This window comes from Blennius ocellaris (assembly GCF_963422515.1).
Source record: "Blennius ocellaris genome assembly, chromosome: 20".
Lineage (NCBI taxonomy): Eukaryota > Metazoa > Chordata > Actinopteri > Blenniiformes > Blenniidae > Blennius > Blennius ocellaris.
In genome coordinates, this window is record NC_137669.1 from 20,819,606 (window position 1) to 21,060,270 (window position 240,665).

General features: G+C 44.0%; 17 protein-coding genes across 30 annotated transcripts in view; 2 read left to right on the plus strand and 15 right to left on the minus strand.

The window, feature by feature from the left end:
* macf1a (microtubule actin crosslinking factor 1a) overlaps positions 1-59,807 on the minus strand; it is a 188,620-nt gene extending 128,813 nt beyond the window's left edge. For 10 of the 11 annotated variants that reach the window (XM_080515943.1, XM_080515949.1, XM_080515944.1 and 7 more), the window contains exons 1-2: positions 59,646-59,807; positions 51,898-52,133 (exon numbers count right to left, since the gene is read on the minus strand). In XM_080515943.1, coding sequence (XP_080372069.1) covers positions 51,898-52,120 — 223 coding nt within the window. In that variant the 5' untranslated portion in view covers positions 52,121-52,133; positions 59,646-59,807. Of the gene's footprint in view, positions 1-40,677; positions 41,428-51,897; positions 52,134-59,645 lie in introns of those variants that run through there. The other variant, XM_080515951.1, reaches the window with a different exon arrangement.
* Positions 59,808-64,644: 4,837 nt separating this feature from the next.
* Positions 64,645-66,953, minus strand: ndufs5 (NADH:ubiquinone oxidoreductase subunit S5). The gene is made up of 3 exons (XM_080516218.1): positions 66,874-66,953; positions 65,689-65,930; positions 64,645-64,887 (listed from the first exon to the last, which is right to left on the minus strand). The coding sequence occupies exons 2-3, from the start codon at positions 65,902-65,904 to the stop codon at positions 64,783-64,785; spliced, it is 321 nt and encodes a 106-aa protein (XP_080372344.1). The 5' UTR covers positions 65,905-65,930; positions 66,874-66,953; the 3' UTR covers positions 64,645-64,782.
* Positions 66,954-67,568: 615 nt separating this feature from the next.
* Positions 67,569-85,772, minus strand: rnf19b (ring finger protein 19B). Its single transcript, XM_080516313.1, has 9 exons — positions 85,028-85,772; positions 76,872-77,071; positions 74,992-75,136; positions 74,028-74,190; positions 72,459-72,573; positions 71,560-71,700; positions 70,896-71,085; positions 70,129-70,263; positions 67,569-70,023 (listed from the first exon to the last, which is right to left on the minus strand). Exons 1-9 carry the CDS (start codon positions 85,738-85,740, stop codon positions 69,555-69,557), a joined length of 2,271 nt encoding a protein of 756 aa, XP_080372439.1. The 5' UTR covers positions 85,741-85,772; the 3' UTR covers positions 67,569-69,554.
* Positions 85,773-98,525: 12,753 nt separating this feature from the next.
* Positions 98,526-107,712, minus strand: ak2 (adenylate kinase 2). 2 transcript variants are annotated; one of them, XM_080516087.1, is made up of 7 exons: positions 107,538-107,712; positions 106,067-106,192; positions 104,611-104,721; positions 104,413-104,507; positions 102,042-102,114; positions 100,787-101,006; positions 98,526-98,787 (listed from the first exon to the last, which is right to left on the minus strand). In XM_080516087.1, exons 1-7 carry the CDS (start codon positions 107,634-107,636, stop codon positions 98,780-98,782), a joined length of 732 nt encoding a protein of 243 aa, XP_080372213.1. In that variant the 5' UTR covers positions 107,637-107,712; the 3' UTR covers positions 98,526-98,779. The 2 variants fall into 2 exon arrangements, with proteins under 2 accessions (XP_080372213.1, XP_080372212.1); XM_080516086.1 differs by lacking the exon at positions 98,526-98,787 and having other exon boundaries at positions 100,746-101,006.
* Positions 107,713-111,881: 4,169 nt separating this feature from the next.
* Positions 111,882-112,513, plus strand: LOC308144678 (C-type lectin domain family 4 member E-like; the record flags this gene model as incomplete). The annotated part of the gene is made up of 3 exons (XM_080515858.1): positions 111,882-112,019; positions 112,085-112,209; positions 112,294-112,513. Exons 2-3 carry the CDS (start codon positions 112,115-112,117, stop codon positions 112,511-112,513), a joined length of 315 nt encoding a protein of 104 aa, XP_080371984.1. The 5' UTR covers positions 111,882-112,019; positions 112,085-112,114.
* A 633-nt stretch (positions 112,514-113,146) lies between these two features.
* On the minus strand, positions 113,147-132,181 carry LOC308144679 (zinc finger MYM-type protein 4-like). The gene is made up of 37 exons (XM_080515859.1): positions 132,075-132,181; positions 131,677-131,730; positions 130,503-131,120; positions 130,208-130,287; positions 130,002-130,127; positions 129,647-129,807; positions 129,361-129,511; positions 129,076-129,273; positions 128,837-128,996; positions 128,094-128,155; positions 127,799-127,995; positions 126,712-126,874; positions 126,422-126,625; positions 123,015-123,165; positions 122,545-122,615; positions 122,388-122,474; positions 122,088-122,290; positions 121,836-122,010; positions 121,519-121,713; positions 120,600-120,750; positions 120,405-120,520; positions 120,169-120,312; positions 119,501-119,651; positions 119,242-119,414; positions 118,932-119,067; positions 118,231-118,335; positions 118,097-118,153; positions 117,891-117,934; positions 117,658-117,775; positions 117,376-117,482; positions 116,754-117,056; positions 116,527-116,677; positions 115,701-115,849; positions 115,164-115,278; positions 114,782-115,027; positions 114,556-114,676; positions 113,147-113,705 (listed from the first exon to the last, which is right to left on the minus strand). Exons 1-37 carry the CDS (start codon positions 132,133-132,135, stop codon positions 113,540-113,542), a joined length of 5,670 nt encoding a protein of 1,889 aa, XP_080371985.1. The 5' UTR covers positions 132,136-132,181; the 3' UTR covers positions 113,147-113,539.
* A 76-nt stretch (positions 132,182-132,257) lies between these two features.
* Positions 132,258-137,793, minus strand: LOC308144681 (uncharacterized protein; the record flags this gene model as incomplete). The annotated part of the gene is made up of 7 exons (XM_080515861.1): positions 132,258-132,262; positions 132,339-133,839; positions 134,436-134,524; positions 134,791-134,871; positions 134,960-136,823; positions 137,091-137,161; positions 137,685-137,793. The coding sequence occupies 7 exons, from the start codon at positions 137,791-137,793 to the stop codon at positions 132,258-132,260; spliced, it is 3,720 nt and encodes a 1,239-aa protein (XP_080371987.1).
* Positions 137,794-140,134: 2,341 nt separating this feature from the next.
* On the minus strand, positions 140,135-155,028 carry zmym4.1 (zinc finger MYM-type containing 4, tandem duplicate 1). Its single transcript, XM_080515999.1, has 27 exons — positions 154,940-155,028; positions 153,100-153,691; positions 152,900-152,971; positions 152,399-152,475; positions 152,135-152,275; positions 151,696-151,946; positions 151,415-151,610; positions 150,997-151,200; positions 150,400-150,550; positions 150,179-150,294; positions 149,035-149,214; positions 148,305-148,455; positions 147,494-147,666; positions 147,212-147,356; positions 146,695-146,787; positions 146,565-146,602; positions 146,170-146,320; positions 145,939-146,051; positions 145,422-145,641; positions 145,086-145,316; positions 144,038-144,147; positions 143,565-143,742; positions 143,315-143,466; positions 142,902-143,016; positions 142,559-142,807; positions 141,208-141,337; positions 140,135-140,526 (listed from the first exon to the last, which is right to left on the minus strand). The coding sequence occupies exons 1-27, from the start codon at positions 155,015-155,017 to the stop codon at positions 140,286-140,288; spliced, it is 4,548 nt and encodes a 1,515-aa protein (XP_080372125.1). The 5' UTR covers positions 155,018-155,028; the 3' UTR covers positions 140,135-140,285.
* Positions 155,029-161,536: 6,508 nt separating this feature from the next.
* sfpq (splicing factor proline/glutamine-rich) lies at positions 161,537-177,550 on the minus strand. Of its 2 annotated transcripts, XR_013937075.1 has the most exons (12): positions 176,422-177,550; positions 175,683-175,871; positions 175,301-175,602; positions 175,088-175,183; positions 174,512-174,708; positions 174,284-174,368; positions 173,988-174,099; positions 173,838-173,886; positions 173,570-173,658; positions 162,073-162,121; positions 161,764-161,879; positions 161,537-161,664 (listed from the first exon to the last, which is right to left on the minus strand). XR_013937075.1 is itself a non-coding variant. In XM_080516521.1 (10 exons), exons 1-10 carry the CDS (start codon positions 177,424-177,426, stop codon positions 171,134-171,136), a joined length of 2,235 nt encoding a protein of 744 aa, XP_080372647.1. In that variant the 5' UTR covers positions 177,427-177,550; the 3' UTR covers positions 170,032-171,133. The 2 variants fall into 2 exon arrangements, 1 of the variants encoding a protein (XP_080372647.1); XM_080516521.1 differs by lacking the exons at positions 161,537-161,664; positions 161,764-161,879; positions 162,073-162,121 and adding an exon at positions 170,032-171,244.
* A 1,741-nt stretch (positions 177,551-179,291) lies between these two features.
* lypla2 (lysophospholipase 2) lies at positions 179,292-189,139 on the minus strand. 2 transcript variants are annotated; one of them, XM_080516326.1, is made up of 10 exons: positions 189,124-189,139; positions 185,612-185,704; positions 184,343-184,374; positions 183,550-183,615; positions 183,267-183,314; positions 183,044-183,114; positions 182,744-182,817; positions 182,549-182,650; positions 182,170-182,340; positions 179,292-181,094 (listed from the first exon to the last, which is right to left on the minus strand). In XM_080516326.1, exons 2-10 carry the CDS (start codon positions 185,687-185,689, stop codon positions 181,044-181,046), a joined length of 693 nt encoding a protein of 230 aa, XP_080372452.1. In that variant the 5' UTR covers positions 185,690-185,704; positions 189,124-189,139; the 3' UTR covers positions 179,292-181,043. The 2 variants fall into 2 exon arrangements, with proteins under 2 accessions (XP_080372452.1, XP_080372453.1); XM_080516327.1 differs by lacking the exon at positions 189,124-189,139 and adding an exon at positions 186,084-186,209.
* Positions 189,140-189,965: 826 nt separating this feature from the next.
* On the minus strand, positions 189,966-195,021 carry pithd1 (PITH (C-terminal proteasome-interacting domain of thioredoxin-like) domain containing 1). The gene is made up of 6 exons (XM_080515691.1): positions 194,712-195,021; positions 193,773-193,816; positions 193,302-193,379; positions 192,964-193,068; positions 191,299-191,407; positions 189,966-191,087 (listed from the first exon to the last, which is right to left on the minus strand). Exons 1-6 carry the CDS (start codon positions 194,907-194,909, stop codon positions 190,986-190,988), a joined length of 636 nt encoding a protein of 211 aa, XP_080371817.1. The 5' UTR covers positions 194,910-195,021; the 3' UTR covers positions 189,966-190,985.
* A 1,242-nt stretch (positions 195,022-196,263) lies between these two features.
* On the minus strand, positions 196,264-205,486 carry eloa (elongin A). Its single transcript, XM_080515486.1, has 12 exons — positions 205,393-205,486; positions 203,382-203,438; positions 202,230-202,342; positions 201,450-202,042; positions 200,988-201,361; positions 200,452-200,563; positions 200,191-200,343; positions 199,995-200,092; positions 199,392-199,572; positions 198,784-198,913; positions 198,498-198,691; positions 196,264-197,919 (listed from the first exon to the last, which is right to left on the minus strand). The coding sequence occupies exons 1-12, from the start codon at positions 205,462-205,464 to the stop codon at positions 197,858-197,860; spliced, it is 2,139 nt and encodes a 712-aa protein (XP_080371612.1). The 5' UTR covers positions 205,465-205,486; the 3' UTR covers positions 196,264-197,857.
* A 1,425-nt stretch (positions 205,487-206,911) lies between these two features.
* Positions 206,912-216,527, plus strand: klhl43 (kelch-like family member 43). The gene is made up of 8 exons (XM_080516108.1): positions 206,912-207,119; positions 210,256-210,402; positions 210,489-210,810; positions 210,903-211,051; positions 212,059-212,405; positions 213,152-213,451; positions 213,594-213,769; positions 213,857-216,527. Exons 3-8 carry the CDS (start codon positions 210,497-210,499, stop codon positions 214,653-214,655), a joined length of 2,085 nt encoding a protein of 694 aa, XP_080372234.1. The 5' UTR covers positions 206,912-207,119; positions 210,256-210,402; positions 210,489-210,496; the 3' UTR covers positions 214,656-216,527.
* A 332-nt stretch (positions 216,528-216,859) lies between these two features.
* On the minus strand, positions 216,860-220,074 carry rpl11 (ribosomal protein L11). Its single transcript, XM_080516110.1, has 6 exons — positions 220,024-220,074; positions 219,188-219,338; positions 219,005-219,111; positions 218,604-218,735; positions 217,646-217,756; positions 216,860-216,944 (listed from the first exon to the last, which is right to left on the minus strand). The coding sequence occupies exons 1-6, from the start codon at positions 220,027-220,029 to the stop codon at positions 216,915-216,917; spliced, it is 537 nt and encodes a 178-aa protein (XP_080372236.1). The 5' UTR covers positions 220,030-220,074; the 3' UTR covers positions 216,860-216,914.
* A 748-nt stretch (positions 220,075-220,822) lies between these two features.
* LOC308145164 (cyclic GMP-AMP synthase) lies at positions 220,823-227,096 on the minus strand. The gene is made up of 9 exons (XM_080516524.1): positions 227,085-227,096; positions 225,903-226,006; positions 225,587-225,816; positions 224,347-224,569; positions 223,983-224,113; positions 223,062-223,218; positions 222,826-222,925; positions 222,248-222,370; positions 220,823-221,957 (listed from the first exon to the last, which is right to left on the minus strand). Exons 2-9 carry the CDS (start codon positions 225,991-225,993, stop codon positions 221,552-221,554), a joined length of 1,461 nt encoding a protein of 486 aa, XP_080372650.1. The 5' UTR covers positions 225,994-226,006; positions 227,085-227,096; the 3' UTR covers positions 220,823-221,551.
* A 1,898-nt stretch (positions 227,097-228,994) lies between these two features.
* On the minus strand, positions 228,995-234,216 carry eef1a1l2 (eukaryotic translation elongation factor 1 alpha 1, like 2). The gene is made up of 8 exons (XM_080515797.1): positions 234,119-234,216; positions 232,514-232,666; positions 231,475-231,654; positions 231,079-231,375; positions 230,844-230,994; positions 230,430-230,686; positions 230,110-230,344; positions 228,995-229,387 (listed from the first exon to the last, which is right to left on the minus strand). The coding sequence occupies exons 2-8, from the start codon at positions 232,655-232,657 to the stop codon at positions 229,263-229,265; spliced, it is 1,389 nt and encodes a 462-aa protein (XP_080371923.1). The 5' UTR covers positions 232,658-232,666; positions 234,119-234,216; the 3' UTR covers positions 228,995-229,262.
* A 205-nt stretch (positions 234,217-234,421) lies between these two features.
* On the minus strand, positions 234,422-238,031 carry LOC308144631 (elongation factor 1-alpha). The gene is made up of 8 exons (XM_080515798.1): positions 237,873-238,031; positions 236,872-237,026; positions 236,262-236,441; positions 235,874-236,170; positions 235,635-235,785; positions 235,304-235,560; positions 234,961-235,195; positions 234,422-234,868 (listed from the first exon to the last, which is right to left on the minus strand). The coding sequence occupies exons 2-8, from the start codon at positions 237,013-237,015 to the stop codon at positions 234,747-234,749; spliced, it is 1,386 nt and encodes a 461-aa protein (XP_080371924.1). The 5' UTR covers positions 237,016-237,026; positions 237,873-238,031; the 3' UTR covers positions 234,422-234,746.
* Positions 238,032-240,665: the final 2,634 nt, after the last annotated feature.

Genomic DNA, 240,665 nt, shown 5'->3' on the forward strand with positions numbered 1-240,665 from the left:
TCTCTGCATTAAAAACGACACGTTACAGACGTTTGTTCTCATATAATGAAAGTCTGCAGTGTGAGAAGGGTCCTGTCAAGTCGCTTTATAAGATTACTGGCATTTTTGTTAATAGATGATACTGCATTTACATTTTTTCTCTGCCCATGTAAAGAACTGAGTTCATGTTGAGGAAGTCGGAGTTCCCAGAGGTACGATTGATGTAATTCACATGACTTTCTGCTGTTCGAGGAGACCGTACGTTCACCGAGCTCCAGCACCCTTCACTCCTCCTCTTCCTCAAACATTGTGAATTATCTCCCCGTGGCCGTGTCGTCACTCGGCTCCTGCTGTCGCTTCTCGCCGCCTTGCTCCCGGGCCTTACACTCTTGCAGGCAGAGCGTCTTCACAAATCATCTCACGCACACACGCTCAGTAATTCCTTGCACAAACTGCACTCCGTCTTCTGCCATTATCGGCCTGTCGGAGCCGGGAGAGCGCCGTGGTTACCAAGTCAGAGCTACAAGAGGGGAGCATGCGAGAGGTGGTGATAATGTGTGAACGAGATATTTGGAGTTTTTAATTGGTTCCACAAGTGTCTGACGAATATCTCTAATAGAAAGTGTCAGAAGGTGCTCATTTCTGGCTGCATGTTATTTATCCTGCCTTGAAAACCAGCAACAACTCGTCAATAAATCAATCCAAAGGAGGGCGCTACAGCCCCACCAGCAGCACGCGGGGGCTCGCACATTAATAGTGGCTTCTGACACACACACACACACACACACACACATTGAGACATAAATATACAGATTACAGTAAACGCTGAGCCAGACCACCAACGGCGAGGCCGCGCCCAGTTGGAGCGACGCTGATAACGAAGAGAGGACGTTTATCATCACAGGCACATCTGCGTGACGGGCGGCTGGAAACCCGTCTGTTTGTGACACCGGGCTGAAGTCTGACCCACAACGGGACGATATGATCAAGAACGCGGCCTGCGATGAAGAGGATTCCACCTGCCGGCACGTCTCCGGGAGCCCGGAGAGGCGGGGGACGTTTCACAGCCATGAATTATATCGTCGTCATACACGATAAGCTCATATTGGGGAAAAAGTGGTTCCTGCAATAGCAACAACTCAAATACAAAGAACAGATAGGATTTAAATCATCTATAGTGTTCCAAAAAAAAAGTCAATATTTGATGTAACTTCCGTCATTGTCCCTGATCTTTGATTGGAAGAAATGAGGAAGTTCCCAAATGTGGTGAATATCCCGTTAAAGAGATTAAAAAGTCTTATTTTGTAATATTACTTGCAGTACGAGACAGAAAATAAGGACGAACCTCACAGGCTGGCGTTACACTCGACTGCCGCCACACTGGTAATCTCATTACTTTCAATATACTGCATCAGTCTCTCAAAAGATCTTCACACACTGAAGCAGAAAACACACACGTCACAATTCATCTTTCCAATAACTTCATTCTGCCAAAAAAAAAAAAATACAGAAAGCCATTATTAGCAGGAGTGGCTACAGGCATTCTAATTACTTTTGCGATTTTGCATTCAGGTCACGTCTATTAAAGAGGTAAATATAGGCCACAATAAGTGAGCTGTGATGGATGTAAACATGTGTTATTGTTGCCTCAGAACAACTCCCCACAGCAACCACAACCTCAAACTGAACTTCTAGTGGCTCCATCGCAGGCTATTTGTTTTTTTTATGTGTGAATTCTAACTGCTGCTTCACTTGGAAGCTGAAGGAGAAACTCTCAAGCATCAAGTGCAGTTTCCTGACTGATACCCTAACTCTGCATGAGAGGAAGTGAATTGATGCAGATGCATAATTAAAACTGTGTACAGAAGTTATAGTTTGAAAAAGTCTTAACCGTGTCCCCAACATCCGTTCCTCAAGAACCGTAACGGCATATCTGAAGAAAATATGACATAGATAGACATTTTTCAGTAATGTATAATTGGACAGAGTTGCAGGTACGCTTTCATAATTGATCTTTTTGACAGATATGCTGATTGTGTAGCGATCTGGCGTGTTTGTGGTTTCAGGCTAAACCCCGGCGGCTCCTGGAACTCCTGCTCTGCTAATTCTGGCTCTACAGCGGCTCTCATGTCAACGTGGAAACAAACGGCCTCCAGACGTTTATGTAACACGATCAACAGGCTTTGAAGTTCAGTCGGGCAACGTGTCTGCTCGTGACACCAAACAATGCAAAGGCTTCCAATCGGCGTGTTGTACAGCTTCTTCTTCTTCTTTTTTTTTTTAACTGATTACTGGTGGGTTCATGTCAACGCTTGCAGCTTCAGGAATAGCAGATTTTATTTTGGTTAGTGTAAAACCACTGGGAGGGTCAGGGAGTCGTCACACAGTCAAATTACAACATTAAAGACATTTTGATGTGGTCGGGGTTCAGATAATTATACCCAACAATCCCCGCGATGACTTTCTCCAACGACGCGTCCACACCGAAGGTTTTTCAAAAGCTATTTTGGACGCTTCACTGATACGGTGGTTTTACCGCCAGACTTTAGAGAAACCATCAGTACCAAGAGAATCATTCAAGTCAAAACCTTGCCTATCCTGGATAAAAAGGCTATGAAGCCAACTGGACCTCCACTCAAACCACCGATTCGGGGGGCCGTGGTTTCAGACCAGACTCAAGAGGAGGAAGTTGGAAATCGAAGGCAGACAAAGCGACGGTCTTTACTGAAGCGTAACGCCATGAAGGAGAAGGAAGATGTAGTACATCTGTAAGAAACTGAGCTAAGAAACATTTCTTTGATGTACAAAGCTTCCCTTCCTGCACCATCAAGAGTTTCGCACATGTAGGATTGAATGAATGAATGAATGAATGAATGAATGAATGTGCCTGTGGATTAAAATGTCAACGTGGTACACAAGGTGAAGAGAATTAAACCACATTGCTTGTTGACACAGACGATCATTAAATAGATTTAAAAAGGAAGACAAATGTTTAATTTGTCCTGTTTCCTCAAGACACTTATTCTGCGGTTTAGTGGAATAGTGACTAGAGCAAACAGAAAACCAGCGTCAACAACATAGCGCCAGGACCTCAGAGGGACCACGCCAATAAGGAAAACACACAGAAGGTACATTGTGTACATCGTCTCATCAGACGGAGGATCTCAAACTTCCATCTACCTGCTGTATTCCTCTGTATCCTCCGAACACACATCGGCCAGCTGTCACACCCCGGCTTACAGGTGAACCTGCCATCTAAACACACTAATTACTTTACACACAGTGCCTAATAACCCGGTCCCTTCCCTAGAAACACACACACACACAAAAACACAATCCTGCGTCTCATCAAGGTCATGTTCACAGCCTGGTGGCGACACACTGGGCTCACACTCCGACGTCATCCACAATAATCACATCCGATGTTTTCAAACCTCAAGATGTTTTGCACTGAGGACTGCAAACAACATATTGATAATCCAAACGCTCAATCCCTCCAACCCAGTTCAAAAACAACACACACACAACCACGGCTGTGTGAGTGTGTGTGTGTGTGTGAGAGAGAGAAACTCATGACGGCGGAGACGACAATGGAGCCAATGTTGGGTTTAAAACAAAGTCAAAAACCCTTCATATGACTGGATTAATATAGGCTGAGCCACACGTTGTGCCTTTTACCTTTGTTTTCCTTAAAACAAAGACCTCCTGTTTACGGGAGAAGCAGGATCAGCCGCCGACACAAACCAAATACTAAGATGTGTGATTAAAACTGAATTTAATTAACGCTGTCTATTTTATGGCGTGTTCTTATATGCACCTTTTATTGGTTTATTTTAATCAACTGCTTCAGATGTGTTTTGATTTTCCCATTTAATTGAATTACTCCGGAGCATTATGTGTACGAGGGAATGTTGTGTGGAAACATGCTAACATATGTTTGCGCTGGTGTGCCTTCTAACTTTTGAGTGGCATTTTATTGTCTGGAAACTGAAATATAAATAAACATTTCTTTGCCACACTACAAAAACAGAGGAAACTATAACCAGGTTTATTCTTTAATACGAACACCGGTGCTGATATCTAAGTGCCATCCTGTGAGTGTCAGCAGATGATATTTGAATTAATGATTTCAGAGGAAAGGTGATTCATTGCTACTGTTGTCATGGAGGCTAAAAGCAGCACAGGAAAAAACTGTTTCACAGCAAACGCGCACAAAATAACCCCATATAGATTCAAATGTAATGGATGAGTCATCGACACACACACACACACACACTACATGAGACACCGTTACCACACTGGAAAAGAGAAAACAATGAAGAAACTCCACCAAGCCCAATGCATTAACTTTTTTTTTTTGCTAATAATTCACTGGTCAGGAATCGCCGTGTGAAGCAACATGACGGCGAACTGACGAGAATCGGAGCGTCTCCTAGAGTTCAGCGCCGAGGTCGTCGGTTCATGAACACCGAGTAACACGGAGGACGTTGACACAGATCCGAGTCGGACGCAGAAAAAGAAAAGGCCGTGCAGATAAACAAACAAACACACACATGAATGCAGACCTCCATGCTGCCGATCGGGTGGCGTAAAATCACAGACGCGGGGAGAATAGAAGCCGTCAGTCGCTCCACCTTCGACAAACTGTGGCCAAACCCCTGAAAGCCATTCGTACTGCTCCTCTCCGAGCCTCGCAGACAGTCAGCACATCATTACTCTCCTGGCAGAACACGGCGTGTTGCTTTGTGTTGGAGAACAGGAGCTGTAACTCATCAGACCCGGAGAGGAGAGACTTCTACTTCTGTCATCCACACACATCGTGAAACTCCTGTGGCCTTCAAACATCTCAGGAGCTCAGTTTCTCCATTTTTTATGTATATAAACGTCTAAAATTCAGAGCGTTTTAACAGCGATGCAAACGACAAACAACTCCCTCACTTTTCACTCCAAATGGCTTGTTACTCTCTGAAAGTTAGAATAGATTAGATTAGATTCAACTTTATTGTCATTACAAATGTAACGAAATGCAGTTTAGCATCTAACCAGAAGTGCAATATCGCAAGTACCAGATATTATATGCACGTACACTCTCACATATATAGATAATAAAGAAAGAAAGTGCACCTCCTTCAGTCCGGCAGCCCCTTTCTTTCTTTCTTTGTTGTGGAAAATCTCATTTATAAATAGGTGGATAAATCAGCCTGAGCTGGTTTGTAGCTTTGACCACATCCCGCAGCGTTGTGTTAACACACACACACACACACACACACACACACACACACACACACACACACACACACACACACACACACACACACACACACACACACACACACACACACACACACACACACACACACACACACACACACACACACACACACACACACACACACACACACACACACACACACACACACGTTGGTGGCCACGCTGCGTCCCATGAAATAATTACATTAGCAATGATTGTATTTTCCCAGCCGCTTTAAGGGCGGTTAAGGAGTTTACCCTCAACTGTAATTTAAAAGGGTTACGGGCGGATTGTAGGTGATGGTAAGGCGGCCTGGCGTGCGTTTCCGTGAGGACTGAAGACGCAGCAGCTGCTGCTGGACGGGGGGACGACAGGGGGGACGGGGGGGACAACATAATGTCCCCAAATCACAAGTAGCAGCAGGTGTGGTCACAGCCGCGGTGGTAAAGCTCCTCCACAAAACACGAGAGGAGGGGATTTCAATCTGAATGCAGCCTTGAAATCCAGACACCTGTAGAGAGGCTCCTCAGGAAATTAAAGCTGAAGGGACAAAAAGGTTTCGCGGCCTAAACACCAGACCGATTTCATTCCGTTTATCACTCTAAGTGCACCCGGATCCACACGGCAAGGAGTCGCCGCTTTACATGAGAAAAGCAGGCCGGTGAAAACAAATTGTGGAATTTGATGGGGGAAATTAAACACCGTTTGGAAGGAAACATTGCCGTTTCTATTCTTCCGATTACAGATGCGACATTTATATTGGCTTGTTCCCGAAATGTGTGATACAAATTAAACCAGCTTTTACAAGTCGTACAGATAATAAAATGTGTCAGTGGGAATGAAAAGAAGCGCTGCAGCAGAAAACACAAAGCAAAGAGAGGCACCCACTAATTAAACTCAACACGCCTGGCTTCAAAAATTACTGACATTTTTCCACTATTGTTGACATTTCTCTGGATAACTAACCCATCTGGAGCTTAAAAATTTAAAATAAAATAGCCTTTCACTATCATATACAGACATGTGTGGCTATAAAAGTTGTATTATTAGTTTGTATTGCCACCTGAGGCACCGCGGCATAAAGCCATGAAGAAAACATGCGTGAGATGAAGGACCGGCACATCCCAAGTACTGAGAAAATGAATATTTCAGGAAGAACTTGACTCCAGTCGGACGCTGAATGCCGCGACAGCAGCTGCTGGAGCGAAGCATCCCCTGCTCCTGCACGCCATCTGACACTCCGCCGCCCATCCCACTGCTGGTTCCGCCACATGTCCGGGGTCGAGTGTCAGCAAAAAGACAAAAAGCAGAGACGGCAGAGGAACCTACACGTCTCGACCGGGACCCAACACACACACACGCACGCAGGCACGCACGCACGCACACACACACACACACAATGAGCAGGGTCTGAGAATTACCCAGTGAAGCTAATTAAAGGCTCGGGGCCAACAAAGTGAGGCTTTCAGAGCGATGGCACACTTCACAGTTGTTGTGCATCAGGGAAGAAAGCAGCAGCTCAACCTTCTACTGACCCACATCTTATCTGACGGCGGCCGAGCAGGAAGACTCGCAGCAACGCAGCAGCAAAATAAGCCGTTAGGCAAGTTGATGAGGGAAACTTAAATTCTCAGACAGGAAAATTCGGGCTTGATGCTTCAACTCTGAAAAGCCATCAGCTGGATTTTCCTCATTGAACCATGGATCTTTCTGTTTGGTGCAATTTAAGCAAAAGTCTTGTTTGCAGTCCGAGAAAAACAAAGAATAAACAAGACACACGTTGACACTCAAATCTGATTTGACTCGTCCACTGCAGTCCAACTGCAGACAACCTGCAGTGTGAGCTGGCTGCACACCCTGAAGAGCAGGTATTACACCTACTCAGAGCCCAACCCAGAGTCTGGCTCCTGCTGATTCACAGCAGCGGTGAGCAATGCACATGTGCAACATGTCACTTTGGTGGATTCACACTCCCAACAGATAACGCCCGGTAAGACACGGAAACATTAAACTCCTGTAAAACGAGAAATGGCTGATTTTTTGTTTTAAACCATCACTGCAGCTTTGAGAAGTAAACGGGGGGGACACCAACCTCTTTTTTCCTCCAGACCCTGGAGGAACTGTCTGTAAGCAGCCATGGAGTTCATCCCCCCCTCCCAGAGGAAGGAGCCACAGAGAGAGAGGGACGGGGGGAGAGCGGAGGAGAGGAATGATTGAGAGGAGGGCAGGAGTCGGCACAGGTCGAAAAAGAAAAAGTGGAGGAAAAGAATTTAGGCGAGTGAAAATAGGAGGAAAAAAAACAAACAAGTGGAGAAAAAGGAGGAGGAGGAGGGAGGAAGGGTCAAGTTGAGCTCCGGATCCAGACTGTTAAAGAAGAGTCATCCTTAACCGACGAGATAATCCTCCATCTCTTCTTCGCGTCTGTCCTGCTTTCACAAGTCTTCAGTCAGCCGAGTCTGAGTGAGTGAGTGTGTGTGTGTGAGTGTGAGCGTGCGCAAGTGTGTGAGCGTGCGTAAGTGTGTGTGTGCCGGCGGTTGTGGTAGCTGTGAGCGTGGCGGTGTGTGTTAGCGGCTCTAAGCCGGATAGAGGAACTGGACTTTGACCACAAGGCGAGTGATGTCACTGCCAGCGCCAGATACATGTGTTTCACTCGCGCTCACTCTGTGTGTGTGTGTGTGTGAGACGGAAATTAGAGAGAAAAAAAAAGAGGCGTGTTTTCATTTGTCAGAGCTCAGCTGTGCTTTTTTTTCTTTCCCTTTCAAAGAAGCATGGCATGTTTGCAGTGCAGTTCAAGCATGACTGAGGCACATTAGTCATTACATGTTTGACTTCGTCTTCTCAAAGCACCTGTGTGTGTGGACACCTGTACACACACACACACACATACACAGACGCATCTTTCTAAATAAAGCTACAGAAGTCAAGTCCCCATGGCCAGAACGATTCATTTTGCTTGAGCGTGAGGGTAAAGTTATGAAAGTAACAGCTTGGGATACTTTGAGGTTGAGAGATTACAACTGGAGTTCAGTGGAAAACACAAATATAAGTCAATGCAGCATCTTCAAAAGGTATAAAAACAATATGCTATTAAAATCTCAATGATGCGACTCATCCTTCACTATAAAGAATTAAATACAAAGAGCAGAATAATTCTAAATAACCATTAATTTGGAGCTGTTCGGTAGTTAATAGAAGAAAATGAAGACGCATCAAGTCCCCCCAAAAAAACGTGAAAACAGAACCTGCCGGTGTGTATTTGTGTCCTTGTGAGTGAAGTCAGAACATTTTAGGATCGAATGACGTCCAGAGGTTCAGACAAGTAGTCGTTATGGCCGAGTTTGAGTCTGCAGGCAGAAAATATCCACGAAAAGCAGAAAAAAACGCAACACGTACGCATGTTTTTGTGTCCATGTCACTAATTTGTCCCCGTCAGAACAACTGTCAAAACTCGACGGGGTTGGCTTAAAGTCAGGGTTATGTCATCGGTCGTTTTCGCAGGTTTTAAAGCCGTAGAGATAACGGCTTGTGTTTAGTCTGACCACAACCAATAAAAGTCAACAACGTCACAATAAACCAGGAAAACAAGACCGGTGTGTGTGACTGCTGTTTCAACACTGATGTTTTGAGGCGATCGTATTCTGTTTTTTATTAGATTCTACCGTGGGGATAAAAGTCTTCGTGGGAACGCTGGAACTTTTCACACAGAGTTTTGTTTTGAGGTTTGAGGTGGGAAAGTGTGGAGTTCATGCCGGTGGCGGTGACTCAGTGACTTCTAATGTCCTGCACTCCATCCGTCCCCGAGCCAAAGCGCAGTGTGTTTACTACGAGCAGTCTGGAGAATTAAGTCATCGGGAGACGGCTGAACGTAAACTATGAGACGGAGGCCGCGTGAAGCCAAGATATCACTGCAATGAGTATTTCTGGCAACGCGATCAAGAATAATTCACCCATCTTCTTCCTCTACTTTTGTCGAGGAGTTTGACACGGGGCAAAGGTACATCCTTCACCCCCCCCATCAGTCACCAATTACTATAAAACTGACCAACCGGAACAAACCCATGCAGGCAGTGAGAACATACAAGGAGGAAAAGCCTGAGTTCACATACCGATCGATCAAATGTCATATTTACACTGGAGAACAGTCTTCTGCACACTCCCTCTTCCTATACATGTCTTATCTCTGTACTCTCGTTTTACGATACCTCATAGGAAAGTAAACACCATATGGTAAACAATAATGTCTTTAACGTGTAACTGAGCTAAACACACCAGATACCAACAAACACCGAGTGTCAGCAAAACCAGCATGTTGAGCCCAAATCTCTAAGTGCCTCAGATGTGAGTTTAATATACAAGAAGTGGAGGTGCAAAGAGGAGAAAACACACCAGCAATGCTTCTCGTGTTTACATCAGGCGTGTGACAATCCAGGACGAGTAAATCAACCCCAGCAAGAGTTCACAGCAGGACACGCAAAGATCTTGGCGTTTCACATTTTTCCTGGAGACGATCTATTGTGGTTAAATTCCATTTTGCCTCGCTGTTACATGAAGGTGAACATTACTCTGGTGCCGAGTGCAAAGTAAAACGATTAAAATAGATCTGAAATGCTCTATAAATGCAAACAATGACTGGAATGCAAGTAATCTTTACTGAAGGTCAATTCTTCCTGAACAAAGCCAGCAGGCAGCTTCATTTCACTGAATGTTTGCTTTGACAAAGCCTCCAGATGAAAACAAAATCCACTCGGACACAATCTGTCCCATTCAGAACCGACGGCGACATGTTGCTAATGCTAATGCTAACCACGACCAGACTCTCTTCTACTCCATCGCCTTCAAGCCAAAAACATGTCGCCATAGCCGAGGCGCTCACCTCGCTGGTTTATTATTGTTGGCAACTCAGAAACGCTGGCAGCAATTCTGTCTGGTAATTACAAATCAATAGAACGCGCAGATTCAGGATGATGGCAAATATTGACCCAAACCACTGTGTGCAAAGGCGAAAGCTGTCAATTTATGCTGCGAAGCTGTTACAACTAAAGTGAATTTCATATTTGGTTACAGATTGATAAAAGCTCCCCAAAAAAGTCAGACTTGCTGAAAGAGTATTCAGGCTACAAGAGTCAGTAATGACAAATTTCCTTCAGAAAGTAAATCTTCATCTTCCACATCTAATCATCGCTGCACGAAAGCGTCCTTCGCTCAACGACTCAAACAGTCCCGAGCAGACAAAGAGGCGGCGCACCTCAAAGGCCATGACGCTCCATTCAGCGGCTCTTTTTAAGTTTGGCAGTCCCGACACAGAAATGCTGAAAACTGCTCAGCGGTCCTGAACGCTCCCCTGGGAGTCTCCTGGTTCACACGACCCCCCGTCACCACCGGCCGGCCCCATCAAAGCACACACACACACACACACACACACACACACACACACACAGACACCGATTCACACACACACTTTTCCTCAGGACATCACACGTCGGACCGCCGGAGGAGGAGGTGGTGGTGGTGGTGTGACCGGTAACCATGGCGACAGGACAGCAGCTAGCTCCTGTTTGTGTGCGTTTTTTTTTTTTTTTTTTGTTCAACTTTTACACTCAAAATGAAATGGGTCACGGCCTGAAAACACACAGTTCTGCTCCAGAGGTGTGAGGAGGCGCCTGTGAAACGGCTCGACGAGGAAATATTTGACTGAGAAACCGCAGAGAAACTCAAGATCAGACAATGCATCTCCTTCGTGACTGAACCAAAGATCAGTGGGGGGGGGGGGGGGGGGGGGGACAACAAATAAATAATACTAGTGAGGAAGCCGCCACAGGAATCTGACCGTCAGGCCAGACTTACAGTCTCACAGCCAGTTTCAGCATGAAGACACAAGAGTTAAAGTCAAGAATTAAAATGCTGCATTTACCTTTTATTTGCAGGAGATCAGCAGGAACCAGAAGGACATGGAAGAGAAATCAGAAAGAGAAAAGTTTGGTTAGACTTTAGATCTCAAACATTTAATGGCAGATGAGAAGTGACACCACGGGTTTTGGATGCGGGAGTAATAATTACTCGAGTATTTTGCTGTATTGTACTTGTATTTCTACTTTCAGCGTCAGGCGCCCGGAGGACGGCCGATTGCTCATCAAGGTTCAAGGACAATAAAGATAAGTTATCCTCATGTTCACACTCCAGATAGCTGTATGACAGTAAATGAGCAAAAAAAGGAAAGTCAGTAAAGGTTTCGATAAAGTTCGTAGCCTATAAATGGCCTTAAAAAGGTTTTTATCTCAAACCCAATGGATGCAGAAATAAACAAGTAGGCATTGAAGAGTGCTATATTCTGCAGAAGTGTTGCAGTTATCAGAATTGATCCATTTCTACCTTTAAAAAATGCAGCTATTGGCCATTTAGGACAATCATTTCTGGCAGCAGGAGATTGATGCTGCTCAAGTGGAGTCATTGTCTGATACAATAATGTCCACAAACTGCTGTTTTGGCGGTTTTGAAAGTCTGTGAATGACGAGCGCCGCGCTCCCGTCCCGCCTGCACCTCTGATTTATCCTTCCACCACTTTCACTTCCATCCTTTGTGGTTCCCACTGTGTGAATCAAAGAAACGTTCGTCCGCTAAAGCTGGAGATATTTTAATCTTCGTCACACAGTAACAGCGACGGGGAACCGGGGGAGGATGGAGGTAACGATAAAACACAAACAATCCAGCGGGTGACGGCAGTGCGAGTCCATACAGAGCCTCTGGAGTCACATCTCATCTTTTCAGGAAGCATACGGGGGGGGGGGGGGGGGGGGGGGGAGGGGGGAGGATGAACAGAAGCAGATTTCTGCACATGCATGTAGGTCAGCCGGAGCACCGGCGAGCTCGGTGCTCACGGCGTACAGGAGGAAGAGCACTGACGAGAAGTGACACGGAAAAGAAACGACACATGGAGGAGTGAAGCAGCAAACAGAGAGTCTGCTCACAGGGCAGCGGAATCCCAAAACTGGGATGTGATGATCTAGACTGAAACGTTTAATTATGATGGTTGATGATGCTGATTAGAAATTTAAATAATTGTGATTTCAGTTTTCATATTATTACACATCTACATTATAGTTTAATAACCTGAGATACACTTGTATGTTGGAATTGGCCATTCTCCTCATGAAGCTCAAACTATGTAAAAACATGGAGAGTCAACCCACATGAATCTAACTCAGTTGAAAAGTGCCAACGAGAGGTCAAAAGGTCCCTTTGAACAAAACCAGCTCAACTTTTAGGACTTAATTTGAAGCAACTTTCCTCAGAGTGCCGTCCTAAATACATAATTACAAGCACACACACAGATTCCCATGCGAGTCTTAATCTTCTGCAGCGTTCTCAAAAGAAACCTGTCACCCGTTTGTCTGACACCTTTTCTGTGTGTGTGTGTATGCACATGTGTGTGTTCTGTTCCACGTCCAATCCGTGTCACCTGATTTGTCACGTCGCTCCAGGCGAGAGATGAAAGTCAATCCCAGCCTCTGTTTTAACGCCTCCAACCACAGAAAAACCACATTCACCTCAGATTACCGCATTAGGCCACCTTCACTTCTCATGTCTGTGACTGACGGTTCACGTCTGTCGTCACTAATCAGCCTCTTGTTTGCCGGCCAGAGTTTAAGCCGAGGTTCGGTTAAACAAAACAGGTTCTGAAATCAAACCCCTTAAACCTGAGGCTCAGAAACTTTTCATTTCTAATAATTCTCTTGTTGCAACACTGATGTTCAGAGGCAGAAATAATGACAAATACTGGAGCTTTTTAAGCCGTGGAATATGAGGAATAATAAAAAAAAGACAATAGCCTATGTGTTAGTATTAACCTCCTCTCCAGGTTCCTTTACTCAACACACTGGGCTTTAATACAGGATTTGTATTAGTCCCAGCTCTACCTGCTCTGTATTCAACCGCAAAGCAAACCTGTGGTGTATCACACACAGCCGGACATGACAGGGTTAAATCATACCGCGCATAACGTCAGGGAGGAGCTTCAGCTAAAAGGCATGGTAATTCAGACATCTAATACGAGCCTGAACAAGTCCACCCACGAGCCATTTCACCTCTCGGAGGAGGAGGAGGAGGAGGAGGAAGAGGAGGAGAAGGAGGAGGACGAGGAGGAGGAAGCAGCTGCAGACTGGAGAAAACTCATGTTTCAGTCATTTTCTGCAATATGCAAATGGACAAAAACAGCTGCTTCCACTTCCATGTTTGCCACTGGTAAATAAGAGAGCATCTTTATTGATTTGTGTTTGTATGGATCAATCAGGATTAAATATTAATTTGATGTTTGCTCATTTACTTTCTATGAAGCTGCTTTACTTTCCCCTCACTGTTTTTTTTTTTTTTTACCGGCACAGAGAATAGATGTATTCAGGAGTGAATGAATACAAGTTCAGATTTCTTAGTAAAGTTAACTTTGAGTCGCATGAGTTCCAAACATCATCCGAGAGAAAACAACTCACATTTCACAAAGAGAAAAACTGATGCAGCAAAAACAAACATTTATTTGGCTCATTTCTCATTAAAAAAAGAAACTCTGGGGGATATTTTCTCATCTGATTTATGATAAAATATGAGTGATGCAGACAGGAAGACCAGAGGCGGAGAGAAAAGTGGCGATGCTCCTAAAATAAACCCAGTGAAACACATGCAGGTCTGAATGTGGACATGAGAGCGGAGAGAAGGTGGGCGAAGCTCTACCAGAGGAGTTGATCGTGTGTGAGAGACAAAGAGCCTGAATGAGTGGGTGGACCCCTGAGAGAGAGAGAGAGGCTTTGAGAAAGAGAGAGAGAGAGGAACACTCCTGGACAGATAGAGAGAAGCTGAAATGTGACGGAGGGATAAATAGAAGTTAAACACTCAGACTGCGTCAGTATGACGACGTTCTACAACTCGTGGCTCCGATATAAGGAGGTTCCTTCGTTTTTTACGGCTCAAATTTGACTAAATATTGTATCTATGAAAACTGTTTTTAACACCATTAATGCCTCAGAATGCAGCTATTTGCTCGGATCGTGTAGTGTCAGCGTTCCACACTCGGCCAGATGCCAGTACCACATATTCAGCTTCAGATTGAATTGCACAGTTGTTAAAGAGACAAAGGTGTCCTTTGCACATACGTCCAGTCACGTCCAGATATAGCAGGTACCGTGACAGCTGAACGCGGCCTCCCAACAACGCCGGCTCCACTTCCTCCAATGAGCCGTAATTGAAAATCGCGTGTTGTAAATTTAGGACCGTCGTGATGGACACAGAAATGGGATTATACCGCTCATAAGGCCAGATTCCCAGTTAACATAAGGCCTCGCCGTCTGATATCAACGGCTTTGTTGCTCGTCGAATTTTCTCCTCCTGCCCGGTGCAGCAGAATGCCTTGACCTCTGACCCCAGCTCTGCAGCCGTGAAAGAAACGTTCCACCTTGGGAGCCGATCAAAAAAGATGCAGTGAATCGTGTAAACGGACGCCCATTTTAGTTTACACACATTACAAGTTTAATTTTGATCTGGTTGACGGCACAATTGTCTGAATGCAGGAAACTGATTTATCAGTGTGTTGACATCTACGTGTTGACATCTATAATGTGCATTACACAAAGCGTAAATCAATGGAACATGACAGATCGCACACGTGTACCTAATGCAGCGGTCTGTGAGTGTTTATACTGTGTCAGACGAAGCGATGCTACTGTTCGGCCTGCAGTTATCTCTGTGTTTAAACTCTCACAGCCGGCTCTAAGTGAGCATTAGTGGGCGACCGCGACAGGCAGAGAAAGACAGATGTGCTTTTAATGGGGAGAGAGAGAGAGAGAGAGCGAGAGAGAGAGAGAGAGAGAGAGACACCGAAGTGACGCCGTCTGTGGGAGTTCCCCGACCTGCGAGAGCAGATTCCATTAAATAGTCACACATTCATGTTCATAAGAGGCACGGCGGTCTTTAAAGAAACATGGTCGGACGCACGCGAGGATTAAACATCTGCCCCGCCGCTAATCAGTTTCAGAAATGAAAATCAGCTAGCGGTACATTCATGTACAAAGTTGTACGACTGTCATGCTAACAGTTAGCTCCACGGGGAAAATAACCTGCTACACATATGAACGTCTGCAGCTTCTGCTACGCTCGGGCTCATCAGACAGTGTTTACCTGAAGATACCGTGATTCCGCCTGGTCGGAGAAGATAAACGCAATTACCTCAAAAGAGCCGAATCCAATTAATTCTCTCGAGGGAGAAGGCTTTCAGGGAGGTAAAGGGATATGGAGAGGCTGGATACACAATATAATGACCTCCAGAGTACTGCACAGGAACAAGATCCTCGTACTGCAGCAACTTTTCAAATGCGACGTCGTCACTGATGATCGTGATTAAAAAGTCTTTTGACGGCTTTTAAAACACCTTTTCAGCAACAAAGTATTGATGGTTTACAGGACAAATCTCTATCTGAAAACACATCAGATGTAACGTCTCTAAAATATATTTATTTTTGGTTTTTTTAAATAGAGCGAACAAAAACGAGGAAGCTTTTCTGAACAACTACCAGACTTGCCGACTCGTCTCCATCGTAAAACACAAAAGCAATATTCTCAGTGTCACAGTCTAAAAACAGCCTTTCCTTCACGACTGTATGGAGGATCAGCAGAGATTGACGGGAGGCTCCGCCTATCAGAGTCCTGCTTCATGGTCGCCACAGACTCACTCTCCAAATCCACCGTCAAACTCCAAATCCATCGTTACTGCTGTCAGAGCAAACGATCAACACATACCGGGCCTATTCAGTGTAGAACGCATTAGTACTCACTCAAGCACAGTTTAGGAGGAAATAAACTAACCCCTAAATTCTGAGCCTATATTCAGACTTTAGATGTCTTCATATAGCAGATAAGATAGATAGATGGGACAGTTGCAGGAAAAACACTCAAATAAAACTCTGTTGAAACTAAAAATGCAGAGAAAAGTCCTCAAGCCTGGACCAATGATGTTTTCTCACCGCGAGAGGGGAGTGCGAACCACTACAAGCATCACACACAAGTCTGTTTTTATTAAAAACAACCCTTTCAGTTAAAAAAAAAAAAAAAAAAGAAACTATGCTCAGAGAAATCATTAACTCTGGTCATGCTTAAAGAGGATCTCTGCTGTGTGAGAGTCAGAGCTCCGCATTTCATTACACTGTAATTAATATGCAGTCATTAAAAGGCCCGGCTGAGCTGCTGCAGCTTAAGAAGAGGGGGAGGAAGGAGAGAGAGAGAGAGAGAGAGAGAGAGGAGGACACAGGGATCAGAGATGGGAAATGAGGAGAGAAAAGAGAATGTTGCCAGGTCTGAGAGACAAAAAGCAGCCAGACCGACACTCAAACAGCTCATGATAAAGAAAAGAGACAAGAAGCCTTTGCATCAAGCCCAAACAGAAGCTCTTCACATTCCTATCGAGTGCATTTCCTCACATACGTTGTGTGATTACTGGATTCTTCTGGAATAACCTGCTGCTGTATAAACTTATAAAAACCACATCATTGGTTGAGCCTGATTCACACATGTTTATCTGGCCTGGAGTCAGAATGAGGTTTTAAACAAGCAGTTTAATTCAGAATAGAGTTCTAAATTCATCATCATATTTATATGAACTAGAAAAAAAACAAGGAGGAGGAGGAGGAGGAGGAGGACTGCCTTTAGTTTAGTCACTGAGCATCCAAAGATACAGTAACTGATAATAAACACCCATAATATTGTGCAACACTTGCTGCTTTAAAATGAATATAAATCACATTTTCACTGTGTGATCACACCCAACACCAGAAGCTCACATTTGGATCCCGGTCAGCTATTTCCAATGAGGATTGCACTTCGGGCATGAAATGGTTGGGATGAAGTGAACAGAAATATTTTCAATGGAGCTCATTCTACCGTCCTTCAACACAGTTCATCTGACGTTAGATCCACAGTGCAGGCGTCTGGTGTGGGCCAGCTGTCAGAAAGCAGCCGGGGGAATCCCCTCACGTCTCTGGGAAGAAGCTGCCACATCCAGGAGGGGGAACGACCCCCCCCCCCCCGCGCTATTCACTCAATGTGCTGGTAACATCACCCTCGTCTCACTGCCTCGAGCCCGTTTTCACTCTATAAATCACCGCGCTGACATAACTTTAAAGAATCAAACTGAATTCAGCATCACATTTACTTTATTTCATTTTCTATGAACAACTCAAGTCTTTCAACATGTTTCCTTAGACATTTTAGAGTCTATTTTAACAAGAATGTTGCATAAATAACCAAATCGTTGTGAATTTCTTTTGAAATCTATCCAGTTTGTTATTTCTGATGACGATCAGGCATTTTGATTAAGATTTCATCAATGGGATGAATAAACTCGGGATTATTTCATCTTCGTGATCCATGACAACTAGAGTTCCTACAATTAGTCAGACGTTAAAATCAATTCAATGTTTTCAGGCCAACATGCATCTGATTTTGATTAAGACCATTCTGAATTTATTCAATCCCACATGACATTATTCTTCCAAGTTTCGTGTTCTTATGAGCAGAAAAGAAAACCTGATGAATGAATCAGAAATTTCAATATCTAATCAGTATATTGTACATTTCTGACACCCTGATAAAGTTAATCATTTCACATTTTCAATGTGTGAATAATTGGGTTTATTCAAGCTTCCAGTCATTTTTTTTTTTTTTTTTTTAAAGCCTCCCTTAATAATTCTATCACCAAAACTTGATTCACATATTAGAAGCCGACACCAGAAGTCTCTCCGTCAGCAGAATCTATTTCTTCACTTCAGGCTTCATATTAACACAGAATGAGGCGGCGTCCACACCCAGCAATGTGACAGCAGACCGTCATCACACACACACACACACCATGCAAACACTGATCTGAATGCAGCCTGCAGACCCCCGGCACACCCTGGAACCACAAACAGCTGGGGGGTGCGGGGGGGGGGGGGGGGGGGGGGGGGGGGGGGGTAGAGAGCAGGGGAGAACGCCAGGAGGCCTGGAAGCAAAAATATTGTTGAAAAAGTCCCCAAAAAGAGTTTTGAACTACATTTTGATTCATCACTTCCTGCGGCTGCCGGGAAACACCAGTGACACACTTTTACCAACATGAGTCGTATGAATCATCTCGACCAGACGAGTTAATGAACTTTACCCCCCCCCCCCCCCCACCCCCCGCAGCAGACTGGGTGTGCCAGCAGAGGCCGACAGGTGGGACACAAAAGCGCAACAACTGGAGAAGCGACACATGACAGACGTATCACATTCACCCCCGAAACCCCCTGCGTCCGTCAGTCACTCCCCGCCGTTCACCACGTCCTCCTCCTGCCCTTCGCCCGCTGTCGCCTCGTGTTCGGCGAGGGCGTGGCGCCCGTCAGTTGCTGCGCCGGCTCGTGTCCAGGCGTGAGGAGGAATTCCAGGGTTACACCTGTTCAAGCCGCCGTCTGCTCTCGTTCCACAAACCGGGACACAAAGTTGAACGTGGAGGAGCTTCTCATTCACGCTGGAGCAAAGCTGCGCGCCATCAAATGGAACTTGTGTCGTTTTAAAATCAGCCTCCTGTACGATTATGGTGTACATATTGCAAATGTGGCTAAAATGGCGGAGGGGGTTATTCCTTCCAATTCCAGTGTTGGTATCCACACGTCAAAATGTACGTACAAAATCCGAGTACCTTGCATGGCCTCGTCATCATCAATGTCATAACGGCATAAATACATAAATCTAACTCACAAATTCGACAGTTACTCACAATAGCAGACAAACTTTGGCACAACAAAATCAAACTAATGTAAAATACTATTTTCTGCTACAGAATGACTCAAGAAATGTTGACTGTTGATGAAAGTGTGAACAAGTACCGAGAAACATTCAACGTTCTTTCTCACATGTTCCACATGTTCAGTCCAGCTGCACTGCGATGGATCCACATTACTGCTGAACGCTGCTTGAGAAGTTAAAACTCAAACCATATTAAATGCTCGTCTCTCCATTTGCGGGGATCAAATGGCTTTAGCGTGCAGCTCGGAGGAAGAACAATGTGCACCACAGCACAGTGGATGTAGAACACAGGAAATTGTGCTGAGGTGGAGAGCGGAGCGCTGCGGGAGCAGTTCTTGTTTCAACGTTCAGGGAGCAGCAGGAATCTGAAGAAATCTAAATGAGCCATACGTCAACATCCCCCGCATGCAAGGAAAGTAGGAGCGTTCTCCCGTTAAGCATTTAATTCTTTAGCCTATATTCTTTCTCTACTCCTAAACTTTTTTCTTTCTCCCTATCTGTACTGTTTTCTCCAGTTCCCCCTCTCTTGATTCCTCAAATCCCCGGATGGCAGAGTTTCTACAGGTTAAAATCATTAAACACAACGCCTCCACACTACTTTCTCCTTCAGTCATCGGCTCCTCACACAGTTACGCCTCTGCATTCCTGCAGTAATGTCACTGCACGCGTGTCTCGTCTGGCTTCAAAAGGTTAAACATGCTTTCAACACAGACAACAGTTTTGCGTTACAAATACAAGGAAAGTTTCCAGCAGACGGAACCAACTGGTCAGGTTCTGTTGTAAAGAACCGACACTGTACTGAACAATCTATAATAATAGTTTTCCCACACAGTAACCAATTCCTAGATGAAAGAGACACAGCCGCTCTTCATAGCAGCAAAAACAAAATGTGTTTTTTACTCCCAGTAAAGCAGTTAAATATTGGTTGAAATTGGGACTTGGCCTAATTATTTAATAGGCCGTCATCACTGACTTTAAAGTGAAAAAAAAATAGGGGTAATGAGTCCAAAAAGTATAAACTATGATGTAAAAATGTAAAAGTGACAAATTTCTGTTTGAGGTTTGAAAATGTGGCCGATCATTCAGTTCTACAATGTTATGCGATATTTGCAACAAGCGTCTCTATTCTCACTTGTTTTGACTGTATTTGGATGAACGATGTCACAATGTTTCGTTTATTAAATCAAATTTAATCAACTTTGTGACCTTGAGCTCGATTTTTTTCAAAGGAAAGTTACAAAACCTCCCTTTTATCTCAATACATGACTACGCAAGTTTAAACAGAAGTGGCGAGACTTCTATAAATACTACACAACAGCATCTTTGTCAACTTTCTTTTTCACATCTTCTGTGACAGAAACTCATCTTTGTTAGTTCAGAGAAAGTTGCTATATACGATTCGTTGTCCAATAAACTGGTTCTTTTATTATGGTTTGAAAAAAGCTGAATTAAATTGGAAGGAAATTCTGTATTTACTTGTTCTGAAAAAGAGAAAATGTTTTAAATTACCATCAGTAGTAGCTTAGTTTTACTCTCAAATCATTCTTTTTTTTTTTTTTTCCCTCAATGAATGACAGCTTGACTTTAGTTACAAAATCAATATGATGTCCCTTTTGAAGACCGTTCCATCACTCAGTGTAGTCTGGAGGTTGATTGTAATAAATCAATAAAACTAGACAACGTGGGTCATTTGATGCAGAGACAAGTCTGATTTTAAAAGCAAGATTTTATCTAAATACTTTAAATTAAGGATCAGATATTTTCTGATCTGAGTTATTTCAATTTCCATTCCTTTATAACCGTTTTTCTTAATATTACAACTATTTGACCAGGAAGTTTCAGTGAAATCAGACAAAGCAACAGCCACAACAAATCCTCAATTAAAAAACATGCAAGCAAAACCTAAAAACCCAGTTAATTCACAATCTGATTAATACAGAACATGTACATTAAAATAAAAGCAAAATTCCTCCAGCCTCGTTTTCTCAACCTTCATTCACTGACGGATGCGTGTGGAACTGTACACAAACATAACATGTTGAAATGTTTGAGTCAACACCAGCGAAACATTTACATTTAGTCATCTGCTCTTCAGTTTGTTTTGTCTTCAGGCAGAGAGACGGGAAAAGAAAAACCAGGCAGAGAGAGAAAGAGTCGTTCAGTCGCCAGCAGGGGGCCGAGTTTTAGAAGAGAGGAGGGAAATAAAAAAAAAAAACAGAGGAAAAGATTTAGGTAGAGTGAGGAAGAAAAGCACACATGATTGGAAAGGAATGAAAAGAGGAAAAAGTAGCAGGAGAAAGAGTCAGAAAACAAAACGGGTGTTAAAAAAAAAAAGAAGTTATGTGAGAGCATCCTGATCTCCTCTCCATCACAGATAAAGATTTCATTCATGGGCCCGGGACAAACGGCACCACTCTTCACCCTGTGCTCCCCACCTCCTCTCCCCTCGCTTCCTTTCTCTTGGCCTTTGTGGCTCTCACCCCCCCTCCTCCCCCTCTCTCTCTTTCTCTCTCTCTCTCTCTCTCCTCTCCATCCCCATTGATGTGAACAAAGTGAAAGGAAAATCACCCGGTGCAGGGCTGTGATCTGCTTCTCTTCACTCCCACCCACTCCGCAGATCTCTGGGGGGGAAGCCAGCAGAGAGGAATATATAAAAAGAAATTGAAAAAAAAAATAAAAAATCAACATTTATAAAACACACTGCGGCACGGCTGGGAGCTGCAACCGTGAACCACAGCCCCCCCCCCTTTAAAGAGCGTCTGACTGGCAGTGGGGCGTCTCTGGAGGAGCCACGAGGCGATTTCAGCATCACACCGACTGGTTTCCTTGTTAGAATGAGAAAAGAGCTCAGAGCCGATGTGTTCAGTCGTCCTGGAGTCGAGGAGGAGTCCTGCAGAGCGGAACTCTTCACTGTCAGCACAAACAAACATGCAGCTGAGGCTGCAAATATCCACTACGGCCAGAGTGGAGGAGAAAAAACAACTAAACAAATCTGTTTACTACCAGTTCAGACCCGATCGCTGAAGCTCTGAATGAAAATTTCCTGAAGACCTTGAGAAACATCAGATTTCACCGTCACCGTGAACAACAGATATTGAGATGAGACGTGAGAGCGTCCTTCAGCTGGAGGACCGGAGCTCCAGCCTCTGTGGATCCAGCTCAGTGTGGAAACGTCCTGAAGCGCAACGCTGAGCCTCTGCAGGCCGTTTCCGCAGCCGAGGACGACCTCTGCTCTCCCTGCAGGCTGCAGAGGAAGACGGACTCAAAGCAGAGCAGCTGTGCAGCGATGTGCAAGTCGTACACAGGATTTCTGGCAACCGTCTGGAGAGGGTGTGTGATTGTCACAGGCTGTGACGCTTAAACGTAATAAGAGTGAAATCAAGTAAGAGGAAATAAAAACTGTGTGAGTGCAGGCTGAAAAACTAAAGAGATAAACCGGGCAGTTCGTCCATTTCCAGTTATGAAAAGATCGGAATGAAAAAAGAACATTTTACTTCTTCGAAGCTACAAATCGTTCTGTTCCAGGTTCATCCTCTGCTGGTTTTAGTGGCTCGTCTAGTAGCAGCGTCACATGATATCAGGAGGTCTGAACCCGTCCCACTGTCCCACACAAGATGACTCGTCCCTCATTTAGGACAGTCAAAATCACAACGTCCAGCCCCATTAAGACAGAATCTCTTGTTTTACACACTGGAAGGGAATACAATGTTTATACCATCCAATAAATAAATGCATATGTCAAATGCTAGAATCTTAATTTAGATTCTTTGTCATGCGTTTCTTTCTTTTTTTTATCATTTGGAATCTGAAAATGTACAGGTTCTACTGCACCATCAGTGTTTACATGCCTACATTAGATCAGACAAGAAATAAACATCCAGTTTCAATCCTCCAAAGGTTCAAACACATAGAATGAAACTTGGGAAATGTAAATGTAAACTTTCGTAGAGGGATGTGGAGGGATGATGATTCTGCAGGGAAATACCAGAGGAGCTCAAAAGTGTTGAGTGGGGGAAAGAAAGAGAGTTTGTTGTGATCAGAAAAGGAAACGGCAGCAGAGCCTCCAGCTGGGACTTCCCGGCGTCATGACACCGAACACAGCGACACTAAATACCGTGGAAAACACACGACCCCTGCAGGGGGTCCGTGTGGCGACGAGGAGGGTCACCAGGAGCCCAACGAGACGCTTTATACTTTATCTCAGCTCTCCACAGGGGGCGCTCTTCAACCCCACGCCATCAATCTGCTGACAGAGCAGCTCTCAATGTCGCCAGAATCTAAAAAGGTATTTCACCAAACAGCCAAACGTGATCAAGCAGGGATTCACTGATAGTAACAGACTGATGGCCAGCAAAAAAAAAGAAAACACAAATTACAAACCATAACCACATAAACATGGCTTTCCCCGCTGAAACGAGGCCACAGCTAGTGAACACATCAGCCAGTCCTTTAACCCATCAATGCCACTGGAACACACACGAGTGCGGCTGCACAAATCGACGTGGAAGCACCCAGTCGCCCACAGACTGACCTGATTCCAAGATGTGCAGACGCTCGAGAAGAAAAATCTGCTAATTCAATATTCATCACTTTATATAAAAATACCCACACTCGCAGAACGCAGGATGCAAAAGCCTGTTGAATCCTGACTTTGTTTATTATATGAGCCGATCTGTGTCTAGCAATTATTATAAAGACACTTCCAGTCCTGATCACTGGTCGTCATACACCCAACGTCATTTCAACCATTATTATAACAACTCAGATGGTATTAAAGTTTAGAGAAACCTCGATGCTCGGCAGGGAAATGTAGAGAAACAAACAAACAACCGTCTCTAAAGCTGCTTCAATAAGAAAAAGAGCTCCAAAACACAGAAACAATTAAATTCAATATTATATACGATAAGTGAGTGATTGTCTTAAAATGGGCTATTTGAAAAGAAGAAATTGTTTTAGTCTTGTTAACGCTTGATAGTTTCTTGTATGATTTTACATGTCGGCACGAGATACACACGTCAATTAAACCAATTTGTGTTTCACTCATATAAAAGGCATTTTCTCCGTTATGCAACTGGCCGACTTCCGCTATTTTCTAAAACTGCATGAAAACATGAATACAGATATGAAGAAGACTGCTCAGCTCTTAAGTTTGTGCTTGAAGCACTAATCCCCTGTATTCAAGAAGAAAACGCAGAGTCAGCATTAAGTAAAGCCGATGACTGACGGACGCTCTCATGAAGCCGAGCTCCGGCATCGTTTTATTCTCCATTAAGAAAAAAAGAAGTGCTTCTCAGGGGAGGAGCGGAAAGTAGGTCAGAGAGGAGGGATGAGGCGCAATCAGATACAAGTATAATGAGCTTGGCGAGAAAGAAACCCAGAGTTTGGAAATGACGCGTTGTGAGAAGGAACCCAAAGTGTGTGTGTGTGTGTGTGTGTGTGTGTGTGTGTGTGTGTGTGTGTGTGTGTGTGTGTGTGTGTGTGTGTGTGTGTGTGTGTGTGTGTGTGTGTGTGTGTGTGTGTGTGTGTGTGTGTGTGTTGCACAGTCAGAAGTTAGCGTGAATTGCAGAAAGCAGAGGACATTTTCAAGCATTTGGCCTAAATGAGAAACAGAACCAAAGTTCTAGAGAAAAGATCTGTGGATGCAGTTGTTTTGGGGATAAAAAGAAAAGCAAAGAAAAAGGCAGGGCGTTTTCCTCAATTTTATTTATTTATTTTACTTCTTAAGCATCAGACACACAAAAATCCGAAAAGCATTGGAGGAAGGATGAGGCGTCTGAGGCAGATTCAGGTAAAAGGTTCTGGTTGCACTGCTTCTATGTGAAACATATTGCGGGCGTATATAATGTGGTTCTCTACAAATGTATATTATGGTGGGAGCATTTGTTTGTGTTCCTTCGTCTCCTGCTTCAACCCCGGCAAATTTAATTCTGTCTCTTTAAGGAAAGGAGGAGAGAAAAGGCAACTTCCTCCCTCCATCATGTTTGTTATTTCAGGAATGTTCTCCAGCTTCACACTCTGTTCTGCTGCGTCACTGCTGGCTGGCACACACACATGCACACGCGAGCGCACGCGCACACACACACACACACACACAACTTCCCAACAAGGTGACCAAACACACTCAGGAATTTATATGAAAGTGGATTTTTTTTCACCTGAGAGCCGCACAGATGTTTTGATTCAATAAAACAGGTATAGGCCGTGACGGAATTTGAAACTCCTGGAGCTCTGAGACACACACACACACACACACACACACAGACACACACAGACACACTAGCTGTAATGCGAGACAGGACGGTGACAACGTTTCTCACCTCAGGGAATCAACCACAAACAACGAGACTCATAATAACGTCGGCTCTGCTTCACGTACAAACACTTGACCACAATATCAAATGATACTGAGCTGAAGTACTTGGAGTTTTTAAAGTACCATTCCATCTGCTATGCAGGATTTTTAGTCCACTTTTTTTTTCTTTTTTTTTTTTAAACCAACCAAGGCCAACTTTCCCTGTGGCTTCACACAGGATTCTGAGGCTTCTCCTGGCGGCGAGTTGTGACTCGCTTGGTCTTTCTTATTAAAGCGTTTGACGAGGCTAATGAAACGCAGGTACAACAGACAGTTAAACCAGCAGTACAAAGGGTTATTTTGTACGACGTGAACTCCAATTTGCTTTAGCAACGTCAAATAAACGTCGCTTCCCTTCATACAAGTCGTCTGTACGTTCAGAATTTCTGCCCAGATTTGTCGCCATCAGTCAGGGGGCATTTTTTGAAAAGTTCCAAATTGTCAATAAAGGTGCATTTTCAGTGGCTCTCGCCACCGTTGTTGCGTAAACACACCCACAAATCGCAACGAAAGTTTGGCGTTTTCACTTGAAAGGGTTGCCACGGAAACAGAACCTTAAACTACGGCAGTATTCATTTCCCGTTCAGCCTGATAGTTACAGCACATAGGGACGCATCGACTGTAGATGATGACATTTTACCTCCCAAAAAACATATATATATATAAATATATCAGCCATATGTTATATAATGATAAAAAAAATTGACATTGTATTAATTTTACTTTGTGCCAGAACTACCAGAGAACATTTTCAATGGCCAAAAACAAAAAAGCTGAATTTTCTAAACATGAATGAATTCATCCAAACATAAAAACACTGGTACATCTTTTGCTGCCAGAGTTTTACAATCACGCTACAAGCATCTCCTTCATTAATGCTCACTGGACGCCGACAACATACTGAAGTGACTGATCATATACCAGCCCGTTCTAAATGCCCCCCCCCCCCCCCTCCCCCCGCCTCTCAACCCTTTAACACCTCCAAAAGCAGGTTGCCATTATCCCACCCTGCCTCCATTTATCCATCCATCCATCTTTCCTTCCCCCTCCAGGAATGTTATTGTCCGATTAAAACGCTCAGATTAAAAAAGGAGAAGAGGCAGCGTGAGGAACGTCGAGCGACAACAGAGGGAGGGAGGGAGGGAGGGAGGGAGATTAGCAAAAGAGGGGTGACAGACGGGAAATCCGGAGGACCTGCTAACGTGGAGAGCAGAGGAGGTGACCCCCCCCCCCCCCCCTTATTATCCCCCCCTGTCCTAATGGTGGCATTCTCTGAAACGACACGTTTGTTTTTAAAATTATAACTACAAAATAATACTTTCTTGTTTTCTTGTTATTTTTCAGAGAAGTTGTATAAATTGTAAATCCAATCCAACTGGAAGTCAATAGAAAAGTGTATATTTAAGCGAGTAGCTAATGGAGCTCAGAGCACTCCAAGCCTTACCAAACAAAACAACAGTGTGATGTTATGAATATTTTCTGTGCACTTTAATTGTGCTACACGCTGTGCACCCATAACACTTATTATTTTATTTTACATTGTTTTATTCCTATTTACTTCTTGGCTAAGCAGGGCACAGTGCTGAATTATCCCAGTCTGGAAAAATAAAGTCTGCCAAGTTAAAAAAAATAAAAAATAAATGAATAAAACAATAAAAAAAATAAAATAGAAGCTGAAGTGGCCACAGATGAAGACGGAGACAGACAGGAGAGCCGGTGGTGTTGCCCTGCAGGCCTCAGGTCTCTGAGGGTAAGTCGAGTGATTAAAACATGCAAAGACCCTCTGACAGATGGAGCAGGTCAGCCAGAGTGGGGGCATGGCGGTCTCACACACACACACACACACACTGACACACTTTAAACACTAAGTTCATATGTGCATTAACATATATAATCACACATTACATTCGAACACGCCCTTGATTTTTGCATGCCAGCTTACATGCATACACAGCAAACTAGAAAGGTAAATGTTTACTAACATGGATCATCTCACACGTCTACACACACCGTCTGCAAGTAGTAGTAGTAGTATTAGTAGTAGTAGTATAGAGTATTTGTTTGGACCAACTGTCACATTCGACTACTTCTTCATTAAAAATTGCCTTTTTGAAGTTGTGGAGACCTGATATCGTTTCTACAAGGACATTTTCATAATGTCAGTGAGTAAACACACACACACACACACACACACACACACACACACACACACACACACACACACACACACACACACACACACACACACACACACACACACACACACACACACACACACACACACACACACACACACACACACACACACACACACACACTTTAAGTAGGCATGTGGCTGCATATAAAACAAGCATTCAAGAACAAAGTCAAGCTCTTCACCAATGCACACACACACAGGTAGCAGTGTGTGTACAAGTCACTACGTACAATTACAAATCTTCCCTAAACCAAACAGACATACACCTGCAAGCAGTGTTTCATCAAGTGGAACAGGGCGGCACCCTGCTGGGACTTAAAACTAATGAAACGCCATCCAGACTACATCGGGATCCGTCCCACTGACGCCTCTCCAGCAGAAATAGGATCCGTTGGTCTGGGGACATGCGACCGATGGTCTTTTCTTCTGCTCCCGTTGCTCCCCGTGTTGTCGCCCTGCCAGGTACGACCGGCGTGTGCAGAAGTGGGTGCAATTAACCCAGATTACGATGTGCCGTATTGTCAGAGATCAAACTTTAAATGCAGAATTATTATGAAAGACTTTGCTCACGTCTTCATCCCTGCAAACTTTAGACATTTCAGCTCCTGGTCTGAGAGAAATTAGCCTTTAGTCTCATCTTGCTGAGCAACACCCATCGACCTGATGCCGTCAAGCCACGAAGCAATTAGATCTGATGTCTGACTTGAAAATGTGAGGTAAATCCTGTGAGGTACACACACACACACACACACACACACACACACACACACACAATCAATACTCCCGTGATCTGATCCTACACTACACATGAATAGCTAATAAGAGCCTGTCCTTAAGGAGGTCAATGGGACCATCGTGTTCCCGTGATCAATGATGATTAAGCAAATAAAACCTCTATTAAAAAGGGGAAATGATTCCTCTACCTATGGAAGACGAGGCTGGCAGAGGAAGCTCTAATAAACCAATCCATCGCTTAAGACGATGGTTGATCGATCAGAAACCTTCATTTATGAACCACCGATCGACACTGACGTCCATCTGCTAAAGAGCTCAATAATAAAAGACACTGGGGGGGATCACATGAGTCGACTGATACTCATGCCATCGCCTGCAGGATGGTAATTTTAGAGTTTCTCAATTGGAAGCAAAGCCTGTTAAGAGAAGTCGCTGAAGCTGTAAGAGATAAACGACGACTCTGTCTGCTGACCCAGTAAAGATGACGGAGAGGAAAACACAGAGGCAATCATCAAGTGAGAGTCGTGGCGAAATTACAGCTCGACAACAAATGTCACAAAGCTTCAGAGAAAGTAATGTTTTGGAGGGTGAACAAGACAATCGGGAGCTCGTATGATGATAATTTCATCAAGGGCACAATAAAGTAAATAAAATAAATATAAGATGATAAAGTAAAACTGATTCAGACTCAGACGGGACACATGCCGTCAACACCCACTGAAAATAAGCATATTATTCATATTCCAGCATTTTCATGGGTGAAATTGGACTTTTGATATTAGTTCGGCCTTTTCAATCATTAAAACATGCACCAGTTAGAAATTGCTTGAGTTTTTTTAATCCAGTTTAACCAAATGAAGCTGAAAAGCATCAAGCAGATTTGTAGAAGTTACTGATAAACTGAAACAAAACCATTAGGTAAATAAAATTGTATTAAAAATGCCTGCAACAATAACTTTGTGGAGGCATATCGATTACATTTATTTAATTTAAACATCTCTTCTGTCCATTTGTTTTTCTCACAGGATTAACCACTGAGTTTATGTACTAAATGTCTTTCTGTCTTGTATTTTTAATGTACTAGTCTTGTTATCACCTTTGAGTTGATGCAACGTCATGTAAAAAAAATCTGTATAAAGTGTATTTGACGGATTGAAGGTTTACATACGTCTGTGTATTTTGTAATACAAAAGGAACAGTGACTAAAAACGGCTAAATCCTCTTTATCCCCTTTGAAAAGGCAGGTTTACGCTCCATTACCATTCGGGTTTGGGAGAACACGTCTCACAAGCGCCAATAAAAATTGCAGTGCTTGTCTCTGCAGTGTTATAATCCTCACTGTGGATAAGAAAACGCCAGGAGAGGAGGAGGTACTTGCTGCCGACACGAAAAGGCAAGAAGCTGACAGAAGGGACTGCGAGCTGCTCTCATTGTAAAAGTGGCGCAGAGGTCCAACGTGCATCAGAATCATTAAAAGCCACGTTGTGAGACGACTGCCGTTCATACGGAGGACGCCCGTTAAACGGCCCCATCGTGACCCTGAAGGATGGTCGGTGTTGAAATCTGCTTGAAACCCAATCAACGGCCGCGAGACGCCACGATGTCAACGCCATGCTGGATTACATAAGGATCACAATAACCCCCCCCCGTAGAGCCTTCAGTGGTACAGCCCTAAAGACACCCATATGTGAGGGAACGGACCAGTCGAAGGTGACGGGGGGGGGGGGGGGGGGGGGGGGGGGGAGTGAGGGGGGGGGTCCTTGCCATGGCGTTGGTGTAGTAAAGTGGATGAATGGGATTAGTGCTCGTCCCCAGCAGGGGGGCCGTCTGTGTGACATCCCGCCAGGACGGACCAGATTACCCCGCACAGCCTGATTTGAATGGCAAATCCTCACACCACCTCGCATGAGCACACACACACACACACACGGCTAATGGTGTGTGTGCACTGTCAATGATACTGAGTGAAAAAGCATCAATAACAGGATGGAGAGGGAAACTGTCTTAATGAACACAAAGGTAAGGACCATCAACATATCACAATATAATACAGTGCTGGAAGCAATGCAACAACTTGTTAAAACAATTACACATCAACAACATGTCCAGCACTACTTTCTCCAAGGGAAGAGGAAAGATATAAAGAGAGGCGAGTTACTGGGAGGCCTGACTTCTAAACCGTCATTCTGGCTGAATTAACTGCTGAAGCACCAAAACTGGCATCAATTACAAACTTCTATGGAGTTGGAGGTGTGTAACATGTTAGTGTGTCTCAATACAGGTCATCCAATGTGCCAAATGAAGAGTTTCATTTACATGAACGTCCACCCTGACTGGTTTTCCTCTTCTCCTCCCACCTGGCAGCTCCTTCCTCATCTTTTCTCTCCGATACGTAACCAAATCATCCCAACCCCGTGTCACTTCCCCACCAAGTGGCGCCGTCCCTGCAAAATGCCCTCATGCATAAAATTCATACAAGAAAAGAAAATCAAACCCACGCTGGGTTAGAAATGTGCTTTTTTATTTATGAAGTGATTATAAGAGTGCTAATATTTCAACTGTTTCCTACACAAACCGTAAAACATTTATTTAGAAGCTCATGGTGTGCAACGCATCAACAAACAACACCTGATGTTGAATATCAATAGACGAGTTATTGTCGTGACCAACATTAGTGATCTTTATTAACACTAATTGACAACTTGAGCGTTTCTCAGATGAGCAAATTAGACGAAAGGTAACCGTGCAACGCAGACACACCTTCCGTGTGTGTGTGTGTGTGTACCTGCTAAGTGGTCATGTGACCTGGCGTCCCACAGTGAGTGTGCAGTCAGCTGAGAGTCACAGGCTGAGGGAATTGGAGCAGATTAAAAGTCACCCTGGTTCTCTGGCGGTCACAAGCCGTGGTCGACGCTCACGGCCACTCAGCTCCTCCTTTCATCTCACGGGATTCAAGTACAAAAAAAAAAAAAAAAACGCACGTCCAATCGGACGGGAGCGGCGGTTCACACGGTCATTAGGGCGAGGAAGGATGGGCGTGTGCAGGATGTACGTTTCTCCACAAAAACGAGATTCTTCTACTTAATCTTTTATTTACTCTGGATTTTTTTTTTTTCCTTCTTCACCTGCGTTCATTTCAAAATGACTATTCATTGGGTTTCCAGTCATCTGGCAGAACTTATATTTAGCTGCAATATGACAAACCTTATGGGGGGATGAACTTCACACTGCTTCATACGGCCGTCCCTCTCCGCCTGTATCCTATTACTCAGCTTCCTTCTCAACACTACGGGTTTATTGAGTAGCATCCATCTAAGTGACAGGATGATGGAGAGACAAGAAGAGGTATGGATTCCCACTCCTCGGCCCCCTGCTGACAGTGGGGGCAGAGAAGTGGAAGATTAAGGTCAGGCCAGAGTCGAGGCCTTCTATCCAGGACAATGGATACGAACAAGCAGAGACACGGTGTAGTAACGAAAAGAAGTCTGGATGAAGATGAAAGACAAGAGAGTCGATCCTGGAAGACAGAAGCAGCATCAGCAGCTTGTCTGTTCCTCAGAACACCGGCTAATCTGAGAGGTGGAGCTAGAAGAATATTTCCAGCGTGTCTCAAAAGACCAAATCCTAAATCTTATTGCAGGAAAATGACGGGAGGCCAGAAGATTCAAGATGAAAAGCAAGAGGCGGAGAGAGAGCTGGGATGGCCTACAGGGGGGGGGCACGGCGGCGAGACCACCTGGGAGGATATGCGAGTGCAGCCCAGAGCAATCGATGCTCACTGCAGAACAACCGCTGTCCCCTATATTGCTTTTACAGCAACGTTCATGATTAATTTATCAACCGTTTCTCTCCACAGCTTACTTCTTGACACATTTACAGCCTCACGGCTTTTACAGCAACAGTAACCAGCAGCTGAGAAGGAGACAATATGTGGATAAACGCATGGAGAGCAACATTTTGGAGTTAATTCAAAGGAAGGAGCGTGAAAGAAACCGATGGAGACCTGGAGTGGGACGTGCTACAGCTCAGAAATTCTTGTGTGCATGTTTTGCACTGCTGAAATACAAGTTACAGCTTCTATCAGCAGTTAAAAACAAAAACATGCAAACAATTACAATGAATCATTGGGAATCAGGGAACACGTCCAAAACGTATAAAGCTATATTAAATGACTAATTAAGATAACGGGCAATAAAACTAAATAAAAGATGAAAAGTCATTTAAACTGGGCGTAGTGTGGGTGAATCAGATGGAGAGCAGAGGGAATGAAATACAATGACTCAGGCAGACAGATTTCTTAAGTTGAAGGTCTCAGACGGCGTCATTAACATTTATACAGGACAAACACTGAAGTTACTACACACTGTAGGATTCAGGCTGGCTGAGATTAACGGTAAGATATTTGTGGTAATAATTGTCTTTAACTGTTCTTTAGTCATACTGACCAGGCATTACAACTGAAGGGTGTGTGTGTGTGTGTGTGTATGTGTGTGTGTGGCGACGTCAAAACTGTGGCCTGAGGGTCAGAACAGAAAGGAAAATGAGTATTTATAAAAAGTGTTAATGTATGGACACAGTCTGACCCCGGACGTGACCGTGACTCAGTGGTCGAACCATTGGAGACACACACACACAGACACACACACACACAGATATCATGCATGGAAACATCTCCTGATAATCTTGACCCATTTCTTTCCCTCTTTCAAATGAATGCACACACTGACACACAGCAAGCGATCCCCCCCCTCTCTATTTTTCCAGCATCCAGGAAACGCCGACAGAGACGGGACAAATGTCGCCCAGCGTCCACGGCCGCCACACAACTCTGGGAGGAAGTTTTTACAAAGATGTGTGGCAGCCTCACGGGCTTCCCCGCTACAGTCGGCCATGAAAACATGAATACAGGCCCTGTGCTGCCGCCCGGAGAAGAGAGAGGCCACTGTTCAATATGCACCAACACACACATTTATATGTTGGAGCAAATATTTCACACTCGCCGACTGCGGCCCTCACGACCATTCAGAGTCAATTATCTGTCCAACAGCACGCACACACGCGCACACACAATGGAGCTCATTGATTATTTTACTAAAAATCAGCTGGATGCCGGTTATGTAAGAAGCTGGAGAGGGGAGGACGGCTGCGAGCTGAACAAGGGGGGGGGGGGGGGGGGGGGGACGTCACAGCGACAGATTTACTGCATGTGAAGATAAAATGTGGGGGAATGTAAGAGAGAAGAGCCAGAGGGATTTCCATTTTGACACTTAAGTATTTTTTTTTCTTCTCAACATCAAAACAGAAAGCAGCCGCGTCAAATTACACACTTGGTGCCGCAGGTTCGTACACCGTTCACAATTTTAGGTGGAAACGTTTCTTTCACTTACAAAATGAGCTGATGTGCATCAAAATAGTCAAAAGATATTTATCTTCTTCTGCTCTTTATGAACGGCGATTGACAAAGACAGTTTTATCCATGCATGTTGCTATTGTGGAAAAAATGCCACTGAATAACCTTTTTACACAAAAAGTACCTGTGAATTACTTAAAAATGGTCAAACAATTTCACTCATATGGAGAAAGTTTCACATACGATCCCCTTTTACCCAGATCCTGGAGGAGCCCATAAACCACAGCGTTAAAAAAAAAAAGTACCATCCCTCAGCTGACTTTGAAGATGGGAGTCATGGTTAGATAATTATAGTTACACTGTGCTGTGAGAAATTTTCAACAGTTACGGCCTTCATGCAACAGTCGTGACACAGACTGGATGTTAAAACCTCAGTATCAAAGCGTGTCGTCGCTCTGCGGCTGTTCATTCATATATCTATATATATATATACATATATATATTCATCCACACGCTGGGATCTCGCAATGTCTGAAGGTGCTTCAGGACAAACTGATCCACCGTTAAATGTGTTCACACAGACTAAACTTCACTACAGAGACTGAAAGACAACAAACCACAAGCACCATTTCAAATTTGCACAAAGTGAGACGTCACCTCCAGAAAGCTTTGATCTTTTTCGTTATTCTTTAGCACCGTTTTCAGCCACTGCTTTACTGGATTCATGTAAAGGGGAATTTAAGAAGCCTTCTTAAGTGGTCTCACTAGAGCCAATTTTGCCTTTATTTTCCCTTTTCTCCTCCATATTTTCCACTTAATTCCTGCGTTTTAATACTCTTGAATGTCCTTCAAACGCTCCCTCTGTCATCTGCATTACAATGACCACCACGACTCGGGACGTTTCGCATACTTCTCATTCTCGCTGCATTAATAACAGCCACTTAGTCCCAGCAGGGTGGGGAGGCCCCCAGGCACAGTCCGTGGATCTGGGAGGGTTTTTGATTTCCCTGAAGGCCCCCCCCCCCCCCGCTCCCTCCCTTCTCTGCTGACAACCAGCAGCACTGGGCTACCGGCTCGGTGAGCGCCTGCTCTCCCTGCCGTCGCTCTGACAGCGCTTGCTTTTCCTTGCCGACACAGTCAGGTGCTGCTGTGGAGAATGTGACTAAACAGGAAGTAACGTGGGAAAACAGTCAGGGGAGGGGGGGGGGGGGGGGGGGGGGGGCAGGAGCAGGGGATGGGGAGAGAAAGAGGAGGGAGCCATAGAAACGGAGTGAAATAATTAGGAGGTAATGAAATAAGCACGTGAGAAAGTGAGGAAAAGGAAAGAGAGGGAGGGAGGGGAAGGGAAGGAAAGAAAAAAATCGATACGGAGAGAGAAAATGGGCCATGACAGAGACGGAATTACAGAGGAGGGCAAATGAAAGAGCTATTATCAGCAGAAGTGAGCAGCAAAGGGATGTTTAGTATGAAATGTAGCATACAACCTAATGGACGTCTCTTGTCTTTCAGTGGACGACCACTGAAAGAGACAAGAACATCTGGACAGAAAACCGGTCTGATCTTAAAAAGAGAACGATAAGCAGGAGTAAAGGGATGAAAGGGGGGAGCAGGAGGAGGTTGGTTTCTTGCGGGCAGAGATCTATTGAGTAGGGGAAACCAGGAGCGAGGGAACTGGAGAGGAAAAACTAGGCCACGTGGAAAAATCCAGCTGCAATGATCCGACAGACAAGCTCCCATGTCTGCCTCTCTTCTCCAACCACCTCCATCATCATCCTTCCTTCACAGCTCCCTCTTATTCTCCTGTGCTCCGTCGTCTCACGACATGAATCAGCTCTTTGCCTCTAATTTTTTAATAATGCCTCCTTTAATCAGCCAGTGGAGGAAATAAACGATTTCCACACTTTGTCCAGCATCTAATCTTGACATTTCAAGGCCTAATTTAGCCTCTAATGAGGTCACGTCGGTCCAGAAGCTGCACTTTTTTTTTTTTTTTTAAAGCAGAGCCATAAAGATTGAGAGCAGCAACGGATGCATTTTAGCAGAAATTGAAAAAGATGAAGCAGGTAGTAACATGGAGAGAGACGCGAGAAGCAGGACCGACGCTTCCTGTATTTAATGAAAATGTGGGACGTCAGCAAACCCTTCCTGGTAAGTCTGTGCACTTCCTCAGTCCCTTCAGGGCCTTGAACTTCACATGAGGGCGTACGGCGTGGAACAAGAGAGCTCTATACACAATAATATCACTTTTACTGTTTACGCTGTGATACGTTTTCCACATGAGTAATTTCAAGAGAAGGTAATTTAAAGCCGACAATGACCGTGATTCAGATGTTTGTGGAACAGGTTCCAGTCGGTGTTTACGTGGGATTCCTTATCTCGGCTGTGGGTCTTCTGACTGGGATCACGTCTGTGATAAGACTTTACCTCGAAGCACAGACGAGTCTATTCATATCCTTGGATCTACAAATGGTTCTCTCAGTTCCTCACAGCGACATTCAAAATGCCTCTTTGACCTCTTGATTAAAATAGCTTTCACTACTCAATTTACAACTTTAAGTTTACTTGCAATTCTAATTGGGACAATGTCAAATCTCTCCCAAAATAGGACATTTAATGTAAAACCAAACAACTGACAGCCAAAAGAATTCAGTTCAGGACCATAATGCACATTACTATACGTCAGCTTAACCCAGAAGTCTTCAAAGTGTGGGAGGATGAACATCATGTAATGTGGTTTACAGGTCACAGGGTTTGAGCACTTTTGTGTAAAGCTGCTGTGACGCTGGAGAAACAGCCTCGAGTCAGGATTTCTACTTGAAGAGCATCAGCACCTCAAGACGCAAACAGCATCCGTCTGAGTGAACGTCAGCAATTGTGAGCTTGAGCGCGACTCACAAACGTTACAGTAGAACATTAATCGTGACGGGCCAACAACAACAGCGTTCACACTGCAGCCGCATGCCAGCACGGACAGTCGACACACAAACGTTACGCAAACACACACACACAGACGTGGAGTCGCAGGAGCTGCCAGGAGTCGGCACTGCCAGTGGACTCATGAGTTAGAGGTGTTAAACGTGACGCCTTCCTCAGCCAAAGGCCTGCAGGAAAAGGTCAAGCCCACTTAGGTAGGTAGGTCAATGTCAATGTTCATGAGTGTTATGTGGAATAACTTCCACAACCAGAAAAGCAAAGCATATTGGATTGTACATGTTGGTGGGGGTGTTACAAGTTCAAGATCAGACGGACTGACAGAGAAATGCATGAAGGAAACGGAACAGAAACAATATTACAGTCAACCCCGTGTTTGTTCTGCTCACATCGTTCACAGCGTTCATAACTCAAGTCTGACTTTAATGGAACCATATCAGAGAGCGATTGCAAATTGGACCAATCTTGAGCTCCCAATTCAATGTTGGATTCGGTTCAGTGCTCAACCGAACGGCTGTGACGGCAATGGCATCGCCACAAATAGACCGCACTAATACCGCAATCACATCAGGGCTCCTTTTGACCGGGACAAATGTGACCAGTGTGAACACACATGTGGAAGATTTGGTTTCAGAGCCCGGACGGGAAACCAGGGATCTTATTGCTCTGACGGAACAGCCAATATATTTCAGTGCTTGTGACATGACGGCGAGACAATCGGCTGTGTGTAACACAGGCCTTCCTTCAACGTTTATCTCTCCAATACGTGCACATTTTCTAGTGTCTATATTCGGAGAAGACTCGTTTTACGACTGGCGACTTCCTGACTTTCCTGTGCTTCCAAAACATTCAATTGTTCCGCGTCCTCCCGGGTTTCCTGGCTTACATTTGCCTCTGAAAGCACTTCCACAGCACTGAACCTGCTTATGAACATGCACCGCGTCTAATCTGCTCTTAAGCTTAAGTAAATGTTAATAATATACTCGTTTAATTAGGATCATTGAAAGAAGAGGAGCAGGGATATATATACACACAGCTCTGCCTCTTGCGTAAAAATTATGGATCAACTTCTGTGAACAAAAAGTTGCCGTCAATCTGCCTGAAACCTTCTTTTCCACTGACTCATGGTGGTTTCTGAGCTAGGCCCGGGTATTTTTCCATATATGACCCTCTCGCTGCAGCTTAAGATATCCTGCTATTGTTGCACATGCGAGCAGAAATACACACAGTGGCAAAAAACACACACACAGACAGACACACACACTCCACCGCCCTTGTGAATGATTTAAACTGTATCGAATGTCGACCTCCGGTTGCAGTGAAGTGATGCTGCAAGCAGGACGCCAAGTTCCCAGTTCTCTGCTTATTCTTCCAGACAACTGCGACAAGTGACTCACACACAGCCGACCGTGATGACGACTCGCGTAAACAAGCACCCGGGGGACAATGGTTTACAGGGTCGGCGGTACGTTTAACAAGAAAGAATCGCTGTGATTTTAGTGACTGTTGGCGCAAAGGAGGGAGAGAAAGAGCAACATGTATGTAAAAGTGGACAACCTGCAGTCACTGCAGAACAGGACACTATTCCACCGCACGTACTATTGTGGTAGACCGAGTCCAGAGGACACGGGGTAAGACTGATAGGGTTACAGCCTCATTATAGCCCCGATGAAGGAGGAGAGCTTGGGTGTGACGGCATTCAGACGCACAAGTCCAAGTCCTGCACAAAACACCCGTCAATCCAAAAAGAATCCCACGAAATGTCAATAACCATACCTGGGGTAACACAAATCCACCCGTGTGTCAACTCTACAGAAATAAATCCATGTCTAAACCGGTGAAAATCTGATTATCCGGTGTCTGGGGCAATCACCTAATTTAAGCGATGATGTAAACGGCACAGTGCAAGATGATTTATGACAAGACCGTGAGACATTAATCCATAATTTGATCAACTAAACAAAAGACAAACAAGTTCACATTATATTGAAGTGCAGCGTTTGGACCACCGCAGCAGGTCAGGTACAATTTGACAAAAGTCAATGAGAAAGAAAAATAACTAAACACGTAGGCGTCCAAGAGCTCTTGGCCTATTAGAAATCAACTACTGGGAGTTTTTGTACAATAGAAAATCCCTTTGGTTCAGAATTAAGATGGAAAACAAAGAAACTCCAACACGTACGCGTGAAGTCATGGCCAAAGGTTGCCGGTTGCCCAGTGAGAGAAAAAAACCCCCGACTGTATTGATGTGTTGATTCTGGGATGTTCAGACCGTTATGCACTGACATTTCTAATAAGTCCCAAGAGACTCAATTCAATCAATGTGCCGATGCCTCCTTCCTCTTCTCATGTGGGGAAGAAAGCGCCTGTCATGTTTGACTTATTTATCAAAGGAAAAAAAAACAACAAAAAAAACCCCACCTGCCCACAGATAAAACTGAAACCAAGCAGAGGTACTTTAATCGAGGGCAATGATTCACGCCAGGCTGCGATACGGCCTGGCGAGCCAGAGTCCATCCCTTGTGGACGTGTGAGACGGAGACAGATTTAGGGGAAAGTCCTGTTTCGCTATCAAACCAGCAATTAACTCCGGTCACCAAAATAAACGGCTCTTGTATCTCGGTAAAATACGTCCCGCCGGTTCTCACAGTGTCGGCTTTGTACCGTCTGAGTTATGAGGCACATCAGAGGCTCTTACTTATATCTCCACGTGTCCCCGACCAATAGTGTACTGGGGCCAAACTGGACGGGAGGAAGACGTCAGCAAATTAACGCCCTGATGGGAGTGTTTTGCAGATATCTGTGATCCGCGTTTTCACTTTCCCCTCAATAGAGAACTTATTTCAGCCCCGGCAAGTCACGCAGGTCGAGCTCACTGTTGCCACAGCAAACAGCCTCAAGCAGGGCCTCTTTCCTTGTGGGTCATTTGTGGGGAAAACGTCCCAATATCAAACCTTGGGACGCCACAGTGTGTGTACACGCACACACACGCACGTGCACGTGCACGCGCACACGCACACGCACACACACACACACACACACACACACACACACACACACACACACACACACACACACACACACACACACACACACACACACACACACACACACACACACACACACACACACACCTTTAACAGCAGCACACAGAGGCTCAAACCCCAAGGAGTTTAGTTTCGTTATAACGATCAATAATTTAAAAACCCACCTCCTTTTCATCAGTGCCAGCATCACAGATGTGACCCAAGCCTATTGGCTGTCAGCACCCCCATCCTCCACACACACACACACACACACACACACACACACACACACACACACACACACACACACACACACACACACACACACACACACACACACACACACACACACACACACACACACACACACACACACACACACACACACACACACACACACACACCCCCCTCCCAACAGTCAATTTCAGTAGAGGCATTCATTTTTAAAGCGCCCCAGTCACTGGGATTATAAAACAGACAATCTGAAAGCCGGGGGTTAAGCCACCGCTGCAGGGGGGGTGACGATGCCTCAGACTCCCACGAAAAGGTCCACAGGCACAGGTTTGATTTCTCGTCTTTTTAAAAAAAAAAAAAAAGAAGCACAACCTTTCCCCCGGCTTCCAGGCACAACAGCTCTGATATTTACAGGACAAACAGCAAACAAGGACGCCATGTGGAGACGTTTCCCTGAGCTGGTGGAAGGAGGAGGAAGAGGAAGAGGGACTTCATAAAACTGCTTCCTCTGGTCTCTTAAAAATCTAAATCACACAGATAACAAGCCAGTCAGGCTCGTGCAATTTGCCCCAAACTGATGTAGGCCAACAATGAGGCAGAGCAAGAAGCCCTGCTTTGTTTCTGCACAAAAAAAAATTAACAATGACAAGATTATGAAAGTGCCAAGCTGAGCTGGCTGGATGTCCACATATCAACTTACACTTTCAGACACAATCTGGACCCTGTCTTCATCTTTTTTCTTTTTTTTTTAACTCTCATGTCCTGACAGAACACCTCAAGCAGCTCAAATACAAAGTTTTCTTATATCAGAGGGTTTGTTTGTACCTTTATATCTCTCCAGCACGTCTTCATAAGCCTGGGCGAACTCCTTCTCCTGGGAGCGGTTGGTGGGCAGCAGCCCCGGGATGAAGCCGGCCATGGTGACGGTGACAGTCGGGGAGAGGGATGGGGGTGGGGGTGGGGGGGTCGGCCCGCAGACTACCGCAGTGACCCGGTCCGCTCGGCTCGGCTCGGCTTCAACACAGATCCGTGTCAAAGTAGAACATTTGATGTATTGACGATGGACTAAAAAAAGCTCCGGCAGCTCGCTTCTTCCAGCGGGGTTCGATAATCCGGGATACTTGGGAGAATGAAGAAGGGAAAAAAAAAAGAAAAAAGAAAAAAGCCCCAAAAAATGTGTGAAATGTAAGACGCTCCAGATGCTTCAAGGTTACATAAACGCTATCTCTCCATGTCCGGGAGTGAGGGCGTGTGAGCGGGACCACACCGCCGCATCGCCCGGCGAGTCCCTCCTTCGATTTCGGCTTCCAGCCGGCGACTGCTGCCGCTTCTCCGCCTCCGGGGAGGGAAGGAGGAAGGGAGGGGGGGGGAGCAGACAAGAAGGGGGGGGGGGGGTCACCGCGTCTCCACCCGCCTCCAAAATCGACCGAGCTCCGAGCGAAACGGTATCCGGACCCGGGCTTGCTACCCCCGGCTGAGACGAGCCGCCGGAGCTCCCTGCATGCTTCCAGCCGTAATGGCCGCTTGTAGCCGAGGCTTTGCGGCGCGAGCCCGCTCGGTGTCAATGTGTGTGTGTGTGTGTCGCTCTCCGTCTCTCCCTCCTCCGCTCAGGTTTCTCGACTCTTCCCGCAGAGGCTGTCTTCCATCCCTCCCTGCCGGCCACGCCAGGAAGCTCCGCCGCAGGAATTCGCCGCCGAGCCGGTTGTGGAGCCGCGTCCGGCCGGTGGGCCCGCTTACATGGCTGCCGGGCGGAACGTGGAGCCGCAGCGCCCCCCGCTGGACGGAGAGCGTCAGTGAAGGTGGACTAGCAAAGTCCCACGTGCTCAAATGATTTACTGTAACTTTACTTTAATTCCTCATCCGTTATTATGCATTCTCTAGACTTACTAGTTAATGTCCAGCTTTGTGGACTGTTCTTTCTATTATTACCCTTTATGATCTATTATTTCACTATACTTTCACATATGAAAAAACAAAAATAATGTATGTAAAGTTTTAGTTATAAATCCCTGTATATATTTATTTATTCAGTCACCATGGACATCATGGTGCCTCATTGTGAGAATCCCCCACTCCTAGAAATAGGATGGGTTGAATGTGGAGAAATAATTTCCCCTGAGATGAATCAGTAAAGCATACAACATTTAAGGATAAATAGATAAATATCAAAGATGTAATTTTTTTCATAAGCGTGTTTTGCTACCCAAAAGTGGATTAAGCAGTTTGGAGGACAAAGACGACAATAACTGAGATTTCTTTGTCATTTCAAAGCTTCTTCCTTTTGTTATTCCTTTACATCCACGTGTCGAACTCTCCTTGGCCAAGATAATGAACCTGAATCTTCTAATGGTTTGTGAAAATGTCACATAGCGGTCAGCAAAACTCAACTTCTGTCTTGAAGGGAGCAACACACGTCGGAGTATTTTCATATGGAACATGTATAAATATAGTTTTACTCAGTACTGCGTCTCTGCGTAGAACATTTTGATTTTTACAGGAACGCACTTTCACCTCTCGGCAAACGAAGTCTTCATTATGTTGAACTCCGAAAACCACTGCCTCTGGGAGAAACCACAGGTGCAAAGTGGGTAATGTGAACATTAGAATTTAACAGCTACATGCTCTGTGCGCGAGTTCACAGATGCACTTGATGTGAGGTGATTCAGCTCATAACTCCGTCCCGCCCTGCTGGGAGAAACCACAGCCACCGGTGGGATAATCTCAGCATGCAGCCATCCTGAGGCCAAAGCCTGTAACTCGACTCCACTGGAATGGTCCAGAGATTATGTAATTTAATCCCATATATCCACATAAAGATAACCTTTAAGTGAGGGGACAATGTCATGGCTGTGCAGATCCTAGCAGATGTCTTCTCAGAGGATGAAAAAGAGGAGGCAGCCGTGCTTATAGGTGTCAGGTTGAGGTCAATATCGGATCGAAACCTGAATAAAAGATGCATGAATGGCTCCACGAGGCAGACGACGATCAAACCAAAGCACTGAGTGGGGGACGATGACTGCTGGACTGGGATTTCAACACTTTAATGTGTCTTTCTATGACACAGAAGTGACAGTTTAAGTGAATTTGGCTCACAGGCTGGATTAATAAATTATATGTTTTCACCTTCTTCTTCTTCTTCTGTGTTTCATGGCAGTTTGCTTCCTGTTCCAAGGAGCATTACTGCCACACACTGGGCTGGAGTTGGAATGACATTAGGCAGTTACAGGCTATCCAAAAATCTTCTTGTTAATTTTGTTCTCTGTAAAGCTCATGTGAGTCTCGCCTCACGTTTCCAATCCCCCCACCGTGTTCTCTCCCTGCTCAGCACTGACAATATTTGACAATAAAGTCTTTTTACGGAACCTTGGGAGTCGTTTGGGTCCATCCTCACATCTTGACGATCTTAAAGTGAACTTTTTTTTAAACGACCCAACTTCCTACATGTGCTCTGAACCCACCAGTCACATTTCAGCCTTTTGAACAAGTGCACCTTCTCTGGTTATCCGTCTATTGTTTTAATTCCACTTAACTCAGGAATGCCTCCAGGGAAGCTCTTAAATAAGTGGCCAGATGTCAAAGGTCACACCGGCTGTGGACTCAGGGAGGCCATGTGGACTCGAGGGTTCTCCCTGTGCACATATGGGTTTTCTCTGGCTACTACGGTGTCCTTTACAATTTAAAAATATGCTTATTAAGTGGAGCAGTAATTCTAAATGACCAATAGGCGTGTGTTTCTCCTGTGATGGACTGGTGACCTGTCAAGTGTTGACAATGACAAAACAATAGTGTCAATCAATTAATGTCATGAAACCATAACTCCGGACTATAAATGCACATATAATGAATTTATTTGACACTAATGTGGAAGATGCTCTCCTTAATATGTTTTTACCCTTGAATAAAAAAAAAAAGGAGTGTTTTCTCCTGCAGCAATATACAAGAATAGGACATCTTGCACAGGGAGAACATAGAATCTCTGCACAGAACCCTGAACTGGAACAGAAGACGGGCTTGGATTGGAAGTGGCGACAACTAGACCGTCGTGCAGCTGACCTGGATCTGACCGAACGGATTCATGGACGTCTGAGTCACTGCTGCTGGAGCAGATCTGACTGCTGTAGCAGCAAATCTTCATTTGAAGGAAGCATGTAAAACACACACACATATATACACTGCAAAATAGCCTCCATGCAACATGATATAAAAAAAAAAATAATCAGAGGAATGTGAAAGGAGACATCAGTGATTTTCCAGCAGGGACGACACATGACGCCTTTATTATATCATGAGTTCAAGGACCGAGCAGACGTCTCAACACTCGTCCCGTCTGCTTCTCCGTCACAGTTTGTCTCGTAAACAAGCGAGGCCAACAAGTCGACAGCGTCTCCAATGGAGAAATATGACATCGCCTTGCGCCGCAGATTCTCAGAGGAAGAAGCAAAGTCTCAAGGTGAAAGATAAACAAATCCGATAAGTTTGTTTCTGAGCCTCTGGCTTCAGTCTGTCTGATAAAAAACAGCTCTGGCTATTTAGGAAATGATTTGGTTTGTTTACAATAATTACACTCCAGTACGATCTGTAATGAAGCAGAAAGGATGAGCTTCTTCGTGGAGTTTCTTTCATTCTTTCATCCCCCCCCCCCCCCCCCCCCCCCCCCAATCTTCCATGATGGATACACACGTCAACCACCCCCGACTGAAAATACAAGCACACACACATCTCGAGGACACAAATGTGGCGCACACACACCCTCCCTCTGTTTGTAATCACAGTGCACAGAGGGGAATCTGAAATGTGATGAAAGAGGAGGGGGGGTTGTTCTGCACCTCGTGACTCTCTCCCCCTCTCTCACACACACACACACACACACACACACACACACACACACACACACACCGTCATGTAAAAGATAAATGTCGGTGTGACCCTGAGTCGAAGGCCTCACTCCTAATAAGCTGCACAGAACGAAGCAAAACATGCGTCGCATGACTGCAAACAAAGCAATAAAACTAGTGACTTGTCACGACTGTAAACCAAGCAGCTGGCACCTCCTGCAAAACACACACACACACACACACACACACACACACACACACACACACACACACACAGGTGTGTGAAATGTTTATATCCCCGTCTAGTGGTGGGCAATGGAAATGAGAAAAAAAAAAACCCTGAACCACTGACAGTCAAAACTCTTCTTGTTCTGGTTCTCTTCATCCCCCACAGTGTCACAGTGCTCAGGCCTACGTGGGAGTCTGACACACACACACATACACACACACACACACACACACACACACACACACACACACACACACACACACACACAGGTGAAACATGAAAATCCAAACGCCTCCAAGCCTGGAATCAAGCCGAGTGACGTCACTGCCCTGATCACTTATACAGGCCCGTTGGAGTAAGAGAGCAACACAGCCACAAAAGGAAGCATGTCGTTCTTTCCCCACACACTTTAAAACAGCGAGTCCCTGGATTGTAAATTCAACCCCAGGAGGTTTTGACGTTGTAAAGCGGGAATGACAACGACTGGCGGAGGTCAAGAGAGAAAAGTGCAGGCCAGACGTCAGTTTTCAATGCCACTTTAACAAAATAAGTCAAATGTGAGCTCAAGTTGAGAAAAAACAACTGGCTGAGAGGGAAACTAAAAAGATGTGTGTGGAAACTCCGTCTCCTTCGTGTGTGTGTGTGTTGTTGTTGCGTCCACGCTGCCGCACGCAGAGTCCAGCTGCACAATGAATCCGCCCCGCGAGCCAACGAGGACATGGAGTCCTGGACTGGTGCAGCAGGAGCGGCAGCGCTGCACGGCACCCTCCGACTCCCTGAACGTCGCCCGGCAGCTCGTTTACAAAAAAAAAAAAACGAACTGTGTGATCTGATTATCCTCGTTTGCATTTCTGTCTGAATTACCGGCTGATAAAGAGGCTCAGCGTCCGAAATAACCGGCGACTGAATCAACTCTATTGTAAGTCTGTGTGTGACTGGGATTAGTTTGTTTTTTCTGCCCACATGCAGTTTAGATTCGGTTCTTTTGTAGTAAATGACCTTTGTTTTACTTTTTGGACTTTGCTCCAAAAAAAAAAACTCACACAAATTCAATCATAGGGTTGAACTACAGCTGCCTTTTGGTGAAACTATTTAGAGATTATAATGTGCGTCAAATCCACGGTTTGTGCAAGAATTTAGCTTAATTAACTGACTTCCGCCATCCAGTAAAGCGACAAAACCACACAAAGCAACAGCAAGAGTGCAAACGGCCTCTAACTTCACACAAGGCCTTTCGCGAAATGAAGCAACTGAGGCGTTTATAAGAACTAATGATGCTCAGAAGCTCAGTGATAATTCATTTAAACAGGATGAATTATCTCTTCTCTTTGCTTGTTGCATTAATTCAATTAGTTTTATTCTCGCTCTTGCGCTGACCGCCCCTCCCGTCTTTCAGTCGTCATCATTTGTGGCGTAAAAGACATTTTTCAGCCTCTTTCTCTGCTCATTCATCAACTTTGTCTTCCTCTTTCTTCACCTTCCCTCCTTCCAGCATTTCTCCTTTTCAGCTATTCGGTGCTTCTCTTAATCCCTCTTTCATTGAGCCGTCCTCCTCCTCTTTCTGCCCTCCGCCCTCTCTCACCCTTGCATTCATTTAAAAAGTCATCCTTTCTCTTCCCCTCTTTCTGAACCCTGCCCTTTTTTTCTCCTCCGCTGCTCATTCCCTTCTCCCCCTCTCTCCTCTCTTCATTACTTCTTCAACCCACCCCATCAGTCACTCCTCTCTCCCTCTTCCTCCTCTTCTCTTTTACAAACCCTCTTCTCTTTTTTTTCCCCCTCTCGTTCCAAATTAAAATTCTGACACACTCTCTCTCTTCCACTATTTGCTCTGCCCCTCTTTTATTCCGAGTGTCAGTCCCGCTCACCCCCGCCGCCATTGCTTCTCCTCGCCTTTTTATAACCATGGAAACAAGAGGAGACCACGTCGCCATGGCAACAGGGGAACAACTCGGGCCCCCGGGCCGGGGCTCTCCTCTCGGCTGCCTGCGGAGAAAGAAATGTGCGACGCCGGAGCAGCAGGCGGGACGGCGGACGCCTAAGCTACATGCAGGCACAGACGTCTGGGGTCCTGATGCTCACTCAGCGAATACATCATCCCTGCTGCAGCATTCACACACACACACACACACACACACATACATGCACACACACACACTTGTGTAAATGTTTACTGAAATATAGTGTTTAAATATTTAGCACCACAAGTTATCTGTAAATAATTAAATTGAAGGAAACGTATGTTGTGGATGTAGTGAAATCCACAATCAGACACATCAGATCTCTAATCATGTAACGTTGTACTCTATTGTGCTATTTTATTCTCTCTTTTTTTTTTAATGTGTTGCTAAACTTCCCACATGTGAACGAGCCTGACTGGTTTAAGGATTTTTTTTTCTTTTTATCTCTCAACACAAACACGTGGACATTCAAAGTAAGATCACATACGAGTCACGTTACATAATGTTGGCTAAATCCTCCGCTGTGATTCAACTGATTGCTCAGCAGATCAAGAAAGTGGTGTTGCTGAGTGTCATTGACATTCAGGCTCTGCAGCACGGAGGCTGAATGAGAGAGTCCAGAGAGGGGAGCAGCGTCTCCTTCTCCTCTCTCGGGTGAATTCAGAACTCGTCTGTCCACAAAGCCCCCAGTGTGTCAAACTTTCTGCCTCCATGGCTGCTGCTTGTTGCTCTTGGAGGGCAGCAACTTTTACCTCCTGCTATAAAATGACGTACCGCGGCGACTCAGAGCAGCCTAATTTATTCATCTTTCCACATTCCAGCCTCTGACCTGAAAAGGAGGATCGAGGTCGACGTAAACACGTAGTCTGTATTATGCAGAATGTAATATCGGCACAATAGCCTTCGCGCCTGAGCGATCGCTGAACTGGCCTGGGAGACAGGAAACACCACCAGACACACGAGTTTAAACTAAAGTGAACATCTAAAATGACTGTGACTCTGACAGCAACACCACTACAGAGAGGAGGGTCGGCTCTGGTGGTCGAGTACACAAGAAAGATTAAAGATTAAATAATTCAAAGGTCCATGTGCAGGATTTTAATAGCAACAGCTTACAGCTATTTTTTTTTTGATTGTTTACACATCTTATATGAACTATTACTGGAAAAACACTTTTTTCCCCCCATTTTAATAAATCAGAAGAATTGGAAATCACAATAGAAGGGTTAGGGATCAAATTATTATCTATTTCTTTCAAACATGAGTTTTAACAACTGAATGAACCTAATGTAAGTGGAACAGAGAGTTTTTAAAACCTTCCAGATGTTTTAGCGTAGAAAACGTTCATCAGTCTGGGGGCTTTTATTTTAAAACCTGTTGTAGAAGTGCTTCATGGCCACCACAGGTTCTCTGACACATGGAAGCAGCATCCACTGGTTCCAATCTGCAGCCGTATCACCAGTTGACACCGAATCTCACACACTCGCCTGTTTGCTTTAATAAAATCTCAGTTTGGTGGACTCAGTTTAAATCAGCAGCTTTTTTTTTACAAACACTGCTGGTTTGTGAAGACGCCAACATGGACTCAGCCTCACGCGGCTGAACCCGCTGACTCAGCCCAAAAGGTGCCGCCAAGGAAAACCTCCACGTCTGCTCCTCCGAGTTCAAGACGACGACGGCGACTCAGAGTTGAGGCTTTACCCGACGCATCACATTTGTTTCTCTTGGTGGCTGGAGTTAATAATCTATGAACGTGTGACTTCTCTGCAGATCTCCGTCTCCCAGGATCTCAGACTTGAGCGTTGGTTTTTCCACCACGTGTCACACGTTGAAGACATTAGAGACGACGAGTGGAAAAAGTCAGCCGTTCGTCCATTAAAAACACGTCCAGTGAGGTGGTTTGTATTTGGCGCCTCAGAGCAGCAGACAGACGGAGTCACGCTGGAAGGGTTTCAGCCGACACTGAATGTGTGCTCACACTTTTTACTGACGTGCCAGTCGGAGTCGGGACCGCGACAGATGAACGTACTACTGACGGTGAAGCGTCGGGGAAACATCACCGCGTGTAGCTTTTTATTGTCGACGATAAAAAGACGAAACCACGAGAGATGGAAGTGACGCCGGCTCTCTTTAAACAGCCCTCCAAGCGGGATGACTCAGTCCACAACCCCGATCTGATCTGGCTGCAATTAGAAAGCTGATGTCGATTAACGCCTTTGAAGAAACGTTTCCTCCATTTTCAGCTTCAGAAAAAAAGTTCTTTTCTGAGATTTAGATTTTTAATAACGCTCTACTTTCTGTCTGTCACTATGCAAGACTTTGTTCATATCCGTTCTACCCACAAGCTGCCGTTCCATTGATCATTACCCCTTGTTTCTTAGTGCCATGAACTCATTTCACTCATTTAAAACCACACAATGAACTTTACCGACACTCTGTTTGTTGTCACAAACAAATTGAATTCAGCCGTTTCCCTCCAGTCCAGACAGACGCAAAGGAAAAAACAAGACAAAAAATGTCTCATTTGAATGCAACTGGCTCGGATTTTATGAATGAATGCATGTTTGTTATTAATAATAAAGAAGTAGTGGAAGAAACCCTTACAAATGTCACCTTAAATAACAACACAGAGCTTCAGCAAATATTCAACGGCTGCAACCTACTTAATTCAACTCTGCCTCTCATCCCACAAATGCATCTTTTGTACGAATGCGGCAGGGAATTAATGGACCATTGCTGCAACGACCCGTCGCGACACAAATGTCCTCCCTGTTCGTTTAAGTCACAGATATAATGTGATCCATCGGTGTCGCGCTAAACGAGCTTAATGAGGTCAGCAAAAGTCAAAGACTGTCGAAAACCCTTGAGCTCCTCGTGTGTAATTGTCATTACAGTGGGTCTACAGCATTTCCACATATTCCCACCTTGAACAAGCTCCATCATCTTTTAATGTAGAGCAGAAAACAAAAGAAAGCAGCTGTAAAACTACGTTCAATTCAGTATATCGTCTTCAAAAATACATGTTTTCAGAAGCATAAAACAGCCTATATGAACCTCGCTATCGCCCGTACATCCATACATACACACTGCACATGTATCATGAGACGGTGTGACTCCTGCCTCCTCGTGATAATCTGCTTCCAGTCGTGTCTTTCCTCCTCATGAGCTGTAGGCCTCTTGATAACAGAGGGAAACACAGGGTGACGCAGGCCTGGTAGTAAATGCACGGCGCCGACGGGAAAAAGCCTCAAATGCCTCAAATGGCAGATAATCAGCACAATCGCTGGGCGCTAAAGCCACAGACGACGGGAGACGACTCATCTCCCGTCATTTGCTTCAATCATCCAACTGAAGGTCTTGCCTGAACGAAGCAGCGCTAATCAGGGAGCCGGCGATGTGAACGGGGGGGAGGGCTTCTCCGGCTTCTCCAGAGAACTCGCTAACCTACATTTCTCCTCCGTCCTCCGTCGTCTGGCGAGGAGGAGAGGAGGAGAACCTCAGATCACATAGCCCAGGGGCGTCAAACTCATTTTAGTTGAGGGGCCACATCCAACCTGATCTGACCTCTGGAGGCCGGACAAGTCAAACAGAACATGTTAAACTGCAGATCTGGACAAATGCAAAGTCTTTCCTTCTTTTGATTCTTTTGTTACTGCAAGAATTTGCCAGTCTATTCTGAAATAGACATATTAAAGGAAGCCAGATATTATATTTGCAAAAAAAAAAAAAAAACCTCAGTCGCCTGTATCTGGATGTCGTATTCGGGATTAAAACAATTTGTCATCACCTGGAAATTGTTTTGAGTTTACGTGTCTAAAGTATCATTTCACATAAGTTGGACTCGTTTTATTGTGAAAGGTCGCGTGAGTCATGTGACCTCCACAGATGCATTAATGTCAGGAGTCAAATTCTGACCAAGGGTGGTTTTGAATGTCATTTTTGCCATTTGTCATTTTTTGTTTTCATTTTTATACTTCACACTTCATAAATCACCTGGCGGGCCGGATTAGATCGTCCGGTGGGCCGGTTCTGGGCCCCGGGCCGCATGTTTGACACCCCTGACATAGATCTACGTCTAATGACCATAAAAGATTAAGCTCTTTGTGACGTCTTAACGTGACAACTAAACCAAACCAGCTGGCTTCATGCGACGACTGAGGGCATGAACAGAGGCTTCGTTTACCTCTTTTATTCTGAATAACAAACAATGGGCGAATTTAACGCTCATTGCTGTGCTAGTTTAAGTGCCATAACCTGGTATTTTTGCAATTTACGTGACATTTCAGGAAACACTGACATGACGAGAGCGAAACTCTCCACCTGACGTCTGTTTTAAAGAGTCCTGGTGATCGAGACTCAATTAACAATATGAAATAAAGTGAAAAGCGTTTGTTAAAGGTTCAGGTGGAGTTTACAGAGTCTACATTAGCGAGTCCAGGTCTGTTTTAATGAATTCTGAGTGAACATGAAAGGATGAATGTGTTAAAAAAAAAAGTATTTTCCGTAATGAAGGTCAAATGTCAGCTCTTGTATTAGCGCGTCGACTAATACTTTAATTATGTGCCGTCTGGATAAAAATCAATGGAGATGAAGCAACAAAGAGACTTTTGTTGATCTGGTTGAAAATAAAAAAATAAAGGCACACTAATATTTTTACTGTTGGTGAAGTAATTTTGCTCAGATCAAACTTTTCTTTTTTTTTTTTTTTGATTGGCTGCGTTCATTTGTGCTTTTGTTGAAACAGCCGGCGAATTTAAATGGGATCAAGCCAACTGAACGGGTTTTATCAGTCCGACAGCGATAAAGAGATAAAATCCACTTGGAATCTCGCATACGTGGAACTAAAGTTTACCAAAAAGGACGAAAGGAACAAATCCTGTCTAATAAATCCACTGTCCAACATGTCCAACATATCCAACATGTCCCAACACCCAACAGCCCCTCAGAGCGACCCGGCATCAGTCGCGGCGTCGGCACGTTTTGCTCAAGGGTCCGTGGACAAAGCAGAGCGTTGGTTCCTCACCTGCCACGCGGACCACCGCCCTCTCGGCCGGATCCAGCACCGAGTCCTGGCTCTTCCTCTTCCTCCTCTCGTGTTTGGACAGGTTCCAGGGCAGGGTGTCCCCCGGCAGCCCCGTGGGCCCCGACGGACACGGGGACAGCGACCCCCCCGAACGCTCGCTGCGGAAGGACGGCTCGCTGACGCAGGAGCGCTCGCTGAGAGTGTCGTCGTCCGACGACTCCATCTCACAACTGGGGCTTGAGGAGGGAAGAAACCAGGGGATGGGAAGAGGAAGAGGAAGAGGAAGAGGAAGAGGAGGGGGGAAAGGAGGTCAGAAAAGAAGGGAGGAGAGGAATTGTGGGAGAACGAGAGAGAAGAGAGAGCATTAGATGAAGTGGATATGTTGTATAATTCATTGCGAGCTCACAGTTTTATCACGCAGAGGTTATGAATGATGCAAAATTTGAGCGTAACAATTGTAATAGTGCAGCAGTGAGGAAGAGGAAGAGGAAGAGGAAGAGGAATGAGTAATCTGGGTTAAACTGGTCATTACGGCGAGACGGTGGAGTTCACAGTGAGGAGGAACCTTCAGCTCTGAGCAGAAGATGAAAGAAGGAATAAAAGCACATGACTGAAGGTCACTGAGGTCTGGAGATACATGATGTCGGTTTAACAGACAAACGAGGCGTCGTCCTGCAGCGATCGAACTAAACCGTTAATGTCGTCGTTGATATCGGTCGGCAACGTGGAAACAGGAGCCAAGCTTCAAGACCGACTGGAAATCAGGTTGTGGAGGGATTTTTCCTTTACAGAGCACAATGAATAATTATTTCCAAAACCAACTGAAATAACTGTGATAAAAAAAAAAAACATATACAGATAATGATTGTTAAAATATAATATAATATAATATAATATAATATAATATAATATAATATAATATAATATAATATAATATAATATAATATAATATAATATAAAATAAAAGAATATAATATAAAATAAAAGAATATAATATAATATAATATAATATAGTATAATATAATATAATATAATATAATATAAAATAAAATAAAATAAAATAAAATAAAATAAAATAAAATAAAATAAAATAAAATAAAATAAAATAAAATAAAATAAAATAAAATAAAATAAAATAAAATAAAATAAAATAAAATATATATAGCTTTTCACTTTTCAGAACACATGTTGCACAAAGTACTTCATGGTAAATATATGGTCAGTAAAAAGGTATGTTTGGAATAACATGTTAGGTAATAGATAAACCACCAGTGCGAATTCTGCAAGAACTGAGCCAGTAACTATTAGCAACACAGTTTTGATCATTAAAACGTCATTAATGGGTTTTTAATAGGAAAAAGCTGCAGAGCTGCAACTCTCTCTCGGCCACTGAGCCGATATTCGCGTCAGAAAAAGAGCCAACCAGTTGTTGTCTCAGTGAGCTCCTGTTTACCGGCGGCAGCAAGAAGAAAGTGTTGAACAACACTGAACAAAAAATACAAACACAACACTTTTGTTTTTGCCGAGTTAATCCCAGGTTCTGGCATATTAAGATGCTTTTTATAAGTATTAAAGGAGCAACGGATGGCTGTGGACATTCAGCAGTTTTCTGTAAGCATGTGTTGACGAGTCCAGTGTGACAGGAAAGTCCGCCTTCGAGCTCCAATAGAGGAATGTCACAAGGAATGAATCCGCCCAGCAGCAGAGACACAGAGAGAGAGAGAGAGAGAGAGAGATGAGGTTTCAATGCTTATATAGTGTTTCTATTTTTAAGAAAAGAGTCAATATGCCTGGAAGTCAGGAGGAAACCGTCTTACTTTCACTGGTTCTTTGTTTACCTCTCCACCCGGCCCCACACTGTGACCGGCCTCTGAGACGAATCACGCTTCACAGGGTTCAGGTTTACTGAGGTGGTGATTGATCGTTGACGACTCCAGGGACCTGATGCTCTGATCCGTCCGTCACAGCATCAATAGGTCAATAAGTCAATACCGCCAACCTCCACAGCTCAGGCTCACGGGTCTGCCCTCTCACTTAGGTATTAATATTATTATTATTATAGATTCTCTGTTACCTGTCACCAATTATCACCAGTTAGAATCTCAACAAATAAGAATAATAATGACAATATGGTTACGATATTCAAGCAGGAAACACTTCAGGATTCTCCTTTTCAATTTTAGAGAAATGACAATAAACAGAAATGTCGAGGGTACGGTTATTAACAAGCTTCCAGCCTGTGTGTGTGTAAAAACTGTTTTATAGAGGAACTGGGAATGACGGAAACTTATCAATATGATTGTTTCTGTGGAATTAACTTCATAGTGTGTGTGTGTGTGTGTGTGTGTGTGTGTGTGTGTGTGTGTGTGTGTGTGTGTGTGTGTGTGTGTGTATCGTCATTCCTCGGATATACTAAATGGTTTATGACAGATATTTGCACTGCTGCAGTTTCAATGTGGAGTTTACTGTTTCTGTACCACAGGTGAAGCTGCAGACGACCGACAGTCGTCACACTGAGAATCCAGACTAAAAATACAAAAGCTGACAATGTTGCTGCTGCACATTATTTACGGACGTTCAAACATTTACAAAAAGATGTTTCGGTTTTGATTCCCCAGTATAAACACGCGGGCCTGTTCGGAGGGGAAGCTCACAGATCCACAGGACGGTTTTGTTTTACTCTTCGCTTGTGTCCCAAAAAAAAAAAAAAAAAACCCTCACTGCAAAATAACTTTAACTGTGAAAACGTGCAGCAGAGCGACCGGAGACTGGGAATGTATGAGCACACGATGTGTGAGTCCGACACAACGGCTGGGATTTCCATCTGCACTGCCCCTGCCAAACCCCCCCCCCCCCCTCCCTCACCCCCCACTGACCCCCCCACCCCCACTACTGGCCCCTGGCTAGACCACTGGCAAAGCCCCACTTCCTGAATCCCGCCGTCTCCCGGGCAACGCTGCTAGGAAGAGGTTAAAGCCTTCCCACAATCCCCTGCGTTTCTCTCTGTGTGTGTGTGTGTATGTGTGTGTGTGTGTGTGTGTGTGTGTGTGTGTGTGTGTGTGTGTGTGTGTGTGTGTGTGTGTGTGTGTGTGTGTTTCCCTGACAGTGAGTCAGTGCCACTGCAACGAGCGGTTTTTAAAAATAGAGCCAGGAAAAGAGGGGAAGCTTCAAAGCGGCACCGTGTGATTAGAGCTCCGAGAAGCAGAATGAGACGTTTGAAGAAAAACAAACGAGCAGATCGAGAACAGAGCGAGTCAGAGATCACCTCCGGCCTGAGGCCACGCGCGCACACACACACACACACACACACACACACACACACACACACACACACACACACACACACACACACACACACACACACACACACACTAAAGTCACTATATTTATATATAAAGTCACAGTAACTTATTGGGGAAAACCATCAGAAAGTTTCACATAATAGTTCCTGAATAATCGAAGAAGAAGAAGAAGAAGAAGTCACTCTTTAATGTGACTTTTTTTAGATGTTTACATCAACCTTCCATAACAATTCATATTCAAACTTAGATATTGTGTTTCATTATAAGTTACATATCCAGTTTCTCTTTTAAATCCAAGATGTGTCCGAAACATGTAATAACTGATCATTAACACCCCTCGAAAACTTTTGAGTCAAAGATCTTCCGTTACACCTGCAGAGATAGAAAAGAGCATCAAAGGTTTGATACCATGAAACTATCAATGATTAATGATTTATAATTATTTATGATTAATGATTTATAACTCCCCACCAGGATTTACATGCACGGTCGGTTCCCACGATATAGCCTGAGCAGCAGGAAGTAAAGTAACGAAAAACAGAGGAGAGAGACAGAGAGAGAGAGAGAGAGAGAGAGAGAGAGAGAGAGAGACTATGACAGAGATGGAGAGTCAACGGCCGAGAGGGAAGAGTGCAGCCAGAGGAGGAGAGACGGAAGAGGAGACCAACGGTCAGAGCTGCATTCCAGCGCTGACGGAGCTTCAGGCTCGACTCACAAACATAAAGCTCAGATCTGCCTGACAAACGTGAAGCCGCTTCAACCGAGATACGCAGTAAACAAGGGTCAACAAAACAAAAAAAAACAAAAAATATATCATCTAAGGAACAAAATCAGGAAATGGGACATAAAGATTGTCAAACACAAACCCCTCATTCAGAACACCAAACAGTAAAAGCTCAGGAATTATGACTCGCTGACATTTTCCTCATCGGAACGTCATGATAAGTCAGAGGAAAGTGTTTTTGGTGGGAATGAACAGAATGCATGCAGGTTTACCATTATTTATTATCATTATCATTATTATTTCACTTTTCCTCTTTAATGCATCTTCTTTATTATGTTTGTATTGGAAATTACATTTGCAGTAACTTGCACACTGACTGATAAACCACATAGAGAAGGTGGCATCAGGAAGGCACCGTCCCTCCGCCATATCCGCCGTTTCCTTCTTATTTTACTTTCTTTTTCCTGTTCTTGACCTCCAACCATTACCAACCACACACATTCACAACAGCCAATTCAACCAAGTCCATCATTTTGATATAATCCACCTTCCGTCCTACTTTTCTGATTGAAGTTTGTTTTTTTTCTTTCATATAAATTCCATCACCGAATAAACCTAAAGCACACTTGTTGAGGTTAAAATTACAAACACGATGAATCAGAAAAGCCTCCTCTTAAATCACCAGCCCCCATCATGATGAGTAACACTGACTGAGTTAATGGGAGGCGAGACGGAGCTCAACCACACACACATACATTAATGCACACACACACACAGTTTGCATATATGACGTTTAAAACGCTCCGTGTGCATGAAAGAGCTGCTGCAGACAGAAACGCAGCCCCGAGACTGTCGGCCAGACGGTCGGTCAGAAGCATGGAGGCGCCAGACGGAGATTTCACAAAGGGAAGAGGCGGAATTCTGTATCATGACAGAATAATACAGTTTAAAAACAGCCCGACGTGTCAATTTGCTCCGTTTTAATTGACGTGTGAAGACAAAAGACATCACGAAAGAAATGTATCCGATTTTTTTTTATGGTTACACAAAACGATTAGCATATGAGGCTGTAATTTATGCGATATTGTGGTCCAGCGGTTTTGTATTTAAGCTTCACAGTCAAGCTTATCTGAGGTTCAATCGCGACTCCAAATTGATTGTAGGTATTAATGTAACCTGCCTTCAATTAGCTCCAGTGACCTGGGTTGGATAAATCCTTATAGAAGATAGATAAATGATTTTAACTACTCCGTTTTTTTAATGACGTGACAACTAATAGAAAAATCTCCACTGTTTTTCTTCACTTTTGTTCATTGTAGTTTATAGAAAAATGGAAACTAAAGACCAAAACGCACCAGAAGTTCACAAACTTTCCCCAGAAATGTCAGTTTAGCAACGAGCTTGTGAATATTTATCAGCCCGGAAATGTAAACATTTCTAATAGGAGCTTATGGAGAGAGAGAAACATAAATATTACCGCATTTAACTAAGATACTGTGTTAAGCTTCACTCATAAAAGTCAAACATCAGATCACATGGGGTTCAACATAATACTTCTCTTGTTCATTTCTATAATAGATATATTTTTGTCATACAGGAAAACGTTTAGAATTCGTGGTTGAAATATCTTTAACCCTAAAATCTCAACGTGACGTTTGAACTCTGATTACACTGATAATGTGACGATTATGCTGAAGTTATGACCTGCAATTCATTGGTGACCCTACAGGAGGTCACCGCATCAATTGGCAAGATTTTATATTGATCATCAATTGAGCCTTTTCACACTTGAACACGTTTTGAAAACAGGCCGAGCAGCCATGGCGAAGAATTCCGTAGTTTAAGGCCCCGAATATACTACAATTTTAAGTGAAAATGCAAAACTTTCATTGCATCATGGGAGTCCGGTTAGATGACGAAGGTGCTCGGACACTTTTTGACAACGGCTCGCAATGTGGAACTTTTCGAAAACGCTCCGACTCGGTTGTGTAAACAGGGGTAAAAATGCAAATAGCTCTTCTGCACATGCTCAGTAAAGAACAAAGTTTTCCTCCAGAGTGTCATGACTCACAGCCTATATTCTCCTGGGACTTTTATTTTGACAGTCATCGTGACAACAATCTTCTGTCTACAATCTGCAATCTTTGCCCTCAGAATATTTTAAGCTTCCAATTTAAGAATGAAGCAATATTACAATTTTTTTTTAACCCTATCCAACAGATTAATTTATTTTTATCATTCATTAACATAATCTGTCTTTAGATTGTTGATTGGCAATAAGGAATAATCTGGAGTCCCCTCTAAAGACATCAAGGTCATAATTTAATGAAGTTATAGAACAAAACTTCCCCGTGAATCAGACAAACCATCGACAAAGTGGAGAAAATACCAGACGAAGACCCATCTAATATGAGCTTGTGATCCGGTGTGATTGTGACTAAATGCAAAGCAGCATTGCTCGCCTCCACCCTCACCCTGATGGTGCTTTCCTGCACAGGGACATGCAGTAGTAAGGAGGTGTGTCTGTGCAGAGGCACAAAAAAAAAAAATGGTGGCACACAGAACAAGTCAGCAGCAAATCTCAGTCAGCATAAAATTAAAATAAATCCCGAACACACTGTTTATGGCTCACGAGAAGCTGGAGAGCGTCTTTAGTCTGCTGGCTGAAGCTCCACGGAGGCTGGAGGGAGATACATCCGACCATCTGTTACAAAGCGGCAGGAGGGGAGTCCTCCATGGATCCGGATTTCTTTTTCTTTCTTTTTTTTCCCTCCCCCTGGCTGCACCTTGCATAATATCAGCTTTTCCAGACAGACAGACAGACTTGCAGAGAGACAGCCTGCAGTGATGGAGTCCTCTGAGACTCACTCAGCAGGGGGAGATGGAGATGATGATGGAAGGTCTGGGGGGGGGGGGGGGGGGTGGGGGGGGGCACGGATCAATAAAGGCTTCTTCTCAATTGTGCACATTAACAACCAGATAGAAAGAACTGCAGCTGCTGGCTTGTGTCACCATGTTTTTGCACGCATGCCTGCTGTCTCTGTGTCTCTGTGTCTTGTCCCTGGTGGTGGGGAGGGAATGCGTTTGCATGCATGGACAGGGGGCATGGAGCTGCATGGAGCTGCATGCAGCAGCAGCAGACTGGAGGCAGGAGGCTCTTTGTCCGGCGCGCCGCCGCTCAATGGAAGGATAATAACACCAACTAATTACATTTATCCATTTGAGGCTGGAGCTGCGGACTAAACGCTGCTGCTGCTGCCGCTGCCGAGTCCCTCATTAGGAGGAAAACCTCGGAGCTCCTCACGACCCAGAAACCTTCTCGCGTCCGCCGCTGCCTCCAAGTGCGCGCACCGCGCGTCACGCGCGCGCGCTCGGAGGAAAACGAGCGACTTGGACGAAACCAGCGTGTGTGCGAGAGAGACGATTCTAGAGCAGAACACACACACACACACACACACACACACACACACACACACACACACACACACACACACACACACCAAGCATCCTCTCTCCGCGATCAACACGTTGGAGCTCCGGTATGAAACGTTGCAGCTCGAGCCTCGTCAACGAGCCGCAAACTGATTTAAAACTCTTTTCCGTGAGTTCGTCGTGTTTCACGCGTCCTCCTCCGGAGCCGCCGGGAACCAGACCCGTCACCCCAGACACAAAGCCCACAATCGGAGAGCTTGACACGATCGCCACGATCCGGAGCCGCTTACCGTCACCGGGCAGCCGCGGTCCTGCAGTCCGAGCACGGGGCGGCGGAGGCCGGGGGATGCTGCCGCCGCTGCTCCCTCTCCTCAGGCTGGATGGAGGGCGGCTGAGAGCCCGGCTGTTTTATTGGGTTTTTTTTCACCCCCACGTTCCACCGATCAGATGGTGCTGCTGTCCCCCCCCCCCCCTCCACCTGGAACCGAACTGCCACCGAGCCGGCTGGAAGAGGCTGATCAGCGGCCAACGTGATCCTGGATGGTAATGGCTGTCTCTCCTCCTCCTCCTCCTCCCCTCCTCTCTCGCTCTCTCTCTCTCTCGCTCTCTCTCTCTCTGACCCCCCCTCCCTCGGCCCGCTTTCACTCTCTCTCCCTATTCAATAGGCGTTTTTTCACGGCTCTGACACTTAACCCGAGTCCATTCAGCGCGTTAACTGTCGCGTAAATTGAGATTTCGGGCGGATTCCTGCGTCATCAGTCAAACCGGAGAGACCGAGGCGAGACGCACGGACACCACACTTTCTCCCAATATAGGGAGGAGAAAGAGAGAGAGAGAGAGAGAGAGAGAGAGAGAGAGAGACTTTCACATGGGCATATTTACAGCGGCTACTCATTCACATAACTATTCAGGATTACGCAAAGGAAGCGGGGTTGGATCAGATGTGCGCTTTCACGTCGCACGAGCTCGTATTAATCTGGGTTTTTGTAATCCCTACACACACACACACACACGCCCTCCTCTGCAAACAGCTGGAGGAAGAGAGGGAGTCGCTCAAAAAGCAATTGATCCCAGCTGGAGGAGTGGAGGAGAGAGGGAGAGAGAGGGAGAGAGAGGGAGAGAGAGAGAGGGAGAGCTGGTGTTTGGGCTGCAGGGCGGAGGGTCTTCACCTCCATCTGAAAGGTCACAGCCGGGGGTCACGGGGTTCACAGAGGGATGTCTAGTGATTGAGGGGCAGGAGGTGCAGTGGCGAGCTCCTCCGCCTCACAATCCCTGGTCTGAGTCGGAGAGCTGGTGATTTTCTGGCTCTGAGGTTTTTTGTTTGTTTGTTTTTTTGTTTTTTAATTGAACAGATCAACTTTCATCCTCAGTTGCAGATTCAGTTCTTTGTACATCAGGAACACTTCATGCGAGAGACAGAATCTAAGAAGAAAATTACATTTGCATTTTGTTTGTGTTTGACACAATAGAAAAAATAGAATTTAATTACAGAGGTTGTTGGGTTTCCAGTCGTTCTTAACCTGGAGACTTGCTGGAGTAGTACTAGTTGGTAGGTGATTGAATACTTATTTCCCCCCTCTGTACATGACCGGTTCCTGGTGTATTAAGACGTTGTGACCCTCTCTGCAGCCTCGTAGCTTTTAATGTCTATCAGAGGATTGTTTTCTCTTTACAGCCACACCCAATCGTTTTACTGCTATAGTTCAACAAAACACACAAAAAAAAACCCAAAAGAAGTGACCAAACTACAGAAATAACACGGCGGTGACCACAGTCCCATGTTCATCGGTTAAAACGCCTGCTTTTTCCAACACCAAGAGGAGTGAACGCTGGGCATATATCACCCACGACATGCTGAAGTATGAAGGATTTCTCTACTCGATGGGACATTTCAGGGTCTGGACTGTTGGGAGGAATCAAACCAGGCATCTTACTCTGCGTGCACAGAGAAAACACAAGCCATCTGCTGAAGGAATGAATAAAATGCAGAATAATGAGATTTTTATGTGCGTAAACCTTCTTGAATTCGTGTATTTTGAAACATTTCATCATTCAAGATGTGATTTGTTTTGATGCTCAGGCCCGGGAAGCTTTTAGTTTCATTTTCCACGTCTTCGCAATGAAAAATTTAATAAATAACAGAGCCTTAATGTGAATGATGACACATGATCTGACTGGCGAGCAATCCTCCCGGAGCTGTAAAGCAGCGGAAGCATCGCGTTAACGTGTCGTCGGTCTGCCTGCTGGTCGTGCGGTGGGTCAGCGCTCTGCTTCCTGGAGTCTGACTGCAGGATATAATCCCGACCCTCGTCCTCCCTCCGTCGCAGACGGCCCGTCCCTGGAGGGAAAGCCCGGCAGCGCTGGATAATCCGCCGCTGCTTCAATCAAACATTAACTAACGGTCGGCTGCATGAACCGAGATAAACAAACAGCAAAGTTCACTGCCACCCGGATCCTCATCACTTAATTATTGAACGACGCTGAATTGATTATTAGTTTGAAGAAAGACACAAAAACCGACTAGAATTAAATCTGTTGATGCAAAAAAAAATCTAATTTAACCTGTGAAATCACAGTGATTCTGGATATTAACAGAAGACTTTCTGCACAGAACCCGTGATCATCTGTGGTTTTCTTCATTTCAATAAAACCAGTCTGACACGACAATAATGAGACCAGCTGCTCTGAGTGTGTAATTCAGGAGCTGGAGAGTCACGGACCTCAGCAGAGGCTTGATTTTATCTGTGATGGTCGAATGTCAGGAGGCGGACGAGACATAAACCACCTCCATGTTTTATTTTCTGTTCTGTTATTAGGCTTTAAGTCTCATCTCTTTACTAGTACTCAAACAGTACAAGCTTTATTAGTGTCTGATGTAAAAATAGGAAAGTTAAATTCCTTTATCTGACCTTTATCACAACTTCAGCGATCGGTCACTGAGTCTATAAAAATAAAGCAAAATGATTTAATCAGAGCTGTACAGAGAGGAGGAGAATAAAGCCCCACAATGAATTCAACTCTAAACATGTGTTTTAAAATATTCTTATATATACAATATTCTTATATATATATATAAAATATTCTTCATTCCATCACAGGACAAACACAGTCACTCACACGTACAGTTGATTTACAGTCACACGTTAACAACCACAGACACACAACTGCATGTTTGGGCCTCCAAAACCACACTGAGGCTCCGTTTACGTAACAAATACGAGTGTATCCGCACAACTTTCTTCACTTTTGGGGGGTTTACACGACGCCAGTGTGCGGATCCACTGTGTCAGCAAATGTGTCGCTATTTTCTCCCGCTACTGCGCATGCGTATCTCTCCCCTTCCCTCCCGCGCATTCCACTTCCAAAACAAACATGGCGGACCCGTAGTGGTTCGACTGGCGGTTTATATTCTAGTTTTATGGTCCATATCAGTAGTTTTATAGATGTAGGTAGACTCACCCCTGATAGCGTCCTATGCGTCGTCAGTCCATACGGATGTCAAGTTCCCTCCATTTTCTTAGCTTATTCTTCTCTGCACACGTCTGTGTGGTTTCATTACAAAATCAAGCAACAGCGCCTCCCCTGTTCCGCTATTGTAACTACATCGTTGTCAGTGTGTTCGCTGCTGCAGTGGAAACACACTTTAAAAAAACATTTTTTAAACATATTAGGTGTTGTCAAGTGAAACGTGCCACCGTATGAATGTAGTTCTGAGCTGGACACCGTGGGCACATCATGCTTCTCAAAGTGAAAATGGAAATATCATGCTGGGAGTAGCCGTGTCCTCTTCCTCCTCCTCCTCCCCCTCCTCCCTTCCCCCAGGGAAGACTGGCCTTACTTTAACAACCAGTGTGTTACAGCAGGACATTCAGTCCAGGACATAACAAGACAAAACTCTGGATTTTTCTTTCGTTTTAACTCAAATAAGATTGAGAACACTCTTTAAAGCCTCTATTTATTTTACCCTATTTTCCAATAGTAACAACCCACGAGAGGACAAATTAGAAATAGTTGTCATTTTTCTACCGCATAAGAACATCATTAACAGCCGGGCTGAAGTTTATGACATCACCGGCCGCCTGTTCAACACCCCTGGATTACGTCATCGACAGTTGGGCGAGTGTCTGCGTGTGCAGCATGAAAACAGTGACACACTGAAGTGAAACACACTTGAACATCACAGAGACTCTGACCTCCGTGTCCTCATGTGGAGCTTCAAGCCACCGTGTAATGAAATCAGCCTGCTCTCGCTGCACATACGAACGAACCGCAGGACTGACAGACACTAAACACGAAACCACAGAGAATTAAAGGATCCGCTGCTTGGTAAAGTCAGGAAATAAGCTTGGAAGAGGCGACTGGAGGCTTCCTGGGTCCCGACTCGCTCGCTTGGCTCCATCTTGTGGCGCCTCACGACACCTCTTAATCCCATCAGACTGATTTAAAGGCCTGTAATTGAATGGAGGATGTCAAAGAGCATTTATTCATATCTTGTCTGCTGTCAGTGGTCTCCGGTCCCTCGGGAGAATTTACCCGATAATCTGCTGAAAATCAGGTCAGCGGGTTAAGAAAACACACTATAGATCAACTTCCACTTGGAAGGTGGAGACAAATCCCCCGTACAGCAATTCAGCCGTACGTCTGGACTATTATACACACAACAATTCATATCTGTTTTTAAGTATGGAACATTAATAATAATAATACATTTAATGTATTTTTCAGGACACCCAAGGTCACCGTACACAATAAAGATGTTAAAATAAAGTTTAAAAAAACCACCAATAAAATAAAGTAAAATAAGTGCAATCTACACCGTGTGATCTTTTAAAATCATAAATCAATACAGAGTAAACCTATTATTTAAATCAACCCTAAAGCTTTCAGAAAATTTTAATCATTCAAAATGTTGGTGTTATGTTGTATTTAGTGAATTTTATCAGAATGTGTTCAAATGCTGGTGTTATTTTATTCAATTGAATTTGTCTCTAATAATGTATTCTTTCTTTTAACTTAATACGTTTGAGTTAATATGCAGTTGCACTATATTACATTTGCATATATTGGAAATCGTGTTTTTTTTTAGTGTAGAATCAAAACTACTTTTTCGTGAATATGCTGGTGCTTTCTTGTGAATTGGATCTATATTTAAATTAATAAAATGCCGGTATTCTATTCAAGCTGTATGTGAGTTCGAGTTCTTTTTCTTTTTTTTTAAGCCTCAAATAATTTTTTCTTTTATTATTTTTATTTTTTATTCTCTAAATCGACTCAGAAACCAGGACAGGGTTGGTGGATCATAACATTTATTTGGAAACTTGTACAGATGAAGGGGAAATAGGAGGAAAAAAACAAAACAAAAGGGTTTCTGATGTACATGTAAATGTACTGATACACGGGAGCAGAGCTGCAGACGGTCGGCGTTCCTCAGGGCGCCTGGTCGGTCTCACCGGTGTGGCACGGCGGTGGCGTGTACGTCCCCTCCTTCACCATCTTGTCGCGCTGCTCACGGATCGCATGCAACCTCGTTAGCTGCAGGACGGAGACATGAGACGGAGACATGAGACGGAGCAACGCAATGCATCCTTCAATGCAGCGCCTTGAACTGAAGCCAACATTTTGACTCGTCATTCTTCCTTTTCAAGTGAAAACCTCATTAAGAACTTTGTCAACAGGCAGCAGCTGACGTCTCACTGCGACACAGAAAGATTCACGTTTAGCCGATTCAAAGAAGGGAAAATAAACTCCTCTGCTTTAAATCGGTGCTGCCGAGAACCAGATTTGTCTCCAAATCCAAGTCAGAACCCTGAAAGTCCACTTCAATGCAGCTGGGATGACTTGATTCTTGAAGCAGCGGTTACATAAGTCACATTTCCAGCTTCAGTGTGTCTGATGGAAGTTAATTTGCTGTCAGGCGTTGGAAGTGAGGCCAACGTTCACCTTGAGTCAGCACTTGTGTTCAGAGAACAAGGCGAGACTAATGAGCGGGCCGAGGCCGGGACTTTGTGCTGCCGCTGCAGTTTGTGAGCGGCGAGCCGTCACTCCACTCTGCCGACGCCGCCGCTCTGTCGGCGAGGCCGCCGTCACTCTTAGCAGGACGGTATTAAGCAAATTAGACAAGGAAGCAAGTTTAGGACGGCCTCATTTCCCTCCAGCGTCCACTAACTGCACAAAAACCATTGAGTATTTAGAATAAAATAGAGCTTTCAGTCAACGACAACCACGTCAAAGAGTCGGAACTTTCTGAACGTCCCTGCAAATCCCACTGGAGTCGCGGCGTGAGAGGAGGACGAATGACCCCTGGTGCCCGAGGAGACGGGAGGATTGGCTCACCGTCTTCTGCCGGTGCATGCACTCGTAGAAATCCTCAAACTCCAGCCTGCACTCCTTCTTGGCGCGGGTCTGCCCGATGCCGTGGCCGCACTGGATCCACTCCTTCTCGAAGGCGTGGCAGCGCGCCGCCCGCTTCTGCGGCTGCTCGCCGCTCTGCACCAGCAGCCAGCGGTCCACGCTGATGCCGGTCCGCGAGTGAAGGTCCACGAAAGGCATGGTGCCAACGGGAGAGGGCCAGAGAACTGATGGGGGAGATTAAACGCACAGAAAAAGTTTAGTATTTCATGATATCACACATCACAAGAGTGATGACAATCACTCAGAAACTCATTAAATACAGATATTTGTGAGTGTTGCTCCTGCTACTAATGAACTCAGAGTAGATTTTAGTAACTTTTAGTCATTTTCCAGCAATAATGTCTTAAATCTGTTGTGTAAACTTGAATATTCTATCTGGATTTCTACCTAATCTAAAACACCAACTAAAAACAGCCCCTTGTCTATATAGACAAAGATAAACAAATAGAAAAGACAGAATTAACAATCAAAACTCTCTGAGTAACTGGTAAACATGTCATTAAAACTTATTGACAATCATTTATTGTCATATATATTTGGGATTATTTTAATTCACTACTGTTAAAAGGTGTTAAAAACCCAAGTTACATCTGGGAAAAGAGTAAATAATACAATATCAATAGTCTATTCTATCGTATGAGTATACAAACATATAACGAGACCGACTTCCAACATAAACTCATACTATGACATTTGTAGAAATAATAAAGACAACATTTTTATTTATTTTTCATATATATTTACAAGCGAACGTGAGATAATCTCAGCGGATTATTAAAAAAAAAAAAAAAAAAAAAGTGTTCCTGATTATATTAGATCATCACACGTCCGGAACACAAAGCCTCCTATTTCTACTAGGAATTAATTTGACAACAGTTTAATGACGCATCGGTAACTTTTAAAGGGTTTTTCGTGTGTAATATAATGAAGATTCTTCTTCAATGACAGCCGTTCATGCTAACAGCAGGCCTGGACAATAACACGTCTTTACTCTGCTTTAACGTCACGTGACGCCTCCGCGCGGCGCCACGGCGGGACGCACACAGCTCAGATGTGGATTTAAATCGTCAAAAGCTCGTTAAATGTTTGCGAAATGATGTGTTTTACCTTCTATTTAGCCTGAGTCGCTTTAACCTTCCTCCGATGCCTCGCGTCAGGCTTTACGGCAGCTGAAAACACAACTGTCGTAAACCGAGTCGTGGTGTCGTGAAGAGACGCGCCGGTCGACTCACTGCTGCTCCCCACTGTCGGAAAGCGTGTACTGCAAGTCCAAGACTTTCTCCATTGATTAAGATTCACACAGATTTTGTTTTTGTTTTTTTACAGTTTGAGCTTGATAATCCAAACAATATCTCAAAATTTTACTCTATTGTGTTTTCCTTAAATACATTTTAAAATGACTTGTAAAATACAAAACATCCAGACCTCTGAGCGCCTCACGAAGACGTTTACTAAAAGTTCCCATAAGAAACAAGATGTAGCAAATTTTAGTTCCTACACTCACTTCTTTGAAATCAGACATTAAAACACTACTTTCCCTGCCTATCAAATAATATATTCATTTTATTACCTTCTTAATCACTTTATTCATGTTTTTCATAATCCTAGAAGAGTAACATTTTTAATTGTTTTATTTCAATGTATTCCTTTGAAACACTGAAGTTTCAGATCTGAACTCGTTCTGATCCCCGTTTCATTTCACCATGTGACTATTTCTTCATTTCCCACTATTTAGATTTTCATCATGCAACCCGTCCTCGCCAAGACGTGAACGGATGAAGAAATGAACCGATGCTTTGGTGCAACACCACATTGTGTTTTATTGAATTTTCCCCAAAAGGTCCACAAGTTGTCTTTCACAGTCCTGCATGTACAACCCTGCATGAAATCAGAGTTTTTTTTCCAACAGTGACAGGAAATACACAGACAGTTTAACAACACTTAAAATATTGCTATCTATAAACTCTAAACCTTTCCAACCTGCGTTTCCGCCCACTGAACACTCTTTCAGACTCTTTTCGGGAAGTCCGGGGTTTCCGTCCGTCGTACATTCGTGCGTTTTCTCACAGGCAGGCAGGCGGGAAACAGTGATGAGTGTAAGACCGAAGAAAGCACTGCCAAGTCACATAAGCAGCTGAATCCATAAAGCTACTCTCAGATGGGGGAGAAACAACAACAACAACAACAACAAAAAGGTTCCTGAGGCGGATTCCTTTCACGTCAAAGGAAAACCTTTTTTGTTTTGTTTGTTTGTTTTGTATTGAAACAGAAGCACAGAGGTGATACAAAGCTAAGAAACAATTCAAGCTGTGATTAAGACGAGATTATCGGCATCAGTGTCTCAAGTGTTTGGCTCCAAAAGTGAATAAAAAAAACAAACAGGGATTTGCACAACGTAGACGACTAAAACATGGATGCACAGTGGTGTCGTGGTTCCAGGTTCGTGCCCTGGGGGGCTCTCCAGGTTTCCTCTAATTGAATGTGTGTGATTGTCCTGGGTGAACTCCTCATTCACAGTCAGCCGGGATCAGCCGCGTGGTCGACTTAAATAAGAAGTAAAATGTCCCATTTGAAAAGGTTTTTGGAGCCAAACACTTGTTGAGTTACATCCAACATAAAAGGCCCTCTGGTAGGTGATTTATTTTGGTTGTACCACAGACTTTTTATAAAGCGACTGGACTGGAGTCATTCGGGGCAACAGACGACGAACCAGCAGAACGAACGAGATAAATAAGATCAATTCAGGTAAAGTGCACGAGTGCTCATTCAAAAAAGAAAAAAACGAAGAAAAGAGGAACGGAAATACATTCATCAGCAGTTCATTCGTTCACTCATTCACTCGGTCAACGCGCCAGAACCAGGCGGGTGTGGTGTCGGTCGGCGAGTGTCGGTAAGGCAGCCGACTGTCAAACACGACCCTGGTCAACATGACTCAGCAGAAACAAACAAGAGTTCTGACAGCGACTCGGCGAGTCTCGGTCACAGTACAGACTGTTTCTAGAATCTGGGAGAGGAAAAAAAAAAAAATCACCTTCGCTTTTTCGTCCTCCATCGTAAACTTGTCCGCCACTGTAACGGAAACTGAACTGCCTTTTTTAAAAATTAAAAATAAAATAAAAACCTTCCGCAAAAAAGAAACGGCTCATGCAGACCCATGCGCACTGCAAATAATACGACTTCCAGGTCATCAGAGTATAAATAGAGGAGAAATAAAAGGAAAAATAAAGCCACGATAGTCGAGTACAAAGTCCACATTCATTCACACGTCGTTACAAACGTCCTCTTACCCACAATCCTTCTCTCTCTTCTGTGCTCGGTGACTTTTCACCATATTTTTACTTTTTATTTCTTTTCTTTTTTTTTATTTCAGTTTTGCAATCTTTCTTATGGAAAATTTGTACCTCTTGTCGTTTTTTTTGTCTTCTTTTTATATTTTTTATTTATTTTTTGCTTAAGTAGCCAAGGCCTTTTGCACCAAGGAGTAAACATAAATCATCATCTTATAAATCTCAGAGGTAGCGACCCGACAACTTACTCAGAGAGAAGATTGGCAGGTGGATAGATAAGACAGACAGACCAACGTAAACAAATGCTGCCTGTGGTTTAAGACGGCGTCTGTGAGTTGCAGAAGCAGCAAACGAGGGATGGAGAGAGAGGGGGCGAGAGAGAGAGAGAGAGAAAGAGAGAGAGAGAGAGAGAGAGAGAAAAGCTTTGAATTCAGGGAGAGTTCCGGTGGAAAAGTTTTCTAGGTGTATTTTTTTTGTGCAATGCCGAGAGCGGCGCCGCTCTCAGACGTAAAGGATGATGTTGCTGTCTGCGGGACAGTGAAGGCCTTCGGTGGAGGGGTTGGGCGCCCGGCACGACGCCGGCTGCTGCTGCTGTGGCGGCGGCTGCTGCTGCTGGCCACCCGCCGGGCGACAGCTCTTCGGGTGCGGCGAGTCGCAGTCGTCGGACGTCAGCTCGGCGATGTCGTCCGACTGCGTGTCGGACATCTCCAGGTCGCTGCGGATGCTCTCCGGCTGGGCCAGCGTCACGTCCCGCAGGCCCTCCCTGATGGACGCGCCGGGCGACAGGCCCAGCGCCGAGCCCGACAGGGCCCCGCCCCTCCTGGAGCTGCAGTCCTGAGGCTCCTCCCCGCCCGAGGCGGTCGCCGTGGCGACGGAGCCCGAGTGCGGGGCGAGGTCCTCCTCGCTGGTCAGGCAGAGGTGGCTGGGTTTGGTCTCGATGTCCACCTGGATCTCCAGGTTGGTGCACTCCCTGGACGGACACAAGACGGATTCCCACCTCGTTATTCACCCTTTTTTCAAAACCTAAACATTCGTCCCTCCTGGCCGTCGTGGACGTTATGTGAGGACGTGTCACCTGTCGGGCAGGGTGTAGGAGGAGATGATGGAGCCGGCCATCCCCCGGGTGCTGGCGCAGTCGCTTCCCGCTCCCAGACTCCCCGTCTCCCTCTGGGCTGACTCTTTAGCAAGTTCCCCTGCTTGAACCTCCAGCCTGCAACGACATGAGGATCATTTATTATTTATCTGAGCCGGAAGTTTTACTCATTTGACTCCTAAAAGCCTTAAAGTCCTTTTTCCTGATTTTTGACTCAAAAACCTCCAGGAAGCACTAAAAGAGTTTAAGTTAGTTTTTTATAGCAGAGGCTGGTCAAATATAACCCGTCCAGCAGAGGGCGCTACATCTAAACAATAGAAGAGCAGAAAACTATGGTTAGGATTCTATATTTTGCCCACTTTTTTCCTAATATCAGCAGAAATAACAAAATACTGAGTCCCAGAACGTGACAGTCGACTGTGGTGAGACGCTGCAGTGAAAATAACCCCGGTGAAATTATGACATCATCAACGCGGGCCGCGAGGGCGAGTTTTTAAAACCATGAAAAGCTTGTCAACGTCAGTCCACAGAAAATCCCTTTGGCAGAGAATGTTGAAGGTTCTGTTTTACAAAAAACAACTGCAAGAAAGCTCATGTGAAGATTTTTAAAGGAGCTACTTGTCAAGTATGACGCCGATTGAAAGCGATAAGAAAATCAAGTTACAAGCAACTTGATAGAAAAAAAATACATATATAATTTAAGCTTAAAAAGGCCAAAGCATCCTTCGTCCTTCATCCCTCTTCCTCACCTGCTGTATTTGCCGGTTCGAGTCCCCAGAGCTCCTCCGGCCAGCGTGTTGAAGTGCGGCGTGTCTCCCAGGGCGCCGGGGGCCACGGAGAGGCCCTCGCTGGGCGACGTGGTGCTCATCCCGCTGACGGCGCCGTCCAGGCTGCTCTCGCCCAGACTGGGGGACTTGAGGGCCCGCCAGGCGTCCGCCACTGCAGACGGGGGGGAGAGGAAACTCAGGTGAGGCGTTCAGCTTATTGTCCAACCAAGAAGAAGAAACACTATAAAGTGTGTATATATATATTTCACTTTTTAATTAAAATCAGTGTGCAAAGCCGTAAAAACACACCACTCTGAAGTACCCATGACTACAATATATTGTCTTATCAGTTAGTAATGTACATGACTTTTTATTTTTTTAATTCTAAAATGCAATGATTAGTCTAAAGTGGCAAACAGAAAAAAATAAAATCTGCTCTGCTTCTACTTGTCAAAAAGACAAATAATAATAAAACAAAAAGGCTTGGAATCTATCTACATTTTGTTTAATTTAATTAAAAGAAACCTGTAAAACATGAAACTGTCCCATAATAGTTCTATAAAGAAAATAGTGCCTCCAAGAGTAACACCTGGTTGATGGTGTGACGTTGAATAATCCAGTTGGACGTCTCTGGTTCTGTGCTCACCTGTGATTGGTCCGTCGTCCTCGTCGAAGTCGATCCTCACGCCGCGGCCCTTCCCTCTGCTCACGCCGCAGCCGCCGCCCCGGCACAGGGAGATGGGGACGACCCCGTACACGTAGGCCAACATGATGGGCACGCCGATGCCTGCAGACACACACGCCATTTTATTTACATTTTGACTACGTGCAGCCGGAACGATTTAGGTCCCTTTTGTAATTCGTACGTCGCCGACAGTGGTCACTCTCATGACCCGCGCTGACCACTAAATGACCGGGCCTCCGAAGGTCATTTAGTCAACCTACTGGCGAAATTCCAAATTGTATTTCGTGCGTTTCTTATTCTTTCTTCCGACTCCTGACTAATGCGCTAATTTGAAACACGCTCAAAAACTCACCAAATTTGGCAGGATCATCAGAAGTGGCGAAAAATTTTATAAAATGAAAAGAAATAACCCCCAGAGTGTATAATTTGCTCTCTAGCGCCACCTAGGTACACTAAATCGCCCACCACGGCCCGTAGGAATGTCGTAGAGAGATCAAACGAACGTCGAATTGTTCGTCTCATCAAGATCTACAACTCACGTGCTCTAACTTTGGCCCTAAATCCAACAGGAAGTCCGCTATTTGCCTTTCAAAGTAAGATTTTCGCCCAAAAAAGGCCCAAACAGAAAATCTACCTCCTCATAGGGCGAAGGTCGTATCGGTTCAACGAACATGTCCTGCAATAGAGGAAATTGTCTACTTCAAACATCTAGCGGGGATTTTTCTTACCTAGTTTGCTTTAGTTATACAACCGTTGCAGATCCCAGAGCGATGCTCTATTTTTGTTTTTTTTTATTATTCAGTGAAGATACATTTCAAAGCTTCAATCTCAGAATAAAAAAAACGCTTCTTTTGACTTACCCACGCTGACGGCTGCGATGACCGGGGCAGTGATGATGGACAGCGCCACGCCTCCGGTGATGGCCAGATTCCTCCTGTGGCGAGACGTCTTCTTCAGCTCGTAGTGGGCGTGAATCTGGAGCAACACAAATGCGGACGGGTGAAAAATGCGCCACGTGTGACTTCCGACATTTCGAGCTGGTTAAATATCAACGTTTGCAGGTTTGTTAATGAGCCGGCGACGACGCGGCGAAGCGTTCGGGACATTTCTGCCCCGCCGAGGAAAACTGCAGCTTATCTGCAATTAATCTTATTATTCAAGTACTGTACTTTGACAATAGAGGGCACATTGCAAAAAAGCTTTTTTGGGGGTCTCGAGACATTTGTGTAGAATTATAATCTTCAAAATAAATAATAATAAATAAATGAAACAAGTAGCGTCAAACCAGTAAGTTTATTTCTGGCATTAATTATTAACAGATATGTTAAAAATGACACAAATTGATGACTTTATGAAATAAAATGAAAAGAAAAAAGTGATTAGCAGCCCTGAAAGTCGCCTTTTTAACTCCACAGCAAACAGACGACCACCTTTTCTTTATTAACTGTGTATGTTCATACTGATGGAGACTTTCCCTGCAGGAGATTCATCCCCGCTTGTTCCTGAACTCCGGTTTTCCACGGCGGCTCATTTCAGCTTTGAAACCGTCCTGAAGGTTAAGGAGGAAAGCCGTTTCCTTACCGCCGCACAAGATTCAGAAAGAACCTGGAGCACGACGAGCTTCTCAACACTCCAGTGTTCTACACTTTAATCTACAGGGACTCTGTGCAGTTCCACTGCTTGCCAGAAGAGGGTACTGCTGCAGCATTTAGATTATAGAGCCAAACACCAACCAGCATGAATTTCTCTCCTACAAACTGACGTCACTTAGAATTAATGCCATCATATATTTAGCTCTACAACTGTCTGACCATCTGCAGGCACATATGGGTTCCTGAGATAAATGTGAAAACAAAGCTATTTAACACTTGTAGAGTATTTGGCAAAAAAAAAAAAGAAGTTTTCCAGTATTGCAATATCCTCCAAGAACAGCTTCGGGGTTGAGGTTTCTCTGCAAGAGGACGTCAGGGTGAAACCAAGAGGCTGCAAAACTGTGAAATCCTGATACTCGTCAGGGGAAAGTTGTGAAACTCAAACTCTGCGCCGTGTTGCATCACTTCTGAGGTTTACCACCTCCGGTTTCAGAAGCCGAGCGAATGAAGGCCGGACGCAGCGCAAGCCGAGTTCCCCGACAAGGGAAAGTCAGTTTTGACCTGGTCTGACCCACTTCCATCACCTGTTCCACCACACGGCTCCAACCCGACGGCCTGCAGACGCCCTGCAGACGCCCTGCAGACGCCCTGCAGACGCCCTGCAGACGCCCTGCAGACGCCCACACAGCACTGTGGTGACGAGGTGCTGACGTCAGCATAACAACCTCCTCCATCTCCGTTGTTCTAGCAGCACCACCTCTCATCTCTTTACCTGGTCTGTCCCCTTGTCCTACACGCCAGAGGTTTCTTTAAAAAAAAAAAATGGAGGTGTCTCACCTTCCGGCCCACGTAAACCGGGATGCCGATGACCATGGCGGGAACGGCGATGCCCGCGATGAGGGTGATGCCGACCGGAGCGCCGATCAGAGTTCCCAGCTGCCACAAGATCTTCTTCTTCCTGCTCCATGGCTTCTTCCCCCAGAAGGTACAGCCAGAGGGACTGAGGAGGAGGAGGAGGAGGAGGAAGAGGAAGATGAGGAAGCACACCCCAGCAGGACAGAAGAAGACAAAACGGAGGGAAGAACATTGTCATTCGATGTGTTTAAAGTGGAAGTTCACACATACAAACACATGATTTCACCTAAAGCAGAAGCACACGTGTTTTACTTTGAGTTGAGACGTTCTCTCTGTGCTTCGGTGGGTTTTTGAACCCCAACATTTACTTTGTGAGTAATCCAGTACTCCAGTAATCCAGTAGTAGATTATTTAAAGGACCCCATTATAAAGCCGTAAAGAAGATAGACGGATGCAATATGGAGTGACCACGTTGCTAAATAAACCTTCTAATGCTTAAATAAAACAGAGAAACCTGTAAGAACCCCCAATAAAGTCTTCGTACTTTGACGCCTCCAACAAACTGGTTTAAGTGAAACCAGAAGAAAAATCATTAGTCTGAAAATGAGACTTTTAAAAGTTCGCGGGAGGAGCTTCAATGGCGTTTTTGGAGTCGGACAAACAGAAAAGCTCAGGCAGAAGAACCTGGTTCCCTGGAAAACACAGTTTATTACTGGACGGACACAGAGACACGTCTCACAGCTGGAGAAGCTGGACATTGACGTCCTTCTGTTCCGCGACGCCGACGTCAAATGAAAAATCGACAGTCACGAGCAACTTAAAAGATTCTAAAAGATTACACGTCGCCTTCATTTGTTGCGCGGTTTTGTCGATAGCTTGATTCCACTTGTGGCCACGTAACCGTGGAGACGGAGACGGGTGAAGTGGACGCGGTGCGTTGGCCTACCTGAGGTAGTGCAGGTCGGAGATCTCCTTCATGCAGAGCCAGCAGAACTCGCAGCCGCACACGGCGCAGGTCATGTGGTTGCAGCTGCCGTCGTTCATCTTGATGATGTAGGCGCCGCAGCGAGGACACGGCTTGATGTCGTCGGCTGCAGACGATCAGACAAGCGAAGGGATTGTTTAGACGCGGAAGGGATTTAAGGATTTAATCACCAAAAAACCAAAATGAAGCCAAAAAAAAAAACAAAAAAAGTGAAAGAATTGAATTAAAACAGCTGAACGTCACTTATTCTTTGTTCTTCTACAGATAAACCGATAAGAATTTAAAAATATCTTGTTTTGTTGTGACTGAATGTAAGAAGAAAGGCTTTTATTTGATCAGTTTTTACAGACATGTGTTTGAAATAACTATCTACTTCATCATTTTAAAGTTATTGAATTAATACGACATATATTAAACGTCTGGGATGTTATTTCGCCTCACTGAAAGCACAACTTGATTCTATAGTTCAACCGTTGTGTTGTAACGTCAAATGCATCAATCAGGAGGCACCGTCTCCTCCATGTATTATATAATTTCCATCCATCCACAGTTATTAGTTTAAAAGAAACAGGGAGAAAAAGAGACGTTAACACAGACACTCTCTCATGAAAGGGTTCAAATAAACATAAATGAAAACGTTTGCTTTGTCGTTACTCCGTGTCTGAGATTATAATGAACATGATTTGACTTGAAGATCAAATTAAAGAAAAAAATAGCTGAGATGATTTTCTTTCAAAGCTTTTTTTCCACCGTTGGCAGTGAAATCAAAGCCCATTAGTGGAATGGACGGAACAATAGCAGCACTTTGTCCTCGAAAACCTTTAAAGAGAGAAACAGACCAAAAAGAGGACAAAGAAAAAAAGAAAAAAGGACTGAGAGAGAGAGTTCACTGCTTCTTCTGCTCACTGGGAAAACTCACTGCTCTTTAAAGGGCATTTTAACTTGAAGTTACTCTGACAGATGTGGTTAAAGTGTGTGTGTGTGTGTGTGTGTGTGTGTGTGTGTGTGTGTGTGTGTGTGTGTGTGTGTGTGTGTGTGTGTGTGTGTGTGTGTGTGTGTGTGTGTGTGTGTGTGTGTGTGTGTGGTTTTGTTTGTGTATTCTGTATTCTGCTGACACCACTGGACTCCCTCCCTCTGGCCTCCATTTCCACTTCGCTCTCCTCCTCTTTTCCATTCCTCCTTTTATCTCCGAATCTCTCTGTCTCTCTCTCTGTCTCTCTCTCTCTCTCTCTCTCTCTCTCTCTCTCTCTCCCTCTCTCTCTCCCTCCCATGACGACGTGTGTCTGTCTGTACGGAGCGTCTGAAGCAGCAGCGACAGACAGAGACACACAGACAAGGACCTTTTTTTTAAAATGATCATTATTATTATCATGAGTGTCTTTCAAGTGTCCTGGACGCCCGTCTGTCCCTCTGGACACCCAGACTGGGAGTGATTTAACGGAGGAGGACGAGAGGCAGCTGGAGAGATTTATTTAATGGTGTTTTAATCACAGCAAGATTAAATACGTGGCGGCAAAGGAAGAGAATTTTTATGTTTGGGAACATTTGGGCGCAGCCCGTCAGGTGTCGTGTGTTTTTAGAGATTTTTGCTTGTGGAGCTTACACAAGTCAAACCACATTTTGACTTTGTGTTTGAGTGAATCCGAACTGGGCGGCGTCACAGTGAGAATAAACAAACGTCAATGTACTCATAATGTATGTGTGTGTGTGTGTGTGTGTGTGAACGTTGGATTTGTTCCACTTCAAAAAGCTGCAATTTGAACAATTTTATCATTTTGACATGAAACATGACGGGATGGGAGAAGGCTGCAGACATTTGTATTTTAGTGTGTGCTGCTCACCGGGCCCCTGCTCCTGTGTGTAGCTGGGGGAGTGGTTGCTGTGGGTGTGCAGGGACTGCGCCCTCTGCTGGCGGGCCGAGTCGCAGGTCTGGTTGGGGTGCCAGGCCTGCTTACAGTGGTAGCAGAACTCCGCGCCGCAGCCGTCCCTGCGACAAACCAGCCGGGGACAGCTGGCACAGCCCGAGGCGATCACGGCAAACCTGAGATGTGGGGAGGGGGGGGGGGGGGGGGGGGGGCAGAGGAGAGATGGAGGAGGAAGGAGGGGGAGAGAGAGAGAGAGAGAGAGAGAAGAGGGGGTGAAAGGAGTTATAATAAGGCCGAGAGGGAAGTTCCAGGCTGAGCGAGTGGCTGGTGAATCACATCCAGACAAAACATGATCCGGCGCTCCACCGCAGCCTCCACATCGCCAGAAAGTTCTCGGCCCAAACGTATCAAAACCGACAAACCGGAGACTGGATGTTAAAATATTGTCGCCGTGGTAACGAGGAAAACAGGCCCAGTTGAATAAAGCTTAAAACAGCCGAATGCCAACACAACTGTGGAGGTCATGAATGCAAACATATTAGAGTATAGATAAAAGAAATACAGATGAAAACACATTATTCATTTATTTAGTTGTTTTGCTCTGCTCATTCAACCCACGGTCTCACTTTGAGGAGAGATCGGTACAGGAACAAATAAACTGTTTTTGTTGTTTAACCTTCAAATTGGTTAATTATTTTTCATTTACTACATCAGTTCATTAGTTCTTATATATATATATATATATATATATATATACACTTTCATCATACATCAATAGTAATATTTTTCTTTTAATTTGACTTTGAACAAACCAGTGTTACATCACACATGCAAAACACAGCGAAACCTTAAATGGGAAAATTGAAATCATGCAAATCAAAACCATTGGAAACTCGTCTCAGCGATTATCTGTGAGGAACTTGATTACATGAGAACACACAAACAAACAAAACGCGATGAATAGAGCACATTATTATTACTGTATTATTATTATTACTTCACCCTCCACAGCATCACTAGTTCACAGTTTGCCCTGCGTCTCCCCGTCGCTCCACTTCCTCACAACTCCGTGATCTAAGACTGCGTGAGACCTCCAGACCCAAGTGATCAGCGACACATTACATAACGAAGATGCAACTTCAGATAAGCTGACAAGGCAGAGCAAAGCACGTCCAGTGTGGTCACTAATGGGAACGTTATGAAGCCCGAGAGCCTCGGAAGAACGAGCAGATCTGATCAATAGAGTTTCCAACGGCACGGAAAGAGAAGTGGAAAGGCCGCCGGAGGTCAGTCGATATGGATTTGGGAGAAGAGAATAGTGGGGAGAGAAGAGAGAAGGGAGTTTGAGAGGCGAGACGACATGACTGTGTTAAAAATGCTAATAGCCTCTGTTGAACTGTGTTCGAGGCGGAACTCTCAAATAGCCTGAATATAATAGGAACTATACCTGAATATTTACACAACTGAAACACTGTGAGAGGAAACAAAACAAATCGGAAGGAATTATGTTAAATTCAGGAAAGAAAACCCAAGATGGCATATTGCAGGATGACGAGGGGGAAAAAAAGCAGGAAATTGAAGAAAGGGTGAGAGACGGTGATATGAAAGAGTGTCAATCACTGCAGGAATCACAAAGGATTCCCGTCACGGAGGACTGTCACCAAGCTAAGTGGGAGAAAACAAGTCGGAGGAGTGAAAACAAAGGCAGAGCCGGGATTTCAATGTTTTTTGTGGGTTTTTTTCCCTCCTCAGCCGTGACAAATAACAAAGACGCTGCCACTTTGCTGCAACACGAGTTTGTGCTTTTAAGTGCTTCTATTAAAAGGGTGTGGGGTAAAAAAAAAAAAAAAAAAAAAAAAAGGGGGGAGCATGGAAAGAAGTGATAACACCATTAACTGTCCTGGCACGCCTCCGACAGGTCCGTCATCGCCACACGTCGGATTCGCCGACTCGTCGAACGCGTTGTCCGGACAAGACCAGACAAGATGTGGCATTCCTGCGGAGACTCGTCAGCTCAAAACAAACATCTGCACAAAGCATCCAACTGTAATTTGAAAAAAGAAAAGAAGAAGAAATGTTTCCAATAAGGCTGGAAGGTCACCGAATGGACTGGATGCCTCAATAAGTGGATAAACTTTGGGTTAGCGAGGCAAAAAAAAAATAACACAGAGAGATGCCGGTTTAGCATTTTTTTTTGTTTTGTTTTGTTGTTGTTTTTCCTGCAACATCAGCACTTTGGTTCAAACTCCTGAAGAGAAACAGCAGCGGCTTCAGATGACTAATGAACAAGCTCTCCACAAGAAAAGCCACTTTGTTAACCATTCCTCTTTTTCTTTTTTTTGTTATAAACATCCTTCATCTAACCACTGTGTGAAAACCAGGTCCGTCATCTGAGGCAGCGTTTCAGGGTTTATTGTTATTTACGATGTATTGTGTTTCATTTGGAGGGACTTTCTCCCTGACTGCAGAATATTACATCAAATAAATGGCTTAGAAAATAAATAGTCAATTAAAAATAAATGAATTTAATTAGGAAAATATAGCAAATTGAATGAAAAAAAGATAGATTCCATGCAAACTCCGATGATGAAGCCCCAGGAGGATCAGAACATGTAGCTCTTAAACAGATAAAAGAATAAATGACTTCTACAGCAACAAAAAAAAGAAGGCAAATCAAAGCTTTAACTAAATGAAAGGGTTTGTTATTATCCACTATCAGAGTGAGGGTGAGGATGGTAAGATGAGCTAATTAACAATGAACACAAAGTACAGCCGAGTCTAATGAAACATTATTTGATTTACAGGTGTTTAATCGCCGGCTGAATAAGTGAAACTGTGACCTGATGAAGGAACATAATTAATAATACAATTCACTCAGAGGGACGACTGAAAAAAAAAACCCTGAACTGAATTCACAATAATTTAGTTCGATAATAAAAAGAAATTGTGATAAAGTCTACTTCGTCTGCATTATTATTTTCTAAAAAGGAACATTTCTATCTATTTTTGCAAGGATTTAAATGATCCTCTTGGTCAAAATGTCTTCTTTAGTTTAGTTGAGTCTCTTCCTGTGATATGATATTTTCTCTGATCGCTGGTGAAACATCTTCATCCGATTATTATCTTGCTGCACAGAGAGCAATTCAGTCTGACGCTTCCTGGACGAGAAAAAAACACCCAGTGGGATAATAAAAAATGAGGGGAGGTAAAACAAGGAGGGTAAAAGGGGGCGTAAAGGCAGAGAAGTTTTACTGGTTAAACTTTTCCGTGTCGAATGGAGGTCAACGCAGTTTAAAAGCTTCACAGACGATTGACAATGAAGCGCCTGAACAGATCGTACATCCATCACTATTTACCCTCGAGCACAAGTCTGAACGGTGAGAGGAAACAGAAATCGCGACAATAACTTCACCCAGAAGAGCCTCAATCGTCCAATCCCACGAGAGATGCTCTCAGTACGAGGTCAGAGTGTGAACCGCCATGAACAGGCTAAAATATTAATATGACCAAAAGCGACGATGCGAGAAACCAAGAATGAATATGAGACAAAGCAAAGGGCAGAATACAAAATGAAATATTAATTCAGAATAGTTCAGAGTCGTCACACATTCTAGCAAATCTAAAAGGAACAACATGATAAACATGGCTGCTGACATGTTGAGGGAAAATGTGCAGAGCCAGTGAGTCCTGCTGAGTCCGTAGATGCTATGCTACGCTATGCTACGCTACGACGTGCTCGCTCTGTTCAGCAACCAGGTGAGCGAACGACATGAACATCGTCGCTGCATCGGTGTGACTCACACAGACACAAGAAAAACATCGGCCGCCAAACACAAAATCACCACACACACACACACACACACACACACACACACACACACACACACACACACACACACACACACACACACACACACACACACACACACACACACACACACACACACACAAAGTCCAGCGAGCACGTATTGATCCGCTTAATTAATTCTCAACTCCCGTTACCCCTGGCAACACTGCTTCTTATGCTGCAACGATAGTCTCCATAGCAACTGACAGCCAGAGGACCCGTCTTTGTTCTCACTGGATGCTCCCGCTCCGGCAATCACACAGGTCTGGACCTGATTTGGCAGATGTGGGCGGCGGGTCAGAGGTGAACCGCCGAGCGCCGGCGGTTACGAGACGTCAGGCGGTTCCAGCATGTCCACATCTCCACCGAAATCAAAAGTGTCAGACGTTTCCTAATGAGGAGTCGCCGTCATCTAAACTGTGTTCGTGGGGCTTTATTTTATCACACGGGGGCTTTATGCCAATGCAATTAAAGGTTTCTTTTATCGCAGGATAAACAACAAGAATGATGGGCTGTTTGATTGTTTTAGAAAAAATAATTTAAATTACAGGAAATAAGACGTGCTGAACAACTCTTGGTAAATAGAGAGAGAAAGTAGATCTCTCGGTCTGGAAGAAGAATCGACAGTGTCCACTGGAAGAAGTACAGATTTAAATAAATGTAACTAGTAACTAGAATGTTTATCACTTCAGTCGTCTCAGTGCTCAGTTTAAAATGATCACTTTACTCGATTCGGACACACAAACCATTCACATCACCTGACTAACAGAGATGAACACAATCTGGAAATCAGCATCTAGGACCCTTCAACTTGAGGACAAAAAGCTATTTGACGATGTGTGGACTGCCATACGACACCGAGTGAAACAAAACCCCCGGTGCTGCATCATGTTTCCTTGATGACCAAGCATGACAACAAGGGGAGGGAAAACTCACTGGAGAAACCAGGAGCAATATGAGGAGGAGGTGCAGATTAATCCTCCTCAGCCGGACAAGAGAAGTGACGAGGCGGGTCACACCTGTGGCCCTGCGATTGAGACGCTTGGATTATTTTAGGAACCACAGTGTGTTTATACTGAACCTAAACCTGCTTTTTCATCAAAACGTCATGATTCTACAATGTGGGGACATTTTCCAGGCGTCATGCAACGCAAGTCAGGTCATTCATGAGCTTTTTGACTCCATGAATCGCAGATGTCTGTTCAACCCTCCTCACAACCTTCTGTGTGTTCAGGTCTTTCTGCTCCGTCACGTCAGTTAACTCCGTCTGTGTCTTTTCTTTTCTTTATTCCGACCTTCCCCAGAGGTTCACCACGTCTGTCCAGTTGCACTTTGACTTGGAAGACAAACTTTGAAATGTGGGGAGTTTCAGCTTCTTACTCATGTTTCTCTCAGAACAGAAGAGGAAGCAGAGCAGGACAAAACCCATTTCTGCTATTGAATCGTAATGTTCTGTTAGTAGTGACCGCTTTTTCTTTTTTTTTTTTTATTCAACTATCTGCCAGTTTATCTTGGGGCACATTTAAAGATGTGGTTGATAAAACTCAGAACTTCCACCGAGCGAAGGGGAACTCCAGAGTTGGGTGATTATTGTCTTTTGGAGTTTTTCCACTTTCACTTTCCCCGCTGCCAACTGACCCACTTCATGTGTAAATATGTCAGTGTGGCTGGAACTCTCCCTCACGGAGCCGCCGTCCAATACAAGCACCTGAAGTACGGTGCATTTTACGAAACTTTCCACAAAAAGTCCATTCTCAACTGTATACTTTACGGCTGCACTGAGGAAATTCACAGGCGAATCACAGTTTCAGTGGACGTCTGCTGTCCAGCAGGACAGAACTCCTCAGATCTCCCAGGTGTGTTTATGTATGAGTCTGATGCTGTTTCCCTCCCCCTTCTTCTTCTTTGTGGGGAATAACAATTTGGACTTATTCAACTTGATCTGCTCTAGACCGGTGCTGAGTCACTGCTGGCGTCAGACAGAAAACTGTCCCACTAAACATGTAGGTCACCGTTCAAACTGAGCCGCGGTCCCACTGCCACGCCAACGCAATCACATTTCTGGCTTTGACTCATTTAAATTGCTCCGGCTTTCGTCACCTCGTCCCTGGTTTTAAAGTCCCCGATACAACCTGTTCACACACAAATCACATTGAAATGTTTGTGCCGGATTGGACTTTATCCTGGGGGGGGTTAAGAACTGCAGTCATTTTCAGAATAAAAGGCTACGAACTTCAGACGAGCTTTGTTTTGTGGCGCCAAACTGTAAGTGAGAGTTTCAGACTATAAATGACGTATAGAGTATTATAAATTAAAACATCGTCCTACTTTTTATTGCACCGTCACAAAATAGAAGCGGTGTGAGAACCGACTGAGAACTTCAATAACCTCTGCTCTAAAATACATCCTATTATTTTTGGTAGATTTCACACGAGAAGCCGAAACCAAAAAAAGAAAAAGAAAAAACAAAATGCATGAAGGTCTGTGTGGTTGGATTCTTGCAGAAACCGCACAGACGCAACAGCTTTCCCTCGCGACGGCACCTGTATGAGTGTACAAAAACCTAGAGCTGCATATCTGCCTCCTTCTCGTCCCACACACACACATGTACAAACACACACACACACACACAGTAAACCAGTCCTGCTTTCTGTGATGAAACAACCGCCTCTCATTTGTTCCAGAAACCTCTCTCCAAACTCATGTGGCCCTCCCTCCTCCGACCACAGCTCTCTCCTCCGCTTTCAAACTTCCCTGAACACTCCAGGTCTCTTCTTCACAACCCAGACAAGCAAATCCACTTATTAAGACAACTGAGCTCATCTGACATCCAGAGAACGACGAGCGAGAAGAGAATTGGAGAAATTACCAAACAATTGAGTGACGTCAGAGAGGAAGAGAGAGAGAAAAGGGAAGCGTGAGGCTGATCACTACAATACAACATCCATGCTTTCATTACGAGGGTTATTAGAGAGCGACGTGTTGCCAGTCGGAGCCAGATGCTGCCCTGAATACACTTCATTTATCTTTCCTGGCTTTGAGCAAACTGACAATAGATCATTACCTCCAACATCTGCCACGGATAAACCAAAATGCCTCCTGCGTTATCTTTCCCCACGTTTGACGTCTCAGTCGTGATGGATTGGTTTCTGTTTCCTTCAACAACTTATTCTCCTTTTATTAACTGCACAAGTTTAATTTCCTTCAGGTCACCAAAGTTTATTTAAAAGCCAGATGTATGATGAAGAAAAGGCTCTGAGGCGAATTTTAAAACACTAACAATCAAGAATATTTTTAAACATATTTACACATTTTACATATTTTTAAACCTATAAACACACTGGGACAGGTTTTTTCTGAACTATTGAGTCATTTTTGTAATAGTAATATTAAACGGTGGCAGATTGAAAATGCCGCTATTGTTAAAATGTTTTAAGAAATGACCAAACAATATATTTTCTGCCCTTGAACACTTCCCCATAAGGTCTTAATCACAAATACTGTGTATCTTGACTTTATAATAGATTAAGTACACGTGTAAAATGTGATTTCCTGTTGAATTGCTGTCTTGCTAAAAGCAGAACTCGTTCTAATAAGAACAAAAGTATAGATTCTAAAATGCACTTGACAATAAAAGTAAAATTCCAGTTCTATTGATACGCAATGTCTTTTAAAAACTCCTTAAACTTTTTGGGAGTGTTGCTGGAGGAGTGGTGGTCATGTTAATAGGGTGTGTTGATAATTCATGACTAATGTAATGTGTAATGTGTGTCAGGGTGGAAACAGCTGCTTCATCTGTAGCAATAATGCAGACCATGATCCAACACGTATCATCAATTTGAGTCAAAATCAAAACCATTTTGAAAATTAAAAAGCCAGATTGAAATCGACAGAAATCCAACGAGCATTCGAACGTCGTCAATCTTCATTTTTCGTGGCTTAAATATACGTTTGCTGGACAAAGTTAGACGGCTTTGTGAGCAGCCTCTGGCCTTGGTGATGTACAATAAGTCTGCGTCTTTCTCAAACAATGAGCAGCGAAGACACGAAGGCCGCATCAGGGTCGACCTATTTGATAACAGCACTGAAACACGGAGACCAGACAGGCAGAGGGAGGACAGGAAGTGATGAGCACAAGGTCAGAGGAACAAATAAAGTGAGCTCATAGACGTATTTCATGAACACCAAGTCCACGTCTGAGCGTCAGTGTTACTTACGGGAGTGTTGATGCGTTAATTTCTAAATCAACTCGTTCACCACAACGGACCAGGAGATGGTTTCTTACCCGCAGTCGGGCGCCGGGCACCATCGGCAGTCCGGGTCGGAGGCGAGACACCTCCTCAGCAGGAACTCCTCGTACTTCTCCAGCAGCGCCGCGTCGTCCAAGATGTCGGCCACCTGCCGCGGCGCCAGGCGCTCGGCGCACTCCGGGCAGCTGAGCTGGACGCGGCTCTCCGTGATCTCGATGCGGAGGTACTGGCGCAGGCAGCAGAGGCAGGAGCGGTGGCTGCAGCCCAGCAGCTCGGGGAGCTGGTCGGCGGGCTGGCGCACCAGGCACAGGGGGCACTCGAGGAGGTTGGCCTCCCCGGAGGAGGAGGCGACGCCGGTGGTGGCGGCGGCGGCGGCGGCGGCGGCTCCACCTGGGGAAGGCTGGCTGTCAGAGAGGGGCTTTGACGGCGTGCTGGAGGCCGCGTCCTGGGGGGTCGTGGCCACTGTGGTGGTGGTGGAGGTGGTGGTGGTGGCGGGCGTAGCGCTAGCCGCAGCAGGGGCTGGACTCAAGGCGGAGGGGAGCAGCTGCGTCTGGTGGTGTTGGTGATGGAGGGATAGAGGGGTGGGCGCCGCCCCCTTGGCGGCCCGGCCGCCCCGTGAGCCCCGCTTGCTGTGGAATAGGCTGTGGAAGGAGATGCGACCCGGGCGCTTGCCAGGCGCACGGCACTTTGGGTTGGGAACGCCGCTCACCGAGGAGTGAGGCGACTCCGAGTCCTTCTCCGAGCCCATTCTCCCCACGAGGGTGGATTACGGTCCCCTGACACGCGGTAAGGAACCCCCCCCCCCCCACCCGACCTGAACAAACACACTCTGTGGGGCTCACAAGGGAGGATCTGTCCCCAACGTGAAAAAAACCAAAGAGGAATGCAAATGTCTCTCAGACTTCTTGGCTTGAGAAACTTCAGCAACAGTCGCCTCTTCTCGTTTCTTTGATCAGGAACAAAAATGTTGTCAGCAGAAGACTGAGCGAGATAAGAGATGTAGAAAAAAAAACGAAAATGAAAGAACCTGTGTGTTCAAAGTGAAAGGACTAAAAAAAAAAAACAACAACAAAAAAGCGCTCAGACGCGACGGCCAGAAGGGTCACGGAGAAGAAAAAGGACCCAGCCTTTCATTTCTCAGACGTCGAGGCCAAACATTACTGTCAGAGTCGCTGTTGAAGGAAAAAAAATAAAAAAATTTCTGTTCCAATGTATCACACTCCTACAAAAAAAAAACAGAGAGGAGGAAAAATAAAGGTAGCGGATGAGTCCGCGGAGTCAGAGTGGCGTAGTAAATCCTCCGCGGTGGTTTGATTCTCCTCAGCTGGATTCAGATCCTCTCCTCGGCTCGCCTTCCTCTCCGTCTTTCTGAACGCCGGCCTCTGAACAGGCTTTTTCTGTCAGGAAGAAGAGAGCAGGAAGTTAACACAAAGAGCATGCTCAGTATGACAAACACCGCTCTTCCTCCCTCCCTCCCTCCCTCCCTCCCTCCCTCCCTCCCTCTCTGCTCTTCCTGGGTTTCGGTTTGATCATTAATTCTGAACTGATAACCAAACTGCGCCGATTTCATTTTAAATACACACTCACTCACCCATTAATCTGGGAAACGTTCACGCCCTACGTGTCCAGTGACTCTTATCAAAGGTTTAAACCGGACACACGATGGCTGACATCGACACGTTAACCGCCAATTAAATACATGACATCATCAACATGCCTGACCAATCCTGTTTTTACGAAACCAGTGGTTTCATATCACTCTCTCTCTCTCTCTGTCTCTCTCTCACTCTCTCTCTCTCTCTCCATCATGCTGAGCACCGTAAGCTCTTCCTCCACTTCACACTGCGCTGCTAGTGCCGTTGTCATGGAGACGCTCACTATGATCGAGGCAAACAGCGACCCGCTCTGTGACTCTGACACTTATCTATACGCACAAATAAAACCAGAGACACACACACACACACACACACACACACACACACACACACACACACACACACACACACACACACACACACACACACACACACACACACACACACACACACACACACACACACACAAGTAAATATGAACGAGTGGACACACATATAAACGCAACTGAAAGATAAACAATCAAAGCACACATTAAAAAAGAGCCAATCGCAGCAAGTTAAGAGAAAAATAACACTAATAACCACACACACACACACACACACACACACACACACACACACACACACACACACACACACACACACACACACACATACACACACACACACACACAGGATGGAAGTGATAATTAGGCTGAAGCCGACACACTGACTGAAGTTACACAGACGACTCAGTGCACATATATGTAAATAACACACTCAACGGGCACCGACAGCCAAACACACACAAACCGGCACAGCCGAACGACACACGCATTCGAGCCTACTGTAAAATACACCACAGCTAAATATACGTGCACACACGTCCGAATGAACACACACAAGGGAAGAATGATAATTACACACACGCAAAACACACACACACACACTGTAATTATGTCCTCACTTCAATTACAGACTGTGTGAGCCATGTTAAGTAGTGTGTGTGTGTGTGTGTGTGTGTGTGTGTGTGTGTGTGTGTGTGTGTGTGTGTGTGTGTGTGTGTGTGTGTGTGTGTGTGTGTGTGTGTGTGTGTGTGTGTGTGTGTGTGTGTGTGTGTGTGTGTGTGTAAGAAATGCTTACGTGTTCTTGTGTGCTATTAAGTTGCAGGTTTTGTTAGTGAAGTGTGAATATCGCATGACTGGAAATTGAAAAAAAAAAAAAAAAAGAAGAAGAGACCTGCTTCCTAGCAACTTAACCTGAACTCCATAAACTTTGTGAAACGTTGTGTTAAAACAGTTTTGGTCGAGATGAAAGACAGTCTGAGCGTCCAAAGTCCTGAAAAGTTAGCAGAGTAAAGCAGCTTTGGACAATGTCTTACAGATAACAAAATCAATACTCCGCTAAATTAAAAAGCCTGAGGAAAGCCTGCAGACGTTTTCTGGTTTGTCTCTGTGACCAGCAAACGACTGCCTGTCCACCCCGATTGACTTAACGTTCTCAAATCTGATCATGACCACGAGTCTGAAGGCCGCACACAGACTCAGCTGGTCGACGTCGGCTCATTCAGGAGGTTCGGACCTGAGAGCGTCTCTGCAGCCAAACATTGTGTTTAAGTTATCCTGAAAGCTTTTAATATCTAGAAAATCAAAATAAAACTACCAGAAAGCAGAGATATCGAGTATTGCAAGCTTGCAAGCTATTCCTATTCAGTCGTATGAAAGACTTTGTTTTGTCACATATTTTAAGATCCACTATCAAGTCACAGATATTGAAAGCTACGAGAGCGTTCAACAAATCTTTTCTATATATTCAATGTGTTTACATTTCCTAACGCAACTCACTCGAATGAGGTGATCAAGAACTAACTGTGACATTTATCCTGATAATTATAAACGCATTCAGTACTGTACACAATCCACGAACGTCACCGATAAAGAACATTTTCAGCCGCCATCCGTAATTGCCATAATTGTTTGCCATAGTAAATGATGGGAACCCGGGGCTCGAGTCTATATGTTGGACACTAATTTTAACTGGTTGTGTAACTTTGGAGCTATTTTGGGTTCGGTCCTTCAAACCTTCCCCGTCGTCATTATAAACAAACCAGAGGCTTCGCGGTGAATTCAACCTCTGCAGATGATTCACTATGAATCCCCTGGGAAACTGAAGGAACCACCAAAATACAAGCTTCTGTTCATTTTGCAGTCTTTACCGAGACGTGAGATATCGACAACCTCCGCGACTTTGCAAACACGCCGCCGGCTACAGAATGAAGGGGGGAGCAAATATTAATAAAACCTGACGGAGTGCAAAATGAAAGGAGAGAAGGGTTCCCACTCGTTAAACCATCAGACATTCACATGCGTTTTCACACGTACTAACAGTGTGTACTGACACGTGCATATAGCACTGACAGTTTCCATGGCAGCCTATCACTCGCCACCTTCTCCGGGTCAAACTGGGTCTGTGTGAAGACGTACATAAAAAGCCTACAGAGTGTGTGTGCGTGTTTTGTACCACTATATTTGATATTGATGCCATTATTATGTTTTTTAAACATTTTCCAAGTGTGGAAAAACATCAGGAGTCGGGTTACAGGTCAGGATGTGATGGTTTATGTTGAAGTTTAGGACGATGAGCATTTATGTAAATGAGAATGCCCAACACAGCTAAATCCTGCGTGTGTGTGTGTGTGTGTGTGTGTGTGTGTGTGTGTGTGTGTGTGTGTGTGTGTGTGTGTGTGTGTGTGTGTGTGTGTGTGTGTGTGTGTGTGTGTGTGTGTGTGTGTGTGTGTGTGTGTGTGTGTTCATTTGGCAGATGGGCCTGAACAGCCCGAGAACTTCACAATCTGGACTTGATTCGTTATCGACACGCTCACAAACACTTTGTTCCACACTTTTCCTCCTACTCCACTGCTGCTCAGTTCAGCCCTCTCTCTCTCACACACACACACACACACACACACATATTACACACACATCTTAACTCATCTATAACACATCTATGATTCTACTGACATGAGTAAAAAAAAACAACAACAAAAAAAACACCTCTTCAACTGAAAAGATGATTTTCTGAAAGGACCAACCTGCTTTAAGAGGACCTCTGACCTCCTCCTCTCACCCCCCCGTTACGTAAAGCTGCACAATCTCATGTAGAAGCAGCCACTTCTTGCCGTACAGAGCCGTATGGAAATGATCCTCGTCAACGTCGGGCTCGCTCCCCCACCGCGCACACAGACATAATATTGTGCTGCGGCACCGGTTGTCATGACAAACAAGGGTGCTGGTTTTCATCTTTTCCGGCTGAGCCAGGTGAACGTAATTCACAACAATTAACAAGCCGGTAGGTTGGGGGAAAAAAAACAAAAAACAAAAAAACCAGCTGCAATTTATGTTCCCTTAGCACCGACATGCTACTTTATTAGAGGTTGTGATATTTCCCCCATTTCCTCTGTTCGCTCAGTGCCTCCATCTGTCCCACATTTCAGTTCACAACAAGCTGCTCAGACAGCAAATTCCCACCGAGTCCCCCCAAAAAAAAGAAAAGAAAATGACACCCTGTAAACACCCTTATGAAAGACCAATATGTTCCTGCACACGAACAGCAATAAACCGGTGGCCCAGACCTCCGAGGTCGATAGAAATGGGGTGAACGTCCACAGTTTGGTCGGTTTGGGAAAAGATCTGAAACTCGCAGCTGCCAAAGCAAAAGTCTTCCTGTGATGTGTGATCGTCTGAAGCTCTTTAGTCCAGGATCAGATCGTCTCTTCGCTCTATTGGCAGCTGCAGGCAATCATTTGCTGGCAGTGGAGAACTTCGCTGACCCTCTGATCCTTTCTTCACCTCCACAACAAAAAGTTATCAGACATTTTAATCCCACTGTCGGTATCATTACACATAATAAAGCTAAATACAGGGATGTTGACACTGTGGTGCTCAGCGTTACAAGAACATAGACCTATAGAGATAGAGTCTATGTTCTCCCGTAGTCAAACATGACTTCAGTGTAAAACACCACATGTGGGTTGATATTACAACTCAGGATTTTCACTTATGGAGGAAACTTCAGGATTAAGGATTAGGCGCCGTCTACTGACCACCTCTTGGAAAATGACCTGCACTATTTTTTAACAATATCCTGATTGGCGCCTGCATTGTCCCGCCCACTTGGAGAACTCCTGGCGTGTGTATTTAGAACAATCTTTTTGACATGACCGAATTAATCCTGGTCACCGAGGCTCTGAAGGAGGTTTTTTGTTCTCGACTTGTTCCAAAGTCTGTTTTCGCTCCACGAGGGTTGATCCGGGATAATGAGGTTAATAATAAAGGTCACGTCTGACAGAACTGCAGAAACCTGAATTCATGGAGAGAGCACGTCTCCTCCGTCGTCACGGTGATGAACCAACATTCCAACACAAAATGCATCAGAACAAACTGATGGGAAACAAAGTTAAAGTGGAACTGAGCGATCGCAGCTACGATCTCCGATCTCTCCTGCCGAACGTCTTTCATTGTTTGCAGACATCCGACGATCGGCCCGGTTCTCCTGCAGTGTGACGGTGGATCTGTGCCTCGCCACCTTGCGATCCCTGCAGGCTGCAGCAGCTCCCACTCTTTACATCCAGCCTACAGTTACACAACTTCACGCACAATCAGACGACGGACGCTCCGCAAAACCCAGCTGAACCAACAGATCAGTGCATTAAACTAAAACGATTTGTTGTAAAAATTAAATCCTTGTACTGTGGAATGCATGAAGCAGTTTAACAAGTTTTTAACAAATATTTTGATTTAAAAAAGAAAATACATAAATAAATGTTTCTAATAGTGGAAATACAATAAAAGAAACTACTCAGATCTGTTAAATAACAAACAGGTTAAATAGATATTCTAAAGGGAGTTAATGAGACTGAAGTGAGTCAGCACGAGTGGGCTGGACTGGCTAATTATTCCAAATAAAAGGGGCTGTAATGAACAATGATTGGACTGTGTGTGACGGGCAGAGAGCTACAGGTGTGCTCCTGCAACAGACCAGTGCTGTTATGCAACGAAATGACACACACACACACACACACACACACACACACACACACACCGCATTTTTAGAGCTCAAATATTTTAAATTATTGTAATAAAATGCGGAACCTTTTATTTGTCTTTTTTATTTATGCATCAGTGTTAATGGGTATTTTTATATACTTTTCTTGTTCGGGGGGTCTGAGGATTTTGTTTGTCTTTCCTGAAAACAAAACAAAAAAATAAATTGGTTGAAAAGAATATTAAGTAAAGGGTGCTTCATTTAACAGTTATCTTCATATTGTATTTTTGTTTTTTTAAATAATTAGCTGTGATTTCTGATCCCTAAATAAAAGTGAACAATCACAATGTGTATTTCCTACATCTACACCTCGTTTTGCATCTTTCATTGAAATTTAATTTGCATCATAGCCTTAAATGTTGTACCTGTTATACATTCTCTCAAATCTCACACGTTTTTCACTGTTCAAGTTGAATAATCAGGTGCTTCTCCTGCTGCAGCGTCTTCTCACTCTAATCCCAGACCCTGAGGGAGGAGGAAGCTGGAGGCCCACCGGCTCCACCCATCTCTGGGCCCAGCAGGTGGTCAGCTACTAAAGCAGCAGCGAATAATGCATTGTGTGTGTGTGTGTGTGTGTGTGTGTGTGTGTGTGTGTGTGTGTGTGTGTGTGTGTGTGTGTGTGTGTGTGTGTGTGCGTGTGTGTAATTAAAGTCAATTAGCTAATAGGTAAGCTGCCCTTGTCTCAGAGTACCAGGGGCACAACAAGAAGGAAAATATGCTGCCTGGAATAAAAACCACACAAAAATACAACCTTTGCCCTGAATAGCAAGGCGCACGTTATTGTTGCATTAGAAGTCCACCAGTTATCCTTCAATTCCCCTCTGGCTTCAGGACATGATATATTTTTCTAAAACTTGAGAAAATTAAATATACAATTAGAGGATGTACAGAAAAGATTTGTGGGTTTTTTGGTCTTATTTTTCAAATCTCAAAATGCTGCCCAACTAGATGTGCCTTGCAGTGCACAGTGTTTATTTTTTTTGTTTGTTTCGTATATGCAGTAGGTATTCATCAATGCCTCCCTGTGTAAATATGTATAATATACATTTGTTGTTGTACTTGTACTGAATTCAGCAAGCTGAGGAGGGAGGGGTTTTTTGTTTTGCTTTGTTGTTTTGTTTTGGGGTTATTTTTGTTCATGGGGAAAACAAAAACAAAAATGTGTGCTTTTTCTTTTAGAAGTCTACTTTGATGCATTGTTAGATCGGAACTACGGAGTTAAAAGTGTGCTTTAAGGATGTATTATGTTATATAACTCCACACGATACATGTACCTACGATGAAGGTACATGTACTTCATTGTAATGTCTATTTTTGGACTCAATTAAAAAAAAAAGTACTGGAAGTACTAAAAGAAAATGTGTTTTAAGTTTTAGCTACAGATTTGTGTGTTCAGAAATATGAGGCATTTTTATCTTTCTGTTTTTTACCTTCGTCAACAAAAGAAGGGGAGACGATTATGTTTTTGTCTGCATTCATGTATTGGTTTATATTTATGTATTTTAACTACCTTTCCACAAAAACTATTCACTGGAATTGCATTAAACCTTCAAGGATGATTTATCATCATTCAAGGACCAATTGACATGATTTGGGGACATTAAAGGTGAACTTTTACTGAATAAATCCCCACAAAAGAAAGTCTCATGAGAGTGGAGGAGATCAAAGGGGATCAGCATCTGTTGCCATGGAGACCCACTGGGGGGGCCTTGGTGCGTTCAAGTAACTCAAAAGAATGGGAACTAACATTACAAGGCGGCGGTGGCAAAGGTATGTTCTAGTTGTAACTCTGTATTCTACATTTATTGTGCTTTTTATGGTGTATTTTCCACAAAGAGCCCCAAAAAGAAAAGAAAAAAATACTGCAAGGAAAATTAAAAAATAAACCACATAAACTAAAAAATTTGTGGTAATTTTGTTATAAATGTAACAGAAAACCTCCTGCGGCACAAATCACAGAGCAACGGTAACTCACAACAATCAGGAAACCATCCTCTCTGGGGGGTTTTCATGTTTTCTTTTTGCTATAGCAACACACCACATGAACCACTTTCAACCCTGCAAAAAAATAAAAAGTGTGTTTATCACCTTTTAAAGGTTTGAGTGCTGACAAAAAGGTTTAGGATCCAGTTTCTGCACAAAGACCAGCAGCTGGACTTGGTTACAAACGGGTTGTTTTTTTTTAAGAGTGGAAACAAATATCCAACTGTCTGAAAATTGCTCCTGCAGCTTAATCCGAATTAACGTTTGCCAAACTGTTGTCATGTGTCTGTTTACGCTGACGTTCCTCAGAGGACGTCCTCCGACTCAGAAATTGTCGAACACATGAATTCGGGTTCCTTCCAGCCGGCTGATCAAATATCAGGTTATGATGACACGTCAGTGCAGAAAGCAACAATCTCCTCCTCATTTAAAGACACGACCACCCAAATGACTTAATAATGTTGCAGAAAAGCCTTTTTTTCCCCCCCGAGTCAGCATCCTGTAAACCACACATGGGCAACTGGCAAATCCAAGTCTAAAAAGCCAGAAGCTTATTGGTTTCACAGGTGATGATGGTGAGATGAAAACCTGATATTACCGGTGATTACTCTGTAATTACTGCGCTGCCAGAGGATTTTTCTTTTTTTTCCCAAGAGAAAAACTTCAAATGACTGCATGTTGATTCAATAAATTATAAATAAATATAGTCTGTGCTTCTTTTTTTTTTTTTTTGGTTGAATAGGAAACAAGAATTCTTGTATATTTATACAAGCGTTTCAAGAGCTTGTCGGGATTTGACTGAATACCGGCGACATTTACTGTTTCTGGCCTCAACAGTGATCAAAGTCCTACATTTCTGCTGTACTTTGTGGAATTAAGGAACTTTTCCCGGCGATTAATTCAATATTTTCTACTGTATCCTATTCTATTCTCGATGCACAAAACCCAAACGTATGAACATTTGTCGTTATTGATTGTTGAGAAAGTCTCTAAATTCAAAAGTCAAACATTGACGGTTTGAATCTATTTGCTTCGTTTCTGGGTTTTGTGGAACATTTAGAGAAAACTGTACTTCTCAGTCATCTTTGGTCACATGACTTCATTCTGCATTCTTAATCAATTGACCTTACTATTATTATATTAATCAAATCTAACAATTTAATGAAATTATCTGTTATAACTGAAAGTGAAGTTGGCATTTCTTTGTATCTTTGGATTTTTACTATTCCAATTATTGTTCTACATCTTTTAATCTACTCTTGTGTTTCCTACAATAAACATCTGTAAACTATAAAGCGCATTTCTTCGTATAAATGTCTCGACACTTTTTACTGTGGCTATTATTTGAATCTTTTCATTGTGTCGTGAAGCGTCACTTAACTTTAATTCAATCTGATCAGAAGAGTCATAAAAGACTTTAACCCGGGGGGCAATACATTCTAAATGTAGATTTGTTTATTATAGCGAAAAGGGCAAACGAGTTAACTGACAGACGGAAACTGGCAAGCCTGAATACTATTCCTCACCCTCGTGTCTGTGGGTGAAACGGAGCTGGCACGGCTCCCGGCTCTCCTTTGGCAGTTTTTATTGTTGGAAGTAAAGCAAACAAACAAACAAACAAACAAAAAGGCTCAAAGTTATCGTCTGCATTCTGAAAGTCACCTGAACAGCTGGATTAGGCATTACCTTCCTACACGAGGGAAGTCGAACTGTTTTGAAAGAATAAACTATATAAATATAAAGAAATAATCTGGACTTTGTGTAAAAAACAGAAGTGGGAAGTTATATGAATACAAGCATCACAACCTGCAGCTTAAAGGTTCAACAAGATCAAGCCTGTTTGGAAAAGTACAAGAACACGAGGCACCCGCATGAATGGATCCGTGTCGCGAGTCAAAGCATCATTCTGTGGAAACTTGTATTGGTTCTTCCCTGGAAGCCAGTTCACCCACATTATTTGCGTAAATGCGGTCATTGTGTTTGTAGAAAGGCTTCTCTCAAAAGCATTTCTTCGGAAATACAGTCGGATGACATTTGGCCCGTCCCAGTTTTTATTTCCTGTAACACTTTGATTTTGAGTAGATTGAGCTATTTGGAAGCAACGCATTGACGTCTGCTGGTAAACACAATAAATACACACACAATAACACCGGTTCCACATTCAGCGGTCAGCAATTCCCAAACCACCGACTTCTTATGACTCGATATGGCGACGAATAACACCAGTAATTTAAAATAATCAAATTCAATCAAATTGAAATAGATGCTGGCGACTTCTCTGTCGAGTCTATGTATTGATAAATCCCCCCAACAAATGTAAACATCTTTGTTGGAGATGCATTTGGATGTTTTGCAAATGGAGAGTTTGAGCTTCCCTCTCTCTCTCTCTCTCTCTCTGATTCTCGTTAACACCTCTCTCCCACACATGAAGAGCGTCCAGAGGAAAAGCACTGGCCGGTGGCGGCGGGGAGGAATCAGGCTGGGAGCGTCTATAATTAGAGGAAGCCTCCAGGAGCCGTCGCTGCCGGCTCGTTGAATGTTTAATGTCCTGCCTGCAGGCGCTACAGTTGCAAAGAGCAAACCTCTTTTACGCCTCGTCTCCAACGCGCCACACAGGGGCGAGCGAGGTGGGAAACGGTGGAGAAGAGAACGAGGGGGTTCGGGTGTCGGGGAGGAAACGGCGGCACAGGAAAGCACGAAAAACACAGCGGTACGTCTGAGGACGACGGCGTGTAATTCCCCGGCTATTGTCTGCAAGCCAAGGCGCATAATGACACGGGAACCTGAACCCTCCTCTGGATGAGGTAATGGTCTGAGCACATCTGGCCGGGAGGAGGAACCAAAGACGAGGGAGGGCAAACCACCAGCCCAGGCCTTTGTCAAATAGGATGTGTTTTTTTTGCAAATGTAATCAAGATGGAGTCACTGGAAATATGAAGTTACAAGGAAATCTGCTCCCGTTTTGTTTTCTGGATTAAAGAAAAAAGCCTGAACGAATCAAACGTGGAAATGTTGCATTCGCTTAAGGTCTTTGTTTGAGATTTATTTTCTCCTTGGTATTTTTGTTTGATTGGTTTTGATTGTCCCCCAGTTCTGAATGGACAAGTTGACTTTTAAATCTGATAAACACAGAATTATACTGAATTAGCTGTAAAACCTTTAAGGTTTCAGCTTCAGTCACCCGGGGTTAATTTGTGTGTAAACAATCACGTCTCGAAATATTGTTATTTCTGCCAAAATAATCATGATGAGCACTCAGGGTCCAACATGTACATACATGGACACACATCAAATCACAATTAAGTAAATTCAGAAGTGAAAGAAAACAAAGACATTTTTAACATAAATTTAAACAATTCATTCACCAAATAAATTACACCGATTACCTTCTTTTGCATTCGGTTGTTTTCAGGAGGGTTTAAATGAATCGGTAAATTCAATATTACACAATTCATTCAAAGCCAGTTGCTCCTTGTTTGTGGTCTGAGCTGCTTATTATTTCCTCCCAGCTTCTTCTAACTGTATTTCAAGGGGCGATGAAATCTGCTGTTTTTTAAATCAACCAATTCAGACACCAACGTATTAAATACAATAAACATCATTTGTGAGGATTATTTTAAATAATTTTTTTCCTCATCAACATGTTTCATTTGTTGCTTTTCCACATTCACAAGTGTTTTTTTTTAAAGCATTAGAATTTAATGTTTAAATGGACATTTCCAAAAATTACACTTAGAGTAAATGTCCCCCCCCCCACACACTCCTGCTTTCCTCCCCATGTTTAATGGAGGTTTCCAGCTTTCTTGGAAAACACAGCCTGTCTGGGGAGACCGGGGCGGGAGAGACCGGTACCGAGGAGACCGGGACCGGGGAGTGGCGGTGGGACCGTTCGTAAGGGAAAACCAGGACGAGGTTTCGGTCTCACACATCCAGGATTGACGCTAAAGACGTTCTGGTGCAATAATTCGGGATGAGCAGGCTGACACGTTCCACCTCCACATGTCAACATTTTATACACGACGAAATGTCTAACTTATGTCAACGCCATTTTTAATTTTTACATTTTTTTTTTTTTTCTTAAATTCGGAGTAATTCGAGGAGTCCAGAGCCGTTCCGAACATCGGACGTCGCCAGACGGACACTCACCCCCGCTCCGGACCGCGCTTCTCCGGGGGAGGTTCGGCGGCTCGACACGGTCCGTGTGTGTCCCGCTCCCGGCTCTCTGCTCTCGGGCTGCGCTTCTGACGGGTGACGGCGGCCCTCTGGTTGCTTCTTTCCCCCCGGGGAGCGCTGCGCTGAACCTCCGACTCAAACCTCCGCAGCTCCGCTCCGCTCCGCCTCGCGCTCTCTCCTCCCGCCGCCCTCTGACGTCATGGAGGAAAGCCCTGAGTGGCGACGTCACGCCGTCGGTTGACGGAAACCCCACCCCGTGACGTCACGGCCCCCCCAGATGGTTTACCGTAAATTAGCAGAGGATAAATTGTGAAAAGAAGCTATGAATTTATTTTTAATGACCATCTGATTACTTAACTACTTCACGTTACTCTATTACCTCTGCACTACTTACCACTGCACCTTTACCTATTATCTTATTTTGTCTGGTACATATGAGTCTAATTGCGTTATATTTTTTGTTATTGAATGTTTACATTTGTACAGAATGCAGGTTTTTTTACCGAAGCCAAATTCCTCATATGTCAAACATACCTGTTCAAATCAGTGTTTAACGTAAAGTCTCTGCGTTTACGTCAACTCAAGCAATAAAATGTGCATACATCATTTTCAGGAAGACCGACTCACAGATATTCACAAAGATAAATGTGAGGAGTTCATGATCAGACAGGCGAACAATAACAGGCAGAACACGTGACGATTACCAGAAAGCAAGAGGTTTATTAGAAGGGGAGGGACGAGACCAGACATGATGACTTCGATAAATCCCGTCAAACTCTGACGGGACTAAAAATGGGCTGAAGCCTGCAGCGGCAGCCCTGCAAGACTTTACTCGAACCTATGAATGCTGAGGAATCCCCTTTAGTGTTCGACCCTCCTTTTCAGTCGTCCACACGCCCAAAAGCTTTCGCGGCTCCAATCCTTCGCTTCGGTGGGACTGGAGCAGCTCAGGCATTAACCAGCTGGAAGACAAAGGGGAGAAGAAGGAGGTTTTTGGGTGAATATCGCCAACAAGCCATAAGTAATAACATAGTTTTGGTCATTTAAAACATTGGAAGAATCCAAATACTTCACGTCGACGTCTTAAAGTCAGTCACTCAAGGGAAAAACGATCAAAAGCGTTCAGAGCAGTTGAAACTCGACGTATACATTCAACGCGTTTCAAAAGCCGACAAAAGAAAAGCAACATGACGACACCTGTTTCACCAAGAATTCATCATCATTAGCTTGTTTTACTCAACAGGGTTCATCTCAGGGTAACATGTGGGGACTTGAACACTCCATTGTAGAAAGAAAAGAAAAGAACATTTGAATGCTGCAAAAAAAACAAATAAAAAAAACAACAAAAACCCAGAATTCAAAACCCTTGTGAAACATTTCCTCCACAGACCTCAGCGACCGACATCCTTCAGCTCGTCTCTTTGATCCAGTCGACTTCACACAAAATCAGACGTCAGACTTTGAGCAGAGACCCTGAACGCCGGCGCACAAACCAGAACTCAAGTCTCACTGGAGGAAATGCATCAAGGCCTCGTCATCCAGCGGAGCTCAAAACAAACAGACCTTCACTGCGGCTGAAGGCAGGTTCAGTTACAGAGGCGCCGTGCGTCAGGAGACGGCTCTGTTGTTAAAACAACCGTACGGATTCCCATAGAGGGTAAATTCAAATCTGTAATCTCACGTCTCTCTTCAGTCACTGGAAGGCGCCGACATGACGTACAGAGGAAACATGGTGTTAAAGGAAAACTCAAAACAAGCCACGACGTAATAACTTTATCTTTTCTTTGTAGGTCGAATGTTTATCTGCGACTCTTTAACATCCAAACACGCCGTCCAGCTGTTAAAGCTGCTGAATATTCTACCGACAGGAGCTAACCTAATGTGGATCTCTGCTGTGGCCAAAAAAACCCAAAACTGCAGCCGAGCAGAGAGGGAAAGACGAAGCAGCAGCAGACAATCAATGTAATAAAACTGATTTTAGAGCAACAAGCAGAGCTGCGCAATGTCACGATATTGACAACCATCCATGTTTCGTACAAAGTCATGAATGTTACATCTCGCCTCTGTTCGGTTTTCAGGTTCAGAATAAAGTTCAAAAAGAAAATAATGTTTACAAAAAAACAATCTGAACAAAACAAAAGCTCAAGTCGACAGCAAACTGACATGTCGGCGCATTATTACACTCCCATCAGCAAGAACATCAATTAGAAAGTACCGGTAACTTGATTCCCGGGAACAGAATTAAAATCAAAATACTCAATAATAATAATGTAATAATAAACAATTATCAGCAGCAACATGTTGCATCATGACGCGATCGAAACCTTCAACTCTGCTGTAACATTACTCAAATCCAACAGTTTCACAATCATGTACTTATTAAATTGGCAACTAAACACGTCAGTAAATTAAAGAATACAATCGTTCAAATGTCAAAGTGGTGAATCGACGGAATCGGCAAATCATTCCTTTGATAAAGTGACCGGAGTTCGGAGAAATAGAAAATGTCAAAAGCCACTGTACAATTAATCGGCATGCGTTTTGTAATGCAGCCATGATTTTCTTCTGGCCAGTAAAAAGGAGAATGTGTTGACAAGAGGCGGAAAAACACAGCATCTTCGAAATGAATATCAAATAAGGTCTGATGACGAGAAAAAAAGGGGCAAAGTCGTTCAGCAAATCAGACGACATGAAACGACTCCCTGTGGGGAGTCTGCAGGAGCAGCGGAACTTTAAATCTCACTTCTTCAGTTCTACCTTGTCGTTTTTCTTACAGTTTAAAGTTACCGTGGCGACAGGCCGCTTCAGATCCTTCCGTTATCATGCGTCCGTCCTCCGACGCTTACATGTCGACACACGAGGGGATTACCGAGACGCGATCAAAGTGTTGAAGACGAGCCAGTTGGAGAGGACAAGAGGAGGAAGGAGGAAGACTTTAAATGAAAAACACTCGGTCTTTACTGGCAGTGGCGCGGGCGGGGATTTCCGTGGCGGCGGAAAACGCGGCGATGATGGAGGCGAAGACGACGTTGGGGGCCTGGGCGGCGTCCACGGCCGTGTGCAGGCCCCGGGAACTGTAGTACTGCACCAGGGGGGCGGTCTGCCGGTGGTAGGCGTCCAGGCGGGAGCGCAGCGTGTTCTCATTGTCGTCGCTGCGGCGGATCAGCGGCTCGCCGGTCACCTGGGGGGCAGACGGCCAAGAAAGACGACGACTCAGCAAAGAGCGACGGGGTTCTCAAGCTTATTAAAACACGCTCTTTAGTTTCCGTAACCCCATACTTCCCCGGGTCTCATGTGTTGACAATGACCATGGATTCTTTACGGTTTTCAGTTCACCAACATTTCAACCACCATTAAACAAAGTGAACATCTGCACACGGAAACGACAGAATATCTCCAGGAGCATATTTCTCAAAGTATTACAGCAACATCCCTTTGAATTGTTTGTGCTAATTTAGAGATGCTCTGACATGAAGTTAGAAAGAGGCAATAGTAGATGAGCACGAGTGTGATCACTTGTTGTGAGAAATAAACACAGAATGTTTAAAAGACAGTTTAAAAAGGAAGGACATTGTATGCATGTCTTCGGAAATGTAAAGGTAATACCTCACTGTATTTAAAATCTAAATGGGAAGATGAACTACATACCGAAATTTCAGAGTATGACTGGAGAATTCTAATGTGTGACACAACACAGTTCCACAAGCTCTAAACGCTGGAGAGAGTTTGGTTGGAAAAAACTGACACGCTTTTTTATCATACCGCAAATCAAAAGCAAACAGACTGGAATACAACAAAAGTGTTGGAGACAACGTGGAGAATATAATGGACCTCGTTTAGAAAGAGAAAAGAAGATAATCCTTGATTGACTGACTGAAAAGTGTGATGCCCCTTTTGTATTGCTTTTTGCTGTTTGTTTTCTATGTCTATAAAAACAAAGATAAATAAAAAGCATTAAAAAAAAAAGAAAAAAAAAGGTAAGGACATTTGGTCAGAATTCATTTTCTTCAAGGATTTTTAAGCTCACAGTTAAAACCCTGCCGGTGCACAGCGACGTGTCCCGTCCACACGGGGCGTCGGCCGGTCAGGAGGCGTCACTGCACCTTTAAATTTCCAACCGTCCAACTGTAAAGCTTCGACGCGTCGGGCGGCACAGGCAGGTGCAATTTTACACCACGAGTGGCGTCTTCAGTGGGCTGACAGCGAGGCGACTTACGTCATCTTTCATGGGCTCTTTGGGGGGGTTGAACTCCTCGTGGTAGGAGCGGCCGCTGGGCTGATGGATTAGTCTGGGGAGCCGGAGAGAAGCCAGTGAGAGGGTGTGGAGGGCAGATCAAGGACACGGGGGGGGGGGGGGGGGGGGGGAATAAGAGGGGTGAGGAGAGAAGGAGAAGGAGGATGGACGAGAGTTTGATGGCCATTGTGACTCACTAACTACTTCACTGTCCTCCACATCCCACATGATGCTCTTGTCCTACTTGGGCTTGAAAAGGTGGCAGCTGGCCGCCGCCGCCGCCTCCTCAGAAAGAAAGAACCCCCACAGACACAAAGATGACTTTCTGAAAAAATCACTGCACTTTCTATTCATTGTGGCTGCAGTCAAAATAGAGCGGTTACAGACCGGGGGGGGAATAATGATAATCATCTCCAGCACATATTTTCCGACATGACGACACCGTTTCAGCTTCTTGTTCAACATGTGGGTCAGCTTCATAACACAACTCCACGCGTTACATCAAAATGCGGTGAAATTTGCTTTGGAGATTCCTATTTGAGGCACTGCGGAGGCTGAGAGACCGGAGAGATGGAACGACACCAGCAAGCGGTGATAAGAAGTTGTGCTTTCAGGATTCTGGCCTCAACATGTGCAGCTTACATAAAACTAATTTTTAGGTCAAAGCAGAAAGTAGCTCACACAACTTCAGTGGAAATCTTAGGTAACAACATTGTGCATCTGGTGATTTACCAACAAAGAGTTAGAAAAGAACATGACATGGAGCCTGAAGTCGCAGTTTGGATTCTTTTTGAAGGATTTATTACAATATATTAATTTAACCCTTAAAAGCTTCTACTTGACGTTTGATTTGTTAACAGGATACGTGGTAGTTAGTGAGTTTAGCAGGTTTTCCAGCTCGGTGCTAGTTCTGCTCTTACAATCTCCTGGTATCACAGGTTCTCCCACAGATACTTCATGCGGGTTTACTTTTCACCTCTAACCTTTAAATCAGTTACTCTTTAGAAACGACCATGAACAAGCAACAGTGACACTCTGACTGAAACAACGCTGACGCACCTTCTTCACAACAGAGTCGATTGTTGCCGTTTTAGGAACAAGAATTTCTGAGGCGGTTAAAAGAAAGTTAAAAGACAGTTCTTCCGTTTTCACCCTTAATGTAACAATAGTGGCCGCTTCACACACGGAACAATGAACTCCCCTGCCCCGTCGGACTCGGCAAGTCTGTTTTTGTTTTTCGGCTGGAATCTGCTCCGAGGTTTCTGCAGCAGCTGCTCAACGCTGCACTGCGATCCCCAGCTACAGCAAGAGAAAAGGTCAAAATCCCTTTTCCCCGTCATGATAATTTATCTCTTCAGCAGTTTTAGTCACACAGAAAAAAAAAAACAAATCCCAACACAATTACCTGGTATTAGGATGTCCCAGCTGATCAAATCAAATCAACATTTATTTGTAAAGCGCTTTTCATACATTTTCATGGAGCACAAAGTGCTTTACAGATTTTAAAAACAATGGTTTTGTTTTCTCTTTGCACCCCTAATTTGTTTCTCTTGCAGTGTTGGAAAGGTGGAATAATAATAATAAAACTGAGCTCTGGACGCTCGACAAGAACTTGTATAAATTCGAAATGCTCAATAAAAAAATATTTGAACTAAAGAAAAAAAAACCCATAATAGCATGCAGCTCAAAACGGGTTAACGCCATTCGTGGACACTTTAATGGAGTCCGAGGTTTGAGGGTCTTGCTCAAGGACCCACGGCAATGACGACATGGGAGGTGACAAGAAGTGGGTTTTTAGCAAATCATGTGTCAGTCTAGGGATTTGAACCAGCGACCGACTTGTCACAAGCTGGCTTCTTAAACCACCGGCTTATTTTCATAATTAACCATTATGAAGTCTTCACCTTTACAGTGAGACAATCTTATATAACCAATAAGCACTGATAATAAAGAATATTGCAGAGAGAAGAAATAGAAGAAATCAGAGAAATAGTTTGTATTCTTGTACATAACCTTTGCTCGGTTTGTAGATTCAATGAAAAGATCATTGAGTCGTTCAACGGTACAACTGGGAGCCCGAGCAGCTTTAGTTTTCAGCACATTTCATGAGTGCAGGACGTTTAAACCCCCCGGCCACCCTCTCTGGTAATCGTCATGCTCCACTTCCTCCCAGCATGGCCTCACTGTCCCAGACACCCCGACCAGCCCGGGAGCAGTTCACACCGTCATAGAACCAGAAGTTATTTGGTCAAAAAGAACCAGCAATGATGCAATTTACCAGTTACTGGCCTGGGAAATTAAAGAGGTTTGAGTTTTTTCTCTCTCTCTCGTTGAATAATCAAACGTCTCCTACCTGCCGCAGATCCTGCGGACGAGCAGAGTATCGGCGACCGCAAACTCGATGACAGAGTCCAGACTCTCGTGTCTCTTGTCCAACAAGTCGTCAAGCTGAAGGAATAAACCGACGGCACAAGTCAGATTTGCTTTTTAATTAAAATCCGCTCTCGACGCGCGTCTTTTACGACGTCGACTCTGTGCAGGAAATCCTCACCATCTCTGCTTGTTTGACGGTTCGGGGAAATCCGTCCAGCAGGAATCCATTCTTGCAGGGTGGCGTGTCGAGGTTCTTCTCGATGAGCTCCACAACCATCTCGTCACTGACCTGCGAAGGATTCACTTTAAATCTCGCTCGTCTCCCGACACCATGCAGAAGATTATGGAGGAGAAACCCAGAGAGTCCAAAAAAAATAAATGTACAAATTGTAGTGAGAAAAATCACAAGACGACAAGTTTAAAAGGACAAAGACGCAAAGGTTTACAACAGCAGCATGTAAAACACAAAGATGGGGCAGTTTTAGTGGATCACAATCTCCTTTTGGAGCCATATAACACATTAACTTAGAAAGAAACATTAAGAAATTACAAGCAGGATCATTATGAAACAAGGGACATTGAGCACAGCCTGCTGTAGCAGTCGCCTCCAAGAATCATTAAATATTTTAATTAAGATGATTTTTCAAATTATGATTATTTGAATTTTGTTCTTTGGCACTGAGAAACTAATTCTGTCCACTGCATTTCTTTGTGAAATGGTGTTTTAGAGTGAGTGAGATTGGATTTACAAAGAGGACAGCATTCATATACAAGAGAAACTTTTGCTTCAACCGAAGTTAAGAATAGATGGTGAAACTAATTTCGAAAGAAAATATAAAAAAATCCCCTGATGTCATCGCAAATGATTGTGCAACTGAACCATGTGTGTGAACAAAGATCACATTATTCCCTCCAACACTAATATATCGCCACGATGAAAGTCATGAGCAAAGTCTTGTTTTGTTTTTTAAAGGGGGGAAAAAAAAAAACCTTTGCGAAATAAAAAGAGCAGTCTTGTGATTTAGGGTTATTAAAAGCAGCAATCTTCACAACGTTTATTCTGCAAAGGGAGTGAAACAAATCGTCTATGAAGAATGGAGGCTATTTGACGAAAGCTGGCATGAGCAAGAAATAAATCCATAATTCTGGGTCAGAAATGACCTTGGCACCTAATTTATGAAGGTGTCGGTCTGTCTGAGCCGCAGTACCGCCATGTTTCTGTCAACACATCCACTTTACAGTGTTTTATACTTGAACTTCTACTTGTAGTTCTGACTGGGACTGTTACACAACTTTACCTCTCATTTCTTTCCATAAACTTGTCAACACTCGACATCGACTTGATAGAAACGGCAGAAATATCCGTCTGAATGGTTAATTCTGAGACGGGTTAATTAAAAAAAGAAATATACATTATGCAGTTTAAAAACCAGAATTGCCGCATGTGAATGACACTAATTTGGAGAAATACTAATTTCCTCCCGAGCCAGATGTGGAGGTCATGTCGAGGCATAAAAACACGGGACTTCAGAGGAGACGATGCGTAAAGAGCTGCAAAGTCAACAGAGCCTCAGAGGGGACGGGGAAAGAAAAACACACGCAGATCGTGGGAAATGGGAACGTGGAAACGCTACCAGTTTGCCGGAGTCCATGGTCTGCTTCAGCCTCTTGCCGAGCTCGGAGCCCGAGGCCACCATGGCCCTCAGCATGTCCCCTGTGGCCAGGTGGCACACGCAGTACTTCTCCGCTAGCCTCGGGGCCTGCAGAGAGACGGCAACAACATTCTGACGTTTAACATCCAAAAACCTGAAGAAAAAAAAAAAACGTCACAGCCAGCCAACAATCACGGGACAGATCAGGCTGTGAATTTGAACTTTGGTGTTGGAAAATCAAATAACTAATGTTGGTTGGGACAAAGCATAATACAAGTTTTATGTATTTTGACCAAAAGACAATATTATCAGATTAAATTGACGCATCTAATTTAAAGGTCACAGTTGTATTTGCTGAGACTCTGTCCCACATGTGCAACTGGCATCTATATGACTAAATTTAAATGTTTACTTTTTCCTTAAATATTAAGAAATGCAATTCTGGCATCAGGGGCAAAATCTCCTTCCAGATGTTTTCTAGCCTCAGTCCATGATGTAACAAACTCAACATGTGTCAGGCTGATTATTATGACACTTTGTTGCCTCAGCGTACAACGAAAATCCATGATTGTTGCCTCTTACATTATGACAGATTGTGGGACGTGTCAGCAGGTCACCATGGTGGAGGTTTTGTAAAATCTCCAACACATAAAGCAGCTATGTACATTTACTCCCACGTGAGAGGACGCACATGACCGTCCTTCAACAATGGCACATTTACAAACAACATCTATCAGCTAAGCAGTTAAAAAAAAAAAAAAAATCGACATCTTGTGTGAAAACCAAAAATGATGAGGTATGTGATCTGAGAGTCTGGAACATCTTGAAATGTTGGTTTAATGCTTCACTGACAGCTGGGCGTCTGTACTTGACAAGAGACACAACAGGAATCGTTCTGAAATATGTGACTGGAACTTTATGAACAGTTTACGACTTCTGATTCAACGTCCTAAACCCTAAAACTGCAATACATTTCAGAGTTCTTCCCCCCCAAGCTGTGCATATGTTAGGTATCCTGAGAACTACTTTTCAATAAGGTGGAAGTGTTAAAAATCATTTCATAAAAAAAAAAAAAACTAGTTCGTTTACATTCTTGTCAACACCACGTAAATACGTCTTTAGTCGTTTTTATTTAATTCAACATTACATATAGAACAGCTGATGCACATCTTTTACATTTTAAACAGCAATGACAATATGAAATGGGATATCAATAATATAACGGTACAAAATATTCAGAAAAATTTTACACTCCAGTTAGCAAAAATGCTGACGATGGAATATAAGCGACAAACACTTGAAAACAATTTGAATGTAATGTGAAGGAGAACCAGGTGAGGCTGCTCGGTGAGTTAGCATTAGAATTAGCATTAGCTCGGGCTAACACCGGCCATGCGCTTTACACTGCTGTCTGAACAGGCTAACGGCTAATGGCTAACAGCTAACGCCTCACCTGAGTCCCCTTCCCGGCTCCGGGAGGGCCAAGCAGGATGGCACGGACACCATCCTGCATGTCGGCTATCGCCTCCTTCAGCTGCGTGCTGGGGGCCATGGCAGCACCGGGTGAGCAGCGGGGCAGAAACTTTTGACGGCGTGTGTCGGAATCGTCCTGACGACACTTAAGCCAAGTTGTCCAGAAGAGGAAGAGCCGGCGCCTCCTCCTTCGCGACCAAGGTTTAAACCCCGCCCCTTAACCAAAGACCTGTTATTTGATTGGCTGAAGGACCGTTCTGTCAGCATATTTACAACGTGATTGGTCAACATTTGCAAATTGGCGCGTTGGGCAACTTCCGCGATAGAAAATCCCCAAAAATAAAATAAAATAAAATAAAATAAAACAAAATAAAATAAAATAAAATAAAATAAAATAAAATAAAATACCTATATAAGCCTCATGGGCACAGTGCATACAGTTGCATATCAGTTTTCATAATAATCTGAGTAAAATAAAAACATTAGGTGCTCTCACTGGAATAAATGCTGGAATGCCTGAAATGCCGAATAGATGCTTAAGCAAAATGCAAAACATACCAGCAGCCCATATGTCCATGATTATATAATTATATATTCTGCAATTGTCATCCATTCATCCAAATTAACTTTCAAATAAAAATTTTTACTTGAAGCATTCTAACATTTAAAGGAACATTTTTACACAATAAGTGTGATTTATCAGCACACCACAATGTCTTACAAAACTTCTGAATATGAATTATCTACAACTCTGATAACGTAGCTGAAATCACGCTTAAAACAGCAAAATTAAGGGGGAAGAAAGTTTTGACGAAAATACAAACTCAAAAAACAAATCTGTTGTGCCTCATGGTGCAAAGTTTTGAAATCTGCAAGTATTCATATCAAAATCTTACTTCCTTTATGCGTCTGCAGATAAAAATATATTGATTTGAACACCGGTATATTGAATTTTGAATAAGAGAAATGTAAACCAATCAAATTGGCCATAAAAGCAGAAGTGCATGTTCCAGGAATCCTCCCAATGCAGTGGAGCCATCACAGCTTTGTTCTCCGTCAGACGCCGATGTCCACATTGTGAGAAAATGAGCGAAAACGAAGTCGTCTACACTGATGTGAAGTTTGCAAGAGGAAATGTGAAGGCCGACCGTGAGTCTTATTTCTCTTTCTATATGAAATCTACCCACAGTGGCTGTTCAAACACACATTTTGAGCTCTGTCACACTGAGCTGACCCACACTTTTAATCTCACAATTCTCTGAAGAGTCTGTTTCCCCCGCGGTTGACACCACGTACTCCGAGGTGAAGATACTGAAGACAGCCACAGAGCCACCCGGTGGGTACTGACACTCTAATAACTCTTCCTGTTGTCATGAAGAGAACAACCATCAAGTCTGTTTGGAGCTTTTGTTCACTAAATATAAAGGAGATCATATCCCAGATGAAGATTGCTCTCTCTTTTGTAAAGAAACTGTAAAACTAGTTAACAATGAGGAGAGGCAACATCAGCATAAATCTGTCAAAAATGCATATTGTGTGCAGGAAAACTCTATTACAGTAATGTCGGTATAAAGTTAAGCTTAAACATTAAACTGCACAATAACAGATTCATACGGGGAATTACCAGGGTTACTTCATTTTGAATTCTTTAAAATTTCCAAGGGTCACATTATATTAAGTTGGCAGGTTAAAAACGAATCAGCTATTGGATATTCAAGGAATGTGAAAACTTGGCTTGTGAAAACTTGAATGTGAAAATATGTGAAAAAAATTTGAAAACGTATTGTATGTGGCTGTTATAAAGAAGCAGAAAGAAAACAACTCAAAACATTACAAATGTTACTGTGAGAACACGTGTAAGAGTGTCGGACATTTCTGTGGCTGATAATTGTGATTAAAACAGCAATAATAACAATCTTTAAAAAAAATACTTTGTTTTTAATTTCACTGTAGTTGTAACTATGTGTTTATTCTGCCGTCTTCACCAGATTGCTTTTATTTATAACTTATGAGCTTGTTGCCTGGTTTGATAAAGTAGACGGAAGCAGAACAAATTAATTTGAATCCAATTTCAATAATGTCAAACCAGAGAAAACAAACAAACAATAGAAACCCAGAAGCGGCTGAACAAAGGCGACATATAAATAGAAGTTCAGCTTCACGTTTCTCTTTTTAAAAAGGGAAGTTACAAAAAAGTTAGGATTTTGGCTGAAAAAACTTGCAGTCGTCTGTGACACAGGGTCTCTTCTTGTTTCCGCTTCTTCTGCAGTTCCTTTTTCATGACTGCTTGTCATGTTTTATTAGATTACGTTTCTTTCTTGTTTGCGGAGCCGAGTTCACAGCACCAGCGTGATAGTCGTTAGCTCACATCAGTGCTAACTGGCCTGTCAGGTAGCTACGTCACTGTGAGAAACCCTGAGCGGGGAGCGTCTCCATGGCAACAGACGCTGATCTCCTTTCACCTCCTCCGTAAGGTGCCATTTTTTCACAGTTTTTGGGGGGATTTATTCGGGAACGCTGAGCCGTTCACTTCCCAAAATATAAACGACTGATTATCGGACGATGACAAATCAGTCCTGAAAATTTGATGAATTCAGGTCTTGCAAAAAGTTGGTCAAATACATACATACAAACCAATGAATAAATAAATACATGCAGATGAAAACATAACCTTCTGGGCCAAAGGCAATAAATGAAACGGAAGACTAAAAATGTAAATTGAAGAAATCGAAGAAAGCTGCAGACAACGACCAAAACAAACAAAACAAACAAACAGATGAACGATACTTGCCCTTCCAGGACCTCTTTAAAATATTTGATAGCAATAAAACCCTAAGTGTGTGTGTGTGTTTGTGTGTGTGTGTGTGGTGTCGCCTGCATTCCCCCCCCCAAGCATTTATATTATTTTGACTTTCTCCTCCAACATCAGCTTTTCCTCTCATCCCTTCATTTTCAATCCTGCCCACCAAACACATTCAGCTGCACATCTTCAGCCAATCAAGAGTCACATTTTAACTTGACACGTTTTTACTCTGTGAACTCCAACAGGAAGCAAAGGGAGACGATAAAAACGCCACAAATGAAGTGAAACTCACAATTTATACCAGCAGGAAGTCATCAATGAAACTGAACCCTGGGGTTTTTGTTGTTGTTGTTGTGAGGGAACGAGGCGAAAGAACACGTCGATAGCATGAACGACGTGTGAAAGTTCATGGGCAAGGCCGTATCCGTGGAACCGTCTCAAACACCTGAAGTGTTCTCTTGCATGTCTTTGACGTTTCTGTCCAACTGTCGGTCAGGTTCCAGGTCAAAGGTCACTGCGGAGAGAGTCGCCCTGCTTGTGCTCGTTGTTCTCCTGGTTGCCGCGGCCGTTGGTCTCGGTGTGTCCCGTGAGTCTGTCCGGTTCAGGAGAAACTAATACCAACCGTCATTCACATGGCACCCATCAAACTAAAAATGCATCTTGACGTATTTCACATAAAATAATAAAGCGTAACAAAAGTATTGTAGAGTAATGAAGTACCTCATTTAACACTGCATTTTTCTTTTCAAATGTCATTTTACTCAGACCTGAAGACAAAAATCTCCATTTAATCTAAATATTCCAGCTTGTTGCTCAGGGTTTTGGAAGAGAGAAATTTCTTCTTAGTTTCAAAATAAGCTGCTATAGATTTATTTCATCACACCTTATTTGTCATGTCTGAAAAATGTGCTTTGGTTCATCTCCAAAAGTTAAAAGAATAATTAATATTTTATAGAGTGATTAAGAAATTATTTTTTTTTTTTTACCGAGTTCACATTTTGAAAGCTGCTTTGTGAAAAATTAGAAAAAGTTAACTGATTTGTTTTCATTCTGTGAATCAGTGTTCGATAACATGGCGACCAAGGAAACGCTGGAAAGTCTCAGAAAGAGTTCGGAAAGAGACATAAAGAACCTCACAGGTAAACGCATAATAGTGAAATGCTGGATTAAGTTCAATTTGCTCACTAATGGTTCAGAATACTGTCGACATTTTACCTCGCTTTAGTTTTGACATTTTGAAACGGGAGCAAAACCTATTTTCTTTAGTTGCGTTATTCTCAGAACTATAGTTGCTAAAATGGTAAAAAAAAAAAAAAAAAAAAAAACTCAATCTTTGTCTTTTTTACTGACAGAGAGACTGAAACAGAAACCGTCCAGCACCGTGATCCCAACATGCCCAAAACCTACCACGGCAACACCGAGTAAGCTTCTGCTTTTCATCCTCTCATGTTGATTACATGACAAATTGATGTGTCACAAACACTATTTCTGTTTCTGTACATCGAAGACCAGAAATGTCATCAATGTGAGACCGGTTGGAAGGAAAATGGAGGGACGTGTTATTTCTTTTCCACCCGAAAATCAAACTGGACCGAGAGCAGGAAGCGGTGCCAAAGTGACTCAGGAGATCTGGTGAAGATCGACGGCGCCCCCGAGCAGGTATGAAACTAGCATATTCTTGTGTTTCGCCTCAAACTGAGCAATGACAATCAACTCCTGCGTAGACTTTTTTGGAGAAAACCCTGAGAGACAAAATGGACAAGCCCGAGGACAAGTTCTGGATCGGACTGACGGACGTGGTGAAGGAGGACGCCTGGCTGTGGGTTGACGGCTCGCCACTGGACCCGAGGTCCGACTGCGGGGAAACGTTTGGGTTCTAAATCCACGATCAAAACAACCAACCTTTACCGATCCTGCTCCTTTCATCTTCCAGCTTGACCTATTGGAGCGGCAAGGAGCCGGACAACTGGAAGGGGCCAGACGGCCAAGACAAAGAAGGAGAAGACTGCGCGAGGATGGGGGAAAAAAATGGAGCTCCCGAACTGAAGTGTTGGTTTGACATGTCATGCAAAGTGCCGCACAAATTCATTTGTGAGAAACCCGCGACAGACGGAGTGTTTCGAAATGTGTGCGTGTCCGAACCTAAAGTGTAGGACACAGAGTGTGGTGCTGCTCGGCCTCGCAGTGACCGGAGGTCACGGAGGTCAGGGGCTTCCCGGGTGGACGTTTGCATGTCTGTGATTTCTGTTTTCTTGAGATGGTGAGAAGAGGAACAAAGTCAGTGGAGCTCACGACGCATTTCACTCCAACGCAGGAGGACGGACGAGGCTGAGCGCCGGGGGGACGTCACCCCGGTGCAGCAGACAGGATTCAAATAAATTCCCATCTTCTCCTCATCCTGGACTTTTCGTCATTTCATGTCCTCTTTGGCTTAATGAATGAATTCTGCTGACTCGGGATGTTGACCTGTGGTCCTGGAGGGCCGGCGTCCTGCACCTTGTCCACGTCTCCCTGCTTCAGCACACCTGAATGTAATGATGACGTCTTCATCAAGCCTGTGTTCAGCCCAGTGACGAGTCCCTCAACGCCACCAGGGGTTCTGCAGTAGTTCAGTTAAAGTTCAGTAGTTCTTGTAACTTAAGTCTTGTGAATAAAATATACATTTAAATGTTGCCTTGCTCAAGGGCCTGCAGTCGAGGGAACGCGCTCTTCATGTTGTTGTGCTGCTCCACAACCAGGATCAAACCCCGTTTCCACCACTTCAAGGTGACGCTCAATGTATTTACTGTGATTTATTGCAAAATAAACCAGAACTTCCAAGTAGCAGCAACCAAATGACTCCAATAAGAAACAAAGCAAACAAGACGGATGAACTGAAGCATCTATCATAACTTGTGGAAAAACAAAGGGAACAAAAATATATATAAAAAAAACTAAACACAGCATGATTGAAACTTTCTTTTTCTTAAAAAGGTATTAAACTCTTCCAAACACCAGCGGCAGGCTCTGAATAACAGGAAGTCATAATTAGAGTTAAAAGATAAGAAATCAGCTTGTTTGTAAACTTGTTTACATGGAGCAGCTTCACCAGTTCCTCTGGACTCCTGGAAGAAGAAGCAGCAGCACACGTCAGTGTGGGGCTGACATGTGCTTCGTCACATGTAAAACGCTCCTCTTCCTCAGTCCTTCTCCTGCACTCCTCTCACGGCCAGGACTCGCACCAGCATGGCCTCCATGGTGGCGTCATCCAGCGGGGTCGGCGAGAACCACAGGGGGCTGCTGGGAACGCAGCCGTGGTCCGGGCGGAGGTAGAAGAGGTCGCTGCGCTGCCGCACGGAGTGACAACTGACGGAGGAAGAGAGGAAACGCTGCAATTACACAATAAGAGCCTCTCACTGGAGCCTTTTATGGAAATGACGAGCGAGTTTTGCTTTTATGACGTCACTCTATTTCAGTGTTTTTCAACCAAGGCACACTTTTTTGTTCGGAAACATTTGGAGGCACACCACCACCACCCGAAAATGTTAAAATGTGAAACTCTGTAGCCTCTATTAACAATATAAAGTCTTTCTCATCAACGTTTTATCAACAGGAATCAAATAAATACAGAAAAAAAGTATTTCCCAATTTCTTTTTTAAATAGTGACTCCTTCAGTGTGAAACCTGGACCTGATGGATGAAGAGCTGAGATCCTGGTTCACATTCTTCCTTTTCAAAAACTTCTCCATCACTGTCACTGACACAGTACTTTGATACAAGATGGTAGCAGGAGGTGGAGGTGAACCACACTGACGTCTGTCACTTTACATTTCACCGGCAAAGTTCTGTGCTGCCATCTATTGGCGAAGAGTATTTATACATGAATACTCTGCAACACAACAAATGTTTTTTTTAGAAAAAATTTGAAATTGGATAATTTCCCCTGGCACACCTGACTAGATCTCGCGGAAACACCAGTGTGCCGCGGCACAGTGGTTGAAAAACACTGGTCTATTTCACTGGTTACCGATTTTATGTGAATGTAAATATTATTTGAGTATTTTTAAAACAACATATACTATTGTTATTATTATTAATAAAGTTTACGGTGCTGTCAGGTAAGGGGAGGTTGGCTTGTGGATAATCTGGCGTCACGTTTCCAAACAGAGGAATAACGCGGCATAAAGAGCGAGCAGTGAGAAATAAAGACACGCACCACTTGGAGACGTAGAACTTGTAGAGTCGGACTGGACAGCGAAGTGGGTTGTCAGCGTTCTCCGTCATCTCCACACAATCCGGCTCCTCGGTTTTCTTACGTTTCTTGGCAGCGACGCCGTCTGCATCGCAAGAACACAAATAAAATAACACCGTTTTATAACACGGACACGTCGGTGGGAGAAAAAAAAAGCGTCTCGTCTTTTGAAAGTCGACGCCGTCGGTACCAGGTTGTGCCTCGCTCCTCGTGTTGGGGAAGTAGAAGCGCAGGAAGGTGGTGACGCTGCTGCCCTTGGTCCTCCTGAAGCTCCTGATCCGTGTGAAGGACAGCCGGCGGTGCTGCTCCACCGAGGTGAAGCCCAGGTGTTTGGAGGAGAAGAAGAGCAGAGTGTTGAGGAGGACGACGGGGGAGAAGGCGCCCAGCTGTTTACACTCCCACAGGAAGTCCTCGTCCACGCAGGAGGGGGCGTGGCCTGCAGAGGAGGGTTTGAGGTTGAAGGTCATATTTAGATGAGGAACAGAAAAAAAACGTCTCACAATCTCTTAATCCATTGAGTGGAGTAGCTTTTAGTCCCCCCCCTCCCCCCCCCAAGGTGATGGCGAACTCACCGCTGCCCGTGAGCGAGGGTTTGGAGTATTTCATGATCTTGGCGAGCTCGGAGGAGAACCTGCTGTACATCACGTCACTGAATATGTTCTCCGTGCGATTATTGTCAAACAGATACTGCAAAGAAACAGAAAACCAGTCAGGACAACATCTTCGTCGTCCGCGGTGTGTTAAAGCGCTTCTTCAATTTCCCGCCATTAAAAACTCAACTTGAACAAAAAGGCAAAAAAAAACTGATTAAAGACCGAAAATAAAAATTCACGGGTGTCTGGAGACTTCAGTCGTTGTTTAGTTTCGTCTGCATTATGTGAGGAATTGGATCAAAATTTTCTAGATCGGCTTCAAATTTGAGTGAAAGACCAAGCAAGACGTTTGGACTTCAGCTAGAATAATAATATTAAACAACATTTATCCAGACTTTGATACCGTCTGCTAAGACTGTGATGACATTTCATGTTCGACAACTTTCCGTCACATAACTGGATTCATAGTTGTGTAATAACTATACTGGGTCGTGTGTGTGTGTGTGTGTGTCTTGCCTGCTGGATGCAGAGGCAGAGGTAGAACAGGCCGTCTGGCCCGTGCGGCTCCCCGCTGGCTTGTTTCACCTCGTTGACGAAGCAGCAGAGGCCGTGACTCAGTTCTTCAGCGGAGCAGCGAAGGAGCTCCTCCTTCAGCCTCACGGCCTCTGATGACAGGAAGAGAGACGACAACATTTTTAGTGCCTTCGTGTTTTCATCTATTTTCTCCTTGCAATCTCTTTTTCTAGTGCAAAAACCTACATTAGGCAAAAGGTAAATTAATGTGCTCATTAAGTGTCTGCTTGATTTGGGTAAAAACTTAAAAAGCAAAAAAAAAAAAAACTATGTTTGTCTTTGTTTATAAATAAATTCTATTTTCACCATTTACCTATTGATTTAAATGTTGAACAGTGACGCTCATCTTCATCCTGCAGTTTAATTTAACATCAACAATCTCCCACCTCGACGCACACGTGACGGAAATGGACGATTTAAAAATTTATACCGCAGGTGAGCTCAGGCACATATTTATTTATAACTGAACAGTAAGAGTTGAAACACTCCATAGAAATACAGACGAGACGACAACGTCAAACTGTCATTTAAGGGAAAAAAGAAGAGTTTTCACAAATTTACTGACTGAAATGATTAATTAAAATTAAACTGAGCGAGAGGAGGAAGAGTAACAGTTTTTTGTATATCAGTTCTGCAAGCATAATTTTTTTGATTAAAGGCACTTTCCATTTTATTTGACTGTTCCGAAGGCTGGCAAACAAGAAATTTAGGAATTTAGAAAAAAAGATCAAATCAAAAAGAGGAAAACAACCAAAAAACCCCAACATACTGGGAAGTGGTAATAAGCTGGCCTGAGATTCTCTCCACTGGATCCACGTCTTCCAGGCGTCGACTCCCCACTGGGTCTGCAGCTTGTGTGTCGTCGTGGAGACGAGTCTCACGCCGGCGTCCTCTGAAGACGTCCGCCGCGGCTCAGAACCCTGCAGCGGCATGAAAAGTCCAAAATGCAGCACAGAAACACGACGGTACTTCTTCCTGCATTGCCGGGTTTTATACCTTCTTCCGGTGGACTTTGTGAAACAGGAGTGATGGAGGTCCTCCTGGACGACGGACGTCCTTCCTCCCCTCCGGGGGGCTGGACGGGAGGCGCCCGGGTGGAGAAGTTTTTTTATTCTCACCCTCCATCTCCGTCCCGCCGTCCTCTCCAGCCTCCGCCTCCGTCTCCGTCCCGTCTTCCTCTCCAGCCTCCGTCTCCGTCCCGCCGTCCTCTCCACCCTCTGTCTCCGTCCCGACGCTTCGGTTGCCGTTCAGCATTTTGCTCTTTTCTTCCGCCGCGGGGAGGAAGATGGGGACGGGCAGCTGGACACATGTTTGGAAAAGACACTTTAATATTCTGCTCCACAGAATCCTCGGTTTCCATCAGCGTGACGCGACGTACACTTGTATCTGGTCGCACAAAACCAAGCTTTGTTTCAAGTTTTGAAGTACTTCCTGCTAGATTATGAAGAAATAATTTACTTTTTTTAGATAATTTCAGAAAAAATATATGTAAGCCCAAATATAAAAGTAAAATTCAAGTAGATGGAGAGAAAGAAACAGAGGTAGATGTCAAGACTATAAGATTGTTACCAGTTCAGGAGTAGAAACAAATAAAAAAAACTGTTTGTGTTGAACGTACCGGTATCGGCAGGGCCACTGGTGTGGGAGTGAACTGGGTGTACATGTTCATAGGCAGAGGGACGAACACGGGGACGGGCAGGACCACGACGCTCGGCTCAACTTTGTCTTTAAACAGATGTAGAAATCAAATCGAATCGAATCAAATAAATACATAAATAAATAAATAAAAGACAATCAAGAGTAAACCTTTTCACATTCTGAGTTCGTGCAAAACAATAAAATATCACCTGAAGACAAATCGATAATTTTTTTGTTTTAAATGTCTTAAGTTGAACGATACCTGTCTGTGCTTCTGTTTCCACCGTCTGTACTGTGCAGGAGACGCCCTTGTTGTGGACCAGTGGAGTGCAGAGCATGGATTTATTCTTCACTTCCTTTCGGACAGTTTGAGTGCATGCCTGGAAACAGTGACCACGGCGGAAAGTCCATCAAGAAACAGAATGACGGCGCTTCGTCCAGCTGGCATCAACAAGCCAAACACTGGACGGGATCTGACGGCGGCGGTCGACTTACATGTCCGACGACCTCGGCTTCGATGTCGAAGACAGAACTTTGGTCTGGAATCAGAAAATGAAGCTTCAGTAATAATCAGTCCTGCATGTTTTCATTCAACATAACAAGACCTGAGGTTTTGGGGAAAAAAAACGGAAGTTAATAATGTGGTTCAGCTGGTTGGAGTTTAGTGTGTGTGTGTGTGTGTGTGTGTGTGTGTTTCATACCTTGTTCTGCAGACTCTGACGCAACATTGTTGACGACAGGTGAAGCTTCAGTTGTCGCTGAAGAGGAGTTAAATAAAATTAAGTTAATGGTCTGCAAAGTGTGCGCGCGCGTGTGTGTGTGTGTGTGTGTGTACCATGCTGTATCGAGGCTGAAGAGGATTTTGCTCGGCGGACCAGCGCCTCAGCGAGGGAAACGACACTCGTGATGACAGGAGAAGGTTCCGGAGGCGGGACGAGGTCTGAAGGTTCAGACGAGCAGAAGAGTCACAGAGGCGATCAGTCAAATCACAAACTTGATGTAAAGCAAAAGGAAACAGTTCTCAACGTCATTGACACGTTCTGGCGTTGCGTCCTGTTTGGGCCACAAGGTGGTGCTGTTGTGCTTCAGACGAGTAGGAACATTTATCAGGGTCTGGTTTGCTTGAGAGGCTGGAGCGGACAAATACTTCTGCCGTTGAATATTGAAATAAATGAATTATTTCAACAAAGGGACTTTGACTTCAGTTGAAAAATTAAGGAATAAACCCTTAGTTTATGGTCAAACACTGTCATTTGTGAGAGATTTCCCCCGAAAAGTAGGTCAAATACAAAGATTTCTGTCTCGTGCAAAGTCAAGTCTTACGGATTTGAGGCTTGAGCCGTTTTTGATTTAACCTTCAGATATATATATATAAATCTAGATATATATCTAAATATAGATCTGGAATATGGCGGGATTGGTTTTGCTGGCAGTAAAGACTAGAAGAACGAGGATCTGGGACCCATAGGGCCTCAGGGCTCAATGAGAATCAGGCAAATGAAGCATCGTCAGGTGTTTAGATGAGCCTAAAGGTACCTGGAATCCTCTCCTGGGACACTTCATAACAAGAGCGCAGGAGGCACTTGAGGTCACAGAAGCGTTTGACTTCTCCGAGCAAAGCCAGACTCTGCTTCAGCTTCCCCTGGCGACCGCAAGAGTCACACTTTGCCATCTGGGAACAGAAGTGACAAAGAGTCGATCTTCATTCATTACGTCAGCGAGTCGTTTCCTCCTGAATTCCTCGTGCTTTTCACACGGTAAGATATCAACGCGAGTCGTTGGAATCCTCAGGAGCCAAACTTCTCCTGGCAGTTTGATGCTTTTAATTTGAAATCTCCGCACTCACGTGACCGAGAGACAGTTTGTATTTGGAGCGACAGTCTTCACAGCAGAACTCGTCCTCTGCGCCGCCGTCGTCTGCCGGCCGCCGAGTCGTGAAGCGCGAGAGGCAGTAAGAGCAGGAGGCCAGGCGCTGACCGGACTTCTTCTCCAGCTGGAGGAGACTCAGCCCCTCACATCCTGGGAACAGAGACCACACAGGTTTCCAGGAAGTGTTTCCCGTCGGCACACGAGACCCCCCCCCCCGTTAAAAGACGCGTCCTGACCGTCGCTGCAGAAGAAGAGGCGCCGGCCGTCCACCTTCTTCACGTCCTTTATGATCCGCTCGCTCTTACAGTGTTCACATTGGCCCCTGATGACGTTGAGCCTCTGAAAGTCTTGACAGCAGATCGTGCTGCACACAAAAATCAGCTTTTCCTGCAGACAGAGAAAAGGGAGTTTGTTGGTCGTTTGATCCACGACGGCACAAACAAATCGAGCCTCCCGAGTTGCAGGAATATCTGCTGCCCGTCGATCGGCTCAAACTTTAGAGGTTAAATAAACAACAACTGGCAAATGAGCTATAATGTTGAATGAACTCAAGTTGACTGGAGTAATTCACCAATGCGCTTCTTATCATGAAGCATCCTCTACCTATGAGCTACACTCAGTACTTATCAAAGTAACTGAGAATTAAACACTATATTATGCATTCATTAACTGTTGTTTTTGGTCCATATCTCCTTTTGCAATTATATTTACCAGTCTAAGCTCTTTTCACGTCTATTATTGTAATATGCTGGCACCACCTCCAAATGAACTTAATACATTTGTGGGTTTAGTTTATCCTACAAATTGAATTGACATTTAACTTGGAGTTTTGATTTTTTCCCCCCCAAATGCAGTTCCTGTCCAGAGAGTCTTTGTTCCTGAAAAGAAAAACAATCCTCTGCACCTTGGTGTAGATGACTTTGGGTAAAGTTTTTATGACGCGTCGACACTGAGCACACAGCAGTTTCTCTGCCGGTTTGAGGGAATCCTCAGTTTGGCTCGACGCTTCCGTCGAGTTTGTCGCTGAAGTGTTATCTTTCTGGGTTTTCTGCAAAATAAATAAATAAATAAATCCACACATTACCGAGGACTATGGAATCTCATTTTGCCGTTCTGGCCCCACGCAGGTTGACGCGTTACCTTGAAAGCCACGGCACAAGTGAGACTGCAGAAGTTCCTGATGGTGGCGTCGGCCATGGCCAGGTGACAGGCTGGTACCGAGGTCCGGCCGCATTTGTCACAGTTTAAGGCGGCGCCTGTGCAGACGGGGGTGGAGGTGGTTCAACTTGACGATATTCAGCGGTACGGCGGGAGAATGTTTAACCGTCTTGGTACCTGACGCACTGACAGCCTGGATCTTGGACGCCGTCACGCAGCCTTTGGTGCAGAAGAGCTCGATGACGTTGTCACCGAGTCGGTTCTCATACATGTCCGATATCGGAACGGAGGTGCGACACATGGCGCACTGCTGCGGCGTCTGGATTTTCTGCATGTTAATTAAAAAAAAAAAAAAGTAAGAGTAAGTAAGAGGAGCGCCGTCCCCAACTCGACCCAAATCAGAAACTTTTATCACCTTGCTTTTATCAGGGTTAAAAAAAACAAAACACATTATATGCCAACTGGTATTGTAGAGCAAATAAAAGTGAAGCAGCATTAATATAATAATAAATCAGATCAAATAACGAAGCAGAATGTGATTGATTAAGCTCAGTTTGTTATTTTAATCATAAATGACTCCTTTTTCATTGTGTCTTTAAACTTTAAATGGCTATTGTATCTTTTTATTTTGTCTGATTACATTTCTATGCGAAATAATTAAATTCTGAACTATTATTACAGATTTTCTGTGTCAATATGTTGTAAACAGAGACGTCATGCTGCTGCTTTAACACGCAAATGTTTTAACAACAGATAATCAATACAACAGTATGGATGCATTAGACATCGTGTATATAGAGATAATAGCATAGAAATAATGTCTTGATCCTCAAACTGACTGAAATCCTGAACAAATATATTTGTCGTTTATCAATATAGACATTTCTGATTCAAAGCTATTTTTCTCATCTAATAGTCTGGTATTTTATCATAGATGTGAAAAATGGCCGTTTGAAATCTTTCCATTTCAGTTCAATAAATGTTCATTTTAATAATAGCTGGTTAATAAATTAAATTGCAAAATTGGAATGAAAAAGTAAAACAGACTACGCTCTTAAAATCTTTTTTTTTTTTTTTTAAGTTTCTGCCGTCTTACCTGCTTGAACTGAGACACGCAGTCTTCACTGCAGAGAGTCTTTCTGTCGTTCTCCGTCTTCAGGACGAGCGGCGTTTCGCAGCAGCGCCGGCAGAGCTCACAGATCGACATGTTGTTTATGGCGCAGAAGCGAAGATAACAAGGATCACTGCACACCTTGTAAACAATCTTCTTCAGCACGATCTCGTGTTTGCTCTGCGGGGGGGGGGGGGGGACAGACACACACCTTTCAGGGACCCAATTCCTCATTTAAGTCGAGTCAAAAAACCGACGAGGAAAGACGACTGGATGTTTTTGAAATCCGTCTCGTCTCTTACGATGCAATATCTGCAGCAGATGCTGCACTGCGACTTGAACGTCTCGTCCAGCGTCTCGACGGACGCGACGGTCTTGCAGTTGAAAGAGGACAGGCAGGTCCGGCTGCAGAAATCCTTCTGCGTCCCGTCTTCGTCCACCGAGCTGTGGCGACCGTCCCGAGACTCCGGCAGCGCCCTGAGGACCAGGAACAACATTAACCTGGAAGTCGGCTCAGGCCATTAAAAGTGGTTAAAATGAATAGAAAGACTCACTGAAGGCAGAAGGAACACGTCTGCTTCCTCTGGTGGAAATGGGAAAGGCAGGCTGTGGAGCAGAACGTGTCTGGGAGGCCTTTCCTCTGGTAAATCGTCTCTCCGTCCATCAGGGCCTTTTTACAGGCGCAGCAGGATTCAGAGGCGTCGGTGGGAGTCGGCTCCTCCGCCGAGGGGAAGCCGGAGCCGATCTTCACCTCCTCCTTTTAAAAGCAGAGGAGTGAAGAGAGTGTGACGGGATTCGTTTGCCTCATTGTGCTGCGACCTGCTGGTTTAGTGGCTCCATGTATTCTCCTTTACCAAACACGACTCATCCTTGATGTCTGGAGTCTCACTGTCCCGAGGACTCTGCCTGTAACCGTCATCATCGATGGGCTCCTCTTTAATCTGGAAGAGGAGTCACAGTTATCACAGAAAGCCGTTTGAGCAGAAACATCTCGTGACAATGAAGACTCACACTGTCCAAACTCAGCAGAGGAGGCTTAACGTCTTTAACGTCGCTCTCTTCAGACGAGATGCTTTCAGTTTCTGTAAAACAAAACGTGGTCAAAGTGACTGAAATCCATACATTCAAAACAAATTCTTTATATCCAGACGCCGATCAAGTTTATCATGTCTTTTACATACGGTTTGGGACAATATTTACCCAATTCTGATATTTGACAGCAGTTTTTTTTTTTAAAAAGCACTAAATGTGATTCTCTCACTAACTTTTTCTCAAAATGATCCACAGTATTAATCAAAAAGTAAAACACTTTAAACTGCTATCCTCCTGACATTCCCAGCATTGATACGGTGATAACGACCCCCCCCCCCCCCCCAGGTCCCAGGGCCAGCAGGCCTGGACCCCCCGCTGAGTCCCACCAGTGACACCGTGAAGCCACTTGTTCCCCGATTAAAAATTAAAAAAACAAAACAAGTCCGTACCGGGTGCAGTTGAGCAGTGGGATCGGTACACCATCAGACACCTGCTGCTGCAGAAGAACTCCAGCCTGCCCTCGTCGCTTTCCTGCTCCACCATGTCCGACAGCCGCTGAGGCGTCTGGCACATGTGGCACAGCTGCAGAGCTTCAGCTTTCTGAAGGAACAACGCGAGAACCGTCTCATTGTTGAAACATCCTGCTGGTTTTGACAACCTTCCTTTTTAAAAGAGGGTGTTTCTCTGTCAACTCGTTTGCACTTCAGTGACTTGGAAAGAAAGAGGAAACACACTGCAGGGCCACAGTTGGGAAAAGTCTAAATCTTTCACTAGTAACAGTAATGAAAGACTAAGTGGAGTTGAAACAGAACACATCAATAAACTGCTAACGACGGAAATCTAAAGATCGTGTCTTCATTCCTGTACTTTTATTGATTTTGTTTGATTCTGGATCTTTTTTTTCTTTATTGTGGGTTTAAAGGGAAAGAAGTCGGCTACATGTCACTGCTATGAACTGAAAAATAGCTTCACTTCCTATTTCTGCTAATAGTCATTGATTTAGTTATTTATTCTCATTTGTTTATTATGTTTGTTTCTCTTTATAAACACTACCGCAGGTCCGACATCCCATCTGCCAACAATAACTTCACTACAGTTTATCTTCAATCAATAATGTCACTTTTTCCTTTTTCAATGTTGTATTTTAAACCCCCGGTCAATTTTTTGTTATTTATTGCACTTACCTCTCTACCATACCATTTTAATATGTACTGTATTTTCCGCACTATAAGGAGCACCGGATTATAAGGCGCACCTTCAATGAATGGCCTATTTTAAAACTTTGTTCATATATAAGGCGCATAGAATAGACGCTACAGTCGAGGCTGGGGTTACGTTATGCATCCATTAGATGGATCTGCACTAAAGGGAATGTCAACAAAACAGTCAGATAGGTCAGTGATAAGTAAATTTGTACTTTATACTTGGCATAATGGGAATTAACATTTTGCAAGTTATCGTTGATTCATGCATGTTTGTGTTGTTCGCTGCTTTACGCCTGCCAGGCCACGAGCCATTGTACCTTGTACTTTTGAGAAGATATTTTAACGGCGCCGCTCTGAGACGTCTTCAAGGTCTCTGGCCTTCGGGCCGGAGGAATATCTTATCTTATAGCGCTTCTACCGTCTCAGCTCACATAGAAATGTACTTACACACACACACATACACCAGTGTTAACCTTGTTTAGTTGTATCATGGAATAAGAATGTAACCGCCTACTTCAACGTCGGGAATAAAAGCGGGCAGCAGAGGGAAGAACGAGCTGTGAGGTGACGTCACTCTCTGGCCCTTGCGCAAGAATCTTGATTGTTTTGACCATTATTGCTCTCGATACTGGGCTTGTCTCTTTTCTCTCATTCGTTCAGGTCTTTCACCTAACAGCCAGTCAAACTTCATTAATAGATTACAAACCAGCGTTCTGACAACTCCCGCGGATTCGGCATCCAACATGCCCGGCTCCGTCTCGTCGAAGTCGTCATTGAGCGAGTCAGTGTCGCTGCTGTTGTCCAGCAGCTCAGGGACAACTCCTGCCTTCCTGAAAGCTCGGACCACAGTTGAGACTGATACATCAGCCCAGGCATTTACGACCCACTGGCAGATGGTGGCGTATGTCGTCCGGCGCCGTCTCCCCGTCTTGGTGAACGTGTCTTCGCCTTCCGTCGTCCACTGCTCCCACGCAGTTCGCAGTCCAGCTTTGAATGCCCTGGTGACACCAACATCTAGCGGCTGGAGTTCTTTTGTCAATCCGCCCGAAATGTCGGCTAGTGTTGAATTAGTGTGCTCCACTTGTCTTTTGACGCCATCGGTGATGTGGGAGCGCGTGGAGTCGTAGATCAGTAGGGACGGAGCGGTGTGAAAAAAGCCACCCGGTCTCTTCACGTAAATTTCTCTCAACCACTCGCTCATCTTTTCTTCATCCATCCGTCCCTCCGAGTTCGCTTTGACGACGACGCCGGCGGGAAAGTTTTCTTTTGGCAAGGTCTTCCTCTTGAAAATAACCATGGGTGGAAGTTTCTGGCCATTAGCCTGGCACGCGAGAACCACAGTGAAGGACGACTTCTCAACCCCGGTGGTGTGAACGTTTACCGCACGTGCTCCCGTTTTATCCACAGCAACATCAAAGGCGAGCGGGACCTCGTCCATGTTGACGATGTGCTCTGGCCGGATCTTTTTCTCGGTAATCTTGTTTTTGCAATATGCGCGGGAAGTGGCCAGCTTTTCTTGGTAGTCTTTTGGTGGTTGCTGTGAAACAGTAGTTCGTGTGCGGGTGGAGAGATAACGTCTTTTCATAAACCGAAAGCACCAAGAAGTACCGCCTTTAAATTCGTTAATGTTAAGTTCGCTTGCTAGCGCCGTTGCCTTCATTCGAATGGTGGTTGTACCGACACTTCTACTTACTGCTCTCTGTTCAACAACCCACTGTTCGAGTTTGTCCTCCAACTGTAGCCACCTCGCTGTGTTCCCTCGGAAGCTCTGTCTGGTCTTCTTTACTTGCCGCAGGTCATCTTGTTGCTTCCTCCACTTCCGCACCATTGATTCGTTAATGTTGAATCCTCTCGCTGTTGCTCTGTTCCCGTGTTCTGCTGCGTGACTGATCGCCTTGAGTTTAAACTCTGCGTCGTAAGCGTGTCTCTTAATAGGAGCCATTTTGGGGTCTTCACATAAACACGCACATGGAAATGAAACGGCACGCCTCGCGCAGTCCTATATCCCAGCATGCACCGCGCGCTTCTTCTTCTGCGGGGGAAAATGAAGTCGGCGGCGCGCCTTATACTCCGGTGCGCCTTATAGTGCGGAAAATACGGTATATTACATGTTTATTTTGTATATTTTTATCTTATGGCTGCTACTGTAACATGTGAATTTCCCCACACGTCGGGTAAATAAATGTCTATTCTATTCTTTTATAATTAAACTGTATCGCATGCATCATAATGCACATTTTTCAGCAATATATACAATATATGCAATATGTTTTATCCTTTTTTTCCTTTTTCTGTAATTGGAATTTTCTTTTTTCTTAAATTAAATTTATTTGTTTGTTTGTTTGTTTGTGTTTTGCATCACTGATCTTGTTTGAGATTGTGTTCTATGTTGAAAAAAAGATAAATAAAAAGTTCAAAGACAAAGATTCAGCACATACTAAACTTTCAACAATTCCGCTTCATTATGTTCAATACTATTTAAAGCAAAGGAAGCATTGCGATTAAAAATGCAGATTTGTTTGAGTCCCACTTTAAGTTGAAAGTCCATTTAGCGTCTGAATCCAGTGCAGAAGTTCTGTTCTGGTGGTCAAAATGCAGCTCATGCAACCTATTTGAATTCACTAACTGCTCGTGGAGAATCAGAGATTTACCTCTTTGAACCTGAACAGACACTCTTCACTGCAGACGGCTTTACCGTCCTTCTCCGCCGTCACGACGAGTTTCCTGTCGCTGCAGAAGGAGCCGCAGACGCTGCAGCAGGGCTCCGGCAGGTTCTGCAGTTTGTGGAACCTGGTGACGCAGGTGTCCTTGCAGAACCTGTGGATCCTGTCGTTCACCGTCAGCGTCACCCTGCACTGGAAACGAGACGGGCGTCACAGGTCGTCCCGTCGTGTCTGAAATAACGTGCCGACCGTCGTCGCGGGATCGGGGAGCTTCTCACGTGGGTGTGTTTGGAACACATGCTGCAGCTCCAGTGAGGCTGGCGTGACGCCAGGTTCATCCTGGTCTGGACGGACGCCAGGCAGGTGTTGCTGCAGAGCTCTTTTTTAGTCCCCAAATCATCCACAGCAGCCAGGATGATGCTGTGCGGCCGCGTTATCACCCTGACGAAAAGAGACCAGGGAGAAACTGTAGTGGTCTGCAGTCAGTTGTGTTATAATTACTATAACAAGTCTGTAATTTACAAGTGCTTCAAAAACCACTGACACACAAATTCAGGTATAAAAATCATCCTATAGGAAACGATGCATTTAGATGAGGAACCTTTTTGAGTCTCAGGCAACAACCTGATCAAAACTACCAAACATAAAAATAAATGAATAATACATTTTAATTAACTATTTAAATGTCAATTTAGAAGATGAGTTCACCGATTTTGGGATGTTATATATATTTTCAATATAATAAATGATCAGAGACATGTCTTGGATATGTCAAAGATTAATTATGTAATTGGCTTTGAAGCGTGTTTAGTTTTTGTGCAGCATCAGATTCTCAAAAAAAAACAAAAAATTTCCTTTAGTGGCATTAGTGGCTGTTTTCATCCTTTGCAGCTGCAAAAATATATCAGATAAATATTATTTTCAAATTCTTATTTTTTTGCATAAATCTGTTCATCAAAACCTGATCAAAACTACCAAAAATTATATATATATAAATATTTTTAGTTAACCATTTAAATGCCAATTTAGAAGATAAAGTCAGTCAAAGTTAGTGGATGAAAACGGCCACAAGCGCCACCAAAGGGAGAAAATTTGCTGACAGTGACAATTTTGAAATCAAATTTTTAACTTGTATGTAAAAGTAAACTTCCTCAGCAAAAATCATGCCATTTGAGATAATCCAGTGAAAATTATGGTAAAAATTAAGAGGAGAAAATGACTCCTAGTGGACGTTTTTTGCCCCGAACGCCACACAAGAGTTAAATATCACAAAATGCACAAGAAACAAAACATACAAAGCAATTAGTGAAATGGATAATCAAAGCAAACAGTAATACAGATGAGGAGTAAAACCTGAGGACTTACTGAAGGCAGTTGTAGCACTTCTTGAAATGTGACCTCAGGCCAGGGTCCTTCTCAAACAGACAGGAAGTGGAGCAAAACACCTCGGTCGAGTTTCTGGGCTGGTAAAAAGTCTCTCCTGTCTGCAGCTTCTTTCTACATTGGCAACAAGCAACACGCGACCGTGCGACGATGAGCGACACTGCAGAGTCCGGCTTCTTCTGTGGGAACGACATGTTGTCACTAATAGATCAAAAGGCAGAACAGGAACTAATGAGTTCAGCCATAAAAATCTATTTATTGCAGGAAATCAACTCACAGGTTGTTTTTGTTCCGTTGCACCGTCTCTATTATTCCTCTTGTGAATCTGCGCCGTCTTGCCTGGAGTGAGAGAATCAGAACATTTTACCCGCAAAATCAACATGTCAGCCACTTATTCAACTTTTGTGAACACAAAAGAGTTTATAATCCACTGTATTAAAATCGACATATTGCAACAAGGATTTCGCCAAAATCATGCATTTGAAGTTGATTGGCGAGCTAAAATTGCTTGTGAGTGTGTGACAGACAGAGTTGTTTAAGTTACCAAATATATTAATTTTCCTGACAAAGACTTAATAAAAAAAATACTTTTCTCATCATTAAAGGGGAAAAATAAACCCACTGGATTAACTCTCTCACCATAAACAAGATCAGAAGCAACACAAACGTTTCATGTGATCACATATTTTTTTTATTGTTTGTTTTATAAACACTAAATTCATGTTTGGAAATCGATGAAGTGAATCAAGCAGAAAAATCTAAACAATGTAGAACCGGGAAAAAATATTTCAGCCTTAATTTTCATGGAATAGTTATAAACCTTTGGCCGTATTTCTTCTTTTTTTACAATTGTATGTCTAGAATAGTTTTGCACTTTATACTTTACCCTTATCAAACAATATAAATATATATGTGTGTGTGTGTGTGTGTGTGTGTGTGTGTGTGTGTGAGGCCATCAGATGTTGATTCATGAAGATAACTTGTGTGGCAGCAGAGGTAAGAGACGGATAAACCCGTTACCTTCCGGTGAGGGAAGCCAAGTCGGTCGCAGCTGGTAAGATATGGCGCAGTTGCGATGGCAGAACAGCTCCACCTGGTGGCTGCTGGTTCTGGAGGCCTCCATCAGGTACACCGGCTGAGAGGCGCCGCAGTTGGTGCACTGGTGATGCGTCATGACTCCCTGCAGGGGCAACATTAACCCAGGACGTAAAACAAGGACCGGACGGAGGCGACTCTCCCAGCAGGGACACTTCCTGTACCTCGGTAAAGTCCCGGAGACAGTCGTCACCGCAGATCCTTTTGGTGCCGCCCTCAAACTTCAGCCTGAGCGGTTTGGTCCGGCAGGCGGATCTGCACTCCTCGCACTCGCCGAACCTCTCCCGGCCGAAATCCTCCAAGCAGGCGTCGCTGCAGAAGCGGTGGACGGTGTCCTCTGAAGTCACCTCACGGGGGGGGGCCTGTGGAGGACGGCGACGGATGAGCGGCGGCTCGGCCAACGGAGTTGGTCATGAAATCGACAAGCCTTGCCGGCGGCTCTTCCTCACGGTGCAGGGCTTGTCGCACAGGCTGCAGGCTGTCCGGACGGAGACGTCCTTGTACTTGGAGGCACAGAGACAGGCCGGGCTGCAGAAGTCCTTCATGGATCCTTTATTGTCCACAGCGGCCATGATGAGGTCCAGAAGCTGGGTTATCCCCCTGACAGGACGCCAGACGCCACGGACAAACAGTTATCGCGTGAGAACAAAGGCCAACATACAAAACATTGTTGATTCACATGTGGTCTGTCACTCAAAAGACAATCTCCTGATCTTCTTTGATCATCTGACTCACTTCTGGCAGTGGTGACACGTCTTAAAGGCCCGTTTGTTGTGAGGGAACCTCCCAAACAGGCAGTTCTTGGAGCAGAAGACGTCTTTGAAGCCCTTCTTCTGGAAAGCAGTCTGGCCCATCGTCATGCTCTTCTTGCAGAAGGAGCAGCTCATGCACACCGCCTGGCATGTTGGGAGAACACGGCGGGGTTTTAATAGTCACGTGATTAAGATCGCCGTCTCAGTGACGTCTTGCTGCACTGATTCAAATGAATATTCCTGAAAAACAACTTACAAAAACAACTTCAGGGGGAGACATCTGGCCAACTTTGTTAAAAAAGATTCTGCTTGTTTGTGGGGAAAAAGGATCCGCTCACCTTTGCACACGTCTGGTCGTCTGCCGCTGCATTTTGAGTTGAAGCCTGGTCTTTGTGGGGCGAGAGAGTCTCCTCTGGAGCAGGAGGAGACGATTTGGAATCGCCAAGCCGATTGTGCAAACTCTCCTGAAGAATAAAAAGGAAATAAGGCCGTCAAGGTCGACGAAGGTATTTGCAATATATTGTCCGAAGAGTTGGATACTCACAATGTCTAGTTTTGGAATCAGGATCTTCGCCTCTTTCATTAGTCTCAAAACTGATGTGAAGTCATTTTTCTTTTCTGAGGCTTTGAAAAAAACCAAAACTTTTCTTTTAATACAGATTTCACCCCACAGTTCAAAGAAGTGAAGGCCCAGATCAGCATTCGCAGTTGTTTGCAGCCTCATAAAGAATGAACACGACCGACTACATCCAAACATTTTTGACAAATCGTGAGGAAAAAAAACCTTCAGAGCAGAAATCTGGACAGGAAATAACTTTTTCTACCAGTTTCAATTGTACCTGCAGGAGAGTCGCCGCCGTCTGCATCCATGCAATCGCCTTCTTCTACTGAATCGTCTTCCTCAACGTGGTTCTCCTCGTCCACGACGTCCTCGGGGTGTTTGGGAGAGCTCAAGTCCCCCGCGGGATCGTCTTCCTTCGTCGTCTCACCGCTGTCCTCCAGCTCTGCCGAGACGTCCTCTGCATCCCCGCCACCGTCGTCGTGTCCGACGTCGTCGTCCGTGTCCAAATCAAAGTCCACGTCCATGTCCACGTCGTCGTCACTGAAGGAAACGTGTGTTTCGGTCCTTTTGCTACTGGAAACCTGCTCTTGTCCCAGTGCATTGACGTCAAACTGATCAGACATTTCTTCTGGAGGAGCCTCGTCTTCTGGAGGACCATCGTCTTCTGGAGGACCATCGACTTCTGGAGGATCCTCGTCTTCTGGAGGACCATCATCTTCTGGAGGTCCATCGTCTTCTGGAGGACCATCGTCTTCTGGACGAACCTTCTTCTCTGCGCTCTCGCCGTCTTCTTTAACGTCAATCCTGTGGCTTTCTTTCCTCTTGTCCTTTGTGTCGGTACGACTGTGTTTTCTCTTCAGAGGGGAGCTCCGTCTCTTTCTTTTTCTTGTTTTAACTTTGGAGAGAGAGGAAGACAAATGACAGCGAGAAATGGGAGACATTTACTGGTTTGTTTTATTTTATATTTATCTTTTATTTTTATATTTACATACTACTATTTTTGTGCTCTTTTTTGCTCTTGTTTAGATATTTACGTATGTTGACATATTTTAATTCCTTAGTTTTATAAGTTCTGCACCTTTTACCTTGAGCTGTTGTAAGTTTGTGTTTCCCCCTGGGGAGGAATAAAGCTCTCTACTCTACTCTACATGGATTTAAAGAGAAAGCGAAAAGAGAAAACAAGAGACGAGAGAGAAATGGAGAGAAAAGAAAAAAAAGTGAATGAGACGAAAGGAGTTGAGAGATAAAGAAAGATGTATAATACAATTAAGATTTAAAACATTAAAATTACACAGTAAGGTACTTGGACACTGTGTAGGACTACGATCAGATTGCATTGTGGAAACGTAATTTCAGTTCATTCTGTCCTAATTTCATTACAAACCATTCAATCCTGTGCCATCAAGAGAAGCCTGGAACTATTCTGTGAAAAACACGAGTTTGTTGCTCACCGTTCTCTTCATCCTCCTCAGCAGCGTCCGTCTCCACCGCTGCGTGCAACTCATCTTAAAACGGCAATTTAAAAGGGAAAAACTTTTTTTTAATTCAGAGTACAATAAAGGTTGAAAGACAAAAGATGAGAGCGAGAGAGGTATTAAAAAATATATAATTTTTTCAATAGGAAATAAATAAATAAATAAAACTTTTGATTTTATGGGGGTCTTCAGAAAATATGATTAGCCTCAAAACAACGGCTCAAAAAAAATGTCAGATTCGGGATGTGAATATGTACCAGACTACTAAAATTAAAGTGTGTAACATGACACTAAAAATAAATGTTTTTCATGGTATTTGAAAAGAATCCACCAGCCACTAAGGTAGAAACTGAAGTACAGAAGCTGGTCAGTACCTGGGATTTGAATTTCCTCCAGTGATTTTCCTTCCAATCCCTGGATTGAGCCGCGCTTCATCGCCAACACGAGCTCGCAGAGTTTCGCGACGTCCGCCGCCGCCTCGGGCTTCTGGTAAAACCCGGCGTCGGTCTGGATCTCGAGGCCCAGGAGTTTGGCCAGCCCATCCAGCCCCTCGTCCGTCAGACTGAGGATCTTGAAGATTCTGACCACGTGCGTGCGGAACTCCGCCGACACCAGCGCTTCGTGGCACTTCCTCTCACAGCGACGGAGCTGAAACTTGAGGCAGCTCGGTCCCTTGTAGAAGCCCACAGGCCCGCCACTCGGCCTGGCGAAGAAGTAGGGATTACGCTGATCCACGCCACAGGTTTCTCTCTTGTCGTGGAGCAGCGTGAGCGCGGCCAGCAGCTGGTCGGTCAGCGCCAGAGCGACGTCACTGCCGTCAGTGGTTTTGACATTGATCTTCACCCTGTGCGCCGACAGGATGAGCTCCAACGGCGAGCGGCGGCCGGCGGCTTCTCCCGCAACCTCAGTCTGACCTCTGTCCCGGAACGACGCCAGGGCGAGCTTCGAAATCTCCTCGGCGTTCCCGTTCAAGACCGACGCGTGCGCCAGCGCCACTTTGAGGAGGGCGGTGTAGACCTGCGGGAACGGATACAGCGACAGGCTGTGGCTGGCGGAGGCCGTCGTCTCCACCAAGCACCTGTAGAAGAGCTGCGCGTCACGCACGAACGCCACGGTCGGCATGCCGGGCCTCTTCCGCAGCGCCGCCCCGCGCGGCCACTTTTTTGCACACAGCTTCAGGAACGTCTCCGCTTCCGCTATCGTCTCCTTGGCCGCCTCCTGCCTCACGACTTTGGCGAACCTGATGTCGGCAATCTTGCTGATCATGTGGCCCAGGTGAAGCGGGATCGACGTCCGGCGCCAACTCGTCGGACTGCTTCTGGTGGCGACCTGCTCGACGGCCTCCAGGAGGCTGGGCAGGTTTTGGGGTTTGAGGACGTCCTCGAAGTTGTTTATCGACTTCTTCTTCAACGCCAGCAGGAGTCTCCCCAGCAGCCTCAGCCTGGAGCCGAGATACGACAGATCTTTTTCCGGCCCTGTGGTGTGGTACATGCACTGCGCCAGCTGCAATATGTACGGGTCGTTTCGGACCAGAGCGCCGATCTCGTCCTTCTTCAGCCTCTTCAGAATCTTCTTCAGGTCCGCTGGGATGTGCTGTGGGTCTGGTAACCCCGTATCGGCAGCCAGAGTCGTGAGTCGGGTTTTTTTTAACGGCGTTGACGAGCTCTTCATGTGACACTTTTGAATATGCTGCCAAATGTCCTTGTGATCATACATGGCTTTGCAATATATGCACGCTGCTTGTCCTTTGAACTTGTCCGCCGCCTTTTGCTTCTTCAGTTTGCCGACCTTCTCTAGGTGTTTTTGCTGTCCTCGGTCCTGCAATTTCTTCAGTAGTAATTTCCGTGCTTTGCTGTTCCTGCGTAGAGCAAAAGCTTCCGCGATGTCGGGCTCTTGTTTCCTGTGCGTGAAGAGGTGACGGGCGCTTTTCGACTGCGGCCGTCCGCAGACGTAGCAGTGATACTTTCTGCCGTCGCGAGGCTTTTTGGATCCTCCGTCAGAGTCCGAGGCGTCGGAGCTGTTCAGAGCGTCCTGCAGGAGAGATGAAGCATCACCAAGACTGGAGACGCCTTCGTCCACCTCTTCGTCACTGAGGATAAACTCGTGATCGGACGAGTCCACATTTGTCAAGTCCTCAACCTGGAAAGAAACGTCATATTTTTGGTGAATTCAGGCAAACAAATATGTGTAATTTATTCCTTTCCTGGCATTTCATCAAATTCGGACAGAGCTTCAATACATAGGACAAAAAAAATTACAAAAAATTCAACAGTTTTGCACTTTTATAGGAAAAGCAAACTGTATTTTTTTTTACCAAGAAATTTCTTGTCCTCATCTAAAACACATAATGTTATGGTTGCACTTTGGCATCACTAGAATTCTTTCACTGAAATAACAATACTCCAATACAATTGGGCCAATAGCTAATAGCTAAATAAGAGCGTGTTAATAATTGTGGAACTCGTCGATCAATTTCTCGATGTTGAAGTTCCAGCAAAAAAATGAGCTGAATGCTCACTTTGCTTCTTTAAAATCTGTTGTTCTCGTTCTTTTTCTCGCCCCTAAATTAAACTGATGGGACACGAAAACGCGTTGAATAAAAACTGTCTTGGAAAACTAAATCCATCTTCATTAAGATCACATCCATCCATCCACAGTCCAAACTTCTTCAAAGACATTCCATAAAAAAAAACATTTGATAACCGAGTGGACTATAAAAGCCATTGAACACCTACTCTGTCACCCCCTGGGGAAGCTGCCGTGTCGTTCAGGTCTTTCTTTGACGTGTTTGCTTTGTCACTGTTGTCTCGTTGCTCCACATCTTCTGAAAAAATAAAAAAAATTAAAACGTCAGATTTGAAATGGGTCAATTCGATAAAGTAATTTAGCCTAGAAGGACTAATTATCTTTCACATTCCTATGAATACTTTTATTTAGGAAATATATATATATATATATATATATATATATACATGTAATTACTTTGTTCTCACCATGTTAATTACGTCTTTGTTTTGGGGTTGCTGCTCATTTGACTGTTTTCAGTGTAAAACTTGGTGCATGAATGTGTTTTACACACATCAAACCTACCGCCTAAAGGATCTGGATCCCCATTCTTCGTTTCAGCACCGGGGTCCCCAGTTTTGTGCTCTACGTCTGGCTCCAACTCATCTTTAATACAAAAAAAAAATCAACTGTTAAGTTTCATCAATAGAGAGAACACTGGCAGGCTGACATGTCTGTAACACTGCACACCAACCTTCAATCTCAACTTCCTCCAGAGAGTTCCCCTTGAATCCTCCCAGTGAGCCTTTCTCCATCGCCTGGATGAGTTTAGCAATTTTTGCCAGTTGCACCGCCGCCTCCGGGGACCGGTAGTAGTCCCGCTCAGTGCGGATGTCGTGGTCAAGCAGCTTGCCAAGGTGTTCCAGTTCGTCATTCTCCAGGTAGAGAATCTGAAAGATTCTCGCCATGTGCTTGTAAAGGTTCTCTGACCCGAGATGCTCCGGGTTCTTCGCCCCGCAGAGGGTCGACAGTTCCCTGATGCAGTCCCCCGCGTGGTAGAGGCTCGAGGAAGCGCAGTCTGGCCTCGCGAACAAAAAAGGGTTGGCGTTGTGCACGCCGCACGCACGTCTCTTGTTGAGGAGCAACGTCAAGGCCTTCAAGAGATCCGAGGTCAACAGAACAGGTACCGTCTGGCCAGTCTTGTCCTGAATGTTGATTCTGGTGAAATGTTTGGACAGGACTTGAGTGACGTTGTCCCTCTCCTGGAATGACTTCACCGTCATTTCTGAAACCTCAGTTGCGCATTTGCTTAAGACCGACGCTTGCGCGAGTGTGATTCTGCACAGAGTGCCGTAGGCTCTGGGACACTTGGACGTCTCCATGCGCTCGACGGCAGACGCCGACGTTTTCTCCAGGTACAGGTAGAACGCTTGAACGTCGCGTGTGAACGGTATCGTAGACGGACGGCTCGCTTTCCGTCCGGTCAGTGAAACGATCGCCGGTTGGGAGACGAGTCCAAACCATTCCGTTGTGTATCGTCTGATGAATATCCTCGCATGTTTCACCATGTTCTTCTCGCTGTCCCTCGAGGCGATGATGAGCATGGCGATTCTTTTCAACAGGATTCCCAAGTTCAAAGCGAGACTCGGTTTTCTGTAGCTCTGCTTGTTTTTGCCGAAGCCGGCCACAGACTTGACGCTGTCGACGACTTTGGAGAAGTTTTGTAGTTTCAGTGCGTCTGTGAACCCATCCAACGACCATTTATGAAGAGCCAACCTGAGTCTTCCCATGTCTCTCACGCTCTGCCGGACGAAATCTCGCTTGCTGGGATCGTCCCTGTACTTCTCAAACAGCACCTGTGCCAGCTGCACGAGGAGAGCGTCGCTCTTCACGGCGTGCGACACCTCTGCTGGCTCCACGGATGACAGCATGTTCCTCACGTCGGGTGGAAGTCTTTCTAAATGCTGCAGCTCGCTGTCGGAATCGGAAGGCTCGCTCGCGACCCCCGACTTGTCCCGGGGTTTACAGTTCGCATCTACCTTGACACACTTGCTCAAGTGGTATTTTAAGTTCTTCCGTATGAACATGCCTTTACAGTACCAACAGGTTGTGTATTCTTCGGCGCCCTGCTTGCCTTTTTTACGCTTCCTCACTTTCACCGACCCACGCTCGTTTTTCATCACCTCTTGGTTGTGTTTATAATTCCCTCTGTTGCGTAAAATCTCAAACAGCTTTTTACGTTCCCGGGAGTCTTTCGGTGATGCAAAGGCTTGAGCGACGTCAGGCTCTTCATCAGCATGCGACCAGAGATGACGACGAATGGCTGAAAATCCTTTGCCGCAGACGTAGCAATAGTTTTTATGGGTGACAGATATGGTTTTGCCACCGGCCTTGCAGGCCGTGTCCAGGTCTCGTTCACCAGAGTTCGAAGATTTCTCCTTCTTCTTCTTCTTCTGGCAGAGTGAATCAATCTCCAGCTGCAGTTCTGAAGTTTTTGGCATCTCTTCAGAAGAATCCAAGTCAGAGTTGGGAGAGTAGTCATTATCATGGCTTGGTCCTGGCAGACTTTCATCGCCCTCATCATCTTCATGAGAAGATGATTTATCAGAGTCCTCAACCTGAAAAAACACAGATCAACGATGATTTTTTTAAGTATGTATTTTACCAACTTTTAACCCGAATTGCGTGAACGGTTCAGGGATGATTTGTCATCACCCAAAGACTGATTCATTAGATTTTGTCTGTGTATTAGCGTTTGCCCTGTGATGACTTGACCCGTGTTTAACTTGCCTTTGACCAGCGTCGGCTGGAATCGCCTTCACCAACCAACGACCCTTAACTGGATAAAACCGTACACGAAATTCCTCGACACATCATATACTCACATTTGAGCGCCATGGGTATGTGAAGTTGCCGTAGTTGAAAGTAATCTCTTCGTCTGGAGATATTTCTCTCACTGCAAACAGGCACAGGTGTGGCTTCCCTTCACAGACAATCTTCTTAATTTTACAATTTGGACTTCTATGATCGTCATTCACAAGTCTTCCGAGGCTCCCGTCATCTCTTGGATCAACACTGCAAACAAATCATCAATTGTTTTTACTTGCCTGGAGAAAATCATTGACCGCAGCAGCCGCTACATGTTAAAAAAAATAAATGAAAAGTTCATCCATCTTTTCTAAACAACTAGATAACATACCACCACCGTGATCCACTCCATGAGAACTTATACAAGAACCCGTGCAAAGTGTCACCGCCTCTCCGCTCAGGCCTGGAGCCAAGCCGAGAGATTTTCCCACGATACTCAACAACAAACGTGGACGGCTCAATAGTCTGCAGTGTGAACACACCCAGTCCTAGGAAAGTGACGATACACACACACACACGCAGACACACACACACACACTCTTGTTGTGATAAACCGCTTGTAAATGTGAATGTCACTGAACAGATTTACGCAAAACCTGCATATCACGTACCTTTGGAGGCGTCTATAAACCTTCCAACCAGGAAGGGTTTGTCTCTCCGTGCAGCTATGTGCCGCAGAGCATCCTGCTCAGGAGTCAGCTGGCTGCTATGCTTCTTCATGATCGCTGGAAAAATTTACCCAAAATAATAAATCAGTTGTTCCATTTCTTCAATTCTTCAATGGCAATGGCTGTATAAAAGAATTCTAGAAAGGACAATAAAGTTCATAGTGAAATAGTTTGCTGAAACAACCAATGTAAAAAGCGTCTGTTGCTCCGTTATTACAGTGGCCAACAACCATAACACAACTGTAAAATCCACAGTGCAACAGAAAAAGTGACAACACCAATGCAAAGGCTGCTGTGTTGTGGATTTGGGGCTGTTGTGTTGTTGCGTTGGCCCATCGAGGCCACTGTACAGAGTACTGCTGTACTGAACAAGCACTTTTTAGTTGCATATCTTCTTTGCATTTTCAATTTGAACTTTGACTCGAGAATAAAAACATGAATGCTGGAGGCTGCAGATTGTTCTGTTTTGAAATAGTCACTTTTTTTGAAGCCCTCGACTATGCTGCTCTTTTTGTAACAACGAGGAGCTGCGACGAGCCACGGGGCTTTGCAAACACCCCACTCGTTACATTTTAAAGTAAACAATTGAATAAATAATGTTTTGTCCCGGTGTAATAATCACCTTGTCTTCAGTTCTTCAGTTTCTCTGCTCCAACACAAACACTGTGCTGCTGTGTGAAGGGGGCGGCCATGATTCTTCTGCCGTAATGCGACGTGATGACGTATAAAAATAGGGGACAAGCTCTGACCAATGAGTGACTGCGACGTCATTGACTGACAGCCAAATCAGTCAATCGGAGGCGGACGTTTACAGTTTCGGAGCTCCCGGCAGTAGAGGGATGGAGGGCTTCAAGGATCCTTTTTTTTTTTTTTTTTTTTAATGTAGAACTTTCTACAAGAAAACCCGATTTGTTCACTGGCTTTTCATCAAATAAACCGTCAACTGTAAAAGTCGTCTCTGTCGGTTCACTCCTCTACCTGTGCAGTAATAAGACCTGAACACTGAAAGAAACCAGGAAACAGCAACATTTTAAAGTGTTTTTATTTTGATAGAAAGAAAACAAACAATATAAAAACACTCATAACGTCTTCAGCCATACTCTAAACTGGGGATTAATATGATCAACAAATACATGGACAGATTACTGAGCAGGACTTCTGGGCACAGGGAGCCTGGTGATGGAACACATAAATAAAAACGAATAGTGTGCGAAAGCAGCCAAGGGTTTATTCCACATCTTTAAAGAAAAGAAAAAAAATGACAAAGGTGTTTTATAACTGGCAGTGGCTAAAGACCACTTTAAGTGGTGTATTTTACATTTAGTTTCCACAATCAACCCAACCACGGCCAACGAGAGCCAAAGATCTGTGAAAGCAGGTGAACATCAGACTGGTGCCGGAGAGACTCAGAACTTCCACTCAGTGCACCAAAGAGGCATCAAACCTATTTTATTTAACATCAAACCCATTTTGATTTACAACGAATCCATTTAAAAAGACGCACGATGCCAAGTTGTTTTCTTCCTTCTTAAATGTTTAAAATAGTTTCCCCCCCCCCCAGTTTCACACTTTCCATGTTGTAACTTGCAGGAAATACGACCATAAACCGAGAACCTCCGACTCTTTAAAATGTAAACATTTCAACAGCAACACAAGAACTTTTAACATCAGACTGTATGCCCGAAAGAATCAGATCGACAAATCAATATTTCCACGAGCGTATTGGCTATGTATGTTAAAAAGCAATCCAACCAAGATGTATTTTTTTTAACAGTGCCAATAATAAGACATGTTCCACACTAAATTTTGGGAAGAGCGCTGACTTAATTAAACACAAATCCACATTAGTGTCAGGCTTTCTTTTTTTTTTATGTGAAAACACATTTCAAAAAGAAAAAAAACAAACAAAAGAGGTGAAAGTGTAGATTAGAAAATATATAATGGCACAAAAAAAAAAGAAAGAAAAAAACCCCAGAATGGCACAGAAATTCAAATAAGGGCAATGTTATTTTTTTGAAACACCAAATTAACTGTAAAACTCATAAGACTGACAATTACAGGTGAAAAACAACATAAAAATTGCAATTTCATGTCTATTTTAAAGAGAGTCTCGGGGGGGGGGGGGGGGGGAGGGGGGGGTCGTGGGAACCGTTTACACGCCTGTGCCCTGAAACCCATCATTTCATCTGCCCACATACAATCACATCGAGGCCCGGAGACAAGCCGTTCTAGAAGATATTCTCCTGGAACATCTCTGTGGGCGAGTTGAAACGATTCCGGCTGCTCGACGGGACACAAGTTCCTTCTTTCCGTCATGTGTGATACGATTCACGATGGAAAAGCAGGTTCCTCCTGCGTGTCTCGAGACCCTCGTTAGTCCAGCTCAACACGTGGTTTAGGAAGGACTGTGTGTGTTTTTTTTTTTGTTTTTTTGTTTCTTCCTGCAGGTCTCTTCCATGTTTTGTGCGAAACCTTTCATCTAATGTACAGACATTTACACCGCCGGCTGCAGACGCCAGCAGAAAAGGTCACTTTCAGCTCTCCTCACTCCGAGTCCTCGTCCTCGTCCTCCGGTATAAAAGGCGGGTCGCTGCACTTCGGGCCGTCCGCCGCCGGTTTCCTCTTGCCGACGTGCAGCTCCCGGACGGTGAGGATGCGGACCAGCATGGCCTCCATGGTGCCGTCGTCCAGCGGGACGGAGGAGAACCACAGCGGGCTGTTGGGGACGCAGCAGCGCTCCGGGTGGAGGTAGAACACGTTGGTGCGCTGCTTCACCGAGTCCGAGCTGCAAGGAGGACACGTGACTGTTAGGCTTTTGTCAGTAAAAGAAAAGTTGTCTTCTTGCCTTCATTTTTTTCCAATTAAAACGTCTTCATTGAGCTAAAACTATTCGAAAATATAAGCTTTGTAAAAGAGGATTTCTTCTCGTATTCAGACTTTCACATTGTTCTATTTTTTTTAAGAACTTCTATGTTATTGACTTCAGAATAAACATTGCTTAATAAATCTAGTTTCTTCAGAATGTACTTTTTCGTCGAGTTGATAATCATAAATTCGGTCGTATGTGAATCCTGAACTAAAAGGTCGACAGCCCTGGGTTAGTCCAAGTAGCTAAAGTCCTGAAAGAAAAAGTTTGGAATCATTATTTCAGTCACTTTTTTCTCCCCTTTAAGAAAACTAATTGGAGAAGTATTTCATAGTGCGAGAAAGACCTTCACAACAAGGCATAACTTGTAATGCCACACGTTTAGCTGTGTTGCTCATTCCACAAAAGCACCATCCGCACAAGTGATACCTCGTTAGAAAGGTGACTCATCAGGCTTTCCAACAATATGAAATACTGTTCCAACTGGTATTATCAAATGGGAGAAAAAATGTTTTACCGAAATAATGTTTCCAGACTTTTTCTGAGGAGTTTATACAAAATATATAACTGCCAGTTTGATCAGAGCCGAGCTCAACTCACCATTTGGAGAGGTAGAACTCGTAAAGTCTGACTGGACAGCGGAGAGGATTATCTGTGTTCTCCATCATTTCCAAGATGTCCTCTTTGCCCTCCTCCTCCCGTCGCCTCTTTGCTGCAACGACCTCTTGATCTGCGAAGGACACGGTCACTGGCAACAGCTTCTCTCTCAGTAGAACTAAAAGTTCAAGGGTCATCATTAAATATCAAACCATAAGACAAACGTAAGAAAAGGAATAAAATACCATAAGGTAGTGATTGTATGAAAACACAAAAGGCCTTCAGTTTTTATCTGGAGAGAGAAAACGCTCTGAAACGGAGGTCATGTATTTTTGACACACCTAAAATCTTTGCTCTCTTGAGCACAGAAATACATCCACATTCTCCAAGTGGTTTCAAAGACACTGGATGGTGGATCTTCCGTTTGTGTTCTCTCCACCTGCTTCGTGAGGCTCCGCCACTCCTTTAATCCTCCAATCAAATTAAGTAAAATCCCACAGACTCATCTCATCACTTTGTCACACGACTTCAGGTCGTCATAATGGCGCATGAATATCACGCACACATATTTGATCAACCTTTGGATGTGAGACTTTGGCTGCGTCCCAATTCTACCCCTTAGCCCTTCATCTTACCCCTTCCCCTTTGAATTGCGTGTTCACGCGAGTCTGAGGGGTGTCCCATTTCATTACTGTGCAGAGGCGGAGAGGTGAGGGGAAGGGCTATTCACCCCTCGAAACGAAGTGTTTACAGATGCACACTTGAAACAGAGGGGTATGAGGACATGGCGCCAAAGGACTCGCATTTCACATCTCTACGCTTCTAAAGTTATATAAACATGTTGTGTTTTATACTAGTAAGAACGGCAGTAGCGCTGCCGTCTGCCGTACGTAGCTTCCGTGTGTATTTGTTTGGTAGAGACCGTGTTTATAACATTTTATTATTACACTGTAGAGTTCCAAAGTGTTCTAATATGGGTGTTTTGAAAACAGGGACCCCCGAGCAAACAAGGAAGCTCCTCCGCTTTCACATGGTGAATGAGGAAATATTTCTGAAGTCCAAATATGGCTGAAGTGATGTCAAAACTGTGAGACGGAGCGAGAGGGGCGGGGGTGAGAAGAGGGAGTGGGGTCCCAAATCTAAGGGCTGAAACTTTTACCCCTTTGCCTTTGCCCTCGTTTTGGAGGGGAAGGCGGAGGCGGAGGGCTAAGGGGTAGGGGTATAAAATTGAATTGGGATTAGGCCTTTGTCCCACGTGAAACCAACAACGTGCTCTGCCCCCTACTGGAGGTACAGTTTACCGTTTTCACAAATCCCTCCAGACAGCGGTTGTTGGGTGGTTCATTGCGGATACCTGTTTCTGTCTCGGCTACAGGGAAGGGCGGGTAGAAGCGCAGCACCGTGGTCTTGGTGTTGTTGGCGCTGGTTTTTGTGCAGCGCATGACGTGTGCGAAGGACAGCTGGCGGTGCTCCTCCACCGTGGTGAAGCCGAAGTGTTTGCAGCAGAAGAAGAGCAGGGTGTTGAGGAGGACGATGGGGGAGTAGGCGCCCAGCTGCTTGCAGTCCCACAGGAACTCCTCCTCCACGCGGGAATGGATGTATCCTGCGGACGGAATCCGAGAGACGGCGCCGATTCGAATCAGATCAGAGGTGCGTGCGCTTGTGGGGAAACGCCAACCGACTGGTCAGCAACTCACCGCTGGCCGTGATCGTCGGCTTGAAGCCTCTCAGCATGTTGGTGAAATCGTTGGAGAACTTGCTGTAGAAGCGATCCATGAATATATTCTCCACACGGCCGTTCTCAAACAGGTACTGCGGGGGAGACAAAAACTCAAAATTAGTCATGAAAACATTGCGTATGTCGACTATTATTCGTTGCCGTCCTCAATCGTAGAGCGGCAGACATCTTATTTGTTGCACAGTCAAGAGACTGGTGGACATAAACCGCCGTCTCAGTTTAGTTTTAAATTCTCCTTCCTCTTGCTCCACTTGTCTTTACTTTTATGTTTCAGTGTGGCTTTTTGGGAATAAAAAAACACATCCATTCGCAGAGCAGCGTCAAGATTTGCAAGAAAACCCGAGTGAAGGTATGGGAGGTGGCGGTCCTCACCTGCTGAATGCCGAGGCAGAGGTAAAACAGGGTGTCGGTGGAGTAGGGCTCTCCGTTCGGTCGCTTCACCTCAGTGATGAAGCAACAGAGGCCGTAGCTGAGCTCGGCGGTGCTGCAGTGGAGGATGTCCTCCTTGAACTCCATGAGATGGGCTGAAACCAAAAGTCAGTAAGAAGTTGAAAGTCGGCGGAGGGACAAGAGGCGAGGCGAGGCGAGGCGAGGCGAGGGCGCTGGCGGCTCTCAGACTTACGGCCGTAGCGCGGCTTCTCCACGTTGGGCTGGGTTTTCCTCCACTGGATCCATCGCTTCCACGCGTCGATGCCGTACTGCCTCCTCAGCTTGGGGTTCATGGCCGACGCCGTTTTGGGAGACGAGCTCCTCTGCGACGTCTCGTCACAAGTCTTTGACGGCCGCTGCAACTTTTTCCCCTTCGACCAATACAGAGACGACAACGTTCACACCGGACGCCAAAGAAACCGTTTACAAGCGTGTTTCTTTAGTGTAACTCGATTTCTGGACTTGTGTTAAGATTTAATAAAAAATTAAACCAAAAGTGTGATTTTAATCAACTTTACTCTTTCCATTCTGCACGGGTCTCATGCAACAGGGCCTATTTTTAGTGAGTTTAAAAAGATACCCGTGTGGAAAATTCTTGTACATTCACCAGCGAGACCCTCCGATGGACTTCCGGAGTATCTAAGTGTGAGCAGCGCTGACGTTTACCCTCTTGTCTCTGGCTTTCCTGTGAGCTTGTCGCCGTCGTCCGGCGGCAGGCGGAGGACTGTCGGGCTTCGGAGCCTCCTCCCTGAGCCGGGCCATCTTCTCCAGGGTTTCTAACCACATCAGACGGGGCAACGGAGAAGTCAGCTCATCTTTTTACCCACAAACCAAGCAACAGTGAGACCTGCAACGACGTCAACGCTGCAGCTTCTACGACTGCTTGAGAGAATCATTGACAGCAAAGCCTCCTTCTTCTTCTTATCTCTCCTATTTCACTTAATTTTGGAGCCACATTTTAGAGAATTCGAATCACTGTGAGCCGTTTAACTATGAGTATCAGTTTTCATAAATCATCCACACACACACACACACACACACAGCTCGTCCCTGCAGATCAGTAGAAGCTTCCTCGTCTGTGTCTTATCAGCATTTTTGCTGAATTATCAACATGACCTCGGATATTCCTGGGTTTGGTCCGTTCATTCTGCTGTTGGTTTTGTTAATTGTTTAGGTAAACGCCAACCCAGAAGCCTTGACGTCGGCTCAAAACGTCATTTGCTGACAATAATCTCTGGGGTTTTCTTTATTACTTTTTTAGTGGAGGATCAGATGTTTTTTTTCTTCATTTTTTTATTAAACACAAGTTTACAGTTATGCACACGACTTATTAATAGGACAATAAAGACAGTATACAAGTTAACAAGACCTGACTAACAACTAGGAAAAAAAATATAAACGTGACGATCTTGGAATTTCCCATCATGCCTTTTTTTTTTTTTTTTTTTTTGGTGGGTGTGGCTTATATTCAATCGCGCTTGATTGTCCGGAAATTACGGTAATGATCCAAGTACAAATGACCAGACGTCAAACGCTGCCGTCCACTCGTCTCTCTGTGGATTCTGGATTTGTTTGACATCCTAATTCCTCCGTGTTTTTTCTTTTATGTCTGGGTCTTGTACTTGAGATCAACGTTCGTAATATTGGGACTTAAATCCAAGCTGACCTCAACCTGAAACAAACCCTGACTGTGGATTTGATACAATCGTCTCACCAACGGTAAAATCTGCCTCGATGTCCATGGGGGTCGTTCCCGGAGGCGTCGACTCGGAGGACGGCTCGCCCGGCGTTCCCACGGAAACATCCGTCGCGGAGCTCAGCTTCTCGGTGGCGTTGGCCCGGCCCGGCGACCGGAGGCCCGTGTCAGAAGACGCGTCCTCCCAGTTGTTGAGAAAGTTCTCCAAGTCGTCCGTGTCCAAGTCGTCACTGTAGTTACAGACGTGGTCTTGGGGAAAAACAAACAAAACAAAACGTCAGACGCTGATCAGGCTTTGCTGCTCTTTGTCTCCTATTAAAAACAGCCCTTCACCAACGTTTCGTTTAGTCTTACCATCGGGGGCCGGAGCTTCTGGCTCCTGCTTGTCTGCTGCATTTCCTCCCTGAGCCACCGCCTCTTTGTCCTTCTCGTCTTGCTCTGCCACCATCTCGGCCATGAGGATGAGCTCCGCTTCATACGGTTCGTTCGGGATCTTCTGCTTGATCTCCTGGATCGTTTCCAAGACGCTCTCGGCGCTGTCCATTGTCACGGGAAGAAACATCGGCACGGGCAGCTGCGGCAGGAAAATAACCGTTTGTGAGCAACAAAAGAAAATCGAAGACACTAAATCTCAAATTGCTCTGAATGGAGGTTCAACCATTGATGAGTTTGTGTCTCAGTGTCGTATAAAGCGCTTTGAAACACAGTGAAAAACATGCCGTGTGTAAATCATCGTTAACATCAGTTTCAATTGTTTCATTTCAAACTACTTATTTATACCAAGGAAGGAAAATTGTGGTAATCATAAAAAAAAAACAAAAAAAAAGAAGGATAATAAAATCCTCTAATGTGGATGTAGTGCTAAACATACCGGTAAAGGCAGGCCCACGGGATTGGGGGTATAGTGGCTGTACATGCCCATCGGTACGGGAATATAAACCGGCACCGGAACAGGAACAATCATGACTTTAGGGAAGATGTCGTCTGTTTAAAATAAGAAAAAACCAAAAAAAAAATAATTTTTGGAAAAGTTAAAAACTGCTATCTCATTTCTGAGTATACTGGTATGAACTGCAAAACATTTGAAACGTGATATTTTCACCTGTCTGCGCTTCAACATCAGCTGTTTGAGTTTTGCAGGAAACTCCTTTGTTCTGCACCAGCGGCTTACAGAGCAGAGCTTTGTTCTTCAGGATTTTCTGCGGGGCGGGGGAAGAAGGCTGAGCCTTCACAGGCTCCGTCTGAATACTGATCTGCAAGGCCAACAAAAGAATATTTAAAAAATCAGGTATATATAGCAGGTATCCGAATTATAATCCACCTCTCAGAAATGACAAATCTTAACCTCTTCATCAAGTTTAGCTTTTTATTCATTATACTGCACATTCAATTGTCTTTTTGCAGCCGTTATTCATTCAGGAAATACTTTAATAATCATGCATGTTTATTCCCCATTTCTTCAAAACTTTATACTGATAAAAAAAATTGAAAACTCACATGTCCAGAGCTGATTGACTGCTGGCTAGACACTGAACCTGCAATCAAAAACAAACCCATAAACTCACACAGCATTCAACACTCATTTAAATTATATACATATAGATATAGATATATATTTTTTTTTTACTTTTCTCTCCTTCAGCAGAGTCAGATATCCTGAGCGGAGAAGCAGCAAGTGAGATGACGTTGGCGATGACGGGAGCGGCTTCGCCTGGAGCCTCTGAAATCACAACGGAAAGAAAAATAAATCAATTGCAAAAGTACTGAACTGTTTTCTAGTGCAGTGATTCCCAAAGTGTGTGTGTGTGGTGAGAGGAGACGGGCTTGGAACACAAGTGATCTATACATCTAACCTGTCCAAACTATCTTGTGCTTTTTCTTAACATTTACATAAAACCACACAATTTCTTGTCAAAACCATCAATTTCTTGAGTTTTCATTAGAGACTTGTGGACGTCAAAAACATGAAGCTCGACAAAAATACTGGTTATATGACAAATTAATGCATCACAACTTTAAAGTTCGAACTTCGTACAAATACAGAGCCATAAAAAAAAAAATACAAAGCCCCTGACAACTTTCTATTACATAAATCAAAGGGAATCAAAGAAGACAGAACATGTGAAAAAGCAAACCACACACACCCGTGGGGATGCTGCCCTGCGCCGCCACTTTATCGCAGCAGAACTGCAGCAGGCAGTTGAGGTCACAGAAATGTTTGACTTCCCGGAGCAGACAGAGACTCTGCCTCAGCTTCCCTTTACGGCCGCAGGTGTCACACTTTTCAACCTGAGAACAACAAAAAAATAAATAAAAACTGACGTTCAGACGGAGACGATAAGGTTAAACGTCAGTGTCGTCGTGGAGCTCAGAAAGCAGGGCATCAGAACAGAACGACTAGGAAATCCCAGCCAGGCTTTGCTTACGTGGCAGAAGAGCATGGTGTATTTGGACCGGCACTCCTCAGAGCAGAACTCCTCGGTCATGCCTCCGTACTGCGCCGTCACAAGCCTTTTTGAGACGCAGTGACAGTAAACGCAGGAGTGGCAGTGTTTCCCCCAGCATTTACTCAGGTTGTGTCTGAAGAGGAGCCGACAGCCTGAAAAGAAGAAAGCCAGTCACCATCATCATCGTCGTCATATTAGATGCCTTAAGGTGAGTTTTGAAGCAGGATCATCGTTTTGGATCCCAATAAAAACCAGCAAACATAAAAATAACCACAACAGGTGATATCAACTGACTATGTGTGCAAACAAACTTCTGGAAACTGTCCTGCATTAGTCATAAAGCAGATGGAGACTGTTGGTGTTTCTCTCAGAAAGTTGTTTTCACTCAGCAGCTCAGGGAATAAATTTGAGGCTCATCGTGTTTAAACTGTATGTGAACATAAAGATGACATACTATACTTTCCAGAGTATAAGTATCTGTCAATAATGTGTCACAAGAACCACAAAATAAGATTCTAATAGTGGTTTAAATGTGGTACTGGACCAGCTTTTGTCATCAAAGTGGGACATCAAGTAGTCCCACAAATATAAGTCACATGACCAGCTAAAGAATCCACAGCTTATAGTCTGAAAGATCTGGATACCGAACAACAGCACAAGGGAAATTCATAATTCCATATCGATCGTGAAAGAGAGTGAAGCTATTCGCAGTGCGCTTCAAATATGGTTTGTTTCTGTGTTTAAGATACGAAATGGACCGAAAAAATCTGAGTCCATCTCGTCTCCTCACCGTCGCTGCAGAAGCAGCAGTTCTTGTGGTTGATTCTCTTCACTTCTCTGATGATCTTCTCTTCTTTACAGTACTCGCACACGCCCACCACGTAGTGCGACTTCTTGAACTCGAGTGAACAGTCAACGCTGCACAGAAACACTATCTGGTCCTGCAAAGACACGCCAACACACACATAGAACGTATTTAAATGACTGTTCACAAGATTTAATCATTCACCTCGTTTACACGTACCCAGGTTTTTACAGAAACGGAATTCCCCCCCCCCTCTATGTTTAAATTTTTTTTTTTTCATTGACAGGGACCAGATATACGCCTGATTCAGGGCGGCTATGAGCATGCCACACTTGTAGGGGGCAGTGTAACGAGAAGCATGAAGCCACGATTAACCAATCACAGTTGTGACCATCAAACGCAGAGAAATATCACAGTTTCTTTAAATACCCAGGTGCGTGTAAACATATGTTATCTCAATTTTGTGAAAGTTGGTTATTATAAATTATTATCATTGCAAATTGAACAGTCTAGCCACCGGCTACCTTTTAAAAAAGGAGCGCAGACCTTCAATCACACAGGAATTATATGAACCGGAACTCTTGACCAGAAGAGACATTCAATGCAAACTGAACAAAACACATGGAAACCTCTCTCTCTCTATGCACGGCAGGCTGAAAACACAAATCAATATGTACATTTGGTTCCATATGTATTCAACGCTGCACTGAATCACCTTGATCTCGATGATTTCGGGTTTGAAGTTGATGCTGCGGGCACACTGGCGGCAGTTCAGGTTCTGCAGGCCTTTGGCGTCTGGCTTTGGCTGGGTGGAGGAGACGTTCTGGATCTGGGTGGAGCCCACCGGCAACTTTGTGAAGATGTTCATGCGTTTCTGGGATTTACTGAACTTATCCTGTGGCACAGAAAGAAAGAGGCAGAATCTTAAAACACCGACATGTATTAATTGTATGAAATCAGTTTTGGTTTGACCATTTATTTTGATAAATTCCAAATGTATTTGATACATTACAGACTATTTTAAACGGCTGAAACATTCCGCTCTATGTTTCTTGACTTCTTAAACTTAGCAGATTCTTTTTGTTTGGACACGATGTTGCTGAACATAAAGACACAAGAATCTATAAACAGCAGTTTCAAGTCTTTTAGTTGAATTTGGCTGTGAAATAGACCTCCGTCTCTGGATATGCTCGTTGCAGAGGGAGTTTCCTGGGTTTATCGGTGACCATTGTTTTCCTGATTCGACTCCACTTGTGTTTTACACTTTGTGGAATTATAAGGCCCTACATAAACCTTTTCTTTTTACTGTCCATCCAGTCACCTCTCTTCTATAATACTTTATCCAGCCACTCACATACAAGGACAACATGCAACCCAGAGAAAGACTAAGACTGAGCTCATACAGAGGATTTTGTCAATGTTAATTAAAGCGCCGGCGACCACAAGAGGCAGCAATGACAAAAGGATCTTGCTCAAAGAAAGCTTTTATAAACTATCTATAGTTCCATCTTCGATATCACGTTGTCTAATTCAGCTAACTAGTCTAAAACAGTAAATTCCCCCCTCAGAGATGAATAAAGAAGTTCTATTCAGTAATCAAAGAGAACAATAAATTAACAATATTAGAATAACTGCAAAAAAAAGCATATTTTTGACAGATCTAGAATCACTATAAAAATACATTTATAAACACAATAAAAACAGTGAAATCCACTTAACATAATCCAAAATATCGGTTCACTGTAGAAACAGACGTCCACATAAAGTTCACTAAACACACAGAAACAATTATAATATATATATATAAAAGAGAAATCAGATAGAAGTGTTTTGTTAGAAATTGTTGTGATATTGGTGACCTGGAAGGCCATGACACATGGCAGAGTGCAGAAGTTCCTGATGGACATGTCGGACATGGCCAGGTGGTAGGCCGGCACGGCGTTCACTCCACAGCTGTCACAGTTCACCGGAGAACCTGGAGTATAGAAAACAACAACAAAACAAAACATGCGGTATTGGTGAGAAAGTAAAGGGTGAGGAGTGAAGGAAGAAGGGAAACAAAAAAACTGCTGCTTGGTACCTGAAGAACTAACAGTCTGGACTTTGAAAGCCATGACGCAGCTGCTGCTGCAGAAGAGATTCACCGAGTCGTCGCTGTTTTTGCAGTCGACCATGTCGGTTAACAGACGGGTGGTGTTACACATCTTACATGGCTGGTTCACCTTGGTCTTCTGTGAATGAGACAAAATAAAAAAGACAATTAAAGAGTGTTTCCAAACAAAAGATCGTGTTTATTCTTTTTTCTTTCACAGCTTTAATTGAGCGTCTAAGAGAATGTTTTGCAGTTGAAAGTAATACTGAAATCTACTCAATTTGATTTTTTTTCGGCTTCAAAGGTGCTGGTTGAAGATCCATGATTTCAGTGGTCTGTAGTCAGTTGAGGTCAAATTTTTAAATCCCAGACTACTGAGCGCACATAAAAAATAAGCCGCACCCACCAAATTTAAAAAGAAAAAAAAGAAAGTTCGGAGTTACGTGATGCACCCGAACACATCACCCACAGATTCCCTACAATAATGACGGTAAACCAATATGTATAAATTAACATTATATGATTCAGCCTTCAACTGGTCATCAATACACGGTACAAACCTTCCAGCTCCTTTAACTTCCTTACCTCTTTGTATTTAGCCAAACAATCTGCATTGCATAGCATTTTGCTGCAATCCTCCATCTTCAGCATGACTGGTTTGTTGTGGCAGTACGAGCTGCAGTTGGCGCATCCGGCCATCGACAAGTTGTTCACTGCTCGGAAACGGTTAAAACAAGCGTCACTGCAGAGCTTGTGGACGGAGCCGCTCAGGATCACCTCGTGTTTACTCTGCAGGAAAGAAAATATGTTATTGCAGAGATTTATGTGCTTTACTCATGTTAAATGTTCGTGATTTCAGCTTTCCAGGGGGATTTGCTGTTTTGCAGACGGACAAATGAAGCAACGATGGTTAAAAAAAAAAAGAAGAAAAAAAGACACTGTACAAAGTAATAATATGAGTTAACAGAGATTACGAGTTGCTGCTTTTCCTTGTTTAACTCACAATGCAATATCTGCTGCACATGCTGCACATTGTTTGAGGCCCAGTTGACTGTGGTGCTTTAGCAGCAGCGGCTTTCCTGTAGTTCGCTGTGTTTTTCTTGTAGTTAAAGGAGGTCAGGCAGCTTTGGCTGCAGAAGTCCTTCATGGCTCCTTTACCATCTGGGGCCTGGATCACATCCTGAGGTCGAAATATCAACCTGAGGAAGCAAAAAAACAAACAACAAAATGAAGAAACCTTGACATTGACCTTGTCGTTCACTTCTCCGCCTTTGTGGGACTTACTTTTGGCAGTTGAAGCAGATCTTGTTACCGTTTCTCAAGACCCCTTTGCTCGCCGTGGCGGATGCGTTGAGACAGGCGGTGGAGCAGAAGAGCGACGAGCAGCCCCTCCTCTGGAAAGCCGTTTGGCCTTTGGTCAGGCCCTTCTTGCAGTTGAAGCAGGACATGTGAACGGAGGAAGGGTTGACGATGGGCAGCACCTGTGATTCGGTCGCTGGAGGCACAGAGAAGACTGATCCGATCCTCAAGTCATCCTGTGGACATGAAAACAACAGAGGAGCAAAAGTGCAACACGAGTTCAGACATTTGTTTATGTTTTCACCTGGAACAACTTGCGAGTTTGTAAATGTCTTGATACAACTCAATCTTATATTTTTTTTCTTAATGGATAGGAAAATGTGTGTCGCAGGGAGTGTCTGAGACTTTGAGAAGCGCATCTCACCCTTGAAGGCTCATCTTTCACACTCGCTGTGGACGAGGATATTAAAGCTCGATCATACTCCTCGTCCACCGGCTCGTCTTTCACCTGAACCGCAGGTGAAGGAGACGACTTGACTGGCCGAGACGCAGAACGCAATCTCATCTAGAACAGGACAAAAAACAACAACAACAACTTGTGAATACGACGTGGTTTGAAACCTCGGCTTTGTTGTGGTGAACCGACACAGCAACAGGATGATTTAGACTTTAATGGACGCCTACTTACACGTTCCGGTTTTGGTGAGGGAGGTTTGACGACCTTCATCCCGTTCGACATGGAAGCTTGTGATGAACCTTCTCCTTCTACACAAAACAGCCGGTCAAAGTAAGTCGAGCAAAGAAAATGTGCTGCGTTTGTGAACAAATTAAATTAATTACACCGGCGATAACGCCGGAAATCTGTAAATTATGATGATTTCAAGATACAGAGCGGGAAAAAAAATGCTCCCCTGTAAAAAAAATCGTATCTTCATTATTAACTATAATGAGCATTATTAGCATTTAACTGTCATGGAGGAGTTTAGAGTTTTCAATAATTACTTTTCTAAATCAAATCTGATCCCCAACTATTTCGGTCAACGACACAAATGTCCCTGATGTGATTAAAGTTGTTGAATCTGCCATTTGTAATAAAGGTACTTCGATGTAGAGCTTCAGTGGTGGTTTGAGTTGGACAATATGTTATTTTCACTTCATGATTTAGTCACGTTGCTGCGAGTCGCCCCACCTGTGTCCATTTTGGTTTCAGATGAACTGGTCGGTTTCTCGTCATCTTCCTCCTTGATGGCGCCTCTCTCCTCTGCCGAATGGAAAATATAAAACACGGGAATCAAAATGACGAGAAGATTGGAATTGAAACAGGATGTTTGTTCTCCACGAAGGAACGGTGATTCCTCTGCCAGGTGTGGGGAAACAGATTAATCCTACCTGTATTTGACGCCATCGGGGAAGAACTCCTCTCGATGTATGTCGAGTCACTTGTGTCTTCTTCTTTCATCTGCGCCTCCTGCTCCACCTGGTCCATCGTCCCGATGTCCATCATCTCATCCAGATTGTCCGTTGCGGAACCTTTAGAGTCACTCTTCTCTTGGTGCGCGTCATCACCCCCCCGGGCGTCTGTGTCCATGTTTTCATCAGCATTTTTTGCATCCTTCTCAGGATCAGACATTGTGTCCATGTGCATGTCCTCATCAACTTCTCGTCCTCCGGGAATTGTGTTTACACCTTTGTCCTGCAGTGCACCATTTGTTTCTGTCTCCTCAAAGTCTCCCTCAAGTTTCTCCTCCGTTTCAGACATTGACGTGCTCCCCGGACAACTCCTAAAATTCTCCACCGCTTCAGAGTCCCGTGATGGAGATTTGGATTCATCAGGTCGTACTGCATTAGCTTCATTCTCTTTACATTGTGCTTCCTCAGATTGCATTTTTTCCCCCGCAACAGACGTGGGAACTATTTCTCCAACATCTGTCGGGGTTTCTGGCTGCTTCTCCATGGATTCTGCGTCTGTCCCCTCCGTCACCTGTGCAGGATAGTCAACAGTAAACAGCCAATCGTTTACCAACTGATCCAAATAACAGCAAAAAAAAAAACATTAAAAACTACAAACATTGCAATGAACTCCAGTAAAACCCTGGACTCCAACTATTCAAATCTAAAAGACTCCGCCTGGAAAACCTCTTCAGAGAAACGAGACTTACTATTCACAAGGACATGTACCACAACCATCACCAAGTTATACATACATTTATCCTGGTGGGCACGTTTCAAATGGTCAGATTCTGACACACAGTCATGCAAACATGTGTATATTGTCAGGCCTGACAACAACACAAACCCCTCAGTCCAACCATGATCTGGTATTTAACAAAACATTTCCCATATACCTCTAGTTTTTATAATCTCCACCATTGTTATTGTCTGTAAGCTTGTTTCTATGGTCCTTCACCTGACATGACCCCAGTCTGGATATTTATCTAAAAGCAGAAACTGGAGAAAATAAAGCTAAAGCAACATAATCTTATACAGCTTAAACTTTCTCTGAACTGATGATAAAAGGTCTCAATATAAAGACAGGGACATTCAATTTCAAAGCTGATCAAAAGTAGTCTGCAGGAATGGTGATATTTTCCACGCCCATCACTTGAATTTGAAATAATTTCAATGCACAATCCTTTAGTTTTCCTGTTTGCATAAATAAAAGAAATGAGAAAGAAGCAGCTTAACTTCACAATCAAGCTGTAATGAAGTACCACAGTAAACGCATGAAACACACACGTGTATGAGAATTTACTTGGTACAGACAAATAAACAAGTGCGTGTGTGTACGAAGACGTGACTTATTCTGCATTGGAATGAAACAAGAAGGAGAAGTTAGCTTGTTGGTGGTGTAGCAGTGCTGCTCTCCCATTGTAAACAACAACCACTGCAGCTCTACAAAGCTGCTGACCTCTGCGGCCGCAGCATGAATCTAGTCCTACAAACCAACAGTTTTCAACTCCATTTGAGGGGTTTCCTGTTGTGTTCACTCATTTTATTATTATTTACAGGAACTATAAACAAGGCAACAACTAGCCTGCTGCTTGCTAAGCTAACGCTAAACCTCCACGCCTCCGTCCTGCGCATCAACTCGTCACACGCTGGACGGAGAAGAGCGACACGTATGTGTTGAGTTTATCTGTCCACGCCCGCACTGGGCACTATAAAGTCCCCGTACAACGTGTTTCGGTGGTGGTTTGGTTAAGGTCTGTAGCAACGTGCGGGAAATTACCGCGCCAGCGACTCCTGCAGACGACACTTGATTGGCGCTCACATGTTCGTGTCCATCCCCAGTTTCCGTAGTCGCCATATTCGCTCCAAAATCCCTATCTTTGGCGTTTGGCAAATAAATCGCGAGCCGGTGCTATTAAAACAGAATCCAAACAAACAAAAAAAAAAACCTCTGAAATACTTTAGAAGGATGTAATTTATTACATCGTAACTTGAGCCCCGGCGTGTCGCAGAGCGCCCACTTGGTGCTGCTCCTCCTTCTTCTTCTCTGGTGAAAGCAGCAGACGACACTCTTTTGGTGAAGCGCTGCCGTGGCTCGCTGACGCCCCCCAGTGGTTCGCAGTGCAACATCGTGGAGAAGTCTAAATGGGGAACTGGATATGTTTACTTTCCACCTCCATGTGGAGTAGTACGCGTTGGGGAAAAACATTTCTTTGGTCTATTAGTCTCATTTCAGGCATTTTCTGCATATTGTCGTCTCTTGGTTCACTTTTGATTTTGATTTGTTTTTTGTGTATCTTGCTTGGCAATTTATAGAAGCCATGCAGTCATCGGATGGAATTTGTGTATCTTATTCTGTTTTGGAGGTTTCTATTTGAGAGCTCTTGAAAATTTCTGCTGTGCTTATGTCCTTGAACCCATGGATCTGTCTCTCAGTGAAGTCAATTAGTGTTTTTGTTTTGAAGGTTCTGCCAGGTCGTTGTAGTTTCTACTTTTGACAAGAACTGAAGTCATTTCACTCTGCGACACAGTTTCCAACTCTATACTCAGAGCTGCTCTAAAACCAAAATAATTTAACTTGGCTGTCAGTGTATGTCTTTTTATTTCATCTGGAAAATACAAATATTGTATATTACATTTTTATAAGTATTTCTTTTACCAACCTTTGATTGACTGGTTGTATACAGAACCCTTTCCACTATACGCTGGTGTTTTTAAACCCAGGAAAAGATCAGCCTACATGCAACATGGTGACTGATATGACATTTGGTCAGTATATGAAGATTAAGCTTGTTGTAGATAAGGTTGTTGCTGAATCACCGCACACAACTGAACTGATTTTCTTTTTCAGCTCCAGAAACAACTCAGAAACAAATGAGAGGTTAATGAGTAATTTGGACATTACTAGTAAATACTTCACAGTGATGTTGTGGTAAATAATGTCAGTTACTGTTTAAAGGCATATTCAGATTTCTTTTTTCTTACTACACTTGAACTGTTGTCATTTTTTTCCTTCATGCTTTCAATCAACTGTCCAAAAACACACCGTATATAAAGCACATCCTGCCTTCAAGAGTACAGCCAGGTTTATCTACACTGATGATTATTTTTACAATAACACATGCTTTTTTACCAAAATATCTGTGATTTGCAGGAAGTTCTGAAATCAATAAAAAAAAGAGAAGCAATAAAATTGTACCTGTACAAGAATACAAAACAAAAAAGACACTTGTGTTTGAGCAAATGTCATGAAAACGTTGTACAGAAGTTGCTCTGAATGACTTTTGAAGTTTTTTATTTTCTAGTTTTCTTTCCAGCATCCAGGAAGGTGTAAACAAGCAGAAGCACGTTGCATCACAGCGCCAACCTCCAGGTTTGAATCCAGGCAGTGACGTTTTTGTGTGAAGTTGTACTGCTAAGCTATAACTATATATGTACTTCAATCTAAAAAAGAAGAAAGTCTTTTATTTTTTATTGACTGCATGCCCATCATCACTGTACAGAAGAGGATTAGGGCCACTGTGGAAAATAACCCTGAGCTCTGACTTTTAAACTCAGAATTCTGAGAAAAAAGTCAGAATTCTGAGTTTAAAAGTAAGAATTCTGAGAAAAAAGTCAGAATTCTGACTTTAAACTCAGAATTATGACTTCAAAACTAGGAATTCTGAGAAAAAAAGTCACAATTCCGAGATTAAAAGTAATAATTCTGAGTTTAAAGTCATAATTCTGACTTTTAACTCAGAATTCTGAGAAAAGTCAGAATTCTGAATTTAAAAGTAAGAATTCTGAGAAAAAAAGTCAGAATTATGACTTTAAACTCAGAATTATGACTTTTAAACTCGGAATTCTGAGAAAAAAGTGAGAATTCTGACAGTAAACTCAGAACTCAGGGTTTTTTCCACAGTGGCCCTAATCCTCTGCTCACCTTTTGTTTCATCAATTTGTAATCTCACTAATCTTATGACTAAATCAGCCACAGATCAGAAATACACATAATAATATCGCCGACGCTGTTCATTACTGTTCGTCTTGTATCACAAAAACACAAGACAATCTCCCTCCCCTCTTTTCATCTATGATCGGTAGGACGCCGACTTCGCTGCCCTTTGGTGGATCTTCAGAGCACCGATCTTGTTGTCCAGCTCGTCCATGAAGCCTTCGTCCACCGACTCGCTGTCGGCCTCGTCTCCGTCCGTCTCGCTGGGCAGAAAGACGTGGAGCTGAGTGCGAGCCGGCCCCCCGGCGGCCGCCCCGACAGCAGGCGAGCGCCGGCTGCAGCTCAGGAGACACGGCGTCCCGACCACCGACAGAGGCGCCGCCTCAAACGGACAGTTGCGCCGCGGCGCCGCCGAAGGCCGCGGGTCGGCCCGCGTCCCGTCTGAGCCCGGGGCCGGGTTGTGCGAGTGTCGTCTGGGCCGAGTGCACGGCCGCACGCCCTGGGAGAAGTGGATGAAGGCGTGAAGCTGCTGGGGCTTCGGCTGATGGGGGCCGCCGGTCAGCGGCCGGGGGACGGCCTTGCTGGGGAAAAGTGTGGACGACTTGCTGAACGAGAGGAGGGGCGCTTGGCGCTTCTTCAGATCGCCGGGGCGACGGCTGCCGGAGAGTCCTTCAAACAGGTGGTTCTCGTTGGGAATGAAGAGGGACGGCTCGCTGAGGCTGCCAAGACACAAAGGAAGACGTCAATTACTGGCCGGACATCGAGGCTCCACACACGACGACCTGAAGTTGCTCAACCACAGAGCAACTTTCAGGATCTCACGTTGTGATATCACACCGTTTATCCAGCTCCGGAGTGATGGGGCAGTCTGGGGGACGGCAGGGGACAACTGGGACACTTCAGAGACACTCTCACATGCTTGTGGGCTTTTACTTTGTTGGTACTCACTTTGTGACGTGCGTATATATATATATATAAATGCAAGACCAAGCACACCAAGTAGACACATAACAAATAGAAGACAGGATGAATTGTGTTACATTTTATGTTAAACAATAAACATACTTCTATAATTTCAGAGTTTGAAGATGTCCAAGTTACCGTCTCTTTTAATGTGACACTGAATTGAGAAACTGCCAAAATAAAAAAATTTTTTCAAAGAAATTCAAGATGATGTATTTAAAATATGTTTTATTCCTGAAATGAATGAACCTGCAGCCATTCTTACTGGCCCATGCATACAACGTATTTTCAGATAACTAGATCTGCTAAAGCGATTAGTTTTTTGCAGAACTAGAGTTTGAAGCAAATAATTTCTACCCTTCAAATGTACGGCTGCTCTACATCGACGGACATTTCAACACATTTAACGTCAAACTGACTGTTGTTGAAACAACAAGTCAAACAATTGACAAAGTTTAAAGAATTTATCGTCAATGTTAACTATGGCTCCTTGTTTAATAAAATATCCACCCATCGCTGGTGTTACAGTCTAAAAATTGTCAAGGCATAATTAAAGTTAAAACAACTTATCCTCTTAGAATCATGGATATATAAATAAAAAGTTATTTTCCATACACCACCAATGGTTCACTATACAGTAGATTTAGGTGTTAAACATATTGTTTATTGAATAGAATTCAAAAGGAATTGTATTTTCCCTACATTATAACCAAATTGAGTTCAAAGCTTTTAATTCCACCTCATTCATGTGATGGTTATTCAAAACCTGCGTTGCTTGGGTGAGTGGAGGCCATCAAATACTCTACTGAACACCCAGGGAGGTGTGTGTTGGCGCGCGGTCGTGTCTGAGAATCAAAGTGTGTGTGTGTGTGTGTGTGTGTGTGTGTCAGGTTTCTCCCGTGAAGCCGGCCAAAACCTCTGGGCGCCGCATCAGGCGACGGATCAGTTTCCACGCCCGAGATTTATGACACACGTGTCCCTCGGCGCTGAAGTGGCCGACATGAAGCCGTCAAACTGGGACGCGGCAGAGAGGAAACAATTACGGTGTAATTCCAGTCAAGCGTTCAACCTGCGCTTTGACAGCTACTTCTGCCGAAATGAATGGAGGAGACGGCGGAGATGACATACAGCAGATTAATCACCTTGTCAGCCGCAGTAGGCCAGGTGCATGATGGGTATTATAGGAAGCTGAGGCAATTAGATCCAGGCATCCTTTATTTGTCGACAAAAGAGAATTTAATGGCGACTGGGGAAAAAACAAAACACTTTGTGTGAAGCATGTGATAAAGTAAAAAAAAAAAAGTCATGTGAAAGTAGAATATTTGTACTGGAATCTTCACTGCAGTCGTTTGTCTACAAAAAGAAATATTTGTTCTTATTGGCCGATCCGATCTTCTCGTGGTTCGTGTCACAATGAAAGGTTCGTGTTCATCTTAACAGAACAAAACTCATCATCTCTCACTGCTCAAAATATCACATTTGAAATATAGTGCAAAGATATTTTATTTGCTATAAAAACACCAATTGGGATGCAGGATGTAGAATTAAAAAATACATGTAATGTAATACGTTTTGCTATTCACATCTGGTAAATATAATAGTTTACTTCCTTTTTTAAGTTGTTTACGAGTTACAAAAGTACTTCAGATTATGAGGAACAACAAACTGTTCTCACTGGAATTGTGACTTGATTTTAAAGTTTAGAAGCAATTCTTGGATTTCTTAGTATTTTCCCGTTCGTCTACCTGGAATGATGTTTTCTTCAAATTTATTCTGGAGTGATAGTTTTGTACAGTTTATTTATGAAAAAAAACAGACATTACAACATATGGGAGAAAATAGGTTTGTTTTCACAGTTGTTTGACCAAAATTTTTTTATTAGGAGAAAGAAGTATTTTCTGTTTCTGTTTTTCTGAACTTTTCTCAAGTTCTGATCGAAGTTCAACGAACAATAATTCAAAGGAACAAAAAAAAAAAAAAAAAAAGTCATGAAAATTCATCCGGATTTCGTATCAACCTTGAATATCAAAAAAGTATATCGATATCAGATTGGCATCAGCGATACTGGCCCAGTGTTTACTTGATATCGGGTCGATACCAGCTCTTGCAGAGTCACACACCACAACTCACTGTATTCATTGTGAAACTAAAGTCCAGCTCCACTGACGGTGCTGCTTTCTTGTGGTCACGATGACTTCCAGAATTCCAGCTCTGCTCAGCGACCAGGTGCTGCGCCGGGAAAACTCACCTGAGACGAGCCAAGCCGCTCCTCCTGCGGGGTCCAGCGACCAGAGACGGCAGCCTCAGCGGGGTCTGGGTGGGCCGGCCGGCCTCTGCAGGGGCTGGGGGACGACGCCCGGAGGTCTGCTGCCACGACCCCCCCACGTCCAAGCGCCGGCCGAGCACAACCGGTGGCGGAGCGGCGCCACTCATCTCCGCTCCAGAAAACCGTCCCACCACAAGTCTCAGGTATAAACTGCCGCTGCCAATAAAGCGCAGCCTGGAAATGGCCGCATGGTCGCTGCAGAAGACGGATGTAATCTAGAAGGGGATTAAAGCGCGGAGCTGTCTGTACGCACCGCAGGGGGGGTGAAACGCAAAGGGGATTGTACCGATACTCCCGTGGGCGGCGGACGCCATCAATGATGGATGCTCATTAATACTGCAGGAGCGGAGCGGGCCAGGTGGATACCACCTACTTTACCTCCCGTCCCTCTCTCCCTTTCCCTCCTCCAGGCTCAGCTTACAGAGGAGGGGGCAGCTGGTCAGCAACAGTAACAAAGGTTCTATTATTGCTCCCGATAGAGGCTTCTTATCGATTAAAACTAATAGAAGACTTCACGGTAATGCTCCCGGTTGAGAAACCGGAATTAAAGACACTTAATGCAGAAATTCTTGCAGAATGCAGAAAATTGAAGTATTAATGACTGAAGAAAATTAAAGTTAAAAGCAGACAATGCTTGAAGCAAAGTACTTTATGACCTCGACCATCAACACCAGGAGAACTAATGTTCTCACACACTGGTCCAAGTGTAGCTATAGTGACTTGTCTGACCAACCAATTTGAACTTTGCTTCTTCTGATATTTCAGCGACTAACATCTTTCTGATGCAGGGTTGACTCGAGGTGAGATGCACAAACCCGACCCACATTCCACCTGCTCCTCTGGATTGTGTCGCCGTCTCTGGGCTGGACCGTCTCCAGGGCCGACGGCCAACCCCCGCAGAGTGACGGAGCGGTGGAAACATTGCACCTTTACCCTTTAATTGTAACTGGACTGGCCCGAGGAGCCAGAGAGCCGCGGCACCGGGGGTAAGTCAGCAGCCAGGTAGTTTATCCAGAGGTGTGAAGGAGGACGTTAAGGTACTTCCTCCAGAGCGGCGAGGATTAAAATCATCTCCAGTTTTAACAGAGAGATTTACTTTGCACAAGTTTCTACGTGCCTCACTGACCTCGCAAGAAAAATAAACACAAAAAAAGATTTTTTTTTTTATTGTAATTTTATTAAATGTCTGAAGCAGAGGCAACAGTGCATCCCTACTCTGGACTGCAGCCCATCGGCCCTCTGCTGGACGATTCCTGGTACTACATCGACACCCGTCAGCCTGAACAGGAAAAAATAAAATAAATTACACTTTGAAATTAATCCACAAGTTACTATTTCCCAGTATTACTTCCCAAATAAGCCACAGAACTGTACGCACACATTTGACATCCGAGCCTGAACATGTTCACTGCAGACGAAACGCCACCGGAGGCATCGGGCAGCGCCGCCGCCGTGACGACCGCACCCTTGGCAGTTAGTCAGTCTTCATTAAACCTGGAAAATAAAAGGCCCATTTGTTAACCAGGATCTACAAGCACAAAGTTTCCAATAGTGTGCACAGGGCCACGATATAACATTTAAAACCATCATGCAATGTGTGTGAAAGTAAGAGAAATAGGGGGAAGTTTTACTGGCAAAAGGAAAAACTAATTGTAAACACACACACAATCATGAACACATATCTTACCCTGGGTCACCAACATTTATTCTCAGCCTCCAGCAATCAGTTGAGGATCCTGCGATGAGAAACAGACAATGAGAGCCAGACAGTGGACGGCTCAGTAGGTTTATTTTTATAAAAAAAACAAACAAATGCATCATGTATATGGATCTGCTGCGCCTAAAAGGCAAAACTGGCAGCCAGTGCATCAGTGGTTCGTTGTGTATAGGCGTTTGTTGTACTTGTGTTGCGGTGTGAGTAAGAAGAAAGTTACGGTTGTGACTTTACCGTGTCAACATGCATTACGGCTGAACGTCGGTTCAAGTGTGTGTCGACGTGAGCAGAAGTGCTGGAGTATGAGGTGTGTCTGATAACGATGTCAGGAGGCTGATGTACTTTGTTTTGTTTTTTTAGAAACTGCAGAGGGGACGAGGAATTCATCACAACCACACTCAAATCTTTTACAATCCTTGCAAGTTAGGAGTTGAGTCTGTTACGGAGCCGTAAGAAGCTTCATACTGACACATCGGGGGGTTTAACTGCAGAACGACCCCGAGAGGAGTTGCGCCATAACGTCGCCCAGCAGTACACGGGGTCTCTTTCAGTGTCAGTCTTGAGTTTGGGGGCGGTGCCCTTTCACATACGGCCACTGGAGGCCTAAGCGGGGCGTTCTGGCATCACACTCAAAAAGAGGACATGAAACAAGATTGTGTCCAATCGGGACTGAGGGCGTTATTAAACATGGATCACAGTGCAGACGGACGAACCCCCACAGCCTTCAGTGGCTGAACCCAGTGCAACCCTCTGTCGACCACGAGAGTCTGTAAGGAACCGTGAACTCCGGATTTCATTTAAGAGAAAAACTCCTGAGACGACACGACAACAGTCATAAGACAGTGCATCAGGCCACGGTGGAGCCTCGTCGCCGGCGCGATGCAGCGTTCAGGTGCAGCGATAGGAGTGAACGAATGAGAGCAAGATGTACTGAAACATAAGAGGAAGGGATAGTCAGTGTCGGTGACTGACAATCGTCTCACACATCTGCATTCAGAGCAGAATTCATTAAAGGAGTCATCGCCTGGTATTCAAATAAATTCTTAAGAATTAATCGGGGTGGGAAAAAGTACAGTTTGTTCTGACCCTTGTTCATACTGCAACTTCCTCTCATGACAGGACATGCAAGAATTGCACTGGTACAGATGTTAGATGTTATGAGCAAAGCAGTCCTTTGCTCATACGGAATAAAAATAAAATAAAACGATCGTGGAGCAGTCTACAAATCCAACGTACCCTGGAGTATAAAACTGAAATACAGGGTCATGTGTAAATCACATGGGACTCAAAGTTATTGATATTAAAAGTTATATTTCGCACAAAATCTCCAGATTCTGGTTTGGGGAAAAAGAGCCCCCCGCAAAAAAAACACCTCCATATTTTCAGGCAAGTTTCAACTGAAGTCCAACAATCAGTTTTTAACAAGGAAAAACGTGACGTCCGGGTGATGACTCCTTTAAATAACCACAAAGTTTGACATTTGCTATTGAAAGATAAGTGAAAGAGCAAACTTAATGGAAATAACATTAGATTGGCAGTTTTGCTTAATCCCAGGTTTCTTTTGTTAACAAGCCAGTGCTACAAAAGCACGTCAGCAAAAGTTGCATTTCTACACTCAACGTGTTTATTAATTATATGGTTGGGATCTAATCGGGCCTCGCCGTCACGTGCAAGAGCTGCTAAAGTGAACATACGTGTTGAAAGGAGGAAAATCTCCAGACATAAATAGCAACTGTCCAGACAAACTCCAAAGTACAAAAAAAAAGACTGCACTGAGCATTTATTTGAAGAGGCGTTAAATTTCCCACCCAGACAAACCCCGACCGTACGGCCAGACTTCACACACTCCCGACCCGGTGCCAAAATAACACGTCGACACGTTTGGACTGCTTTTCAGGTAGATACGGCATTTTAATGACCACACTATTAAAAATATGGTACGACAAATAACATATGGTATGGTAAAATATTACACTTTCTAATGCTCACTTGTCAAAGAAAAAACAAGCATCAGACCTTGTGTATGTTAAAGTGAAACCGCTTAACAACTCAACTGCCCTTTATTGATCTTTGTAAATCTATTATTTTAATACTTGGAAACTCTGAATGCTAAAAAAAAAAATCTAAAACTCCCAGATTGCCAAAAAGCTCCACACTCATAGTTCAACAACTATTTCTTCATGTAATAACTGGGCACTAATGCAGTGGCCAGTGTAAAATGCACATTTCAGTGAAAAAAGCAGCTGCGTGGGGAGAAAAACAAAAAAAAAAAGAGGATTACTTTATGGAGTCGCTCAGGTTTGGTAAGACAAGACGTGTCACAACACGAGACCCAGAGGTGAACGGCACTGCGGCAAAATGCAGCCGTGGAAGGTCGCCGCTGATTTTACACTTGGTGACAGTCGACACCACGTCCAGCTTTTTCCAAAACCTGCTGAACGCAGCGGCTTTTGTCAAAACCTCAGTCTGCCCAGATAAACACGGTCACAGCTGTTACTTTTAAAGTTTTTGAAAAAGTGCAAGGCTGCATTTTCATCCCAATAATGCTTTATATACCGAGTATATTTCACTCATTTCAAGTTAAAACGCTGCTGGAGGCGGCACAGTAAAGCTAAAATAACATCCTCAGCGGCAGTGAGCTCAACTTTATCAGGTTACAGGACAAACAGGCGGTGAGCAGCTCCTCTGAATGGACCAGCGAGGGAGCGTTCTTAAAACTATCAACATAAATATGGTCCGGCCGGAATCAATTCCAGCGGAGCCATTTTTTTTTTTTTTAAGAGTAAACTTTGTGAAGTCGAAAAGAAAATAGAAAACGCCACACGACCTGAGAACGTCTTCGCGGCTTTGTGACTGTCGGGAATTATGCTTTTTCACAGTTTAAGTAACTTCAAAATATGAATTTTCTTTTGTAAAATAACCAAAGAGTCAATCCAAGATGAAAAGGCACAGAACTGAAGAACTCGTCTTGTGCAACTGGAGAAGACGTCTCCCTTCAAATACGCACAAACACTTTCCACCGTTAAAACTGGGAAAAAAAAAAAAAAAAAAAAGGAATTGTGCTTGGAGCGGTGTATTCCACACATCGGACATCTTGACGGTTGATCCAGTGACTCAACCACCCACACACTAGTTGTCAAGCACGCGTGAAGATAAAGTACGTACTACAAACACACACACACACACATGGTACACACTCGAGAGTTCCCCTCACACACACAAAAAAAGAAAAAATTAAGAAGCCGAACAGGAGATCTGCACTGTGATGCCATTATTTTGTCAGTGTGATGCCAGAAGCCCTCAAGACGTCACCGTGAGCAGCGACAAGGACAACAGAGCAGTAAAGTTATGGGATAACTGTGCATCTGGTATTATAAACATGGATGGGAGACTTACCTTGCTTGTTCAGCTGATCTGTGTAAGCATACCTCTGGCTGCAGTGCAAACAAGTCCAGGCTTTACTGTCCCACTGACTTCTGCAGAACTACTCATCGTCAATGTAACCCAACTGCAGGGAAGAGCTTCTACCGTTGACTTTGGGCAGCGTGTCTTTGACAAGCCCCGACGGCAACTACTGCACCTCATTTACCCGAAACACATGAAACACGCACAACCACACAGGCACAGCACACCCGTCTGTAAGGCGCGTGGCACCTCCTGCCTCGGGTCTGTCCGAGTGTAGAACCAGTCACGTTTCCTTCATGCAGGTATCGTCAGAGGAGCTTAAAGTGTGTCGGCAGGGGGGGGGGTGGGGGTGGGGTAACGGTACACAACATTCACCATTCATAGGCAAGGCTGGATTCAGAAACGGAAGAATTTGAAATCAGGCTTTAAAAAAGAATAAACAAAAAGATCTGATTGACTAATCCAAAGTAGAACAGCCGCACTTCTACATGGCAGCAGGGGGAAAAAAAATCCAGGCCGTTTTACCGTACAGCATTTGTTATATGTGCAATCACATACTGGTCAATGCTGAGAGCAGACAGTCGTGATTCTTGCACAAAAGCCAGAGCAGACTTCAAAATAAAATACGAAGCATTTCATGACCGTTGCTCTGGCGGAGCAAAAACTTTATGTAAAAGGAAAATTATCAAAAAAAAAACAACCTACAAACTTGTGAACATTGGTACCGTTACTCCTCAAGGAAGCTCAAACCTCTCTGGTGCTGCCGACGGAAAATAAAGATCCTGTTTAAAACGAGGCCCCGTTTACACGACAACGGAAAGGAGACGACGGGAGCAACACCTCCGTGGTTAAAAGTACTGATCAGGCTTAAGTAAACATGGCGTGGACTATCGATGTGTTAACATTCACAGTGTAAATGTTCTTACGTGTGGCTTCATTATAAAAAGCAGAAGTTCCACCCCGTGTCCCTGGGACGCCGGCGGCGTGTTTTTCCAGTGTTTAACTGTAATTTTTCAGAAAGGAAAATGCAAAAAAAACCAAATTTCACTTCCCACTTGAAAAGGTTGTCGTGGAAACGGGGGCCCCAAGTTTGCAAGCTTTAATTTCACGTGTGGTTGTACAAAGTGGTCCTGTCACCCTGAGAAGAACGTTTCCAATGACTGCATGACTGGAAGCGTCTCGAAATCAACCAAGACATTTTTTTTTTCTTTTCTTTAAAGATAAACGCTGTATTGGTGCCATGTGCCACTTTCTATTTGATAAATGTTGACTAATAAAACTGACGGTTCCCTTGTTGCATTAGCGTCACATGTGTGCTTTAACATGAGCTTCAAACTCAAGCTGATCAAATCTGTGGAAGAGGTTTTTCCACTTTCAGCCTGAAGAGATTTAAACTCGTGTCCATTAAAGAATTACCATCTGCCATCTGTTGTACAATGACTTAAATCTTTGGTGGGCAATGTTTAATGTAGAAATTCATCCTTACAGTCTACTGAGAGGACTTGGTGAACTGCAGTACCCCCCCCCCCCCAGTGGAGCTCATCAACATCCAGGTCTCAGGAGTTGTAATACAGTCTGTCCTTCACTCTCATTTAAAAAGAACATTTCAATGTTCTCTGCAGTGTCAAATGCTCCACATGTAGAAATAAAGAGCTGGAGCTCCAGAGTATTCTGGAGGAGTCCATTTTTATAAGCTTTTTATAAATCAGTCATTAATCTTTGCAAAGAGCAAGTATCTAAAATGTGAAAACCACTTGACATGGTCACCTCCAGTCCAACGGCTATGAAAACACCAATTAAGGAACATGTTTTTAAAAAGGAAGCCAGTTGATGCTTCACAGCTCCAATACAAATGAAACTAGTCCAGACGAATACTACACTTCCATTGTCTTGATTAGGAAAGTTGCTTTTCATAGTCCAACACCTTAATAGACGGTCAAACCTGTTAAAGAAAAACAAATTGTACACAACACCAAAACACACATGACATAACAAGCTTTAAAGTTTACACCTAATGTCAGCGGCCATCTACAGTACTATTCTACAACAATGTTGAATATTTCTTTCAATTAAATACACTGATCTAATGATTCCATATTCAACATTTAATATTGATGAAATATAAACCAGAGGTTTCTCAGTTTCATACAAACCTAAGTGAGAAATAACGAGGGTGTCCTTTCCGGTCTGGAACGTTTGTTTGGCTTCAACAGAAATCGAGATTTTTTACTACTATTCCCAGCTTATATTATGATTTAATCTGAAAAAGCAATCCACTGTCAGCCTCTCACAGAGATAATCCCCAATATTTTCTCGGCGGGTACTGGCTTTATGGCTGAACGTTTCAACAGAAACTTGTAAATCTGTAGTTGTATTGTCTTAAGATATATGGGATCAATTACATTAAAAAAAAACTTTCCGAAGCACTTGCGTACGAATGACCTATAAAGGTTTTTGCAGGTGGCTTGACGCGAGTGCTCCATTGCAAAAAAATACAAACGGATCCAAAAAAATATTTAAAACATGAGAAACTACCACATGAATGAGTTGTTGACTGTTTAACTTTAGATGGAGCCAATCACTTAAAAAAAAAAGCTTCTTATTGAAGACTTTAGGAGAAGGAGCTCCCCCATGCGAGAAAACACACGTTTCAAGAAGGAACTGCCATAAGAGTTCTTTGGGCACGGCTTTCGGAAGTTTTGTCTTTTACCTGTGTGGATCAATAAATTTGCCGGTTCAAGAAAAAAAAAAAGAAGCTTCATCAGAATCCCAGCCAACAGCCACTGTAAACAACGTCTATTCAAAAACTACGGTTGTGTTGTCGAAATGGGTTTCTCATTTTCGCAAGATCAGTTTTCGAGTTTCTTGGCTAAACCACTCCAGTGTCCATACGACAAAGCCTCAACTTCCTCCACACTCCCATAAGCTTTAAAGTTGGTCAGACCTGTTAAAGAAAGAACGTACACAACACAAACACGTAACATTTGAAATGAACACTTCATATCATATCAGTTTCTTTTCTTTTCTTTGCCAGATTCATAGAAGGAAATGAGTCTCATCTGTGTGTGTGTGTATATGTGTGTGTGTGTATACATGTGTGTGTTGACTTCGTAACCTATTGAGCGTGGCACATCATTGGATTACACTGCTGTGCCGAAAATGTCTTTAAGTAAATCTAAATAGAAGTTCAATAGGAAGAATACAACAGTGACAATAGTGCCGTGAAAAGCAGCAAAGCTGACGATGCAGTTCAATGTGCTTCAAGAGTTGCAATTCCGACGAGTACTTACACTGACTTTTGGAGGCATCTCCTTTTATGAAAACGTCGACCCATTATCGTGGTTCTTTTTGGATGAATAAAGATGCCACGTTACTTCTAATCATGCAAAGATGCAATTAATTCCAATTAGGTAGCAGTGGGACGATCTAAATAAGCAATATGACTTCAAAAAGTGTTCAGGATGCTGCAACTTGTCCGAGAACGGAGCATTCATTACTCTACAGTCAAGACATAAATACAGAAAAACCCAGTGGCCAAAGCCGATTAAGACCAGGTTCTGGTTCTGGTATGTGTTCTTCAGTCCAGCGGGGACACGATATCAGAGTTCCTTTGCTACACGTCTTCTTTAGACAAGTGTTTTAACGTTCCAATAGTGATACGAGTACAAAAATGACAAACGTGTCTGCTGAAATGGAAAAAACAACACTGGTCAAATGGCACCGGCAAGTAAGACGTGATTATTCATAATAGCCTCAAACAACCAAGCAAAAAAAATGAAATAAAAAAAAGAATCCTGAGAAACAAAAGGATTGAGCCTCTTGGTAAACATGTTAGCGCATTTTGGTTTCCTTTAATGGTGCAGAACCATCAGCCACGTGTGTGAAAAGCCGCTGCTGTACCAGCGTCACATGCAGCATGATGACTGAAGTAACACGCCATCCTGCGAGGTCAGTCCTGATCAATGTCTGGAGCCAATTTCCATCACTGAAATTTGAAAGCTTGTTTTAACTATGCTCAGTAATTTAAAAATGCACACTTTTAGCCATGTACATTCAAACTGACGCCTTATCATTGATAGAGCAGATCTTCATCTGGTCAACAAACAGAATGATGGTATTGTCATTCTACAAAGACATTCCATTGGTCTTTTTCTTTTTTTTTTTTTACAATTAATATTAACATGACCTCCGTCATACTCATAATAAAACCAAGAACTGAAAAAAACATGTCTTTGTTCGCGTTCATTTTGTGGACTGAATAACTTGTTTATTATTACACAGTGACCAGTTGCACAAGCACATTTTTTCCAAACTCAAAAAGTCACGTTTAAAGAGTCTGCAACATGCCAGCGATCAGGTGAGCAGACACGAAGTGGTACCTTCTGGCTGATCAACTGCTCTTTGCGCCACACCAGAAGCAAACTCTGGGTTTGATCGCTTCGATTTTTAGAGACGTGTCGTATGAAACGCGTCACACAGAAATCTTGAGGAAAAACTTTAAAAACTAGTCCTTCTTCACGAGCTGGCAAAAATAACCGCATTTTAATATCCATCGGTTACACTGTGGGGGTGTAAATGAGTGAGAGCAAAGCTATATTTCGGACTGTTGTATATGTGAAACAGAAACTAATCTTCAATCATGCACAGAAGATGCACACAAGCAGTTTTGAGGACTGGAGGCAGAACATCTTTCTAGAGATCAGAGTTTTTCAACTCGTGAAAACACACACGCACAGATTGTTTTTTTGTTTTTTTTTAAAGGGTCTATGGGTAGTATTTCTGCTGCCCTGAGGCACAACTGCAAGAGCGACTGAATGCCAATGAATTAACGACGTCAGTCAGTCGGTGAATCCACATAATGACACGCTGGGTTTCAAAATAAATAATTCACCGTAAAAAAAGAACAAAGTAAAATGTCTCGTTTTGGGATCAAATATTCTCAAGCTTCAAAGTTGCACGGACTATAAAGTTAGACGTGTTTCCAACATGGTTCGAACTTAAAACATATTGGTCAAGACAGCTTATTGACAGGCAGTTATTAGGAAAAGAGTTTCTGGTGGGCCTTGTCACGTACGCCACTATTTGGTAAACAAAGCACTGAAGTAAACAGGTCAGGAGAAAGATGACACATAGACCCTTTAACACCTATCATGGTACACATCGCGTGTGCCAACAGCCCACTGTTCAGAACGGCTGGATATTGTAGCATCGTGCGCGTTTTAATCTTAGTAATAAAGCTAAACGGTGTGTCCGGATTCAACCAATGTGACTTTATTATAGCAATAGTACATGCTTTGAGTCCAAATATCTGGCACAAAACAACGCCTTAAGAAATTGAGAAAATGGAACAATTGTCACGTCACGATAACTCACAGAATTATACATCTAGAAAAGAAAATACATGGGCAAGTTGAACTACTAGAAACACTAATCACAGAGATGAGCTCCGTTCATACTAAAGACAATACAAAAAAAATAAAATAAAATGAAAATATTGACGTCATTAAATGAATAAATTTGCTAAAATGTTGCAACATTTTGAACTTAAATACAGAAAAAAATGACTCAACATGTTCATTTTGGAGAATGTATACAAATGGGAGTTGCGAGAAGCGTCGCAAAGCAGCTTCTAAAAACGAGGTTTCTTAGCGGGACCTTCAAACTCCTCGCGGACCCGGCCGTATCCGGGGTTACCTGGACCCATCCCCCTAGGGCCGCCCTGGTTGAAGCGCTCATTGCGCTGTGGGGATTCAATTTACCGGGAAGGTAAAAAGAAGGGGTGGGGGGGAATGTGGTATGAGATGGGTTCAGTGCAACAGCACACAGTTCATGTCCACATGGAGGCGTGTAAAAAAGGCAAATGGAGCAATGGGTGGTTCGTTTTAAGATTTAGATTTACAAAACAACCAGCAGGAGGCACATCCGGAGAAAAGGTTCGTTCCATTATGAAGGTCCACAGGTGCCACAGGTAACATACAGAAAAGGAAGAAAGGGTAATGCTTTCGTTAGTCAGTGCCTACCTAGTGTGGTCTCTTCTCCAGTACATGCCAAGTCTATCCTGAACTGAACTGCTCATAAGGTCGAGCGTCAAAGAATGCCGACCACACGGACAATCTGAAACTGTTCGATATGGCACAAAAACATGCCTGAAAGGGGGAGTTGCACAAATACCTCCCGTCTAATTTCGTCTCGTTATTAAAATTCATGAGCCCTTACAAATGAGCACAGTGCATTTATTTGTCAAATATCAAGTTTCGTGAATAGAGAGGATGGTTTATAAATGTACTTCTGAGCTTCTCTATCACAGAAACATTAAACGCCCTGGAATTTCCACGATGCAGCATACTGGCAACCGTGGAAAATCTTTTTATCATCAAAATTACACATAATATAGAAGTATTTCGTGTGGATAAATAATTTAAAGAGTGTATTTTTTTTTTTTAAATAGTCTAAGTAAAAAAATGTTCTAAGCTGAAAAAAAATATTACACAACAGTCTTCATTCATGTGATTTAAAAGTTCATCTTTCAAGAAACACTTTGTAGTTTCGAGCTTTGGTTGATGACACGGGGAGGAAAACAAAACCAATTTTAAACTATGTGATTGTGACCAGAAATCCCAATGTGACATATTCGCCATAAATGGAATATCTTGGCACTTCTGGCATAGCAATCATCACACAAAACAGTCAACAACTGTTCTCCAGTAAACCACAACACTTTATGCTTTTTGTCATCACAATGGTCATTCAGACAAATCCCGGAAAAAAAAACGAAGAGCCACAAAATTCAGCATCTCAAAGCCTTAATTGCAGAGGAGGAAGGCTCTGATAAGAGAAACAGTCGTACTAGGAGCCTACTGGAGGACATTTCACATCCAGTGGTGACAGAAACATACTGCCTGTCAATGCTCACACTATGATAATCCACTTTGCTGCAATCTACGTTGCCAACTAAATTAAATGAATTAAGTGTATTTATTTTTAAACGAGAATTTAAAGCACCAAATGGTGTGGAAAGTCAAGAACGACTAAAGCGTTATCGAAATTATCAATGGTATAAAAATGTAGGGCACAATTTATCAGAAACAAAGTCGAGTTGGATGAACTGGCACATTACTGTGCTCAGTCTGGGAGCAAAGCTGACATTAATACAACAACTCTACCAGAATCACAGATCGTATAGATTGAGAGGTCATTGCACAGTATCCAACTACAAAACCCTGAAGACAAATCACAGAGGTTTAACCGGCCCGTGAGTTTCCCAACGCTTTATCCCACAAATCTGTTCCAATCTAATGCTTTCGTCGTCATCCTGCACTAAACAAATTAGAAACGCTCAGTTGGAAAAAGAATAACTGATGAGAAGGTGAAGCTTGTCCAGAAGATGAAGTACACCCCTGCCTGATGTCTGAAATCATCTTATAGCGCAAAGGGAGCTCTAACACTTGATTCCACACCTTCAGACCATAAATGCACATAACCCGTGTGTGTGCAACATAATGTTTCCTCAAACAGATGAAAGTGCCTTCAGAGATCGAAAAAAAAGGTGATATGCACACTTTCGACATTATAAGAAAAACACGCTGCTTCATGCCGTCCGTCCCTCAGTCAGTAGAAGTGCCTGTCCAGCTCACAAGAGACAGGGCTTGCAATAGAGTCCACTACAAACACTGTGTGATGACGTGAGCAGAGCCACTGGACGTTTGCTGTCAAACTTTCGGAAAAACACACTAAAGAGCAATTTCTGACAGTTTAGTGCAGGTTGACGATTATCAAGCTGGAGAACAGTCATGGTCAGTTGGGAATAACTGGGGGCTTCACTTGCCATGGAAGGAAAAGGTTTTCAGGCAGGCGGCATATCTGACTCAGTCAACCATCAGCGAGCCATTCAAAAAAGGACTGCAGGAACAACTGGCATCCTCACATCTCGCTAAGCCAGGAGGCCTTCGTGTTCAAAATCAGCAGGGAGACTTTCCAACAACAACAACAACAACAACAAAAAAAAAAAAACAAAGCCGAACAAATGACAATAACTACTAATCTTCCCAAAAGTGGGATACGTTACCATTTCGTTGCCCATCAAGCCTGCAGCAGCTGGTCCCTGCTGACCTTCAAATCCCATCCCAAACTTCTGGTTGGACCCAAAGGACATATCTGAAAGAAATATCAACGTTTGGTTTAAAACTAGAATGCTGTCTGCTTGTGGAAACCCTACTATGAAGTTGTCGTACAGGTGATATCGTTGTAAAGGTCTTCACACTACCACCTCTTAATGTTTAGCACAATCAAGTCTTTGAGAAATAAATTGCAACTAAACTATTACCACTACTTACCACCCATGCCCATAGCCCCACCGGGGTGCATCCTCATTTCCCTCTCCCTCTGTTTAAAAAAAAACAAAACAACAACAAAAAAACTTAAGAGCCAGTGCTTACACCAAGAAAGTATTTCAAGTGAAATCTCGTCAGGAAACAAAAACTCACATCCATGAAGTTGCCCATTCTGTAGTTCTCCTCACGCTGGCGGCGAACCTGCTCTTCCATTTCCCTCTTCCGGAGCATCTCCTCTTCACGCCTGCGTCGCTCTTCCTCTTGTCTAAGAAGGAAAGGCAATGTTATTTGTTATTTGACATCAACAATATTACCAAGTCAATCGGGGGGGAGGACGAATTACATATTGGTGCTGGGGAAAGTCAGTTGATTCCCCCTAGAGTCAAAAGGGACTCGAGTGCAATAAAACAAAGGGGGGTGGAGGGTCATAGTAAAGAAATATTACATACCGGAGCTGCATCTCCTTCCTCTTCTGCATCTCTTGACTGTGCAACTCCTCCATGCGCCTGAGCTCCTCTTGGCGTCTGAGCAGATCTGCCAAAATGAATAGAACGAACATTTAATCGCCATCCTTGAACACCACACCCCAATAGCGTGCATCTTCAGTTAAATGTAAAGGGTTAAACAGAAAGCATACAACTGTGTGTGTGTGTGTGTGTGTGTGTGATCTCTCTTGCCTTGTCGGAGCATGTTGGCCTGGTGCTCGTGGTAGGCATCATCCATCTCACTCTCCAGCTTCTCGCGAGCCTCTTGCATGTTTTTCTCCACCTGCTGCCTCTGCTGCTTCTCCATTTCATCAAGGGACTTCCAACGCTTTGAGTACTCAAACTCAAATGTGCCGGGACGCGCAAAGCGGGGTGGCTCATCACGCTCCCTACAAAACAAATAACACACCATGTTGACGTGCTAATGATTCTAACAGTATGTCAAGAAATTATGAGTCAATGTGAAGAAAATCGTCACCAAAAAAAACGCTTATAAATGAAAACCCAATAGAATTTTATTTTTCAAATAGTAATAGACCGAAGCAGGCCAGTTTGGATAATGGATGACCGGGCCCCCACCTTCAATGACACAAGCGAGCATCTGTGGCCTCAGACAAAAGATTGATTTCTCAACCCCACCCCCCACTTTCATACAATCTGCTACTCTAAATACAACGACCCAGAAAAAAGCAATTGCTGTATAAAGACGGAGCAGACACAACGATGAAGGGAAAGATTAAGATACAAGATAAAAAGCGATGTACTTACGCCTGATATCTGGGATTCTTTTGTGCCAGTTTCTCTGGGAGACCATCTTCACTGTCAAACTGCTCCAGTGGCTCAACAATAACAGGCCGGGGTGATCTGAAGAGACAAACAAAAAAAACAACCACGCCTTACAGACACCTCCTCGGTAAAGCACATAACCCCAAACTGACACTTTTCAACAAAACACGCGTCAACAGTGACTGAAACTCTTACGTGGTTAGGAGGAAGACGCCCTCATTGCAGCGTTCCAGTGCCTTCCTGGCAGCAGGCCTGGACGCAAACTCCACAATCCCCTTCCCTGTGGAGCGCCCGCGATCATCCACGATAACGATGGCTCTCTCCACCATCCCAAACTGCGAGAACGCTTCCTCCAAAAGCTCATTGGAAACAAACGGTGAGAGATTTTTCACAGACAGTGCCGCAGAGTGTGTCGCAAAGCGAACACGCAGAGGTCTGCCTTTCATTGGTGTGTCATCCAACTCCGCTTTGGCGATCTCAGCCAGCGCACGGGATTCCTGTGGAGAAATCAATACAAGAGCTTAGAATAGTAATACCACATTGGAAGCTGAATGAAAACACAAGCAAGATATCTTACCAGTCTGATGAAACCAAAACCCTTGCTTTTGTTTATGAAGACCTCGCTCGGTTCTCCGTACTTGCCAAAAATCTTCCTGAAATGGTCCTCTGTAATGTCATTGGGCAGGTTACCAACGAACAAGCGGCAGCGCTGGGTGTAGGTCTTCTCACCGGGCTTCAGCAACATGGAGAGTGTCGCCTTGAACTCCTGTTTAACACGAAGCAACACTTTCCTCAGAACAGACGGGCAACGGTGGAACACATTGAAGAATATAGAAATTTTGAAATACGGTGGCCTCAGTGGATTTGATTACTGAATTTCTGTTAAAAGCACATAGAAATGACTGTGTTGCATTTGGTGCTATATAAAGGTGAAGTGAATGCAAGAAAACTGAACAAAAATCGGGACAGTTCGTTGTTACATAAATTACACCGATGGCCCAGCCCGCACTATATGTGTAATAAACCAACATGGCATACATTTGCAAATTCAGTACTTTCAGGCAGATTTTCAAACTCGACGTTTCAGAACGACTGGGGGGTGGTGGGGTTTGTTTATCACACCGGATCACGCAGTTTGAGGACAGTTCATCCTGCCAGGCTGCTGTTGACACAACATGGCCGCTCGCTGGAGCTACAAGCTAATGTGGTGCGTGGCTGCGGCGCAGCGGAAGCTAATATGAGCTAAAGAGAACAAAGCTGAGAAAACTCAGGCAAAAATGGTAAAAAAAAAAAAATAATAATAAAAATATTCAAACCTTGGGTTCCTGGTCCATTGCGTCGCTCGATGTCCCTGCCTCTGGGTTCTGCCTGGATTTGTCCATCGGCGGCCCCGACTTCGGGCCGTGTTGAGGCCCAGGTTTGTGGCCTTGAGGACCGGATCTCGGACCGTGTTGAGGACCGGATCTCGGACCGTGCTGAGGACCGGATCGTGGGCCCTGCTGAAGACCGGATCTCATGCCCTGTTGTGGACCACCTCTCGGGCCCTGCTGTAGACCGGATCTCGGGCCCTGCTGTAGACCGGACCGCGGGCCCTGCTGTGGGCCAGACCGCGGGCCCTGCTGTGGACCGGACCTCGGGCCCTGCTGTGGACCGGACCCCAGGCCCTGCTGTGGACCGGACCCCAGGCCCTGTTGAGGGCCGGGCCCCTGGCCTAGCTGAGGGCCGGGCCCCTGGCCTAGCTGAGGGCCGGGCCCCTGGCCTAGCTGAGGGCCGGGCCCCTGGATTTGTTGAGGGCCGGGCTTGGGGCCCTGTTGTGGACCGGGCTTGGGGCTTTGTTGGGGAGGCTGCTTTTGTCCGTTCGTGTTGCCGACCGGGGACTTCAGCTGCTGGTTCTGGGTGTTGGTGGGCTGCTCGGGTTGAGCAGGGGTCACAGGCTTCGGCTGTGGGGACTGAATCTTGACCTGAACGGCCGGGGTCGGAGTAGGGGTTGTCGGTTTTGGTTGCTCCGGCTGTGTCGGTTTCCCCTGCTGCTGCATCGGGCCTTTCATGGTGAGAGCCGGGCCGGGACTCGGCGGAGAAGTGATCGGGAGCGACTGGTTCTGCTGTTGCTTCTGGGGGGTCGTCTGTTCTCCGATATTCTGGGGTCTGTTGAAGTTGTTTGCCGCTCCTCTGCGGTTCTGGTTGTGATTTTGGAAAGGATGATTCCTTAAATGTGGGTTTCCCATTAGGCCACCACGCATGGGGCCGCCGGGTCCACCGCCTCTTCGCTGCTGAAAGTGATTCATACCCACGCCGCCACGATTGTTGTTGAAGCGAGACATTGATCCTTTGATCGGCGAAGACAATCACGAAAGGTCGGGGTGGAAAAAATAAGTAATGACGCGTTTATCTCAACTTCCACCAGTAAAAGCGAATCGTCAAAATGGCGACCAACGGCTCGCTGCAATTTCTTCTTTCTTCATCCAAACAGATACATTGAGCTCCACCTACCTCCACTCGGCGGAGCTGATTGGTTCGTGGTTGAGCACGTGAGAGGCGGGGTCAACTTTGAGTCTTCAAAGACCCAGCCGCAAACGGCACCGAGCTGCGAACAAGGAGCCAGCCTGTGTGAAATTCTGCCTATTCATACATGGCAACACCACAATATATCATCAACGAAAGTTGAAAAAGAAGTAAAATATTTGAGTATGTTGATTTCACAAAATGCTATTAAAAGAGAGAATGTTAACATTTATGACTGGTTAATAGACATTAATAAAGATCAATTGGTTAAGCAGGGATTTGACTATCTTTGGAAGAAACCTATTCCTATTAACTGAAGCAGACGGTGTTTCTGTGGAAAAATATAACAAATTAAGTTAAGGGATCACAATTAGTTAAAAGTTATGACAGATGTCATATAATTTTGAAGCCATGGTTGGTTCTCTCACATCAAATGGTTAAAATCCTTTATGGTGCATACAAACTGCATGTGGTTCCACATTCCAAACTCTTTTTGTAAAAACCAGGAGGAATATAATTTCTATTGAGTTGCTAAGTTATTAAGTCATTCTTTATTGGATGACAATGTCTTTCTTTTTGTTTAACGTCTCATCCTTTGTGGACAAATATAACATAAACTGTGAAAGTGACGTTTTGATCAGATTTGTAGATCAATTCCACAACCACTGATTTAGTTGAGCCAAAATGCACTTCTGTACTCTCAAGTAACAATTTCTTTAACCAAGCTGAAGGTCAATAAATGTGATTTGATAGCTTATAATTGTACAAAAAAGCTCATCAATAAAGGTTTGAGACAAGCAATCAGCAATGGCTACAACAGAACTTCTTTCAAGAAATGGTATTGTTCAGACAATTATTCAATGAGAAATAAGGCTCATTCCACATTTGTTAAATGGCCACTTTTTCCAAACGTGAAGGAGAATCAGATTTAATTGTATTTTATTTCATTTTATATGTATGCTATTCATTGGGCGCCCCCTCGCGATAAGTTTGTTAATCGTCCTCTGCAAGAATTTGTATTTTGCATTAAATAAAAACAAAAACTTTTTTTTTAAAGAACGAGCGCTGAATTTTCGCTCTCGACACCGGAAGTCACGTGATGTTTATACAGGAAGCTGCGAGTGCTGGTCCTCGCGACTGAAGGGGCTTCGACTGAGAATGTCACAAAAATGTTTTTGAAATAAAATATTAAAAATAGTATTTCCGTCTGGCAGTGATGTAAACACAGCACATGTACATATAAACAACATATAGGCAAGAAGATAGAAAAGTATAGAAATATGTCAGTGCCTCTGAACCCGAGTTGAGTGAAATGTACTTTTGAAAAGATGAAACAAGGTTGACTTTCCTGTGGTGAAGTTGGTTCTTTACAGCAAGAATAGTTTGATTCCTGGGCTGAAGGATTTCAGTGTGGAGTCTGGATGTTCTCCCAGTGCATGTGTAATTTACTCATCAAGTACATTTTTGACAACAAAATTGTGTGCAGCAAAAATAGATTAAATACATTAGCCAATAGTTTAAGTGTCAGACATAACGTGTTCATATTTATTATGAAGGCAGTTATTTGGCTGCATAAATAAAAACAAAAATTGAACCCAACCATTTCCCACTAATCAATATACATTTTAGCATTTTAAAAGGCAAGTAGGCGTAGTACACAATTAAAACAAACACCCAATCGGCCTGACTTTGTATGTCATTTATTCTGCATACAGGTGTTTCGGAAACAAAAGACGACAGGAGACAACCAGTCTCACCTCAAGAGATTTTCTTAATGCTCATCTTAAAACACACAAAAAGGATGCAATGACAACAGTGACAAAACACAACCAAACAGAGAAAAAGCATAAAAAGTTTTACCAGTGACATTATCCAACTCAAGAGAACACACATTGGATGGGAAACACCAGATTAAAAAAAAAGCAGTTGAAGGTGTCAAAGAGGACAAAACCTAAATATAAGGCAGGACTGTATCAGACTGACAGAAGAATAACAAAGGTTATAAGACATTCACTGATTTGCAAACAACCATCTTCTTGTTTTCAATTTTTTTTTTCCTCAAAAGAAAAGCAATGAAGCCAAAACAAGTAATCACGAGGAGAGTAAAATTAATATTCACAAAGGTACACCTGATATATATATTTTAAGCACACAAGTCCTCAGTTACACTCCTATATCCAAGGATCACAACTTTTTCAGGATTATTTATTTCTTCAATTATGTTGGGGTGGGGTGGTGGGGGGGTTCAGCCAAAGTGCTCCACTGGGAAAACCATTTTAACAGTAACAGCATTGGGTCAAACAATGAATCTGGTCTTTTATATTCTACAATAAGAAGCCGAAAGCTGAAAAGATCAAATGTTTCTTGAGAATAAAGTACTTTAAAAAAAATTTTTATTTAAGTATTCCAGTTTCGAGCCAGCATAAGGATTGAAATTCAGCTGGGAGGAATGCAGAGGAGGCCGTCTGCAGCTAAAATCGATCAATGTGAACGGTCTTGGGTGGACTTACAGTGACGTGACTCACAATGCGCAGCCTGAGCAGGTCCACAAAACCTCCGGGAAGAGAAGCTACGATACAATGCTTATAGGCCAGCTACGTAACCTGGAGGCCGACAGTCTTAAGTTTGTCATGAGAAGAAACCATCAGAGGTACATATAGAGATTCACGAGGTTAAAAACAGACCAGAGACAAGTGGCTGTGAAAGAAACGGCACAGGGTGGCAAACAAATTGTTTTGTCTTCCTTTATTGAATTTGGGTTTTGACCATGACTGAAGATATTCATCACACCCAATATAAAAACAACATGTGTTTGGATGTGGACATTTGGATATTTTACTCAATGGACCTTTCGTGGTTAAGCTGGTAAAGACACCCTGGCAGCTGCTTAGTGCTCCATCAGATGGTGAAATGAATGGACTGGTGGGAATATCATTTGAAAAGCCATTTGTTTTGGTAATACGGACAGTAGCAGGCCGTTCCAGGCAAACGTTGACCAGATCATCTAATTTAGTTACTAAAAACGGGAACAGCAGTGGAAAGAGGGAAAGTTGTAAAACAATGATTGATAAAATTGGAAGAAAATGTAAAAAAAAGTGAGGAAATGCTATTGAGGCAATCGACAGAAGCTGCTTAAAACCAAAAGGAATGTTTTGCATGTCAGTGTTTCTCCCTCTGAAAAAAAGCTAAGACTTGTGAGAGGCTGTTTTCAGTATGAAAGCTGTCGGACTGGACTACAATTGAAGCGTTTGTTTTGTTAAGCGGTGTTTATCATTATCGTTATCATCTATCAAATGTGTGTGCGTTTGTTTGTCGTTTCGTAAATGTGTGTGGAAGAAGGGGCGCTAATGGCTGTTTCCTGTGGGAGAATGGCCGACCGAGGGCGAGATCAAGGGAGGTCAGTGTCTTGGAAGGTCACAGTGGAGACGAGGTGAGGTCAGATCCGGGGCAAATACTTCTCAATAAAGTCCTTTACAGTTGCCATCTCCTACAAGAAAGCAGACTACATGTTGGTACAGATCATACTATGCTATTTCACCACCACCGCCGGTATGTATAGCAGAAAAACATGAATATTATTAGGTTACTGGCAGGTAGAACACTGTGATCTCAGCATGAAACTATGAGAGCAAACCACCGCGGACTGTTAAAAGAAGATCACGATACCAACATTTCTCTGAGCAGATGAAACACTCAGTATTCTAAAGTTAAAAACTATTTCTGGAGTGATTTGTTTCAGAATGGGGGCTTTTCCACTAGAAAAAAAACAAACAAAAAAACAGGTTTTAGTTGTGATCCAGGCCCAGATTTAGCACCAGTTCTTTGTCAAAGCGCCGGCCTGTCGGGGGCTAAACGGGGTTCAGCTGCATCGGATGTGTAATTTAGAAGCAGTTTATCATAGTCGGGTTTTTTTTCATGGTAACGTGATTGTAACAAGCTTCACTTCCAGGTCTTGTTTGGTCTTATGACCGCTGTCTGAGGTCCGCATGAGGCAGCAGGGGGCGCTCCGCTAGGAGACGCAGGACGATTTTCTACCCCACAGAACTTCTTTATAATGAAGCCAGACTTTTGGTTCATCAGCAACTACTAAACAAACTACATACTACTGTAAATGAAAGCTTGGATTATTTTTTTTTAAACCATAAAATTAGCCTTTTAATGGCTTTATGTGAAAGAGAACTTTAATCAGCGCGTGTTTACGTAGGTTACCATGGAAACGACTGTAGGTTCTATCATTCTACACCTCCATTCTTCCTGATGTTGAAGCATTTGATTCAGACACGTCCAGAAATAAAGTGAAAGGAGCAGAAATTCATTATGTCATCCCCAAATGTTGAAAAATAACACCCAAGATCATTCATGTTATTATTTTTTGTCTCTTTTATAAATTTGATACTGTTTTTTTTTAAAACGTGTTTTTTTTCCCCTTGTGAATTTGAAATGAATATCACATTTACACATTGGGAAGAAAAAAAATCCAAGTTTTTGTTGCTGCTCTAACAATAGACAAAGAGAAAACATAATTCTGGTTGGATTAAAAAAAAACAAAAAAAACAACATACCTGAGGACAGGAGCTATGAGAGAGCCCTGGGTAGGTTTTGAACGAGATCATTTGCATGTCGACTATGGTTTTCAGTTTTTCCGCCGTCATGGCACCAAACTGGCAGGGGATCATAACGTCCATCTCACCGTGGCACTGCAGGATCGGGAGGTTCTTGCTGGCATTTGACGCCTGCAGAACACAGACACACCACAGAAAGGAGCCACGCAATCTTCTTTAGCTTTGGTCAAAAGTAACTTTAAAAATATCAGTGTCTTGTGAGGAGAAGCATGAAGGTATCCTCAGAAGAAATGAGAGCAGCACATGTGAAAGAGAGGGAGGGAGGAGGGAGGAGGGAGGAGGGAGGGGGGGGGTTATTCTGTGTTATCTGCCACTGTACCGATGGGAAGGTCTTATGAAGTGGAAGCCAGCAACTGAGAGCCACAACACCAGCCACCTGATGCTGACAGGTCAAGGCTGTGTACAAGGCCAAGGCCCCGCCCTTGACAAAAGAAAAAAGACAAACATTAATATGCACCCTGTTTAATACAACTTTGTGGAAAAACCTTTGAATAAAATGCTGAAAGTTCCCCACCTGAGAGAAGCCACCAAGAATTATACGGTGTGGGGGAATCCCATTTTTGGCTTCATGTTCGATTATGGACTTGACTGGAGAAGAGAGAAATGATCATATGTGATACCCTTTGTGGAATAAATGTCTATATTAATTAACCCTGAAACCTAATTCTTAAAATGTTCATTGATAATTTAAGTGATCATCAAATAGAAACAATTGAAATACTGCAGTCAGTAGTTAAATCGTTCCCTTTATGAAAAACCTGCAAAGTCACACAAAAGCATTACTTGTTTGGTTAAAAATAAATAAACTACATACTGCTATCTGCCGCCTTCTTGATTCCAGATTCGTCCTCTGGAGAATCAGGACTAAGACCCATGAGGTCAAACCTGCACACATGCAAAAGCCAATGTAAAGAAAAAAAACCAAACACACAACTGCAGTATTGTCGGTGGGAACATGGGAGGTTGTTGTGGCATAAAGGGAAACAATCACATCCAGTGTTGAGCTGAATGCCGTTGCTTCCATTACGCCGACTCACCAGGCGGGCATCGTCGCTTTCATGTTGAGAGTGACGGGAATCTGGGGCCTGGGGGGGAGGAGAGAGAGAGATGGAGAGAGAGAGAGAAAACATGTCAGGCAAACTACTGGTTACAGACTCGTTCACATTATAACCCAGAATTAACTCCTGGTCTAAGATCGGCTAAAATCGCCTCAGCAAACTAATTACTTGCCAATAGACTCGTCCTCATTTCACGCGTTAAATAAAAAAAAGATGAGATGTGGAAACAGAAAATAAGGGAGGAGAGGGGAAAAGCACTTACGCGTGGGGGCAAATGAACTTGACGTAAGGCAGTTGGATCCCCATCAGAGTGTCTGCCCACCCATGCCTGACAGAAAAAAAAAAAAGAGAGAGAGATAGAGCAACTCTTTGTTCCTCGCTCAGTAACGGCATTAATTACCAACACGCTGAACATGCAGGCGAAACGCCTCACATGAACATCCTTTTCACACGGTTGGAAATTCCCTGTTAATGCACACTGAACTAGCAGGGATGATGAGGACTTATTCCACAGAATTTTGTCTGAATCCTTCAAGGAGCTAAAATTGGTAGAAAACGGTTTCCAATTAGTTTTCATGATGACCAAATATGAGTTTATCAGGCTTTTGTGTGGTTGGAAATAAAACCAAAGTGTAAATGATCCAAATTAAACCTCCAAAAGCAGCAGCGCAGCCTGAACATCCAGCAGCAGGGTCACTATTTGTCTTCACTGGTTGAGAGCAGTTGAGCCACCAATTAATTCAGATCTATTTTTAATCCAAAGACGAGGACATAGTTATGAATAGTCGCAGTGTCTTGAGACACCAAAGTGACTTTCTTTGGGCAATACAGCCACACATCTCTTTACTTCATGAGAAACAAACTTTTACAGACACATTCATGTGTTTTGTATTTTCCGCTTCATTGTCCTTGCATGTGTTGTGTTGTAATCACTGTATCCATCATCCCGTGAAGCAATTTGAATTTTACAAACCTGCACGATAAAATATGTCTGTAACTGGATGAAAGGTATTCCCCGAGCCTTTATGCTAAAACACAACATCTTACATACTCACCCCGTGTCTCCTAACCCATGAAGAAAGATCACCTGAAGCACAAAGAGGAAATGGCAGCATGTTAACGTCAGCCAAATGCAAAAAAGAAAAAAGAAAAAGTTCTTTAATCTGCTCCTCATATGCAGTGATTGATTGCAGCTGATGAGAAGAAACAGTAGGATCGTGATGCACTTCATAGAATATAAAAGCAACTGAGACAAATGCGTAGCTTCCTGTACGGGAAGTCCTCCTGCTACGTCGGGAAGTTTGTTCCCAAACAGTGAAAACCAGGTGCTGATGTTCTACTTCCATAGAGAAATGGTGATACGGGACGGGGACAATTTAGAACGGTGGACATTCTCGTCTCGCTGTTGGCTGGAAGTCGCTTTTCTCCCACGAGCTGGAAGCAGGGATGTGATTCTTGCACTTTAACAACCTGCAGCTCGATAAAAGCCACGTTTAGTCTTTTCTTTTTTTCTTTTTACACACAGATCCTCCTGAGAGTCGACACAACGTGCCGCTCCACTTGTTGAGCCTACAGGTGAAGCCTGTCAATAATTAAACTGAACTAATATGGAAGGATTTGTTATAGAAGCTGAATACTGCTCAGTGGCGTAAAGTGGATTGGAGTGTTTTCTGCTGTCTTCTCCAAAAAAAAAAAAGCGATAAACTTGACCTCAAAGTGCAACTGCAGCCAGAATGTTGGCCAGGAGTAGAAGAAAACACATTTTAAATGTTTTTTAAACTTTGAAATGTTTCCCCCATTATCATCTTGTATTTGTTTCAACGAAGCATCAGTCTTTGATTTGATCAAGAAGGAAAAAGTGTGGTTTGAAAAAACAACAACGCAATAGTGAAACGCAAACGTTGTCAAAGCTTGTAAGTTTACATTCAAATATCTTCAATCCGTAAAACCAAACTGCCATTAAGTTCTCCAAATGAAACGGAAGGGACTTGTGTTTGTTTTGTTTTTTGAAGAATAAGTTTGGCTTCATGGTGACAGTTGAGCAGCCGTTTTTCAATAAGGTGGCGAACGAAGGGAAGCTAAACCGTCCAAACCGCAGCCAGGCGGCTTCACCGACACACAAAACGTCCCTTTGTCTGAACACTGTGTTAAATACGGGCAGGGGAGGAGGGAAAAACAAAAAAACACAACAAAAAGGCTTTGGCGAGCGCGATGGTAACTCTCTACCACCACCAATTCTCACGTGAGCTTTTAAGGTGCTTTTCATTCTAAGAAACCCTGAAATTTCAGATTAGCGCGAGTTGCTGCTGTGTGATTGGACTCACCGCCGCGGTCTCCTTCTCTTTCCCGGACACAGTCACGGCCTCGGCGAGCAGCGGCACAGACATGTTGTTGCCACACATACACTGGAAGAGGTGCTGGGGAAAGAACACGAGACACCAGACGTCAGCCGACCGCCCCACACAAGAAGTACAGCCGGAATGTGTCGTCAGGCGCTTTCAGACACTTAATAAGAGAATCGTGTTTCTTTACATCAGTGTTGGCAATAAAGAGCTTCTGCCTCCCAGTCACAATTCTGACCGGTTACCAGTTATTCACTCAGTGTGGGAACAACAAAAGGTGGAGGTCCACCTATAAAGAAGCTGCTGCTGGACACAAAACAAGCGCAGTGAGGAATGTAATGTGTTTGTGTCAGGCAGGTTTCTGTAGTCAGCAAGTGACGGGGACTCATTAACTAAACGCCCCCCCCCAGCCTGGTGACGTTGTACGTTAGGGTGCAGCAATAAACACACTGACTTCTTAATGCCCTCTGGTGATGTAGAATGAGAGACTGAGGCGGGCGGGTGTCAGGTGGCGGCTGCCCCATTGGTCAGTCGGCAATGAAGTCTTGAGACGTCTCAAATTAAAAAGTTAATGTGTAAACCTCCAGCAAGGTTTCACTTCCCTGGGTGTCGGAGATTCCTCCACCGCTGTGGTCAAAAGCCGCCGTGTGACACCCTCTTCCACTCATTCCTGTTGACTGAATGGAACAGACTAGATTCTTTTCAAAACTGTAATCTGTGGCGTAGATTGTCTCATGACATCAGAATTATTTTGAAATTATTCACAAAAAAAAAGAGAAAGTGAGAGAGAATTTCTTACGATTATTCCAAGCAATGCCGCATTTGTGTTGAAAACGTGAGTGAGATTGTTGCGAAGAGAAGGATTTTTTTTTTCTTCTGCCAAGTACTTTACACCTTTGAATCTACACACTTATATCTATGTTTGAGGGTGCTGCTGGATATTAAACTAATAGGAGTGGGACCTTAACCAATTAGGCAAGGAAAGAAAACCCAGTTTAAGCAAGATGGTCGCAAAATGAGGAAAACTGGATTCAATGCTCGTCATCAGATTTACTGTCTAAGACCAACTGGGGTGATGTAAAGTGGAAACACTGGACAATCTGTTTAAAGAAGCCGGCAAAGCTCTTACATGGGAGTGTTTGCAAAAGGGCATCTAGTCACATACGCGCCAATTCTCACTTATTATCATTTACAACAACCCCTCTCATCCAGAGAAGCAGCATAAAAACAGTGTGTGGGTTGTCAACGCACGCGCTGAGAGACAATAGCTCGCGCCCGACCATCCTGGAGGAGGCCGAGGCTTAAAAATAGAGTCAGGCTGTGCAAGAGCATTTAATCCCAGCCGGAGTGTGCAATATGAAAGAAGAATACAAACCTTATTTCGTGTATCACATTACAGTTTCTGGCACCATAAATTTACTTTGCCAATGAACACCTACAGGAATGCAAATACAACCTGCGAGTTAATTGCTACTGGAGTTTGTCAGGAGGCTGACGCTGCAGAAGGTCAACAGAACAAGTAACTGAAACTTGCACGGTAGATTTACCATGTTTTTAAAGCAGAAGCCCAGAATTTAACCCGGCATAATGTATTGCATTATATTACACTGAATGGATCTACATATTTTTATACTATAATTTTATATCAATTGCAAAATAGAGCATTTTCACTTTATTTCTATTGTCTAAAATATTATCTTGTCATTAAGCATGGCAGACCTGTAATTCTTTGTTTTAAACTGCTTAGAGCCGGATTATTTGTATGACTGTTATTATAGCAACAGATAATTATTATTTCTTGTGTCTGACTAAAGAAAATAGGTTTAAAGCAACATCACTCATTATGTCCTGTAATAGCTCAACTTATGAATTGAAGTAATTATAAGTCACTTTTAGTTTCTACTCTCCTCACCTGTGGTACAAACTTCTAAAACACCTGAGGACTGCTGACACACACTTCTTTTCAGACAGTATTATTTCCTCTACTTTAACTTTAAGATCACGTAAATCAACAATACAGAATGTAAATGTGCAAAGAGAGATACATATAGAGCAAGCAAGAAGGCTCTGGCCAGAAAAGGGCTGAAAAGAAAGAGACATATCTATTATAAATGACTGGAAATATACATTATGGAGAGAATCATATTTAAACTGAGAAGTAAAACGTATATATTTGCTTAAATTTGGTCAAAATGACCCATCTGTATTAGGGGGACGACAACCTCACAAATTATCACAAAGAATAGATCTTCTCTGGTGTTTATTCTATTCTAGTTTGTATTTGTGTTGCATTTTCTCAAAAACAACAAAACACATTTATTTTCCCAGGCTGCCCAATCATCATTTTACTTACTTCATCACGTTTGTCTAACTGAAGCTTTTACTTTATTCATGTTCCTTTTAATGCTGTTCTGCTTTGCCTTTTATATATATATATATATATATATATATATATATATGTTTTTCCTCATTTAAATCGCTCAAAATTCTAGTTATTACTTCCCTGGAACGCACTTTGAACTGCTTTGCGTTAATAGAGGTTAACTTGTAAAGTTTGTAACGTGTAAACAGTTAGTAACGTGTAAACAGATTGTAACGTGCAAACAGGACTTGCTGGTGGAGCCTCCGCGTCTCCACGTCAGGTGACTCAGTAACAACGTTACAAAGTCAGTTGTAACGGCTTTAATGCAATACTTTTTCTTTTCCTTCTGAGCGAAACAAATACGGGAAGTGTCGCCTTCTTCCGCAGCGCACGGCTTCGATCTGCGTGACTTTTTAACGACGTCAAACGCAAAAAAAACCACAAAAGGCTGCGGACCTTCCGGACGACCGGCTGCTGCACCGCGGAACGACGGGACGATATGCGGCAGTGAGTGACAGCGTGCCCCCCCCCCCCCCCCCCCAGCGCGAGGGGGTTACAATAAACACACACAAAGTAATGTCAGAAAATGAGAATTAACATCCGTGGTTGAAATCCCAGGCAGCGGCGGCCAGTGCGGCTGTCGGGGAGGAAGGACACGATGAATGGCCGAGGCTTAAGAACCATATCATCATCATCATCATCCTCAGTAGGGACGGCATCCTGCAGGGCAAAGCCTCAACTGCCCCAAAAACACACAGTGGTTGACTTCTGAGCCTCGCTGTCGGTTTTAATCCCGGTTTATCTGTCCGCGCGCGCGCGCACACACACACACACATACATACACACACACAATAAGCAGGCTGCTAGCCAACACACACACACACACACACACACACACACACACACACACACACACACACACACACACACACACACACACACACATTAATTGCTTTGTCTTCTGCCGACTTCGTCTCGTTCGCGCAATTCAAATTCAAAGCACGAGACGTCGCCTGGCTCTGTGAAGACTTTAGGGAAGCCAAACTCCGCCACTCGGTCCACTTTCTGTGCGGATATTGTGTTTAAAATCGACATTCGAGGCCCGCTAGTCGACACAGATTCATACACTCACCGCTTGCTGTCCCAGTTCACGACGGAGCGGAACTTCCGGTTTCTGTCCGCCGCACACAAGCAGAGGGCGTCGTGGAGGGCGTGGCCAGTGCGTGATGACGTCACGGTATAGCGACGCCCTAACGACGGCCAACCTCAGTCTCTTTTAGGTTTTTCTTATTTTTCTGGAAATAATAAAACTTCGACAATAACGACTAGTACGTTATTAGATGTAATATAAAGATGACGCATGTAGGCCCCACATAAACATAATCTTTTTGTTATTATGACGGCTTTCTAAGTTAAAAATTAAAAATTTAGCACATTATTTGCAAAAAGGATTCTTTTAATCGAGACAGACCCGAGATGAGATGCAGAAGCGCCTCAAACCCAAGGAGATTAAAAAGATTATCTTTATAGTGAAAGCTGAAAGTGTTTTTGTTAAAAACACAATGTTTTCAAGGATGCAAAAAGCTTTTCAGCGTCCGTGCCTGCAGTCCAGAGGTTTTGTTCATCAGTACTACTGGTGAAAGAAACATCTGGACAACCAGCAGTAGAAAACATGTCATACTAATAATCCCTGGGCTGTTGAAATATTTTTATTCTTTTTAGCTAAGCTTGTTATACAACTACTAACACTGTTGGATAAACCGGGTGTAAAAGGTGTATGCCGTTTTTACTATTACACAACAGGAAAGGGCAGCATATCAAACATTTCATTTACTTACATACTATGTGGGCTTGGATACTGTTCACAAAAATGAGGAGCTTTGACAAAAATTGGAAAAAGAACCACAAAAATATGACAGACCATGTTTGAAATATTGTATTTTATTGTAAATCTGCTTCGTTGAACATCTCAAGTTCCCAACTGATTTCACACATTCCCGTAAATAACTTGTAGAGATTGACACGGTTGTAATGATTATAGCTACAGATGACATCACACCTTCGCAGTTACAATGAGAATGAGTAAAAGTGAGGCGATTATAGCAAGAAGCAAAAGCTCTGGAAAATGCCAGTGGATCACAGTGCACTTTTTGTCAAATTAAAAAAAGACATATACCACCATTTTCCTCTCAATTTGCATTGAACCCAATAATTATAAATGTACTTATTCAACAGAAGACCGACACCATTTTTGAGAATAAAAACACTCCTCGTTGCCGCTTATAAAAAGCAACTGACAGGTATTTTTATAGTTCAACCATGTGGCTTTCACTTACGCAAGTATGTAAGTGTGAATCCTGCCAGGGTGTAAACACCACGCCCAAGGTCTTCAATTGGAAAAAGATCATTTTTTTTTGTTTTGTTTCATTCCAAACTGCTACCAAAAAAACCCAAAATAAATCCAACCTTGATGAACAACATTCTATTTTAAACAGCGTTTTATTGATCACACAGTGGAGCTAAACGAGAGGAAGCCACATGCACGTGATGTGCCCAGTGTGAACATCTGTGAAGGGATCGGGACGCCTCTTGGCGTTTTGTTTTGTTTTTTTCCCTGTCAGTTGGGCCTCGTGGTGCCAGGCTGGAGGAACAGGGCCCACTGATGAATATTTACCACATCCAGAGTCTGTTTTCTGACATCTGGGCCGGCACACGCACAGCAGCGGCCCGCTGGAGGCCGGGAATCACTTCTAAATGTCTCCAGTGTGTTACTTCAGAGGCTGAACGGAGAAAAGCAGCATCGAATATTTCATGCGTTTATTAGCAACTTTTGGCCACAGGAAGCCGTCACGCTTTTATTGGCATAGAAAACAGAGGCAACTTTGCACTTCCAGACGGATCTGAAGCCCTCGAGTGTCTTCAGATTGCTGAGCGCGACCAACCTGCTGGCGCACGGCACCCAACCCATCTTTTAGCAGTCCCTCCTCTTCCCAATCATGAAATGAAGTTGGTCTGTGGGATGACGCTCTCCACTTTGTGATCGGCGGGGTTCGCTGCTGCCTCGTAGTTGCAGATCGTCACTTCATGTCTGTGACCCTGAAACAGAAGACGAGGGGAAAAAAAACAGCGACGCCCGTCACAGACAGTTGGGAGTTTCAACTTTGAGATGTCCCTTGTTGTCAAACCTGTTCCACTTTCACACATTTCCTAAAATCTTAATTTGTCCTCAAATGTGAACTTTCAGCTTCTCCTCTACTCCGACGAACAAAAGGGGAAACGCGTGACGACGGACGCAGGTCAGACTCACCTCCGAATACTCTCCTCTGAGGCCGATGTAGTACACCCGGGTGCTTTCAGAGCCAAAGTTTTTCGAGATGTGGACGGAGAGGTGGTTGACGTTGGAGAAACGAGCGATCCTAAACACGAACACAAGATGAAGAGACATCTCAGATCAAGAAAAAAAACACACAAAAAACACCAATGAAGCAGCGACGCCATCGCTATGGGGACGTGTTTGAGGGAAACACTCCGCTGTGTGGATTAAAATGGAAACTGGCTGGCAGCAGTGAAAAACTGAAACGATATGCTTTCACGGCTGAATTCACACGTGATGGAGAAAAAGGATGAGCTGCTGGTTTTTGCCTGTAAAGCTTCCTCGGCTTGCCGAGATTGAATTTCACAACACAAACGGCATCAGATCTCGATTGAGATAAAGTGAGCATGTCGGCCATGTTGATACAGTCAAGCCTGAAAAAAAAAAAACTTTTCAAATATGTGAAAACCCATGACTCACTGAAATTAGGATTTTATAGATCACATTATTAAACAAAAACTAGAATCGAGGTGAACAAATGAATGTCAGGGAGCAGAGAGCACTTCTCAAAATATCTAGAAGCTGCAGTAATAGATTTTCATTTTAAATGTATTTTAGAATATATTTTTAGCTGCGACTTTACCTATTTTCTGGGAATTATAATAAGCCATGCAGGACACACAAACACACTGTTTACAAAGTGCATTACCTTCAATGACTTCATTAGGTCTAAGACCTAAATTAAGTACAAAACAAAGAAATAACATTTAGATTTGCATGTTCATGTGGCTATAATCTGAGAGGAGGTCTAACTTGAAAAAGCGCAAATCAATCTGTGAGGTGGGTTTGCAGGGGAGCCAGGGAACGAGAGGAAGAGGAGACATTTATATTTTACCGACAAGTATTTCCTCCAGCTTCAGCAGTCTGGTCAGCCAACATGGCAACCTGCTGTTTGGCTGTGAATTACTGCTGGAGTCGTTAAATTCAGATTTACAAAGTAAAGCTAATGACTTTCTCTTTCCCAATCAGCCGTCAGGGAACCTTTAAAAGTGAAACTTTCTGCCTTAATATTATTCCACTGGGTATTATGCTGCTGTGGAATCACGGTGCTGCGCCCACAGACGCTGCTGCTCCGGTAAGGGAGTAATAAAAAATAAATAAATAAATAAAAAGTACACAAAATTGTGTTAATTCTGTACTTTAAAAAAAACAAAAACGGATTTAATGTTTCAAATGAATTAATTAAATTAACGTATTCTTTTTGACAGCACTAAAATTCATACATTATTGGTTTCACAGATAAAATCAAAGCTATTGGACCTCCACTGAACTGCAGCTGCTGTGTTATTAATTTTTTATAAAAATCATCACTTTATATTGCTTCGTAGCCATAATTGTGAGAGGTCCTTGTTGAACTCGGGCACTGACGAGGATAATATTGTGGGTTAAAGTTAAAGCCCATCCCTGTACCAGCCTCTATTCGACCTCCTGCATACGTGAACATCCTCCACCAGAACAAAGGGAACCTGTGTGGCGAAAAGCTCTAAAAACGACCTAATTTCCAGAACTGAAAACCAGGCAAGAGTGTCATTGTAGAGAAAGTGACGGTAAACATTTGGTTGCTGGGACGTCGGCGTGGTTCACTTGTCAAACACTCACTTTGTTGGGTACTCCAGCTCTGCCGTGGGGTCTCTGTTCAGCCTGAAGGCTTGTTCTGGTTCCTTGCCCGTGTCGTCGAAGGACATGTGGGGGATGTTTTTGTAGCTGGGGAATAAAAAAAAAAAAAAAAAAAAGACCAACAGCAGAAACTTGGCTTCATGAAATAATATCTCTTGCGAGGGAAAAGTGAAAGCAGAAACTGCAGATCAGTAATTGTTGTCTGCTTATCCTAATGTCTGATTTACCACCTTGATCCCAAATAAAAACCACTAAACGAGAAGCTTATAACACGTTGAGTCTGTGTTCCTGCTGCTCAGGGCGGAGAACCACACACTCACAGTCGTATCTCAGCAGGATGAGAGTCGTCGTCCTCCCCGGAGATGATGATGCCCTTTAGCTTCACGCTGCCGGTGAAACTGAAAGAAGAGAGAGAGAACAGCAGTCAGAGAACAGCATTGGGAGAACAGCACTCTGCCACGACGAGCCAGAAAGAACCCGGTGGTACAAAAAGTGCATGATTTGGAGGTTTGCTGAATTTTAAACATTTGGCAAAGAAAAAAAAAATAAAATCAGGGCAACTTTTGAAGGAAGTGGAATTAATTCTCTAATGACCACTAATTAAAAAAAACAAAACAGTCACAACAACACAAGCAGAGAATATGTCTTTATCGGGCGACTCCAGATCAAGTCATTGAAACTGCTCTTCCAGCTCCTTCTGGGTTTTGATCCAGAGTTTGCCATATTATATTCGTAATAATTCAGTCGTAAGAAGAATCCAATCATTGACATGAAGGTTTTATTCTACTTACGGGATGTTGAACAGCAGCTCTTCATCTGCGTCACTCTCAACAAACTACAAAAGAAATATAAACAACAACCTGATGAGTATATATCATTTTCTTTTTATTATTTCAGCGTGGGTCGTTCAAATAAATTTTTTTGACCAGTTGGCTACAGTTAAACATCATAAAATTAGAGTTGCAATAACAACTCTTCCGGAATTAATGTCTTACCTTTTTTTTTAAATGTTATTCAAGTTTCCTATATAAAGACTTCCCACAATCCAGGCTCAGACAGACATAAACAAGCCTTAAAACAGGTGAAAAGAACAATTAATGCAACGAGTTAGGTCATGTTGCGGTGTTTTGCTGCATCTTCCAATGTCTGTCAGTTTTGAATGTTTTGGAGCTGCAGCATCCTTTGCACTCTAAATTATTTGTGAACACTTTTTGTCTTTTTCTGGAAATTTCGGCTCCTTCGTGAGTCTCTGTAATCACTTGAAATTATCTTTTTGGTTGTTTGAGATGCTTTATAAGGGGTACGATAGTGAAATCAAGCTCTGACGCAGTGGGTGACTCTTGTTTTTCATAAATATTTCTCTTTCTGTCACTTTTGGATCCTGGTGTTGGTCTGGTCAGGAATGCAGAATGCAAACCGTCTGGTTTACCACAGATTGATGTGTAATAAAAAGAACTTCAATTATTATGTTTACTATTTCCCAGCTGCTTGTTTGGGTGATTCAGTGAATCCCCACGTGGTTCATCAAGATTGTCTTGAGTCTTTTTTAAATTATTATTATATATTCATTGAACAAAGGTATTAAACTGTGCCGTTAAGACATTTAGTTATTTTTTCTCTTGTACACATCCTACAGGTAAAGCCTGCCTCGTGTTGTTCTGTTGTGGGAGCCTGCCCCCCCACCCCCCCGGGGCGGGTCTGCCCGGCACAGGTGCTCCTCGCCCGGTTACCTGGTCCCGCTCGTTCCGCCGGTCCCAGGGTTTGAACACCCGCTTCCCGTCGCCGTCTCGACTCTCGTTCAGACACTGGAGCTTCTCCAGGTCGATCCGCCGGTACAGTCCGTACTCCAGGCCCCGCTCGGCGGGTTCGTGCTCCCCCTCGCACCCGCAGCCCTGACCGTGTCCGTGTCCGTGACCGTGGCCGGACATCGTGGAGCTGAAGCCGCCGCGGAGAAACGAAATCAACTGGACCAAATTGCCCGAAGCGTTTTTATCGAGAGGGACGAGCTCAGCAAGTTTCACTTCGTGCGTGAAGCGTGCTACGTCATTACGCAGCTTCTTCTTCTTCTTTCTTGTTCCGGCAGTTTGCATCCATGGGAGTTGCATTACCGCCACCTACTGGTTCATCACTCTATGTCTTCCCCCAATAAACCCGTTTCTTTTAAGAACCTGTTTAGACATTTTCTATCCCTCCCTCTTTCTCCCCACATCAGTATCTCTTCGTTCCTCCTCCTTCCATTCCTTCTCTCCTCAATCCCTCCATCATATCCATTCTTTCACCCCCATCGTTTCTGTAGTTCCCCAGCACATGTTCCACACTTTCTGGCTCCTGACACAGACAACAATGGCCTGTTAGTTGTTTCCCATTATGTATTTTGTGCTGTTCAAGTCAGTATGCGAGTGACGCAGCTATTTCCGGTCTGAGGTTTTCAAAGTTGAAGCGTTGTATTTAATTGTCCAATTATTCTGTAAAATAACACTATTAAAAAGAAGCAACCTTAATTTATAATTGTCATAACGTCGTCCAACTTTAGATTAATTCACATGTGAATGATGGAAATAGAAACAAACACCTTGGCCTGAAATAAACTATTTATTGTTTTGTGTTGTTTATCTGAAAGTATTGGGAAAACAAGTATTGATCCTTTGTTATTTAGTCTTCATAGAAGATATTATTCTATTATTGTAGCATTAAACAGCACTTTTCACAAACAACAATCGTGAAGTGGTTCACAATAGGACGAAGTAAGACATTTTACATTTTAGTGAGAAACGTGACATTTTTAATTTGAAGGCAGCAACATGTGAAAAAGGAAAATACTTGGAGCAACATGTTGGATCATAATAAAATATACCACATTACTACTAACTGCTCTGTTGTAAGAGAGATATTGAATATCCCCAACTATATTAAAGTATCAACAGAAGTAATTTGGGGATAGAAACTGAAATTGAATTTGATAAATTGTATGTTGCCATTTTTTTTGTAATCTCAGACTTTCATCTTTAACCACGACGCCAAGTAATCGACTCAAATTGCAAAGTTTTCACAAAGATCTTTGTCTGTACTTTAAATCTGTTAAATTAATGAAGAAGAAAAATAGTGTAAGATTACATAATTTCATAAAACAATGTAAACTCAATGAAAACCCCTAGTATATGTTCTTTTTTATTTTTATTTCTGTACATTTAGTTCAGTTTTATCTTGTTTAGTTGATGTGATGCATGTCTTCTATGTTTGCTTTGTATTATCAAAGTTACTTTGCCTGGAGTTTTTTGTTAATAAAGTTTATTCAAAAGAAAAAAAATGCAAACAGCAGCGTGACGTTGTAAAGGATATATTCTGCCCTCTTGTGGCCATAAACGGTAACTACACGTCGCAGTAACGCCAGACCTTGTGGTTAAAACTTCAATTAGAGGCTTTCAAAGTAAAATAACTCAACTGTCGTTTCAAAGACGTGCCACATTTTAGAACACAATATAAAACGCCAAAAAAAACAAAAAACCAAACAAAAAATCAACATGCACAGTTCAGGGCAAAAGTCAATTTTAATAAAAATGACCATATAACATTTATTAAAATCTAATAAAATTACAATTTTTAATTCTACTTCTATTCGGGCCCATGTTGTGGCGTTCCAAGGTCCCAGTGTTGAAAATAAATATCTCTCTCATCAGGTTGGACTGAAGCTGCAGAACATCCTATTGACTTCTTTCCTTATTGTTCATCCTACAAGACCACCCCCCTCCCCAAAACCCCCCCAACCCGGCCCGGCACAGTGACGCACACAGAGAGACGCACACGTTCGACAGCAGGAAAAGGTGATCTGAAGCCACTGGAGCGAGAGAGTGAGTCTTATGACGTGTGTTTGTTTGTGTGAGTGTGTGTAGTTCCTGGACACCGTGTCAGCCCCTCCACAACCGCGCGAGAAAAACCCAAAAAAAAAACCCAAACAAAAACATGTTTTAAATGTTTGTTTTTTTTGTTTTTTTTTTAAAAAGAAGAAACCAGAGCTGTCTACCAGCCGGTCTCCATGTCAGGACGAGCGTCATGCAAGCCACGAAGATACAAGGGCAGAGCCTGTAAAGCCTTTCAATGCAGTTCATCGTTTGGTCGTACAAAGAAAGTTACTCAAAATGTTCCTTTTTCCACTCAAAGGAGGAGTTTGAAGTTTTGTAAAATTCATATTTGTGTTCTTAGGAAGGAAAAAACACAAAGCGACTGGAAACAGAAGGAAAGGACTGATCCGACCGCCAAAAGTGGCGAGAAAAATTAAAAACAGTTCACCAATTTGCTCCGCCCATTCCACCGTCACTGCTCATGGCTGTATTTTATAATCTAAATCTAAAAAAAAAAAAAGTATCTTCACGTTCTATGTAGATAAAGCCAAGGAAACACGTGAAGAATTCCTCTGTCATGTTCTGTTGTGGCTGTTTCAACCCGTTTCCAGTCTTTGTTTTTTTTTTTTTATCTACATTTTTTTGAGTAGCTGGATAAAGACAGTGAGATATTAACCTTCTGACACTGAAAAGTCACTTGATATCATTAAACATTTCTGCTAAAAAAAAAAAAAAAAAGCAAGGAGAGGTAACAGAATCTGTGGTATTTCTTCAAACACGGTGGCGTCGTTGTTCTAAAAGGTAGAAGTGACGAGGTCATCACTTAAGTTTCATCGACGATTTATGAAAGCAACCGTTATTCCCACTGAATAGTGTGAAATTCATCTGACATGTTGGGATAGCGTGTGTGTGTGTGTGTGTGTGTGTGTGTGTGTGTGTGTGTGTGTGTGTAGTTTTGAGGACCTCCAGTAAAACGCTGCTAAAATTAAATTAAAAACACAGCTGGAATTCATAAAATACATTCAGTCTCTTTCACACTATCGGCGGGAAAATCTGTTCTTGAACGCTTTGATAGTTTTGGCCATCATCGGAGCGATTTCTGCAAAACAAACCACACGGGACATGAAAATAGACATTTTAAGATTCGACCAGAGCATTAAATGTTGGGTATTGTTTTGTTGTTGTTGTTTTTTTTTTAAGGCAAGTTTATTTGCATTGTGTTTTATGTTCAAATCTTTTTTTCACCTCTCTTGCCACTGGAGGAATATAAATAATAAGTGAAATTAAGTTGGGTTTTTTTCCAAGTTCTTCCTTTGTGAAGTGCAGGAAGCCGTCATAAAGACACCTGACATCACATCTGGTAACTTCCATGTGTTGGAAACAATCAGCGAGTTTTACTTTAATCAAACAAAAGAAATATGGAGAAATAATTTCATATGTGTGATTTTTTTTTATTTTTTATATAATGTCACATTCTCAATGATGTTTTCGAGTTTCCTATTTCAGATTAATGTTAATTTCAGATAATAATCAAACCATCAATCCTTTTTTTCCCTCCTCTTCGCTGAATTGTTGAGGTTGTTACCGGGGATCAAACCTGCAACCTCCCCATCCCAAATCCCAACTTACTGTGAATTAATAAAACCTAACACTCTCGTCACATCGAAGCCAACTTACTTTTGACGTGTGGCTTTTCCCGAGCAGCTTGTGCTGCTCCTGCTCCTCCTCCTCCTCCTCCTCCTCCTCCTCCTCCTCCTCCTCCTCCTCCTCCTCCTCCTGGTGCTGAGGAGCGGGACGAGCTGGGAGAAGGACTTTCTTGTGGCGACAAAAGGCGGCTGGATTCACCAGAATAATCTGAAGCCGGCCTCATTCTGTGGAGCGCAAGAGCACAAGAGAACCTCGTGTGACTCGACCGAGGAAACGTTTCTTCAGCCGCCGCAGGGGGAAGTGAAGAACCACTGACTTGATGGGAGCAGCCGCCGCCACGGACGTCGCCGACGAGCCGCTGGTGGTGCCAAACTTCTCCTGCCGGCGGCGGACGTCCCGCGGCGGCTTGGCGGCGGAGTTTACGAACGCTATCTTCACCTGCCGTCCTGCGGGAGCAAAAGCACTCAGTCAAAAACACGGAGTTTCCCCGAGTGGGAAGGCGACGCCTTGTTTACTCAAGATTTTTGTCCTGAACGTTTAGACTTTGTCTTGTTTCTATATTTTGTCACGTTTCACACGTCAGCCGTCATTCTGTTGCACCTGTTCGTCACCCTCATGAGGGTTTACGCCAACTAACAGCAGGTATCAAGAGTCACTTTTGACTTAAATTGCATCAGAATAAACGAGAGAAAATTGTGTTTAAAGTTCCGATATCAAACTGAAAAAAATCCTGAACTGCTTCCTTTTCCGATCCTCTGAAACAGAAACAGAACTGAGGATGTACAATAAACTCTGAAACGCCTCCGGAAAAATTTGTAAACGCGTGAAATCAAATTTGACAGAATCTTGCAGCTTCGATCAGAAACGTAGATAAACCCCCCCCCACGGACGGCGGTTCGAATTTCGGTAAAAAACCCCGCGTGCCTTTGGGCTTGTTGGCGTGTGCAGACGAGATGTGAGACGTGAGCATCTTCAGCCGCTCCTCGCGCTCGTCGTGCAGTCGCAGGTACAGCTCCCGCCACGACTCGTACTCCTGCGGGGTCTCCTGCTTGAAGTCGCGCTTGCAGTGGCGCATCCAGAGCTCGTCCGAGTCCTCCGTGAAACTCTGGAGGAGGAGGAGGAGGAGGAGGAGGAGGAGGAGGAGGGATCAGAACGGCAAAAGGAATTAAAATCCTGAGTTTTGAGCCAGATTGAATACATGATTTGTCACGAGTAGCGACTGTTCTTCAGTTGCACTCCCATCAAAAAACACCTGGTCGACGTAGCTTCATTCGGCAGCGTCAGTCCAGATTAATTGGCCATAATGATGCTAAATAAGTAGTTTAAGCCTCTGTGGACTCCCTGCATCTATTGTCAGAAACATGTAACCAGCCCAGCTGGATCCACTTTCCTTCCAATCACACCAATGAGCAAACATTTAAAATAATGACGTAATGATATAGAAAAGCTACAGAGAATTTAGTTGGGTTTTTTTCTTTTTTTTTTTTTGCGTGTGTGGTTAAAAAAAACCGTAGTGAAACGAGTTACGTGGTTGCTCTGCTCGATGCGGTACAGCTGCTCGGGGGTGCATCGCTCCAGGACGGGCGCCATGATGTCAAAGGGCACGCCGCCCACCTCAGCGATGGCTGGAGAGAGAGAGAGAACATGACGACAGGCGTGTGAAGAGAGTACCGACGACGCAGTGAAGGGTTTTGCGCAATAAAATATCGAAGGCCGGTCTCACAGTTGATGTTGTTCTGCAGCACGCGGATGCACTGCTGGTGCAGCGTCATCATCTTGGGCAGGTAGGCCGTCTTGGAGCCCGAGTAAACCACCATCTTAGAGTTGAATCGCTTCCCCGTGAAGCCGGCGTTCTCCTCGTCGTTGTGCGCAGGACCTGAGTGAGGAAAAAGAAAGAAAAAGAAAAAGGAAAAAGATTTGTCACATCACATTGAGCTCCGTTCTTGATGCCGTGACGCGTGAACACGACAGCTCGCACTCTCACCTTTGCGTCTCTGCGGGGACAGCGGCGTGACGTCGATGGAGGGCAGAGGTCTGTAGTTGGGCTGAATCGCCGGCAAGGGGATTTCAGGGAGAGTCGGGAGAGCTTCAACAACCTGCGAACGACAAAGCTGTCAGAAGAAGAAACGACCCGGAGCACCACGGTGGATAATTTGAGTTTAAAAAGTAAAACAAATCAATGACCAATATCGATTTCTCCAGAAAGAAATGAAGTCGCATTAGGAAATTATCGGTTTGTGTGTCTGAGAAGAACTCAAAGTACAAATCCTCCAATAACTCATAAACTTTTTGTATTGAACAAGGAAAATAACTGTAATATCGTCCTTAAAATCTGTTAATAATTCCGCTTCGCGGGCACCAATCGCAGCACATCACCCTGGACTGGAAGTATGAAGGTAACTAATTACACCTGACTTACAAAACAAATACAATTAAAAAGTGAAAAAGAGCCTTTTAGTGGTCCTGAAACCCAGATTGTACCGGAGACTTTAGACCGAGAAGCCGTTCTGAGCGTCTCACCCTCCTGCGTTTCTCCGGCGGCGTCACGGCCGCTGATGAGCTGGCGTCCGGCTGGGACCTCTTGGAGCTCTGGGCGCCGTTCGCCTTGCTGGCTTTGCTCGCCTTGGAGGAAGAGGAGGAGGAGGAGGCGGGCGGAGACATGCGGCTGCGATGGGAAGACGACGCGGAGGAGGAAGAAGACCGAGAGGGCAAACTGTGCGATGAAGAGGACGACGACGACGGCGGCGGCGGCGGCGGAGGATGTGACACTTTCTTCTTCTTCTTGACCGGCGTCGGGGCGTCGTAGGTGAGGAAGGACTCGAAGGACATGGTGGGCGTCTCGAAATCCTCCTCCTCCTCCTCTGACCGGGAGTCCTTGCGCGCTCGTTTTAACCCTGAGAAAACGGCGGGAACAATTCAATCCCTCCCCGAGCAGCGGCCATCTTTCTTTTCTTTTTTTTTTATTTGCAGGGTGAAACTCACCATTATCTCCTCCTTTCTTCCTCTCGTCCTGCGACGTGGCTTTCTTGCTGCGTTTTGCAGTTTTGTGAAGTGGACTCTGCTCCCGCTTCCGCTTCTTCCCGTCGTCTCCTCCCCGCTCGGCGCCCGTCTGTGCGTGACGCTGGCGCCGCTCCTCGTCTCTGTGGTGGTGATTCCTACCAGGGTCCTTGCTGGGCTTGGCGTGGCGTATTTCTTTGCGAGGGGGCGGAGGGGAAGGGGCGGGGGGGCTGGGCTCCGGCTCCGGCTCCGGCTCCGGCTCCGGCTCCGGCTCCGGCTCCAGTTCCGGTTCCGGTTCCGGCTCCGGTTCTGGTTCTGGTTCTGGTTCGGGGCTCTCGTACTCGGCGGAGTGGTACCCCCCCCGCTGTGGGGGGCTGTACTGGTCGTGTCGAGGAGGCAGAGGTGAATAACTGGTGTGGTAACCTCTCTCCTCCTCCTCTTCCTCCTCCTCCTCTTCTTCCTCTTCTTCTTCTTCTTCTTTCTCCGCCACGTAAGAGCGCTCTTCTTCTGGTGAGGGCTCTCGGGGATGCCGAGAATGTGCGTACGAGCGGGAGGCCTCTTTGGTGTGGCTGTTTGACCTGAGAAGAAGAAGAAGAAGAAGAAGAAGAAGAAGAAGAAGAAGAAGAAGAAGAAGAAGAAGAAGAAGAAGAAGGAGAGTTGAAAAATCACTTCGTAGACCTTAAAGCTGCAGGTCGTGGTCTTCATCAGAGGACGCTGCGTTGCCATGGACACGGCTCATCACAACGGCGAGGATGCAGAAAGTACCTGTCTGCTGATTGAGGAATCAACTTCTTCCACTTTGCCACCAGGCTTTTTGCAATTTCTCCGACCGATTCATGTTTCCTATAGGAGTTCACAGTTTTTCCCACCCCGGTTTCCTACAAGGGGAGAAGGAGAAAGAAAATGAGAATTAACTCAAGCGTCACGTCAAAGAGATGTAAAGCAGCTGCAATCCATTGAAGAATAAAAGGTAAACTAAACAAATCGGACAAAGCAAAAATATAACAAAATAAGTGCTTTAAAAAGAAGCGACTATAAAAGAGTGAAGCATCAAAACAAAAAAAACAAAAAAACATGTACAACACAAGTCAAAACAAATAAAATTAAATGTCAAAAACCACCAGTTGATGAAAAAAATGACCAAAATGTGAAAAGAAACCAAACTTCAAATATAAGACGGAAACTTCATCAACCGTCAGCAGGAGCAGAATAACAGCAGCTTGATATACGAATACAAACCAGTTCAGCGAGACAACAACAACAACAGCAACAACAACAAATAAAAAGCAACATCTGAGTGTGTGACTGCTCTGTGTGTTTCAGCCTCGTTCCTCAGAATGAACGACGGCTTCAGACGTGCTTTTATGACCTTTTTGTGTTTGAATCAATTCACAACAGAGACGTTGACAAAATCTCCAATCTGTAACATCTGACTAGATTCCTGCAGACGAGTGGATTTGCAACCGGCTGGAAAAAAAAAAAAAAGAGTCTTTATCTGCAGTATAAATCCAGTGCAGGACGGACTGACATCCAGTGTGTGACATTTAATCGGCACATGTTCACTGTACAGCTGCCGTCGTATCGTCGGCAGCTTCTGCCGAGGAATCCGATTGGCCACAGACGTGTTGAGGCCGCGAATAACTGCTGACGGGGGAAGACAGATGTTTCTGAAGGAATACTCCTACGCCTTCCACTTACTCAGCAATTCTGAGTTCAACACACTGCTCACAAGCTTCCTCCTGTATCACTTCCAATGTCACAATCAGGCTTGTGCAGATTTGAGGGTTCTCTCTCTCTCTCACTCTCTCTCTCTCTCTCTCTCTCTCTCTCTCACTCTCTCTCTCTCACTCTCTCTCTCTCACTTTCTTTAGAAGGAAGTTATTCCAGTTTTACAAGTTGTGATGACCACATTCTTACCACCAGAATGTCCACAGTCATGGAGAGTTCCCCAAGTCTCCTGAAGGTCTTCAGCAGCTACAAACACAAACAAGAAATGATTCATCAAAATAAAACACATTTAAAAAAAATGTGCTCGGTGTTGATTTTCTTTGTGGATTTTATGTGCAGTTTGATTGATTGGAAACTCTCCTTCTGTCATTTCAATCTATTCTATTCTTTTTTTTCCATTGGTTGATTGTAGTTTAGCTGTTTTTATTTTTTTTATGTATCTATGGAAACACACGCCTGGAATATCTTCATTATTTTATCAGATTTGTTTCAATTTCGTGGATGTTACACAAACGTACGTTTGTGAACTGTTTATTTTGTGCTCGGTGATGAACTGCGATCAAACCTGGACAAAGTGTACATAAAAGATGAAAGTCGATCGGGCACACAAAGAACAGGATACAGCCTTTATAACTGTAAGATTGATGTAATTAAATTCCTTTCTGCATGCAATGAGTCCTTGTGATTCTCCTTTTAAGTCCAGAAATCACATAAATTGTTCAGATTTTTGTGATTCATATATTCTGTCCTTGTCTCAGTATAGATAAGAGAATATTAAGAAACCAGAGTTCATCTTCTCCATAATCCATTTCAAATGTGTCTATATTATATTTATTACATATTAACTAACATATCCCAAACATGTTTTCTCCTGTTTGTCGAAACGGCATGAAATAAAATACAGAACGTATTTTTTTTAATAACTCATAATCAGGCTTTGTTTCTGTTTATCAGCACACTTATATTTTTGTTTTGGCTCTTTCATTTGTTTAGTTTAACTCAAATTGAATTAGAGTTGATGACACACACACCCACACACACACACACACACACACACACACACACACACACACACACACACACACACTAAGGCTGCTTTGTTACACCTCAGCAGTAAACAAAGGGGACCCGGAGGTGGGTATCTCTCCTGTAAACGTGGCTGCCCGGCAGTGTGTCAGCAGCAGCCGCGGGTGTTTGTCCGGCGGAGGCCGCGGTTCCGCTCGGATGTCGGGACCCGGCGGAGCAGCAGCGGCCTGCCGCCGCTCATCTGTCAGGACTCTGGGTCGTTAGCTGAGCGGCTAACGGCTACCGGAGCTGGCAGAGAACACACATTGTGTTGTGTTTGGTGGGGTTTTTTCAGCGAGTGACGGGCTGCCCACGACCGGCTCTGGAAAAGGAGCCCACGGTGTCATTTAAACCCGAGGAGAAGGTTGAAGCAGACACGTTATAACAAGTTTAAAACCCTTTAATTAAACTGACGTCTCCCGTGACACGTTCAAGAAATGTCGGACATTTTAGCACTACAAGATGAGCTCCCGAGTCCCAATTTCTATTTGTCTCCACATAAATCTTCCCAGAAGGTTTTCATCGGAATGATCATTCCTCACACATTAAATTAGATCTTCCAGCATGTATACTGGTTTATATTCACGATGTTTGTGTTTGTTGCATCCCTACAGTTTGGAGTAACATGCTGTAGAATGACTTGTTTACCTATTTAATTTTCTCTTTGCTGCGTGTTTCCAGCTACATTTATATGAATGTTTTCCAGTTTATTTGGCCTGTAGGAAAACAAAACAGAATGTCCTGTGACAAGACCCTCGGAAAAATCCTTTCTCTCCTTAAATCAGAGGAAATTCGTGTTTTGTTTTTTTTTTCACATTTGAGTTTCATTTTATAGCTTAATAATTAGATCAACTTACTTCGGATGGGGGGCGGATCATGTGCCCTGCAGTTATTTATTGGTCGCATCTTTTATTAAATTGCAGATAGTGCATTTGCACGGGGAGCATTTGAACGCCCCTTTAAAAGCCCGAACCTGCCCGAGGTCCCTGAACACAGCATTTAAAAATCGTTGCGACTTTCGGAGATCCGCCGCGTCCGCGGCTCCACGACATTTATCTGCTTCAGCGACACTCTGGGACACGATCAGTGCGAAATCCCCACATCGTCCCTCGTCTCCCCGCCCGCTTTTATTTACCTTTCGGGGCTCTGGATTCTCCCGGAGCCGGGAATGAAGTCTCTGTACTGTTTCCAGTAGTTCGTCCGCCATATTTACTGCTGGCTACCCTGTCGCCCGGAACTGATTTCCCCGCAGAGCGAACAAAAGTTCCGCTTGATCCGCGAGGGGGGGGGGGCAAAAATAAAAGAATCGAAAATACTAAAGAGCTCATTCATCGCGTTAAAAAACAAATAAATACACACCATGGGGAAAGTATGGAGGTAATATTAGTGGAAACGCTTTGAGCACCTCTAAAGGGGAATTTGTAGGTGTGTACCATGAATTTGTAGTTGTGTACAAATTCCACTTCACAAGTGATCAAACCCTTTTCAACAATAATTCCTCCACAGTAAAGGCCTTGGTTCAATAAAGTTTTTTTGTTTTTTTTATCGAAATCAGAAACACAGTAATAGAATGGAACACAATACAATATAATAGACATATTTTCATCTATCCCACACAGAAAAGAACAATAGAATAGAAATAAAAATAATCAAAATAGAATAGAAAATGATGCATTTTAAATATCAATATATACATGGATAAGTGGTGAATGGCACAAGCAAAACAAACACTATTTACAAGAAGGCGTTATCGAGTCCTGCGGTATATGGCAGGGATCTTAAAAACCACGCGTGGCTCTTCAGCCCATCTCTATTGGCTCCCTGAAACTTTCAGAAAATTCTATGTAAATGTTTAAAGTGCATACACACTATTCAAAAAATTAAGTCTATTTTGGCTTAAAACAGCTAAATAAGACTGAACAGTTAAAACAAGATTGCTTAAAATTGATAAAATAACCAAAAACTGCTTAACAACACAATGAAAAGGAAAACAGGAAAAACAGCTAAAATGGTCAAATTACTCAAAACTGTTCGAAGAGGTTGACATTGCTAATAAAGCTAAAGCTGTTGTCACCATTAGGAAATTCACAGCAGCTATAAATAGCTAAAATGACTATAATAATGGAAAAAATAGGGCACATTATTCAAACTGACAAAAAAAACCTAAATCCCACGATACATCTAAATCGTAGATCTGAAATGTCATTAATCCAACATGTGTTTTTAGTATGTATTGATTTTTTTTCTTCATTTGAGGTGCACAGATGTCTCCAAATGTCTTTGAAATCCAGGTGTGACAGAGTTTTTATAAACTAGCAAGTGAAGAAAGTCACATAAACGCGAGAGTGAAAAGACTCGATGGGCTAGAAGTCCATCAAAAAAAGTGAGCACACACAGAATTCAAGCCCAAAACCTGAAACCTGGAGGCCCCCCCAGGCCCCCCCAGGCCCCCCAGGAGTGGGACGAGGCAGGAACACATGAGACGTCGCCGGTCCGCTGCAGGATATATTTGGAAGAAGGACGCTCTATTTGGAAATGGAAGGTGGAAAATTAAAGAGGAGGGTCAGCTGGAGGCTGGATGTTTTGGTGGAGTGGGGGGGGGCGTCCAGATCACACGTCACAGATATGGACGGTACCATGGCACTGACACATGAATCCTCACACACACATGCACACACACACACAGACACACACACACACACACACACACACAGCACAGCAGGACGGACAGAGTTAAGGACGAAGCAAAGAGGAACCTGGAAAGAACACTAACAAAGAAATAAGAGAGACGTTTAAAGAGAGAATACAGAGAGCCACTGAGAGAACCAAAGAAGGAAAGAACAGCAGGAATAGGAGAAAGAGGTAAAAAAAATCTTTACATCTTTATTGATTTGCACCTTATTTCCTCATCAGAGTTGACAGTTTGTGCATCTCAAAAATCTAAAGTCGCTCACGTTTTTGACTGAAGAAAGATCAACAGAAAACCTAAAGGCTGAAAGGAAACAATTGCCAGTTGCTGCTGGGGCAGTTCTGGACCGCGGGGTTGTGTCGGTCTGTCTCTTCACTGCCTTTTCCTTGTCGGACACTCAAATACAATGTGTGGCTCAGCACCTATAAATACCCTGGTGAGACACACGCAGGCATCCAGCCACAGCTGATAGCGATGGAGACGCTGCTGCGTTTAAATGTGTTTACGTACAAAAAAGAACAAAGCTCGATTATCTTACACTTATGCTCTGTTCCCAATAATCCCATTTCAATGACTCTGCACCGAGTCTTGCGTTTATGGGGGTTAAATGCGACGGGTTGACCTTTATTGTTGCTCCGCAGGACTTTTTAAAATCCCCCCAACAGACGCTTCTATTCATACTATCAGGTAATATTTTTTAACGTCACGACTAAAAACCGTTCTGTTTTGAGAGCTATGGGTCCAGATGAGTCGTTCTTGCTGTTGTTCATTATCAACTGTATACAACTACTGAATTGGCATCGTAACGTCAAGCGTGTTATGGTTTGAGTATGTTTGTGAGGAGTTTGTGTGGAGGTTTCAAATGATCTGGACTGCTGTGATGAACAAAGATGGCAGGTCATTGTTTGTTGATAATCACCTGAGCCAAGGTCAGAGACGCCCTCAGGGTCTCGCTTGGTTGGAAGAATTCAAACGTCTCTCTTCTTCCGGCAAACATGCTGGTAAAAAAACACAGTTTCAGGTTTTTTTTTTGGGGGGGGGGGGGGGGGGGGGGGGGGAGTTATTTCTATTCCCCATACAATTGTTTTGTTTACATATGTGATCGATCACGTCATATATATCCATATGAGGTTTTTAACAGTTGCTCTGAAGGAAGGTACATTCGTGGTGATGATGATGATGAGAGGAAGGAGGCTGAGGTCTGGTTCCTCCTCTGGTCCCGACTCTCACCTCGGGCCCAGTTATTCCTGTCAGCTGATCCAAGCAGGGCGATGATCATTTCATCGCCACCAAATTGCTGGGATGCAAAGATCTGTTCGAAAAGTTACACTTCCCTTTGCGGACGTGCGAGTGAGATCAATGTACGTGTTTGTTTTGCAAATACGCTGTTTCGTTTTTTCCCCCCCCCGTGATCTCTCTTGAGCAAAGAGCGATCCAGAGTCGTCGTTGATCTGGACGTCGGGGAGGCGTTAAAAGGTCACATTCACGATAAATCCTCCACAAACCTACACATTTTTTTTTTCTTTCTTATTTTTACAGCCTTCCAGTCACGCATCGTTCAATGTCTGGACTGCTTCACATAGCCGTTGCACTGTTTTTAGTTATGATTGCGACATCCAGAGTTCCCCCACCCCCACCCCCACCTTCATATGACACCCACGACAGGTGGTGCTGCTCGGCTCCACCGTCCCGCCGTCCTCCCTCCCCGGGTCGGGCCATGTGTGGAGCCAGCATGTGCTATTTCAGGGCTGTGCAAGGAGAGCGGTGAATCATCTGTGTATCTGTGGCTAATGATTGTTTACTACCGTCACTTCAGTTGTTTTTGTGTCCTCTGTGTCCCTTTTTTTTTTTTTTTTGACAAGAATAGAAGCGTACAGTGAAGGTTGCAGCAGCCGTATTACTGATGATGGCTGAGAGATTCAAGTTTCACAGACATTAGCATTAATTGAAATCTTCATTGTACTCACATTTAAAGAGGTATGGTTATAGTATAACATTATCTATGGCGCCCTCATGTGGCTGTTGTCATTATGACCATCACACAGCAGAGTTCTGTCATAGAGATGCTGGCTTTTTTAGTTTTTTTTACCAACTCAGACTAACCCTGGACCAAAAGTGAATATAAACCTTTATTACACTAACTATTATTGCTTTCCTAAATCTAGCTAAGTAGTTTTGGCACCTAATGTTGGCAGAAAAGTCCATTATAAGGCCCCTCTGGTGACGATCTCAGAGGAAAACGTCCCTGCATACAAATATTCAAATGGGATTTATTACCGAGATCACGACCAATATACCCTGTTGATCTTGAGTGGATCTCCATGTTTCTGTTTCTTGTAGTCCAAAGAGATTTGAATACATTGTGGAAAATAAAGATTTGACATTTAATGATGTCCTTTTTTTTTTTTTTACAAATCCTAAATCAGTTGACATGTTTAGGGAAACAATAAATTCAATCATGTCTTCCTCCATGTTTCTTGTATATTCTTGGATTTGACATAAATTGGGCCTAATTTTTCAGTATTTCATCCCAAATTCAGATTTCGACAGGATGAAAATATTGAGGTTTCTCAGGGGTAGAGACTTTTCTCATCTTTTCTCAAAGTCACTCAGAGATCTGATCCTACTTCAGTTGAGTTAATCAGTTCTTGGTTTTTAGTGTTGTCCACAAAAAAACCCAAACAATCTTAGTGAACATTTGCTTTCAGTAGCACATTGAAATGTCCCCCAGAGGCCTCGATGGATCCTCGTTTTTGCACACAGGCGGCTTCAAAACATTTAAAAAGTGAAAAACATGAATTCACTGAGGCTTTTCTGCTTGCGGGGACCAATTATTCATTGCTTGTTTGTTCTGCCTCTCATTGTGAAACAGAATTCACAACTTATCAGTTCCAAACAAATGAGAAATACAATGAGGAGATCCATATCTCTAGTGATCTACGGGACACGTTTGCTGATTCCAAACATTTAACCCCCTTGCGGCTCCGCAGTGCTCTGGACTGACCCGCTGCAGTTTGCAAACATGAGTAAAGATTGTCCAGTTGCTCTGTCCAGCAGCGATAAACCTCAAACCTGCCACTGAGCTCAGCTTAACGACTGAGCGGCCTTGTAAAGGACGCTGGCAGCTGTTTCCCACCGCCACCGAGCAGACACACTGTTTGTCCTGTTGGGATCCTCAGTTGGATCTTTGGGTGCAGCAGAAGCATCTATTCCTGACCGTTCAGTGACAAACTTTTAGTAAAACTGTGAATCGAAGGACCGGGAAGCCTTCAGACAATGACGTGGCTTTGTTTTCACCTCTTCCTCCAGGTGCTGTGTGCTGTGTTGGCGTGAAACCTCAAAGGAAATCCCAAACTATTTTCACACATTGATCTGAAGTCAGCTCGTCGAGTTGTTCCGGTGCTGAACGCTCCCCAAAAAAAAGAAGAAAAAGAAAAAAAGTCTTTTTTTGTGAAGGTGAGTCATCCACTGTTGGAAACTCAGGAATTGAACCACAAAGCTGATCAGTTGAAGCAAATAATTTAACCGCCGTCACCCCCCAGTCCCCCCGATGGCTCCGAAGAAGAAGGCACCGCGTCAGAAGAAGCCCGCCGCGGAAACCATCTCCCAGGTCGCCATGGAGACCGTCGCCTCCGAGCTGAAGGTGGAGCGCCGTGGCGACGGCGTGGTGGTGGTGGAGAGCGGTGTGAAGAAGATCGAGCAGATGGCGGCGCTGGACATCGCCCAGCTGAACAGCCTCAACCTGCCCCTGCCGCCGCCCGTCATCAAGCCCGGGGAGCGCGGCCTCGGCCTGGGCAGCGAGCTCACGCGGCCCCTGCACGGCAACGCGCTGCTGGAGGAGCTCAGCAAGATGCGCCAGGAGAAGTCGGTCACTGAGAAACCCCGACGTGTCGCACGTCACCCGGCAGCGGCAGAGTGACAGAGAGAGACTCACTGTGAGTTTTATTCTCCCGCAGGTTCCTGACTGACCTGGAGCTCGCCTGTAAGACGAAGGCCTTTGACGTCCACAAGCTGGTCATCTCCTCAGTCAGTCAGTACTTCAGGGAGATTCTGGCCAAAGATCCTGGCATGAAGCGCCTGGAGCTGCCGTCTCTATCACCTCTGGGTACGCTCATTCCTTTTTTATGTTAAACCTCAACGGTAAATTGCAACAGCGTCAGCTGACCAGAGTTTTTAGTATTACTGAGAAAGTGAAATATTTTCATTTCATTATTTATTTCATTCATTTAAAGCAATGCTACAACAGCATTTCATATGAATGAAAAGGAGCAGAAAGAAGTAAAACTTATAATGTCTGCCCCTTATCAACACAAAAATCGTTTACAGTTCCAGTTCATTTCGTTTGAGCCGTCACATGCAGCCGTTTTTTTCCCAAAACATCAAACACAAAATAAATAAAAAAGGTTGATCTGCTACTCCGCAGTGTCGTATTTCTGTAACATTGACAATTTAACAAGTTTCTTAAATACATCAATGGATTTAGAAGTTTTAATTTTACAATCAAGACGGTTCCACAAACCGACTCCTTCCATTGAGATGCATTTTTCCATTACGGCCGATCGAAACCTGGGCTTTGTAAAAACCTCAGTTCCTTTCAGTTCATATCTACTTTTTCTCTTGGCGAATCTGTTTTGCAATTTGTTCGGTAAAATTTCCAGATGAGCTTTAAATAATAAAGCATTCTATCTTGGTTTTGCTCCCTGTTGATATAATTTCAATTCAAATGGAGTTTAAAGAGGTAGAATAATTAGAAACAGAAAGCTGGTAAAAAGAAATGTTAATATAAATAATGTACGTGAAGGAAACATAAGAGCAAAGAATTGTTTACCTTTTCCCAGATTGCTTTTGAGAAACAGGACGCGTACGTCCAATATCTTAAAAAAAACAAAACATAATCTTAAAACGCGTTTTCGATAATTTGTAAAGCATTCACAAAGCTCTTTCAGCACTATTGGAATAACAAAGTAAAAAAAGAAAAGTAAATAAATGAAACAGTTCCGGGGTCATGTGGTTGGCTGGTTCGGTTCGTCATGATGGAAAAGGGATGGACAAGAAGTCCAATAGTGTCTTTCCTGGCGACAATCCATTAAAATCTTGTGGTTCTGTCTGCAGGACTGGCCAACGTCATCACCTTCGCCTACCTGGGACGCGTCCACATGTCCCTCTACACCATCGGCTGCACCGTCTCCGCCGCCGCCACCCTGCAGATCCCGCAGCTCCTCAAGATGTGCGTGGACTTCCTGCTGGCGGAGCTCAACGTGAACACCTGCGTGTACGTCTGGAACATCGCCGCCGCCTACAGCCTGGCGTCCGTGTGCGACGCGGCGCGCCGCTTCGTCCTGGAGAACTTTGTGCAGTTCGCCGAGACGCCGCTGTTCACCCAGCTGACCCTGGAGCAGATCTCAGCCTTCCTGCAGGACGACTCGCTCACGCTGCCCTCGGAGGTCACTGCCTTCCAGGTCAGGGGTCACGTAGCGCCGAACATTTCGGAGAATGGCGTGTCTGGACTTCTCATACGGACTTGAGTCCAAATTAAAATCCAAACCTTTGATTCTACAAATAAGTGAGGTAATAATACCCTGGAAAGAAATGCCAGGTCTTCTAGGAGGCGACTGCTGACACTTCCACTATTAACCCGTCGACCCTCTGGGACTTTTTTCTATTTTCATCCAGGCCTAAAAAAAAACCTCCGACCAGCTGCTCAGAGCCCGACACAAACCATACAGCACTCACTCATTATAGCTCGCACCGCACACATGAAGGAAGCCTCCATGTTAATATTGAAATCCAATGCAGGATTAAATGTAGAAGCATCCATATGTGTGCCTGTAAATAACCCTGGAGAAGTGGGACGGCATAAATACATTTTAAAAACAGCTGAGGTGTCATTTTTGAAATTCAACTCGTATTACGAGCACAACTCCCAAAACGCTGATGCAGTTTGTAAAACGCTCACATAGGCAGGATGCAATAATACACACCCGTCAAACCCACCAACACTGCTGCAGTAAGTAATGTTATTCTAGTTAAAATGTCAGAAATATGGCCGTATGGATAAGAAACGGAAGTACTCAGTGACATACGCTGTGGGCAGAGAGAGGGAAGGCTCCGGCTGTGAAACAACACACTGAACATACTGGAACCCAGAACTCCAGTCAGTCGCTTCAGTGAAAACCTCCTGATTTGACCTCCTCTGTCTCTCCAGCTCGCCATGAGGTGGCTGGACTTCGAGTCGTCTCGCCAGGCCCACGCCGCCGAGCTTCTGGCCCACGTCCGCTTCGAGACCATCCCGGCCAGCGAGCTGGTGAGCCAGATCCAGCCGGTGCCCCGCATGATGCTGGATCCGCAGTGCCACCGCCTCCTGGTGGACGCCATGAACTACCACCTGCTGCCCTACCAGCAGAACACCCTGCAGTCCCGCCGGACGCAGGTCCGCGCCGGCCAGCCGACCCTCCTCACCGTCGGAGGCCGTCCGTCGCTCACCGAGAGGGCCCTGAGCCGGGAGGTCAGTCTGAGGGGGGGGGGGGGTTGTGGGTTCAAACCCTGGTGTGGGTCGGGGTAGAACATTCTACATCCACACAGTACACCACCAGTAATACCACTAGACTCCATGCACCCGATTGTACCAACGTGACGCCGATGTCCAGGTGCTCTGGCGAGACCCTCGTGACGGAGGAGCCTCCTGGCGCCACCTGACCCAGCTGCCCGCCAAGAGCTTCAACCAGTGTGTGGCCGTGATGGACGGGTTCCTTTACGTGGCGGGAGGAGAGGATCAGAACGATGCGCGGAACCAGGCCAAACATGCCGTGAGCACCTTGAGCAGGTGAGAGGAAGAGAAGCTCCTTGAGGTCTTTTCCCATTTGGGATCGGGCTGATATTATTGTGATTCTTTTCTCTCCACCTCCATCAGATACGACCCTCGCTTCAACACCTGGCTCCACCTGGCCAGCATGCGCCAGCGCCGCACTCACTTCTCGCTGACCGCCAGCGGCGGCCGCTTGTTCGCCATCGGCGGGCGCAACGTGGAGGGTCTGCTGGCCACCACCGAGAGCTACCTGCCCTCCTCCAACACCTGGCAGATGCGCGCCCCCATGGAAGTGCCCCGCTGCTGCCACTCCAGCGCCACGCTGCCCTCCGGGGACGTCCTGGTGACCGGCGGCTACATCAACTGTGCCTACTCCCGCTCGGTGGCCTGCTACAACGTGGCCGCCGACACCTGGACCGAGAAAGCCCCCATGGACACCCCCCGCGGCTGGCACTGCTCGGCCACCCTGGGGGGCAAGGTGTACGTGGTGGGGGGAAGCCAGCTGGGGCCCGGCGGGGAGCGGGTGGACGTGCTCTCCGTGGAGGTCTTCTCCCCGGAGGGCGGGGCGTGGGGCCGGGCCGCCCCGCTGCCCCTCGGGGTGAGCACCGCCGGCCTGTCCCCGCTGGCCGACAGGCTGTACCTGCTGGGCGGCTGGAACGAGGCGGAGAAGCGCTACAAGGCGGCCGTGCAGAGGTACGACCCGGCCACGGACTGCTGGTCCCCGGCCGAGGACCTGCCCGAGCCCACGGTGGGCGTCTCCTGCTGCACCCTGACCCTGCCGCCCCGGCAGGCGCCGCGCCGGCAGCAGCACCGCAACACCCCGGGCAACGAGGAGCCGCTGCAGGCCGGGAAGCACCGGAGCAGAGAGGGCAGCGCGGCGCCGACGCAAGCCACCACCGCATAAACCAGGAGGGGGGGCAGGACAGGCGGCTCAACCTCAGCACATCTGGATCATGTCTGATATCTTTTCTGTTTGCATTTATATAGAAAAAGTAACTGAAATAATTCAAATGAACTATATATATATAGAAAAACACGGAAGTAAATAAATTGTATTTTAGATGCAACAATACTGGAGGCGGAGCAAAGTTAAAGGATATAGTCCAACATTGTCAGCAGGACAAATATGAAAATCACTTAATTGAGACGTGACGAGGGAAGTGAGGCTGTGGAGCAGAAAAACTTCCTGCTGTTGTAAAAGTGAATGTTTTTACGGTCGGTAAACTGAATATTATTCCCAAGAGAGAAAAAGTAGATCCTCCTCTACTTTGACAATTAAAACAGAAAAAAAAAGATATATTGAGAGGTTTAGTTGAGACACAATAAGCAGAAAGAGAACTTGCATGGTCCAAAGTGGTGGTTTCAGGTTGAGTGAAAACAAAAGAGAGGATTTAAAAAAAAAAAAAAAAAAAAAAAGAGGTGGATGAAAAAGAGAAGGAAGCAGGTGGAGGAAGAAGAAGTCTAGAGGTGGATGACGAAGGCGAGGGAGACGGGAACACGGATAACGACGTGAGTCAGAGGTGGTGTTATAGTCACTGTGAATCCGCGGGCAGTTTGTGTACAAAGAGCAGAGTGTGTTGATGTAGAACAAACAAAAACAGAAAAACAAAAAAGCATGAATGTGAGTGTGAATGACGGCGGAAGCGCATGTTGGATCAAGCTGGTTCAACTTGAAATAATTCGTAACTTTGCCAACTTAAAAAAAAAAAAAGTGATTTCAATCTTGATCGCCAGAGTCAAGACTTCATCACTAGGGGGAGACAAATACAAGGGTTTATGTACAAATCTGGAGTTCTTATTAAAAGGAAGTTGAGAAAAAAAATAAAGTCAAATTAAGTACTTTTAAGGTTTTATAGATATAAACAGACACAAAACTACCTTAATCTCAATTCACCATTACGACAACAATCTTAAAATTTGTAAACATATAGTTGTATTTACTTTACATCTTGTGGAATCAAAGTCTTTTTATGCAGTTGGGTTCATCATTCAAGAGTTTCTTTTAATCATAAGTTGGGCTCAGGAAAACTTATTTCAAGTACATTGCTTTGCAGCCGACTGCTTTACTTGTGAATCCGTAAAAACTTTTTTTAACAAGACAAAACCGTGAAAAAACAACTATTTTTAAAAAGTTGTCATATCTCAGAAGCGGACAGGCCAATAAACAATGACGTTTTGTCTGTATGATGTAGTGTAGCTTTTAAAATGTGAAAAATGAAAAAAAAAAAAAAAAACTTGTAAAGGAAACCGCATGGAGGGAATAATTAAATGTACACACATTGGCTTCAACGGTGTACAGATGTTCCCAAGATGTGATGAAAATGAATGAAAAAAAAAAAGGGAAAAATGTAAAAAAATAACTAAATTCAAGAAATGAAGGTAAAATAAGATGCTGCAGGTCTTCAGTCCAACTTATTGGAACAAACTAAATAAACTGAGCTTCCTGACAAAATAGTAAAACTATTTTCCACTATTTTAAGAAACAAGTTATAATTAAGTTCAAAACTAAAAACAAAATAAATATAAGTTTACCGTCGTGTGTAGTTACTGAAATTGTTTCAAGAAATGTGAATGAGACTGAAACAGATAAACCATTTTGTCATGATGAAGGAAAAGATTAATTTGGTGCATCAAGATAAATGTGGAAAATTAATTTTATCACTACAACTTTGGTACATTCGAGTTGTTCATCTTGAAATATTGAGGAAAATTAGTTTTGCCAATTTTCTGTATTTGGTTTCTTTAGTTTCATTGAATAAAGACAATCTGATCAAAACGACTTTTATTTTCATTGTGTGAAAACTATTTTCAAACCTGTTGTTCCCATTTGCAGGAATTAAAACAACAGGACCTGTTCAACTGTCATTCATTTGAGAATTTTAAAATTTTTTTCTTACTTAAATTATAACAGATCTGTCCAGTTCGAAATCTCAAAGCTTAACATGTATTTAAATATTCCTGACAATCATTTACTTCTCAAGAAAGACCGACATTTAATCTTTCAACAATCACAATAATAATTGTCTAAAAGTAAAAATAACTTTAATTCTCTGAAATGCTCAGTGTTTTCTCACATCAACTGCTAAAATAACCCACAAAACACAAAAAAACAGTTTTTTCCCATTTTATTACTTTGATACAAACAAGATCAAAAGGTGGTCCTTTACTTGCCGGGGAGAATGATGCCATCATACTGAAATGGAAAAAGAGAAAAGATCCGAGTTAAATCGAGTTGATTTGTTTAGTTTGTCTGTTAAAAGCTCCTAGAAGTTAGTTTTATTTGGTGCAATATAGATAAAAGCTTAACAAATTAACAAGCCCCTCAGTCGTCTGTGGGAATATCAAATCACAAATCATGATTTGTTCCAATTAATATCTGGTCTGAATTTCAGGTATTTTTTCCTGCAACAAGTTAAGCTTCATCGAGCTCCTCTGCATTATTGTCAAGAGCCGCAGACGTCCAACTGAGACAAACATCAGCTGCAGGTAAATAAACAACAGACTGGTGACCGTCCTGTTTGAAGCCACATTATAAACACTAGAAAGAGTTAACCCGTCCAGTGACTTGAAAATGCTGCATTTATAATGTTTTGGGTATTAAAAATAAATAAATAAAAAACCTTCCTGCACAATCTTTTGCCAAATATGAGCCTCGTAACAGTGACAGACAATCAGTGTGGTTCTATATATAGACCAGTATGATGTCACCAAATCTCAACTACAATAAAGAAGAAACCAGGTCATCTTTGGAAATCTTCCAATTTGCACTTTTTTAACACATCAGCTTCATGAAAGGTGTAGAAATGAGCCGTTATGAAAGTCGTGTATCTACCAACTGTACACTGAAAGAGAAACACCAAAGTGAGACGGAGGAATACGAAGGAAATCACTCACTTTCTGCTGGAACCAGCGCATGGCCTCCTCCTTGCGGATGCGGTGCTTGAAACCGATACGGCCTCTTTTCCGCTTCTTGTCGGCAATGCTGAAGCCGGGTCTGCCCAGAACCTAAACCAGGGGGTAGTAAAAAAATAAGATGAGTAAAAAGCTGCTTAGACACATTTCAAGTCAACATAAAAATAAATTCCAGACAACCAAGGAGTCTTAACCGGTGATCACACAGAAAAAGTGTTCAGACAAAATGAAATAGCTAACATGGAGATATGCATCAAACAAAACAATAAAACTAAGTAATTAACAGTTCTAGAAAGAGCATTTGACCCCAATTTTAGTCAAGTATTTTGATAAACTGCTTGACAAATTATTGGCAGAACAAAAGGACACAATTTCAGTGTTCCTGGTCCAGAAGAGTGAATATTTCCAACACAAGGATTGAGAGAAGTTTGGAAACTAATAGTACAAGTTCAATATTAATCACTGTGGATGCATTTAAAAAACACAATGCAGTCACTTGGCATCAATTCAATCAATACCAGACCAGATGTGTTTAACATGATTAATACTCCCATCATTACAGCAAAAATAATCAATATCAGGTCGTCAGTTGATCAAGTGTCTTAATTCATTGAGATATTGAACGATGGCTCTTGTTCTGGGTGAAAGAAAAGCTTTAAATATAAACGACAATCCATTTTCATCGTTTCACCCGAAACCTCTCATTCCCTGTGACGACATGCACTATAAACTTCAAGCCACATGAATTATGTTTGTTATAAACTACAGTAATGTTCTACTTTATTGGGGTCAGGGGTCTCGATCGGGGACCAAACCTGCAAACTGCCAATCCCACGTTCACCTCTCCACCCTCTAGGCCTCCACCGTCCCATAATCCAAAGACCTTCAGCCGCCACTTAAATCCAGCGTCAATGTCAAACACTTTTTTTACGTCACTCACCACGTAGAAGTCCAGTCCGTAGATGCCAATGCTGGGGTCGTACTTGATGCCCAGATCGATGTGCTCCTGGATACCGAAGCCGAAGTTTCCGGTGTCGGAGAAGTTGTTCTTCCTCAACTCGTACTCGCGCACCTGGAGGCAGCAGTGGTCAGAACGGGCATTAAAACCCTCCCAGAAACGTGTGGCTTGTGTCTCTGTACTGCGATCGGACAATGTTTTGCTTTAGGTAGACGGTTAAGCGTGTCACCATTGTAATTTTAACATCAGCCACTATTTTGGAGTTTGACGAGTCTGCGTGAGATACTTTCCAGAATCAAAACATGCAAGGACATACAACACAATTCCATGTGGGAGGAGCGTATGGACCACTTCACAGACACACCAACAATCCTTGTCCATACCTTGAGTCCTTTCTCCAGGATCTCCTCGGCTTTGGCTCCACGGACGGTGCAGTGGACAGCAATCTTTTCATTTCTGCGGATACCGAAGGATCTCACGGTGTAGCGAGCTGCAAGGGAACACAGAAGGACGTCAACTACTGAATCTCTGTCCACGTTGAGAGACACAGAACACGGCGCACCGACCTTTGGAGAAGACAGGGGTCTGTCCGGTGAGCTGCTCCAGCACCTTGGCAGCTCTGGTCAGTCTGTCTCCACTTTCACCCACACAGATGTTCAGGCAGAGCTTGCGGATGCGGAGCTCTCGCATAGGATTCTCCTTCTTTTCGCCCTGTTCCTGTAGGCAGGGGCGAAGAAATGATAGCATTTAATCAGCAGTCAAGTCAAGCCAAGTGACAAGTCTGACAACACCTGGATTAGCTAAGCGCCACCACACCTGGTCAACCACTGCTGGCATGCTGAAATCACCCAATGCTAACAAGCCGACGGAATCAAACTCTATACATCTATGACAGCTGTTTACTCTGTGGCGATGTTTTTCTCAACTCAGCTTTCTGGTGTTCCAAAAGAAGGATCTTTCAAGCAATCGCAGCCAAACACATGCCGGCCAGAGGACATGTCCGTACATAACCCTGCTAACTCCCGTTAGCGCCACTACTCTAATAAGGTTTAACGACTAGAAACAAGTCACGATCTCATCTAATGACACAGACTAGAGTAAGAACAGACTCATTTGAGCTTGTTTACATGCGGTAGCACAATCAACGACACAATTTCAACGTGACTATCTCCAAATGCTGTACAAGCCAGGGCTAACCCTTTAGCATCCTCCGGAAAGCTAGGATTAAGTTCGTCTTGTGAGGTTCATTGCATAAATAAGACTTTATTTCTATAGTTCATAGTGGAGCACAACTCTCGGAGTAACGCTCTGGTTATTAGATGGCCACATAGCTTGGATGATTGCGGATTTTATCGGCAACTTCACACTTCATCGCCATCGTACGATGTGACAAGCTACTCACCGCCATGTTGGATCACTAGAAGAGGACGTGACGTTTCCGGCGACAGTCTTTTATACTGCTGTGTTCAGAAAAAAAAAAGAACCGGGAAACGCGGAGATCGATCGAAGGTTCCGCATTGTCGACCGCTCAGCGATTCCCAACCAGGTTCACGGAACACAGAGCCACTTAATAAATATAATGTCTATGAACCCGACCCCCACAAGGGCCGCCAAAGATCCATAGCCCCCCTGATATTAAGGGGTATAGCATTTTTTTTTTTTATGTTTTAAAACTAACTGAGTTCCTTTTTCGCCTCACTATATCCTATAATCACTCAAACTCAGCATTTGCATAAAAATTGTGTCATTTATCTAAAAATGTAAAAACAAAAACATACACACAGCACAATTTAAAACTGTCTACAATACACACAAATGTAAGCTCGCTTTTCTAGATACAGAATCCAAAATGCGAAACTCAAATGCTAATCCACTGAGTGTTTCCTGGGCCATTGGTGATCTGAGGTCGTTGTCGGAGTTGTGTTCCCTGGAGAAGTGGTATACTCTCTATTTTAGGTTTCTTTTCAAGCAGCCCAGAAACACAATTATTATTTTTAGTATTTTATTTAGAAACAGTGACATATTAGTCTATTTTATTTAGTGAAACTGCATCCATACTATTTGCTCATTGTCACATCATTTTGGTATGATTTATTGCTATAGTCGCCTTGAAAGGACCCGCCCTCCTCTACTTGATTGACTTGTGGGCCTTCATGCAGCTCAGTAAACACTGACATTAACCAATCAGATCAGTGGAAGTCTTACTGGAAGTTTAAGCCAAATAAGTCAAACATTTACAACAGCATTCTTCTATTAAAGATGTATTTTTCCAGTTGAATGATACATGATCAAATAGAGCTTACACACATATATAGTTGGTCACGAGTTCACAGATCCAGCGACCAAGTTAATGAAATGTTATCCAAGAATGAGATGTAAAAGAAAACCAAGATGAAAATGGAAACATGTACATAAAAAAAGTACAATAAATAAATGGTATTTGACCCATAAGTTAAATAGGAGACAAAGCAAACATAACAAAAAGCAAAATAGCAAAAATACACAGAATTAACAGAAAAGGTTTCTTTCATAGAACCAGAGATCAAAATCAAGGTGAAACATAATAATTATGAATGAGTTCAAATCTATATAAAGCCACCATATGACCAGGAACAGTGTCAACTGTTCTGGATGAGAAAACACTACTTTAAAGCCATACACACAACTATATTCATTAAGAATGAAAATCAGAATCAAAACATCCTTTACCATGATGAAACCCATAATTAACAATTAATTAATTAAACACAAATTAGCTGTACATACTGATAAAACCTTGCTGAGCATGCAATGTCAACAATCAGAGCATAATCACAGGCATCACTCCACGTAGTGAACCTGTAAGTTTAATCAAAGCGAATGTAAGAAAATGCTGTTTGTTTTGGATGAATTTCAAGTGTTCAGTGTTCAAAGCATTCAGTGATCGGCCTTCATCTCCCCCGAATGACACAGAACATGAAAAAAACAGACAAAACCCCCACGAGCACCGAGATCATCTTCACGATAGACGCAGAATCCGCAGAGTGAAACCAGCCCGGCGGGGAGGATTTTGCAGTCGCCGGCTCAACGACGGCCTCTGCCGAAACCGCCTCGGGCTGTAGAGGCGGAGCCGGAGCCGGAGGCTTCAGCAGGGGCAGGCCGTCTTTCTTCTGCTCCTCCAGGGCACCGACGAGGAACGCCAGCGCCTTGCGGGGGAATACAGCCGGCGAGAAGAGGTTGCATTCGGGGACGAAGAAGTGAGGGAGGACGCCTTGGCGAGCATGGTCCTCGAGAGCATCGACCAGGTGGATGAAGCACACGGGGAGGTTCTGACAAGCCCACTGGGAGTCGTCGTATCTGGTGAATGAGGTGCAGAAATACATGACAGACAAAAAAAAAAAAAGTAATAAAAAAAAAAAAATTACTATTAGATTCTCAGTGAATGATTGGAATATTCCATATTTGAAGATGCAGATTTTGAAGGTAAAATACACATTTTCATGACATTTCACTGTGTTGTGTTCCAGGAAGAATCATTCTGTTGAAGTTTTTTCCCCAAAAAATATTTCCTTAAAATTCTCAAGAGTACCTAAAACGTGTATATCTGCTGTAATTGTTCACCGTGCAGACGGGAGTCTGGAGAGTACCTGGACGCCAGGGTGTGGAAGAAGGCTGTCTTTCCATGGTACGAGCAGAGAGATTCCAGCTCTTTGGGAAAACGTCGCTTCAACCCTTCAATCAGAGATTTCAGCAGCATCAGGCACTGCTTCCTGTAAGTCAAAAAAATTAATGAAAATAAACGAACAAGGTCTTCCATTGACCAACTTCATTAGAAATACCCAGTGGATCATGAATCCAAAATGTTTTACATTCATAAACACAGAACTATGATCAGTAACAGAGAGAAACGGTGTCACTAATCACATTTTATTCCGTCTAAATGAGTGATTTTCAAAGTGACGACGCAACAGCAAGACAAATCTAGTTGGGATGACTCCAGGTGTGATTTATTTTTAAAAAAAGAAAATGAATCATACATTTTCAGAGCAGTGTAATAGAGGTATTAAAATGGGAACTCTCTTGTCTGTGCGGCGTTCAGGCTCAAACTCTTATTTTGAAAGTTTGACAAAAACTCAGTTTGCTTTTTTGCTGTGGGTATATATACTGGGATTGTTCCATTTCAAACTAGCGTGAACAAAAAAACCCCAACAGTTCAGAGTCTCACCGGCAGCATTTGGTGGATTTATTCTCACAGCAGGTTTTCTTGTTGCCATGTGATGTCATGAACTTCTTCTCAATGTGAGAGAAAGAGATCCTCCAACTTTCTGACGAAGGAACGACAATGTGCAATGTTTACAAAATACCATCTCTTAACCGACACATCTCCCCCGCTTTAAAATCATGTGACGCCATTAAAAAACATGCAGCGTAGTTGAGGTATATAGAAGAAGCGGATTTTACCTTTGGCGTTGCTTTTGCCTTCCTCACTGAGGTTTCGTGCTTTGCGCCTCTTTGGTACGAAGTAACAGGGAAAACTTCTGATCTCTTGGCGAACCTTCTTGCCCAGCCAGTTTTCCACATTTGGGCCGCTGCGGACGGCGTTCGGCCAACTCTGAACCTGCAAACAGACACCAGGGTAAATGTTACATCACACACAAGATTAATCTGAACTAACGTTGCCACTCCCAGGTTTTCTGCCCAAATTGTTGCTGCTTCCGTCTGATGACAGTAGATTTTGAGGGTCGTTCATTAAAACTTCATAAAGACTGACATTTTTGTGTCTGTAAATTTTATTTCAAACCAAACACCAAGAGTCTATGCAGAATTTCGCACTACATTGGCGTTAACACTGTTTCACGGACTACTGCATTGTAACTATATAACCTGATAGTGTATTTCTTGAACAACTGATATCGCAGATAATCCATAAATCTCCATGGTATTTTAATTAAAGGTTTATCGATGTTCTAGTGAAGTCGGTTTTGACCTTTTTACAGTGTCAACCACCTGTCAAAACACTTCGGTATGAATGGTTCTGTGCCGTTTTGGTAAAGTGTTGACCGATTTCATTTCTGTCCACTGACCACTAGAGGGAGCTCACGTCTCACCACAGTCTATGAACCTGTAGTGCGAAACATAAGACCTGTGGGCCAAATGAGGCCTGCTACAGGGTCTGAACAGGACCACTGGACGCCTCACATGGTTTATGGTGACAATTAACTGTTCTGGTCTCACTTCCTGTTTTACATTGTACTCTGACACATGGGCTCATGCTTCCCTTCCTGTTTGTTATAGATAAATGCTAGAGCCCAAGAAGCAACAGGCTTTCGTTAGAATTCACCGAGTACTTGTGCTTTTTCGCCTGACGGATCGAATATTTACCTCAAGTGCCGGAACCACGTCGACGGAGATCAGCTCGCCGCTGTCGTTCTCCGTTCTGCACAAGGACAAAGTGACGGCCGGAGAGTACGGACTCTTCCTGTTCACCTCCCAGTGACAACGAGCATCCGGCACTGCGAACGACAAAGAGTCAGACCACAAACAGTCACAGCTCCAGGCCATCTAAAAGGTGGTTGATGTTTTAGCGAGGGGGGTCGACGTTTGCTGCGTCCGCTCCTCAAACAATCGGACCGACTGCCGTTAACTTCTCGCCCCATAACAGCGGTTACCATTAGTACGTTGCTGGTTCGGCGTGAAAACCACTTTAACTTGTGACACAGAGATTGAAGTGAGGCAAAGCAGGAACCTTTGTAGGTCTTGAGGAACTTGCGGATCAGCCGGAACATCTCGCCCAGGACCTTGCTTGATGACAGCGTGCGCTCATTCTCCAAAACAAAAGCCTGTATGGGTCTCTGAGTTGAGCGGAGGAGGTCGATGCGGTAGAAGAGTCCGTCGTCAAGCGGCGTCAGGTTGAAGCGCGTTGTCACGTGAAGCTTCAGCATCATATCGAACTCATCGGGGCTGTTGATCTGTGGGAAATCCAGTACGATTAATTCAGATTCTGACGCAAGCGAAGCTGGGAATTGCAGCACGACTTCCCTATGACCCTATGATATGGGGGGGGGGGGGGGGGGGGGGGCTGTACCCACTCCTCTATTCAAAAATGGGGAGGGGGGGGGAATTCGAAATTTTCAAGGTTTCACTGTTTGAAGTTGAGCAGCTGTCTCACTGACGTTGAAGACTAGCGCCCCCACACGTCAATGGTGAGGACAAGAACTGCATGTAGGCAAATGTATTAAAGTGAAAGAGTGAATATTCACCCCCATGCACAAATAAAAATAAATAAAAATTGACTAATTTTACACATGATCATGACAGAAGTGAAAACAAACAAAAGAAATCGGAAAAAGTAGCATTTTACCAATATTTTATACACACCCCCAAAACCTTACGAATAATGTTTTAAGGGGGGCTCCTGTCTCAGTAAGGGAGGCTGAGTGCTATTCTATTCTATTGTATTTTATTCTATTACAACAGATATTTGTGTTTCAGCAAAAGTAAAGATTTGTTTTGTTGCTTCTGTGTTCGTGGGACTGGCGACGGGTTCCCACCGTACCATACGTACTGAATTATACAACCAATAAATTACTGCAGTTTAAATATCAGTGCTCATGCTTTATGGCAGTTTTGCCAAATTATACCAATACATTTTTTCGCAGTGCAAAGATCCTGTTTGATTCCAGGAGCCACACTTTCTCTCTATGAGTTTACATGTTCATTTGCAGGCTTTCTATTTGCAGTTTAAATGTTCTCCACGTGGGCGTCTGGGTTTTCAAATACATATTTACTTTAAGTTTAACTGTGAACTCTATATTGGCCAACAGGCTCTTTGTCTCTGAACAGGGATCGACTGTCCAGGATATAGCCTGTGTTTTCCCCATTTTCAGCCGAGGTCAGGTGAAACTTCCTGTGATCCTGATTTGGCTGAAGTGAGTACAGGAAGTTTAGAAAAAAACTGTGAGCTCCCACTATCATCTCCCCCCCACCTTAACTTTCTCGAAATAGCTGCCAGTGTTGAGGAACTCTGCAGACTGGAAGACGGGCTGGTCGGTGCTGCTCCTCAGGAACTTCAAAAGGTTTTCCTGGAAATCGTTGACCACCTCTGCAGCCCAGCAGCGATCAGTTTGCCGGATCTTCAGCTCGCTGGCGGCCAGTTTGATCCGATGGGTGAGTTCTGGGGAGCCGCGGACCAGCTGCTCCGCGCCCACGGGTTCCTCTGCAAAGCGGAGGTCGTCAGAATCCTGACGCCTGCTTGTGGCGATACGAATGACGGCAGTGGTCGTGTCGGAGAAAAGGCATCACCTGACTGTTCCTGCTGAGCTCTCTGCATCCGTCTTGCCGGCGGAGCATCAGGAGGACTCTTCTTTTCGTCGGCGTCCCCATTTTTCGGCATCGCTCCGGTTCCACTTTAATTAAAACCATTTGGGCAAACAAAACGACAATTTGACGACAATGTGAACATGGTCAGATCACGATAAATCAAAAGACAATGCAAACACATCTTTAAAAGATGTTACAAAAAGGTTTTCAGAATGGTGTTTTGCTTCAGTTCAGTGTTTGGCTTTCCATTGTGGATTTGCAGGATGTACATTTTTAGATTCAGACATTTTAATTATTCACATTGTCCATGAATGAAACATGTCACATTGACATGATTTTCATACAATTTCAGACACTTTTCCTTCTGAATACGTCCCAATGTGGTTTGTCTGTGAGGCTGTACTACTTGTAACATAATTAAATATTGTTCAATGTAAAACGTGGCCCAATCAAAACTAATGTCACACTGCAGGGAATCCAACGAGAATATGTACAAACGTTTTCTATTTCTGTTTTTTTTTTTTTTTTACTGCTGTGACAGAGTTGTTGGAGGCAGGAACAGCGTTTGCATATTGCCTACAAAGGCCGACTGATTTTATAGAAAATATCATACAATATCAACACCATAATGGTAAACTAATAAAAAATTATGAAACTCCCATATATATATATATTTGCTTCATATATATATATATGCTCCATATATATATATATATATATATATGTGTGTGTGTGTGTATATATGTGTGTGTGTGTATATATATATATATATATATATATAGAGAGAGAGAGAGAGAGAGAGAGAGAGAGAGAGAGAGAGAGGAGCACATCCCTTAGAAATAAAAACATTCGGCGGATTACTTCATAACGAAGAGAGAAAAAAGACCAATAAACATCACTATGATAAATAAATAATTAATTTTAAGTGTGACTCATACTGATTTTTGTAAAACAACAGGTAAACACACATTTCCTGCCAAACCTTTACTTTATAATTAAGTTTGTTGGCGTGACGTATCGTATCGCCTACATTTACAGTGTTTAAAGTCGTCATCACCGACCAAACGGATCAAATCAAATGAAACCGCCGCAGTGAGAAAGCAGGTTTTTAATATTAGATGTTTAAAGACGCTTGTAAAGTCAAGTTAAAGGGACTGAACTCACCTGAGAAGCGTCCCTGGCTCTTCTGCCGTCAGTCTGTAGTTTCCTGACTCCGCCTGTTACCTGTTTTCCACTTTCACTTTCATTTACCTTGAAACTTTTCCCTCTGAGCCCCTTTTACTGATGGTTTATTGTGACTGAATGATTATTTTGTTTTCAAGCTCAGTAAATTATTCAAGTTCAGTTTTCCTCTCATATCTTCAGTGCTTGATTCTAGTATTCTCCCATCATATTTAGGTGTTTCTGTTTTATATTTAATCCTTTTTATGTGACTGTGACTTAATTTGTAAACTGAGTCTATTTCATTTGCAATAGTGCAGGCGATTATTGTAAAGTGCTCTAAAAGCTGGTAGACTGGAAGACTGATAATTAAGTGAATTCTAAAGATAATGCAGGCGTGAGGCAGCTGTCCTCACTCTTTATCTTGTTTTATCATATTCTATTCTATATTTCATCCTTGTGTTTGTGTATATTTCTTTTAGTGCTGCGAAATCAGTGGAAAAGCAACATGGAAGTGAAAAGCATGTGCCATGAAATTCACATTTAAAAGACATGATGTGATGTCATCAGTACCTCTGGTTCACTGTTGGGGGAAGTGCATCATTTGGCGCCATTGATTTCTAAAGACAGATTAGTTTGGGCACAATACCTTTGAGAAGCCTGGATTTGTGTGTTGGTTTATAAAGAGATATTCAGATTAAAGTTGCAAATCGTTTCTGCTTTCATTGAGCTTTGTGGGAGGATGGAGAGGAAACTCTGCTTTTAAAGGGTAAGAAACTTTGTGCTTTAAGTTCTATTTTATGAAACAGCTTTAAAAAAAATAAAGCTTTAATTTATTTGATCACCAACCTTCTTTCAAAATAGAAAGGGCGGTGTGATTAATCTGAACTCAAACATTGTTCCAGTCAGAAAGTGAACAGCATATATAGTTATCCAGTTTAAATCATTTCTCACAAAAAAATTAAGAAAACATCCGGTACTAAACTAAAGGAGGGCCGAACAGAGACTGCAACAAAAAGGGTAAAATAACGAAGTGGCACAACGTTACGGCGACCCCAACAAAGCAAAATACAGTATATAAAGCAACAGGCTGTTTCAAGTAGAATTACAGAAAGCAAGTGTAGGGAGGTTACACAAGATCAACACAAAATCACCTCAGTATACCAACAAAGACCTAAAATGATCAAGCAAACACATTATCCGTACACCGAGGGGCAGATGAGGAAGTTCAGGGCTCCGAGTCTCTATGTGAGAAACAGACGTTGTTTTATTTCCAGTGAAACTGGTTTAGGTCGATTAGAAAAATGTAATTAAATATTATGTAACTCAAGAGATTCCTCAAGATGTGACCTCGAAGTTACAGCAAACGTGCCGCAACTTGTCTCCATCATTCTGTGCCGTCGCCAATGGCAACCTTAAAGCACGTTGAGAGGGACGAAACAAAAATCACACGGTGAAGCATCAAACGGCCTCCGATGGTCTCAGAGACAACACCGATGGTCTCAGCTTATCGTTTCACTCCACCTGCCAAAAAAAAAAAGGCGTCTCTGCTAATGCTGAGACACTGCTGGCGCTGTTATCAGACTACACCCTGGGCGTGAATATTCAACTCAGACAAGTTGAATATTTTACACATATTGTCTCAAATTATCACCAGCCTCACATGTTGTTTAACCCTAACCCTGAAAGAAGCATCCGAAAGACAAAAATGAAGCTCCACGATATATATATACATACCGGTATATATATATATGCCTTTGGAAAGTTGACTAAAAGGCTTAAACAAAAAAAAAATCCTCTTCATCCTGGGTTGGTTTTTAAGAAAACAAGTAAAAGAAGCGACCATATTGTTGCCTGACAAAAAGTTAAAGGCACCTGAGAGGCACAAAACACCACAGAAACATTTTCAATCGCAAAGTTTAGGATTTTTATTGTTTTGGTTTCGACTCAATCCCGATCCTCTACCCCGGAAGAAGCAAGGCCTCCTTTCCTGCGGAAACTTTTACGATGGGTTTTAATCAGCATGAGCCAGTCCTTGAGTAGAGAGCTCTGCCTCAGAGAAGACGGCGCTGGGTGACGGGGGGGAGGAGGGATAGGGGGAGGTGGGGGGCGAGGTGGGGGGGCAGCCTGCTGCTGCTGCTGCCGCGACGTGGCTTTTCCATGGACGTCCTGCATGAGGCTTCATTTCTTCTTCTCGGCCTTCTGTGCGGATTTGGTGACCTTTCCTCCAGAGGCGGTCTTCTTCTCGACCGACTTGATGACCCCGACGGCCACGGTCTGCCTCATGTCACGCACGGCAAAGCGACCTGAGAGAAGGAGACGGATGAGGTGAACGGGGTGGGGGGAGGGGTTGGCGGGAAGCGCGATACTGAATCTGTGGCTCCATCAGCACGTGTCCAAACCACTGAACATCCCTGAACTGTGCTGTTCATTCTGAATCCTGTCCACCCTGGTAGAAAGCTGAGCAACTTCCTGTCTGCCTGCCATTCACTTATACAACTCTCTCATGTACTGCCGATGCTCTGGATGGTTTACCCCAGATGTACAACCTGCCAACGTCATCGTACACGGGGCCTCCATCGCCATTACAAGCGAGAAGGTCTACAGACTGCCTGCCAATAAACTGAACACATCATGCCGTCCTACTGCGCACCCCAACACCATCTCACTGTCCTCACGTATGTCTCTAGCCACAATCACTGTACAGGTTTCAGGCACACTCGGAGAATCTCAACGTGACATTAGATGACCGTAGGGACAAAAAAACAAACAAACACAAGATAAAAATGAAAGGATGAACAGAAGATACACCACACAATGATGGAACAACTCAACAAACACAATGTGGACAAACATTTCACTGATAGGGATATAAAACCAACCCCACTCCAAGAAGAGAGGAGGATGAGCTGTCTTATCGTTCACGCTATGGTTTTTTAATACATATGCAACACAGGTCGTCGCTGCGACTGGAAACAAGGCCGGGGACACAAACACCTTCCGGAACAGCAGTGGACATCGTACGTACCGAGAGGAGGATACTGGGAGAAGCTCTCGACACACATAGGTTTTCCAGGCACCATGTTGATGATGGCAGCGTCGCCGGACTTCAGAGCCTTGGGGTTGTCCTCAAGCTTTTTGCCCGAACGACGGTCGATCTTCTCCTTGAGCTCGCTGAACTTGCAGGCGATGTGAGCGGTGTGGCAGTCCAGCACGGGGGCGTAACCCTGGCTGATCTGCCCGGGGTGGTTCAGGATGATGACCTGCAGGAAAACGGGTGCAGTTTGCATGAAAGCAGGCGCTGACGACGGCTTCTGTTAACCAAGTCAACCCCCCCAAGTGCCTCACCTGAGCAGTGAAGTTATCGGCTCCCATGGGTGGGTCGTTCTTGCTGTCACCAGCCACGTTTCCACGGCGGATTTCCTTGACGGACACGTTCTTGATGTTGAAGCCAACGTTGTCGCCGGGCATAGCCTCGGTCAGAGACTCGTGGTGCATCTCCACAGACTTCACCTCAGTGGTCAGGTTGGGGGGAGCGAAGGTGACGACCATACCGGGCTTGAGGACGCCGGTCTCAACACGGCCGACGGGCACAGTTCCGATACCTGGGAGATCCAGAGGCCGAGGATTTATGTTCAGCTCTTGAGATTGTTCAGTAACTCCAGTGTATTCAGACTGAGCTCAGTCATATATTATTTAATTACTAAATATCGACGACAGTCCAGGCTTGTGGGAACAGCTTACATTACAGACGATACTCACCGCCAATCTTGTAGACGTCCTGCAGGGGCAGACGAAGAGGTTTGTCAGTTGGCCGGCTGGGAGGCAGGATGGAGTCCAGAGCCTCCAGGAGGGTAACGCCTGCAGCGCCGCCTTCCTTGCGCTCAATCTTCCATCCCTTGAACCAGCCCATCTGAAGAAAGGAAGAGAAATTGATTAGACAAAGACAATGAATGAGGTCAGTGTGTTTGGGTGAAGTATATCTGAGTCGTCCCACCTTGTCACTGGCCTCCAGCATGTTGTCGCCGTGCCAACCAGAGATGGGGACGAAGGCAACCGTGGCGGGATTGTAGCCGATCTTCTTGATGTAGGTGCTCACTTCCTTTGTGATCTCCTCAAAGCGCTTCTGGCTGTACGGGGGCTCAGTGGAGTCCATCTTGTTGACGCCGACGATGAGCTGCTTCACGCCCAGGGTGTAGGCCAGCAGGGCGTGCTCACGGGTCTGACCGTTCTTGGAGATACCGGCCTCAAACTCACCAACGCCGGCGGCGACAATCAGCACAGCACAGTCGGCCTGAAAGACGGGTTGCATTCAGGCTTCCGTTAGTGAATCGACTTTCACTCGCTCACCGCGAAAATGACGCGACGGCTTTAAGTTTGAACAAACGTTTACCTGAGAGGTACCAGTGATCATGTTCTTGATGAAGTCCCTGTGTCCAGGGGCATCAATGATGGTCACGTAGTACTTGGCAGTCTCAAACTTCCACAGAGCGATGTCGATGGTGATACCACGCTCGCGTTCGGCCTTCAGCTTGTCCAGCACCCAGGCGTACTTGAAGGAGCCCTTGCCCATCTGGTGAAGTGCAAGAAATACATTTGTCTTTGAGAGGGACTTTGACTTTTAACAAACTCATTGTGCATGTGAAATCTGAGATGTTCATCAAACTTAATTTACAAGCATCCTGTTAGTCCTGTGTACATATTCAGATTCGGCAAATTGTCTGCATGAATAGTTGCACTATATTATGTGGTGAGAACAAGAAACCTTGACAATTTGATTTTATTGCCAAAGTGGAGAATTTCTTTTTTTTCTGGTTTATATTTTGTCATGACAGCCCGGCGACCTGTCCAGGGTGTACCCTGCCCTCGCCCACAGTAGGCTGAGATCGGCCCCACAACCCCCAACTGGAAAAGCGGGATGGATGGCTATTTTGTCATGCCTAAAACCAATAAGAAAAGGCGACTCAAAAACGCTAAAACTAATGAAATCTTCATATTTTCTCCCTGTAAATGAGCCAAATGCAGAGTTGACTTAGTCAAAAACACTTCTCTATATCATGCTTCATTTTCCACAATAACTGCAATTTGGGCAACAATTTTTCAACGAACCACAGAAAATGTGATTTCTGGATAAGAACGTTCAAGACGAACAACTTGTGTTTAGAGTTCTTCTAATTCAACTTTTACAATTTTAGGTACATATACAAGTTCATAGTAACAAGTTTAAAACAACTGATTAGTTTTCTTCCCCCCCCAAACCCCAAATACGTGTGCAGTCGAGTAATAAAAACAGTTCGCATGTTTGGCCAGCAGGTGGCGGTGTGAGACCGAGCAGCTCTATCCACCACAGCCACTATTCATTTATGACACACTGCCTCCTTCCCGTCAATGCGACGTCGTGATAATAATAAAAAAAAAAACTTTACACTAACCTCAGCCGCCTCTTTCTCGAACTTCTCGATGGTTCTCTTGTCGATTCCTCCGCACTTGTAGATCAGGTGGCCGGTGGTGGTGGACTTGCCAGAGTCCACATGGCCAATGACCACAATGTTGATGTGGATCTTTTCCTTTCCCATTTTGAGTCACTGGTAATAAACAACGTTATTCGTACATTGTTCGATGGCTGATAGTATAGTGAAATCAATCAAATCACAACAATTACTATAACTCTACATTATTGAAGTAGTCCCACAAGAGCATCATCTCTGCCACCTCAAACGTTTTTTTAAAAATCAAAATCAGATTTAGAAGTGTGCGTAGGAATGTGTATATATATATATATTTTTTTTCAAATGTTAAATAATTAATTGTAATGCAGGCATGAGCAGTAAAAGAAAATGCATGAGATTGTGCAGTGTTTATGTGGTCAGTGCAGACTAAATTTGTGGTTAACGCACGTTTGCCTGCTGGAAAACGCCTTAAAATGAAAGCTTTACTTCATTTAATTAAATTGCGCCAAATGCAAGTCACTGCAGGGCAATTTTACAGAGAAAATCCCAACAATCCCACATGAGGGTGCCTTTAGCAAAGGTGGATGGGGAAAGGAGACTTTCCTTTAGAAACAGGCTCAGAGGTGGAGACTGTTCTGGTTATAAAAGGAGAGAAATTGATAGGATAGATTCTAGGGAGGGATTCAAACCCTGGTTTCCAAGAAATCCCAGTAACAAGGCCCTCACTGTGACAGTAAAAGACAAGGTCACCCTAGTGTAGTGGAAAAATCAAACACATTTTATTATATTCAGTCAGACCTCACCCAATGCCATCTAAATATGGAAAAACAATTGATGTACTTATTTCAATTAGTTAACCTCTAAAATCCAAACAACTGCTGGAATAGATGTGCATCTATAGACTTCATGGTGATATTTAAAAAAAAAAACAAAACTAAATGAGTTCATGAAGTCTAGTGAGTCACAAACACTCGGGACATTTTCTTCCACCGGCTAAGGAATAAACAGTGAAAAGTAGCAGCGCAATCTCTGGACTGCAGGGCGATTAGCGTCGATTAAAAAAATAAATAAATCTCCTGCTCGTGCGCGATGCTCGCCCGCGGTCAGGCAGCCAGTGACGCGGCGGGCAGATGAGTCACGCGCCATGTGCTGCACCTCCATGTTGCGTCGCGGGCGCAGAACCGCCGCCATGTTGTTCACTGATGTAAGCGCGCCCCCCCCCCCCCTCCCCAGACTGCAATGAGTGACTGTGCGCGTTCACGAAGGGGGTGACGCCGCACTAGCATGACTGGCAGAAACAAGTGAGACAACTCAAACCCACATTATTCCTCCTTCCTAGATATATTTTTTAGGAGCTCATCATTTTCAAACAAGCTGCCCAGGCGAGCCGTGGAAGGTTTAAATCGGAGAGCAGTCAGAACAAGGTGAGCTGGCATGGTTTTACCTTTTAAAAAGCACAATTTAACTGCATCAGACTATATTCAGATTAATATGCAATCCAGGGCTTCAACAGCATAAGGGTGACAGCACAGCATTCCCATCAATAAGCATGCATTTCTCAAACCAAATCAAGTTACCGCTACTAACCTGTGCCAGGCAACTACCAAGACGTCCCCTGATTTAGAGCGGAGGCGAAAAAGGACCGAACACAAGCCGTACAGAGTTTTTATACCAAAGTAGAGGAGAGGGAGGGCTGTGCATGCGCTTCTTGGCGTCGGGCTAAATATAAGCAGTGCTATTGGCTAGGACAGCATAGTGCCCATCAAGACGATTGGACAGCAAGTGCATCACTGGACAGACATAGCGGAGTGTAAGACAGCTGCAAGAGGGTCTCATCTGTCACAGCTAAAGCCACACCAACTGCAACACCTAAGGATGAGAACAAGCCCATTTCAATTTTTTCAGATATTTATTTTATTAGTTACCAGCAGCTTCCTTTCCAATTATTTTGTGGCATTTTAACTTTGAGATACAGTTCTAAACCATTTCCAACTTGAACTTAAACGAGAAGAGGCACTGCCTGGTAAGTGACAATGCCACAGAGCTTGTTTTTCCTGCGGAAACTTTTGCGATGGGTTTTAATCAGCATAAGCCAGTCCTTGAGTACAGAGCTGTGCCTCAGAGAAGATGATCCCGGGTTGGAGGAAGGTATGGGGGAAGGCGTGGCCCGCTGCTGCCGGCACACATCTCTTTGCTGGATGTCCTGCACGTCCATTCATTTCTTCTTCTGGGCCTTCTCTGCAGCCTTGGTTGTCTTTCCGGAAACTTCCTTGGGATCAACAGACTTGATGACGCCAACAGCGACCGTCTGCCTCATGTCACGCACAGCAAAACGACCTGAAACAGAAGGGTAAGCAATTGCACATGTCAATGAATGCGGCACCTTACTTTTAAACAAAATGCACAATCTGCTGTGAACCAAAACTTACCGAGGGGAGGATAGTTTGTGAACGCCTCAACAACCATAGGCTTCGTGGGAATCATGGTCACAATGGCAGCGTCTCCTGATTTGACAAACTTGGGGTTGTCTTCAATTTTCTTGCCAGAACGACGGTCGATCTTCTCAACAAGCTCGCTGAACTTGCAAGCAATGTGAGCGGTGTGGCAATCCAGCACGGGGGCGTAACCCTGGCTGATCTGACCGGGGTGGTTCAGGACAATGACCTGTGGAAACAATACAAATGAGTAATGTATAGCAAAGAAAATCTATAGAGCAGCATGCAGGCAGACAGGGCACCCCCACCCCACAAAAAGAGCCCCCAGGACACAAACCTGAGCGTTGAAGGCGGCAGCACCCTTGGGTGGGTCTTGCTTGCTGTCACCAGCCACAAAGCCACGACGGATTTCCTTGACCGACACGTTCTTGATGTTGAAGCCAACGTTGTCGCCGGGCACAGCCTCGGGCAGAGACTCGTGGTGCATTTCAACAGACTTCACCTCAGTGGTCAGGGCAGGGGGGGCGAAAGTGACGACCATACCGGGCTTGAGGATACCGGTCTCCACACGGCCGACTGGTACAGTTCCAATACCTTAACAAAGACAAATATATATTAAGTACTCAACATTTAGGATAACTTTGCATTGTCTACGGTCACTTTCTTACCGCCAATTTTGTAGACGTCCTGCAGGGGCAGACGGAGGGGCTTGTCGGTGGGGCGACTGGGGGGCATGATGGCATCCAGGGCCTCCAGCAGAGTTTTTCCAGAGACTTTGCCCTCCTTGCGCTCAATTTCCCATCCCTTGTACCAGCCCATCTAAAAAAAAGATGGAAACTAGTGTCAGCTCGCGATTAACAGGGTGCCAAATACAGCATGAAATTGTTGCGCAGTCGTGTTCTCTAACCTTTTCACTGGGCTGAATCATGTTGTCACCGTGCCAGCCAGAGATGGGGGCGAAGGCGACGGCGACAGGGTTGTAGCCGATCTTCTTGATGTAGGTGCTCACTTCCTTCTTGATTTCCAAATAACGGGCCTCGCTGTAAGGAGGCTCAGTGGAGTCCATTTTGTTGACGCCGACAATGAGCTGCTTCACGCCCAGGGTGAAGGCCAGCAGGGCGTGCTCACGGGTCTGACCGTTCTTGGAGATACCGGCCTCAAACTCACCAACACCGGCGGCGACAATCAGCACAGCACAGTCGGCCTGAAAGAGAGAAAGTTTATTAAACGGAAGTCTACTCATCCACAAAATCTGGGACACAACACTTCAGGCTGAAAAAAAAAACACCCATTACCTGTGAGGTACCAGTGATCATGTTCTTGATGAAGTCCCTGTGTCCAGGGGCATCAATGATGGTCACGTAGTACTTGGCGGTCTCAAACTTCCACAGAGCGATGTCGATGGTGATACCACGCTCGCGCTCGGCCTTCAGCTTGTCCAGCACCCAGGCGTACTTGAAGGAGCCCTTGCCCATCTGTTGGTTGAGAGGACAGTTGAATTGTAGACATTGTGATGGTGGAAAAAGACAATCTTAAGGCATACATTAAAGAGATACTCATGTAGTAAGTTTCTAATCCACGTGTGGGTTAGCTAGTACATCTTTCATTTAAATATTTCCCAGATAAAAGAAATTAACATCCAACTAATAAAACATTCGAATAGTTTTATCTAGTTCTGCCGAAGCCAGAGGCCTCTTGGACAAAGTGCACAGTCACGACCAGCGGGGACGGCCGCGCTTTAAGCCCCGCCCCCGCCGTGCGCGCTCCCGGCTGCTACACCCTCATGCCGGGCGGCTGAGAGAAGGCACGCTGACGCCGCCATCTTGGACTCAGATAACGGCAGTCGCTTTAAGACAAAAGGGAATAAATAACCCAGAAAATGCCGATAAATAACCAGCCATTTACCTCAGAGGCCTCCTTCTCGAACTTCTCGATGGTTCTCTTGTCGATTCCACCGCATTTGTAGATCAGATGACCGGTGGAGGTGGACTTGCCGGAGTCGACATGGCCGATGACCACGATGTTAATGTGGATCTTTTCCTTTCCCATTGTTGTAGTTTCTACAAAAAGGGAAAAAAATAACGATGGCAATAACATTGATTAATTTGTATAATCACATTAAAACTGACCCACACAGCTTATAAGCGTTACAGCGGAGCATTATGTGACGCGACACGCCGGGCCCAGGCTTAATCGCTTCGCCATTTCAATACGCGTCACGTTAAAATAGACGACACTTTAAAAAACGCGTCTTTATTTCTCGTTTCCACAGGTTTCGCCACGTATCCAAACGCTCCGGGTGCGGGAAATGAGCTGCCATTAGGCGGCTCCCACTAGGCCGCACTCGGCCGGAGGCCAGCCCGAGACACGTGTTACTCCGCGGGCCACGTCGGATAAAGTTACAAAGATCGCGGAATATTCCGGCGCCATGTCCTCCTGCCCCCGGCACCTGTCGCCGACAAATGCGAGAGGTCGTTTCCCGGAGGAGAGGCCATAAATGCCTTTCAAGCATCCCTACGCCTCGGCTCCTCAGCCCCTCTTCTTTGTTCCTTTTCTCCCACATATCCTCCTCCCTCCCCGAAGTCTTTTTTTTCTCCCCCCCCCCCCTAAAAGTTGAGCCATAATGTCGATAAAAGCCGCTCATTTCTCACCAAACCTCGGTAAAGCAGTGAAATAGTGGCGAACAACCGACGACGGCCAATTGCGCGTTTATAATCCCGTCAAATATCCACAGGTTAATGGCAAGTTACATAACCCGCGGAAAAAGCGAAAAAAAAAAAACCCGCCAAAGGTTCGTATATTTCCGCACGGAGAGGGAAAAAATAACGAAGCACGACGTGTGGACGCGGATTTAAAAGCCTGTTCCCGGCTGAAGCGCGTCTCCGGCGAATCAAAGCTGAACTTACCGGTGTTTCTGGGTTTTCACGGCCAAAGCAGCTGCCCCTCAGCCAGGTAACAGAAAGAGAGAGAGCCGGGCCGGACCGGGAGGTTTTATAGTGGATGGGAGGCGCTGACTTCCTGTCCCCCTCCCCGGAGCAAAACCCCGCAAATCACACACATTCCTGCTCAAAACGTCAGCACGCCGCGGCAGGAAGCGGCCGAAACATGCATGAAGTGTCACAGGAAAACGCGACAGAGAGAGAGAGAGAAAGAAAAAAAACCTTAAAAACTAGACGTGTGTCGGTGATGCGACACAAACAATAACATTTAGTCAAGACGGAAAAACACCCCCCTCCTCCTCCACCTCCTCCACCTCAATCTACAACAACAAATATTAAAACTACATGCCCCACTAAAATAAAAAAATAAATGCCAGATATAATAAATATACATATTACTAAATAAATTAATTGTGTCACAGGATGCACATAAATCTTTTCCATTTAAAATGTAAGTTTTGCTTTGTTTTGTTTTCTAACCCCAAAAATTTACCTTGACGTTTTTAGTAGTTGACAAGTTAATTATATATATGTATATATATATATATATATTATTATTTTTTTTGTTGTTGTTATTTTTATTTTTTTATTATTATTTTTTGTTATTCTTATTTGTAATTGTTTTAATATTGTATATAATATAGATACACACAATATACATACACACATACATATATGTGTGTGTGTGTGTGTGTGTATATATATGCTTTTTTATATTATACATTATGTATTTTACCAGGTCGGTCTGTTGAGAACCAGTTACTTTTTGCAATGAACACCAGGCCAAAGTGGCACAAAGAAAAACATAGAACCATTAAATATATATACAATAAATACAATAAAATAGCTTCAGACAATATCACAAGAAAGGAGGCAGGTACAGTGATCCTTCACTATAGTTTGCATGTTTTATCTGACAGAGAGAGCAGGATCAATGTGCTCAAGTCGTACACTATTTTATATTTGTAGTGCATGTGCTGCTGAAAATATAATATTTTGGTATATCCATGTATTTTCACTTGATTTTATTAAAATATCTGCACCAGAAAAATATTTTGAGTAAATGCTGCTCATTGAAACAAAGAATCCCTATAAACAAACTTCATATAATATGACTCCTATTTGTAAATAGTGTATGTTGTATTTTTCTGTTAATTTCATTTTCTACGCATGCACATTGTTTATTTATATTGATAATAGTTATCATCACTTATTGTATGTTTTGTGAGTCTTATTGATATTTCTTCTCTGTGTGGAACAATGCAGCAAATTAAAAAAGTATTTCTAGTCTATTTATTTTTTTCTTTTACAAGTTTGAAAAATAAAAAAAAACATTATCAAATGAACAACAAGGTCTAATCAAATGAAATAACTTGTTTTCTCAGTAATATTTTAATCAATCTATGTCACATATTAGGTGATTTGTTGTTAATTATCCCTGTTTTCCATTAAATCATTGAATAGTTGAAAGGCAGAATGTGTTTCTGTTGTTGAATGTGTTGTGAGTAGGAAAGTTGAATAACTAATAATTACTCAGTGTATGTTTTCTCAATTAATCTGTCGATTTTAGTTTGGCGAAGCACACGTCATCATTCCAAAACCAACAAAATAACTGTTTATTTTCTTCAAAGTAATCATTTCCTTTTGTGTTTTGCAGGGACACAGAAAATTCCACAGGTAACTGAAATTTGAATAGTTTCACTATTGTCCTCACTTCCCCCCCCCCCCCCCCCCCCCCCCCCCCGGTACTGGGTACTCATGGTGCGAATAATCCCCCCCATCCTCCCACCGACTGGGTAACACTCGTCTACCTGATGAGATTATCTAAAGACGACAGAGATTTGCATTCAAACAGGAGCCCGGCTGCATAAAGATGAACCCCTGCTGTTTTCAAGACACTTTATCTCCCAAGCATTCACACATCTAGAACAGAAGAATACAGAAAAGTTTCATTGATTCTACACTATTCCCGAAAACAAGGTAGAACACTACTGATTGGATTATTTACGGCTGGTTGACGATATTCTGCCTTCTGCTGGTGTTTATCTGTATCTTTGAAAACATTGCGAAATCATTTTAGAAGTCCTCACACAGGCAGAATCACATCCTGTTGCATTGCCATTGTGACCCATCAGACGTCAACCTGACAAACAGTCCCGTCCTGTTATCAGGATGCGGCTAAGTGGTCAGGAGGTCAGATTTAACTCTCCTCCACTATCAGTTTGGCAAAATGCCCAGCAGGTAGTGGTCCGCTGACACACTGACCACTTCCTTAACAGACTTTCCTAACGGTTCAGGTCGCGGCTGTTTTAGGTGGGCAGCTGCCGGGGAGGCAATCCAAGGATGGTTTTAGGTGAACTTTCTGAACTTGCTGCTTTGTGACGCATTCAAACTCAGATCTAGTTTGACTGGACGCGAGTTCCGTTCACACCAATAACCCGTCTGACAAGGTACAATGAGCCCCGCCAAACAGGATCAATACACTAACAATGATTGAAATGTGATTAAAAACCACTTATGTGATGACAAACTACCCTGTGTTGCAATCAGTTCCCAGTCAACACCTTTGTCAGGGCTGAGGTTTTGAGAGTTTATGGTGAGAACCACAATCATCAAACATCTTATTCAGCGAGTAGCCTGTGAGGTTGTTCAATAATATGATAGAAATCACCCATAATCGGCGGTCTTCAAATGATTTGATGGTTATGTCTTGTAGCTTTTGTATTTAAACCATTACCATCAATTTTAGACTTTCCCCAC

Bases quoted from the DNA above. Each gene is read 5' to 3' on its own strand.
- ndufs5 (XM_080516218.1), bottom strand. From the start codon at position 65,904: ATGCCTTTCGTGGACCTTCACTCGCGGACCGGCATCAGCGTGGACCGC. The intron at 64,888-65,688 runs GTGAGCCAATCC...TCCGTCCTGCAG, and splicing joins GCATGCACCGGCAGAAGACG to CTAACGAGGTTGCATGCGAT.
- rnf19b (XM_080516313.1), bottom strand. From the start codon at position 85,740: ATGGGCTCGGAGAAGGACTCGGAGTCGCCTCACTCCTCGGTGAGCGGC. The intron at 71,086-71,559 runs GTGAGCACAGAA...CCCCGTCTGCAG, and splicing joins GGACGACGGACCAATCACAG to TGGCGGACGCCTGGCGGGCC. The intron at 70,264-70,895 runs GTGAGGAAGAGG...ATGTCGTTGCAG, and splicing joins CGAACCGGCAAATACAGCAG to GCTGGAGGTTCAAGCAGGGG.
- ak2 (XM_080516086.1), bottom strand. From the start codon at position 107,636: ATGGCCCCCAGCACGCAGCTGAAGGAGGCGATAGCCGACATGCAGGAT. The intron at 102,115-104,412 runs GTAGGAGACGTT...CCGGCTCCCCAG, and splicing joins GTCCGCAGGATCTGCGGCAG to ACTAATCCATCAGCCCAGCG. The intron at 101,007-102,041 runs GTAAGTCGCCTC...TCTGCCCCCCAG, and splicing joins AAGAGCCCATGAAAGATGAC to GTGACCGGCGAGCCGCTGAT.
- LOC308144679 (XM_080515859.1), bottom strand. From the start codon at position 132,135: ATGAAGCGCGGCTCAATCCAGGGATTGGAAGGAAAATCACTGGAGGAA. The intron at 122,291-122,387 runs GTAAAGGAGAAT...TGCTTTTAAAAG, and splicing joins TCAAGGATGAGTCGTGTTTG to GAGGAGGTGAAGATCGGCTC. The intron at 119,415-119,500 runs GTCAGGACGCGT...CTCTGTTCCCAG, and splicing joins CCTCTTCTTCTGCAGCGACG to GATGTGAGGGGCTGAGTCTC.
- zmym4.1 (XM_080515999.1), bottom strand. From the start codon at position 155,017: ATGGCGACTACGGAAACTGGGGATGGACACGAACATGTGAGCGCCAAT. The intron at 152,476-152,899 runs GTGGGGCGACTC...TGTTTTGTGTAG, and splicing joins TGAAACCAAAATGGACACAG to AAGGAGAAGGTTCATCACAA. The intron at 147,667-148,304 runs GTGAGGAGACGA...TCTTCTTTTCAG, and splicing joins CTGCTGCTTCTGCAGCGACG to GCTGTCGGCTCCTCTTCAGA.
- sfpq (XM_080516521.1), bottom strand. From the start codon at position 177,426: ATGTCTCGCTTCAACAACAATCGTGGCGGCGTGGGTATGAATCACTTT. The intron at 174,100-174,283 runs GTATGTAATATT...TTTCCTTCTTAG, and splicing joins AGGAAGGAGATGCAGCTCCG to ACAAGAGGAAGAGCGACGCA. The intron at 173,887-173,987 runs GTGAGTTTTTGT...TTTTTTAAACAG, and splicing joins GAATGGGCAACTTCATGGAT to AGGGAGAGGGAAATGAGGAT.
- lypla2 (XM_080516326.1), bottom strand. From the start codon at position 185,689: ATGTGTGGCAACAACATGTCTGTGCCGCTGCTCGCCGAGGCCGTGACT. The intron at 182,341-182,548 runs GTACAGTGGCAG...TGTGTTCTGCAG, and splicing joins TTCATAAGACCTTCCCATCG to GCGTCAAATGCCAGCAAGAA. The intron at 181,095-182,169 runs GTATGTTGTTTT...GCTTTCTTGTAG, and splicing joins CTCATAGCTCCTGTCCTCAG to GAGATGGCAACTGTAAAGGA.
- pithd1 (XM_080515691.1), bottom strand. From the start codon at position 194,909: ATGTCCGGCCACGGTCACGGACACGGACACGGTCAGGGCTGCGGGTGC. The intron at 193,817-194,711 runs GTAACCGGGCGA...TTTCTTTTGTAG, and splicing joins GGCGGAACGAGCGGGACCAG to TTTGTTGAGAGTGACGCAGA. The intron at 193,069-193,301 runs GTGAGTGTGTGG...TTTATTCCCCAG, and splicing joins CATCCTGCTGAGATACGACT to CTACAAAAACATCCCCCACA.
- eloa (XM_080515486.1), bottom strand. From the start codon at position 205,464: ATGGCGGACGAACTACTGGAAACAGTACAGAGACTTCATTCCCGGCTC. The intron at 200,344-200,451 runs GTGAGAGTGCGA...TTCCTCACTCAG, and splicing joins GTCCCCGCAGAGACGCAAAG to GTCCTGCGCACAACGACGAG. The intron at 198,692-198,783 runs GTCAGTGGTTCT...TGCGCTCCACAG, and splicing joins GCGGCGGCTGCTCCCATCAA to AATGAGGCCGGCTTCAGATT.
- klhl43 (XM_080516108.1), top strand. From the start codon at position 210,497: ATGGCTCCGAAGAAGAAGGCACCGCGTCAGAAGAAGCCCGCCGCGGAA. The intron at 210,811-210,902 runs GTCGGTCACTGA...ATTCTCCCGCAG, and splicing joins AGCAAGATGCGCCAGGAGAA to GTTCCTGACTGACCTGGAGC. The intron at 212,406-213,151 runs GTCAGGGGTCAC...CTGTCTCTCCAG, and splicing joins CGGAGGTCACTGCCTTCCAG to CTCGCCATGAGGTGGCTGGA.
- rpl11 (XM_080516110.1), bottom strand. The intron at 219,112-219,187 runs GTCGGTGCGCCG...GTTCCCTTGCAG, and splicing joins GACCCCTGTCTTCTCCAAAG to CTCGCTACACCGTGAGATCC. The intron at 216,945-217,645 runs GTGAGTGATTTC...TTTCCATTTCAG, and splicing joins TGCGCTGGTTCCAGCAGAAA to TATGATGGCATCATTCTCCC.
- LOC308145164 (XM_080516524.1), bottom strand. From the start codon at position 225,993: ATGCCGAAAAATGGGGACGCCGACGAAAAGAAGAGTCCTCCTGATGCT. The intron at 225,817-225,902 runs GTGATGCCTTTT...TCCGCTTTGCAG, and splicing joins AGCTCAGCAGGAACAGTCAG to AGGAACCCGTGGGCGCGGAG. The intron at 222,926-223,061 runs GTAAAATCCGCT...TTCCTTCGTCAG, and splicing joins AGGCAAAAGCAACGCCAAAG to AAAGTTGGAGGATCTCTTTC.
- eef1a1l2 (XM_080515797.1), bottom strand. From the start codon at position 232,657: ATGGGAAAGGAAAAGATCCACATCAACATTGTGGTCATTGGCCATGTG. The intron at 230,345-230,429 runs GTGAGGCACTTG...GTTTTCCTGCAG, and splicing joins CCGATAACTTCACTGCTCAG to GTCATCATCCTGAACCACCC. The intron at 229,388-230,109 runs GTACGTACGATG...TCCTTCTCTCAG, and splicing joins CTCCCAGTATCCTCCTCTCG to GTCGCTTTGCCGTGCGTGAC.
- LOC308144631 (XM_080515798.1), bottom strand. From the start codon at position 237,015: ATGGGAAAGGAAAAGATCCACATTAACATCGTGGTCATCGGCCATGTC. The intron at 235,196-235,303 runs GTTTGTGTCCTG...TTGTTTCCACAG, and splicing joins CTGCCGCCTTCAACGCTCAG to GTCATTGTCCTGAACCACCC. The intron at 234,869-234,960 runs GTAAGTTTTGGT...CTTCTGTTTCAG, and splicing joins CACAAACTATCCTCCCCTCG to GTCGTTTTGCTGTGCGTGAC.